A 288,358-nucleotide genomic window follows, 5' to 3' on the forward strand; every position below is an offset into this window, starting at 1 on the left:
ACCCAGGAGGGGGTACCAAACTAAGTGTGTGGGAATCCTTCCTCTTTTCCCTAGAGGGATATTAGCCTTCATTGGGTTTGTACTGTAAAACAAAGAAAAGAGCGTATCTGTTGCCCTGGCAAGTCTGGCAGTTGCTCTACGATGGGGAAATGCCTCCTGTGCTTCAATTCCAATAGCTTACAGCGTTCCCCAGGCTGAGAGTCTGTCCGGTCACCTGTGTTATTTAACACCTATATTAAACCACTTTGTGACACGCTGACTCAGATAGGTGTGAATTTTTACGAACTATGCTGATGATACACAGCCACTGTTTGAGCAGGCATCTAAAACAAACATGGTGAACCTAACACCCATCTATTGCATTATTAAGCAATCGATGTCATGTAATTCGATATCCCTCAATAGCAATAATATTGAGTTGTTAATATTTGGCTCTCACCAATCCAGGTTAAAACTTCCTCAAGCTACTCTAGCTTTATGATCGAAGACTGTATGATTCCGGTTCTCGACAAAGCAAAAACCTTGTGTGTCTACTTAGACGAATCGCTAGGCACTGATGCTCGCGTAAATCATCTCAAAAAGCTCACATTGCCACCTTAAGTTGTTGAAAACAATTAGACCTTTTCTCTCAAAAATATGTTTGTTTTATTCCTCTTGCTCGAGTCACCATCGTCCTCAGAAATGATACTGTAACACTCTGTTGAGGAGGAGGGTGAAGTGGGGGAGGGCCAAGTAAGTGAAGCAAAAGACCAGGTGATCTACCAAGTCACGTAGCCGCTCTCTTATATAACCCAGACTGGGTGTGTGCTTAGTCGAAGTTACTGTCAGTTCGACTGGGTAGTAAAAAAATATCTCAAGTTTAGAGAAGACAAAAACTGAAAGCTTTTTGCTGTTTTTCAAAACAATTTTTATCAAAAATAATCTCAAAAATGAGAAGTCACTAATATTTTCTTAGTGAGGAAGAATTTGCCACAATCCATTATATCAATCAGACCAAAGTTGCCAATGCGTTTCGGAAATAGATTTCCTTCATCAGGGCCAGTCTAAAGATAATCCATTCAATCTCACAAATCAAAAAAAAACCCCAAAAAAAACAGTTCAAATACGTATAAAATTGGTGTCATATAACAACATAGTAAGGTTAAGAACATACCATTTAGTTGTGGAAGTGGATGAGTAGAGAAGGAAAAAACAAACAAAAGAAAACTAGTGAGTTGCTGTGAAATATAGCAGTCCATTGGTTGAATAAAATAGAGAAATGACAGGTTACCTGTGATTTATAAGTTGAATGCAGAGTGTGGCAAAATGGAGTCCATGTGTTGATCAAAAGTACCTGCCTGACGGAAATCAGTGCAGAAAGACAGCCTGCAATGTGATTACTGCAAGCAAAAGAGACCCGTTATTGTAAACGGTAATATCCGTGGTAAAAAGTAATTAGAGGGGCGTGGAAAGTCTTACCGTGCTAGTCACGGGAGCGGAGAAGTTCTCCCCTTACCGGCATGAACAGAACTGCAGCTGTTGCATAGAAGCGTTACTTAGGCAACGCTTCCTATAAACGACACGTGATCGCATCGTGGCCCGAATGGGCCTGTGTTCAGACTCTATTGCTGCAATCAAGCCAGAAAGCTTGATACAGATCGAATAAACCATTTATCAGACCTCATGTGTACAAATGTGGAAAAGTGGAGTGATATAAAAAGAAAAACAGAAAATCAGAAGAGTAAGATGGAAATAGAAGAAGTACTATTCACAAAAGAGAGGATAGATGTAACAGTAACAAATAACATAACATACATAAAATACAAAAATGAATGCGGTAAAATGAAACAGTGATAAATGAAAACATCTAAGGTGTTTGTCTACAACACTGCTGCCGTTGGTGTCGTCCATGGGCGGCACCTTGGGTCCTAGACACATGGTCCAGGATGTGCAGCAATGTTGTTAAAAGTTCAGAAGAAGTCTGGACGTGCAAATATACCTATTTTGCACACTCATATATATCGCTGCTGTGGTTGGTGTCGTCAAGGGACGGCACCTTGGGTCCCAGACTAAGAGTCCAGGAGATACAGAAGGGTGGTTGGTAGGTCCGCACAGAAAATACCATGTTAAAGTTAGTGATGTCATCATGTACTTAGTTATCTAGGGACATAGCAATAGAAATAATACATGATCATAAGAAACAATGATAATTGATTCCCTCGTTGAGTCCATTAGGTGTTAGACTACTGAGTTTGTCTATCCAGAAGATCTCCCTGCGGTTAAGCTGCTGACCCAAATCTTCATGTAGATTGTTCTTTGTTAGTACCTCCAAAATCACAAATCTTATTTGTGTCAGATTATGTCAATTTTCAATCCAGTGGCACGCTACGGCCGAGTTCATATTTGCATTCCGGATGCAAGACCGATGTTCATTCCACCGTGTCTTAGCTGTTCCCGTGGATTGGCCCACATAGAATTTTCTGCATGGGCATTTGATGCCATAAATAGTGTTGATACTGTCACAGGTTTCGTATGTTTTAAGGAGAATCTTCTTCCCTGTTCTGGGGTGGTTAATGACATTGCCCTTGATTACTGGGTTACAGTTAATACAATGAAGACACAGAAATGTTCCAGTCCGTTGAGTAATTGGCTCTTTAAAGGGTGGTTTCATACCTACCTACGGAACCACTCTGTTTGACACGAAGATTGAACTATATGAGTTTGTTAGAAAACTTAAACTTAAGGTCTTATTTGAAGAATTAGAAACTCAAGACAATTCTACCAAGATCCCCAATTACCAGGAATTCAGAACAAAGAGCGGATTTGTGCCACCCATCATAGTACCATCTATTGATATCTTTCAGAAGCTGGTAACCCTTGACCTAGAACGAATCAGCTACAAAACTCCTCCACACAGGAATCTCAAACCCCACGAGATTAGACTAATTAAGGATTCATACAGCGACAAGGATATAACTATCCGCCCAGCTGATAAAGGGGGTGTGTTAGTTATCCAAAACATGGTGGATTACGACATAGAATGTACCCGACAACTCCAAGATCGTACTATATATGCCACCCTGGACCATGATCCGACTATTGCTATTAAACAGAACTTGGAAACCTTATTGGATAAAGCTCTCGAGCTAGAATGGATCAATGAACACACAAAGAAGTTCCTGCTCAACAGCCACCCCAGAATCCCGAACTTCTATACTTTACCAAAGATCCACAAAGACACCATTAAACCACCAGGAAGACCAATAGTTGCTGGGATGGAAGCATCAACCAACCTCTAGGCAGCTACATTGACTTTTTCCTGCAGCCTCTTATACAGAAACCTCCCACATACACCCGTGACACTACTCATTTCTTGCAAAAACTCAATTCTACAACTTTTCAACAGAATGACCTGATGTTTACCATTGATGTCAGAAGCTTATACACTTCCATACCACATAACCCTGGGATTGAATAAGTGGAATGGCTTCTATTACAGACATCTGAAGTTCGTGCACAGAAAGAATTCATATTTGCACTTTTACAGTTCATTGCAGAAAATTCTTATTTCCAATACAGCAACCAGTTCTACTTACAAACCTCAGGGACATCAATGGGGGCCACCATGGCACCCACATATGCCAATTGCTTTATGTACAAGTTTGAGATGGACAATGTACTTAATAAACAGGAATGGAACAAGGACATTCACTTCTGGACACGTTACATTGATGACATTTTCAGTGTGTGGAAAGGCACTAGGGCAACTTTTGATACCTTTTTTGAATACCTGAACAATAATGACCAACATATTCAATTTACAAGAGACATCTCGCATGATACAATCACTTTTCTAGACGTTTCGATCAAAAAACAAGCAACTGGCTACAGCACTTCTCTGTTCTGCAAATCAACTGACCGCAATAACCTTTTACACCATCTAAGCAGACCATCCACCTTATGGCGATTTTGCGATTTGCAAAAAAATCGGAAAACGTGCCATTTCCCGCAATTTTCGCTATAAGTCATTAAATGAGCGCGAAAAAGACACGTTAGCTTAGTGTGTCTTCTTTCGCGCTCATTTAATGATTTAGAGCGAACACAGCGGGCTGCTGATTGCAGCATCTTGAGGGTTAACACCTCTGCGCTCACGTTGCAGGCCCGGGGTTGGAGGAGGGTCACGCAGGCCTGGGAGATGCACAGCATTTGGCTGTGTCCCCAGGCCCCTTCCACGCCCATTAGCGAGTGCCTGCCCTGCCGAGCTGACAGTTGGTGAAGCATAGCCAGGTAAGCACTGGCCTGCCCACCAATCTGCCCCCAACTAAGGCAAGAGCACCGAAACCGGCCAAATTGGTGTTTTCATTACACCTTCCTGTCGAGCGCCGGAAAGCATAAACTTAATGCTTTCCGACGCTCGTAGCTACGAGCGTCTACAATTGGTATGATGCGGCTGGGCTGCATCATACCAATTGTCAGACGCTCGTAGCTGTATTCGTTTCAAATTGTTTTACAATTGGTATCATGGGCTGCATGATACCATATGTAAAACAATTTGAAACTAATACAGCTACAAGCGTCTACATTTGGTATCATGCAGCCCATGATAGCAATTGAAGACGCTTGTATATCTGTATTCGTTTCAAATTGCTAATTGGTAACAGCATGCACCCCTGTCAAGAAAGCTGTGTTCATCTCTGGCTGTACTGCACTCTACAATGGCTGGGATAACGCTAGAAAACGTGCACCTGGCTGGCAGCGTGATTCCCACCCACAGATGGACAGATAAAGAGAGAGTGTGAGAGGGAGTGAGAGAGAGAGAGAGAGAGAGAGAGAGAGATGGGGAGAGAGCAAGAGTGCAGAGAGAGGGTGCAGAGAGTCAAGGAAAGACAGAGAGACAGAGAGAGAGAGAGAGAGAGAGAGAGAGAGAGTTTTACTTCCCCCCCCCCTCCTTTGTTTGCTGTTTGGTGGAAATTGGGCAAGCATGGCTTTATGGAGAGTGCAGCTCGACTTGGCTACCCTAAGGTAGAATTGACAATATATATATATATATATATATATATATATATATATATATATATATATATATATATATATATATGTATCTGGGAGAGAGAGAGTGAGAGCGGAAGAGAGATAGAGAGAGAAAGAGGGTGCAGAGAGACAAGGGGAGACAGTTTGTGTGTGTGTCTGGGAGAGAGAAAGAGATAGAGAGAGAACGAGGGTGCAGAGAGACAAGGAGAGACAGAGTTTGTGTGTGTGCGTGTGGGAGAGAGAGCGAGAGAGAAAGGGAGATGGAGAGAGAAAGAGGGTGTAGAGAGACAAGGAAAGACAAAGAGTGTGTGTTTGGGGGGCAGAGAGAGAGTGAGAGAAAGAGAGATAGAGAGAGAAAGAGGGCGCAGAGATACAAGGAGAGACAGAGAGAGTGAGGGAGTACGAGGCTCTGGGGCAGCTCAAATACTGATATTCTTTTTGCCTAAAACATGTCTCGAAAATTGAGACATTTTAGATATAATGTACTAAACTGATTTCCAAAAGGTGATTTTCTATGGCAAAAGCAGAAAAAATGAGGATTGAGCTGACAAAAAAGCTTAGATTGGTATCAGCATACCACCAATTATAAATCAATTTGAAACGAATACACCTATGAGCGTCTTCAATTGGTATCATGGGCTGCATGATACCAAATGAAGACGCTCATAGCTGCATTCGTTTCAAATTGTTTTACAATTGGTATCATGCAGCCCATGATACCAATTGTAGACAACCGTAGCTGTATTTCTTTCAAATTACTTTACAATTGGGCTCATGCAGCCCAGCCTTGAATCACGTTTGTTGTTTTTATGAAAGGCAAATGCTATTGGTCCTGTGCAATTTTGGTGGTTATGCAAAGCCAATTTAATGAAATATGCATATTTCACCTTGATATGCTAATTTGTGGTGACATCACATGCCATTGCATTTGTTGATGAATCCCCCACTTTAATTTGTAGGACTTGACCCCTGGTAGTGTTCTGATGTTTCATTTGTTTGTGGGTGTATTAAGTCATCATGTGTGGGTGGCATAACCAAGGAATGATGACCCCCCCAAGAGAGTTCATTTTTTGGCTAGGTATTATGGGCTCTTGCAGTTACTGCTACTGCATTGCCCCTGTGTCTTGGGCCTCATGACTTCCTTCCATGGAGAAGTATAGAGTTGTTCCCCCCCTCTCTCCTGGGGCCATAGGACGAACGAAAAGAAAACTGAGGGGCTTCAACCAGGGTTACACCTTTGAATTCAAGCCCCTCTGTTTCTTTGTTTTCCACTTGTCTGCTGGAAGTAGTGGTGCAGCACCATTTCCATGGAGCTGATCAGACTATACCCCCCCTCCCCCACCACAATCCAAAATGTTAGGCTGTGGTGAGTCGACCTGCCTGTCCTACAGAGCGTGGCCAGACACAACAGGACACAACATTTTGTTCCTCACTGACAAGGCCTTGCAATTACCAACTAACAGCAGCACCTGGCAATTCCTATACACAGTTGTGTTAAAAGCAAGTCAATACTGTTGGATTAGCGATTGCTCGTTTTTAAAAGGCTTCAGTGACGGACACTCATAGTGCTTATAAATCAACTTACAGAAGGCATTAACTCAGAAGACTGCTTTGAAAAAACACTGACGGGCACTTCTGTCTCACAGTTTGATGGTAATGCTTGATAAAGTTACCTCAAAGAGATTCCAGGAGGATGTGTTCTGGGCAGGCTGGAAGTGGGTGGGAATGGCTATAGGGATATGGGGGGAATTAAGTCTGGATTTGAAATGCAGCCTGTATCGTGTGTGATGCACTAACGTCATGAAGTTAGATATATTGCTGTGTAATGAGACTGCCAACATATTCCAATTGTACTTTTTACAGTAGACAACGAAAACTTCCTGGTTAAAGAAGAGTGCCAGAGAGCATACATGCCAACATTTTGACATGCCTGGGAGGGAGATTTCTACAGAGAAATCGGGAGACAACAATTTCCCGATAGGAATGCATTGGGGAAATAATTATTTTAGGCGGGAGAACGTGAAAAATAGCAGTATTTTTCACTAAAAAATTGGGAGGCTCCCGCCTAAATCGGAAGTGTTGGCATGTATGAGAGAGCAAAGACCAGTTAGCAAGGTTAGTCTTCCATGCCACAGTGGGCAGGTGGGATGTCAAGGGTACTGTGCAGATCACTGCTGGTTGGAGATGTGGCATTTTGAGGAGTTAGAGTAAGTAATCAGGATCAGGCAGTTATGGTTGCGCCAGTCACTTCCCTAATTACGAGCATTCTCAACTACTATTCAGTCACTCCATAAACATACCAAAATAAGGAACCCACAGAGTCTGTTAGATGCAACCTGGGGAATTCATTTTTTTCCGTTTGAGCAATGACAATGCAGTGTTCAGAATGTAATTTTTTGTGCAACCCTGGCTGCTCCAACAGTATGCATACTCTGTTGGTTTGGAGCAGCAAGGGAGATTGATTGTTTTCTGCTTTCAAAAGTATGCAATGTGCAGCTTAGCAAGGATGCATCTTTGTTCTGTATTCCACCAGGAACATATTTTGACATTCCTGAGCTAAGAAGCAGGATCTGTACATCACAGAAGACACCACTGCAGCTGACACCGCAGCTGACTTTTTGCAGAACGGTCAATTGGGAAGGAGAGCACCACACCGCAGCAGAAGACTGCTGGACCAGTCAAAGGACACAATGGAGAAATTCTTGCAACCGTTGAAGCCTGAGAAGAATCGCTCCCATTTGGCCACACAGATAAGTGCAGCTGACAAAGCAAAACAGTACAGCAAGATAATGTATGCAGATGGTGGAGTCATGTTTTGCTCTGTATGTAATGTAGCCGTGGACCACGTTCGTAAATACACTGTTGATGTGCACATGCGCTGAAAAAAGCAGACAAAACATTGCGGAGATGATGCTGAGCCTCATTCAACCTCAAAACGTCCCAGGCAAACTACTGTTACCTCAAGCTTTGGAAAAGTTACAGCTGCTAGGGCAGCCAATCATGATCTAATCATTGACTGGATAAATGTGTGCACGGCCCTAAATATCCCGCTAAGCAAAACCGACCATCCTGTGCTGCGCAGGTTCCTTCATGACAAAGTCCGCAATGGTGGCGCCATCCCTGGAATTCACCAGCTCCAGGAGAGGTATTTGCCTGAAAGATACAGGCAGGCCAAAAATGACCTCAAGGAGAAACTGAAAAATCAAGACATATGCGTCATATTCGATGAGACACCGGATGCTGAAGGACGCTGTGTCCTCAATATATTATTTGGAGCAGTTTGGATGATTGATGGCAGTCAAAGAATACACACATACCTTGCTGACACAGTGTTCCTAGCGCAGTGCAACCATGCCACAGCTGCACAGACAGTTGTGAGGGTTCTCACTGACTACGACATTGCATTTCAAAATGTTCTGTGCTTCAACACGGACAATGCTGCATACATGCTTAAGGCATACAAAACTGTTCTAAAAAATCTATATCCAAACTCTATCCACATCACATGCTTGGCACACATCCTCAACCTTGTTGGGGAGTCTTTCCGAAAACCATTTGTTGAGCTGAATGCGTTCATAATGTACTTCTCTAGGATTTTCTATATGGCTGGTAGCAGAAAGCGGACATTCTTACAACACCTCACTGAGACCCATGGAATGCAACCCCGAATGGCACCCGACCCATGCAGTACCCGTTGGAATTCTTGGTTTGCTGCAGTTCAGTATCACTGCAAACATTTCCACACATATTCTGGTTTTGTGGAATATGAGATGCATCTCAGTAAGTCACCCCCGATTCCTTAGAAAACCTTCAAAGGATTCTCAGTGGCAACAGCAAGAATTGCACCAAGGTTCAGCTGGAGATGGTGGCTGACAAGTGCCAGAGCATCCTGTTTCTTACTGACATCTTTCAGAGTCAGATACCTGTTGCCATGAAGGTGTACGATTATCTTGAAGACCTACACATTAACTTTACCAACAATTCTGTGCTGACATTGGAGTCACTGCAGCCTTTTCTTGACTCCAGAGAAGGAACTACATTGAGTCTGAATCAGAAAGAACAGCTGATGGATCAGCTTACTCAGGCTTTTGAAAATGTTCTCGACAAGCTAGGCAAATACATGGATCGTGGTCAGCCTGGGATAAACTTCTTAAAACTGGTACGCATATTTAATCCAGCACGCCTTAGCATTCTAACACAAGACAAAAATGACTATTCTGCTATCCCAGGACTAAGTGAGGTTCCTGATCAGGAGTTTCTTCTGTACTTTGAAATTTTAGGTCCAGAGGCAGTTCGTGCATCCGTCTCTGGAATAATTGACACAGACATTTTCTGGCAAGGGATGGCTGACCGTCTACCTGTACTATCAAAAGTGGCTAGGGCATACAAAGGCTGTGTCATAAATTCTGCCGATGCAGAGAGGAGTAACAGCATTTACAAAATTATTTTGGCTGCTATGCGTCGATCGCTTGCCGAGAAAACAATACAAGCACTTGTGTTTTTGCACTACAACCAGCAGCAACGGGATGTTGAGTTTGCTTCTGGTTCAATCGAGGACTTGCAACAAAACTGTCAAGTTTTAGAAGCAGAGTGTGAAGATGAGTCTGATGAAAACTAAAATACTATTTGTAGGTTTGTTAAAAGATCCCCACACCACCTCAAACGTTCCTGTTTCAATGTGCAAAACTCTTTACTGTTCAAGTTCTTGGTTTTAGGCTAAAAAAGATGTTAAATTATGTATTTTTCAACAATAAAAAATGCCGCAAAAAACGCAGTTGTGTGCTGCATTTTTTTTATTTTTGTGCTGCAATATTTTCCATTTCATGCCGCAATATTCTGGAGGGTCTGTCTAAGCTTCCATCAGCCAGGTCTTCTCAGAAATCTCCCATATAGCCAATTGCTACGGGTTAAAAAGATTGTGAGTGACCCAGATGACTGCACAGCACAACTAGAGATGAAAGAGAAATTCCTAGAACGTTGTTACAAACCAGAAGAACTCGACACAGCATCTGCAAGAGTTAGTACCCTGGCACGTGAGACCCTACTGTCCACCCAAAACCCTAAAAAGAAGAGAGAATTAAAGTCACCGGTATATGTATCCAAATTCTCCATTCAAAGCAATAAGATTAAGAAAACCATCAAGAAACACTAGGGGATCTTTAAAAATGATATCAGGGTACAAAATGTATTCAGTGAATTACCAGTGTTTGCCTACCAACGCAGTAGGAATCTCAGAGACGAATTGGTGCATACGAGACCACCCCTTAAAGAGCCAATTACTTAACGGACTGGAACATTTCCTTGTCTTCATTGTATTAACTGTAACTCAGTAATCAAGGACAATGTCATTAACCACCCCAGAACAGGGAAGAAGATTCTCCTTAAAACATACGGAACCTGTGACAGTATCAACACTATTTATGGCATCAAATGCCCATGCGGAAAATTCTATGTGGGCCAATCCACAAGAACAGCTAAGACACGGTGGAATGAACACCGGTCTTGCATCCGGAATGCAAATATGAACTCGGCCGTGGCGCGCCACTGGATTGAAGATGGACATAATCTGACACAAAAAAGATTTGTGATTTTGGAGGTACTAACAAAGAACAATCTACATGAAGATTTGGGTCAGCGGCTTAACCGCAGGGAGTCCTTCTGGATAGACAAACTCAGTAGTCTAACACCTAATGGACTCAATGAGGAAATCAATTATCATTGTTTCTTATGATCATGTGTTATTTCTATTGCTATGTCCCTAGATAACTAAGTATATGATGACATCACAAACTTTAACATGGTATTTTCTGTGCGGACCTACCAACCAACCTGCTGTATCGCCTGGACTCTTAGTCTGGGACCCAAGGTGCCATCCTTTGACGACACCAACCACAGCAGCGATATATATGAGTATGCAAAATAGGTATATTTGCACGTCCATACTTCTTCTGAAATTTGAACAACATTGCTGCACATCCTGGACCATGTGTCTAGGACCCAAGGTGCCACACATGGACGACACCAACGGCAGCAGTGTTGTAGACAAACACCTTAGATGTTTTCATTTATCACTGTTTTATTTTACTGCATTCATTTTTGTATTTTATGTATGTTATGTTATTTGTTACTGTTACATCTATCCTCTCTTTTGTTAATAGTATTTTTTCTATTTCCATCTTACTTTCTGATTTTCTGTTTTTCTTTTTTTATCACTCCACTATTCCACATTTGTACACATGAGGTCTGATAAATGGTTTATTCGATCTATATCAAGCTTTCTGGCTTGATTGCAGCAATAGAGTCGGAACGCGCGCCCATTCGGGCCGCGATGCGTTCACGTGTCGTTTATATGAAGTGTTGCCTTAGTAACGCTTCGATGCAACAGCCGTAGTTCTGTTCATGCCGGCAAGGAGAGAACTTCTCCGCTCCCGTGACTAGCACGGTAAGACTTTCCACACCCCTCTAATTACTTTTAACCACGGATATTACCGTTCACAATAAACGGTCTCTTTTGCTTGCAGTAATCACATTGCAGGCTGTCTTTCTGCACGGATTTCCGTCAGGCAGGTACTTTTGATCAACACATGGACTCCATTTTGCCACACTCTGCATTCAACTTATAAATCACAGGTAACCTGTCATTCCTCTTTTTTATTCAACCAATGGATATCTATATTTCACAGCAACTCTGTTTTGTTTTGTTTGTTTTTTCCTTCTCTACTCATCCACTTCCACAGCTAAATGGTATGTTCTTAACATTACTATGTTGTTATATGACACCAATTGTATACGTACTTGAACTGTTTTTTTTTGTTGGTTTTTTTGATTTGTGAAATTGAATGGATTATCTTTAGACTGGCCCTGATGAAGGAAATCTATTTCCGAAATGCATTGGCAACTTTGGTCTGATTGATATAATGGATTGTGGCAAATTCTTCCTCACTAAGAAAATATTAGTGACTTCTCATTTTTGAGATTATTTTTGATAAAAATTGTTTTGAAAAACAGCAAAAAGCTTTCCGTTTTGTCTTCTCTAAACTTGAGATATTTTTTTACTACCCAGTCGAACTGACAGTAACTTCGACTAAGCACACATCCAGTCTGGGTTATATAAGAGAGGGGCTACGTAACTTGGTATATCACCTGGTCTTTTGCTTCACGTGTATTTTGGGTTTGGGTGTCCCCAAACTCGTCGCAGCCAGCTCCTTTTCCAAATTGTTTGAAAAAGTCTCCTTTTGTTTACAATTTTGATTACCAAAGAGACATGGATTTATCATTAAGTGGTGCCCACTCACTTCACTTCTAAGAGGGGCAAGTAAGACCAGCATTCAGAAATCACAAGTTATACAAAACTATGCTATCTACCCCGCGTGTCACATATCTCTGAAGCGCAAAAGGAATTGCACTGGTTACCTGTAACAGCTTGGGTCCAGTTTAAGTTACTTTCGCTGGGCCACAAGTGGATTCATGGTGTTGCACCTACCCACTTTTCTGAGAGACTGACTAAACATGAACCAAGTAGAGCTCTAAGATCCATCGGTACTTGGCTGCTCGCCTGTCCTAAAGCCAGATACGTTTTGGGCAACGGAAGATCCTTTGTCATATTGGCCCCGAAAGCATGGAATACCCGGCCAGGAACTTAACTTACTCCAATTTCGTAAACGCCTGAAGACTTTGTTGTGCACACACGTCATGACCCTACAAAACTTCCGCATTGTCCTGTGTTGCCTTTAGTCTTTGTGTGCGCCCATATGCTTGTGGCGCGTTATACACATATAAATGGACATCCATTGAATAGACATCAACATATCTGAGGACTGTGCATGTCATTTGCATGTAACTGCATGTTATTCAGTGTAATGTGTTTTCCGTGTAAAGTGTATCAGAGCCCTCAAAGGTAGACAGTTGCCCTTGCTGTTGATAGCATGTTTTATAATAACCTGTAACCCCTCCACACCCCCTCACCCCCTCCTTATCGCTGTGGCCGACAGAATATGGCTTAGTCCCAGAAAAACTGTCACGGGCATTGCACTCCTCTCTGCGCCTGGACACACAGCATTACATGTGATAATGTCGTTAAAATAGTCACCTCTGCTAGTAATTGTACTGTCGCCTAAACTCGAATTAGTTTTTGCATGCAATATCATTCTCTTTTCATGCTTTTTCAGACTTCCGTCTGTCGCAAGAACATTCAGCCCACAGCACTTCAAGGCCATAACAATGGCAGTAGGCGCTATAAAATGATCAAGTAATATAACAACGTACAATACGCCTAACCTCACTACTGCCAGTTCCCTCCACTCACCCCCTTTCCGTCTACTACCCACACCTACTTCCTGCTAGCCGTCCCTCTCATCCTCTCCCCTCACCCATTCTTTTTCCCCAGCCCTAACCTTTATCCTTTTCCCTGTACGTACCTCCTTGCTCACTTACCTCCTCTGCCCCTTCCCTCCAGCCTCTCGCTACCCTCCCCCCAGCCTCCTCTACCCTCTACATAAAACCTCCCCTCCTATTTCCCCCAGGTGGAGGCCCTTTTCCTCCAATCGCTCTCTTCCCTACACCCACCCAAGCATTCATCCTATTTTTCCTCCCTCTGCTTACAGCCTTCTTGCCCCTCCATTTACCCTCCTTTTGCCTCACCCTTGCTTCCCTATCCTCACCCCTCACTTCCCAGCCCCCTGTACCGTCCTCTTCCCCCCTGGGTGTGGTGCCGCGCTCGGCAGGGTGGGGCCCGCTTCTTGGGCCCAGCTCTGAGGGAGGGAGGGAGAGAGTGACTGAGTGAGTCAGGCAGGGTGGGGCCCGCCGCGCTCACTTCCCTCACTCCTCCCACCCGGCCTCCTTCTCTCGGTCTCTCTCCGGCCGGTGCCCGGCGCCTCCTGCCTCTCTCCAGACCCCGCTCCCCGGAACCCCCAGGTGAGTTACCCCCACGGGTGTGGGTGGAGGGGCGGTGGTGAGTGTGTCACAAGAAACCCAAAGGACACCTTTTGAGTAACCACTTCTTGGGTGGGTTTGTGTGGCTTTGGGGCCGTTGTGGTGTGCTTACATCCTCTTGTGTGTTGGCGAGGAATGCCTGTTGTAACTGTGAGTGTGACTTGCGTCACTGCTGTGACTGTGGGTGTGCGCTCCCTCCGCTTCCTGGTCCGCCACAGAAAGGCTTTTGAAAGCGGTGGGATCTCATCTGAACTGGCCGCCCGAGACCCCCTGTGAGTGAGTATGTGTGCGCAGTAGCCTGCCCCGTGTGGAGGGTCCCACGCTGCCGAGTGGGTAGTTGGGCCTGTGTGCAGTATGTTGTGGAGCGGTGTTGAATAATCCGCTTGTGTAATTTCTCTTCGCTCTGGGTGGGCCTGTTTTTGTTCTGTGTTTCTGGAACCTGTTGTGTGAGAGATGCTTTCGTGTGTGATTCAACCCCCTCCCCTTGAAGGCAACGGGGTTAATCCTTCTTAGTTGCGTCCACAGAGTTTGTGTGCCTGCGATGTGTGTGGGGGTAATGTTTGCAGTGTCAGGTGTTCAGACTTGTATGTATGTATGTATGTGATGTGTGTGGAGCTGAGTATTTGGTTTGTGTGCAGGGGGATGAGTTACGTTTACATTTTCTGTGCGGGTTTCTGTGTCTGCACAGTTTTGACGTGTCTGTGTGGGTGGGGGAGTAGGTTTAGAAGTGCAGGAAGTATGTACGTGTTGCTGGATTGGGCATGATGTGGGTTAGAAGTCTGCTGGGGCTGTGTTTGTGTGTGTGTGCTATGAATCTGTGTCTGCACGGTTAACTTTCCAGCTGCCAGGTTTCGCCTGTCACTTCCTGTTTAGCCTCCTGGGGTGGGGTTGGGGGGGGGGGGGCTTATGCCATGGAGCGAGAGGTCTGTGATATGGTTGTGAGGGTGTTTTGTCAGGACTTGTGGCACACACAGAGATGCAGTGTGCACTTGGCTACAGTGTCTTGCACTCATTTTTGCAATCCGTGCACAGCTTGTCCTTCTGGTGAAGTTCACGGAGAGGGGTGGGGGAGGGAGCAGCAGCCCGGGGCGGAGGGAAGAGTTGACAGCCCAGCCAAGAGGAAGGAGGGGGGAGGCTGTGACCACGTGCCTCGCCGCTGGAGACAACTGGAGACTTTCTCCAGATCAGACTAGAGCAGGAATGGGGTGGAGAAAGGGAACGGGGGGAAGGGGCCACATGGATGATGGGCCCGCTCATGGAGGGTGTCGGTGGCGTGCGTCTGGGTGCTGCGGATAGGTTGTGGAAGGTGTCGGGGTGGGCTTCCGGGTGATGAGGAAAGGTTGTATAAGGTGTCAGTGGCGTGCTTCTGGGAGATTTGGGGGGGGGGGGGGGAGGGAGAATGATTGCGCAGGGTGTCGGTGGTGTCCGTCTAGATGATTGGGGGGGGGGGGGGTTTGAAGGGTGTCGGTGGTGTGCTTCTGGGTGAAGGGCAAGCTTGCGGAGAATGTCGTGGCGTGCTTCTGGGTGAGGGGGAGAGATTGTGCAGGTTGGGGTGTTGGTGATGTGTTTACGGATGATGAGGCAAGCTTGCATAGGGTGTAGGGGGCGTGTTCTTGGGTGATGGGACAAGCTGGCGGAGGGTGTAGGTGGCGTGCTTCTGGATGATGGTGAAAGGTTGGGGTGTCGGTGGCGTGCTTCTGGGTGATGGGGCAGCTTGCAAAGGGTGTAGGGGGCGTGTTTCTGGGTGATGGGACAAGCTGGCGGAGGGTGTAGGTGGCGTGCTTCTGGATGATGGTGAAAGGTTGGGGTGTCGGTGGCGTGCTTCTGGGTGATCGGGCAATTTTGGAGAGGGTGTAGGTGGCGTGGTGATGGGGACATGTTGTGGGTGGTGTATGTGGTGTGCTGGATGATGGGGCCATATTGCTGACGGTGTAAGTGATGTGGAAAGGTTGTGGGGGATGTCAGTGGCATGCTTCTGGGAGATTAGGTAATCTTGGAGAGGGTGTAGGTGTAGTGCTTCTGGGTGATGGGGGAAATCTTGCAGAGGGTGTCGGTGGCGTGCTTCTGGGTGATGGGGCAATCTTGCAGAGGGTGTAGGTGGCGTGCTTCTGGGTGATGGAGGAAATCTTGGAGGGTGTAGGTGATGTGGAAAGGTTGTAGGGGTGTTGGTGGCGGGCTTCTGGGCGATGGGGCAATCTTGCTGAAGGTGTAGGTGGCGTGCTTCTGGGTGATGGAGCAGTCTTGCTGATGTGGAAGGGCTGTGGGGGATGTAGGTGGCATGCTTCTGGGTGAAGGGGCAATCTTGGAGAGGGTGTAGGTATTGTGGAAAGGTTGTGGGGATGTCGGTGGCGTGCTTCTGGGTGATGGGGCAATCTTGCTGACGGTGTAGGTGATCTGAAAGGTTGTGGGGGGTGTTGGTGGCGTGCTTCTGGGTGATGGGGCAATCTTGGTGACAGTGTAGGTGATCTGGAAAGGTTGTGGGGGGGTGTTGGTGGCGTGCTTCTGGGTGATGGGGCAATCTTGCTGACGGTGTAGGTGATCTGGAAAGGTTGTGGGGGGGTGTTGGTGGCGTGCTTCTGGGTGATGGGGCAATCTTGCTGACGGTGTAGGTGATCTGGAAAGGTTGTGGGGGGTGTTGGTGGCGTGCTTCTGGGTGATGGAAAGGTTGTGGGGGGTGTTGGTGGCGTGCTTCTGGGTGATGGAAATCTTGCAGAGGGTGTCGGTGGCATGCTTCTGGGTGATGGGGCAATCTTGGAGAGGGTGTAGGTGATGTGGAAAGGTTGTGGAAGGGTGTCAGTGGCGTGCTTCTGGGTGATGGGGCAATCTTGGAGAGGGTGTAGGTGATGTGGAAAGGTTGTGGAAGGGTGTCAGTGGCGTGCTTCTGGGTGGTGGGGCAGTGTTACAGACGGTATAGGTGATGTGGAAATGCTATGCGGGATGTCAGTGACGTGCTTCTAGGTGATCGGGAAATATTGCTGACGGTGTAGGTGATGTAGAAACGTTGGGGTGTCAGTGGCGTGCTTCTGGGTGGTGGGGAAATCTTGGGAGAGGGTGTAGGTGATGTGGAAAGGTTATGGGGGTGTTGGTGGCGGGCTTCTGGGTGATGGGGCAATCTTGCTAATGGTGTAGATGTGGAAAGTTTGTGGGGGCTGTAGGTGGCGTGATTCTGGGTGATGGGTGTAGGTGATGTGGAAAGTTTGTGGGGGCTGTAGGTGGCGTGATTCTGGTTGATGGGTGTAGGTGATGTGGAAAGTTTGTGGGGTTGTAGGTGGCATGCTTCTGGGTGATGGGACAGTCTAGCTGACGGTGTAGGTGATGTGGAAAGGTTGTGGGGATGTCTGGCGTGCTTCTGGGTGATGGGGCAATATTGGAGAGGGTCTAGGTGATGTGGAAAGTTGTGGGGGTAGGTGGCATGCTTCTGGGTGATGGGACAGTCTAGCTGACGGTGTAGGTGATGTGGAAAGGTTGTGGGGATGTCTGGCGTGCTTCTGGGTGATGGGGAAATCTTGCTGTAGGTGTTGTGGGGGTGTTGGTGGCGGGCTTCTGGGTGACGGGGCAATCTTGCTAATGGTGTAGATGTGGAACGTTTGTGGCGGCTGTAGGTGGCGTGATTCTGGGTGATGGGTGTAGGTGGTGTGGAAAGGTTGTGGGGATGTCTCTGGCGTGCTTCTGGGTGATTGGTGTAGGTGATGTGGAAAGGTTGTGGGGTGTCGGCATGCTTCTGGGTGGTGGGGGAAATCTTGGAGAGGGTGTAGGTGGCATGTGTCTGGGTGATGGGGGGCCATCTTGGAAAGGGTGTAGGTGATGGAAAGGTTGTGGGGATGTCTCTGGCGTGCTTCTGGGTGATGGGTGTAGGTGATATGGAAAGGTTGTGGTGGGTGTCGGTTTGCGTGGGTCTGGGTGATGAGGGTGTGTGGGGGATCTTGGAGAGGGTGTAGGTGCCGTGCTTCAGGGTGCAATCTTGCAGAGGGTGTAGGTGCCGTGCTTCAGGGTGCAATCTTGCAGAGGGTGTAGGTGCCGTGCTTCTGGGACCATGGCTTTCCTATTGGGTGGGGTGTTGTCTGCATGTAATCGGGATAGCCTGGTGAGGGGGAGGGGGTCTGGGATCGTGGGGCGCTTTCAGCAGTCCTACATTGCTGTGTGCCTTGGGGAAACGCCTGCTGTGAGATCGGAGTTGTGTTCGAGGTCACACGGGGTTGTTTAGCGTTATGGGAGGGTGTGGGATGCGAGTTGGGATAATTTCTCCCTGCCTCCTTCGGGTGGGAACGTGTAATTCAGGAGGAGGTGTTTTTTCTACCTGGGAGGGGAAGGGTGGTGTGCGCTGGGTGTGAGTGGTAGTGGTGGTTCTAGACATACCTGCTTGACTCGTCGACACCCCAATCGCGTATACTTGGGGTGCGTGTTCGTGAAACGTGTCCGGACCGGTTTCCGCCTAGATAGTCCTGTGGGAGTGTCACATCTGAGTCGTGCCCTTAGCTGGAAGGACTGGTTGGCGGAGCACAGCTGGCTAGCAGCCGAGCAGACCTGCGCCCCATCCCTGCAAGGCCTCGCACATCCTTGAGACAGCGAGTCATTGAACTAGTGGGGAGGGTCATCGCTGGGCATGGTGTTGGCGCTGCTGTCATTGGCATGGGTGCAAGCAAGTCGGCCCCTCGGCTGGACCAGGAGGGTGCAGTGGGGGTCCAGTGGACACGCCCTCCACTCCCAAGGAGCATTCGTGTGCGCCACCGGCCAGTGTGATGCCTTGCGCTGGCATGCACGTTTGGTGGATGCAGTTATGATAGCGCCAATCTTCTGGTCTGCTGGTTGTATATTTTTGAGGCCCTCCTTGAAACCAAGACCCTGACCTGGGTCACAGGTTACCAGAACTGAAGGGTCATTTTTCGGACCTAATGCGTTATTTGGTGGGCACTTACCCGGTGCCAGTGGCCTTTACAGTAGAGCCGTGTACACACGTGCATTGACCAGCCCTGCCACGTCCAAAGTCTGCCTGGTGATGCTCAGCCCCCAGGTGCCTTTACAGTCTCTTCCTGAGCACACGTGCATTGCCATGCCACGTCCAGAGTCTGCACGGTGATGCCCAGCCCCCAGGTGCCTGTACAGTGTTTCTTCCTGAGCATGCATGGATTGACCAGCCCTGCCACGTCCAGAGTCTGCATGGTGATGCCCAGCCCCCAGGTGCCTTTACAGTCTCTTGTGAGCACGCATGCATTGACCAGCCCTACCACGTCCAGGGTCTGCATGGTGATGCCCATTCCCCAGGTGCCTTTACAGTCTATTCCTGAGCACACATGCATTGCCCTGCCACGTCCAGGGTCTGCATGGTGATGCCCAGCCTCCAGGTGCCTTTACAGTCTCTTGTGAGCACGCATGCATTGCCCTGCCACGTCCAGGGTCTGCATGGTGATGCCCAGGTGCCTTTACAGTCTCTTCCTGAGCACGCATGCATTGCCCTGCCACGTCCAGGGTCTGCATGGTGATGCTCAGCCCCCAGGTGCCTTTACAGTCTCTTCCTGAGCACGCATGCATTGACCAGCCCTACCACGTCCAGGGTCTGCATGGTGATGCCCAGGTGCCTTTACAGTCTATTCCTGAGCACGCATGCATTGCCCTGCCACGTCCAGAGTCTGCATGGTGATGCCCAGCCCCCAGGTGCCTTTACAGTCTCTTGTGAGCACGCATGCATTGACCAGCCCTACCACGTCCAGGGTCTGCATGGTGATGCCCAGGTGCCTTTACAGTCTATTCCTGAGCACACATGCATTGCCATGCCACGTCCAGGGTCTGCATGGTGATGCCCAGGTGCCTTTACTGTCTCTTCCTGAGCACGCATGCATTGCCCTGCCACGTCCAGGGTCTGCATGATTATGCCCATTCCCCAGGTGCCTTCACAGTCTCTTCTTGAGCACGCATGCATTGCCCTGCCACGTCCAGAGTCTGCATGGTGATGCCCAGCCCTCAGGTGCCTTTACAGTCTCTTCTTGAGCACGCATGCATTGCCCTACCACGTCCAGGGTCTGCATGGTGATGCCCAGGTGCCTTTACAGTCTATTCCTGAGCACACATGCATTGCCATGCCACGTCCAGGGTCTGCATGGTGATGCCCAGGTGCCTTTACTGTCTCTTCCTGAGCACGCATGCATTGCCCTGCCACGTCCAGGGTCTGCATGATTATGCCCATTCCCCAGGTGCCTTCACAGTCTCTTCTTGAGCACGCATGCATTGCCCTGCCACGTCCAGAGTCTGCATGGTGATGCCCAGCCCCCAGGTGCCTTTACAGTCTCTTCCTGAGCACGCATGCATTGCCCTGCCATGTCCAGAGTCTGCACGGTGATGCCCAGCTCCCAGGTGCCTTTACAGTCTCTTGTGAACACGCATGCATTGCCCTGCCACGTCCAGAGCCTCCACGGTGATGCCCAGCCCCCAGGTGCCTTTACGGTCTCTTCTTGAGCACGCACGCATTGCCCTGCCACGTCCAGGGTGTGCATGGTGATGCCCAGGTGCCTTTACAGTCTCTTCCTGAGCACGCATGCATTGCCCTGCCACGTCCAGGGTCTGCATGGTGATGCCCAGCCCCCAGGTGCCTTTACAGTCTCTTCTGAGCACGCATGCATTGCTCTGCCATGTCCAGAGCCTCCGTGGTGATGCTCAGCCCCCAGGTGCATTTACAGTCTCTTCCTGAGCATGCATGGATTGCCATGCCACGTCCAGGGTGTGCATGGTGATGCCCAGGTGCCTTTACAGTCTCTTCCTGAGCACGCATGCATTGCCCTGCCACGTCCAGGGTCTGCATGGTGATGCCCAGCCCCCAGGTGCCTTTACAGTCTCTTCTGAGCACGCATGCATTGCTCTGCCATGTCCAGAGCCTCCGTGGTGATGCCCAGCCCCCAGGTGCCTTTACAGTCTCTTGTGAGCACGCATGCGTTGCCCTGCCACGTTCAGGGTCTGCATGGTGAAGCCCAGCCCCCAGGTGCCTTAATAGTCTCTTCCTGAGCACACATGCATTGCCATGCCACGTCCAGGGTCTGCATGGTGATGCCCAGGTGCCTTTACAGTCTCTTCCTGAGCACGCATGCATTGCCCTGCCACTCCACTCCAGGGTCTGCATGGTGATGCCCAGCCTCCAGGTGCCTTTGCAGTCTCTTGTGAGCACGCATGCATTGCCCTGCCACGTCCAGGGTCTGCATGGTGATGCCCAGGTGCCTTTACAGTCTCTTCCTGAGCACGCATGCATTGCCCTGCCACGTCCAGGGTCTGCATGGTGATGCTCAGCCCCCAGGTGCCTTTACAGTCTCTTCCTGAGCACGCATGCATTGACCAGCCCTACCACGTCCAGGGTCTGCATGGTGATGCCCAGGTGCCTTTACAGTCTATTCCTGAGCACGCATGCATTGCCCTGCCACGTCCAGAGTCTGCATGGTGATGCCCAGCCCCCAGGTGCCTTTACAGTCTCTTGTGAGCACGCATGCATTGCCATGCCACGTCCAGGGTCTGCATGGTGATGCCCAGCCTCCAGGTGCCTTTACAGTCTCTTCCTGAGCATGCATGCATTGCCCTGCCACGTCCAGAGTCTGCATGGTGAAGCCCAGCCCCGAGGTGCCTTTACAGTCTCTTCCTGAGCCCACATGCATTGCCCTGCCACGTCCAGGGTCTGCATGGTGATGCCCAGCCTCCAGGTGCCTTTACAGTCTCTTGTGAGCACGCATGCATTGCCCTGCCACGTCCAGGGTCTGCATGGTGATGCCCAGGTGCCTTTACTGTCTCTTCCTGAGCACGCATGCATTGCCCTGCCACGTCCAGGGTCTGCATGATTATGCCCATTCCCCAGGTGCCTTTACAGTCTCTTGTGAGCACGCATGCATTGCCCTGCCATGTCCAGGGTCTGCATGGTGATGCCCAGCCCACAGGTGCCTTTACAGTCTCTTCCTGAGCACGCATGTAGAGACCACATCCAAAGAGCAGGCTTTGGTTTTACTCGAGGTCATGGCCGGTCATGTGCTATGCCATTACATCCGGTTCTGGGAGGCCAGGCGGGCTCTTGTTTAACCTCTAACTCTGCGCCTTGACCTCACACCGAGCAGTTCTCTTCTGCTCCACTGATGCGGCACCTTTTCAGGCCCTTGTCCCACCTCGAGCTGTTCTCTGAAGCTCATGCCGCCTCCTCCATGCCCAGGTGGAGTTGGAGCCATTTTCTTTTCATGGGGGGGGTGAGGAGGAGGGGTCGCACATTCCAACTGACAGGGCAGGGGTCGCGGGGTGACTCGGTAATGAGCTCCGAGTGCACAGGTCGTGTAGAAAGCCGTTTCCAGATTCCCTGCCACCTTACTAGCCTGTCTATTGAAAAACGAGAATTGGCAAAACCAACATTATTTCTGGATTTTTGTACACTGCTATAATGAGCATAAGATGGCAGCGGCGCGAAAATGGTTTGAATGCTGTGTGCGTGTGATGTTTCTGCCTGTCAAATGTCTGCACACACAAGAAAACGATTTGCCGTGACAATGCTTGCGTTTAAAGACTTTACTGTTTGCAAACCAAGTAACTGAAGGCACACGTGGTTACACTAGGAGCACGCGTATAGGGCCAATATTCCTTTAATAGTTTTTTTATAACGCACGTAATACCGTACACGTGTTAGGTCTCTGAGCCCGGATCCGGGATTCGAACCTCTGTTGCTCTGCATGATCTTGCTTGGAATCCATATTTGCCACTCCACAACAACTCCAGCAAACTAGATGGATTTGGCAACCAGACGTTGTTCACCTGAGGCTACTCCTTGTGTGAAAGTAAACTCAAGGCCACAGTGCGCATCACTCAACAACACGGGAGGAGAGAAAGATTGTAGAGGGGGATAGTGGTGGTGGGGAATTGTGAAGGCACCCCCCTATATGCTCACACCAGAAGAAATGCAACCAGCTGGGGGAAAAAGGCGCAAGAAACTCTTGCAAGGTTAACAAGTATTTGTTTCCATACAAGAAGGAAAAGCGCCAACAAGGAACTCTGCTGCCGCAGAATGTTCTGCCCTCGTCCACTTGTGTGGCACGAACAGTGTCACTAATTATGCAGATGGGACAATTCACCAATCCCTAGTGTGTGGTACATGTGCGTGTAGCGGCTGTTCCATATGGGATACCAGGTCATTGGACAAACTTCATCTGTCCGTCTTCGCCCACGTGGGCACTGCTGGGCTCGTCATCCGGTGTGGGTTGGCCTAACCATCAATTATACACTAGTGATAGCAGTGTTATTCTAGCATGACTACGCTACACCTGGCAGATACATGGATGGGCTTGCGGGAGAGTGGAGGTCACCCTAACTCATTCACTTAACTCGTTCCCAGGCAGGTCAGCAACTCCCAAGATCCTCCACCTTCGGTTTGTGCTATAATTTAGACGCCACCCTGCACGTCGCTGCACAAATCACGTGACTCACTTGTGAAGGTGTGATAGCCTTGCCTTCTGATCTTGGTGATCTATTGGGGGGTATAAAGGTTTATGGTCGGTTTGGGTGGTGCTATGGCATGCGGGGGTCTTGGGATGAAAGCATTTCAAAGCAGTATTTCCAATGTTTGCATCATTGGGGGCAGGAGGCCGTGCTATCTGTCTCGCAGGATGGTACTGCCAAGAGGCGTGCTGCTCCCTTCTCATGACCTTGCAGGACGCATTCTTTCCTGTGTGCAAGGGCCTGTAAGTCTTTGGAACAATGGAGGAGTTCATGAGCTGTGGCATCAACCCCTGGCAGGTTTTTTTTTTTTTTTAGCTCAAGCGAGCACCTGATATTCAAGCACCTAATACTATTTGCTGCGGTCGTGCCTACATTCTAGGATGGCTCCATTTGTCTAAGATGGCATTTGCATTTGCGTGACTTTTATAACTCCTAATGCATGCATTACAGAGATTTTTCACTCTTTGACCCTCTTTGTCTGTACTCGCCTCCCCGCTGCTCTAGCGTATGTGCCATATTCTGTACCACTTAGGGTTCTGGGGAGAACCTGTCTTCTCCCCAACAATTGTATGGGAACGAGGGATTGTGTGTGGGGATTACAGGGAGGGAGAGATTGGGGGAGAGACGAAAGAGATTGTTGGGGTGAGATGGGTTAATTTCAGTTCAATTATCCATGGCATCCAATGTGTTCCTGTGTTTGCTTTTGACAGGAAGTAGCCTTGGCGGAACCATGCCAGGCTTCCAGTCATCAATCTGTTATTACAAGTTGTTGCATAGTGTCCTTCCAAAATGGCCCTAATCTCCCGGGCCATAACTGGGTGGCCGGTCATTATCACATAATAATGACACCTGTGTTTAACAAGGCTATTCGCACATGATAGCAATATCAATTCATGTTTTGGTGTTGAAGTGAAACTTTAAGAGTGATAATTGACAACCTGAGTTGGTAAATTGAATGTGTTTTCATGTGTGTTTTTGAATGTGTGATCCTTTGGAGGACGAACGCTTGCTTTTACCTTAACGGCATTTTAGACTGAAATACCTGTGACAGCCTCAGCACTGCGAGCCTTGTAGCTCTTGCTGCCGTGCATATCGCTTCCTGGAGGAGGCAGTCCTGAGTTTGTCACATGACCAATCACGTGGTTTTAGACTCTACATAACGGCAAGCAAAAAGCCTGAGCAGCGTGTCTGATCATTTGGAGGACGAACGCTTGCTTTTACATTAACGGCATTTTAGACTGTGAGTTGCAGCACTGCGAGCCTTGTAGCTCTTGCTGCTGTGTATATCGCTTCCTGGAGGAGGCGGTACTGAGTTTGTCACATGACTAATCACGTGGATTTAGACTTCTATATAACGGCAAGCAAGACACCCTTGCAGCGGTAAGCCCGTTGGTGGAAAGGGCGCTGGATGTTAGGTGCTGGTGGTGTCTTAACCGGATGGGAGACTGCAGAGGTATTCCCTCTTTGATCCCTTCCAGATGCTTTGAGTCTGTTAAGCGCTTCGAGTGGTCGCATTGTACAGGAAATTCTATTAGTGGTGAAGTGCAGCGGTGTTTAGTGAAGTAGCGCAGGTGAAAGCACCACCTTGATTTTTTAAATGTTTTTAAACAAGCAGGTCCATAACCCATATTGCGCAAGTGTTATCAGAAGTGCAACTTACTTGTTCTTTGTAAACTCAATGGTAGCTCATAAATACACATTGAAAACCGGCATGCCGGAAAGCATTGCGAGTCACCTTAGTACAGCGGCCGGTCCCTCTTTAAAACAGTCAATTTTATTCATTGCTATCCCCACCGGTTCTAAGCATCAACGTTCTAAGTCCCTTTCTTCTGATGTATGCTGCCATCGTATTCATGACGCCCTCCAGGCGAGACATTGCCTGTCGCGCCTGGAGGGGCATCAATGGTTCCCCCAACCACGGCCACCTGTGGGGGACAAGAATCACAGCTTACAGTGGCCGTGCCCGATCCTCACGTCGGTCCGCCGAGAGGCTCTTTGCTCCCCACTGGAGTGAAGTTAATCCACACCAATCTCGAAAGTTTGGCAAGTAAGCGTTCTGTTGAAGAAGTCACAGATACAACCTTGGAAACCGCCTGTCTTGCAGGCGAACTACATGCTGATGCCCACGCGAAATTAACCAGCCCTTCATTTTACTCTTGCACTGAACTGGCCAACTTGGCTACGGATACAAACATCAATAGCATTCCGCAGAGCACATTAACTCCAGGCATCTCTATGGAACCCACGCAATGCTCGGTGGCTGCCCAAGTGCAATTACGTCAAGCCTACGAACAACTTCGCATAACGGGCAAAGTAGATGATGATGCTTTAGAGTTTATGAACTTGTCCAACAACTCTTCTTGTCCCACATCTGATGTTATATATGTGTTCAAATACAGGGGATCTAATGCAGTTACAGGAAGATCTCTCACATAATACTACCATCATACCTGCCACTCTTCTTCTCCCCAATCTACTCATCCTAATTCCCCAGCATCAGTTATACTGGATAAAACCCACACTGACATTGTAAATGAGTCGCCTTCTTTTATAGTGCCCACTCCTCTTCGCACAAGATTTCGAGAAGCCGACCAGACATCAGAATTTTTTATACAAAGAGCTCAGGACAAGCGCTTCTCATTCCCGGAGGCCCCAGCTCTGAATAACACCTTAAGTGCGATGAACACTGCATTACTAACCATTGCGAAATTGTATGCGGCATTAGACAACAAGGTAACTCGCCAATCAATGCTCATAGAACAATATTTCAATAAGGATTTTTTAGTTGACAATAGAAATCCTATTGTCATTACTTCTACAAATTCTATCAACTTAATGACCACAGAACCTGCCAATCCGATGCAGGAGAACAGGTGCTCTCAACTCGCGAACACTTTAATGGGTGAGAAAGACCAGCCCATTACTTCATCAAGCTCAACTAATGCTTGTCATCCCCCAGCCCCTCAGACTGATACTGATATTACACAATCATCAAGCAAATCTACAGTAATCCCAGACCCTAAATTGCCTCCTAAAAACTCTACATTTTTGAATTATTTGCACCAGCTGTGTCCAATTCCTCATCCAAATCTTGTACCTCTCGTTGTTCGAGGAAAGATTGGAAAAGAATGAAAAAAGCTGTGCAAAAAGCAAAGCCTTGCTCAAAAGTAAGCGATAATCCCCGAAAATGTATCAAAATTCCATCTCGATTAGAAAAACCTTTAGTGTCATCGACCATTGAAGTCCTAACCAATGCGATCCCACCGATAATACCATATCAACCACTTAATGATCTCATAACCTTAGCAAAGCAGGCTCCCATCTCTTCAGCTTTGTCTCTGTCCATGTTTCAATCTAAGTCTGGCCCTGGTACGGCTATGCCACCCGATTCAAGAGTCCCAATTCCAGGTTCCAACGCACATGTTGAATCAATTATCTTACAACTAAGAGAAGAAATAAGAGCCTCGATTAATGCTTATACTGCGCATTTCCCTTCGACCTCACAATTAACTCTTCCATCGTGTATAGATCCAACACAAGGCATGATGAATCCAACCGTGCAGCTACCTATGAGTCAAATTGAACAACCCACCCTCGTTCCTCAGATTACTACTGCATGTATATCTACTGACCCACATGTTGACCATGTGCTGCTATTATAACTGATTCTGCAAAATATCTACAGATGCAAGCGATTTCTACATTGAATCCTATAATAACTCATGACTTGCATGCAGAATCTGCCACTCGATTCTCAACTTCAGAACAAGATCTAAGAGAGTATATCAAATCTATCGAATCTTGTTTTTCTGAACTTGTCCACTAGCCAGGTACATAAATAAACTTGTTCAGCTATCTCTCTTAAAACAAATATGTCTCATCAAAACCCTAAGATACCAAATAATCAGCTGAATCTTGTCACAAATAAACCCATGCCTTGTGATACACGTATGCAAAAGTTAATTGCAAATCCTCAAAATCTGTGTCCCATTGGTAAACCACAATTTTATTCATTGAATATGAAGTGTCGTGCAGCACCCTTTCCAACATATGTTCTTAACAGATCGAGCATATTGAACATTTGTGCGGATGTTGCAACTCTTAAAGATCTATCCACCACTGACATCGAATTCATAGTTTGTTAACCAAGATGACTTGTCAGAAATTAAGATACACGTACGCTCAGGTCTAGTATTCAATATGCTATGGCAGGCGCGAATGTCATTATTTGACTTGGGATTGATTTTGTCCCAAGATATCAAGCCAATCACTGATATCCGTAAAGGTCATTTTCAATTTAATACGATAAACCAACCTACTCTTTACAAATACTCAGTGTGGCGCTTTTTTGAGGTGTGGAGAAGTCTTTTAAACTTTTGCTCCAAGGGGTCGGGGTTACCAGTGTCCCATTTTCTTGCTCCACACAACCTGCGACACCTTCTCGAATTGAAACAATAATCAGGCGCATGGTAATTTTATAAGTTGGTACCAAACAAAAAAAACCCGGAGTTGTGGCACAGCCAATCACTGACAAAACAGAAAAAGTTCAAATTCTGACGTATCAGTCAAAACGGCACGACACTTCTCGAAGCCTAACTCATCATGCATCCCTAGCCTTGGGATCCCAAGAGTATGTGGGTCAATCATAACTAACCCCCAGAAAAGAGGCTGTTACTCTTCTGTGTTGGAATACTAGAGGCTACACTCACTTTATAAATTCAGCCATAAGTGACTTATCGATTTGATATCGTAGCCTTGCAGGAAACATGGCTTATGACTGCCCCAATCTGTGCTTCGCATACAATGATTTCCTCTAATGCTGTCAAAAAATCCATGGGGCGCCCCTCTGGCGGCTTGCTTCTAGCAGTTAAGCATGATAGTGGTTTTGCCGTTGTACAGTACCCCCTCCTCATCCCCGTATTTTCAAGCAGTAAAATTAACTCTGGGTATGGCGAGCTTAGCTATTATCAACATGTATTGGAGCAGGCAGAATTTATCAGCTGAGATGTTTTTTATGCATTTGACCCTCCATTTGGATACAATAATTGCTGACACTAGTATCGTATGTTCCATCGTTTTCAGTGATCTAAACCTACACATTTTACCAATGGTCAATAGCAGGTATAGGCCCGAAGAACAAATGTGGTGCACTATGATGCAAGAAAGGGGGAATGTTATGGTGAATAATACTGTGGCTGGTGATGTACCCGCCCGTGCAACTTGGTCTTGTGGCTCGCGGCAGGCATTCATAGATTATATCTATATAAATAAGAAATGCTTATCCCAGGTGCAGTCTATGAATGTCATATCTTCATCAGTGAGTGACCATAATAAACTCGTTATGCACTTTGACTTTCCAGCAGGGCAACAACTACTAAATCAAAACACCTATCCACAATCTTTCAAAGTGAACAATAGCGGCACCCGCTTACGTTGGAATCCAACGACCCAATCAGTTTAAACAGGACTTGATTGATTCCCATAGAGCTCCGTCTTCTAAGGATCCCCAGTGCTATGTCACCATGATGCAAATCAAAATGCCTGACTCTAGCATCAGACATAAGCACTTACATAGTTATGATGTTGAACTTCAGCAAAGAAAGACGAATCTAAGGCAAACTATACGTAACCTAAGGGACGAGCCAGCCCTTAATAGACCAACACTGAAATGGCTCCTGAAAGCCAGATATAGACACTGGCTGAAAGGCCAGAAGTGCCTGCGATATCAGAAAGATGGAGAGGATATGTTGAGACAGATGCTCCGCAAATCTACCAGTGGCATTTGGAACTGCTTAAATGCAGCCACCCATAGACTGCAGACTGCCGTACTTACGTCTGCAGTCCCAAATGAAAAATGGTGTGAGCACTTCAGCATCCTATATCGTTCCTCTTTTCCAGATCCCTTATGGGGGTTACGGATTATAAATTCATCTCATGACTTTCGAATAGACCATGTAGATATACTAGATTGTATTAAAAATCTCAGCCGGTCAAGAGTGGTTGGCCCTGATGGCCTACATAATGGTATGCTCAAAGATCACCCTCATGAATGGGCATCTATTCTCCTCGAAATTTTTCAGCACATCTTCAATGTTGGTGAAATCCCCAACTCACGGAGGCGCTCAATTATTGTGCCAATTTTTAAAAAGGGTGATGGGACTGACCCTACTGCATATTGTCCTTTCGCCCTTCTCGATTGCCTGGCCAAAATTTTTGCCCGCCTTGTCTTAAAACAATTCAATCTCTGGCTCGATTCGAGTGATTTACGGGATCCATTTCAAACAGGGTTTCTACCTGGTTTAGGCACTGTCATCAATGTGATCACAATAAACTCTGTCATTCAAAATGCTCGTCAATGGTGCCAAGTATTATACATGGCTTTCGCTGACTTTTGCATGGCGTTTGACGCAATTCCCCGTGAGCTAATATAAAAAAAAACTCATGGATAAAGGCTGTCCTTGGTTTATCCTGACATGGATTATCCAGCTGCACATGGTTACCTCCATAAAGATTAGATTGAATAATGAAGGTCTATTGTCGGAACCAATAGAGACTGCACATGGCCTCAAACAGGGCTGCATCTTGGTGTCAGCAATTTCTCCGATGTAAGACAAATATTTTCCTCAATCATTACTGATTCTCCAAAAATTAATGATATCCAAATTAGGCATTTGCTATATGCTGATGACATGGTATTACTCTCAAACTGCAAATGGCCTCTGTGCCCTATTGAATGCTTTGGACCGGTATTCTATGGAAAATTGTATAACTGTCAATATAGCAAAAACCAAGGTAATTCAATTCGGCACGAGGAAACAACGATGTGTTAATCATCAATGGCCCTTACAATGTACAACTTTGGAAACCGTACCATCATACATATACCTAGGCACTTTGGTTACGAATATCAACGCTGATGATCATTGTGTAAAACAAAAGGTCATATCAGCAATATTGCAGGCCAGTTTGATCAAGGCTAAGTATTGCAAGTTCTCTTTGGTCCCGACAATTGTTTATTACAAGCAAAAGATTGTTCCAGTAATAACTTATGGAACTGAGGCATCCTTGAAAAAAAAAAAAACTATATTTACTGGACTGCCATTGAGGGACGTTATTGGAAACGAGTCTTGCCCTTACCACTTTCCTATCCGGTGTGTATCGTGAGACACGAATTGGGACTAGTGTCTTTGTATGCCATTTGCAAATGGAAAATTTGTTCACTCTATAGGAAATGTGTTATGGCAGATGACAAATCTGGTTTAATTAAAATCATTGTGAAATATCTCCTACATTCAATGGATGTATTTCCTCTTAGCTGGAGTCTTAAAGAGCAGGAAATTATCAGTGAAACCGGGATCTCAATAACATTATAACTAGAGAATCCGAACCGAGCAAAAATACGATTATGGGAGTACGATTGGATACAGACGCGACTTGCGTGTATCCAATATCGGACTTTTATAAATACTTCCATTAATCTGAAACGTTATGGTACAATTGAAAGTTATTTAATCATGTTCCCCAGTTCACGGCTGCGTGATGATTTCCTGCGCTATCGATTGAATCTTTGGCCAACCAATGAACTACTATATAAACGCAAACTAATATCTGAGCACGAGCGCTTTTGTCGTTTTTGTAAGGTCTCTCCAGAAACCCTGAAACATCTGTGTTCAGACTGTCCTGCGTTACTTATGCAAAGAATCAAGTATCTTAAACCATTATTAATGGATTACATCATACCCACTAGTGACAGATTGTGGGACCTGTTGTTTTATACTAATAGACAGTCATTAAGATATGCCATTCTGAATTTCTTGTACAGTTTAAGATTGATAGATAAGAGATCGATCCAGTCATATGCATTTCTCCTTTGTACTTAATTTCTGAATAAGGTTGGATATCTTATCATTTATTATCATTACTGTCTTTAAAAGAAGAGTTGTTTTTGTTTTTGATTTGTTGAATTGTCAAATATACTTTATTTTTGTTTCTCGTTTTAGAAATGCTTTAAGTTATTGTAATGAATTTTTAACAACATTTTGTAATTGTATTTGTTGAAAAAATCAAGTTTACTTGATTGAAACAACTTTCAATAAAAAAAGAATGTGTTTTGTTTTGTAGTATTTCATTTACATGGTTGTCATGAAGCATTTTAATTGCAGTGTTGCTGAACAGGACATGAGTGTGCACATAGTGTCAAGTGAAAGTAAACGGCTTTCGAAAGGGAAAGTATTTTCAAAGGATTGCTCTTTCATGTGCAGCCCTAAAAATGTCCTCCCAGAGAGGAAGCATCTTGTTGAAACCGGCTTTGCATGCGGTTTCCATGTCTACTTCGAAGACAGGATATTCACAATACAGTCAATCTCAGCAGTTATTGACTGCGCTCTCGACATTCTGATATAGTCGGTGGGGAGGTGGGGGTCAATAACGATCTCCACGTGGTAATCAAGGTTAACGCAGGATTACTTGCATGATGTACTGTACCAGGGAGTCTTCCATACCTAGATGCTGTTATGCCAGGATCCCTCAGCCCCCAAGTGAGTCGCTTGTAATAAAGCAGTCTGGGGGCAGGTGGGGAAGAATTCTATTTTTTGTTGTAAAAAAAAAAAATGTTACAGCATTGTCAAGAAAGAAGCTATCTCGTGTTCAACAATATTGATAAAACCTGTTAAATGACATACTTTAAACTATATGTATATCAACTTTAAAATCCCAGACTAAAACCTTACCATTGACGCCTCCACCTGCCATTTTAAGGGCTTGCATTTCTATACTGGAGGCAGGAAACATTCTATTCCCATGACTACAATTTTGTTTACGTTTGACTGGGGTAGATTTCGAGTAGCATGGGCGAGGCGCAGAGATGAACGGGCCCACGTGTAACACATGCCCGTGGCATGGGCGAAGCGCAGAGATGAACAGGCCCACGTGTAACGCATGCCAGTGGCATGGGCGAGGCGCAGAGATGGGCAGGCCCACGTGTAACACATGCCCGTGGCATGGGCGAAGCGCAGAGATGAACAGGCCCACGTGTAACGCATGCCCGTGGCATGGGCGAGGCGCAGAGATGGGCAGGCCCACGTGTAACGCATGCCCGTGGCATGGGCGAGGCGCAGAGATGGGCAGGCCCACGTGTAACATGCCCGTGGCATGGGCGAGGCGCAGAGATGAACGGGCCCACGTGTAACGCATGCCAGTGGCATGGGCGAGGCGCAGAGATGGGCAGGCCCACGTGTAACACATGCCCGTGGCATGGGCGAAGCGCAGAGATGAACAGGCCCACGTGTAACGCATGCCCGTGGCATGGGCGAGGCGCAGAGATGGGCAGGCCCACGTGTAACGCATGCCCGTGGCATGGGCGAGGCGCAGAGATGGGCAGGCCCACGTGTAACATGCCCGTGGCATGGGCGAGGCGCAGAGATGAACGGGCCCACGTGTAACGCATGCCAGTGGCATGGGCGAGGCGCAGAGATGAACGGGCCCACGTGTAACACATGCCAGTGGCATGGGCGAGGCGCAGAGATGAACAGGCCCACGTGTAACGCATGCCCGTAGCATGGGCGAGGCGCAGAGATGAACAGGCCCACGTGTAACGCATGCCAGTGGCATGGGCGAGGCGCAGAGATGGGCAGGCCCACGTGTAACATGCCCGTGACATGGGCGAGGCGCAGAGATGAACAGGCCCACGTGTAACGCATGCCAGTGGCATGGGCGAGGCGCAGAAATGAACGGGCCCACGTGTAACGCATGCCAGTGGCATGGGCGAGGCGCAGAGATGAACGGGCCCACGTGTAACGCATGCCAGTGGCATGGGCGAGGCGCAGAGATGGGCAGGCCCACGTGTAACATGCCCGTGACATGGGCGAGGCGCAGAGATGAACAGGCCCACGTGTAACGCATGCCAGTGGCATGGGCGAGGCGCAGAGATGAACAGGCCCACGTGCAACCCATGCCAGTGGCATGGGCGAGGCGCAGAGATGAACAGGCCCACGTGCAACGCATGCCAGTGGCATGGGCGAGGCGCAGAGATGAACAGGCCCACGTGTAACGCATGCCAGTGGCATGGGCGAGGCGCAGAGATGAACAGGCCCACGTGCAACCCATGCCAGTGGCATGGGCGAGGCGCAGAGATGAACAGGCCCACGTGCAACGCATGCCAGTGGCATGGGCGAGGCGCAGAGATGAACAGGGCCACGTGTAACGCATGCCCGTGGCATGGGCGAGGCGCAGAGATGAACAGGGCCACGTGTAACACATGCCCGTGGCATGGGCGAGGCGCAGAGATGAACAGGGCCACTTGTAACACATGCCCGTGGCATGGGCGAGGCGCATAGATGAACGGGCCCACGTGTAACACATGCCAGTGCAATGGGCGAGGCGCAGAGATGGGCAGGCTCACGTGTAACATGCCCGTGGCATGGGCGAGGCGCAGAGATGGGCAGGCCCACGTGTAACGCCCGTGGCATGGGCGAGGCGCAGAGATGAACAGGCCCACGTGTAACGCATGCCAGTGGCATGGGCGAGGCGCAGAGATGGGCAGGCCCACGTGTAACATGCCCGTGGCATGGGCGAGGCGCAGAGATGGGCAGGCCCACGTGTAACACATGCCTCTCAAAGCAGGGGCATTTAAAACATATTCCATCCGTATAATTAGGGCTGCAACACAAAATACAAAAATAAACCACGTAATAATCCAAATACGTTTAATGTCGTTTGATTGCACCGCTGCTCTGGGGGAATCCTCGCCCTTCTGCCCCGGCCCCGGGTTCCAGGGTGCAGTTTCCGGGGTCTAGCCGGGCTCTTCAGCACAGTGGCCTACATTGATGTACAGTCATCACACCGACCGGAAACATCGTAAATGTGCAACGGCTTGTGACCCTGGTGGCAGGTTCCTTCCTCTTTAGCGCCAGCAGTAAATAAATGGCTCCTTTCTCTGAAGGCTGGTCTTCTTCCCCCCCCCCCCGCCCACCAATACCCGTTGGAAGCCTCACACCGCTCATGAGACATAAAAGCTTTCTGCCCCAGCCCTCACCCTAACTGAGCCTTCCATGATACCATCCTTGCGCTTAACAGGAAACCTAAAATTCGCGAACTCTGGTTGTTTAGTTTGCTCGGTCGCTAGCTCCATTCACTGCATCGTGGAATCTGAAGCACAGGCGTTGCGGTCTCGTTTGTGGGTGCACATCTTCAGGTCCGACATTGCCCTGTCCGCTGGTCACCCATTGTTGTCCACATTCTGTTCTTGCACCAGGAACGGGCCCGCCGAACGCACTGGTGACTGCCAGCAGTGGTGCCACACCACACGTTCGCCCCTTCAGCGCTCTACCACCCAGTGCCTGGAGATTAGACCAAAGGCTTCGAGGTGCTTTCTGACTGTCTCTTCACTAAGCTCGAGCCCTTCAGAAGGAAGAGCTTCTGTCCTCACACGTTGATTCTTTTTTGCTACCACTATCGGGATTTGTAGTAGGCCTTCACAGCACTAGTTTCCGACAGCAAGACAGTGTCCTGTGCCCGGTGGACCCCAGGGCACTCCACTAGGCCTGGGAATGTGGAAGGAACTGCATCTTTAAGCAGCAAGAGCGGACAAAAGACTCTCTCAAAATGGTGTAAGGAAAAGGTTTTTAACCCAAGAAAACCTCCTAGTCGATGTAATAGTTAATAGTCAGCATAAAAAAGTTCTGCTTCCTCACTTGATTAGTGGAATATAGAACGTATAGTTGTTAACTATATGTGAACCTTTTACTATTGATTCTTTCACGACTAATAACTCCTCTTAGATACACCTGTCTGCAAAATATATATTACATTTTCTAACATGCTGTAGGTTGGCACTCTACTACACTAGTCTATTAGAAGACCAGGGTTTGATTGGCTGTCTATTTGCTCATCTGGCAGTTGAGGTACGTGGTGAGGAAGGAGCGGTGGGAGAACTACTAGGAGCCAGTTTAAAGAAGTTACTCCCTTCTTGTTCCCTGCCTTGAGGCCTTATTTGCCAGTCTGTTCATGGCCATGGCATTTCGTCTGTGTCTCGATTTGCTAAGGATGTGACAGGTGACCTATCTAATTGGGCCTGGAATAAATTACTTTTGTTTTGGTCACTTGGTCAGAGCTCAATTTTATCTATTTATTGGTAGTTTCTTCTATCCTAATGTGTGAGCTTTCTTTTCGATAGCCACTTGGGGTGCTGTGTATGCACTCATTATGGAGTCAATTGGCACGGTAACTACTTGCGCCTGGCATTCAAGGATATCTATATTTCTCACTGCTACCAACTGAAACTAACTGACTTTGATAGTTGCAAGTTGTGCTCCCTGAGAAATGTTATCTGGTTCTGTTTTAGCTTCTATGTAGAACTCCTCTTGGCACGCTAACCTTGGTGCTTGGGCTACTGTCCGAACATTGTGAGGCTGTGTTTTTCGTGTTAAGCAATTTTGTCGGACTGCATTATTTCAGAATTGAGGCCTTGCTGGGTTTGGTGTAAGTAATGGCGGTACTTCGGTTGTTAGCGTTCTTCATGTCTTGCATCATGCCACCATTCATTATTCCCTGCCCGTGTATGCTGCAACCTTTCCCTGCCTGTCCATGTTCATGCTTCTTGAATGACCCTGTCTGGGTATTCTGCAACCTGTCCTACTTAAGTGAATGCAAACTACTTTCCCCCCTACTTGTGTCGCACAATCTATTGGAATCTACAGGGCGGCTGCGTGATCATTGATGGTTTACTGAATATTTCTCAGCTTGTACTCTGTTTCATGCTCGGGGATGGGTGGCGCCGGTGCCAGACCTTGGGCAACTCTTATGCATCTCCATTATCACAGCTGAGTAAGACCAGCCTCTGCCTTCTCAAGAGTTCTTTTCCAGCCACTCCTGGTGGTCCACTTACTTTGTAGCCAAGGTGGCTACCAAGAAACTGTCCAAGGAGAGGCTCTGCTGCACTGCCTCGCACAGTGTTGGCTACTTCAATGCCGTTACCCACAGTAGTGCCCTCAGAATTATAAGGGTGCTGGGTGGGCATTCTTTTTTCAGCGGAGTACAGAAACCCATTACATTTTCACATCGTTCATTACTGTGCACTGTAATACAGAAGCCTTGCTTCGTGCAGTGCTGACGTTTTTCCTGGGGGCTGGGAATTGCAGGCTTAGTGTGACAAAGAGGGAGTGTTGATATGTGGAGGACAGAATAACCAGAGTGCTGGTGTGGGTCTATGCAGTCTGTGGTAGTGGCACTTGGGCTCTCGCCTTCAGACAAGGGACATACCCAAGACCTTTTAAATGACTGTGCTGCGAGACCGGGTGAGCTTCTGGCTTGGGTGGTGGTGGGTGTGTGCGAGCTCTGGCTTGGCTTGGTCAAGGTTAATGTGGTATTAGTGTGCATAAAGCTTCTGTGCCTTGTGTTCACTAGGAGATGGGAGTGGTGAGATGGTCAGCTTGGGCGGGGATGAAATGTTATGGAACAGTTACTGTTTCTAGTCCCACCAGAGTGACTTCGAGTCTGTTTATCTGAGTGACCTATTTCTTTTGTCATGTTATCCTCAATCGTGTTACAAGCTTCAGGGAGGCTGTCATGCTGGTCTATGGAGTTTCTTGATTGTTGCGCCAGGCGTAAGCCAGGTCTTGGTGAGATTTGACCTGAAAGATTCCCCTCTCTTGTTGGTTTGATAGGTGGTGCTTTCACCAATCCAATAGTTTTTGAAAGATGGTCAGTGAAGCTGAAAATGACTGAATCGATTTGGGTTTTGGAGTTGTCCATTTGCCCGAGTGGGCCTTTGGTCTTGGCTGTTGGTTGAGATTGGGCCAGTCTGCTTCCATTTTATTGGTCTTGAGTATCTGGCTAGTGTTTCAGCTGTGGTCTTCTAAGTAGCAGGATTTGGGAGGGTTTCAAAAGGCTAGCTGGTCCTCCTTATCACACGGATGTCTTGATATTGCGCTCTGTAGGTTGGTAGATTAGAAATGAGACGGACGATCCCCCTTGACATGGCTATGTCGGCGACGATCCCCCTTGACATGGCTATGTCGGCATGGCTGGATCAAACCCGTCTGGTGGGCTTGTAGTGAGTGAATTCTCTTCAGTGGGTGAAATGGAGGGGTTTGAATTGTATCCTGCGATTGGCAGAGAGCCAGTTGACTGCCATGGTTGTGTGGGCAGGATGCGATTGTAAGCAGCGTCCTGTGATGGGGTCGGCCTGGCGTACGAATGGGAGTATGATCTCTGACTAGAGTCAAAGGTTTTTGATGTTGCAGTCGGGTGTGGGAAGAAGGGGCAAGCCACAACATTTAAGTAACAGCTACCAAGGATTACTGGTTTATCAAAGAAATTGAAAGCAGTACATTGTTGCTCAAAGAAGAGTGGAATCATCTAAATCCGACATGACGGCCCAGGAAGGAGAAGCCCACCAGCCGCAGAGTTGAAGAACTCGAAGGCTGCTGAAGAGCACGGAAGCAGAAGAGAAGAAAGTAGCAGCCTGGTGTCTGCTGAATCCTACTTACATCTGGCAGAACCAGAGACCAGGAGGAAGAGGCTGGAGCCTGGTGACAATGTACAGGGCCCCAGTGGGTGATCAACGGGTCTGACGACGACATGGGCAAAAAACATGCTGGGTGGGCCTGTGCAGCCATTGAATCAAGGAGTCTGGATCGAAAGCGTGAAACTAGAGGTTGAGCATATCTGGGCCAGGAAGGGTCCTGAGGAAGTCTGGAATCATGCTGAGTTCTATTTCCATGCCACTGAGTGTAGGAACAAGTGTGGTGCTATAAACCTGAGACTTTGTGAACCAAGAAGCGAGCTGGGCGCTAAACCTATGCGAATGAGTGCACCAAGAAAGGGGCTGTGTGCTATATACCTGAGGCTGTGAGTGAATCTAGCCGGACGCTGTATCCCTGAGACTTTACCTAAAGGCGAGCTGGACGCTGCATCCCTGAGGCAGTGAGTGAACCTAGAAGCGAACTGGACGCTGTATCCCAGAGGCTGTGAGGGAAGCTAACTGGGCGCTGTATCCCTGAGGCTTCGAGTGAACCTAGAGGCGAGCTGGACACTGCATCCCTGAGGCTGCGAGTGAACCCATGGCGAGCTGGACACTGCATCCCTGAGGCTGCGAGTGGACCTAGAGGCGAGCTGGACCCTGCAACCCTGAGGCTGCGAGTGAACCTGCAGGCGAGCTGGACGCTGCATCCCCGAGGCAGTGAGTGAACCTAGAAGCGAACTGGACACTGTATCCCTGACGCTGCGAGTGTACCTAGAGGCGAGCTGGACGCTGAATCCCTGAGGCAGTGAGTGAACCTAGAAGTGAACTGGACGCTGTATCCCTGACGCTGCGAGTGTACCTAAAGGCGAGCTGGACGCTGCATCCCTGAGGCAGTGAGTGAACCTAGAAGTGAACTGGACGCTGTATCCCGGAGGCTGAGAGTGATGCTAACCGGACTCTGTATCCCTGAGACTTTACCTAGAGGCGAGCTGGTCGCTGCAACCCTGAGGCTGCGAGTGATCTTCAGTGCCTCCTCTGGTCTCGGCAGCTGTCATATGCTCTCTGTAGAGTGGGCAAGTCTTATTGCCCACAGCTCATGTGGGCACCTCTTTGGCCTTCCAATGTATTTTACATGGCCTCGGGAGAGCAGTGGCAGGAGCTGGGGGGGGTTCAGGAGTGTAGGGCCCTGCCAGCAGTCTTCCGCCCACTCGGCTCTGCCGGGCAATATGTAGTCTTTCCCAGGGGCATGCTACCCCTGGGAACTTAGCTGCAACCCTGAGGCTGCGAATGAACCTAGAAGTGAGCTGGACGCTGCATCCCTGAGGCAGTGAGTGGACCTAGAGTCGAACTGGATGCTGTATCCCGGAGGCTGTGAGGGAAGCTAACTGGGTGCTGTATCCCTGAGGCTTCGAGTGAACCTAGAGGCGAGCTGGACACTGCATCCCTGAGGCTGCGAGTGAACCCATGGCGAGCTGGACACTGCATCCCTGAGGCTGCGAGTGGACCTAGAGGCGAGCTGGACCCTGCAACCCTGAGGCTGCGAGTGAACCTACAGGCGAGCTGGACGCTGCTTCCCCGAGGCAGTGAGTGAACCTAGAAGCAAACTGGACACTGTATCCCTGACGCTGCGAGTGTACCTAGAGGCGAGCTGGACGCTGCATCCCTGAGGCAGTGAGTGAACCTAGAAGTGAACTGGACGCTGTATCCCGGAGGCTGAGAGTGATGCTAACCGGTCTCTGTATCCCTGAGACTTTACCTAGGGGCGAGCTGGTCGCTGCAACCCTGAGGCTGCGAGTGATCCTAGAGGCGAGCTGGTCGCTGCAACCCTGAGGCTGCGAATGAACCTAGAAGTGAGCTGGACGCTGCATCCCTGAGGCAGTGAGTGGACCTAGAGTCGAACTGGACGCTGTATCCCGGAGGCTGTGAGTGAAGCTAGAGGCGAGCTGTACGCTGCAACCCTGAGGCTGCGAGTGAACCTACAGGCGAGCTGGACGCTGCATCCCGGAGGCTGTGAGTGAAGCTAGAGGCGAGCTGTACGCTGCAACCCTGAGGCTGCGAGTGAACCTAGAGGCGAGCTGTACGCTGCAACCCTGAGGCTGCGAGTGAACCTAGAGGCGAGCTGGACGCTGCATCCCCGAGGCAGTGAGTGAACCTAGAAGTGAACTGGACACTGTATCCCTGAGGCTGTGAGTGAAGCTAGAGGCGAGCTGGACGCTGCAACCCTGAGGCTGCGAGTGAACCTAGAGGCGAGCTGGACGCTGCAACCCTGAGACTGTACCTAGAGGCGATCTGGAGCTGTATTCCTGAGGCTGTGAGTGAATCTAGAGGCGAGGGGGGGGGGGCGCTGCAACCCTGAGGCTGCGAGTGAACCTAGAGGCGAGCTGGGCGCTGCAACCCTGAGATGGTCTGTTTTGGATTTTGGTAACAAGACTCTATTAAGAGTCCACCTAACCCATATGTCTGCATTCAAAGGTCCTTCAAATGTTTTGGACTATAACTCCCATGAGCCTTAGTCCTAGTCGATTGTAAGGGTTCATGGAAGCCGTAGTCCAAATCCTATGCCGAGCTGCAGGTTGCAGACCCAGGATTTTGCCCCCTTCACCAGATACATTCTCCACCCTGGCAGCATTGCCTGCCCCTTTTAGGGGATAGCGGACGTCCTTTGAACCTTTAGGCGTTAATCCAAGCTGCAGTCGGGTGACTGTGAGAAACCGCTGCTGAGCTACAGCTCTCGGGTGCCCAGGTTTGGGTGTATGCCAAATCTTCACTGCAAACCTGGTGAACATTTGTGTTTATTGATGGAATTAAGGATACAAATACCCTCTGCCCGGCTGGGAATGTACACGCTGTCCCGGTTTTGTGGGCACACGGCGGTGGCACAGGTTGTTGAATTAGTCCCGACACTAATTCCCGTGGGCATGGAGGCCAGCGTAGGTGGGCAGTACTGGGCACATAACCTGGGCATTTGTCCAATAGCTATGCCGTTGTATCCAACCTTACCCATTTTGTCAGCCCCTTTCGTTTCCCCTCCAGTAAGGTGCTGCATGAGACATTTCCTTTGATTTGGCATAACAAGGCCGCAGATTTATTTTTACATATACATAACCACTGTAAACAGGTATTAAAAATTAGTTCCAAAAGGTGTGGCGACTGCTCCTCGTCCTGCTTCCCCCTTTACCTCCATATTGTTTGCAGGCACAACTCCCCCAAGGCCTTCGAGTCTGAGAAATCGCCTGCCCCTGCAGGTCTTTGCGGACTGGGGGAGCGCCGTTTGTTGGGGGGAAGTTGAGCCCCAATTGCTACCGCCAGACACCCCCGCCGTTTAGGCTCCCAGGAGGCACTGTCTAGAATGGGCGAAGCCCCTTCCGGTTTAGCAATGGCTCATTCGGAGTCTTTGTCTTATCATAGGTTGCCACAACCTGCCACGCCAAAGGTGGGTTAACGCCCACGTGGCTCCCCCTTTTCCTATTTTGTAGTTCTAGTAGTTCTGAGTACACCTTGCTGCCCGGTGCAACTCTGTCTACCCTCCTTTGACCAGGGATTTCACCTTTGCCCGTTGTGCCTGATCTAGGGATACTTCAGTCCCCTCCCTCTTTCCGTCATACCTTGACCTGCTCTTGCACAACCGGCCCCCGGTTTGACCACCGCTTTGAGGCCAACTGCCTCCCCTTTCCTCAAACCATCCCTTGGTAGCCCCAACTCTCTCAACCCTCCGTGCCTGCTATCCCCCTGCCCCTGCAGGTGATTCTGGGCTGAGAGAGAGCCATTTGTTCGAAGAAGCGGAGCCCTCGTTGCCACCACCAGACACCCCTGCCGTTTTAGGCTCCCAAGAGGCTCTGGCCCGACTCCGTTTCTTGCATAGTCCAACAACCTCCTTTGTAGACACCGCTCTCTCAACCCTCAATGCCTGATACCCACCTGCCCCTGCAGGTGTTTTGGACTGAGAGAGCGCAATTTTCTCGAGGAAGCGGAGCCCTCGCTGCCCCCACCAGACGCCCCTGCCGTTTTAGGCTCCCAAGAGGCGCCGTCTGACTCCGTTCCTTGCCCAATCGTCTCCTTCGTGGACACAATTCCCTGCACCCTCCGTGCCTGATACCACCTTGCCCCTGCAGATGTTTTTGGGCTGAGAGGGTGCCATTTGCTCGAGGAAGAGGAGCCCTCGTTGCCACCACCAGACGCCCCTGTTCTTTCAGGCTCCCCAGGGGGGCTGGTCCGACTCCGTTCCTTGCCTTGTCCAACCATCTCCTTCGTAGACACGACTCTCTCAACCCTCCGTGCCTGATACCACCTTGCCCCCGCAGATGTTTTTGAGCTGAGAGAACACCATTTGTTCGAGGAAGCGGAGCCCTCGTTGCCACACCAGACACCCCTGCCTGTATTTGAACAGAAAACAATTTGTTATCCACCCAATGCAGACATGAGGCATACTGTGGACACTTGTAGGCTGTGTCCCAAAAGCATTGCCTCGTGGATAGGTACCTTCCCTCATACATAAATGCCTTTGTCAGCTGAGTGAATAATTGACCACCCTGTCATCTCAGGGAAATCTTGGTTGGTGCAATCGCTACCTGTCCGTACGGATCATCTTCCCCCAAGGAATGCCTCCCGGAAAACCCTTTCGAGTGGCTCCTGAAAACCAACCAGCCTATTATCCCTCAACCTTCCTCATAACTACTAAGTACTCCCATATCTAAACAACTTCAGGCCATGCTACAGCCTTCTGCCGAATTGCATCCTGGTATTTGTAGTCTCGTTATCCAGACGTGGGGCTTATTTGTATCCATACAACCTATACTATTAGCCATAATTTTATTATCCACCCGCCATGTTTCCGCTAATCTTCCAGTAATTGTGCCTCTTAAAAGAATGTTAGGTCCCGTGGCCCGCTATCCTGCCCTAAAGACGTAGAAACCCACTTTAAGAAACCTTTACTCGATCCAGATGCACCCTAACATTTTTCTTGGATGTTGCATAAAAATCCAGACACGCGAGTTCCGCACGTTGCTGTGCTATGGCAAGTGTACTTAACTATTCACCTCCCGCGGGAGGGACCAGTGACTCACTACGCGCAGCAGTGCCCCCCCCCCCACGCAACAGTACCCGGGGCTGTCCCCCCAATTGCCTGGCCTTATGCCCCCCTGCCGTAAAGCCAAGCCGATCAACCCAGGAGATATACCCGCACCCATCTCTCAAACCCAACAGTTGTGGGCTGTGTATACGCCTAAGGGATACGCCAGGCACAATCCCCTGGCCATGCACCCTTCTTGCACCTGCTACCGTCGATGGCTAGTAAATACCCCAATATTCCATGGCCTTGTGCATACACCTGTTACCAACAATGTACAGTAATACCACGGGCAACCATATCCCGTGGCCATGCACTTACACCATGTTTGCACCTACTAACATCAATGGTCAGAAAATCCCTATTTGTAGCAAGTATTCCCTATTATTCGTGTGGACATTACTGGAAACCAACTCTGATTACTTTTGTTTTTTGGAAAAACCAATCCCATGCCTGTGTAATGAAAGAAAATGTCTTCACTGCAAAGCCGCCATTTTTCCATTTCCAAAACAATAGAGAGCACCTTGACCAATGCGTAGCAGCTGCATGCAATCCGCCTTACTTAGAAATGCACATGGCAAATGCCTAAACGCATTCTGGGACTTAGTCTTGCAGGTATACCGGGCACTAAACCCCGGCCAGGGGCATGTCTGCGTCTGGCATAAATTAATTTACCGAATAAAAGCCAATCCGATACCAATCCTGTGCCCAACTACCATTCCCATAATGCACCAAAATGGGCTCAAAACCTTAAACGCAACCCCTAAACACGGCCACTGACCCCATTTCATTTCAGCCCGCAAGTATTGCAGCAGTTCTTTAAAGCTGTGCCCGTACCTGGATCTCACTTGTAAAGGCACAACATTGCCACACCAACCTTAGGGGTTATCCGTTCCTTACGCAATCACGGCCTCCAACCATACCAGCGAACACTGCGCTTACACCATACTGTGCATTGCCCATTGACCCTAAGCGAACCCTCGTAAGTGAAAAACTCTCCCTGTTTCGTCCCAAATGCACATCACACCTGCTTATACCGCTGTAAGTAGCGAACTGACCAGTTATATTACAACCCCAATATCTTTGTTGATCCCCTGAGCTACATAAACATGGGGGGAGAGGCCACCCCTAAGCGCAAAATCGCGCCTTAAAAACACCAGCGTATCGGTGCGTTACAACTGGCCTATCATAAAATTCCCCCGCACTTTGATATTACGTCCCTGCTATACTTCTTAGCCCACATTTGTGCCCATGTCGCACCATCATGCAACTCAATCCTACCATCTTGCCTCGTGGTGCTCCGACACCCGACACCAGAGTCCAGCCATAATGCTTAATAACAACATTTTGTCCCCGCTGCCTCGTGATGCACCCCCTAACGTTGGAAAGAGGCATGCCATAATCCTTGTAGCGCCAAACGAAGTCCTGCACTTTTGGCGGGCGCCCAGCTGCTGGAAGAGCTGCAAGTGCCCCTGCACCGGGCGCCCGCCGCTTTTATGTCCCAAGCCCCGCCTCCTTCCTTTGTTGCCCTTCGCGGGCTTTCCCGGGCTCTTGTCGCCCTCTCCTCTGGCTCCTTTGCCGCCCTCTCCCCTGCCCCTGGGGGGGAGGGGCGAGAGAGCGTCCAGGAGGAAGGCCCCTGCCCCGGTTATCGGGGTGCCTCCTCCACTTGCTGCGCTCTCCGTTCGTCACCTTCATGAACTGCACTGATCTGTCCCCGTGGTGCATGCACAGGCATATGGGCAATGTGAGCGACCCTGCTGAGCATGCATGATCCCCGATTTCCTGGGCACAGCCTGGCATTTACCCACAACAGGCCGCAGAAAGACACAGAACACTTCATTGCATCAATGCCTGCATTTTGTGTAACTTTTATTAAAACGATCACAGCCTCATCATTTTTTTTTGTTTGCATTGCTATGAGCCAGGTACTCTGGCCCTGCCCTCAGCTGACGTCAAGCTGGGCACAGAAAGTGAAACTGCCATGGAGTATTTATTTATAGTGTGTATGTAGTTCGAACCCGACCGCTGTCGCTGTGTCTGGTCTCTGCAGACCTCATTTAAGGCTGGCAAAGCTGGGCCTCCACAGCATCTCATGGCACCGTGGTGCATCATGGCACCCTGATGCCAGCCTTCTCGTGCTTGATAATGACAGGCCTGGTGGACTTCCTCCCATTGCATTTAGGGATTTGGAGCCCAGGGCAGGGGTGCTCTGTGTCCAGGCTGCTCTTGGCTCTCCTGCCACACCGTGCTCTTCTAGGCCCTTCTCGCCCTACCTTGTGGGGTTATTTCAGTGCCTCCTCTGGTCTCGGCAGCTGTCATATGCTCTCTGTAGAGTGGGCAAGTCTTATTGCCCACAGCTCATGTGGGCACCTCTTTGGCCTTCCAATGTATTTTACATGGCCTCGGGAGAGCAGTGGCAGGAGCTGGGCAGGTTCAGGAGTGTAGGGCCCTGCCAGCAGTCTTCCGCCCACTCGGCTCTGCCAGGCAATATGTAGTCTTTCCCAGGGGCATGCTACCCCTGGGAACTTAGCTCCCCGGAGTGTGCAAAAGCACTACTCTCCATGCACATGATAGAATAACCAAAGGGTCATGCATGCACTGTGCTTGCTGCCTTCTTTTTCAGAAAATCTTCCCAAAACATGCACAGTTACTTGTAATCCAGATGCTTTGAACTTTGATCCTCATCTGTGGACAGCATTATATATACAGGGAGTATTGTTCGGACAATTTTTCTGAAGTGCAACTAAGGACTTCGTAAAACCATTCCACTGGGACAGTACAAAACTCCACTTATAAGACTGTACCACCTGAGTATATGGTAGCGTAGACCTAGCAGCCAGGCTCATCTTGGGGCAGTAGGAAGGTACAAAGAAACTTAAGTATACCAAGGATTCCCCAGAAACTCTTACAAAAGAAAGTATTATAAAAATTAAAAAAAGTTTGTTAGAAATAAAAGTAGGCCATGTTGGTCAAAGAGTCATGGACATATTACAAAAACCCAACACTGTTTAAAGGTACCCAGACCAAAGCATAAAACAGTCTTCAGAATACCTAACAGTAATTCTAGGGAAGTCAGTCCTTATCATACACATTTAGTATAGGGCACACTTATTCATGGGGAATAAAAATACAGATTACAGTAAGTCCAGGGTAGTAGACCCTGCCAGTTATGCAGTGACACTCAGTTAAGGAAATCAAAAAATTAACCAACCCTGTTATCTGGATACATTTCTAAATAGTGGAACACTGATTCAAGGAACGGTACATACCTATAACTACATTAGTTATACGAGGAGAGTAAGACATTTTTGTGCAATATACAACTACAGTTGCTATTCAGCTCTGTGGAGCACAGTCTAAGATGAGCAAGAACTCTTTACTCGGATTTAGGATGCATTGGGCAGACCGAGGTCAGCGACACCAGCAGAATACTCTTTAAGAATGGCACCCAGCTATTCTAGGCAGGATGTCGTCTTCTTGCTGATGGATAAAATCTATCAGCTGTGATTTTTGGATAACGAGGCTTGAGCCTCATTACTCTATCTTATCTGGTTGAGTGTGTAGTCGTGGGTTAGGATTCTTCATGGTCTGTGTGCACTTGATACAGTAGGGCTGGTTTCACAGGGTCTTCGCCGTGATGGGCATCGGGTAGCGGTTTATTTGCATTGTTGGCAGGTTCTGATCCAGTCCTTGGCAGAAGTACTTTCTCGCCTACGTTAGATGTTCGTCCAACATCTCGATGTCCAGTTCTCTGTGAAGGTCTGCTATCCTTCTGAAGAGTGGTGCTCCAGACGATATACACAGGGCTTTGTTCTTCACTATCTGTAGACTCTCCCGGTGTTGCTCATGGCAGGTCATCCATGCTGGGGAGGCATACGTCCGGGTAGGTTTGATGATCACCTTGTAGATATTTATCTTTGTCGGGAGGGTCATGGACTTGGTCTTCAGTAATGGGTACAGCTCCTTCCCCAGAAACTATTACATTGCTGCAGGATTACCATTGGCCCTTGCGCTCTGCCATCCACCCCTGGATTTCTGTTCCCTGGTTGGCAGCAGCTGAACTCCCCATGCCTGAGACCCAGCTCTGTTGTCAGTGTTCCGTGCACCTTCTCAAGGCGATGAGAAAGTCTGTGTCCCCACTGTTGGCATCAGTATAACCACTTTGCCTTTAGCGTGCCTGCCGGGTTTTAATGTTGTAAAAGACATGTATCACTTCTTGTGTGCTTCCCTGGGAACTGCTCCTCTTCCCACCACGAGTAAATGCCCATTGACCATTTGGCTGCACCACGCAGATGAAGACCGCAAAATTGAGCATTCTGGTCTGTAATTAGTGAGGATTTATTTTAGCTATTTTGCAGGTGGCTTCTTGTTTCTGAAGCTTAGGATGTGCTGCTCGTCTCTGACCTTGGCTGCGAGCCCTGGCATGGTGCTTTGTGCGGCCTAATTCTGCTTTCCTTCGTCTCTTGTTCTGTGGCCTGTGGCTTCATGTAATTCTGGTATAGTTATGCTATAATTGCTACATGTCTACAAGACATAAATTAGTAAAAATAAATGATTAGCAGAGTTTGCTAATACATGTTTCTTGATTAGCAAACAACCCCATTTTGATTAGCAATTTTGTATTACTGTTTTTAATGCCACCAGAAGATACCCAAGATATAAAGTGAGCAACAATACAGCCATTTTGTGTTCCTGCTGAATGAAGAGATTAGTGAGAAGCCTGGACTTGCAATTTCTTTGAAATTCCACTTGACCTGCAGGTTGAGTAACTTAATTTACCCACTCGACTGAAGAGACATGAACTAGACCCATCGAAACGGATGACAACAAATTTAAATTCACTTTCTGTTGCATGGTGCATGTCACCACAAACCCACTTTAGTTTGGCACACCTAGAGGCCAGCCATACACAGTTAAACTTTTTTTGACATTTACTACAAACAAAGTAACATTTATTTAAATGTTTCAAACATCCCCTGCAAATGGTACTGGCCCTTCTTAAAATCTACTTGACTATGCACATGGTGAAAATATTTTGCAAGCCATTGATGAGTATCTGTAAAAAGGTTAGCTGCATTAATGGACACAAATGAATAGATATGATAAAAGGCTCTGAAAACTGTTTGGCCAGCTCTATCAGTTGCAAATATATAATGCAATCATAATCATAGAGAAAATTGAGCCCTGGAAGCCAGCTACAGTGTGCAGTTTTGCAGTGGGTCTGTAGATTTACAGACTGGATGAAACTATTGATCGATACTTTAAGTAAATATCAAGTTAGCTTTGTGTATTCATTATGTAAAAGACTAAGCAGTGTGGATGGTGTAGCAGGCACAGAACGGGGCAAACTAGGCAGAATATTGTAGTTTGCGGCCATCTCACTTTCACGGCTGCGGGTATAAAGCAATGTTGAGAGAGAGAATGTCCAGGAGTATGGGATCAGCTCATGGGTTGAACACCAGTTGCAAGCTGTATGTAACCAGCAGGCCACAGAACTAGGTTTACCCTCAAAGCATTTGGCTGCGTGGTCATGTACATTTTCAAAAGTGGCCACTCGTCATATGATGCATCTTCCCCCACCAAAATGAAATCTAGTTGACACAGATTTAGATACTTAACTGTAAAGCATGGTGACGATGCAGTGTTTTACAGTAGCAATACTGTAATTATGCATTATGTAACCAATTACATTTTTAGAAAAGGAATTGAAAGCCTTTTTAAAAAAAAAGTAACAAACACTCTTTGGCAGATAGGATACAGTTAGCTTAATAACCATATTATCACGATTATTTCTGGTTTGCAATTATTTGAAAAAGAAAATGTGCATAGCACTCCCACGCAAGCATTTTGGCACATGAGTGAAGGGGATGATTGCTGCTGCACTCTCTCTCCGTAAGCCCCTTTGAAATTGCAGTCAGCGAATCGAGGGAGGAGAGAGCTCTGAAGGCAAGAGTGGAATGCTTGGTGAGCTGTGCTTTCATTGAACAGGGTAACTTGAATAGCTAGCTTTGCTACACAAGTGCCAATGTAATTAGCAAACCTACAGAATTGCATAGAAAATTGCTCTGCGACACTGCTTATTTTATGCCTTGGTCTATATTGTGCTATTCTTCTTATAGGTTAGTAGTATTTTGGCTCTTCCAGGTTCCCTATATGGTCCTGTAGTTCCATAGGGTTAGTTGCAATAAGCTTCTGCAATTTTGCGCTGTCTCTCTTGCTTTCTTGCGTGTCTGGGTTTCTCCATTTGGCTAATGAGTGAAAATACTAAAAGGCTTTCAACAGTATGTATCTGTCCTCGAACTACAGAACTGTGTAAGCATGTTCTTTGTATGTCCATGTAACTTTGCTTCATGGCTAACATTGCTATGTCGTGATATCTCTTTAATGACGTCGGCACAGTTAGATATTTGTCATTAATCGATCAGGTCTAGTGAGGGACCTCCAACCATGATCAGTGTTGAGGCACCTGTATCCAGGAAGACGTCAGCTGGATAAGGTTTGAATGGTTGTCTGAGAGAATATCTGTTTGGATATGTGGATGTCACTGGCCCTCCTGGGGGCTGGCCAAACAGTGACTGGCATCTTGCGTGCTGATTATGGGGGCCAGAAGGGGCATTCCAGGAACCCTCATTCTATTAGATGCTCTTTAGGCCAGTGGAACCCAGATTGAGGTAAGCAATTACTAACTTACTTTAGGTTGGCACGGTAGGTAATTGGCATCTGTATAAAACAGGCCAGGGAAAGCAAAACCCAATGTTATACCTTACAAATGACTCAATGTTATTCTAGGTAAGTAAAACTTAAGGCGGATTTATTCTTAACGGGCTATACAGAAAGTTAGGGGAAGCAAGACCCACTTGTGAAACATATACACCTATTCTCTGAAAGAAATGGTCAGTGATGCCAACCGCATTCCTTTTGTGAAAGAGGCACAACCAATTCACAGGTGAGTAAATTACCCTTATATACTTTTCAGAATAGCACAATCCACATTCAAGGTAAGTAAGAACTTTTGTTACTGTTCACTCAGAGTTAGTTACTTTGAAACACTTGTTATTCTTTTCAAGGCAGAATCCTTTACTTATCCAGTCCTTCCCTAGTCTATTGCATGAGTTCACTCAGAGGCAGAAGACGGGCCCTAGTGGTCTATGTGCCAGCTGTAGGCAGGGTGAGATAGGCTTCAGTTTCAGGACAAATCAGAGTTCCTGTGGAAGTCTCTTCAAACAAGTATTTCACTTGAAAGTTAGTTAGGGTCCAGGGACTTCTGAGAAGACACCCTAGGAGGATTACAGCAGTGGGCCTTGGTGAACTGAACAAGAAGCCTCCCAATCACAGGAAAAACCCCAAAGCTATACAGAAATCGCAAAGGCTAAAGGTATGGAAATACCCCAGCCAACACAGTACCTCGGCAGTGAAGAAGAGTTGCAGTAGGGGAGATTTCAGGAGCTCCAGCGAAAAAACCTGGTCAAGGGATTCCTTTGTTATGAAGATGGAAGAGGGATCGATGGGGAAGGCTCCAAGCAAGAGTTTTTTTTCATGGCTGGATGCGGTTCTGTGGTTTTGGTGCCCTTTCAGGATCCAGGAGAAGGCTGAATATCGCTGGTCGGATTCTCATCTCTAATCTGGTTCAGCAATCCTAAATTGTGTCTTTGGAGCGATGGGAGGAGGCCACCAAAGTTTCTGCTTGATTCGGAAGACCATGCACCGCATAATGGCTTGAGGTCTCAGGGTATTGGGGTATTGCAGCTCTGCAAGATGTCAGCACAGCTTGGGAAGGCTCAAAATGCAGGACGCCTTGAGTCTAGTGGATCTCACCAGGCTCTGGGTCATTGCTTTCAGAGTCCCCAGGTCACTTGGAAGGAAGGGTTACAGCAGGCTCCGGTGACACCGCAGTCACTGGAAATCACCCCAGCCGCGTTTTCTTAATCTTCCTTTAAGGATTTGGTTCCAGTGGTCGACTTGTCAGGGCTCCACTGAGACTGGACGCATTTCAGGCTAGGTGGAAGCCAAAGAGCTGCAGAGCTTTGGACTCTGCTCTCGCTTCCTGGCTTCTCGGACACTCTGGAGCCTTGGCCGGGAATACAAAGGATTCCTGCCGAAGAATAACTCGCACCGAGGTAATTCCTACCTAGAATAAACGGGGAAGACCTCGGAATCAGCAAGCGCACAAATGGCGAAAAAATGAGCCCACCATTTTAGCAAAATGGTGGCCCTTCTGTGCTTTACCGAGGCTGAAAGTCATAAAGGTAAAACTCCCAATTGTAACAAAATGTTACATGTGAGAAAGGGGATAAATTGTATCTCCCAGCGCTCCGCATAAGGTGGGGTGTGCTGACTCACTATATAAAATGTAAAGGGGGTATGCCAATCTTACGTAACAAGTATCATGGGAGTTGTAGTAAAAAACATCCGGAGGGCCACTTGAGTAAACATTAGGTGACCCTGAAGTTCGATGAGGGTAGTCGACAGTCCAGAATGTTAACAGAAGCGGAAATGGGGTAGGGGGGCTGCAGTGATCTGAAACCAGGAGGCAACTACTTGTGATTAGAGGGAGCAGGGCTCTGCAAGTTGCTGCTGTCCGAATGTTTTGTTCGACAAAACCTGTGGCCGTGCTATTTAGGGCTTATGTGAGTTGTAGTCCAAAACATCTGGACTGTCAAAGGGTCAGACCCCTGGTCTACTGGGATTTTGGGATCAGAGTGGTAGTGTTTTGTAGGAACAGGGGGGTGGCAGGTTTTTGTCAGGAACAGACCAATGGTGTGCAGGTTCTTGTGTGAGGAGGGCTAATGAGTGGTGATTTATGTTTCTGCGGCACCGGTCCCAGCCACAATTACTTTGTGCGGTGGTGGTTCTGAAGGCGGGTAATGGAAATAGCTTGCAGAAGGGCACTGACTTGTGGAATCGGAAATACTTGTGTTGCAATGTCTCCATAAGGAAGAAGGCTTCCCTTGCTGCTTCTGGCTCTCCGGATCCTCCTATTCCCCACATCAGTCTTGTTGCGGCTTCTAAGAATGCCCCTACCAATGAATGACCTTATTAAAATTGCAACGATCCCAATGTCTTTCTCCTACGATGCTTGCACCACAGTTGCCCGTGTCCTAAGACCATTGCATTGGTCCCTGATCCAGCAACAGGGCGACCTTCGTCAATCTGTCCTTTCCTGAAGCCCAGCCTCCTCCACCCTAATAGCGTTTCAATGCCACCAGTTCCTGCATTTGCTACCCAGTGTCAATTAACTGGGCCTATGAACGCTGCGCGGGACGATTCCTCATTCAAGGCTCCACCCTATGGAACTCTCCTTCTGCTGCTTGACCCGGAAGCAGTCTTATTACGAAAGCATGCAGAGCCGTGAAATAACTTGGCCCCTGCCCCCCCACTTCTAATCACCTATTGCTAGCTTCCCACTTTTCATGCCCATCCCTCATTTTTCTCCACACCTCCATTTTGCTACAGAATGCACCATGAGGTATCTTGTTTTACACAGGGCTGGACGACACCAAAAAAAGCGCAACTAAGTTTCATTCTGGGATAGTTCAGACTTGACGCACGCCTGGTTGAGTACGTTTTGTACGGTGCAGCTACTACTTGATATCTGGAGTAGGGCACCCTGCAGTATTGTGCCAGGCCCTCCCTCCTACATTGGGTAAAAACTGTGCAGATACCATTGGTGTCAAAATTCACCCCCAGATGTCCCAGTGCAGTGGGCGGAAGCGGTGCTCCTCTACTTTTTAAAATGAAGACCACTGGCCTTGTGCAACTTGTGCTTTGGTGTGGGGTTTGGACGCTTCACTATTAATGCATTGCGACCGCCGCCCCCACCACACCTTCCTTGGACATGCGGAACACATCCCTTATACTCTACACTGAACCCACCCTTTACAACCTGTACCTTGTGAGGGACCAGTTCTGGTGAAGTTCTGGCACTATGAAGTGACCGGTTGACTCTTGATAACCATTGTTTGAGGTGTTTGGTCCCTGTTCCTTTTCGATCCGCCATCCGGCGGGGTGGATCCCGAAAGGAGATGTTTGGGTTAAAGTTTTTCTGACCTACTTTTTAACCTTCTTTTGTGTCTTTCCTATATTTAATAAGTCTGTCACATATTTCCATCCATTATTAAACCAAGGAAGACGGCTCAGTGGAACCGCTATGTTCCGCTGCAGAATATTTACAGGGACCGGGTTCAGGATCTCTTCTCCTTCTTTAATTGCAAGTTGCTAGACTCTCTGGATCAAATGTCCCCGCTGAAATCGAGCCACCTTAGGAACCCGAAAAGGTCCTTTAGTCCTTTGAGGCCATCTTTAAAAGCACAAGAAAATAAATGGAGTAGCAGATAGGGTGTGGGGCAGGAAGTTGTCCTATCGCCACTCAGTTCTTGAATGTTTTAGAGCCGATTTCTTTGTCCATTAGCCCTATTTTGACTGCGTGGTAATGGCAGAAAGACCTACACAGCAGAATTCCGCCCTTTCAAGCAAGCGAAGATCCCTTTTGGCAGTGGATCACTCCATCTCACCGTCTTTTAAGCGCACAATCGCTCCATCCCCCAGTTTTCTTTTTTTTTTCTGATAATTGCCTCCTTCCGTCTGCCAAGTTCTCCCATGAACTTTCCCTAAACGATTGGATCCTGGGCTTCCCTTTACGAGAACAGTCTCCTTGCCCTCCCCTCTTACCGGTAAATGGGGAGATTGATTCTCACTAGCCTATCTTTGGGTTCTTCTTGTGATTTTCTACCAAGTCTTGGAAGGCCCACAGGACATCATATTGCAGAGTCGAGGGTCCCCGGTCAACTGAAGCGCAAGTCACCCCTTGGCCCCAAAGCCCATGTCACTTTCACCCTCCCTATATCCATTGCCTTTCTTAGCCCAACGACTTCCGAAAGTAGTGACCTCGCAGCTCAGCAAAATCTGAGGCCACAGCAGGCAGGCCTTAGGCCAGATATCCGGGAAGTCGCTGATACTGCCGGGAATTTGCAGGGGCGTAGTGGAGTGGCAGGCACTGGTTCTCCTTGACCTGTACGCAGCCTTCGAATATAGTCAACGACCACCTATACCTCAGGGTTTTGGTGGTACAGCGAGTGGGAAAGATCATCTGATCTGATTTATCTGAAAGACGCCAGACAGTGGCACTTTGTCCATGGGATTCCAGGAAAATGCACTTAACCTGTGAGGGATTAATGGCTCAATCGCCGCGGTTACTAAAGTGTGCTTCACTGCCAGAAGATCCTGTTTTGTTAGCTTGTACTGCAGTTTAACCATATGCACGACTAGAGCTGATGGTCTGTTTGGACGACACATGCTCTTAAATTGAAGTCTTGTCTAGCGGCTTTTGATCAGTCGAGGGGTCTTGGCTGCCTTCACATTAAGCGGTGGAACAGTGGAGGTCCTGCTTCTTAATGTCAAATCAAGTCTATTGTCTGAAGTGCACTGACCCCTGCGCTGGGGCCATTGTCCAGAACCCACAAAGGTAGTAAGAATCCTGGTTATAAATATTGACTTTGACCTGCCAGACTCCTCCAACCTCGGCTCTAGGCCATATGTACTGTTACCTGCGACAACTACTATGTAGGGCTTATAAAGTCTTCACCTAAGTAGCTGGTCCGATGGATGCACACCTCGATACCGGCCTGAAATTATGAAAGGCCCAAAAAACCACCCCTTCTGGTGTGAACACCTGGCTTCTCTGGGGTTTGGGGTTTTGGGCACTTGCCCGGGGTATTCAGACCTTAGCCTGCAGAGGAAAATGAATAGGGGTTAAAAATCCAACATGGTGTAACTAGGTGGCTGGAGCACACCGTGAGCCCATCACACAGCCAAATGCAACATGATACCAATTACCTATAGCATCCCAACTACCTGTAGCCCCTCGCCCCCTCCCTGAACTCCTTCAAATGGCTCCATGTGTGATTGCAACACGCAGGGCATGCGCGCCTTTCTGCATTACTAATCTATGGTCCTCCTGCTGGAGCCGTCCCCTTTCCCGCTTCTGCATCACCCCGTCCTAGCGATGCCTGACTCTTAGCGAGTAGGACAGGGTGTGCTCTTTTATGGTGTAGAATTCAGGTGGCGAGTGGCTTTTTAAGGCTGGCTAGTAGCTTTCAACATGAAATGTTTACCCCTGCCTTAAGTTATAAGCGCGCTTTGTTTACGCCAATAAAAAGTATATGTATTCATGTTCCAGCAGACTACAGAGATCGCTGTGTAACATGAAGCTTTGGAGTTTCCTTCTCCGCTGGGCTGGCTCAGCCTTTTCTCCGTCTGGAGAAAGTGCTTACTAGTGAAGTGGGGAACGGTAGAATCTGCTCCGTGCAGTGGGCGGTGTGCGCCGCTCACATGTTATATTATGTAAATTGCTGTTAAAAATGTATGACGTGCGATCATGTCCCCCCCTTTTTTTAAGACTCATCAATTTGTGGGTTAATCTCCCTGCATCCTCACTCTTGGAATTGGTTTTCTTTCATCAGAGTTTTTGTCTAGTCACGCACATGTGTGCAGAATTGAGTGGCTCACCAGTTGTTTAGACTACAGCTCCCATCAGCCCTAGCGGGCATAGTCCATGGTTAGGGACCTTGGGAGTTATGGGGAACGCAGGCTGCACACCTCGATCCACACACGCCATGACAGGAGCTTTGTCATTTTGGAGGCCAAAGGCGCTTTTAAACCGCGGGGAATGAATGCACTGCTTGGGTGCAGAGGCGTTGCTAAGGGGGATGTGGGGAGCCATAGCCCCGGTCTTTTGGTTGTAACCCCGGATAGAAGCGCAGGAGCTACAAGCAAAAGGCTATAGCTAGGCCCGAATCCCTCTACTCCCGATATTAGCTTAGCCCCTGATCTTTTCCATACCTGGCAACACCCCTGCTTGGGAGACCCACCCTGTTTGCCTTTTTCTTGAGTGGACTGGGTGGAGTTGAGGCGCCCAGGTGACATGACTTACACCCTGTGGGTAGCCCTCCATGACCTGCGACGAGGGGGGTGGAGGGGGTGATGATGTAGTCGCTCTCTGATGGGCGCAGAGGCGCATAGCGAGGTGTTGTTTTCTGGCTGAGTGCGCTTCTGCTAATAAGTTACATTTCGTACCTTCTATGCAGAGTTCCAGTGACTGCGTGGAGAGCATGACCTCCAAACCCTGAGAACCGTGGCCATTGCTTTTCCAGAAAGCCCTGCCGCCGGTCTGCTCTGGCAGATGGAAGGTTTATGGGGTGACTGGGCGCCCGGTGCAACATTCCCATCGTTACCTTATTAGTTAAGCCAGCCCACACTTTTCCTCTTCCCAGGCTCTCCCCTGCCTCCTCTTATAGTTTGCTTTTTGGAGTGACTGTGCTGCTTGCACTGTGGGGGATTGGTGGTCGCCCTGTGCAGGGGATTTCCTGCTTCTGAACCAGCTGCTGGCGCTGGAGGGTAGGGAGTGGTTCTCGAGTGGAGGGAATTGTTGTGGTCGGTGTCATAAGGTGGAGTGATGGGTGGCAGGTAGTGCAAGAGAACTGTCGAGGACGAGCCACGGCGTCTCCACCAGAAACAGCCAGACTCCTGGGAGAGGAACCGGAAGAACTGGAAGGGGCACCCTCGGGCGGCAGACGTGGGCCTATAGCATGCCCGGCAGAAACCCGGGGGCAGCCACACCAACCTAAAACATGCGCAGGAGGCGCGCCAGACTACAAGATGCTAAAGGAAGGCCAGGCACTCGGGGTGCAATGAGAGGAAACACCAATCGGCTGTGTGGGGTACGTTACATGGATATATATATATATATATATATATATATATCACTGCTGATCAGTGTGTCAAAACGCCACCCTGCGAATTACCGAAACATCCACACTGACGGGGGAGGAGGGGAACCCAGATTTGGAAGAAATGGGTAACCACAGTTCCCCAGATGTATTCTTGGAACTTTGGTCCATACAGTGTGGCAGAACGCCCCGCCCCCTCTCTAAGTTCTTGGGTGCACTGCCACTCCTTCTGTGACTGACTGCCTGCTGTAGGGCACCTGGCCAAGGGGCATGGAACTGGTGGGTGAAGGGGCAGCTTTCCCCTGTGTTTCGAACGTGCTGTGGTCCTTTGTCTAGAAGGTGAAGTGGATGCCAAAGCTGAGCTCCTGGAGTAGTCGAGCCACGGCCGCCCGGGCTGCTGGTTTTAGAACTGAGCTGGCATATACACCACCTTACCACCTTAGCACCTGCAGTTGAGTGGCCCCAATGGAGTGGGTGACTTAAGTGGGCACGCTGTGGTAGAGTGGTTTGTGTGATGATGCAGCGCTATCGACTGTATTCATCGGGAGACTGGCTGGCAGTGTTCCAGTGGTTGGCACTGGTGAGATGCAGGTACTGGTGGTGTTCTGGGCATGGCTGTGCTTTCTGCCCATGCTCTCTTGGTAGAGATGGGTCGAGGTTGTTCCTGGTTCAGGCCACTCCTGAAACCAAGGAAGGCTGGAGGTAAATGGTGGTTTGCTGCTCTTGCCGGATGAGGCACAGCTGTTGGGGGGGGGGGGGGGTGGGGAGTGTCTGAGAAGGTTCGCCCTTCATAGAAACTCAACCTACCCAGATTCCATTTCCAAATTTCTGCCAGGTCTCCACCGTGGCGGTGTCGGAGCACCCAGGCTTGTCTGTAAAGTGGGGTATTGGGTAGGGGGCAAGGCCAGGTGATATGGTTTGGACTACATTTATATGGTGGACTTCTACAGAATGGATCAACTTGAGGCTCTCCCCCACTGAGGATTTTTACGTTTTGTGCCCAGTTTAGCTTTAAAAGGTGAACTTGTTTAGGTATTGTGTCAAGCAGGAGTGGCAGGGTGGCAGCCTCTCTGCTCAAGTTTCCTTGGTGGCCAGTCCTGTGGAACCTGCTGGTGGCTGCTGGCGGAGGCCTGTGCTCTTCGTTTGATGCGTGGATTTGGTGAAAGGGACTATGCTGGTGTGACCTCGAGAGAGGAGAGGGGATTTCAGAGGACGTGCAGCCACCGCTGTACAGCAGCAGCTTTCCTTCTCCCGTGGGGGGGTGTGGGGAGGATGTGCTGCTCACTTTGCCCTTTGTCCTCATTCCAGTGTTGTGCAGTCAGAGAGACGCACCTTAGCGAGCTTGAGTGGATGACTGATTTCCACTATCGGTTGATGTATTCCATATACTGGACATTCATGGGCATTACATTCCAAGGATGAACAACTTTGTCATGTCCGCTTGGATTCTTATTGGAATCCTGAGGTAAAATGCTGGTCTGCCTGTATAGCGCTTCATTTCCTGAGCTCTTATTGGCTCATGACTTTGTATTTCTTTATTTGTATAGCGTGCCTTGCCCAAGGGCATCTGGGCACATATCTTCAGGTTACCCAGAAGGGTACATTTTACAGAGTAGGAAATAGAAAGTACAGTTATCAAGATAAACTCCTATGGTTTTGGTATCCTTGGAGACCCTGATGGCGTTACCGTCAATGGTGAATGACTTGAAGGAAGAGTCAAGTTTGCTAAGATGTTGATGGGATCCTAAAATGAGGAGTTCCGTCTTGTCATCATTGAGGCAAAGTTCGTGTTGAGCCATCCATGCCTGTACAACAGTGTAGATATTGTTCAAGGATTGGTGTCTGCTTCATGGTCACCCGTGATGGGTATGAGTATCTGGGTGCCGTCATTGCAATTGGTGTACAAGACACCCAGATGGTCAAGGATATCAAAAAGTGGTTTTGTGAACACAAAGTGTTAGTGATGCACACGAACCTTGGGGAACACCACAGTGAAAGGGAGAATGCTCTACAGATGCTGAGGGGGAGAGAATACCCACATAGATCTATTATCTAAAAAGGATCTAATCCAGGCGGTGGCAGAGTCTGAAAAGTATGCAGCTGATTGAGGTGCTGACAGAGAATTTGGTGGTTGACCAAATCAAAGGCTGCTGAGAGATCCAATAGAAGTAGCAAGGCTAGTTTCCCATTGTCTTTCAGAACCTCAATCTGAGTATTTAGGTGAATGAGGGCGGTTTCTGTCCCGTGCCTGGGACAGAAACCAGATTGACACGGGACAGAAACCAGATTGCCTGAGGCCAAGGAGTTTGTTAGCTTCCAGGTGGTCCTGGATCTGCAAAAAGGCAGGTCGTCCAATATTTTGAGCATGAAGGGGACTGTGGTGATGGGCCTATAATTTGTTGGTATGCTGGGATCAAGTGATGGTTTTTTGAGCAAAGGGATGACCCACGCGTCCTTTAGGTTATTCGGGACTATGCCTGCATCTCAATGGTAGTGGCCTCCTCCTGTCTCCATGACACCACCCCTAGTTTTTCTGATCGTACTACATCTGTGTTTTGCCCTATGTTTGTTTTGTGACGTTAATCCATTTCACATCCTTCCCTGCACTGGTATAGTGCACAACATGAGTTTCATAGCGGTGAAATGTTTCTGCTGTCTATAGCCCACTTCCCCGTCATAACCCTAGTCTCTCAGGGGGGAAGGGGGTCCAGAAGGGAAGGCTTTCCTTTGCCCTCTTGCCAAATCGAGGGGACAACCCCAGAAACCTGCCCTTCCTCCTTGGCCCTCCTCCTCCTCCTCCTTCTGACTGACCTGGCCTGTTCTAGCCCCCTCTGCTTCTCATGTGTTCTGGGGAGGATGTTTCACTCTGTATTAAGTGTCCTCTTCACGATGACCGTTTATTGCGCCCCTTCACTTTGACGTCTTGCTGTTCCTTTACTCAGTGTCTTAGAGCGTTTGTGCGTTCTTGCAGTTACGCGGGCAAAGACCCCATGCATTCCCTTTACAGCCTAAGCCCTAGTTCACCACAGCGGTCAGCTGACCAGTTCTCTCCACCGCCATTCTTTACTGGTCAACCACAATCCTGCAGACCACCCCCCACTTTAAGAAACGTAAAGGAGAGGCCTCGCCCCTGTATTTGCCTTCTCACCCCTTTACACTGCCCACTTGCCGCAATGTTGCAAAATCCTTGTCTCCATTCATACCAGTTGGGGAGGTGAAATCTAAACGTTGGATCCAACGGGTTATTTTACTTTAATTATTTCTGCTCCTCCCTCCTGGTGGGGCACCAGTGTAAATCACTTGCAATTGCCATTGTCGTCTCTTTTCAAACTGTAGTGCAAACCACGATATGTTACTTATTTTTTATTTCCCATCGAACCAAGAGCCCAACATTTAAAAAAATCTTGTACAGCGTGTTCCAAGTCACATCGCCTGATCCGCCGATATCTTATTTTGTCCTTGAATAATATGGTTTAGTATGTCCCCATTTGATCGCAATGTATGTTAAGATCGCGTGACAGGCAGGGCGTTTACCAAGCGGCGTCTGCCGAGTGCCGTTATTTAAGGATGTGAATCTGGGCGTTTTTGTCCCAACCCAAAAATAAGACACCTGCCAGTGAATGGAGTGCTACGATTGGCTCTGCCCCAAGGTGGAAGGTTCCTGCTTTTAAAAGAAGCAACACTTTAAATCACTTGGTTCCTAGGCTGTCCCACCCTGCTCAAGTCATTGCTTCAGCTATTCCGGGAAGATGATTATTTTTGGCCATATAGCACCACTTTCTCTGCAGTGCGTTTGGTGACCATACAGAGGCAGAATTGCTGCCGGCGTCCTTATGCTACATAGTGTGGGCTCGACGGTGGTGTCTAATTGCCCATATCAGTGTTGGAATTGGGCCAGATTTCCCCAGATTCAGAATATGGGTACAGATTCCTGAATCTGGGGAACCAAAGTGCATGGCTGAGGCGCTGTGCAACCACGCACCTGCTGTGATCACATGTCCACAGCACTTGACTACCAATCTTAAGAGCTCTGTTCTGGTTTCTTTTTCAGTATTTTAACATTTAACCACCAGTAGATTGAGGCTCCTTCGCCAGTGTGTAGTTACTAGGGGGTTGCTACGCTCTAATGCTTTTCCCTTAAGAGATGTGAATGGTGGGTGATGGAGGGGAGAAGGATGCATGCAGCCTGAATGCTTTGATGAGCAAAGACTACACGAATGAGATGTTTTTTTTTCATTCACTGTTTCTTTCAGTCTTGATGGCAGTGTAAAACAGGCTTTTTAGGGTGTGTGTGTGTGTGTGTGTGTGCGCGTGTGTGTGCTCCCATTCAGGAAGGGGGGTGTGGGGGTGGGGTATTAAAGCTACCGTTATAGTGCAGATGTTACTACATCGATTTGATATCCTGTCGGGTTGGTTTATTACGTGATTTATACATGGGTCAAGGCCTCTCTGAAATGTTGTTCGACGCAGTGTGTTTTGGGGTGTTAGGCCTGCCTGCCATAACCACACTTATTGCCCGCATCCTGGTGGAATCCCCTAGTATTTTATTTTCCATTTCCAGCATTGGCCACCACTGGTTTTGGCTTAATAAGGCCGCCAGTAGATTTGGCTCCTGTTTGACAGCAGTGGAATTCATATAGCACGTGGCATTTAACAGAGTATGCACACCAAAAGGCAGCAATGCTCAAGAGGTGGGTGTGTGTCAGGGATGTGCCGCAATGATGCGCTTCCTGCCTGCGGCTCTACTTCTGTGGTCTTGAACACTGCCTTCTTGGTGTCTCTTCTTGGCAGGGGCCTTCTTGGTGCCTCTTCTGCACACTGCCTTCTTGGTGTCTCTTCTTGGCAGGGGGCCTGTGGACTTCACACCGCCTTCTTGGTAGCGGCCTGTGGTCTTGCACACTGCCTTCTTGGTGACTCTTCTTAGCAGTTGCCTGTGGTCTTGCACACCGCCTTCTTGGTGCCTCTTCATGGCAGCGGCCTGTGGTCTTGCACACCGCCTTCTTGGTGACTCTTGTTGGCAGGGGCCTGTGTGCCCAACTGTGCTTCCCCTAGCGATGCCAGATCTATGTGGGGAATTTTCAGGGCAGTTCTACTGTACACGGGTACTGTATTTTTACTCTGGCAGTGCCGTTTTTTTGCCATCGTTGTAGAAGGCCATTTGTTGGGCCGTGGTCTTTGCACTTTAAGGTTTTAGTAAAAGTTGTGAAAGGCAGAACAGGTTGGACATCTTATGCATAATTCTGTCATTACCCTTTTCTCTGAAATTTCCACTCCTTTATGTAAAGCAAGGATTTGTCAGAAAGTTGTCCTCTAACGTATCCTCCATGGAAGACCTCCACAGGCTCCAGGCCTGCCTCGCTTTGATCCAGTCCTGGATGCCCAGTGCTTCATATCCTCCATGGAAGACCTCCACAGGCTCGCAGCCTGCCTCACTTTGATCCAGTCCTGGGTACCCAGCGCTTCGTATCCTCCATGGAAGACCCCCACAGGCTTGAGACCAGGTCCAGCCCTTCGTATCCTCCATGGAAGACCTCCACAGACTCTAGGCCTGCCTCGCTTTGATCCAGTGCTGGATGCCCAGTGCTTCGTATCCTACCTTTGGAAGACCTCCACAGGCTCTAGGCCTGCCTTGCTTTGATCCAGTCCTGGATGGCCAGTGCTTCATATCCTCCATGGAAGAGCTCCACAGGCTCGCAGCCTGCCTCACTTTGATCCAGTCCTGGGTGCCCAGCGCTTTATATCCTCCATGGAAGACCCCCACAGGCTTGAGACCAGGTCCAGCCTCCTCCATGGAAGACCTCCACAGGCTCTAGGCCTGCCTTGCTTTGATCCAGTCTTGGATGCCCAGCAGCGCTTCGTATCCTCCATGGAAGACCCCCACAGGCTTGAGAAAAGGTCCAGCCCTTCGTATCCTCCATGGAAGACCTCCACACGCTCTAGGCCTGCCTTGCTTTGATCCAGGCCTGGATGCCCAGTGCTTCGTATCCTCCATGGAAGACCTCCACAGGCTCGCGGCCTGCCTCTCTTTGATCCAGTCCTCGGTGCCCAGCACTTCGTATCCTCCATGGAAGACCCCCACAGGCTTGAGACCAGGTCCAGCGCTTCGTATCCTCCATGGAAGACCTCCACAGACTCGCGGCCTGCATCACTTTGATCCAGTGCTGGGTGCCCAGCGCTTCGTATCCTCCATGGAAGACTTCCACAGGCTCAAGGCCTGCCTTGCTTTGATCCAGTCCTGGATGCCCAGCGCTTCGTCTCCTCCATGGAAGACCTCCACAGGCTCGCAGCCTGCCTCACTTTGATCCAGTCCTGGGTGCCCAGCGCTTCGTATCCTCCATGGAAGACCCCCACAGGCTTGAGACAAGGTCCAGCCCTTCGTATCCTCCATGGAAGACCTCCACAGACTCTAGGCCTGCCTTGCTTTGATCCAGTCCTGGATGCCCAGTGCTTCGTATCCTCCATGGAAGACCTCCACAGGCTCGCAGCCTGCCTTGCTTTGATCCAGTCCTGGATGCCCAGTGCTTCGTATCCTCCATGGAAGACCTCCACAGGCTCGCAGCCTGCCTTGCTTTGATCCAGTCCTGGATGCCCAGTGCTTCGTATCCTCCATGGAAGACCCCCACAGGCTTGAGACCAGGTCCAGCGCTTTGTATCCTCCATCGAAGACCTCCACATGCTCGAGGCCTGCCATGCTTTGATCCTGTCTTGGATCCAGCAGTTACCTGAAGCTCAGCTCAACAAGACCATTGACCTCCGTCTAAATGAAGCAATGTGCATTTTGAAGATATGAAGACTGGTAGTGCACCCCTTCAGTGGTGGACCCAGCACCAGAATCACCTGTAGTCTCCCAAACCCCCCTTATCTGAGTCCCTATGCCTTTCCCTCCAGCCCATCCTAATCCTGCCCCCATGCCTCCTTGCTGTCAGCTGGGCAGGGATTATATGGTGAGGAGCCAACGCTGCTATTGGAAGCTCAGGGGCGTTCTGTACCTTGTCCCGGCCAAGGCCTCATGCAGATGGGTGCTAGTGTAGCTGCACCAAGTGCTGGATATGGGAAGAATGTACTGGGAGAACTGTCACCTCTTTAGAGGGGCAGAGATGTGGGAAGTAGGGGGCAGGGCCAAGGGGTGTGGCCCCGGCCGGTTATGCAATACAGTATCAATTCATAGAACCCATAAAAAGCATAGAGCATTATGGGAACATCATCATGTCCACAGTTTTAAATGCTAAACGTGTCTTGTAGTGATTCAGTAAGAAATCCTTTTAAGCGAATAATGGATTCGTCTGTTTTGATTGGTCACAATATTCACCATAATAAAGAGATGTCTGTAAATTGCAGGACACATATACTAGTTTGAACAGCTGCCTCACTGTATGTGAGGCCTGGGCAGTTTCCAGTGTGGAGACTTCTGAAACCTGGTTGGAGTACTGATTATTTGTGGGTGCAATAAGTGGGATAATGCAACTTCAGATCTGCTTGGTAGATTCTGTTAGAGCCCGTGGGCCTGGGGAAAGGGCAGTACACTGGAGTTATTTATAGCAGACGTTGGCAACCGGGGCTTTGACAAGCCGACTGCTTACAGAACACTCGGCAGCGCTCCGTGCTTAGTCTTCTGAAAGCGGGCTGCTAATTAGGTGCTGGATCTGGAGCTGGCGTGTGCTGGCCCCTGGGTCTGCGGGCGGAGCAGCCCCCTGTTCTACCTAGGGTAGATGTACTGGAACTGCGCTATCAAGACACTATTTGGCGTATAAGGGGGATACTTGTGACTGAGGCTGCACCTGGCATATAATGGCAGTACCTGAACCTGTGATGCTTAATGTGGACGGATAGTGCCCCTTTCAAAATCACACTGCTCCTGGCATATGATGGTAGCATGTATGATCAGCGCCTAGAAGGGTTTGAGCCACAACTCCCACTCAGCCAATATCCTTAGGCTTCACCATTGACAGCAGCCTGTCCTTCCAGAGAAACATAGCCAAGACGGTCCAGAGAAACATAGCCAAGACGGTCCAAACAGCCTGGCTCTGAATCGCCACCCTTCAAAAAATCAAACCCATCATCCAGCCGTAGGTCTTCCTGACGGTAATGCAGGCTCTTGCGGTCTCGCACATTGATGAAGGAAACGCTCTCCGGACAGGGCTCCCAGCTGCTCACTTGGCTCCCCTAAAAGTAGTCCACCTCACTGCAGCACGTCTTATTACGGGAGCACAGACATTTGACCGAATTACCCCCATCCTACGCATACTACATTTGCTTTCACTCCGAGCCAGGGCACTGTTCAAGACTGCATGTATCATATATAAAGCAGTCCCGAGTTGCACAGCAGCGTACCTGGCAGCTAAACTCCACATATCCGGTGGCACAGACACCTCGCGCAGCAAATCAATCAACCAACCAGCTTGAATCCCAAATCATCCGTAAGGAGAGTACCCGCAAACGATCATTCTATAGTTGCACGCCCACCCTCTGGAACTTGATCGCAGTATCAGCTCAGAATGCCCACACAATTCCCCAAATTCGCAAATCTCTCAAAACGTTGCTTTTTCAACAACTCATCAGGAATAATTCCAGTGGACACACAGACCTCGGGTTACAGTTCCCAGCTACTGTGAATATGCTGGCAACCCACACTCTGTACATGCAGCGTGCTGCTGCTCTCTAACTAGGTCCATGTTTTGAATAATAAAATAAAATGGCACATGGCCATAGGAGGCTTTATCTGAACCGGTCTAATGGCGGCAACTGATTGCAGCTGGCCTTGTGATGTGTAGCCGGATAGGATAACTGAGGCTGCACCTGGTATAAAATGGAGCCAAAACTTTTTTTTTCAGATTGATTCCCGCTGTGGCCCAAATTTTAAATGCATTAAAAATGTTGCTGCTATGTGAACTTGTTTTTGAATGCATTCGGAAAGCAAAGTTGGTTAATTCAACCTCATCCGTGTCATTCGAATTCAATAACAATGTTATATTGTGTAACAACGGTGCCTTGTGGTGCCTGCCGCTTGACTGCAGTGGCCTGAATTTTCCAAGTCCCTTGAGGTGGCGGCACCCGCCGGTGACGCAGGACCTAAATTACTTGTGTAGCAGAAGCGTACGGCCTGAGCGGGCAGCGCTTTGTGGGCATTTACAGATGTTAATGTCACTGCGGTGAACACAACGACATTAGCTTCAGGTCCCATTTGTTAGACAATCATGGATATGCCTCTGCTGTGTAGACGCGTCACACCTATGTGAAACAGCCTGTGGCGTGGCACGCTGTTAATCTGCTTGCATTGCTCTACCACCCTTTTCTTTGTCGTTGACCGGTTTAATAATAGCAACACTTGGGACTGGAGATTTATTTTAAGGAGCCTGATAGAAACTCGAATAATATATTCTGCTTTGACCCAAGAAAAGCAGTATAAGCTTTGTATTTATACAGCACTCTGTGAATTGGAGCATTACGTCATGTATAAGCATAGGCAAGTTAGCAGCACAGCACATAATCATTACAATCCGTATAGATTAGCAAACCATGTCTGGATAATGTGTAACTATCGGCGCATCGTTGACGAACCCATGGCTTGTGACTAAGCATTTTTTGATAGGTATGCTCGAAAGCCGACCATATGTCCGTAGGGCAACTACTGCGCGACAGCAGCTTGATGTATAGTTCCTCCTCGTCATTTGCCCATATCGCATCTTGTAGTCCTATTTCACATGTGGTGGCCGTTTCCAGGATCATCTCTTCAGTATTGTTCTTTTAGCTAAAATCAGCAGCGCATAGCCCGGTGTGAACGACTCCCCTTTCGTTGGACCACACATGGCCTTCCACCTTGAATGCTGTCTGGAGATCTTCACCCCATTTGGCCCTGGCTTTCGGCCCCCTCTGTGTCCATAGTTCACGCCCTTCTTCCCTGAGGATTCAAGTAATATGTATGCTAAACATGCGTGTGATGGGGGTTCGTCGGGGAACAGCGGCCAGTGTGACCTATGTGTGGCTCTCATCCGAAGATAGTTGCGTGATTACAATGGGCTATCGCCTATGCGTGGTTTCAAATCCTCCCAGGCTGCAAAGATCCCTACCGTGAAGTCCCCAGTGGTGGAAATATTAGCTGCCTTCCAGACCCTCTTCAATGTCCCCGTCTGTGGTGGCTGAGCCAACAATATAGGCGTCCTGCATAATGGCATTAGTTTGTCATAAGGGGATTCAGGTTTTATGTCGTCTCATACCCTGAACGCTCTAATGCCATTAATTCTAGTTCTGATATAGTGCCCATGTTTAGCGGCAATGGAATAGGCATTCCACACCCTTCCCCATTTTGTTAATTCAGGAAAGGATAACCGCCATAGGGCTGAGGGCCTTCCTCTAACTAAGCCAAGCATAACGGTATGCACGGTGTACTTTACTGACTGCTGCCGCTACCGTATCTAATGGACCATTGGCTGCTGATTTTTATTTTCCTCAATTTGGATATTTTGTACTTTGGACTGTATATCGGTTTTAAGTATAATTCCAAATGGTTACTCTACTTTACAGATGAACAGAGAAGTGGGGAGAGGCGGGCGGGATTGCAGTGATCTTTAGAGGACATTTACATGTTACTCGCACTCCTAGTCTTGCTCCGCTGACCATTGCCATAGAAATAATGGCGTTGCACCTCTCAATCTGGTACTACGATATGTTATGCTATAGCCCACCTATATCTGCCCCATTATTTCTAAGGCAAAACACGAGGTGATGTCTGGAAGGTTTAGAATTGATCATAACTTCTGGCGTAGATATAGGAAAAACTTGTTCCTCAGCTTGCCAAGGCATTACAGAAATGAATGGGAAAGACCATATGTAAATCCGGGTTGTCCAGTTCCAAAGGTGCCATAATTCCCAAACTGCTTGGTTTCATCCCTCCTACCCGAGACCACAAGCAACACAAGAATAGTTGTGTCGTCATTAGGCATCAGTGAGGTGTAGCTTGGACCTCTAGGCCCAGGAGGCTCGGGATCACGTCTGGGCATAAACGTCCCACTTTGAGTATGGCTTTGATCACCTCCCATCTCAATGGGTATTGGGGGAGCACCACCTGCTTATATTAGGTGATCTGGACTACAAGACTGATCCGCCCACAAAGAGAGATGGCGGCACATTCCTTGGGATTTTATCTGCCCCCACTTGTGAGGACACTACCTGGATCTAGGCATCTTCTGAGGGATTAATCTTGGGTACCTCAACACTATTGCTGTTTCTTGGTCCAATCGCATCGCCTGTATCTTTGTTTCTGCCACATCCCAATGGCCCTACGTGTAAATAAATTGGGACAAAAAGCACATTTTCTTCTTTGTTGTTAAAGTGACCAATTTGCTACATTCAAATCTCTCCTGAACTTTCTAAAAGTCCTTGAAGGAGGCGACTGCCTTTTGGTCTCCCCTTTTTAGAATCCTTACGTTTCAAAGCTTAAAGGCATAGACTTGCACAGGTTCACTACACATCGCCTGACACTGAGACAAACTTCAAGGCAAATGGAATCGAAACGGAGGACATTTGGCTGAACTGAATATTTTGATCCGTTGAAACTCGCCCTCCCTATAGGTAAAAAGGCACTTGCTGCTGCCAAGCAAGCTTTCTTTCAAGAGAACTTGGGCTGCTTTTCATTCCCAAAAGGACTCTTTGTTTGGAGTAGGTCTGGATTTTCTAGCCCTTACCGAAACAAAGGATCACCAGAAAATGTACAAAGCACTAATTGTCATTAAAGTCCATTCAGTCAGAACTGATCTCACTATGGAATTGATGGCTGTAGCTAAGAACCACGCAGCATATCTGGGACTTTTGTCTGCTTTTGTTCCGGTTTAGTGACTGTAGACTGTAAGAGAGTGGTTCTCGCCCCCCTTCTTAAAGACCCTACTGGACTCTCCGTTCTTATCTCCTGGCCACAGGTCTAGCTTGGTTTGCCAAGATTTTGGGGACCATAGTGGTGAATCCATTTCAATGCCACCTAGAATACCGAAGTTTGTTGAAGCCGCTTCAGGATGGCTTGCACCCCCATCATGGAATGGAAACCATACTCCTTTCTGCCTGGGACAATATGCTCACCTTGACAGACAGCCGACATCTTTCTCTCCTTTGACTTGAGTGCGGGTGGACCCCCATTAATCATGAGCTGTTGTGATCTATACACTTTGATCTGGTTTTAGTCTTTTTTTTATAATTGTGTAGAAACTGTGTGCTGCTGGAACACATGCAGTCTTTTTCTTGCGCTATGGTGTGGCGTACTTCTTGTTGTTGGACTCTCTGGGCTGCTATATTCTTCCTATGACAATGAGGCCGCATTTCTAGTACCTGCATTTATCCGCCCTCCCGGGAATTTTCCTGAATCTTCGGCCGGCCTTGAAGGTCTTCGGACCTGGATGTGCGAAATCAGCTTTCAATAATAATGCACCCAACCCCAAGGTCATGTTGTTGGGGCCTAGACACCTCTGAAACAATCGGGGCTGCCAGTTGCGGCAAGCCAGAAGGACTTGGACCTACAAAACTACGGTGCTTGTCGATAGTCGCAAATAAAATAGTCGTTGCTCCAACCCTATTCATTAAACTGGCCCTACCACTTAGAAAAATGTATAAGAAAAATAGGGTGAGCGCCCTGCACTCTGGGTTTAACACCACAATCTCTTGGGAACCCTCTTGGGTCTGGCTCCAATAATGATTAGTAACTGTTCCTCTCAAAGAAACAGTTCTTAGCAGTTTATAAAGATCCCTCCCACCCCCAAAAAAGTCCATATTTCTTTAGGTGTGCCGAGTGAGGCCACTTTACCGACTTTCGGCAGAGGACGCAAGTCTCCGCCTCTCACCCATCCGCCGTAGATAAAATTCGTACTATAGAATTGGGGGAATCAGTTGGCTAAAGTCATTGCATCTTGATGTGGGGGCGTAATGGCCTGTACCCCCACTTTGAAAACGCCCAATAACCTACCTCTTTCCCTTTAAAGAAAAACCCCTCTCCTGCGATTGTTAGTGTAAATGTAGGCCAGTACCCCCCCCACTCGCGGTCCCTGCCATGTTCTCTAAACCCCAGCCCAGTTTGTGTGCTCTCTACGCGTGATGGTGTGTACTTTCCAGCAAGTTACTTAATAACAGAGCCCAGATGCATAGAAGTGCTGGAGGGCCATCGTGCCCCTTAAAGTCGCGAGGTCGCAGTGCCCTTCACAAGGGCAGAGCTGTAGTGGGGCGTCACACACTTGCCGGGGTTGGGGTGTGGGTTGTTCTTTGACTCCATGCATGGTGGCATGCTCTCGTTTTTAGCAAAACAACCTTCAGGTCATTAAGAGCATAAGCAGAGGTTCTGAGGAGGTGTGTAGAATATTAGAGCAGGACCAGTGAGAACCCACACACCAGACCAGACCAAGGAAAGAGGGGAGCCTGGCCCGACCTTGCATGTAGCCGCCCCCAGGCAGCAGGTGAGCCCACTGTCATACTGGGGTCTTGTGCAATAAATGCATTGCCCTCGTGCCTACAGGACTTGGGTGAAATACCCAAAGTAGGTAACATCAAAGATATCCGGGGAAGGCAGGTGAATATAAACGGAAGAAGAAAAAAAGATGGGGTGCGTTGTCCCACTTGGCAGCAGTTGCCTGTTAGATTAAATTAGGGGTGGAGTATGCCACTTACAATGTGTGCCCTAAAAGGCTGGGCCAAATTAGAGGGAGTCCAGAATGACGCAAGGCTCCCGCTATTATGAAACGCACTTCGAGGCACTTGGGATCAGCGAGATAGTGGTGAAAAACACAGTCGGAGGAAGGTTTAGCATTGGGGGGGGGGGGCATTCATGTGGGGCGAATAATTAACTTGTATTGCATGGAGGACAAGAAATGCTGCCCCACCCGCAGCACCAAATAATTCACCTGCATCCGCCCACACCCAGGGGGGTGGGCAGCTATTTAGGCATAAAAATGGCAAGAACCTCAGCAGGTTCCAGCTGCAAACAGTCCTTAGACCATATGGGCAGTAGGCTGGGATCCCGCAGAATTCGGGTCACCCCTTTCGCATTGGGGCGGCAACCTCAGCCTGGATGGGAGTATGGATGAGTAAGTCATCAAGGGGATTGGTGGCTGGAAATATGGTCGCTATAAAAAAAAATACATCAGACAATAATTGATTTAACTCTCCCAATTCCCCCCCCCCCCCCAACACTCAAGCTAGCTCGGATTGTGGCCACTCTTTCGTGGCAAGAACAACAGATGGTTAATGGACACCCAGGATGGATCACACTTTCAAAATGCTATCACACCACGTGGGGCACGCCGGTAAGGAAGTAGGAGGGTCTATTTCAGGTTAGCAGATTTTTTAAGGGTCCGGGAAACTCCTCTGCCCCCCACCCCCTGAGTTTCTTCTGATACACTTGTGAGGCCTCGGCCTTACCTAATTGGCTAAGAAAAACTTCTAGCTGAAATGTGCAGATCACATAAGAGGATTGCAGGGTGCTGGAGGCAGACATCCTATCCAAAATAATACCCAGATACCACTGGCAGGGACCAACTCGAATAACGCTGTAGAAATATCCAGAAAGAACACAGGTCCCACGGTTACCACGCACGGGGTATTTCCGTAAAATAAAGGGGGACTGGGTCCACCTGTCAATAGCGGGCAGGGAGATATTCACAAGAAATATTCTTTATTTCTCCAGCATGGGGTCTGGCATGGATTCACATGCTCATGAATATTCCCCGTCGTCAGGCTGGGAATCCTCGGTAAAGAAAAAACCAGTATCAGTTTCGTTTCTGATATGTCTTTCGTAGTAATAACCAATCACTGGTCTCTGCGTCATACTGACCACAGCCAATGACTGCCCTCTACCTAAGCACCGCCTCTGGCAGCCATCTTCAGATTTTTACCGCACGTTCATGTGTAGGGATCCTCGTGCTATTGCTCTCAAGCGTTAGTGCTATTTTTTCGCGCTTTTTACAAAAAACTTCGATTCTTTCGGTCAAAAGAGCCTCAAGCTCCACCGATCCTACATCCGATCAACGGGGACCCGTGTCGGATTCATCTGTGCCCCTCAAGGGTGAAGATTTCGTCGAGCTACACTTCGGAGGACTCCAGAAGCTTCTCAGGCCCTGTCTCGGAGATGGCCCAGGAGAAGGGAAGCTCGACGCCCGGAAAGCTGTTCAGGGTCTGCCCTGGATGCCAGCTGCAGAACGTCTTCAAGGAGGACGAACACTCTTTCTGCCTTTACTGCCTTCATGAGGACAAAACGCACGTGGAGAAGGACTGTGCGTTTTGCGGCAACATGTCGGAACGGACCATGAAGGACCGCCATCAACGTCTCGCCAACTGGCTGGAGGGTAAGAGCCCGTCTGGCGAGAAGAAGAAGAAATCCGAGCGGTCTTCTAAGACCTTTGAGGGCGCCCCGGCGACGGGGGCCCAACATAAGGCCAAGCACCGCGAGTCCGCTGGCACCGGGAGCGCCGAACGGTCGGGCTCTACGGGCGCCAGGCAGGGCGCACCCTCCCCGGCACCATCAACCACGAGCCAACGCTCTGGGTCGGGTAAGAGGAAGGCCGAGCACCCGGCGAAGCTCCTGGAGAGGCCCCGGTCGAGCTCTAAGGCAGAGGAGGAGCGTGGCAGTGCCCCCTCCCTCAAGGATAAGGCGGTGAGCGCACCTAAGGTGGTGAAGGCCTTGATCCATCCGACCAAGCCCTCTATCGAAACGGTCGCGGCGGCCCTGGCTCAGCCTGTGGTGGCTGCACCAGTGGTGGCGACCTCAGGGCCCAGAATCTCCCTGCCTCCTCGGAGGGAGTCTTCCTTTGTGCCCATCGATAGGACCCCCGTGAAACCCTCCGTGGGGAAGAAGAAGGGGGGGCAGGGCGTCGTCGTAGAGTCGGCCTCAACCTCAGAAGAGGAGCTGATCGAGGTCTTAAGCCACGGCCTAGGCGTGGAAGAAGGCCAGCCCGTCGGAATGGACCCCGACGCAGGTGACGACGACGACATCGTCGAGGATACCGACGGGGGCCCCTGCTCGCCCGTCGGATTCCCCTCGGCCAGCGCCGCAAGACAACTCGGCGGCCATTTTGTTGGCCATACAGTCCTTATGCTCCGAAATAAGGACGAGGCTACCGTTACCGACGGAGGAACTTCTCCCGTCGGGGGATCCAGAACCGGGACCTTCTGGTGTTCCCCCTACCAAGAAAAGAAGGATCCATCCACCACCTCCTTTTCAACCGTCGCGCCCCTTCCAGCCCTCCTCCCCGTCCACCCGAGGGGATGATACGGGGACTGACACGGCAGCGACGGGTACGGACGACGAGGCATACGACGAGGATTTTCCGTCGTCGCCTCCCACCAGGGCCTCTCCGCCCGACGAGATCGGATCTTTCCACTCCATGATCTCCAGGGCTTCCGAGCTTTTCCAACTCTGCCCTGAGGAGAAGAAAAAGGAAGGCTTCCTTTATCAGCGGCGCGAGGCCAAGAGGAAGACGGTCCTCGCAGTGCCTCTGTTGGACGACATTTGGGATGAGGGCCTTTCCCTCCTCAAGAACCCTTCCACGACGCCAGCTAGAAGAGACCGGTACGAGAAAAAGTACCGGGTCCCGGACACGGCCCCCCTATGCCTCCGGGCGCAGCCTACCCCGGACTCCGTCGTCTCCGCGGCAGCCAGGAAGAAAGCGGGGGGGGGGTGCGGCCTCCACATCGACTTCCCCGCCGGACGGCGAGGGAAAGAAATTGGATACTATGGGGCGTAGAGTCATCTCGTCGGCAGCGACGACGATTAAAGCGGCCAACGCCTTGGCTATCGTGGCCCGCTACGACAGGGAGCTCTGGTACAAGATGGCTCCCCTGCTGGATTTTCTGCCGGACGACAAGAGGGCGGAGGCCCTTGAGATCCTACAGGAAGGTGAGGTGGCCTCGGACCACGCCATCACCGTGGCGACAGACATCGCCGACACTGGATTCCGCCAGCTGGGCAACGGTGTTTGCCTTCGACGTCGTGGATGGCTCAAAGCTACGGACTTCCGGCAGGACGTCCAGACCAGAGTCCTGGACATGCCCTTCGACGGGAACAACCTGTTTGGGAAGACAGTGGACGATTCCCTTCAGGCCATCAAGGCGGATACTGAGACGGCCCGGGCCCTTGGAGTCCTGCAACGACGGACGCCCTTTCGGAGCGGCGGAGGCAAGGGCGCCTCCAAAGGTTCCGGCGGCGGTTTCGCTTCCTACCGTCAAGCGGCCCGCTCGTCGTCGCAAGAGGCCTACAGAGGACGAGGCAAGTCTAGCGGACCCCGCCGTCGTCGCCAAGGAGGTCAAGGCGGCAAGGCCGCGTCCAAGCAGGATTGAACCGGCCGTGGGGTCGGGCCCCCACCGAAGCACCCCGGTGGGAGGCCGGCTGGCGGGCTTCGTCAGCGTGTGGGAGTCCATCTCCACCGACCGTTGGGTGCTGGACGCCCTGGCCCGGGGCCACGCGCTCGAGTTTCAAAGAAGGTGCCCGCGCGTCCCCCCCGTGGCCAGGAAAGAACTTCACGTCCCTCAACTTCTCCTGGAGGTAAAGGCGATGCTCAGAAAGGGCGCCATCGAACTCGTCCCAAAGAGGCTTCGGGGCTCCGGAGTCTACTCGAGATACTTCCTCGTGAAGAAGAAGACGGGAGGATGGCGCCCCATCCTGGACCTGCGACGTCTGAACAAGTTCATCAAGGCGCAGAAGTTCCGGATGGTCACCCTCCAGCACGTCCTGGGTCAGCTGGAGGAAGGAGACTTCCTATCGTCGTTGGATTTGGAGGATGCCTACTTCCACATTCCCATCCTAAAGGGGCACCGCAAATTCCTCAGATTCGTGGTCCAAGGGCGTCATTACCAGTTCAAAGCCCTTCCCTTCGGACTACGGTCGGCACCCAGGGTATTCACCAAGTGCCTTGCACCGGTGGCGGCGCAGCTGCGCCGCGAGGGGATCCACGTCTACCCCTACCTGGACGACTGGCTCATCCGCGCCAAGACGAGGGAGCTCGCCGTGGTCCACACGGCAAGGACCGTCCAACTCCTCACGGACCTGGGATTCTCCGTGAACTACGCCAAATCCCACCTGGTGCCCGCGCAAGTCGCACTGTTTCTGGGAGCGAGGCTCGACACAGTGTCCCTTCTGGCCTCCCCGTCGGAGGAGAGGACCAGGACCATCTTGGGCAAGGTGCAACGGATGTTGGTGGCCGACGCGGCCAAAGTGAGGTCCATCAAGTCCCTCCTCGGGATGATGTCTTCCTGCATCTACCTCATTCCCATGTGCAGGCTCCGGATGCGCCCGTTGCAAGAATTCCTGGATGCGCGCTGGATCCAGACGACGGGCAGCTTCGAGGAAAGGATCAAGCTCGACGAGAGTTTCCGACGAGCGATACGGTGGTGGGGCACCCGCGCGCATCTGACGGCGGGCATGGACTTCCAGACCCCAGCCCACCAGGAGACTGTGACCACGGATGCCTCCCTGGAAGGGTGGGGAGCGCACACCGAAAATCTGCACGCAAGGGGACTCTGGCTCCCGACGGAGAAGTCCCTACATATCAACGTCCTGGAGCTCCGTGCAGTGTTTTGGGCCCTCAGGTCCTTCCTTCCGTCCCTCAAGGGCAAGGTGGTGAGGATCTTCACCGACAACACCACCACCATGTTTTACATCAGGAAACAGGGCGGAACCAGGTCCCCAGCGCTGTCCAAGGAGGCGCAGGACCTGTGGCATTGGGCCGTCGCCCAAGGCATTTTTCTGGTGCCGTTTCATCTGGCAGGGATAAAAAACACCATCGCCGACTCACTCAGCAGGGAGCTGCGCTCGTGCCACGAGTGGGAACTACGGCAGGATCTGGTGGACCGCCTCTTCCGACGGTGGGGCACACCCCAGATCGACCTGTTCGCGACGGCGACGAACACCAAGTGCCGGAGGTTCGCCAGCAGGTTTCCCCAGACGAGGAGCATGGGCGATGCTTTCTCGTTCCCCTGGGAGGGCCTGTTCCTCTACGCGTTCCCTCCCTTGCCTCTGCTAATCCGGCTCGTCAACCAGCTCAAGAGGTCACGGTGCAGGATGATCCTCGTCGCACCTGCGTGGCCGAGGCAGATATGGTTCCCGGACCTTCTGGACTTGTCAGCGTCCCCGCCGATCAAGCTGCCGGCGGACGCGGATCTACTCTCCAGGGAAGGAGGCGCCATCCTCCACCACGACCCGAAGTCGCTGAACTTGCAGGCCTGGCTCCTGCAGCACTAGAGTTTGGAGGATACGACATACCGGCTGATTGCAGAGAGGTTCTTGCAAAGGCCAGGGCGTCCTCGACTCTTAAATGCTACGGACACAAATGGAAGAGGTTCTCTGTCTGGTGCCACGCACAGAAGATTAACCCTCTACGGATTACGGCTCCCCAAGTACTGCCGTACCTGCTGACGCTGGCCAAAGCTGGTCTGGCACATGCGTCCATCAAGATTCATCTTGCTGCGATCTCCCGATACACCAGAACCACGGGCCGGACGTCCTTGTGGTCTCATCGTCTGGTGAAAGAGTTCATGAAGGGACTGTTCAGATCGTTCCCGCCGGTGAAGGCTCCGGCCCCGGCGTGGGAGCTCAACGTGGTGCTGACCAAGCTCATGGGACCTCCGTTCGAGCCTCTGCACTCGGCCCCGTTGAAGTTTCTATCGTGGAAAACAGCTTTTCTTGTGGCCATCACCTCCGCACGACGAGTGGGAGAGATCCAGGCCCTTTCCTGCAAGGCCCCGTACTTGACTTTCCACGACACGAGGGTAGTGCTCAGGACGCACCCCTCCTTCATGCCCAAGGTACCGTCGGACTTCCATCTCAACGAACCCTTGGTGTTACCTGTGTTCTTCCCGTCGCCTTCGTCGCCGGCTGAGAGGACTTTGCACTCGCTGGATGTAGCTAGAGCGCTGAAGTTCTACGTGGACCGCACGAAGGGTTTTCGGAAGACGTCACAACTCTTTGTGAACTTTGGACCTGTCAATCAGGGGAAGGCTCTCTCGAAGGCTTCCATCTCCAGATGGCTCTCCGGCTGTATCATGTGCTGTCACCGGTTGGCAAACCGACCGCTGCCTGGCCGTCCGAGAGCCCATTCCACCAGAGCGATCGCAGCTACCACGGCGTTCCTATCTGGTGTGCCCCTGCTGGACATATGCAGGGCTGCTACGTGGAGGTCGACGCACACCTTCACGAAATTCTACTGCGTCGACCGGGATTCCAGGGAGGAGTCCAGGGTCGGCCAAGCAGTGCTGCGCAACCTGTTCGCCTGAGGTGAGCCTGGTGAGGAGGTAAGATGCTTAATGTTGAGTTGATGTGATGCTTAATGTTGAGCCTTTGCCACCTCCCGTGGTTGTGCATGTGTGTACTGCTATGTATTCTTTATTCATGAGCATGTGAATCCATGCCAGACCCCATGCTGGAGAAGGAACAAGTTACTTACCTGTAACTGTTGTTCTCCAGCATGGGTCTGGCATGGATTCACATGCGAACCCTCCCGCCTACCCCTCTGCGGCTCTTCACTTGGTCATACTGCCACTTCACGTGCTTCCAAATCTGAAGATGGCTGCCAGAGGCGGTGCTTAGGTAGAGGGCAGTCATTGGCTGTGGTCAGTATGACGCAGAGACCAGTGATTGGTTATTACTACGAAAGACATATCAGAAACGAAACTGATACTGGTTTTTTCTTTACCGAGGATTCCCAGCCTGACGACGGGGAATATTCATGAGCATGTGAATCCATGCCAGACCCATGCTGGAGAACAACAGTTACAGGTAAGTAACTTGTTCCTTATATTTCACCTACTACCTTCATACAGACCTCACCTACATACTTAAGTCGACCTTGCAGCATTGGGACTATGAACTACAGGCTAGCTTCAATACTTCACTCTTCCCACCGACAGCCTTACAACCATCATAACAGATCACTAACATCTAGCATCAACTTAGCCACCGCATTTCCGGCTGACAAAATCGCACCTGCCCTTCTGGCTACTAGCACTTCCAACGTTAAGGACATTAAGATCAAAGGCCCCCTCATCAATGCTCAATCCCTCCCTGCTCATGCCTTAGAGATCGTTGACTTCATCACTACTGAAAATGTAAACTTCCTTGCTATTACAGAGACTTGGTTGCACGCAGCAGCGGGCCCTGCCTTATCCCTTGCCATCCCTGACAATTATTCAATCGTCTGGTGTGATGGGTACACTAATCAAACCAAGGGTGGAGGACTAGCCTTTATCTTCAAGAGTTTACTTGAATTCAGAACCATCCCTAACCTTCAGATCCCATCTGCTGAGCTACTCTCTATTAAACTCCCCATCTCTCCCAACCAAACGGCAACTGTGCACCTCATTTACAGACCACCAGGCCCTATTTCTACATTTACGGAAGACGTCTCCTCTATCCTTGCCACTAATACTAAACCTAATTCTCAAATCCTTTTACTTGGTGATTTTAACCTCGGGTACAAGGATGTGAATGACGCCAAAGCTTCGGATTTAGCAAGTATGCTAACCAACTTCGGTCTTACCCAACATGTCAACGCGCCTACTCGCAATAAAGGTCGCACTCTCGACTGGGTTGCTGACCAGAATTGCTCAACTAACCTGATCTCTGTGACCCCTTGCTTCTGGTCGGATCATCATAAATAATCTTTACCATTGAATCTAACTTACATACGCCCAAACCTAACCTCGCCCCTCCTATCCTCACTCGTAACAAGGAGGACATCACATTGGAGAAACTGCTACCGCTGATCCTCCCTCTATTGAACACTACTTCTACTTTCTGTACTGACCCCACAGTCTTAGTAGATGCCTACAATCAATCTATGCTAAAAGCTATCAATTCCATTGCGCCACTCAAACTCCGTAAACAAAAACCTCGTTCCCATCTTAATACTTGCTTTACTCCTCATTTTAGAGACCTCTGCAAAGAAAAAGGAAAGGCTGAGGCACATTGGAAAAGTGCACCGTCAACTGCCAACAAAAATAACCTTACTACTGCCTCCTCTATTTATAAAGCAGCTGTGTATAATAAACGTATTCTGCTGGCACAATCCAACACTAAAGAACTCTTTAAAATCCTCAAGGAATTAGTCTCCAGTAGCCCCCTTGGACGCCTGCGCCTCTGACACTGCCTGGTGCACCAACATTCAAAAGGCACTCTTAGATTAAAATCTCTACGCTACAAGCCAAAATCAACACAAAGAGCAATCTCTGATTTCCCAATTAATTTTCCATCTTACAACCTCCCTAAAACCAAACATTCCTTCAAACCTTTAAACTTCACGCCTCTTGCTATCTGGGATGTTGAGAATATCATTAAGAAGCTTAAACTCTCTGTCAAGGTGACGCATGCCCGGCTCCCATCATTAAGGAAGCTGCGCATGATCTTGCTCCCTTCAGCACCACCTTCATAAATGCCTCATTCAAAACTGGTATCGTCCCGGATAATCTCAAGGACGCTTGGGCTATCCCACTAATCAAAAAACCCACACTTGACCCGGGCAAACCCTCCAACTACAGGCCTATCACTACAGTTCCCTTCCTTCTAAAAATCCTGGACATGGCGGCCTACCTACAAATCCAGGACTACCTTGAATCAAACAAATTACTAGGCCTAAGACAATCAGGATTCCGACCCAGACACGGGACAGAGACAGCCTTGATCGATCTAAAAACACAAATTGAGGATCTGAAAGACAAGGGCAAGATGGCGCTTCTACTTCTTCTTGATCTCTCAGCTGCTTTTGATCTGGTTGATCATCCCATTCTCTGTCACCACCTTAAAACAGCTGCCCACTTTTCTGATGCTGCCATATCATGGATCAGTTCCTTCCTGGCCAGCAGAACCATGAGGGCGTTCTCCCCGTCTGCTTCCGCTGAACCAGCCCCAGTCATGTGTGGTGTCCCACAAGGATCCTGTGTATCCCCCAACACTGTACAACGTGTTTACCAAACCACTCTTTGACATACTTGACTATATGGGTGTCTCATCCACCAATTATGCTGACGACACCCAGATACTCATCTCCATTTCTGGTGACTATGCAACCGACTCTAAAGCCATAAACGAAGTCTACTCAGCCATCCAGGCGTGGATGACTCATCACGGGCTATGCCTCAATAATGAAAAAACTGAGCTTCTCATCCTTGGCTCCCACACCAAATTAAGTAATCTTGACCCAGCCTACAAATCATTTACGATTGATGGTAACATTATCAAAGTGTCAAAAGATACAAAAACTCTTGTCATCTACTTAGACTCTCGCTCTCCATGACCAGACAAACTAATGCCGTAGTCTCCGCTTCAGCCTATACCTGCAAACTCATCACCACCTGCAGACCCTTCCTTACTACTGACAATTGCATTACCCATTGCCAGAACCATCAGCATGTCCAAAATTGACTATTGTAACACCCTCTACTTTAGGGACTTGCCAAAGAAACATTGACAAGTTACAGGTCACTCAGAACAACGCCATCAGGGCGGCGATCAACCTCCCAAGGAGATCCCACATCTGACACAAGACGTAATCTACACTGGCTCCCTGTAGCCCACCGTATCTCTCAAAATTCTTGCCCTAACACACAAGGCCCAGAACAACCGGGTCCCTGCATACCTGACCAACCGCTTCAAGCGACACACTACTATCAGGCCTTTGAGGACTGCACATATACAGACTCTCACCATACCCAACTACAAGCTGCAGACAGCCCGAGGATCTAGTTTCCCTGTTCTGGCTGCGGACTATGGAATACCCTACCCACCACACTCGGAACCGATCCGTCGTCCTACTCATTTAAGAAAAAAACCAAAGCTTGGCTACATGAACTTGATGCTTCTGCTACATTGTCCTCTGGGTAACTTCCCTATATGTTGCTTTGTATCTATGGTCCTACCTTGCTACACTCTGTAACACTGCTGTTATTGACTGCGCTGTTTCTGTGCACCTGTAATGACTGCACTTCCTGTAATGATATTGCCTCTGCCTATCTGCTTTTGTTCACCTAAATTGACCTATGTAACTGCAAACGAATGTATGTAACCATTTTCTGACCATGCGCCCATTTGCCCCAGGGCAAGGTGCGCAAAATAAATAAAGAAAATACAAAATTATATATTTTTTTAGTCTAGCAGAAAGAAGTTTTCTATAAGGGTTGAGGGGAGGACCTGAGCAGCCGTGCACCCTCTCAGGTGTGGTGGTATGGATCAGCCTTGAGTTGGCCCTACGGTGGAGCGGGGGCCCCTGCTCACCTGATCCCACGATGCCCATAAAACATGCATTCATGTATGTGCTTATTGTTATAGCCACTCTGTTTGGTACAGTAAAGCTTACGGCCTATGTTCCCCCACGACATCTAGTTTCTGGTTGTTTCCTTACTATTATGGTTTGAGAGTTTAGTATGCCCTGGCACCTGCATACACACCCCCGGCATGATGCCACCTATGAAGAGGGAGACAATCCCTCCCCTCCCCCCCCCCCCCGACAAAGGAAAAGGGGGGGGGCTAACACATGCCCCCATTTCACGGAGACCAACACATGCAGGGAGATGGCTGGGCTGGAACAAAAGGATGCAGCAGACTGGCAAGCTCCCTACCTGGTGGGGGGCGGGGGGCTGGACCGGTTAGCAGGGACCTTTGCGGTTTGAGAGTTTAGCATGACCTGGCACCTGCATACACTCGCCCGCAGTATGCCACTTCCCGCCTTATATAGAGTACAGAACGTGAGCTACCAGGCCTCGGTGAGCATTGCTGTTAGAGGCTCGAGTCCCTTAGCAGATCTTCAGAGCCTGTTGACAAGGCGCCTACTCCTATAGAGTTGGGGGAGCAATGGCCAACTATGGGCCAAGGAGATTTGGGGTGATTTCCTCCCCCCCTTTTCCTTCTCCCCTCCCCCAAGCAGCGGAGTGCACTAGCTTCAATAGCAGCCAGGGCCGGACTGGGAACCAAAAGTTGCCCTGGAAATGTTTTTCAAAGTGGCCCCATATTTAGCTGAACGAGCGAGCGCAGCACGTGTGCCCAACCCTTTAATGAGGGCATTGGGAGTATCCCCCAAGAAAATGTTGAATAAAATTAGTCAAAATGAGTGTATATGATGCATGTTTTAAATAAGTTCATGAGCTCTCAAAGTAGATCTTCAATGATGGAGGGACAAGGGACGTTACATATTTTGCAGATGAGAAAAACGAATTCCTCTGGTATTAAAGGTGCATCCCTAATCCATTTCATCCCTGTTCCCTGATGGGAGGCACACGGATCAAAGGCATTCTTAAAGGAGCATTGCAAATGCCAACAGTGTTGTCTTTTGTGTAGGCATGAGCAAGGCATTTGTCAGGCACTGCTGAAGTGGTATTAACTGTCCATTGATGGTAGCAACTGCAAAGTGGGGAGGGTACCTGGGCATATAATGGCACTGCCCGCTTAATGCCTGATATCGATACACGAGCTCAAACTGTTGGCTTTGCCCATGCTTGTTTATAGATGGACTTCAGTGAAGGTTGGGCATAGTGCTAATAAATCGAGTGGCCGAAGTCTGACTTGGTTGACATTTTGATTTCACCAGTAGCACTTTTACAGTTCCAAATAAGTAATTAACTTACAGAAGACACACAGACAGGCACTTTAAGCACAATGTTTGATGGCAAGGCTTGAAATAGCTAGCTCAAATGCATCCCAGGATGACGTGTTTTGGGTGAGACGGGCAGAAAGCGGGAGGAAATAATCATAGAAATGAAGATGGCCGTGGGCAGTCAACGAGTAAATAACCAAACATCATGTACAAAATGTGTCTTCTGCCTCGTATGGCATTTCTCCCTAGCTGTACTCTAATGCAATAGTTTCAGCTTATAGGTGGCACTTTAGCCACAACTAACAAAAACGATGGGTTGATATGAGATCAGTGAGTCATGCCAAAGAAGCGCCCGCAGTGTCCCGACAAAGTGGCTCGACGCATGTGCGTTCTACCATAGTGGTACGCTTATCAGTGGTTCCACTTCGCCAATGGCTTGTTGTTTGCATGTTGCACTTAGGTAAAACCCGTGTTGGGAGTTTGGGGCCTCATTCAGCACCATACATGCAACAAAGGGCATATGTCTTCTCTGTTTGAACTTTTGGACTGGGATCACTGTTTAGTAGAAGTGGTTAGACGCTACTCATCCGGTGGAACGAGTGATTGTAGAAGGGGCAGATGCACAAAGCAAGGTGATGAGTCGAAAGGACCAATAGGAGGTCACTCTTGGCTCCCAGCACGTGGGCGGCACTAAAAGTGACCGCTTACTGACCACATTCAAACAATAGCTACCCTTTTCATTAGTAAAAATGACAGTTTAGCTCGGGCACTTTGGCAGACTGTCACACAGGACTTCCTGGTTTGTGGTCCGCCGAGTGTACATGGCAAACAAAAGGCGCCCCGTGCCCGACGGTGGCAAGCACATGGCATAGCTCTGCTAGACTGCAAGGAACTGGAATGCTCTTAATGTCAAAATGGCTGACGGGAAACGCATGGATTACATTTTACACTAAATGATGCTGTCCTGTTTTCCCAAGCATCCACCGTGTTCTCCAAATTGAATACAACCCATTCTTGAATACATCGGTGCCCCATCACGTCAATAAAATGAAATCCGCGAAACTGGTATGCATCTTGCTATGCGAGGCAGGTGGCCCTTCGCAATATTTACCCTGTACAGTCAAAGGCGGAATGTTTCCTGGGCCATCAGCATATGCAACACGGTCTGAGTGCAAATGGGCAACAAAAGGCGCCCCGTGCCCGACGGTGGCAAGCCCATGGCAGAGCAGGTAACGGCCCAGCTCTGCTAGACTGCAAGGATTTAGAATACTCTTAATGTCCAAACGGGCGATGCCGCCAGCAGTAATGCACTTCAAGCAGGTGAACTCCCCCCTCACCCCCCATTCCCACCCCCCTCCACCTGAGGAGTCAGTCCAGCCATTCCCCCACCTATGCCATGCCTCCAAAAACCTCCCGCTCTCTATGCAATGCCCCTCCCCACCCGCTGCTTTCTTCTCCTCCCGATAAGCTGCTTAAGCATTTACAGCAAAGTTGCAGAGGGGCTGCTTGTCTCTGTTCCGGCCACCTTCCACGTGGGCCATCCTGCCAGGGCAGGTCTGGAAACACGGCGCAGCCTCCTCCATTAATGTTTCTACTCCCTGTACCAGCCGGCCAGGGCTCTGCCACCCATGACACTGCTTTGATCCTTAGCCCACATTCTGAGCTCAGCTGGTATCACACCTGTAGCCTCCTCCCCCCCTTTGAAGGAGGCGGCGACCACGAAAAATCAGAGTGGGGGTCTCGCATAATAAGGTTGGCAACACATGGCAGCTTTATTAGTGAAAATACATTTGTACGCTCTGTCGAGTCATCTTGTCCCTCTGCAAGCACTAAGGACTCGGCCCGGGCTGCGCAGCCCGCACCGCGCATGTCATGTGATTGGAATAAGATCATGCGACTAGAACACAGGCAGATAGGATACTGTTACAGGTTACCGCTGTACCCCTCCAACCCCTTGAATCCCCCAGCATACAGAGCATACGAGACACAATGCTCTGTCCGGGCTCCACGGTCTCACCAGCAATCCGTGGCATGCCCTGTTTATTACATGCACACGCAGCGTAGTGTGCCCTTAAAACTTTGACTCATTGACCTTCACAAGACACTGTGGCTGCCTCCTGGTGGTGGCACGTAGTGCACTGACACTGGAAATGAAGAAAATGTTCTACTCCACATCCTCCTTGTGAGTCGGGCCTCTTCCCATTGATCTACTTGGCAGACATTGGGGGGGGTGGGAGGCACTGTTGTCTAAAGAAGCCTGCCCTTACTGGCCTCCTCTGCACCATGACAGGCAACGGTGCCCTGCACATGCGGGCATTATCGTCGAGCGTCCACACGCCTTCACCTGCGCAGGGCATTCCGTGGGGTGCGGAAGATCATAGATACACTTGAGGCAGGACTCGAGGGATCTGGCTCCTCTGTCACGCTGGCTACCACTTGGTCATTGGGCCCATCTCCCTTCTTGACCTAGGCCCACGGCACACATCTCCGTGATCCCTGGCCGAATTGCCGTATCCATTTTTGATGCCCACACCTTCGACAGTTTATGGCACCGGCCTAGCTCTAGTATGCGGGGCTGCGTGAGGTCAGTTTCCACCGTGTGTGAGCCCTTAAAGGGGCAGGCACCACAGGTAAGAAAGCAGCCACCAGCCAGTTTAAAGCGAACCACCCAGGTTGTCCTTGATGTTCGTTCCCAACCAAGAAAAGAAGCCCTATGCCCAGAGTCCTTCCTGGGAAGGTCCTGGTGGGCTAGTACAGCCCTGCTGGCAACGCGCTCCCCTTGGGAGCAGGGCAATGCAGCGGGTCATGGGTTTGATACCCCGGTTGGGCAGACTCGGCCCGCCGCTATTGTGAAGTCGATAAATTGAGTAAGCGTGTTATAATGGTGACCCAGATTATTTTAGCGCTTAGAAAATGGATGAATTAAAATGCATTGCAATATTCGCTTTATTTTGATGTGTGCGTTGAGTGAGCATGGTCTGCAGTGGGTGATTTCGCTTTTTTTCACATGTTGGCAATTGTTAAGCACACGCTGCTCTTGCTTCTTACCCTGGCTCCCTTTTCTTCAGGACTCGCCCTAGCTCCCTGGCCTTGGAGAGGCGACGCCTGTTGTGTTGTGCCGTTGTCTCTGCATTGCTGTGTAGTCCTGGATACCGTTGTGTCATTGACGTGAGCCGGTTACTGTGCTCACCACTCCCTTGCTTGCTTGCTCTGCTGACCTCGCACTGGGATATGTCACATGACGGCCCATAGGGCCGGGTGTGATATCCTCTTTGAAGCAGATGTGTCCCTTTCCGGGTCCTCTTGCTGTGTGCTCCGGCTCAGTTGTGGCCCCCACCCTCCCACAGGGGGTATCCTGTTATTTTCCTGAACTCCATTGTTGGAGCCTGGACTGGAGCTGTTGAAAGGAATGGGGCGGTTCCCAGCACTTTGGTCACCTTACTTTTACTTTTGTTCAAGAGGCACCTGTCGCCCAAACCATGAGGTAGTTGACCCGTGGGGTGGGAGACGGAGCTTTTGTATGTTTGTCCTTCGACATTCTTATCCATACGGCCATTCCCACCCACTCATGCCACTCCTGGGATCTCTCTGGCACTACTTGCGTGTTCGCAGCAGTTCACGCTTGGGCGTGCCAGTGTTCATTCTAAGTGAAGAGTTCATGTCTTCACTTCAGCTGTAAATGTGTTACTGGTGTAACCTAAGCAAGGGTACCTTCCACTGCTTGATTTAAATCCGTTCTTGCTCTGAAGTCTTGTTAGAAACCAGCATTGGCCAGGGCAACAGTGTTGGCTTGCAAATACATGCTGATATGATATGCCCAGGTACTCGCACCATTTCCCAGCTGTTACCTTCTGATAGCCAGGTAATACCATAAATACATGCTGATATGATATGCCCAGGTACTCGCACCATTTCCCAGCTGTTACCTTCTGATGGCCAGGTAATACCATAATGGCAAATGCCTACTCAAAAGTCCAAGTTTTTACATAGTGCTTCCTCCCACAGTTGTTGCTACAAGAAATGTGTAGGCATTGTTACTCCCGTAGACCCACACACTAGCGCTGTCGTTCCTGCATGGACGTCAGCGGGCCATCTGGAAATGGTGGTCGTTTTTGGGAGATTTTTGTACCCACCTAGAATTGTTTGTTTGAATTTATAGAGCGGATTCGCCAAAGTGTTGTACACAAGGTTTACCATAATGCAAACCTAATACGTAATAAGAGGGGCCGCCAATCGGGAGCTTACAGTAAAGTTCAGGGAGTAGCAGGAAAGTGAGCCATAGGGAGGGGTTTAGGGGGAGTGTAGAGTGGGAGTGTGGGTGGTTGTAGGGAGGGGGCGTGTAGGGGAGGGGTTTAGGAGGCGTGGAAGGGTGTAGGGAGGCGGGTAGGAAGGTGTTTTGAAGGAGTGTATGGATAGTGTAGAGACGGGTGTAGGGGCGTGGAAGGAGTAGGAAGGGGCAGAGGGTGTAGGGAGAGTAGAGGGCGTAGGGAGGGGTGTAGGAGGACTAGGGAGGGAGTGCAGGGGGTCTAAGGAGTGAAGTGGGTGTAGGGTAGGGTGGGGTGTAGGGCGGGGTGTAGGTGGCAGAGTATGGAGGGGGTGGGAGATGGGTGAAGAATGGCACTTCCAGAGTTTGTGAGCAAGTAGTGTAAAAAGAAAAGTGCATGCGTGGGCGAGGGACCACCAAGAGAAACAGTCAAATGAGTCGGGGTAGGAGTGTAAACGGAAGCCACAGAAAAGATGAGGGCAGGGCCATGTGCAGGTCTAAAAACCACAGAACTAAATGAAAGTGGAGACTGGCAGGGAAGGAAAGCCAACCAAGTGCAGCGAGCTTGCTAGCAGCAAAGACCAATAAGTAAAGTTAAAGGTCGAATGAAGAGGAGCAAAAAGGTGCGTATGCGGGAGTGTACCCCTTGTCTGGGATGGGGCCTGGTTGCGGCAGTGTCCCCTGTGTCCGGTAATGGGCCTGGTTGCGGCAGTGTTCCCACCCCCCCCCCCTCGTGTCCGGTATGGGGCCCGGTTGCGGGAGTCTACCCCTTGTCTGAGATGGGGCCCAGTTGCTGGGGTGTATCCCTTGTCCTGGATGGTGTCTGGTTGCGGGAGTTTACCGCTTGTCTGGGATGGGGCCTGGTTGCGGGAGTGTACCCCCTGACCTCGATGGGGCCCGGTTGCAGGAGTTTACCCCTTGTCTGGGATGGGGCTTGGTTGCGGCAGTGTCGCCCGTGTCTGGTATGGGGCCTGGTTGCGGCAGTGTACCCCTTGTCCGGTATGGGGCCTGGCTGCGGGAGTGTACCCCTTGTCCGGGATGGGGCCCGGTTGCGCGAGTGTACCCCTTGTCCGGGATGGGGCCCGGTTACAGGAGTGTACCCCCTTGCCTGGGATGGGGCCTGGTTCCGGGAGTGTAACCCTTGTTATGGATGGAGCCCAGTAGCGGGAGTGTAACCCTGGTCCTGGATGGGTCCCGTTTGCGGGAGTGTAACCCATGTCCTACATGGGTCCCGTTTGCGGGAGTGTAACCCATGTCCTGCATGAGGCCCGTTGCAGGAGCATACCCATTGTCGGGGATGGGGTCCAGTTGCGGGAGTGTACGCCCTTGCCCTGGATGGGACCTGGGATGGGGCCTGCTTCCGGGAGTGTAACCCTTGTTATGGATAGGGCCCAGTAGCGGGAGTGTAACCCTTGTTATGGATAGGGCCCAGTAGCGGGAGTGTAACCCTTGTTATGGATGGGGCCCAGTAGCGGGAGCGTAACCCTTGTCCTGGATAGGGCCCAGTAGCGGGAGCGTAACCCTTGTTATGGATAGGGCCCAGTAGCGGGAGCGTAACCCTTGTCCTGGATAGGGCCCAGTAGCGGGAGTGTAACCCTTGTTATGGATAGGGCTCAGTAGCGGGAGTGTACGCCCTTGCCCTGGATGGGGCCCAGTAGCGGGAGCGTAACCCTTGTCCTGGATAGGGCCCAGTAGCGGGAGCGTAACCCTTGTTATGGATAGGGCCCAGTAGCGTGAGCGTAACCCTTGTCCTGGATAGGGCCCAGTAGCGGGAGTGTAGCCCTGGTCCTGGATGGGGCCTCGTTGCAATGGCCTTACTAGTGCTGGTAGATTCCTCTGGAGTTATTTGCATACACAATGGCTCCTTCAGATCTAGTGTGTGTGACTGCGAATGTACTGCTTCACTCACTATTTGTAAGGCAAGGGGCCACTTGGAATGATGTCCAGTAGAAAAGCAGGACTGGCCAATGTAGAGGTCACCTCTCTCTCTGGTGACCAGCTGGAGTGAGTTGGCTTAGTTGGGGATTGAGGGGGTGCAAGGGGGGGGAATACAACAGTTAAAGAGCGAGAAAGCGTTGATGCCCAAGGCGCGGAAGGCGCCAGTGTGGCCTGTGAAGTTTTGGGCTGCTGCGCCATTATGAGGGCTTGGGCTATGTGAGCTGGCAGCCTGGGAGAAGTGAAGGCGCAGGCAGTGGAATTGCCCAACCAGTAAGCCGTCAGCCTTGCAAATGAGAGCTGGAGGGGAGGCCTTCTGCCTTTACATGGCGTCTGGCTGTGCTCCCCTGGATTATTAGTTCGGCTGTGATTTCGCTTGTGTTGGTGCTATGATTGTTAACCTGCACAATTGCATAGTTGAGGTGGCTATAAATGAGAAATCGGTTCTCAGAAAATGTAACGCCTAGCTTGCGGTCCAGGAGCAACGCCAGGGAGAGGCTTGTAGGAAGAGAATGGGATGCCAGTCTCTGGGGGTCCTCTTTGTGACTTCCGTAAAGGGGGGGGGTCGGGTGGGCTGAGCAGGGCCTTACTGGTTGGTGCTGCAAGTAAGGGTGCATATAGAATGCCAACATGTGTCTGCACTGCTCCCAGAATAGTTCCCTTACAGAGAAAAACGTGATCGGATTGGAGCAATGTAAAACTCTGGATTGCGGCCCATCACCTGTTAATTGCATTTTATTTTAGTACTTTGTATAAAGCCGGCCAAGAACAAACTTCTGGTTTTATGGTATGAGGTGTTACTGGGGGAGACAGTGGGGCACCTGTTAACTTTTTGTTAAAGGAAGTGAAGGACGCTGTGGAGAGTCTGTGGGGGGCCGGGTGGGAGCTCCGGGACCAGACTGATTGCAATAGATCTGCTTAGGGATGAGTTTGTTCATGGTCCCTGTGTTCAAGCAGGTGTTGGACTGCATTGCCAAGGCGGGGAATGTGTCACAATCTTATAGACCAATTTCATTGCTTGATGCCCTGGGTTAAGGTCTACGCGAAAGTATTAACCACACTGTTACAAAAATGAGCTACTGAAAACAGAATTCTCAATCCTCTCCTGGCAGGGTTCCTCCCTGGCACTAGTACCTTGGATCAATGTGTCCATCTGAATGCCAATTTAACAAAGTATGTAACAGCCCAGCAGACCAGGACATATGCTGTTTTTTGTGGATCTGCGAACCACTTTTGACAGCGTATGCCGTGATAAATGATGGCGTGTACTGGGAGACAAGGGCATTCCTGAGGCTCTTTCAGCAAACATCCAAGCTCTATACTGTTACAGGGCAGCTGTGAGGTGGGCGATGGATGGTGAGCTTTCATCCAAGCTCTATACTGTAACAGGGCGGCTGTGAGGTGGGCGATGGATGGTGAGCTTTCATCCAAGCTCTATACTGTAACAGGGCGGCTCTGAGGTGGGTGTTACAGGGCGGCTCTGAGGTGGGCGATGGATGGTGAGCTTTCATCCAAGCTCTATACTGTAACAGGGCGGCTGTGAGGTGGGCGATGGATGGTGAGCTTTCATCCAAGCTCTATACTGTAACAGGGCGGCTCTGAGGTGGGTGTTACAGGGCGGCTCTGAGGTGGGCGATGGATGGTGAGCTTTCATCCAAGCTCTATACTGTAATAGGGCGGCTCTGAGGTGGGTGTTATAGGGCGGCTGTAAGGTGGGCGATGGATGGTGAGCTTAATGATTTATTTTGCCATGGGGAACTGGGTACGACGGGGGTGTGTGTTGGCCCCCCATCCTCTTCGGTCTATACATTAATGTCCTGGAGGAATTGCTGGCGACCAGCCTTGACCCACCTAGGCTGGGACATGATAGTTTTCCAGCGCTCTTCTATGCTGACAACAACCCCTATGCGGCTGGAACACAATTGAACATCTTTAGGGAGAAATTTCAAAGACCTTTCTTTGACATTGAACCTTGAGAAAACAAAGGTGCTGGTCTTTAGCAGAAAGAACCAGAGGAGCATCAAATTGACCATCTCCGTAGGCAAATGTGTTCGAGCAGGTGCAGCATTACGACTACTAGGGGGGTTAGATTCTTTGAGGATCTGTCATGGTCAGCCCACCATGTCAAGGCCACAGCGACCCTGCAAAAATACAGTGGGGGAATACAATATTTTTACAAAGGGAGCGGTCTCCCTGGCTATTAAATTGTACCAAGTACAGGGCATGGCTGCGGATTTGAATGGGGCAGAATTGTGGGGCTATTGTCCTTCGCCCATGCGAAGTGTGGTGGAAAATGGCTTCCTGTGGAGTTTACTAATGCAATCTAGGGCAGCCCCAATGGCTAGCTTACGGTGGGAATGTTGCCTAAAGGCCATTTAGTGAAGTTATAGCTACTAAGCTGCTATTGTATTGGACAGGGCTTTGGTGTACCCCAGAACTTGCCAAATACAGAGACGCAATGATTTGCTTGAGATCTACATTGGGATCTGGTTCTTTTCTATGGCTACAATTTGCAGAGAGAGGTCTTGAGAAAATATGCCAGGGACACCTTTAGACAAGCCCAGAGGATATACCTCTGAGAGAGAATAGGCCTGCCTGAAAACCATGCGCTAGGGAGCTATAATTAACCAGATGAAGTTCCTGCATTTACGGCAGGGTGGTCATCTGATGAGTTGCAAGGTTTGTGGTAGTTCTGAGGTATCAGTTAAGCACTTATGCCCTGGATAGAACTTTGTCCAGAAAGGTGTTTTTTTGCTTCTAGTGTTCTAATGCCTTTTAGTCAGATCAACTGATGAAGCTGTGAGCCTTTGTCAGAACACCTCGGATCTAAATCTGGTCCCTTATATTGCAACATGGGTATATAGGGGGGAAAACTGACAGTATAGTGTGTTTGCGGGCCGAAAATGTTCTTTTCTGCAAGGGATAAACTCTGTTTGCATTGGATCATGTTTTGAACTGTAATTTTAACTAGTATTGTTAATGTGAATTGTCGGTTTTACTTATGTGGCTTGATTGCGATGTTTATTTGCTGTTATGGTAGTTCACCAAATAAAGCTATGTTGTAACATTAATGGCATTTATTGCAGGTTGTCAAACTCTCATTTTCGTAAAAATATTGACTATGAAGTTTGTCATGTAGTAGTGTGGTACGGTAAATCGCACCACATGCAATTCAGTGATCATAGCAGCCCCATCCACTAGTCCAAGATGGCTGCAGTCTTTGCAAAGACATTCATTAAAGGAGGCCATAAGAGGTACTTATTAAGGGGAACCGGGGATTGGCCAACACTTGAGCAGCTATGATCAGCACGCGGACTCGATCAGACTCTTTGTGTTTGAGGCAGGCCATAGTAGATTTATGGCACCAACGTGTTTTGTGTGCTTAAGGCATAGCAGGTCAAGGCACTCTCTCGCCTTCCCGTTTCCACGCCAAAATGTAATTGTCCATCCCTCTTAAAAACTTCTGGTCGTGGCAAAGCTGACCTTCTCTTCACGTATTACTCAGAAGAGACTTCTTGTGATGTGGGGACCCAAGCTTGCAGGATGATTTCTTGGTTCAGAAACTATTATAATCACACATGATTCTTTCTAACTAGAAATGAATCCAGTGCCTCCCCAAAACTCTGCTGTAATTATCTTCGCGCATGTAAAAGTCGGGTGGAAACTCCCGGGGTAAGCAAAGAGGGCAGGCTAGGGGAAATCCCACGCCCAAAAAAGGGAAGAGGTCAAATAATTTGACAAACGTCTGCTTTATTTAACAAAACACATGTGAAACTGGGACAGCTGTGGACATCGAGACTCTCTGCGCTCTCTAATGGCTCCAGCCTTGACAGTCATTTAAAAAGGAGAATGAATCACAATTGATGGTTCATTGTAGAAAACCTATGAGGTGGGGGATTGGTTAAGGGGTGCACAACTGGATATATATTCCATAGTGGTTGGTACGTTGATTGGCTCCACTATGTCTGGTGCCCCCTCTTCCCCCCCCCCCCCCCCTGCCCGGAGACCACCTACTAAACTGATACTGGTAAAAACATGTAATCGTAGTACAAAACTATTGGGCGATGCAAAGAAATTATAGATGGGCAATATAGGTGGGTAAGGATTGGTCAGTGGTGTCTTTCTCAGACTTGGTTATTTGGAAAGTTACTTGCACATGAGCAACAATGGGGTTTGGTGAGAACGGCACCAAGGTGCTCCTTTTCCCTGTAAGGTTATCATTTCGTACTCTAGGCCGCAAGCCCGGACGATTGGCTTTCAACCTTGCGTTATCTTCCCTCTTTTGTCCAGAGAACTGCTGGTCCGTCCCTAATGAATGGACATTATTCTTCCAACTGCGGGTCACATGTGTGGAGGCCACATTTTGAATTATTCTGCTCATCACTTACTAGGATTTTTAGCCCTTATCAATGTGGGTGTTTTGTTTGAGTTGCTTGCTTCTCAATCTTAAGCCTCATGGTTATCTGACCTTCCGGCTTTATTTGTTTCTTTGCTTAATCTAAGAGAAATGTCCCGTGCCTGGGAACTGCTGTCGTCTGTCCTCTTGGGTGTCGATCCAGCATTCCCCCATGCACGATCACTGTGGCACAGGCTGCTCGGGTCTGAATGTCCTGCTATTTTAGCGAGCCAGGTACCCCTGCATCTTTGAGGCATCTCCCGAACGTGGCTGCAGCCTCTTTTTTTTTTTAACATGGTCTCTCATTCTTGCAGAGTTTCTGCGTTAAGCAAGCTTTATGTATTCAACGTATTCAAAGCTATATATAACCTATTGGATGCAAGCATTTCATGTCTAAGTGCAATTTGACCTATTCATGTAGCTTCATGGTGGATTGCGTATCTGCTTCGTGTCTAATGCACCCACGTTTGCCATTTTCAGTAGTGACGTCATCGACACCCGTGGTTACAACATGTACATGTCTTCCATAGTTTGCAAGTTTATCTCTTCTTCGTTTGATCCAGGATAAGATCAGTAGGGTTGCCTTGGTGAGTAACATCTCTCACATCCTGCCATATGGCGGTGGAGAAGAGGCGGTTGATGCAAGTGATGTGCACTGTCCGTTTCTAAATCATTGGAACAGGGGAGAGGCAGAGGCAGACATAATGAATGACGCATTAAATTGCCTCTCGTCACCCAGATCAAGGCTCAGCCCGTAATGATCACTTGGGTCTGGTGCAGCCGAAACTCGCAGGTTCTTGGCTGTTGCTTTGTAATGCCTTAGGCTAGACCCTTCTGCCAATATGTCCTTGTTAGGCAATTGCACTATTGTGCTTGGAGCCAACACACTAGTGTGGCACCAGGTGTATTCTAGGTGGGGTTCTCGTTTTATTTTCTCTTTCTCTCTTTTATCACACGTTCACATGATATTGGCATTTCCTCTCTGGCCTTTTCGGCACTTGGGGGCAGGGCACTTTCATGTCCTTATCTGTGATTTGTCCTCTTCTGTATATTTCGGTATGTAGTAATGTTCCTTGTTACTGTGTTTATGTAGTAATGTTCCTTGTTGCTGTGTTTATGAAGTAATGTTCCTTGTTACTGTGTTTTAATGAACTTGTTGCTATATATTCATCGTTAAACATTTCAGTAATTTGCTATATTTGTTCATTCTATGTGTAATTTGCCCAACTGTGCATTTATTGTGGGTCCTGTTGCCTTTTTTTGTGTGTTTTTGATGCCACTTTCTACAGGTCCTCACTGTAAATACTACTAGGCTATGCCTCAGTGTTCTTGAGTATAGCTGCCCATGTATCCGCAGTGTCCCTGAGGTCTGGCGTCCACGTCATTTGAGGCCAGGAGCCTCTCTAGGAAGATGTGTCACCTAGTGTTGGCCTCCCAGAGAGCACCTTGGGTGCCCTGCTGAACCAAACCTAAGCCTGCAGTTCTGTCCTGAGGGGCTGCCTGCATGCTCCTTCATGAGCATCGTTCCAGCCACAATCTGGCCCTCTAGGTAATGGCGGTGCCGGCCTGGTCACGGTTGTCTTGATGTATGACTTTAATGGCATCGCTAGCAAGAGTTTCATTGGTCTCTGGTAGTGATGCATTCTATGCAGGTGAGCTGCCTAAAGGTAGAGAAGTAGTTGCACAATTGGCATAGTCTGGGCCACTTCTAGGGGCATGCAAAGCAGGCCAGGACGCAGGAGGCAAGGGGTGCTGCAGTGACCAGAGCTGAATAGTTTCTGTAATGTGTGAGCCTGAGAGCTGATGGCAGATTCTCTGCCATCCTAATCGTGTGACACTCCACCTGCTGCCGCTAAAGTTTTATTAGAGTTGTTTTTGCACGGGTCTTAATTGGCACCTGTTGTACAATCCTGCAGTGTAGCCCTTTCACTCTAAATTCTCACTGCGTTGCAATGCCCCTTAGAATACACAACCTGGAAAGGGAGACACTCCTGGAGAGGAGTGGAGCTCAAAAGCCAGGTAGGGATCAAATGAGGAGTTAAGGAAATGAAAGTAATACAGTAAATAAGGACGAGTAGGATAGGAACAGAAAAGAATGACAGGCGAGATTAGGAAGAGGTCGGGGCAATAAGTAGGGGGGGAAAGAAAGCGAGGGGTAGAGAGAAAGGAAGAAATTGCAATGTGGAAATTGAAAAGTAAGGGCGTGACGAAGGAGTAAAACATAAATTAACGTAGGAGAGAGGGCTGGGGAGAGGTAAGTGGAGAGGAAAAGACAAAATGGAGCAGAAGGGGGTAACAGTTGGGCAGAAAAACTGAATGCAAGAACAGAAAGGGACCATGTAAAAGCCTCTAGAGCTGTGGAGTCCATCAGTCTTCCAGGTGGGCGAGAGGTGGAAGCGATGATAAGGCAGGAGATGGGAAGAGCAGTGAAAAGCGCATATGAGCAGTGGTGAAAAACATGCTGTCGGAACAATCGATCGCCACTGCCAAATCTAGACGAGCGCCATTTATTAAGACAATTGGCATTAACATGAGATGATGAAATGAATCGGTAATCAATAACACTGTACTTAAATCGCCATGGTATGGGAATTGCAGGGCATTGTTTGCAGTGTGAGAGGAAGGCTTTGATAGGGGTTTGCCCTGTGCCACATCTTCTCTAGAAGCTGCCCTGCTAGTCCTACACTGTGGACAGGTGGAGCGGTTCAACGAGGGATCCACTCCACTCTGTTCCCTTGTAGTTGTGTGGGGTCCTAGAGGTCACCCACTGAGCATTACCATGCACAGCCCTACATTGTGCACTGGTGGGGCAGTTCCACGAGGGATCCACTCCACCCTCTTCTAGTTTGGTGGTGTCCTAGAACTCATCCAATGCACAGCCCTACATTGTGCACTGGTGGGGCAGTTCCACGAGGGATCCACTCCACCCTCTTCTAGTTTGGTGGTGTCCTAGAGCTCATCCAATGCGCAGCCCTACATTGTGCACTGGTGGAGCAGTTCCACGAAGGATCCACTCTGCTCTCTTGTAGTTGTGTGGTGCTCTAAAACAGAGAATGGCCATGCGCCGTCGCACAGCGTAAGTCCATACGATTGAGATGAGGCAGTGGAGGGGCCATGCAGCTCTGAATGTGACTTTAGACCACTTTCCAGTCTTTACACGAAGATTCGACGTGTGGAATGTGCAGCCCAGCCCCTCCCTTGGCACGCATTGACAAAATGGGCTAGTCCAAGAGTGGAAGATAACCGGGCCTTCGCTTGATAATCTTCCCATCAGGGAGGGGGATCGTTCATGCACGTAGCCCTGAGAGTAGAAGCGGTCCTAGGCCAGTGGCAAGAAATATGGGGACAGGTGGAGCCATGCTTCAAAGTGGTGCCTCCATCCAACATGTGCAAAGACGCTATCGCAACAGTGGGTTTACAGAGTTGTAGAAATTGGCCCCATATAGGAAGAGAGACGATGGAGCTAATGCTACTTTAGAAAGAGCTCAGGCGGAAAATAGTCAGTAACCAAGCAAAATCAAGTGCGTGTAGAGTACTACACTTGCAGTGTCTCGGTATATGAGCACACCCTTTTGCCTCTGCGCTTTTAGACCGCTATGGTGGAGCCGGGTGGCGGAACAAGCCTTAGAACTGCAGTGTCAAACCACTGACTGCTGGCTCTTTACCACGCATCACTATTGTGGTGTGGAAGAAAAACCATCAGGCGCAATGTTCTAGGTGAAGATGGGAACATGGTTCTAGCTACTTCCTAGGCTACGTCTGTGGAACTAGCTGGAGTGGCCTCCCTAGCTACTTCCTAGACTAGGTCTGTGGAACTAGCTGGAGTGGCCTCCCTAGCTTCTTCCTAGGCTAGGTCTGTGGAACTAGCTGGAGTGGCCTCCCTAGCTACTTCCTAGACTAGGTCTGTGGAACTAGCTGGAGTGGCCTCCCTAGCTTCTTCCTAGGCTAGGTCTGTGGAACTAGCTGGAGTGGCCTCCCTAGCTACTTCCTAGACTAGGTCTGTGGAACTAGCTGGAGTGGCCTCCCTAGCTTCTTCCTAGGCTAGGTCTGTGGAACTAGCTGGAGTGGCCTCCCTAGCTTCTTCCTAGGCTAGGTCTGTGGAACTAGCTGGAGTGGCCTCCCTAGCTACTTCCTAGACTAGGTCTGTGGAACTAGCTGGAGTGGCCTCCCTAGCTACTTCCTAGACTAGGTCTGTGGAACTAGCTGGAGTGGCCTCCCTAGCTTCTTCCTAGGCTAGGTCTGTGGAACTAGCTGGAGTGGCCTCCCTAGCTACTTCCTAGACTAGGTCTGTGGAACTAGCTGGAGTGGCCTCCCTAGCTACTTCCTAGACTAGGTCGGTGGAACTAGCTGGAGTGGCCTCCCTAGCTTCTTCCTAGACTAGGTCTGTGGAACTAGCTGGAGTGGCCTTCCTAGCTACTTCCTAGACTAGGTCGGTGGAACTAGCTGTAGCGGCCTCCCTAGCTTCTTCCTAGGCTAGGTCTGTGGAACTAGCTGGAGCGGCCTCCCTAGCTTCTTCCTAGACTAGGTCTGTGGAACTAGCTGGAGTGGCCTCCCTAGCTTCTTCCTAGACTAGGTCTGTGGAACTAGCTGGAGTGGCCTTCCTAGCTACTTCCTAGACTAGGTTGGTGGAACTAGCTGTAGCGGCCTTCATAGCCACTTCCTAGACTAGGTCTGTGGAACTAGCTGGAGTGGCCTCCCTAGCTTCTTCCTAGGCTAGGTCTGTGGAACTAGCTGGAGTGGCCTCCCTAGCTACTTCCTAGACTAGGTCTGTGGAACTAGCTGGAGTGGCCTCCCTAGCTTCTTCCTAGGCTAGGTCTGTGGAACTAGCTGGAGTGGCCTCCCTAGCTACTTCCTAGACTAGGTCTGTGGAACTAGCTGGAGTGGCCTCCCTAGCTACTTCCTAGACTAGGTCTGTGGAACTAGCTGGAGTGGCCTCCCTAGCTTCTTCCTAGGCTAGGTCTGTGGAACTAGCTGGAGTGGCCTCCCTAGCTACTTCCTAGACTAGGTCTGTGGAACTAGCTGGAGTGGCCTCCCTAGCTACTTCCTAGACTAGGTCGGTGGAACTAGCTGGAGTGGCCTCCCTAGCTTCTTCCTAGACTAGGTCTGTGGAACTAGCTGGAGTGGCCTTCCTAGCTACTTCCTAGACTAGGTTGGTGGAACTAGCTGTAGCGGCCTCCCTAGCTTCTTCCTAGGCTAGGTCTGTGGAACTAGCTGGAGTGGCCTCCCTAGCTTCTTCCTAGACTAGGTCTGTGGAACTAGCTGGAGTGGCCTCCCTAGCTTCTTCCTAGACTAGGTCTGTGGAACTAGCTGGAGTGGCCTTCCTAGCTACTTCCTAGACTAGGTTGGTGGAACTAGCTGTAGCGGCCTTCATAGCCACTTCCTAGACTAGGTCTGTGGAACTAGCTGGAGTGGCCTCCCTAGCTTCTTCCTAGGCTAGGTCTGTGGAACTAGCTGGAGTGGCCTTCCTAGCTACTTCCTAGACTAGGTTGGTGGAACTAGCTGTAGCGGCCTTCATAGCTACTTCCTAGACTAGGTCTGTGGAACTAGCTGGAGTGGCCTTCCTAGCTACTTCCTAGACTAGGTTGGTGGAACTAGCTGTAGCGGCCTCCCTAGCTTCTTCCTAGGCTAGGTCTGTGGAACTAGCTGGAGTGGCCTCCCTAGCTTCTTCCTAGACTAGGTCTGTGGAACTAGCTGGAGTGGCCTCCCTAGCTTCTTCCTAGACTAGGTCTGTGGAACTAGCTGGAGTGGCCTTCCTAGCTACTTCCTAGACTAGGTTGGTGGAACTAGCTGTAGCGGCCTTCATAGCCACTTCCTAGACTAGGTCTGTGGAACTAGCTGGAGTGGCCTCCCTAGCTTCTTCCTAGGCTAGGTCTGTGGAACTAGCTGGAGTGGCCTTCCTAGCTACTTCCTAGACTAGGTCTGTGGAACTAGCTGTAGCGGCCTTCATAGCCACTTCCTAGACTAGGTCTGTGGAACTAGCTGGAGTGGCCTTCCTAGCTTCTTCCTAGGCTAGGTCTGTGGAACTAGCTGGAGTGGCCTCCCTAGCTTCTTCCTAGGCTAGGTCTGTGGAACTAGCTGGAGTGGCCTCCCTAGCTTCTTCCTAGGCTAGGTCTGTGGAACTAGCTGGAGTGGCCTCCCTAGCTTCTTCCTAGACTAGGTCTGTGGAACTAGCTGGAGTGGCCTTCCTAGCTACTTCCTAGACTAGGTCTGTGGAACTAGCTGGAGTGGCCTCCCTAGCTTCTTCCTAGACTAGGTCTGTGGAACTAGCTGGAGTGGCCTTCCTAGCTACTTCCTAGACTAGGTTGGTGGAACTAGCTGGAGTGGCCTCCCTAGACTAGGTCTGTGGAACTAGCTGGAGCTGCCTTCCTATCTACTTCTAGACTAGGTCGTTGGAACTAGCTGGAGCAGCCTTCATAGCTACTTCCTAGACTAGGTCTGTGGAACTAGCTGGAGTGGCCTCCCTAGCTTCTTCCTAGACTAGGTCTGTGGAACTAGCTGGAGTGGCCTTCCTAGCTACTTCCTAGACTAGGTTGGTGGAACTAGCTGGAGTGGCCTCCCTAGACTAGGTCTGTGGAACTAGCTGGAGCTGCCTTCCTATCTACTTCTAGACTAGGTCGTTGGAACTAGCTGGAGCAGCCTTCATAGCTACTTCCTAGACTAGGTCTGTGGAACTAGCTGGAGCTGCCTTCCTATCTACTTCTAGACTAGGTCGTTGGAACTAGCTGGAGCTGCTTTCCTTTCTTCTTCCTAGACTGGGTCCATGGAACTTGCTGTAGTGGCCTTCCTGACCAGTGGTGGCGACCTCCATGTCCTCCACCTCCTTTATTTAATGGGAGCCGCTGTGTGGAAGAGGCCAGAGCAGCTAGGTGCTGTGAGTGACCTGCCCCAATCGCAGGATGTTTGAGAGCGAGCCCCCACCCTATGTGGCATTTCAGAGGCTTTTGCTGTGCATGCAGAATAGCAGTTGTGGTTTCCTCTGTGCACAGTGGACTGTTGGTTCTCCAGCTAGTGCCTCATGGATATGATTGCTGCAATGTGGATGGGGTGGTCTCTGTATGACCCCTTTTGACCTACCCATCAATCCCCCCCAAGAGACATTCTGGAGCATTCCCTTCCCCCTACTGCAGTGGCCTAAATGCACCACTCCAGCACGCTCTACTTTTGCCCATACTGTTGCTTAATAAAGCAGTTTGCACCCCTTCACCCCCAAACTGTGGTCCATAAGAGCAAGCATATGGAAATCCCCTCTGCAGACCATGGGGTCTAAATGAGATCTGAACCAGAATGGCAAACTCACCTCTGCCCAGACATCGAGCATGGGGGCGTCCCCTTCACCCAATGTTGCGCATGGGGGCGTCCCCTTCACCCAATGTTGCGCATGGGGGCGTCGTCCCCTTCACCCAATGTTGCGCATGGGGGCGTCGTCCCCTTCACCCAATGTTGCGCATGGGGGCATCGTACCCTTCACCCAATGTTACGGATGGGGCATCGTCCCTTTCACCCAACGTTGCGCATGGGGGCGTCGTCTCCTTCACCCAACATCGCGTATGGGGGCGTCCCCTCACCCAACGTTGTGCATGGGGGGCGTCCCCTTCACCCAATGTCGTGCATTGGCGGGTATCACCTTCATCCAATGTCGCCCAGTGGGGGGCATCCCTTTCACCCAATATGGAGGTGCAAGTAAAGACTTTTTGTCACTGGTACATTTCCCTTCACTGGCCATTGAAGTCTGAAAGAAGCAGTGTTGCATTCCCCATCAATGTATATACAGGGGTGGGAGCCGCTCTACAATGGTGGGGGGGAGAGGTCTGTCAGCTAAAATGTGGCTGTAGACCCTACTGAGTGGGGAACAACCGATAGAACAGGTTATTTGAATGTTTGTCCTCGGAGGGGCGCCCATGCCTGTGAATAACTTATTATTCGGTTGACCCTACTGATCTACATGGGACGATTGGATCGTAGGACGAGGCCAGAACCTAGGTTCATGCCGCTAGAGCAGGGAATAGCTTAACCTTTGCTTTTGGAACCTTTTTGACTCCCATTATATTGTCTTATTGAACCCCCAAACTGGCCTTGCTTGGCATGGAGGTTTGGCATGAAGGCATGGCACCTGGCCATTATGGTAGAATGTTCAGGGCAGTGCAGACCTGGAAAGCTTCTAAGGGAAGTTTGTGGAAGCGATCCACATGCCGGGGGAGTGGCACAGTATGTAGACCAATGCCTTGGAGCAAGGTGCCTGGAACAGCAATTAGACCTGGGTAGGAGCAGAGAGTCCACTATGCTTTGCACTCCACTGATGAAGGTTTATCCAGCAAGTCCTTGGGAAGAGGCGGTGGGTGGAAGGTTGGCCACCCCAGGATCTCAGATGGACTCTAGCCTCTGAGCGCTCCTTGCTCCGGAAGAGGCGATGGGTGGAAGGTTGGCCACCCGAGGATCCCAGATGGACTCTAGCCTCTGAGAGTTCCTTGCTCCGGAAGAGGCGATGGGTGGAAGGTTGGCCACCCGAGGATCCCAGGTGGACTCTAGCCTCTGAGAGCTCCTTGCTCCGGAAGAGGCGATGGGTGGAAGGTTGGCCACCCGAGGATCCCAGGTGGACTCTAGCCTCTGAGAGCTCCTTGCTCCGGAAGAGGCGATGGGTGGAAGGTTGGCCACCCGAGGATCCCAGGTGGACTCTAGCCTCCGAGAGCTCCTTGCTCCGGAAGAGGCGATGGGTGGAAGGTTGGCCACCCGAGGATCCCAGGTGGACTCTAGCCTCCGAGAGCTCCTTGCTCCGAAAGACTGTGTTCATTGTTTCTTAGAGCTGAGAACTAGCAAGGAAGCCAAAGAGCTGGATACATAGAAACATAGCAGGTGCTCCAGTGCAGGGGGCAGGGCCTTCTCATCCTGTGCCCTCGTTTAGGACCAGTCTGAGCAGTGGCTTCTTCACTTCCTTCCTGGAATGTGGGGGTGTCTGGGCCCTGCGGAAGTCCGGGGGTGTCGCAGCAAAGTCCGGCCTGAACAGTGGCTTCTTCACTTCGTTCCTTCCTTCCTGTTATGTGGGGGTGTCTGGGCCCTGCGGATTTCTGGTTGGTGTCGCAGCGAAGCCCGGCCTGAACAGTGGCTTCTTCACTTCCTTCGTGTTATGTGGGGGTGTCTGGGCCCTGCGGATGTCTGGTTGGTGTCCCAGCAAAGTCCGGCCTGAACGGTGGCTTCTTCACTTCCTTCCTGTTATGTGGGGGTGTCTGGGTCCTGCGGATGTCTGGTTGGTGTCGCAGCGAAGCCCGGCCTGAACAGTGGCTTCTTCACTTCCTTCCTGGAATGTGGGGGTGTCTGGGCCCTGCGGATGTCTGGTTGGTGTCGCAGCGAAGCCCGGCCTGAACAGTGGCTTCTTCACTTCCTTCCTGTTATGTGGGGGTGTCTGGGCCCTGCGATGTCTGGTTGGTGTCGCAGCAAAGCCCGGCCTGAACAATGGCTTCTTCACTTCCTTACTGGAATGTGGGGGTGTCTGGGCCCTGCGGATGTCTGGTTGGTGTCGCAGCGAAGCCCGGCCTGAAAAGTGGCTTCTTCACTTCCTTCCTGGAAGGTGGGGGGTGTCTGTCCTTCCTGGAAGGTGGGGGGGTGTCTGGTCCCTGCGGATGTCTGGTTGGTGTCGCAGCGAAGCCCGGCCTGAACAGTGGCTTCTTCACTTCCTTCCTGGAAGGTGGGGGTGTCTGTCCTTCCTGGAAGGTGGGGGGTGTCTAGGCCCTGCGGATGTCTGGTGGGTATCGTATTGAAGCCCGGTCTGAGCAGTGGCTTTTTCCGTTCCTTCCTGGAAAGTGGGGTGTCTGGGCCCTGCCGCCCCATCTCCCCGTTTTCTTTTTCTGGCATTTTGTTGTTTCGAGTCTCGCAATGTTGCGGCTTCTGGAATTCTACCCACCTCGTGTGTGCCTCGATGTTAGCTGGCAAGGGTGGCGCTTGGGATGGCACAGCCTTGCAGTGATGTGTGGCGCTTAGGGTGGCACAGCCTTGCACGTAGCGCGAGCTGTTTAGAAGATGATCCGAGCTTGTATTGGTAGCCGGTGTAGCGCCTCGAGGTTGGAGGAGATAGGGTCACGTTGTCTGATGTTGATCAGTCTGGCAGCGGCGCTTTAAGTAGCTCAAGGGGTGAGGTCTGACCACCTGTGAGTAGTTCACTCCCTTTCCTGGGGATGGGAAATGGGATTGGCCCTTAAGTCAAAGGGTGGTTGGTAAATAGGGTTGTGTACTTTCCATGTGAGGGAGAGTTTAGTATAGTGTGTGCGCGCTGGTGTCCCCCATCCACATACGTTCCCCATTTGGATTAAACACCCTGCTTCCATCCATGAAGCATGCCTCTGCTCTGTGAGCTATCTCAGTGGGTTGAGTGCCAACCCAGAGACAATGCTCACGAGTTACCATCTCACAATGGCCCTCGCTCTTTCTGAGGCCCTTAACTGGGGGGCGGGGGACAACGGGGCTGGTAATAGCTGGCACTCTGGTATCATGACACAATTCTAGTTTTGGAGCTTGGTGATAGTAATTCATAGCACGGGTGTGTGGCACAGACTGAAAGCTTAGTGCAAAATCTCACGGGCAAGTGGGCGCTCCAAAGGGAGGTCGAGCGCAGGAACACGACCTGGTGTGTTTTCTGTAGTGTATTTGCATTTTCTTCAGAATTGAGATGTAGGAAAAGGTTTCCATGTGTACTCGCCATGGACCCAGTGTGGGTTTCTCTGTATACACTGTTTGGACGCACTGGAGTTTCGGTCCCCGATAAATCGATGCTCTGACCATCATTGGGATCTGTAAATATACAGAGCACAGAACTGAATAGGGCTCTACCTTTGCCCTCACTATGGACCCACATGATGCTCTGACCAGCATTGGGTTCTGTGGATAAACAGGGCACAGAACTGAATTAAGGCTCTACCTGTGCCCTCACTATGGACCGCATGATGGCCTGACCAGCATTGGGTTCTGTGGATATACAGAGCACAGTCCTGAATTAGGGCTCTACCTGTGCCCTCACCATGGACCCACACAATGTTTTGACCAGCATTGGGTTCTGTGGATATACAGCCAAGTTCGAAATTGAGGGGAACTATTTAGCTCCTGCTTGTAGCCTAGTTAGCTTGGCCCCAACCACTTGCAGGGGCTACCTTTTTGGCTTTCCAGGCCAACATATGCCCAACTAACACACCTGTGTGAATTTAACTCTGTACATTTCTTAATGTTGAAGGACTTTTATACCGTGCAGTATCATCACCGGAGTGGTCCCCTGGTGGATCTCAAAGGTAAGAGGGTGGGATGGGTTAGTATGGTATAGCAGGAAAAGGTACAGCAAGTTGTGATGTCCTGGTGACCGCTTCAGTTTGGTTAACGCCGTTCTCTTATCATAGGTGTGCAGCCCTCCAGATAAGGGGTATATCGGCCACTTTCACTCCCTAAAAATAGGCAAATACTGCCAAAAAATAAAAAATAGCCAGTAAAAATACTCCCACCAAATAAGGACCAGAAACGTAAGAGCATGTGCCCCTGCTTTCACCCACACAGCTACATGGATATTTTTGGACCAGTAGTGAACGTAGGTCCACAGAAAGAAACTACCATTATGGCATGATTGGAAGAAGTGAACTTGGATCTTTTAATGTGAATGAATAACTAGGTGCAGGGAATTATAGCAAAAACATTTTCGTTTTCCAGTGAAAATATATTTTTACTCGCATTTGGAATTGAGCTCACATTTTTACTCCCTGCAAAATCGTTTTACTCCCAACTTTAAAAAAACGTGGAGTAAAATACTCCCACTTCAAGATCTGTTCTGGAGCACTGTGGGTGTGACTTTCGGATCATAGCCTCCCATGTGCTGTTGTGCATGACTGTGTGGTTTGTCTTGTTGCAGTATAGTGAAGTGCGTGCGGAATGCTGTGCAGAGATGTGGTAGGGTTTGTTTAGTGTTTTAGAGGTTTTTGCAGAGAATTGAGGTTTTTAGCGGGTGCTGTTAATGGTATTTTCCTGCCTTGTTGCTTCAGACTTCAGTGCTGGATGGCTCTGCCCGTGCTCTGGGTTCTGTGCATAGTTTGGGCATGGCTCTGTGACTGTCGAGTGGTGTGCAGGCCCTAGGGTGGCGAGGGCCTCCCCTCACCCCCGAGTCTGGCGGGGTTGGGTCGTTTAAGGGGTGTGCCTGCCATTGCCACCCAGAGATTCCAGGGCGGGGTCGCCTCCCTCTGATCTTTGTTTTCTTTGGCCTCCTGGGCGTTGGTTGCAGACGAGGGAGAAAATGCCCAACCTAGAGTCTGACCCTGTAGGGTGCTTAGCGTGGGAGAAAGGCTTGGGGTGGCTACATCCTGTGCATGTGAGACACATTCCAGTTGTGCCTTTGTTTATGGGACAATCTATAAATACGCATTAAGACACAACTATATGACATTTAAAACATACGCGTTCATTAACTATGAACACAATGATATGTTTGCATCTTAGATTTGTGGAAAGCTATGCGGTAACTCCTTGTTCCCCAGTGGTAGCCCCTGGTCACTGGTACATGTTGGATATCTAGTCCTAATGGTAAGGGCACAGAACTGAATAGGGCTCTACCAGTGCCCTCACTATATACCCACATGGTGCTCTGACCAGCTTAGGGTTCTGTGAAGATACAGGGCACAGAACTGAATAGGGCTCTACCAGTGCCCTCACTATATACCCACATGGTGCTCTGACCAGTTTAGGGTTCTGTGGCTATGCAGGGCACAGAACTAAATAGGGCTCTTCCAGTGCCCTCACTATATACCCACATGGTGCTCTGACCAGCTTAGGGTTCTGTGGCTATGCAGGGCACAGAACTAAATAGGGCTCTTCCAGTGCCCTCACTATATACCCACATGGTGCTCTGACCAGCTTAGGGTTCTGTGGATATGCAGGGCACAGAACTGAATAGGGCTCTACCAGTGCCCTCACTATATACCTACATGGTGCTCTGACCAGCTTAGGGTTCTGTGGATATACAGGGCACAGAACTGAATAGGGCTCTACCAGTGCCCTCACTATATACCCACATGGTGCTCTGATCAGCTTAGGGTTCTGTGGATATACAGGGCATAGAACTGAATAGGGCTCTACCAGTGCCCTCACTATATACCCACATGGTGCTCTGACCAGCTTAGGGTTCTGTGACGATACAGGGCAAAGAACTGAATAGGGCTCTTCCTGTGCCCTCACTATGGACCCACATGATGCTCTGACCAGCATTGGGTTCTGTGGATAAACGGGGCACAGAACTGAATTGGGCTCTTCCTGTGCCCTCACTATATACCCACATGGTGCTCTGACCAGCATAGGGTTCTGTGGCTATGCAGGGCACAGAACTAAATAGGGCTCTACCAGTGCCCTCACTATATACCCTCATGGTGCTCTGACCAGCTTAGGGTTCTGTGGCTATGCAGGGCACAGAACTAAATAGGGCTCTACCAGTGCCCTCACTATATACCCATATGGTGCTCTGACCAGCTTAGGGTTCTGTGGATATACAGGGCACAGAACTGAATAGGGCTCTACCAGTGCCCTCACTATATACCCACATGGTGCTCTGACCAGCTTAGGGTTATGTGGATATACAGGACACAGAACTAAATGGGGCTCTTCCTGTGCCCTCACTATGGACCCACATGATGCTCTGACCAGCATTGGGTTCTGTGGATAAACGGGGCACAGAACTGAATAGGGCTTTTCCTGTGCCCTCACTATGAACCCACATGATGCTCTGACCAGCATTGGGTTCTGTGGATAAACAGGGCACAGAACTGAATAGGGCTCTACCAGTGCCCTCACTATATACCCACATGGTGCTCTGACCAGCTTAGGGTTCTGTGGCTATGCAGGGCACAGAACTAAATAGGGCTCTACCAGTGCCCTCACTATATACCCACAGGGTGCTCTGACCAGTTTAGGGTTCTGTGGATATACAGGGCACAGAACTGAATAGGGCTCTACCAGTGCCCTCACTATATACCCACATGGTGCTCTGACCAGCTTAGGGTTATGTGGATATACCGGGCACAGAACTAAATGGGGCTCTTCCTGTGCCCTCACTATGGACCCACATGATGCTCTGACCAGCATTGGGTTCTGTGGATAAATGGGGCACAGAACTGAATAGGGCTTTTCCTGTGCCCTCACTATGAACCCACATGATGCTCTGACCAGCATTGGGTTCTGTGGATAAACAGGGCACAGAACTGAATAGGGCTTTTCCTGTGCCCTCACTGTGGACCCTCGCGATGCTCTGACCAGCATTGGTAGGGTTTGCAGTTGAGATTCGATGAGCAGGACGCGTACACCCCGTTCCTGGGGGTCAGGCATCACCCAGTAGGCAGGAGCTACTGCTAGGAACCAGGAAATGCTACCTAAACTGTTTGCCCATGGTGTATTCTCCACTGTCTTTATGTATTAGCTGTGCTCTATTTCTCGCTTATCAGCCTTCTGGCATACTCCTAATATCCTGTATAGATGTCTGCAGGGTACTAGTTGCCAGGGGAGGCAGAGGTGTCTCCTGGCAGCTGTCGCTTGCCAGCTAAGCGGGCTCTTGTAGGCTAGAAGCAAGAGCTAAATGGCTCCTAGCCATTCTGAATCCTGGTTGGAGTCTGTAAACATACAGGCATGGCTCCGGGTCGTGCTCTGCATACCCTGAAGAACAGACCCGCATGGTGCCCTGACGTGCACTCTGCACTCTGGACAGGAACACGCGTGAGCGTCTGGCTAGGGAGGGGCCTCTGCACCCTATTTTTTGACTAAGGTGCTATGAACATGTGTTTCCCTTTTTGCAGGAGGAGGGTTTAGAAGAGGACCCGTTTGCTCCTGTTTCTTCCTTCTTTCTCGTGAATGCAACTTGATGGTTTCATGACTGTAGGTATTTAATTTAACCATGTGGGCCCAGGTGTCCTGGTGCCCTGGTAGTCTTGGTTTAAAAGGATGTCTACGTTGGTTACCCAATATATTGTTGGGGCAATTGGCGAAGGTGGGACGATGTCCGTTGGGGGATGTTGCTTGGGGCAGTTGGTAAGGCAGGTCCACAGTAGCGCGCCCCACCTTCGGGCACACTGTGTTACCCGGTGACCCAGATAATCACAGGGGGGGGGCGAGCAATATTACTAGGACCATGGGTTGCCATCATTCGCTAGGGAACGGGCTTCTGACCCCCACTTGGCAGGAATGTCCCCTGTTGTGATGTCCTGTGCTGGCGAAGGGGAGAGCGTGTCCCGCTGTAAAATGTCCCGGCATTGCCCCTCCTCCGCCCCCCTCCCGACATTGGCCCACAGCATAGACTAGACGGGCCACGTCCAACCTCTTCAACAGAACCCCAACAAAGCAGGGTATGCGAACCCCCAAGCCCTACAAACCGTTCCACAAGAAGAGTGGGATGAGAGGGGGCTGAGCCAGTGGGGAGACCAGGTGGACGCCCCACCTTCTCTAGCTTGGTGGCCTCTCTCCAGTGAAGCACCGCTATAGATCGGGCATGTCGAGAGAGGGTCCCAGCCAGAGGTGGGCGCAGTTGGGATCCGCGAGGTGCTCCTCGGAAGGGCCCCCACTTCTCGGTCCCTGCCCCTGCCCCCGCCGCCACCCAGGACACATGTTCATGTTCTTCTCCGCGGTGCCCTGGCTGTGGGGTGCCACACCCCGGTGCTCTCCTGCAGCCCCCTCCATGCTGGTGGAGTTCTCACTCACCCCTGTCGTGCACGATACACTCCAACCTCTCGCTGCTTATCCAGTCATGTGTGGGTGGGCTTTGCATTCTAGGATTTGCCGTTCTGCTTTTCCCATGATAAAAACAGACTACAAGTCCCAGAATGCAAACCGGACTGCATAAGCACCCAGAGATTGGCATGGATCATGTTGGAACCTGATCTTGCTGGTCATTTGACTTTTGTGCGACCTATCTTTCTGCCCGTTTTCTTGCTACTAATGAAAATAAAGCGCCTTGGTGGCCTAGGAGTTGGAAGCGCTATAGCAATAGCACACAGTACTGCTTGCGACTCGTGCCTGATATTGTTTGCTCGGGGGGGCGGAAACGCAAACTTGAAATTCTCGGTTTTGGTGTAAGTTTGGTGGGGTGGGGGGCGTGTGGGCGACCTGGGATAAGAAACTGAGGCTAGGGAAGGAGGGGCCCGCGTGGAGTGGGGAGAGGGGCCATTGGAAGGGAGTGTAAGGGCTAGGGCTGGGGTAGACCTGGGTGGCAGTGAACCTACGAAGGCGGGATTCTCTAGGACTGTCGGGAGGGGGGGGGGGTTGTATCGTGTGCATTTATTTAAGAAACCACGGGGCATGTGCAGGGTGTAAAGAGTGAGCTTGATGTACCCCGATGAAATGAGGCGGGGGTGTGTGCTGAGGCGCCCTCCCCGCCTGGCAGAGACTGCTGCATGCAATCCACGCACGCCTGGTAGAGAATGGAGGGCGGGCGGGGGGGGGGGGGGGAGATTCCAGTCCTACCGGTGCCCCTCCCCCTCCCCCGCCTAAGGCGCAATCGGGCAGCCTCCTTCTCAGGCCACTCCCGATCCTCGGGAGTCGGGACTGTGCCATGTAGGTGAAGGGTGAAGGGCAGGTGTGGCGGGCCTCGCAAGCGCTGCCACTCTGCTCGCTCGCGTGCGGTGCCGGTCTCTGAGTGGTCTATCTGTGTGGTGTGGAGGAGCTGTGGAAACCCTGGACTCGTGGTGGGTTCAGATTGGCACGCTGAGGGTGGCTCTGGTGGGCTGACTGTGGAGGAAGCTGGTGCTGGAGTGGGGGCAGCGGTGGGCTCGAAGCTGCAGGAAGGCATGCCTCTATGCAAGTTTTAGTGGGGTCCCTGGGGGGGTGGGGGGGTGATCTCAGAAGCTGCAGGGCTATGGTGGGTGCACAATGGGCCCGGTGGGGAGTGGCTCCGATGGGTTCACTGAAAGGTGGGGAGCGGTGCTGGGCTCACTGCAGGAAGGTATGCCTCTATGCAAGTTTTAGTGGGGTCCCGGGGGAGGACGGAGGGGGGCTGTGGTGGTCACCGTGGCAGTGGGAACGGTGGACCCCTCTGTGTGGGCTCATTGACTTTCTGGATGTTACTGATCATTCGCCTTTTTTCCCCCCAGGGCTGACAAGATGGAGGCCTTTATGGAACGAGTGGTGCTCAAGTATGAAGACTTCATGAAAGGAGCAGGTGAGAAGCCCCCGCCATTTGGTGAACTTCTTCTTGGGGCAGGAGGGGGGGGGGGCATCGTGAATTCGTGGGGCTGTGGTCACCTATGCGCAAGAGGCAGAGCTGTGGAGGGGCGGAGAGGGGTGTGTAGAGGGCGGTTTAGTTTGGCCTTGCAGTCCCTCTCTCCTGGCTCAGAGGGGTGGCCAGTGGGTGTTATGAGCAGTTGTCTCCTTTTGTCACCAGCGGGCATCTCTAAGTTTGGGAGTGGGGAGTGTACAGAGCGTTGGTGGCAGTGAGGGATATTGGTGTGGCTGTGAAGGGGTGGGCCATCACCCAATGTTGGAGGTGGCGGTAGCTGGCATTGGCTGCGTTAAGTTGGCAACAGCGGATGCTGGATGTTCGTGTGCCATTGGGTGTTGAGGTGCTTGTGTTTACCCGTTGTCGGGGTAGAATGCAAGGGGGTTGTTATCTGCAATGTGGGGTTGGCTGCAGTTGCTGTTGGCTAGGGCGCAGAGTTGAAATTGAGGGGGGCTGGGATCCATTTAGTTCCTGCTTGCAGCCTGTAGGAGCCTGGTTAGCTTGGCGTCAATGGTTACCAGGGGCTCTTTTTAGCTCCCTCAGCCCAACTGATGATGAACAAACCCGTCTAAGTGGATTTAACTTCTGCATTTGGGACAATCGATAAATAAACATGAGGAAACATCTATATAACATTTAAGGTATAACTGGCCATAGAGAGTACATTCAATAAAATGTTTGCATCTTATGTGGGAGTTAGATTTGTGTAAAACTATGTACTAGCTCCTCATTCCCCAGTCGGAGCACCAGGTCACTGGATACCCAGGAGCTGCTTTTAGCTCCTGCTTATCAAATCTCAATTTCGATCCCTGTGGTGCCACCTGCAAACTTGAGGAGTGGGGTCTAAATCCTAGTGTTTGGTGCAGTGCCACAGTTGCATGTGCTGTGCTGCCGCCAAACGCCGCCTCTAGAATGGCAGAAGAGGTGTGGTGTGTGTGTGTGTATTTACAGTGCCAGTGATGCACAGGGACCTGCTGGCCTTTTGCATGCTGCAGCAGGCATCCCTTTAACAGCACCCTTGAGGGACCAAGCCCACATGCTCCTCTGATTAGTCCCTAGGGGAAGCGCACGTCTGCTACCTGGCTGTGCACCAGTCCCTGGTGTGCATCCAGTCTCTGTTGGCGCCTTGGATCAGATGCGCTCCACACAACACTTGCATTGTAAATTAGCATAGAGGTGTATTGTAACCATGCATTCATTGTACACTCCTCCCACCCCAGGGCAATGCGTCCTAGCTCAGCGGCCACACCAGGCTCACTTCTGGACACAAATGCCTGTCTGCTCTCAACACAGAACGGACATCCGGATACTTCCGGTCTGCACGCATCAACGCAACAGCAAAGCATCTTGCATTTCCCCTTGCTCCCCGGTAACATGCCCCACCGCCCCTCTTTCAGATCTGTGTGTGGTATAAAAGTAACCTTAGCTGTAGACATTGTGAAGATCTTGGTCAAAAGGAAACACTTAAACATCTGCTCACTGAATGCGCCTCCTTGTATATGAAACAAACTCAATTTTTCAAATCTACTCTTAAAGAATATGTTAATTTATCTTCAGATTTATTATGGCAAATGATACTCAAAGGTAAAAACATATCACTCAGAATTAATGTTATTCGTTTTTTACATGATGTGAACCTTTTAGAACATTTTAAAGTGAGAGATCCCAGTTAATTAAAAATGCAGTTTTTCTTTTTTTTTTTTCTTTATATTTCTTAACTCAGTAAATGGACATGATCAGATGAGTCCAGTTTAAATTAGTATTCATTTATGTATAGAAACGCTTCTATTATGTTTGTTATTTTATGTATCTGAATGTGTTTCTTTGTTGTTCTTTCTTGTTGTCTTTTTTTTTGTTTTGTTTTTTTTTTGTTTTTTTTTTTTTAGTTTCTTTTCCTAATTTTACTGTACATAACATGTTGTTTTTAAAAGTTGATTAAATTCAGCTAAATAAAAAATAAAAACAGAAAAATAAAAGTAACCTAGCAGAGCACTAACATCATTTACTAGCCTTCCAAGCTGTCCCTGGCCCAAGGCAATCCTCCAAATGCCGGCATGAGTTCTAGGGGTCTAGTGCAGCACACCCTGCTCCTCCTCATCCTAGAATTACATTTTTCACCTTGGTTTGCACAGTGAATTTGAAATTGTGCTTAGTGATGTTAAAATACTGCACTTTATAGATAACTAGCCATTGTTCATGAAGCTGAATTGTTTCATGAAATGTCCCTCCCACTTCCTTCCAGACAATCTTTTGAAAGTATCCACGGAGTGCTTCTGTAGCAGCCCCCTGGTGGGGTTATAATTACAACACCCCTTAAGCCACGAACACCTTTTTTTCCCCCCCTCAAAGGCTTTCCTTTTGGTGCAGTTACGACAGTGCCCGTGGTCTGTCACTAGATGTGTGACTGCAACGTGTCTCCTGAGGCCCTGGTTTTAGTTTGCGCTGTGATGTTGTGTATTTATGGCTCTTCTGAGCTCCCCGCCCCATGTGCGCGACTCTTCTCATGGTGTGGTTGGGTCTAATCTCTACATATCCCTGGGTATTGCCCTATGCCCACCCTTTTTCCTGTCTCTTGTCTGTGTCCTACAAACCTATTGTGTTGTGATATTTTTCTCCCAGGTTGTATCTCCCACCCCCACTGTCATGTTTGTCGTTCGCTTATACAGCGCCTTCTCATGATGTGGTACTTGGTCACCTCACTGCGGAGTGTGCCAACTTCTGCTTCTGTTTCGTGTCTCCATAGGCTGCCCATTGCATCACTACCCTCTTCTAATGTACTGATCACTTGCCTTTCTGTAGGCTCCTGCGAGTGCCACATCGCTGTCGGGATGTGGCTCTTATTGCTTTTCCGTGGTGTGGTGGTGTCTTTGACTCACCTCATTGTGTCACCTTTTCCCCGGTTTCTCAAATCCCCTGGGTGTGTCCCTACCCTCTCATGAGATTTTCCCCCATGTTTTGAATGCCCTGGGTGTGTGGCTACACTCTCTCGTAAGGTTTGTCCATGGTAACTCAGTACCCTGAGAAGTTTCAATAAAGACTGCATCCCCTTGGACGTGCCCCACCATCATGTGCCCTGTCTACACTGCGGACCTCTAATCTTATTGGTTTACTTGTACCACTCATACGCCACTCATCTCAAGTATTTCACGACTCATTAGCTCTGTGACTTGAGGTAAGGCCCCCAGTGTCGCCTGAGTGATTTATTTGTTTTTAATTGCATTTGTGTGAAATTCACCTGTGTTGGCGCTGTGTGTGCTGCTTGTTGGGCCTGGAGCCTGCTTCCTTGTTTGTCCTTCCCACCCCCCTGCTCCCATTGGCCCCCAGGCATACTTAAGACATCCCCTCAGAGCAGCCCCACTGTCCGTTGCAGCCCCCTGTGTTGAAGGGCCCTGAGGAAAAGGGCAACTTCTGAAAAAGCAACTCCAGACCGTGTTGGCCCGTTTTAGCCAGTGGTGCCTGCAGCCATCAACCAGCAGCAACCGAGAACGTAGGCGAGGTTAGACAGCGAGGCAAGCAATTACCGATTCCCATTAGATTGTCCATCCCATTTAATTATCCAGTCTGTCACACTGTTAAAAGACGGTATTTTGCCACATCTGCATGCTTTTGCATTTGCGCTCTCCCCCATTTTAGGCGCCTTTTCCCCTCTGTCCAGGTGTCCAAAATCTAAGTGTTGTTGCACTCACTACTGTCTCAAATCTGGGTGTTGCTGCATGTACTACTGTCCCATATCTAGGTGTTATGGTGCTTAACGCTGTGTCGTCCTGGGCGCTCCCTCCCAATAACCAGGTGTCTCAAAATGTAGGTGCGTAGTGCCTTCAGTAGACTTGGGTGCCCTGTTCGACCCAGATACCTGTGACCTAAGCGCCCCCTACCTGCAGCAACTCATTCAGATCCAAAGACTCCCACTTGCCACAATGCTCCCTCACACGACCATGCCTTGGGACTCCAATCCGACAGGAACACAGCTACAACCAAGACCACCTCTCCAGCCACACAACTCTGAACCTTCCACAAAACTCACTCAGAACAGGACCCCCACACACAGCCACTCGCCATACACATCCTAAGCCACTAGCGAAAGAAACCCTCTGGCAAGCCAATAACCACAGCAGCCGGCCCTCCGCTGCCAATCCCGCACCTTCATTCTCGATCCCCTGCCATATGCCACAACACATCTCCTTCCCCGGCACCAGAACACAAAAAAACACTCCTACACTCTTACCCTCCACATCCTCCCTCCCCTCACCACACCACCTCAAACTCTCAGACCCGAGAAGCGACGTGGCACACCAAGAACCATCTCACCCGACCCCGCTCCAGCGCACACACCCTCATACAGCCCCTCTGGATCAACCGCCGAGAGCCTTCTTCACCCACCCCCTTCTCTACACATCGCACTGCATCCAACTCTCAAGCCAGAGGAGTGCTCTAGCGCTCCAAACGCAACCTCCAAGCCTTTCCCCCACCATCTGTACCTCCCCACAGAAATGTCCCCCTGCCTACCCACGGATCAGCTCCACCGCCCTCTTCCCTCTGCACCATAGCCAAAAAACCATGTACCCCCATCGACGCACTAATCCAAACACACGTGGTGAGCTCTGCATAGCACCACCAACCCGCCGTCCCACCAATACATCTACCCTCCCTTCCACTACTAACGCACCCTACCTCACCCCACCTCCAATACCCCGAAAACCCAGCATCCCTGACCCACCCACACCATAGACAACAAACCCCAATCTCCCTCTCCTTTCCACTTACAATGACCACCCCATCACCCTCCCATCTCCAGACCACCCTCTTACACAACTTTCCCCTTTCTCGGCTTGGCACGCCTCTCCCTTTCTAGAACTATCACTTCCTTCCTCTACCTTCTGACCTCCCAACCCTCTCACACTCATCATGCACCCAAATGCACAAAACTGGGAACAATTAACCGGCCCTCACCATCGACTCATCTTGCCTCACCCCGCCTGCACCGGATGCCTCCACCCCCGTCCCTTCTGCCTATAGCCCAGCTGTCAGGACCCCTCCCGCCTCCGCTAGCCAGACCTGACGGTCCCTCTTTGAACACAAAATCTTGCCTAACACCTCTAGACCTCCCTCCGGATTCGCAATCCATACAACAGCTAGCCAGACCAGGCAGCACTGTCCACCCCCTTTCCATCTACTCTCATCTCATGCAATACAGGCACCACACACTCACTCTTCCCGCTCCAAACCGACCTCTCCCTCCCTCCATCCCCCAAAATAATCCCGAACGCTAACCACACCTCAATTGGACATAGTCATGCCGACTGCTCTAGCCACACTGCCCTCCATGGCTACCAACACTTCCCCTCCAGCCACTCAGACCTGCCCAGTACGGCCGGCCAATGCCATGAGGGGAGCCACCAACTCATCAGCCTCCTATTCAATGCCCGATCTGCGGCCAAAAAGACACAGCATCTTCGACCTTCTATCCTCTGATAATTCTGAGCTCATCTTCATCACTGAAACATGGTTCACAGCTTTTAAAAAAGTCTTGCACACAGCTTTCTCTTCCTACTGCCCATCCCCCCACAACAGACCCTCCAGAGGTGGCAGATTAGCCATCCTCCACAAACAACACATTTCCATCTCACTCACTGAAAAACAGCAATGCCCAGCTAACTGCAAAGCCATTCTGGTCAGACTCTCCCTATTGCCCACTCTTTCACACAGTTTCCTCCTCATATGCAGGAATCCGGGATACCACAGACCTTTTGTCAACCATCTCTGGTCAATCACACAGCACTCACTATTCTGGGTGACTTCAATATCTGGTTTGATGTCCCCAACAACCTCATAACAGATCCCCTGGTTGTCAACCTCTCCCGACAAACCACAGGCCCCACCGACACTGAAGGCCCCACCCTTGATGCAATCTTAGCTCCTCTGACCCCCATCTCGGTGTACAGTCCCAACCCCCTCATGTGGACAGAGACTCAGCCATACATTTCTCTATCTGCACTCTGGCCCCTCCACCTAAGACTCTCCCTGTGCCCCACACAATCACGAATACTGGAACAAGGTCCCGGTTGTGCCTGACCTGGCGGAAGCCCTGCTACGCACACTCCCGTCCTTGGACAGAGCTCCACCTAACGAATCCTTTGACTCCTGGCTTACGACTCACTCCTCCCCCTTTGCCACCTGCAAAAGGTCCCACTTGCCACAATGGTTCATGCCACATCTGAAGACCTTCAAAACCCACAACCGCTACCTTGAGTGCAAATGGCGAACATCAAAAACCCCTCTTAGCAAAGTCAGGCTCGCCCATCATCGTAACTACAGATCTGAGATCCGGAAGGCCAAAAAAGCCTACTCAAATAAAAGAATACTGAACTGCTGCAGCAGTAGCAAAGAGCTCCACAGGATAATTTCGGAGTTCTGGAAGCCACCCTGCACTATTGCAACTTAGGCAACTCCCTCTCCCAACACTTCCATGGTACAGCACTGAATAAGACGGTCGAATTTAATGGCTAACTTTCACCCTCCACCCGCTCCCCAAGACTGCGGCACCCCCGCCACAGGAGCACCATCCTCCCACGCCCATCTCAAGTGACTGTTGTCCTGCAGCAGACTCTCCGGGTCCCCCCTTTGACCCTTGTCCCTCCACACCTCAAAGAAATCTTCACCTCCCCTTGTGCAGGAGAACAGTGGAGGTCCATACTCGACGACTCGCTCACCTCTGGCATCTTCCCCAAAACCTTCAAAGTAGCCAATGTCACACCGCTTTTGATAAAGCAGGTCTTGATGCCCTATCAACTACAGGCCCATCTCCAACACCAGATTCCTCATGACTCATCGACCGATCTGCCTACTTACAGCTCAACCTTTTCTCTGAATCCAACAAGCTCAGTCGGGCTTCCGACCATGCCACAGAACTGTAACCACACGGATCTCGATATGGGACGACCTCAAAAGCAATGCAGACTCTGAAGGATGCAACACACTGGTTCTCCTTGACCTCTCAGCAGATTTTGACACCATTAACCAGTTAATCACTCCCTGGGAATCCGAGACTCAGCACTCAACTGGATTGCCTCCTTCCTTAACGGGGAAACAAATCACTTTCCTTCCTCCTTTTACCTCCTCTGCTCACCTTCTGAACACCAGAGTACCTCAAGACGCTTGCCTCTCACTTCTCCTTTTAACCTCTACATGACACCGCTGCCAGAAATCGTCCGCTCGCATAACCTCACCTGCTATAATTATGCAGATGACACCCAAATTGCCCTTAGTTTCCCTAAATCAAGCACCGATCCACAACCTGACCTAGGGAAAACCTAGATAATGTTATGTCGCAACACAGCTCTACTCCCACTTCCATGTCCCCTCCTCCCTCGGCAACCCCAACACCCCCAGCCACCCTACCTCCACCACAGTCAAAAACCCTGGCTGAACACTGGACTCCGGCCTAACCCTGTCCCATCAGAGCAACAATGTATCTAAACACTGCCACTTGCACCTCCAGGTTTTTGAGCCTGGCATCCATTATGTCCATTGGCATGTCTAGACTGGATTATGCAAACTCATTGTACTTCGGTGCACTGGCCTACCACCATTAACTCCAAAGAGTCCAAAATGTGGCAGCCAAACTCCTCCTTGCACTGGGACGAAGGGACCACATCTTGTCTGCCCTGCGCACCCTTCACTGGCTCCGTATTGGAAAAAGGGCCACGTTAAAAATCCTATGCATCACCCACTGAGCCATGCACAAGGCTGGCCCGACATGCCTACAAGAGAAGATTATGCACTACCGCCCATCTCACACCCTGTGGTCATGCACGGCCCTCCGACCAGTGATTCCAGCCTCCAATTCAGGCAGGATTGGAGGGTAGGTCTACTCCACCTTGACGCCAACACTGTGCCCAGATTGCCTCCCCTCATTCGACACAACAGGGCCTATATGGCCTTCCGTAAAGCATTGAAAACTTGGCTTTTCTCTAATCCATAAAAGAGACCTCCTAAGGCCACCAACCCCCATACTAATGGCCAGATTTCATATAGAACAGCATTATCTCAGAAAACCAGGGACAGTTGGGCCACACAAGCCGGCCAATAAAATAAAACCAATGCCTCAGAAATAGGAACTGTTCGGGAAACGGAAGTCAAACTCGAGACTGGTGGGCTGTCCGCACCCAAGCTCGACCAACAATGGCCTTATGCCATGTAGCTGACAATACCCGCCCCTGCGCCCAAACCCCGGTGCTCTGCAACGCCAGTAATGCCAAGACATGCATATGTTCAACCTGAAACTGGAACCTTAACCAAGCGTACTCACTACCCTTTCCATAAGGAAGAGTAGAACGATCACTCGAGGAGTTGCCAACAGCTACCATGCAAACCTTTGTGCAGAACCTATGCATCAACATACCCACGGAACGTAATAACTCCTCTAACAGTGAATGCGACGGGACCCTGTCTAACTCTACCCATTGAGGATCTAACATGGAAAGCCACTGTCACAGGCCCCCCGCCAGCCAATACATCTCGCAGTGTTCACTATTATCCTGTGTCAAACTTACCCATATGGGTATCAAATCAGTGTCTGCAAAGCAGAGCCCCATAGCACTTAACGGTTTAAAGACTACGGTTGGGTTATTTCTCGTCACCTATCGTCACTCAAGGTGGTATATGATCGGATGATGCATCCTAGGAACAAAGCCAATAACTCCCACGCTGCCGGTGCAATAACTGCTGTGCATGGCCCGACTCTCCTGAAGAATCCTACGATAACCACGAACATGCACAACATGCATGTGTCGCAAACTATAACCAGGGACCCGGAAATTGACCCTTTAAGACCTACAACAGAGCTGCAGAATCATGCGATAATGACAAACGTATCAGGACCCACCCTGCCTCCTGCGCAAACTATGAGCAGGGTCCCTGAAAAATGGGCCCTCTGACACCTACAACCGAGCCTCTGCCAAATAGACTGTCCAACCGGGCTAACGCAACATTCTTTGCACCAGCCAGAGCACCCGTCTTAGAAATCCACTACCACGAACCACCAGAGGAGATGATGCCTGCTCATCAAATACCAAAAGTAACCAGGCGTCCTCTTGCCGGAAATCAGACGCTCATTCCTACCGATATTCTCACTCTCCACCAACAAATAGAACGCAGCTATACGCAACAATCAATTTTGGCCTTGCTGCACACATACCTACACTCCTCATTGAATACATCAAACAGTCTGTTAGAACTCTGCTATACCCCACTCAAATCGACCTAGCTGCACACATCTACACGTGCCTCCCCTCACAGCAGCCAGAATGCAGACTCTGGCACCACCCACCTGCTGCACACATTAAACTGATCTCTCACAACCACTGCGCCACACCTAGCATTAGAATGCAGTCAACCCTGCACAAACCACTCTAGCTGCACACATACCAAGTGCAGCCAAGCACTTTATACTACCATACTCTCCACTGACCTGGACTACGGTCCCCAATGGCGTTCAACCCACAGCGCTTTGAGATCATACCAATGGTACATAAGGCGCTATACAAATGCACCATAACATAACACCATCCAAATGTCATGTTTCCTAATGTCTGTGCGTGTTCTCGCTCTTGGCATGTACACCATGCTCTCATGATGTAGAGGGTCGAAGTTGACCAGTTACTAGTATGGTTTATGCTAGTGCGTTGCTCTTCATCTGGTGTATGTTCCGCCCACCCCCCCTCAGGATGTGGGGTTTACTTGTCCCTCTGCAGGCCCCAGGGGCTTGCACTATGGTCATGTAGCTGTCTTGAGCCCCTCACTCCTGGTGGACCACAGAATGTTCTCCTAATCTCTCGATCTATTGATGCGTGATCTTTCTGCCAACTCCCCCCCCCCCCCCCCCACCCCCCCAGGTATCCCTCCAAACATGCTGGTTGCTATGTCAACCATCCTCTCATAACGTGCCGTTTGCTTGTCTTTCCGCAGACCCCCGGGTGTATCCTTACCCACTCATGCAAACCCCGTTCCTGCCCCTCAGCATCCTGCTTGGCTATGTCTTCTTCGTACTGTGGTTGGGGCCTCGCATGATGGCCAACAGGAAGCCCTTTGACCTGAAGCCGCTCTTGGTGGTGTACAACTTCAGCCTGGTGGCGCTCTCGGCTTTCATCGTGTACGAGGTGAGGAGCCGGTGGAAAGTTGGTAACGATGTGGGCAGTGCGGCTGCATTGGACTCTGGACGCGTAGACTGACGTGTAGATTTGTCTTGATAACCAATATTCGTTCTTGTTTTGCCGCTTCTACACAGTCAGTTATACTACGTTCCTAACACAAGACTGTTGACAATGTTTGTCGAACATGTTTCTGCTCCATACACACTTTGAAGGCTTCTTCAGGACAATTCGGTACATTTGAAATCTCAATGCATTTGACAATTTCTTTAAGATTACTTTGCAAGTATCCTAATTTTAGAGGTGCCATTTCAAATTGCTTTTCCACTATTCAATTTGAAATATTTACAAATACTACAATTGGTAATATTACATATTTTGAAATGTTATATCAGTCCTTTGGAAGCACTTCTGATGTAGCCACACCTCCTTCCATATTTCCAGTGTTAAAACACAAACCCTTTTTTTTCCAATAAAAATGTTATTGGGTGTATATAGAAGCTCAGATCTAACAAATTATAAATAACTGGATGCTCCCCCCCTGCCTGCTTTTGCAGACTGTCGCCCTGTGTGCCTGGGAGACCCGCCCCAGTGAAAGCCTGTCTTCTTGGATTTGTGCCGCGGCAACACCTGCACCACAGCGCTCTGGCAAGGGAGGACTCCATGCCCCTGTGTGTTCACTGTTGTATGTGTGCACGCAGTTCTAAACACTCTGTTCTTTCCGCAGTTCCTGATGTCGGGATGGCTGACCGGATACACGTGGAAGTGCGACCCCGTGGACACGTCCGACTCCCCCATGGCTCTCCGGGTAAGAGTGGCTCGCTGGGGGGGGGGGGTGTCTTCCTCTTTTTCCTTCTCCCTGTACCTAGCGCCCCGATGGCGTTGAAGGAGGCATCATGGCCCTGCATTACCTGCCCCGGCGGTGTGATTGTGCAGGGCAGTTTCTAGCCAACTTGGTGCCCAGGGCGAAACATCAGAATGCGCCTCTCCCCGACTGGCGCACGTCACTCCCAAATTACACCTGTCGTGTGACAATACCCCTCCTCAATATAAATAAATAATTGCTATATAGATGAAGATAGTTTCATTACATTAGAATTCTTCTGTGAAGTACTTGAATTACAATGTGAAAACAGCTGTTGCTGCCCAAGTACATGTTTTTTCTGTCACCTGCTCTTAGGGAAGACCTTGCCTGAATGCAGGTGCAAACTGTCCATACTAGCACACTGCGGTGTGATCAGCCTACCGAGGTCTGAGGGCTCACTGGTGTTCTGTTTGTATGACCTCGCGTGTATTTCGCAAGGGGCAACACTAGAATAACAATATAAATTATTTTCTGATTGGTTATGTTTCCAAGATGGACAGTCTGGTACACTCTTATTGTACTCTTTCAAAATACCTCTGAGTGGGAAAGGAGACAAATGGCACCAATGAGGATTAATGTATGCTTTGCATTAAATCACAGAGCATTTCACGACTCTAACAGTGATCAGATATCTCTACATTTGATAAACCAGTCTGATAAAATGATTGTACGTGTGAATCTCTAAATGCATAATCGACCCCTGCCAGGTGCAGCTCTCCCACAAATCTCAACAGCAAGTGCTCAACTTGCTGAGCTAACTTGTCATATAGTGTACTGGAGTGCCGAGCTTGCTAGAATGTCACTAGTCTCAGAGCATGATTCTTGTGGGTTTTCATTGCATCAACGGCCCTCCCCCCCGCGGTTCCAAGACCTCACTGGCATAGCATGGGAAGTGCAGTGGCAAAGTGATGTCTACCCACTTCTGTTTGATGCCCACCTGTCGGTGTATCCCTCTTGTGCTATTGTTCATGGTTTATCTTCATGCCAGGCGCCTGACTGAAGATGTGTACGGGCCCATTTCAAAGATTGGCGTCGCTACGGGCTGGGGGTGCCAGTGCCCCCCCCCTCTGAAATCCCATGCCCACCCTTTGTGCCCCCCACCTAAGGCGAGCAGTGACCGTGTTCTCTGTTCGTCGTATTTCTGACACTCACTGAGGCAAATGTCTGCAGATCACACGGCAATACGCCTATTGTCTCAAAGCGAGCAGTGTTACAGCAGCTTGCAGCCCCTCCCATCAGAATGCAGCCCTCCGTAGTGTTAGAGCAGCGTGCAGCCCCCCATCAGAATGCAGCCCTCCATAGTGTTAGAGCAGCTTGCAGCCCCTCCCATCAGAATGCAGCCCTCCATAGTGTGCAGAGCAGCGTGCAGCCCCTCCCATCAGAATGCAGCCCTCCATAGTGTTAGAGCAACTTGCAGCCCCTCCCATCAGAATGCAGCCCACCATAGTGTTAGAGCAGCTTGCAGCCCCTCCCATCAGAATGCAGCCCACCATAGTGTTAGAGCAGCTTGCAGCCCCACCCATCAGAATGGAGCCCTCCATAGTGTTAGAGCAGCTTGCAGCCCCTCCCATCAGAATGGAGCCCTCCATAGTGTTAGAGCAGCTTGCAGCCCCTCCCATCAGAATGCAGCCATCCATAGTGTGCAGAGCAGCTTGCAGCCCCTCCCATCAGAATGCAGCCCTCCATAGTGTTAGAGCAGCTGCAGCCCCTCCCATCAGAATGCAGCCATCCATAGTGTGCAGAGCAGCCTGCAGCCCCTCCCATCAGAATGCAGCCCTCCATAGTGTTATAGCAGCTTGCAGCCTCTCCCATCAGAATGCAGCCCTCCATAGTGTTAGAGCAGCCTGCAGCCCCTCCCATCAGAATGCAGCCCTCCATAGTGTTAGAGCAGCTTGCAGCCCCTCCCATCAGCATGCAGCCCACCATAGTGTTATAGCAGCTTGCAGCCTCTCCCATCAGAATGCAGCCCTCCATAGTGTTAGAGCAGCTGCAGCCCCTCCCATCAGAATGCAGCCCTCCATAGTGTTAGAGCAGCTGCAGCCCCTCCCATCAGAATGTAGCCCTCCATAGTGTGCAGAGCAGCTTGCAGCCCCTCCCGTCAGAATGCAGCCCACCATAGTGTGCAGAGCAGCTGCAGCCCCTCCCATCAGAATGCAGCACTCCATAGTGTTAGAGCAGCTTGCAGCCCCTCCCATCGGAATGCAGCCATCCATAGTGTGCAGAGCAGCTTGCAGCCCCTCCCATCTGAATGCAGCCCTCCATAGTGTGCAGAGCAGCTTGCAGCCCCTCCCATCACAATGCAGCCCTCCATAGTGTGCAGAGCAGCTTGCAGCCCCCCATCAGAATGCAGCCCTCCATAGTGTGCAGAGCAGCTGCTGCCCCTCCCATCCGAATGCAGCCCATAGTGTTAGAGCAGCTTGCAGCCTCTCCCATCAGAATGCAGGCCTCCATATTGTGCAGAGCAGCTTGCAGCCCCTCCCATCAGAATGCAGCCCTCCGTAGTGTTAGAGCAGCTTGCAGCCCCTCCCATCAGAATGCAGCCCTCCATAGTGTGCAGAGCAGCTTGCAGCCCCCCATCAGAATGAAGCCCACCGTAGTGTGCAGAGCAGCTGCAGCCCCTCCCATCAGAATGCAGCCCTCCGCAGTGTTAGAGCAGCTTGCAGCCCCTCCCACTAGAATGCAGCCCTCCATAGTGTGCAGAGCAGCTTGCAGCCCCTCCCATCAGAATGCAGCCCTCCATAGTGTGCAGAGCAGCTTGCAGCCCCTCCCATCAGAATGCAGCCCACCATAGTGTTAGAGCAGCTTGCAGCCCCTCCCATCTGAATGCAGCCCTCCATAGTGTTAGAGCAACTTGCAGCCCCTCCCATCAGAATGCAGCCAACCATAGTGTGCAGAGCAGCTTGCAGCCCCTCCCATCAGAATTCAGCCATCCATAGTGTGCAGAGCAGCTTGCATCCCCTCCCATCAGAATGAAGCCCACCATAGTGTGCAGAGCAGCTTGCATCCCCTCCCATCTGAATGAAGCCCACCATAGTGTTAGAGCAGCTTGCAGCCCCTCCCATCAGAATGCAGTCCACCATAGTGTTAGAGCAGCTTGCAGCCCCTCCCATCTGAATGCAGCCCTCCATAGTGTGCAGAGCAGCTTGCAGCACCTCCCATCAGAATGCAGCCATCCGTAGTGTGCAGAGCAGCTTGCAGCCCCTCCCATCAGAATGCAGCCCTCCGTAGTGTTGGAGCAGCTTGCAGCCCCTCCCATCAGAATGCAGCCCTCCATAGTGTGCAGAGCAGCTTGCAGCCCCTCCCATCAGAATGCAGCCATCCATAGTGTGCAGAGCAGCTTGCAGCCCCTCCCATCAGAATGCAGCCATCCGTAGTGTGCAGAGCAGCTTGCAGCCCCTCCCATCAGAATGCAGCCCTCCATAGTGTGCAGAGCAGCTTGCAGCCCCTCCCATCAGAATGCAGCCCTCCGTAGTGTTAGAGCAGCTTGCATCCCCTCCCATCAGAATGAAGCCCACCATAGTGTGCAGAGCAGCTTGCATCCCCTCCCATCTGAATGAAGCCCACCATAGTGTTAGAGCAGCTTGCAGCCCCTCCCATCAGAATGCAGCCCTCCATAGTATTAGAGCAGCTTGCAGCCCCTCCCATCAGAATGAAGCCCTCCATAGTGTTAGAGCAGCTTGCAGCCCCTCCCATCAGAATGCAGCCCTCCATAGTGTTAGAGCAGCTTGCAGCCCCTCCCATCAGAATGCAGCCCTCCATAGTGTTAGAGCAGCTTGCAGCCCCTCCCATCAGAATGCAGCCCTCCATAGTGTTAGAGCAGCTTGCAGCCTCTCCCATCAGAATGTAGCCATGAAAGTGCTAATGATGGGCCATTAGTCACTGAATGGTTTTGTGTCTGCATTCTGATGGGAGGGGAGGTACAGTGGGGTGTGGATAGTTGGTGTGCACAAAAGCCTCTCTGCAGGAGTGCTTGTAACGTCAAACATTACTTTTCATAAGCGGCCCCCCTACTTTTGTCTGTCCCCCCCCCCCCCCCTACTTTTGTCTTTGGCCCCCTCTGTGCTCCTCCTAAATTTGATTCCTGGCGACACCACTGATTTCAACAGGAAGGAGAAGGGGGGGGTCTGCTGAACCATACATTACAATGGCGACAAAGATGAGGTTAGTAGCTGCTGATTACCACAAAACCTCTTGCCAGCCAACAGGGAACGAACTAAAACACTAAATGCTCACCGAAGAGCTTTAAACCCTTCTTTGTCGGCAGCAAGTGGCTGATGTGGAGGAACCCATACTAGAAAGCAATGGGGTGAGAACACTTCTGTAAGTTTAAGACCCAGAATGAAACTAGTTACGAGTATTTTGCAGTTTTACAAGACTCCTGACTGGCAACATGGGGGGGGGAGGGGGTCTGAGGGTCATTTGAAAGGCCGGGTCGCTGTCCCTTATCTGATGCTTCAAAGATCTCAAGCCCATGTTTCCCGGTATCGTCCTGTTCCTATAGCGAGTCTGTTATCCCTGACCTATCCTTCCTGGCTTACGGCACCATAGCTTGGACACTCGGTTACAACTGCATCATAGTGCTGAGTGATGAGGGGGGAGGGGAACTGCAAGTGGTCGTGGAGAGGGTTCCATGTCTTAATTCCGCCGCAGAAATATTGCAATGCAAAAATATCGCAATATTTTTGAGTCGAAATTCACACATGGACCCTGCAGGGGACACTCCGGCAACCCCCACTCCCACTTATTCCCCCCCCCCAAACCCCTCCAAAAATATCACCTATGGCGAATCAAACGGCCATATCTACGGCGATATTTTTGTAGGGGATTTTATGTAGTGATACCCGGGAGAGCAGGGCACTGCATGCCGGGAGAGCCGAGTGATGTTGGGTGGGAAGCGCACATGGCTGTGTGCTAGGAGAGCAGGGCACTGCATGCCGGGAGAGCCGAGTGGTCTTGGGTGGGAAGCGCACATGGTTTTGGCTTTGTGCTGGGAGAGCAGGGTGCTGGGAGAGCAGGGCACTGCGTGCCATGAGAGCGGCGCACGTGGTTGTGGCTGTGTGCTGGGAGAGCAGGGCACTGCATGCCGGGAGAGCCGAGTGATGATGGGTGCGAAGCGCACGTGGTTGTTTGTGGCTGTGTGCTGGGAGAGCAGGGCACTGCATGCCGGGAGAGCCGAGTGATGTTGGGTGGGAAGCGCACATGGCTGTGTGCTAGGAGAGCAGGGCACTGCATGCCGGGAGAGCCGAGTGGTCTTGGGTGGGAAGCGCACATGGTTTTGGCTTTGTGCTGGGAGAGCAGGGTGCTGGGAGAGCAGGGCACTGCGTGCCATGAGAGCGGCGCACGTGGTTGTGGCTGTGTGCTGGGAGAGCAGGGCACTGCATGCCGGGAGAGCCGAGTGATGATGGGTGCGAAGCGCACGTGGTTGTTTGTGGCTGTGTGCTGGGAGAGCAGGGCACTGCATGCCGGGAGAGCCGAGTGATGTTGGGTGGGAAGCGCACATGGCTGTGTGCTAGGAGAGCAGGGCACTGCATGCCGGGAGAGCCGAGTGGTCTTGGGTGGGAAGCGCACATGGTTTTGGCTTTGTGCTGGGAGAGCAGGGTGCTGGGAGAGCAGGGCACTGCGTGCCATGAGAGCGGCGCACGTGGTTGTGGGTGTGTGCTGGGAGAGCAGGGCACTGCATGCCGGGAGAGCCGAGTGATGATGGGTGCGAAGCGCACGTGGTTGTTTGTGGCTGTGTGCTGGGAGAGCAGGGCACTGAGTGCTGGAGAGTGCCGCAGGGCTGTCTTGCTTGTATGGCTGCTTTGCATGCACTCCCCTGTCTGTGCCAGCGTTTGTGTTTGCTATTTTCATATCTTAAGGGGCTGCCATTTTGGTTGGACTCTATGGCCTTGGTGTGATCTATACTGCACACCGCTGCCATTTGCATAGTCTCCAGGTGCTTAAATGCAGCTGCAAAGCAAAACTGGAGGGGCGGTGGGTCGGTGGCCGCGTGGGGAGGAGAGGAATAAGCAAAGATGTGGTGCTTTAGAACCAGGAGCCACTGGCTGGTGTGTGTGTGTGTGCTTTCTGGGTGGAAAGTGATTCGTAGACCAGAGGCATTTTCTTTGCGGATGTGAGTCCTCCGGTGCTTGCTATGCGTGAGGGTGAAGGAAGATGTAGCAAAGATGTTGGCGACTGTTACCCATATTGTGTTTTTTTTCCCAGTGATCACTAAGTGTTGGCAATAAAAAGGCTGTTTCTTTATTGTACATTACGTAATATTACACAACATAATGGTCATAATAATAACCATATCCTACATAATGTACACATTTGGGCAAGCAGGTAAGTTTATTACTTCAGTATTTATTGTACCAGTGAGATGATCCGTAGGCCATACCGGCACGTCCCATTCAGCCAGCTATATCTTCCAACTGTCACTTGTAGAACCCACGTCCCAAAACGTTCTACAGTCCGTGACCTCACACCTTGTGACCTCACACATAACATACCGAGCATCTAATTACAACAGTAACCTTTCTGTGCATTGTTTATTGGGTCTCTTCTACGGTATCCTGCCCTGTCTGTAGATATAATTCCCTAAAGATGTTTCTGTATTGGGGTTGGGCATGCCCACACTGAGCCCAAGCCCTTCCATCTAAAATTCTTCAGGAACAAGAAGCAAAAACGCCCTTGTACCCCATTTGAATGGCTGATGTTGCAGCCATTTTATACTCGCACCCAACATTTTAATGTTGAGGTGAGTGTTTTGAACAGTGATGCGAGCACCAAGCCATGCATCCGTTATGAATTTAGAGATTCACACATACAATCCTTTTATCACAGACTTGTTTATCAAATGTAGTGATCTCTGATCACTGTTATAGTCCTGAAATGCTGCGATTTAATGCAAAGTATACATGAATCCTCATTGGTGCTATTTGTCCCTTTTCCCACTCTCCGAGAGATATTTTGAAATAGTACAATGAGTGTTCCAGACTGTCCATCTTGGATTTATAACCTTCTATTAGAAAATAATTCATATGGTTAGTCTAGTATTGCCCTTTGCGAAATACAAAGTGAGGTGGCATGAACAGAACACCTGCAACTGCCTTATCTTAGCGAGAGCATTAATCCTTTCGAGGCTTGAATATTGTAATGCCCTCTACATCGGAGCAAACAAATCCATCACCCACCGACTCCAAATTCTTCAAAACAATGCCCTACGAGCTGCCCTTGGTGTACCCAAAAGATCACATATCTCAAACATCAGGCGCCAAAACAATTGGTTGTCCTCCCAAAACAAAATCCACCTTAAAGTAGCATCCTTGGTTCATAAAGCCCTGAACAATGCAGCACCAAGCTATCTCTGCAATAAACTCACTAAAAGAAATCATTTACGCCCTGCCAGAACTGCTAATGCCAACAGCCTCAACATTCCCAGATTCAGGTTATCTAAGGCGGGGGGCAGTAGCTTCTCGGTGCAAGCAGCTCAATTATGGAACTCATTGCCTAATCCTCTACGCGAGGCACAGCCCTTCCCTAAATTCAGAATTAACTACATCAATCTGCTAAGGACTACCAATGAATAGCCTATCGGCGCCCACTTATCCCCCACCCCACCCTAGAATATACACTTCATTATGATCCTATGGTCCCACTCACTTTGCCCACCTGACCATTGAGCTTTCGCCCATACAGTACCTGTACATAGACTGTCTTGATCATATTTTGTATTTATTCTGCATGTAAATCGCAACTGCTGCCTTCCTGTGATATTTTGCAGTCTATATTTTGTATTTTGTATTTGTACAGTGTATATATCCCATGACCCCACCCTGCAACTTAAGCTTCGCATTTTCTGTACTGCTGCGCCCGGATACCTGCGGGTCTGGTGCGCATTATAAGTGAATAAAACAAACAAACAAACGAACAGGGCTAGGTCAGTGGCCCGGAGACCCCGGTAAAATGTGCCAGTACAGACAGTTTGAAACTGCATTCAGGCAAGGCCTTCCCTAAGAGCAGGTGACAGAAGAACCATTTACTTGCGCAGCAGCAGCCGCTGTGCTTTCAGATTAGAATTCTTCTGTAAAGTACGTGCATTAAAATGTAATGAAACCAGCTTCATTTATGCAGCAATTATTTATTCATATTGAGGGGTTTTGTCACAAGATGGAGGTGTAGTTTGGGAGTGACGTGAGCCATTCTGGGGGGCACATTCAGATGTTTCACCCTTGGCACCATTTTGACTAGAAACTGCCCTGCCTGGTAGGACCAGTTTTTGTCCTCCAAGATTTCGTGTGCGTGCGTGTGTGCGCGGTGCGTTGTGCGTGCATTCAATTACTTTGGATTGTAAGCCTTCTCTGCAATGTCCCGCCGAGGCCCACGGTTTACAGAGCTTAGTCTATACAGTTTTTCTTCTCAACACTCGGCAGAATTTCCACACAAAAGCCTACACACACAAGGCTTTGTGTGGCCTTCTCTTGTGAGAGGCGGGGATTCTGGGGTGCCCACTGGTCCTCTGCCCGGTACTGCAGCTGGTGCCAATGGGAGTCCATGGGCTGCTTGAGGCATCTGCTTGTTTGAGGGGTTGAAGCGCTGTTACGAAGACACACTGGGGGCTTCTGGGCTGAGCAGAGTTGCCAATAAATATTCATTTTACCCTGCTTCTTCCTATGGAATAAAGCACCCAGTTATTGCATTTTAATGTACAAAGCATTGTATTTTGTGGTGGTTTTTTTGTTGTTGTGAATTACGTTTACCGGATTCGGCTGCGCAAAATCTTTCCGTGGCTACTGAAGTATTTGGCTGGCAAATCAAGGGGTCGGAAACGGCGAGTTTGTTCTGCGACATCTGACTATCAGAGAGGTTCCTTCCTGCGTTCTGGTCACTAATTCCCCAATTTATTGGTATTCAGCCAAACTCGCGGCTGGGTCAGGACCATCTTTATAGATGGTGTTAAACTAGGGCTGTGTGATCCACGGGTTGGGCATGCATGCCCTATTAACCCTCTCACAGACCTGTGCATCACCTCTGTTCTGGCCTAGAAAATATTCCTTGCTCAGATGGCCCACTCACCAAGGCCCCCCTTTACCTAGGAGCCGCATCTAGTTTTTGGGCGCTAGTACTGTTTTATTTTTTTTGTTTTTGTAGTTTTCACTTCTGGAGTCTTAGTTCTGGTTTTAAACAGTGCTTCTAACCATTGTTGGCAGTGCCAGCATCCTTTGACTTTTGTTTACAAATGTCCCAGGGCACGCCCCTTCGGCGTATGCGCAAAGGATGGGTTATTCTTCACCGGCCAAAAATTGAGAACCTATCCTGTGGCTGTGTAGTTTTGACAGTGCCAGTTGGAATTCTCAAGTAGTAGATTCATTTTGGAGGGGACATTCTTGTGTTTTTGAGATGTACCTCATATGGATGACCGACTTTCTCCGGCTCTAGGTAACCCACATTTCCGGGACAACAGCTGGCCTAGCCTGAGATGGCACACCAGCTCCTGGATGAAGTTTAGGAAAGGACTTGATTCCGACCGTTCCTTCTCCGAAGGTTCTACAGGATGGTGGAGTGTTGGTCCTGTTGCTTGTTCTGTGTCTCGTTATATCTGTGTGTCAGGTGAAGCTGCACTGTTTGTGGCCACCTACCATCGCTCCTCTGTTGAGTTGAGAGATGGAAGAGTTCTTATCTGGGAAAGTTTCAGGTCAAGGTGTCTTGCATCCTCCAGCGAGCACGAGATGTCGAGACCATTTTCCTGCCCCTGACTCCCAACTTGGTGCGTTCCTCTTCTCTCCAGTTGGAAGACCAGTTTCATTTGGCGTTCTGAACGCGCTGCCTCTCCAGATTTGGGCCAGTGAGCAGACAGAGGAAGTGGGGACACACTGCAAAAGGGCCAGATGGAGTAGGGCACTGAAGGAAAAGGGTTGGGATGGGGAGTGATGGCAGGCACTGAAGGGAAGGGGTTGGGATGGGGAGTGATGGTATAGGGCACTGAAGGGGTTGGGATGGGGAGTGATGGCGGGCACTGAAGGAAAGGGGTTGGGATGGGGAGTGATGTTATAGGGCACTGAAGGGGTTGGGATGGGGAGTGATGGCGGGCACTGAAGGAAAGGGGTTGGGATGGGGAGTGATGGCAGGCACTGAAGGGAAGGGGTTAGGATGGGGAGTGATGGTATAGGGCACTGAAGGGGTTGGGATGGGGAGTGATGGCAGGCACTGAAGGAAAGGGGTTGGGATGGGGAGTGATGGCAGGCACTGAAGGAAAGGGGTTGGGATGGGGAGTGATGGCAGGCACTTAAGGGAAGGGCAGGGGTTGGGATGGGAGTAGTGAGTGATGGAGTTAGCCAGAAAGAGGTTGCAAGGCAAGTGAGGCTCAAAGGTGCTTTAGACTTTTTTTCCAAATGTGCACCTGAATTCGGGAGGCCTCCATGTTCTTGAGCCAAAGATATTGATATTGATTGTTTTTGTATAGCGCCTATACAAAAAGTGTTTCAAAGCGCTTCAAGGAGGAAGGGAGTATAGGAGAATACAGTTACATTCTTACAGGTCCTTGAAACAAATCAGAATGGGAGAAAGAAACTATCGTATCATAACAGATAGTACAAGTGCATGGAGCAATAAGGGAGAGGAGGCGGAGGAAAAAAGGAGACAAGACTAGCAGTAACATTACTATGCCTGGCGGCAATTGCTGCAGTGCAAGAGTGACGAGAGGAAGGGAGTTGGGGGGGGGGGGAAGGAGGGGAGAGGAACAAAACATGCGACTATCTTAAAAGGGTCAGTGACTGAATCAAGATAGTACTGCGGAGGGAGGGAGAGGGAGGAGAGGACAAGAAGGAAAAAAGGGGGACAGACAAGCTATTATCAGAGGTCAGGTCACATTGATAAGAGTAAGTGCTTTGATAGTAGAAAAGTGAAAGGAGCACAGGGAGGGGGAAGATGGCTGCAGAAGGCGAGCACTACAATTACTATGCCCGACGGCAATTGAGGTAGTGCTGAACTTGCACAGGACAAAGGGTAGGAGAGGAGAGGAGGGGGGATGGAGGCTGCTGCATAAAACAGGCCTGACGGCAATTGGGGTAGTGCCAGAGTTAGACAGGAGGAGGGAAAGGAGGGGGGAAGTGTGGGCTGAGGGAGGGGGGGGAGAAAGAAGGGGCGGTTCAGGATGAGAAGCGAGCAGGGGGAAGAGAGGGGGCCAAGAGTAAGGTACAGAAGGCAGGAAGTGAAAGCGAGGGGAACTAGGAGACAAACGGGGGGCAGAGACAGAGAAAGAGGAAAGGCGTGGGGAGGTAGGAATGAACGGGGGAAAACTCAGGGGCAGAGGGAAACAAACCAATGGGCAGGGGCAGAAAGGGCATAGAGGTAGTCGTGGGGCCATGGGAGGACACAGAAATGGTAGCGGAGGCATGGGGGGGCACATGGATGGTAGCGGGGGCAAGGGGGCATACGGATGGTAGCGGGGGCAAGGGGGCATACGGATGGTAGCGGGGGCATGAGGGGGACACACGGATGGTAGCGGGGGTAAGGGGCATACGGATGGTAGCGGGGGTAAGGGGGCATACAGATGGTAGCGGGGCATGAGGGGACACACGGACGGTAGCGGGGGCATGAGGGGGCACACGGATGGTAGCGGGGGCAAGGGGGCATACGGATGGTAGCGGGGGTAAGGGGGCATACAGATGGTAGCAGGGGCATGAGGGGCATACGGATGGTAGCGGGGGCATGGTGGGGCACAAATTGTAGCGGGGCATGAGGGGCACACGGATGGTAGCGGGGGCAAGGGGGCACACGGATGGTAGCGGGGGCATGAGGGGGCACACAGACGGTAGCGGGGGCATGAGGGGGCACACGGATGGTAGCGGGAGTAAGGGGGCATATGGATGGTAGCGGGGGTAAGGGGGCCTACAGATGGTAGCGGGGGCATGAGCGGCATACGGATGGTAGCGGGGGGGTAAGGGGGCATACGGATGGTAGCGGGGGCATGGTGGGGCACAAATTGTAGCGGGGCATGAGGGGCACACGGATGGTAGCGGGGGTAAGGGGGCATACGGATGGTAGCGGGGGTAAGGGGGCATACGGATGGTAGCAGGGGTAAGGGGGCATACAGGTGGTTGGGGGGCATAGAAATGGTAGCGGGGCAAGGGGCATACAGATGGTAGCGGGGCAAGGGGGCATACAGATGGTAGCGGGGGCATGAGGGGACACACGGATGGTAGCGGGGCAAGGGGGCATACAGATGGTAGCGGGGCATGGGGGGGCATAGAAATGGTAGCGGGGGCATGAGGGGACACACGGATGGTAGCGGGGGTAAGGGGGCACAGAAATGGGGGGGCACAGAAATGGTAGTGGGGCATGGGGGGCATAGAAATGGTAGCAGGGGCATGGTGGGGCACAGAAATGGTAGCGGGGTCATGGGGGGCACAGAAATGGTAGCGGGGTGAGGCAAGTGTCCCAGCGATTGTGTTGCTCTCTTGGCCAGTTTCCACCCCGCCCCCCAGTTTGACTTCCTACCACTAACCCCAGTTCATATGGTGCGTGTAGTATCTGGGTCTGTTCTTGCTCTTCCCATCTTCACCCATCTTTTGTTCCCAAGAGGTTTCTCTCATCTTCGCCTTGGGCTTCTCCCTCAGGCCTGCTTCCACGTGAAAGAAATCCCACGCATTAGATTCGAAAGCTGGGGGCCTGTGTGTGTGGTCTTTGGCGTCTCAAGTAGCGTGTGTGGGTAGCACAGGCAGTTGGCAATTTGGGTTCGTCCCAGATCTATTTATAGACCACACCTTCCGCGGCTCCGTGCGTCTCAATGCTATTGCAGAGTAGCCTCAGACGTGTGTTCGTAGCTCGCGGTATTGATTCCTTTGTCCCAGTGCTATTACCTGCTCCTGACCCTTTCCCCCTTCCTGATCCCGAGCATTACTAGCTTTTCCCAGACTCCTGGATTCCTCGACTCTGCGCTCCCGGAACTAAATGCAACCTGGAACCAGACGAGACTCTAGCAGCGCTGTTCAAGACCAGGAGCGTTCGCAAGAAGGCAGCGATCGAAGACACCGGCAAACACCAGACCCAGGTGAGAAGGGGGGGGGGGACTCCTTGACAGTTTGAGACGACACCCGATCGAACCTAAAAACGAGATGGAAGCCGCCGTGCAGGACTTAATGCGACGCATGCAAGAATTATCAACCGAGGTCCAAAATCTTAAGGCGGAAAACGCTGCGCTCAAACAATTGGTCTTATCCCGGGATTCTGCTACAAAGGAGGGTGTCCTGTTCGGCGGTATTGTTGACAAGTATGATGGTTCGGCAAAAACACTTTGTGGATTCCTGGATTCATGCCTGGTCCACTTTACCTTTAAGCCCTATTATTTCTCTACTCCTAGGGCTAAGGTGGGTTTCATCATATCCCACCTTTCCGGCAACTCCTTAACTTGGGCAACACCCCTTGTTAACTCCGGCGATGCCCTCCTAGACGACTATGATGGGTTCATACAGGCCCTTAAAGGCATGTTTGACCGTCCAGAGCAGGTCTATACTGCCCAAGAACGCTTGCTGGACTTTCAGCAGGGCTCCCAAGATATGCTCACTTATGTGACCAGATTTAAACAATTGGCTAAGGAAGCAGACTGGTCCTCTGAGGCTAGTTTTACCCTGTTCAGGAGAGGCCTGAACGATGAGATCAAGGATAAACTTGCCAGGGTGGCCCGACCAAATTCATTCCAAGCACTAATGGACCTGGCCTTGCAAATAGACTTTCGCATCCAGGAAAGGAAGGCTGAAAGGATGAAATCCAAGGGAAACCCACCCAAGACGTCCTTTGAGAGCACAGCCAGAACGGACGGAAAACCAAGACCAGCCCCAGAACCTGAACCCATGCAAATTGGAGCCTTTCGTGGACCCGTATCACCTCAAGAAAGGTTGAGAAGGATCCATACGGGTTTATATATGTATTGTGCTTCAGACAAACATTTGGTCAGGGAATGTCCTCTGGCACCTCCTCGGCGTTCAGGAAATGCCAGCTCCCGATCTTAAATGGAGCAGAGATTCGGGAGAGAGATGTTTGCTCCACATCAATTCCATCCTTGAACTCTCCTGGACAAAACAGACTGGTCGTTCTCCAGGCATTTCTTTCACCCTCGAAGAGTAAGATCTGCCCCATTCTGGCCTTGTTTGACTGTGGAGCTATGGGAATCTTCATAGATCAGGAATGGGTTGTCAGTCATCAAATCCCATATGAGGCACGAAGCACCATGCAGCCTGTGGAAGCCATCGATGGGAGACCCCTCAGTTCAGGGCCCATAAGCCTACAGCCCAAGGAAATCCAGCTCTCAATAAACCACCATCACGAGCTAATCAGATTCGATATCATTAAGTCTGCCCACTACCCCATGGTATTGGGTATGCCCTGGTTACAAAAACACAATCCGTATATAAACTGGACAGCAGGATCATTATTCCTAGGCTCGGAGTTTTGTATGTCTCATTGTCTATCCCTGGAACTTCCTTTAACACCCCCTGAGGAACCACCTAAGGAGCAAGAAACCCCACTCATGGTTTCCAATATAATACAGGTCCCGGAGGCCTACAAAGGATTTGCTGATGTCTTTTCCACTGCTATAGTCCAGGCTTTGCCTCCACACAGACCCGAAGACTGCGCAATTGAAACTGAACCCTCGGCAGTGATCCCTTTCGGTAGGATGTTTATCCTTTCCGAACCTGAGAAAAAGGCCCTCGAAGAATATCTGGATACAAACCTTGAAAACGGTGCCATAGGACCTTCAAAGTCACCAGCAGGCGCATTATTGTTCTTTGTTCCTAAGAAAGACACCCAGGAACTTTGACCGTGCCTCGATTATCGTGGCCTAAATCAATGCACTCTTAAGGACCGATACCCACTACCCTTGATATCGGATATCCTGGAGGCAGTGAGGGGTGCAGTAATATTAACCAAATTGGATCTCAGGGGTGCCTATCATTTGATCCGTATCCGGGAAGGAGACGAGTGGAAAACCGCCTTTAGAATGCCCTTTGGCCACTAAGAGTACCTGGTCATGTCCTTTGGACTAGCCAATGCCCAAGCAGTATAACGTTTTATGGATAGAGTGTTCTCTGATATGTTGTTTCTCTTCGTCATTGTCTATCTGGACGACATATTGATTTTTTCCAAGGACCCTCTGAAGCATGAAGGACATGTTAAGGCAGTTCTACAAAGACTCCGGGAACATCACCTCTTAGCCAAGCCTGAAAAATGTTTGTTTCACGTTACCTCTGTGCACTATCTGGGATTTATCCTTAGTCCAGAGGGGATTGGCATGGACCCTTCAAAAGTAAAGGCCATTCTCGCCTGGCCTAATCCCACGTCCGTGAAACAAATCCAATCATTCCTAGGACTAGCCAATTTCTACCGACAGTTCATAGCCACCTTTTCCGAGATTGTACAACCTATAGTGGCTCTGCTAAAGGATACCCCATTTGTCTGGTCAACATTACAAGAAACTGCATTCTAGCGTTTGAAGACCGAATTCACACAAGCTCCCATTTTGGCTCAACCCGATACAAGTCAACCCTTTTTAGTGGAACCGGATGCCTCTAATTACGCTATAGGAGCAGTGTTGAAGCAGAAAATGGAGGACGATTTGGAACACCCCGTTGCTCATCTTTCAAGAACCTTAACTCTGAGTGAAACACACTACTCCGTCCTGGAAAAGGAACTCTTAGCCATTCGCCAAGCCTTCACTGAATGGCGACACCTACTTCTGGGAGCCAGACATCCTGTCCAAGTCTGTACTGATCATCAAAACCTTCAGATTCTACAGTCACTGGAGTGCAGGAACAGTTGTCTGGCACGTTGGGCCTACTTTTTTTCCCAGTATCCGTTCCACATTACCGATGTCCCTGGATCACAGAACCTGATCGCTGACGCCTTGCCTCGCCGTCCTGACTACGTGACCACTGAAGATCAGGCATTTCCTAAAATGTTTTCTCCCACGATCTTCGTAGCCCAAGCAGTTGATCTCCTGGAAGAAGTCCGATCGCAAACCCAATCCTCGGAAATATGGAAGGACATTTCAACAAGAAATCACTGGAAATTAAGAGCCAAGGAAGGCTACTTATTCAAGGACAATGCACTACTCATTCCTACACGGAAGTTGCAGCAAAAAATAAACCTTTGTCATGACACACTCCATTCCGGGCACCGAGGTATCACCAACACCCTTCGTCTTATACAGAGACAGTTCTGGTGGCCTAAAATGAAGTCTGACATATAATAGAAGGGAAATCCTGGGTCGTGGCAGAGGGGAGTTAGTGAACGCAGCCAGAAAGCACCAGGGAAGGTGAGGAGGCTTTTGGTCCTCAGAAGGGATGAGAACTGAGCTCTAGAAGCAAGGAAGCAGGAGACCTTCCTGCCTGGATCATGGCGTGCCTCTTTGCTTGCTACCTTCATACAGAGTTCACAGATTGGGTGTCCCACGTCCATGTATGTTACATGGACCCGGAAGTAAATGCCATGCAATAGTTTGATGTTTACTGCTGCTTAAGAACCTCCATTCCAAGAGTGTGGGGGGGGGGGGAGGGGTGTTCTCTCTCGTTCGGTGGTGCACGTGTCCCTTGTGGACCCGTGTGCGTCCCCATGTCCTTGCTGTGTACTGCTGTCTGTGTGCATGCAGGCCTTTCCGGCAGGCAGTGAATGTTGTTATCGCTTCCAGCCGATATGCCACAGACTGGTACAGTAGCCTCCAGATAAGCGGCCCATTCTGCCGGCTCTAGCGGACATCTCTTCATTACCGCATAGGATAAGGGCTCTCCCACCCTCGGCGACAGGTGGAGCCACTCCTCTCCCCGTCTCCGGTGTTGGCAGGACTTTGACCGCTTAGCGTGAGGCTCGGAGCACAGGCTGTTCCATTGATAATAATCACTAATCGCTACAAGGGGGCCTTGGAGATAAGGCCGTGCTGCAGTCCTCTGTGCTGGCCTATAGCAGCCAGGGAGGGAGATGGCTTGTCCCCCTTCGCCCCCCCCCCCTCTCCCGCTTCCTGGCAACGCGCGATCACAGCCTTATCACTGCTCAGCCTCCTTGGTAGCAGTGGCTGAACGGCAAGGCCGAGCCCTGCAGGACATGGGCTGGGTGACGTCAGACAGCAGCTGGGCAACTACCAATGGTCTTCCATTCTGGTATTGACTTTCGTGAACGGTGACTGAATGGAACGCATGTAGGGGATAGACGGTCCAGAAAGAAGCCGACCCAAATATGGAAAACCAGCGCAAGCAGGCTCGCCATTACGCTTTGCAGTGTATGGTTTGTGTCAGTAACTGAACCACCGGTCCAAGCTCCAGGCCAAGAGCGAATGGAGGGTTCAGGTGGTGCCAGTAAGTCGGCCCTGTGGCTGATTCTGCTCTACGGTCTGAACCAGGCCCGGCGATGGTTGCCCCCACTTCCTTGATTAGAGCAGTATGCAGGCTGAGGCACCCAAGGGGGGGGTATACATTATAAATAGAAGGTTAATATCCGCCAAGTATCATGAGACGGAGAGCCAGCAGGGCGCTGAAACACAATGCCTGCTGAATAGCTATGAATTATTCTTTGTAAGCAAGTGGCTGACGTGGGAGGGGGGGGGGGGGAGAAGTTTTGAAAGGCAACGAGGTGACAACACTTCTGTTTCCCCCAATGGAAGTGACCGCAAGTTCAGCGCTGCAAAGCGCACCGTGTGAGACCCTAAAAGTAAGTCGTATGTATATAAGGCAATATATTGCTTTGTTGGTCGACTGCTGTCTAGCAATATGGGGGCTGTTGCTGCACCCTCCCCACCCCCCACGAGGCCACTTTCATTTGGAATGGAACACAGCTTCTGGTTTAGCACCTTAGCTTTCCATTTCGAAGGACCTAGCGGTTACAGGATACAGTGAGTGAACACGTGCATTTTATCCTAGTATATTTATGTATATTTACAGTAGTCTGCATATTTTTTGTAATGTGGTTGATGGATATTTTTTTTTCCCCCACTAAACTGAATTGATTGATTGCGACCCTCTATCAGTCCCATAGGCAGTCCCCCAAAGATCCTGCCTCTCCCCCACGCTATACAACGCGTATACTAAATTACTCTTTGCAAGCCTAGATGCAATAGATGTAATTTACTAATTTCGCTCACGTCACACAAATACTCACCCCGATAACGGGCAACCTTGAACAGGAGCCATTTGTGTAAATAAAATGTACTCCATTATCCAGAATTGGATGGCAATAAACGGCCTCGGCCTAAACGTAGAAAAAACAGAGATCCTCATAGTAGGCCACCCCATCAAACTTAGTAAGCTCCATCCACATTACACAGCCATAGTCATAGATGGCTCCCCCATCAAAATATCCAACCAAGTCAGAACTTTAGGGGTGTATCTAGACTCCAGTTTGACCATGTGCAAACATATCCGTGCTCTTGCTTAAGCCACAGCTTAAACGGCTAAACTTATTGCCTTAAGTTGGCTATTCCTCATTCCTCAAAACAGTATCACCCTCGCCAGAGCTCTTATCTTGGCTAAGATAGACTACTGTAACACACTCCTCCTAGGTAGGTAGTTCAAAAGAAAATATAAACAAAATGCAACTCGTACAGAATAAAGCTCTTAGAGCAGCACTAGGCATAAAAAAGGGGGAGCACATATCCAGGGCTGGCCTTAAGGGCAGCAGCGCCCTGGGCGAATTGGCCACCCCCACTGTGCCCCCTGGTTAACAGGGGGTGGGGCAGAAGGGGGCGGGGCCAGGAGGGGTCACTTTAAAAAAAAAAGTTACATTTTTTTTAACCTCGCACCGGCGAGGCGGTTAAATAGGGCACGTTAGCACCCCATTGCCATTGAATGAGCCCGCCGCCGCGGGTTTATTCAATGGCAATGAGGCACCTGCCACGCCTTCTGCCACCATGCAAGCTCAGGGGAGCCATTGAAAGACTCCCCGGAGCTGGCGTGGTGGGGGGTTAATGGCGCCTTTTCTTGTGAAAAGTGCCCATGACGGAGGGGCGCATTTAAATGCACCCCCCCACCGCGGGCACATTTTACAAAGTAAAAGGCCACCTGCAGCCCCTTATCCCACAACGCCAGCTCGGGGGAGCCCTTGAAAGACTCCTCCGAGCTGGCGTGGCAGGGCAAAAGGCGGTCCCCTGGCTTGCCCCTCCCCCCCCCCAGGGCCGGCTCTGCACATATCACAACAGAGGAGAGAGGCACACTGGTCCCGATTTAAGCCAGGATACTTCATAAAACTCACGTTAACACACAAATGTGTGTCCGGCAATGCCCCCCGTTTTCTCAACCATCGTCTAACTGTAAAACCACAGCCAGAACACTTGGATCCAACAATAACACACACCTATTTATCCCCTGTTTCAAGAATGCTAGAACAGGCAGATCCAGCTTCCCAATAGCAGCCTCCAGAATCTGGAACTCACTCCCCACTAACCTGTGCAATGAGCCTTCCCTGATCAAATTAAAAAAAATACTCAAAACATGGCTTTTTAACAAATTCTAAGAAATTACAAATACACAGAATGACACCGACTGCTCCGCCATGCTTAGACATCAAGACAATCTCTGTAAATACGTACGCAACCCCATTGTAAATTTCCATTGTGTTCATATTAGATGATGTATTTATGCATACCAAGTAATCATTAAGGCTGTAAGATTGTGTGTAACTAGACGCTTGTAATTGGATGATGCATCATTATGTAAAGTTATGTACATCAACATGTAAGAACCAAGACAAAGGGGCGGGCGTACAACAAATGCAATAAATAAATAAATAAGCTAAAATGAGTAGACCATGGGATCACCTGCTATCTGGATACCCTGTACTGGGCGCTCATGCCATTTTAGAACCAGTCGCAGGGGAAGATAAGCCGGCCAGAGTTTCTGGAGTCTTTCTCGGTTATAGGTTCGAATCCCGGCAAGGACAAGTCCGCCTTTTATCCTCCTGGGGTTGTCACAGGTGTCTGCATTTGGTTGGATAATAATTGTATGTAAAAGGTTCTGTCTGAATAATACTAGTTTTACTCTAAAGCCCTTTTCACATGGCACGTACAGCCACACGCCTACATTTAAAGTGCACCCCATGGTGCATCCTTGGGGGCAAATACTATTATGGGATGTCCACGTTTCTGTAAGAAATGCTGTATTTGGCATCTGCCAACAGTTTGTGTTGCGCAGTTGTATTCCACAGGCCTCCCTTTACCTTAGCCCCCCCACACCCTTCTCCTTTACTACTCGACACATTTGGGTCTTTTCACAAATGACCCCTATTCACTTGTATGAAAGGAGCATAAAGGGATGCCCTCTGTGTGAGGAGAGATGAATGTGCTGCAGGCGAGGACGCACTTTTAAGTGAACGAGTAGGGTCTTCCGGAGACTCGCCCTACATGAGCCACATCACCCTTTTCCATTCCCTCAATAAGTGAATGAGGAATGTGGGGATTACTAACCGGTAATCTTCATTGCTCCTAGTCTTCTTCGTCCCGGTACAGCAGGTGCAGTGTCCCACTTCCCCGGGAAATTCTTATTTCTTTTCCCCTTTGCCCAGTTCTTCCCATGGGATAAAAGACCCACCCCAGCCGGACTATCCTCAATAACATCAAGCAAGGGACAGCCCATTCAGTCAGTTCGGAGGGAGAGGCGTGAACAAGTACAGGGACAAGGATGATTGTGACTAGGAGTATTGATGATTACCCGTAAGTAATCCTCACTTCTGATGTTTGTTAATCTGCTTAGAATCACATGCTGTGCATAGGTCCGACATCCAGTGGTCACTGCGGAGTATTGCATTTTGTTTTTCGTAGTCGAAAAAGGGGACGTCGACAAGGCGTGTCTGTAACACTATCCCTATAGTGACGTGCGTTGTACCCACAAACCCTCACGCGTCGAGTTCCCTCAGATTTTTTTTTTTCCGCCCAGCTACTGGTCGCCTTTACGCGGAGCTCCTCGAGAGACATTGCAGATTTCATCTCCTCGACCTTTGGTCGTTTTCCTATATTAATATAGAACATATCGATCCCCCCTCGACGCTGTTGTGAAGCTGTCTCCGCCGAGCAAGATCTTCGACGGAGGGGACGAGCGGAGGAGATCCTTCGGCGTTGCCGAACACGTGGCCTGGCCTCGCAGGCCAAATACAGTAGGGCGAGTGGGGGTCGTGGGACATCTCTAGTTCTTTTCTGAGAATGCCTTTCCTTTTCCCCTTCCTTTCCCTTGGGGTGGTTATCACGATTTATTGCCTCGGCTATGGAGAGGACACCCTTTAGGTTTTGCCCGCTTTGCAAGGGCAAGTTTACTTGGAAGGACAAGCATTCACGGTGTAACCGCTGCTTGCCCCTCGATTACAAAGAGGAAGGTTGCACGGCTTGTCGGCTTCTTAAGCTGAAAACTCTAAAAGACCGTAGGGTCAAGAGGTGGGCGGCCTACGCTATGTCGAAGGCCGACGCTCCACCCACTGTACATCAGGGGACATTCCATTCCGGATTCCCTGGTAGTAACCAACACAAGAAAGAGGGCAGGGGTACCACTTTCCACCAGTGAGGCACCACCTGACGAGGAGGGCAAGCGGTTATATGCCCTTGCAAAAAGAGTTACATCCTCGGCCGCCTTTTCGGCAAGAATTGCAAACAATTCTTTGCTCGCTAGCTATGCAGACGCGCAGTGGGCCAAACTGCGCAAAGATGCCGAAGAAGCGCCGGAACCATTACGTACACGCCTGCTTACAACTATTGGCGAAGGAACCCAGGTCAACCAGAGTATTGTAAAGAGCTCTCTGGATGCGGCAGAAACTGCGGGGCGATCCCTAGTTCAGGGAATAGTCCTAAAAAGCCACGTATGGCTGCGCAACTCAGGGTTCAAACCGGAGACACAGGCGTCTTTAATAAATAAACCTGTTGAAGACTCAAACCTCTTCGGGAAAGCGGTGGATGAGGCTCTGGAGATGGCTAAAAAAGAGTTCGATACTATCAAAACTCTTGACCAAATCTCTAAGCCCTCTACAAACGCTTTTTTCGTGGCCAACACCAACAACAAAACCAGCAGCAACAGTACCCTGCCACCAATTTCCAGACCAATAGTGGCCAGTACAGCCAAAGAGGACAGCGCCGGGGCAAAGGAAGAGGGCGAGGGTCCACCCCCAGAGGTTCCCAAGCCCCTAACAACACCAAGTGACGCAAAGATTCGCGTCCCCTCCCATGCAACACCGGTCGGGGGCCGGATAACATCCTTTCTTCCAGCATGGGAGGGTATAACGTCAGACCGCTGGGTACTTTCCACCGTAGCCCACGGATAATGCATCAAATTCAACAGTTCCCCAACATACAAACCCCCGAGGGGACGACGCATGTCACCGGAACATCTTGCCATCCTTCTACAAGAAGTACAACAACTGCTGGAAAAAGGAGCCATAGAGGTCGTGCCTCTATCTCAGGTAACGGAAGGTATTTATTCAGTGTACTTTCTTGTACCCAAAAAGGATCTAACCATGCGCCCTGTATTAGATCTGCGGCCAGCGAACAAGTTCATCAAACCCCAAAAGTTTCGTATGGGGACCTTACAGGAAGTGATCCCACTGCTATCACAGGGAGATTACATGACAACATTGGACATGAAAGATGCATACTTTCATATTTTAATGTTGCCAGCGCACAGAAAATACCTCCGGTTCATGATAGAGGGCAAACACTACCAGTTCAGAGTGCTACCCTTCGGCATAGCATCAGCACCGAGGGTATTCACGAAGGTACTGGCAGTGGCAGCGGCCCACCTGCGCAGGTTGTCCATCCCAGTTTACCCTTACCTCGACGACTGGCAGGGGATTCTTACGAAACATGCTTCTCCAATACCCAAAAGACTGTAGACCTTTTGTTCCAGTTGGGCTTCTCCATCAACGAAAAGAAGTCCAGCCTAGACCCCAGCCAAATCAAACAATTCCTAGGGGCTCTAATTCAAACAAAGGACGGCCTTGTCTTCCCCTCCAAAGAGAGGGTCCAAAACATGTTTCAGATCCCTCAATATGTGACCGGTCGAGAGGTGACGGTACGCAAAGCAATGCGCTTGCTAGGCATGATGGCGTTGTGTATTTATTTGGTACCAAACGCGCGCCTGCGCATGCGCCCAATGCAAGAGTGGCTCAACAGCCAGTGGTCTCAAGCCAGCGGACTATGGGACGATCTAGTGGTGGTCTCGCAGGCCTTAGTTCTCTCGCTACGGTGGTGGACAAAGGAAAACCTGGAAAAAGGGAAACCCTTTGCCACACCCGCGGCGGAAGCCACTCTAACCACAGATGCATCCCTCACAGGATGGGGGGCTCACCTATCCCATCAGACTGCTCACGGAGAGTGGACTCCGAACGTAGCATCCAAACACATCAATCTTCTGGAACTACTTGCGGTGTTCAAGGCGCTAAAAGCCTTCCAGGAACACCTCCAAGGCAGAACAGTGATGGTCCTTACAGACAGCACCACAGCCATGTATTACATCAACAAGCAGGGGGGAACCCACTCTCCAGGACTTTCCAAACTGGCCCAAAACATATGGAAGTGGGCTCTCAAACAGAATATGTTCCTTCTGTCACAACATGCACCAGGGGAACTCAATCTGCTGGCAGACAAACTCAGCAGGGATTTCCCCCTGCCCGAAGAGTACGAATGGCGACTGCACGAAGACATCGTCCTCGACGTCTTCACGCAATGGGGTTTCCCAGAAATAGACCTGTTCGCAACCCTGGAGAACTCACAATGCCAAAGTTACGCCTCCAGGTACCCCCAGAACCAATCCAAGGGGAACGGTCTGTCGATTCAATGGTCAGGGAAATTTGTTTACGCTTTTCCCCCGACTCCCCTTCTCAACAAGGTGGTGCACAAGATGCACCAGGAACAAGTAACCATGATACTGGTGGCCCCAATGTGGGCCCGACATCCATGGTTCGCTCATTTGATGGAGATGTCTCTATCTCCCCCAGTGAAACTCCCCTGCCCGTACAACATGCTGTCACAAGACAGGGGCAGGACTCTGCATCCATGCCCCCAGAACATGAACTTAGCAGCCTGGCTCCTGAGATCATAGAATTTGGACATCTACAGCTCCCACAGAGATGCATGGACATCCTCAGGGAAGCCAGAAAACCTAACACTCGCCACTGCTATTCTAGCAAATGGAAAAGATTTGTCATCTGGTGCAGAGGAAAGAGCATCAACCCAATTGACTGCTCTCCCACACATATTATTCTATAACTGACCCATTTATTGGATTCAGGTCTAGTGTTCAATTCCATTAAAGTCCACCTAGCGGCACTTTCTGCATACACCACTTCCCAACTCAAAGTGTCGTGGTGGAAGATCCCTGTTATAAAGGCCTTCATTGAGGGAGTAAAGAGAATACACCCCCCGATAGCTGACCCAGCTCCCGGATGGGACCTTGACGTGTTACTTACCAGACTCATGGGCTCACCATTTGAACCCATGCACAAAGCATCTCTTAAAGACCTCACTCTTAAGACTGCTTTTCTAATAGCTATCACCTCCATCAGGAGAGTAAGTGAAATACAGGCTCTTTCTCTCCTAGACCCCTTTGTTACAGTTCACAGAGATAAAGTGGTTCTATGCACTCACCCAAGGTTTGCTCCGAAATTCATCTCAAAATTCCACGCAAACCAGTCTATAGAACTACCAGCGTTCTTTCAAAATCCTTCCAACTTGGGAGAAAGGACTCTGCACACACTAGATGTCCGCAGAGCGGTCATGTTCTACATGGAAAAAACCAGACCACTGAGGAAGACTAATCAGTTCTTCGTCTCGGTGGCAGCAGGAAGAGAAGGGGATGCAGTTTCAAAGTCCACTATTTCTAGATGGATTGTTCAATGCATCACTCTCTGCTATACTCTTGCTAAGAGAGAACTGCCCTTTAGGCCAAGAGCACATTCTACTCGAGGCACGGGGGCGTCCATAGCATTCATTGCAAATGTTCCCCTTGAGTCCATCTGCAAAGCGGCTACCTGGAGTTCTGTGCACACCTTTACAAAATACTACTGTCTAGATGCACACTCTAGATCTGACTCCCAGGTGGGACAGGCAGTATTAAGACATCTTTTCTCTACTGTTCCTTCTCATAACCCACCGCCAACTCCGGGTACTGCTCGCTAGTCTATGCACAGCATGTGATTCTAAGCAGATTAACAAACATCAGAAGACAATGCATTACTTACCGTAAGAGCATTTATGATGGTTGTATCTGCTTAGATTCACATGCGCCCACCCTTCCTCCCCGCTCGGATGGAAGGAACATAGACATCCTTTTTCTATATTTCTCTCTTTTCTGTACTCACTCACGTCTAGAAGGCTCCCTCAGGGCAGAAAAATACAAACGGAGGGACCTCGACGCGTGAGGGATTGTGGGTACAACGCACGTCACTATAGGGATAGTGTTACAGACACGCCTTGTCGACGTCCCCTTTTTCGACTACGAAAAACAAAATGCAATACTCCGCAGTGACCACTGGATGTCGGACCTATGCACAGCATGTGAATCTAAGCAGATACAACCATCAGAAATGCTCTTACGGTAAGTAATGCATTGTCATACCGCCTGACCCTCGTCCCAGTACAACACGTGACCTATGCCAAATAATGCACTAAATGGAGCTAGAACACACAAGACCTCCCAGCGTGCACACAACCCATGAGGTCTTGAGAGGATAGCTCGGGGGCAACGCGCTCGCCTTGGAAGCAAGATGACACGGTGCAACACAGGTACGATCCCCAGGTCTACGCCTAGACACCTCTGGTTGTTAAATGTTATAAATAACCAATTACAATTACACAGCACCACTTTATTACAAAGTACAAACGGGACCCAGAGACTCACCGGGTCCCGGCTCCCAGAATCCCAGTACCAAAGGCACACGCCCCTGCTCTGTGAAGAATAAAAGTGGCAGTGCTGTACAAAAGTATACTGGGTAGCCCACGTGGCTGCCCTGCAAATGTCAGCAAAGGAGACCCCTTGCGCCTCCACCCAGGAGTCGACCGTAACCCTTGTGGATCTCCAGGAGGATCTCCAGGAGGCGACCGTAGCCCTTGTGGATCCCCAGGAGGCGACCGTAGCCCTTGTGGATCTCCAGGAGGCGACCGTAGCCCTTGTGGATCCCCAGAAGGCGACCGTAGCCCTTGTGGATCCCCAGGAGGCGACCGTAGCCCTTGTGGATCTCCAGGAGGCGGCCGTAGCCCTTGTGGATCTCCAGGAGGTGGCCGTAGCCCTTGTGGATCTCCAGGAGGCAGCCGTAGCCCTTGTGGATCCCAAGGAGGCGACCGTAGACCTTGTGGATCCCCAGGAGGCGACCGTAGCCCTTGTGGATCACCAGGAGGCGACTGTAGCCCTTGTGGATCACCAGGAGGCGACTGTAGCCCTTGTGGATCCCCAGGAGGCGACTGTAGCCCTTGTGGATCCCCAGGAGGCGACTGTAGCCCTTGTGGATCCCCAGGAGGCGACTGTAGCCCTTGTGGATCCCCAGGAGGCGACCGTAGCCCTTGTGGATCCCCAGGAGGCGACTAGCCCTTGTGGATCTCCCCGCACCCTGGAGGAATGATAGGCCAAGGAGCCGGCGTCTCTCACCCATCTGCTAATGGTAGGAACGGAAGCCTTAGACCCCAGCCTACCATCCCCAAAAGTGACAAAAGGACTATCCGCAGTCTGGAAGGAGGCAGAACGCTCCAAATGTATCAGGACCGTGCGGCTGAAAAACCAGGTGCCCTCGAGCCGACCTCACCCTAGGTCGCAGGAGAATGCAGGGAGAAGTGGGGGGGGGCTTGAAGGGCTTTTAAAACCAGAGGACTGTCCCATGGGGGCAACCTTGAGACGGGAAGGTCCTCCTCAACAGAGCGGGAGGCCACGGAACAATACCCCGGGGTAAACTCTGAAGAGCCCCAAAAAGCCCTAACAGCCTCCCACTGGGCCTGTAAATTGAACACTGCAACCCCTGGTGACAACCCTCCAGGAGAAACTGAGCAACCCCGTGAGCCATGCAAGAGACTGAGGCGAGTCGGCCTGGGATGGGTCTTGTATCCCAATGGGAGGGCGAATAGAAGAACGGTTCTCGGGGAGGTGGGAAACCGCACGTGTTGTACTGGGACGAGGAAGAGGCACAGGGAGATAATGACCGTAATGTCTGTGCTGATGTACAGAACAGGAGTGTTGAGGCTCTGAGAGGCAGTCTCGGCACGTCTGGGCGACGGCGTGTCTGGTGTCTTGTGCTTCTGCCCTTCGAGATCTGCTCATGGCACTGAAAAGCACCGGTACTGCCTCCTGTGTTCCGTTTCGTTTTGGTGCTTTGTCCACCACAGCCTTGGATCAACAAAAAGTATCTGATAACTCGTCCTCTCTACTTAGTGGCATACAGGCCATTATTCCAATTGCGGTGCATACCGCAATATATTGTGCTCACGGGTGTGTGGCCAACAGAAGCGTCCACAGCCTGTGGCAGCCCGGACTGGTTGCTGGATAGCGTTCAGTCAAGTTCATCATTTGGAGTGTGGCAGGAGTGTGAACGATTCTAGCCTTGTTCATAGCCTGCCATAGCCCTATGCTTATTTATTCAACTTTGGCTCTTAATTGTCTGCTCGCTTTCTGTGAGGAATGTATCATTACGCTTTAATTTCGTCACATTTTATTGCACACATTTATTGAATGCTTCAGAGCTGTGGTGCGCATCTCTGCACTTTGAACTAAATACAAGTCTCATTTAGATTGGACAACTCGCCCTCTCCCACAGCTAGCAGCATTGTCATCCTATAGCTGCTATAAGCTTGTATTGTATATGGGAGGGTGGGGGGGGGTTTCTAGCTGAGCGTTCACTGGGAGGTCGTGGTGGCATGATTACGTTCATATCGTGATTGAACGCTGGTAAAGGGGTGTCTGTAATTCCCTTGACTAGTCACTGCTGCGCCTTTTTAGACTGAAGTTAATTTTAACAGTATTTTCTTTATTATGTACGGTGGTTTTCTCTCCTGAGGTGTAGCTATTTGGAGAATTGTTTGTATTGTGGAAGTCACGCCCTAATGGGCAGATCAGATTATTCAATCTAACATATTTAATTTAAAAATGCAAAAAGCTTTCAAGCTAAAACTGGTTTTACCGCTTAGAAGTGGGAGTTGCCTTACTGGGATAACAACAACCACAACTGTAAATATGAATAATTTACCAAACCCACCGAGTGCTTCCAAAGAAATATGCTTGAATGAGAAAAGCACCTTTATGGGAGTACCATCCAAGAACCCTCCTAAATGTGAGGATCATGTGATTATAACGACCATTGACTTGCCGTCTCAAGAACCCATACGGCTTGACGTTCAAGCACAGATTCAGCAACTCTCCCCTACCCACCTCTTATTCACTTCATGAAATAAATTGTTTGGATGTATTAGAGAATAAGTCAACTAGCAATGACCCTGGTACACTTACTGAAGTGGACCAGGTCGATCCGTTTGATCGTTCTGGGGATGACGTATCTGATATTTCTATGTTGGCCCCGGCGGTTATAGCGTAACTCGGTAAGAGGGTTAAGCGTTCATTAGGCCCTCCTACCTCAGTCAATTGATGAAATGTGCCTTTATACCAATGCAAATACTACAAAATTAGTTGTGGACGATCCTCAGTTTGTTACTACATTGAACAACTATTCTTTTGAACTACCTGAAGCAAGCTCACCCATCCAATGGTTCACAGATCCACATCATGAGATCTGTATTTCAAGCAGTGGCCCTATGGAGGGCCAGTACTCTTTAAAAAATGAGTCTACACATACTAACGCCTGAAGGGACTCTCCTATAAATGCATCCTTATCGGACATCAATTTATCAAAAGATTTGAACGCTCCCGATAGGTATTCATTCCCTGTTATTACAATAATTTAAAATTGGTTGGATAAGGGGCATAATGTAACTCATTATGAGATTCAGAAAGTTAAGACAACTTTGTCAGAAATACTTCCTAAAATGTATAAACTGGAGGGTTATATTTTTCACAAGAGACCCGACTCAATACCACACTTGAAAAAAGACCCAATATTCAACAGGCTCGGTATATATCCAGAACCTGTCAAACTGATGATACTCCTACTTCTTCTCAATCGATTCTAATTCTTCGCAAGTTTATTCAACACTGAGAGAGAATGTCATCCGGGGCTCTAATCACATCTGACACTTTGCAACTAAACTGCAAGGATGTATGGGAAACTGTTGAACTTGAGATAAACATAAAAGCACTGCAAGACTTAGAGATGATTTACTAGTAACGGATGAAGAGGCAATAAGATATGGTCTTGCTGCCCCCAACAGTCGTTCACCATTGACTGACTTGATGGAACAATTGGATAGAACATCTGAACGAAATGCGTTGAATAAATCTTCATCCTTACCTGTTACACAAAGATCTACATCACCAGAGACCTTAGTTTCTCGTAGAATTAAGCGTAAACGGCTTAGAAAAGAAGCGCTAACAGAAATAAGCAAACTGATTTATCATTAAAACAAATCTAAAAATATGCAGCTGTATAAAATAACGGTTCATAATTCCTCTGTTAGAAATCTATGTAATTTGTCCAAAGAGGATGAGATCATAGACCTCTATCAGAAAAACGAACAAATGAGAAGTTGCACACAAGAAATTTCAGATGACTATTGAAGACACTGATTCTGACCTCACCATTAAATGGACAAAAAAAGTTGCATCTGCAATTTTACCTAATGTAGTTGTGGATGCAGGCACAATCGTGCAGCCAGTCAGTAGACTCAATTACTTTACCGGCTGACTTTTTAGAGGTGGTAGTGGCGAAAAAGAGTAGCATTTAAAGGAGAGACACCTATTCGTCCAGTAACGGATCATACAGAGGTGCTAGAACACATTTCTTCTCATTCTATTATTTCAAACATTCTTAGGTAGGAAAGTGATAAAGTGATATTAAAATTAATGGGATGAATAGAATTAATCAATCCTACATTTTAAATTATATTTAAATAAATTCCATCGTTGAGGTTATTGAATTCTGACGATATTGATTCGGTGACCTTGACTAAATAATAATAATCGCATGATATGTAAACTTCACGCACTAATTATTACAAAACTAATTTGGGAACCCACTGTTCTTTCTTTATTGGGCTTTCAACTCCCTATGCTGAACTAACTCCAAGGATGAAGCTCATGCGTTCATTGAAACTCACAATAAAGAAATTGTGAATACAAACCAACCACACAATACCAACGCCACCAATGAAAATCTGCTCAACCGATTATCATCCTTCGCCAATTCTGTTCAGGACTGATCGTGGGTTGAACAATAGATCAAAACAGTTCTATCGTTGATAAAACACGGGAATTCCCAACCATAGCATTGAAGTATTAAGGTTTATTTTCTGGAACTCCTGCGGTATTAAGAACATGTATTCATGGTTTAACAATTTGGACATAGGTAGTAAACCTACGGTTGTTTTACTACAAGAAACTGTGAAGCTAAAAGTTCTACTTACAACATATAACTCCCCAGCTCAGATGGGTCCTTCTAGAAGACCCTTTGGGGGGGGTTAGCCATTGCTATTGATAATCTTAAGGCTAAAAGTACGTTGATATCCGCAATGGAGGAGCTGTTGGTTGTAGAACCTATATTGCAAGATGTGGAAAACTCTGCATTCCTCATCATTAGTCTCTACTGGAATCCCATGACGATGGACTTATCTGTTACATTCGGAAAACGTACTAAAATATTTGAAATGCCAATCGTTGCAACCCAAGCTGGTTGTCATCGGAGGTGATTTCAACTGTAATTGTGCAGGGGGCGTGCACTCTAACCAATTCTTAGACACCACAGAGCGATGCGATACATTCTGATATTAAGGGTCGAAGGTGGGATACATTTCTATCGGAATGGGATATTTTATTTTCGTGTAATTGGATGGAGAAAGCTGCTTTCACTTGGCAAAGAGGTAGTCACAAATCACATATAGATTGTTTTTGTTTCTTCACATATAATGACTAGATGTGAAAAGGTATGCCATTTAATCCTTGTCTAGGTGATCATATGATTATTTATTTTAATCTCCACTATGGAGCCCTGATTCATGAAACAATGCCTGCTGTCTCACTTGTAGAGATTGAGCGGTCTTGGTTGTCTCTCAGATGGAATAATAAATTATGTAACCATTTTCTCATCCTACTTGGGAGGCAATTGCAAATTACGGATGGAATTTACATTTGTGAGACCGGTTTTCAGCAAGCTGAAAATCGTATCTATGCCATTGTTAGGGGCATCCTTACCACACCTGCCGAGTCTAAGCATGTCGACTCTATTCATAAGAAAAAATGTACAATTCTGATGTTGCAGATTCCAAACGAGTGGCATAACAAAAAGTTAAGGGACCTATTATCCTATAGTCTCCCAGGCAAACACTATTGTCGGTTTAAAAAACATTATTTAGACTCGCAAGAACAGAATAAAATAATTAAAAATTCAGATGCATATTGATGATAATCAGAAAATGATTAAACACTTATGCAAAAATGACAAAACATTTTTGGGCTTCTATGAGGGATCCCATTAGCGGCACGTCTATGGACTCCTCAATCCCTGCTGAGGTATGGGTTCGTCATTATACGCAAAAATAAACGCCTAATGCGTATGCTCATATCATTGGTCTGTATTACGGAAAAATTATTCTGGGACGCTGCCTATGGAACATCAAAGATATTCAATGGGCAATTTCAAAACAGAATTATTCCAAACAAGCAGATCCTGGCGGTATTCTGCCGTGTCTTAAAATCTGATCCCGTTTTATGGGCACTCAATCTTAAAAATTAAATATGATCTCATTTTCAAAACAAATCGCGCCCCAGAATCTTGACTACAATCACTAGTTCCAATACATAAGAAAGGTGAGCCAACTACAGAACAATTGCTTTAATGGATGTTTCTTCTAAAGTCTTTTCCATCTTAATTCAAAGTTCTTGAAAACCTCATTCAAGAAGATGCTATTCTGTCCCTTTTTCTGATCGGCTTTCGAAAAAGAATGGGCACTACATTAATTGCAACAATCTTTTCTCATCTCCTTGTAACAGTATTGGGCCCATCGATATGACCTCGGCTTTTTATTGTGTCATCCGATCCCATTTGTGGCAAAAAATGACAACCTGTGGTATTTCTGCCACCTTAATTCTGCTCTTTTCTATGTTGCATCAAAACAAAAGTTGTTGTGTGCATATTAACCAGGAAGATTCATTACCAGATGCCATTCCCACGTTTACTTGAGTTAAACAAGGATGTACTTTGGCATCAACCTTGTTTAATCTTTAAGCGATTTGGATGAGATATGACAAGACCAGAGAACTTTCCTTGTTAAACTAGGTAAACTATGCATTCATTGGAGGGTGTTTACGGATTTGAATATTCTTCAACAGAACTCCTTGTCGGCTCCAAAATAAACTTCAGAATTTTATGGTTTGTACTTACAAATTCAACTAGCATCCAAATGCAGAGAAATCAAAGATTGTTGTCTTTGTGGGAAGGAAAACATTAAAAACACTAATGTGGGCGTTGGGAGGCAATGTGGTTGAACGTGTATTTCAACTCTGTTACCTTGGGTATAATCTGTGTGATACAGCTTCAGTAACAATGTGGAGAAATGTGTTGGCGTGCAAACTCGAGCTGCTTCTTTCTCAGTTGAAAAGTCTGTACATCATTTTTTGCAAATTCTCTCTTGTGTCAGCTATTGAATTTTACAACTCAAAAGTTGAAACAACTTTATTATATGGTCTTGACACGTGTCTTTTGGACATGAGTGAATTTCTAAACTGTATTCAGGGACGCATTTGAAAAGAGACGTTGGGGCTCGCTAAAATCATTGCCAAACCCAATTGTTAGGCACAAATTGGGAATCTGCCTACCTGTTTACAAATTGCATATATGTTTTACCCTGATCATGCCCTGTAACTCTGTAAGCTTTGCATTGTTGATACCTTCGGGTCTGGTGCGCATTAGATATAAATAAACAAACACAAATATCTATGGAGATCATTACTTAAATACCCGAAAATTGTTAATCCTCTGAGAAATTCTTTACAGGAAGACCTGAGTGGCAGGTTAAGGGATTTTTGTCCGCCATCTGTAACTTTATTTTGTGAAAGAATGCAAACATTTATTGGTAAAGATTGGTGCAGAAGAACAGGAATTAATTACACGTCCCGAGACACATATGTCTGATCTTGCACAATTGATGCTCTAGGCAAATAAAGCATGCATCAGGAATATACTCTTTTTATACAGAAAAGATCAGTAAGGTGTGCATATTTGCAAAGTTGCATATTTGCAGCACTTTCCTTGCAATAAAGCACAAGGCATACATGATGTGCAAATTCATTCACTTTCAAACTAGAGAGAGGTTGGTATATTGGGATACACTGGGGACGGGGATCCCTAACACCATGTCTTGATCTGTTCTGGTACAAATCAAATTGAAACTCTTAAAGATCTTATCACATGTCGTTATTTTGAACCAGTTCGATAAAAATGTTTGGCGCCGAGAACGTTGGTGACCCAATTTACTCACAATCCTTTCGTTGGATTGTAATTGGTTATTTATAATCCGCTTAATACCAAACGATTTCTAAGCGCGGACCCAGGGATCGAACCTGTGTTGCTCCGTGTCGTCTTGCTTTCAAAGCGTGGTGTGAAATGTGTGGGGGGGGGAAACAGCTCATTTATTATGGCCCTCACACGATTTTTGACTGTTAATCTGTTAATAAAGAACTGATGTCAAATGTAATTTAGTAAGACCGACTATGCTTAACTATACGGTTTAGTGACCTTAATTACTGTATTCTGTATTGTATGATCATTTTTGTATTGGGATCATAATTAAATGTTCTCCTCTTTTCTGATATGCGATTTGTACAGTGTATTATGGAAAATTGGGTTCAATGGGCCTCATTACAAACCAGGCGGTAAGTTCCCTACTTTACCACCAAGGTGTAAACTCCGTTTCCACCATGGTGGATGGCGGTTTTACAAACCAGGCGGTAAGTTCCCTACTTTACCACCAAGGTGTAAACTCCGTTTCCACCATGGTGGATGGCGGTTTTACCTCCCCATTCCAAGGTGAGTGGGGCGGTAAATCCCCATTCCCCATTTACCCTTCCCCATTCCCATTTTTGCCCCATAGGGCATAATGGGAGTGGGGAAGGCGCTAATTACGGCACCGTAAATTACGGTGCCGTAATTAGCACCAGGGCGGGTTAGCGCCTTGCATTTTAACGCCTGCTGAAAGCAGGCGTTAAAATGGTAATCAGGCGTTAAGGGTTTAACGGCGCCAACGGCGCCGTTAAACCCTTAACGCCTGGGTTGTAATGAGGTCCAATGTCTTGATTACAGGATATCTTTAATAGATGCTGTTTTTTATGTAAATGTATGTAGATGTATAAATCTTCAAGAACATTTTTGTAAAGGTTTTGTACAAACCAAACACAAAGTGTTGCCACATGAGCTTCAGTAAAACAAAATGGCGCTGATGGATGGTATTGATCGCTGGCACTGATCGCTGCAGCCCAGGTCGGACCTAAGGCGGGAACATTTTCACCACCATGTCCTTTGGATTTACTGTGGGGGCTGTCATGATTTGGTACATACATGCACCAGTCCCATTTGTATGGCGGATTTAAAACTGAGAATGCTGCCTCCAGGTACTTCACCTTTGACTACATATATTTTCAACTTTGCTGTCTTGTCCTTGTAGGTGCACGTGGCTTTAAACATGCCCTTGCACTTTAATGGCGTGTTTGTGCCAAATGGGTATATGGCAAGTCCTATGGCTGCAGTGCCTGTTGGTCCCTGCTCCTGTGTTGATTAGAAATTCATGCAGGCTTCCGTTAATTTGAAGCAGTATTGTCGAGCTGTATTCGGTTGCCTATTGCGTGAACATAGCTCCTTTTGCGCTCACCATTGATTAATCTGAATCTTTATGACGTCTGGGGGAGGCTTCTATGCATCTTCTTTTGTTGCGAGTTGATCTTCTCGAGTCATCCGTCGAGCGCCTTCGGTGAGTGTCGTCTTTCTTTTTCCGTCATGGTTATAGCTGGCAGGAGATTCTCGCCTTCTGCTGGTCGATCTGGTAGATCAATGTCTTCTGCTGGTGGGAGAACTCTGTTGCCTGGAGTGGGAGTTGTCTTGCCGCCTACTGGTGTTCTCCGTGGGTGGTAGGCCTCTGGAAGTATTTTATGTTCTCCAGCATGGGGTCTGGCATGGATTCACATGCTCATGAATATTCCCCGTCGTCAGGCTGGGAATCCTCGGTAAAGAAAAAACCAGTATCAGTTTCGTTTCTGATCTGTCTTTCGTAGTAGTAACCAATCACTGGTCTCTGCGTCATACTGACCACAGCCAATGACTGCCCTCTACCTAAGCACCGCCTCTGGCAGCCATCTTCAGATTTTTACCGCATGTTCATGTGTTGGGATCCTCGTGCTATTGCTCTCGAGCGTTAGTGCTATTTTTTTCACGTTTTTTCTCAAAAACTTCATTTTTTCGGTCAAAAGAGCCTCAAGCTCCACCGACTCTCCATCCGATCAACGGGGACCCGTGTCGGATTCGTCTACGCCCCTCAAGGGTGAAGTTTTCGTCGAGCTACGCTTTTGGAGGACTCCAGAAGTTTCTCAGGCCCGGTCATGGCCCAGGAGAAGGGAAGCTCGACGCCCGGAAAGCTGTTCAGGGTCTGCCCTGGATGCCAGCTGCAAAACGTCTTCAAGGAGGACGAACACTCTTTTTGTCTTTACTGCCTACATGAGGACAAGACGCACGTGGAGAAGGACTGTGCGTTTTGCGGCAACATGTCGGAGCGGACCATGAAGGACCGCCATCAACGTCTCGCCAATTGGCTGGAAGGGAAGAGCCCGTCCGGCGAGAAGAAGAGTAAGAAATCCGAGCGGTCTTCTAAGACCTTTGAGGACGCCCCGGCGACGGGGGTACAACATAAGGCCAAGCACCGCGAGTCCGCTGGCACCGGGAGCGCCGAACGGTCGGGCTCTACGGGCGCCAGGCTGGGCGCATCCTGCCTGGCACCATCAACCACGAGCCAACGCTCTGGGTCGGGTAAGAGGAAGGCCGAGCACCCGGCGAGGCTCCTGGAGAGGCCCCGGTCGAGCTCGAAGGCGGAGGGGGAGCGAGGCAGTGTCCCCCCCCCCCCCCCTCAAGGATAAGGCGGTGAGCGCACCTAAGGTGGTGAAGGCCTTAAACCATCCGGCCAAGCCCTCTATCGAAACTGTCGCGGCGGCCCTGGCTCAGCCTGTGGAGGCTACACCAGTGGTGGTGACCTCGGGGCTCAGAGTCTTCCTGCCACCTCGGAGGGAGTCCTCTTTTGTGCCCATCGATAGGACCCCCGTGAAATCCCCCGTGGGGAAGAAAAGGGGGGGGGGGCGGGCGTCGTCGTAGATTCGGCCTCAACCTCGGAGGAGGAGCTGGTCGAGGTCTTAAGCCACGGCCTCGGCGTGGAAGAAGACCGGCCCGTCGGGATGGACCCCAACGCAGGTGACGACGACATCGTCGAGGGTACCGACGGGGCCCCTGATCGCCCGTCGGATTCCCCTCTGCCAGCGCCACGAGACAACTCGGCGGCCATTTTGTTGGCTATACAGTCCTTATGCTCAGAGATAAGGACGAGACTACCGTTGCCGACGGAACCTCTCCCGTCAGGGGACCCAGAACCGGGACCTTCTGGGGTTCCCTCTACCAAGAAAAGAAGGATCCACCCTCCGCCTCCTTTTCAGCCGTCGCGCCCCTTCCAACCCTCCTCCCCGTCCACCCGAGGGGATGATACGTGGACTGACACGGCAGCGACGGGTACGGACGACGAGGTATACGACGAGGATGTACCGTCGTCGCCTCCCACCAGGGCTTCTCCGCCCGACGAGATTGGATCGTTCCACTCCATGATCACCAGGGCATCCGAGCTTTTCCAACTCTGCCCTGAGTAGAAGAAGAAGGAAGGTTTCCTTTATCAGCGGAAAAGAGACGGTCCTCGCAGTGCCTCTATTGGACGACATTTGGGATGAGGGCCTCACCCTCCTCAAGAACCCTTCCACGACGCCAGCTAGAAGAGACCGGTACGAGAAAAAGTACCGGGTCCCGGACACGGCCCCCCTGTGCCTCCGGGCGCAGCCTACCCCGGACTCCGTCGTCTCCGCGGCGGCCAGGAAAAAAGCGGGGGGTGGTGCGGCCTCCACATCGACTTCCCCACCGGACGGCGAGGGAAAGAAATTGGACGCTATGGGATGCAGAGTCATCTCGTCTGCAGCGACTACGATTAAAGCGGCCAACGCCTTGGCTATCGTGGCCCGCTATGACAGGGAGCTCTGGTACAAACTGGCTCCCCTGCTGGACTTCTTGCCGGACGACAAGACGGCAGAGGCCCTGGAGATCCTGCAGGAAGGTGAGGTGGCTTCGGACCACGCCATTACCGTTGCGACGGACATCGCCGACACTGGGTTCCACCAGTTGGGCAACGGCGTTTGCCTTAGGCGGCGTGGTTGGCTCAAGGCTACGGACTTCCGTCAAGACGTTCAGACCAGAGTCCTGGACATGCCCTTCGATGGGAACAACCTGTTTGGGAAAACAGTGGACGATTCCCTTCAGGCCATTAAAGCGGACACCGAGACGGCCCGGGCCCTTGGAGTTCTGCTACAACGACGGACGCCCTTTCGGAGCAGCGGAGGCAAGGGCGCCTCCAAAGGTTCCGGCGGCGGTTTCTCCACCTACCGTCAAGCGGCCCGCTCGTCGTCTCAGGAGGCCTACAGAGGACGAGGCAAGTCTGGCGGACCCCGCCGTCGTCGCCAAGGAGGTCAAGGCGGCAAAGCCTCGTCGAAGCAGGATTGAACCGGCCGTGGGGTCGGGCCCCCACCGAAGCACCCCGGTGGGAGGCCGGCTGGCGAGCTTCGTCAGCGTGTGGGAGTCCATCTCCACCGACCGTTGGGTGCTGGACGCCTTGGCCCGGGGCCACGCGCTCGAGTTTCAAAGAAGGTGTCCGTGCGTCCCCCCCCCGTGGCCAGGAAAGAACTTCACGTCCCTCAACTTCTCCTGGAGGTAAAGGCGATGCTCAGGAAGGGCGCCATCGAACTCGTCCCAAAGAGGCTTCGGGGCTCCGGAGTTTACTCGAGATACTTCCTCGTGAAGAAGAAGACGGGAGGATGGCGCCCCATCCTAGACCTGCGACGTCTGAACAAGTTCATCAAGGCGCAAAAGTTCCGGATGGTCACCCTCCAGCACGTCCTGGGTCAGCTGGAGGAAGGAGACTTCCTGTCGTCGTTGGATTTGGAGGATGCCTACTTCCATATTCCCATCCTAAAGGGGCACCGAAAATTCCTCAGGTTTGTGGTCCAAGGGCGTCATTACCAGTTCAAAGCCCTCCCCTTCGGACTACGGTCGGCACCCAGGGTGTTCACCAAGTGCCTCGCACCGGTGGTGGTGCAGCTGCGCCGCGAAGGGATCCACGTCTACCCCTACCTGGACGACTGGCTCATCCGAGCCAAGACGAGGGAGCTCGCCGTGGTTCACACGGCAAGGACCGTCCAACTTCTCACGGACTTGGGATTCTCCGTGAACTACGCCAAATCCCACCTGGTACCCACGCAAGACGCTCTGTTTCTGGGAGCGAGGCTCAACACAGTGTCCCTTCTGGCCTCCCCGTCGGAGGAGAGGACCAGGACCATCCTGGGCAAGGTGCAGCGGATGTTGGTGGCCTACGCGGCCAAGGTGAGGTCCATCAAGTCCCTCCTCGGAATGATGTCTTCCTGCATCTACCTCATTCCCATGTGCAGGCTCCGGATGCGCCCGTTGCAGGAGTTCCTGGACGCGCGCTGAATCCAAACGACAGGCAGCTTCGAGGAAAGGATCACACTCGACGAGAGTTTCCGACGAGCGATCCGGTGGTGGGGCACCCGCGCGCATCTGACGGCGGGCATGGACTTCCAGACCCCAGGCCACCAGGAGACAGTGACCACGGATGCCTCCCTGGAAGGGTGGGGAGCGCACACCGAAAATCTGCACGCAAGAGGCCTTTGGCTCCCGACGGAGAAATCCCTACATATCAACGTCCTGGAGCTCCGTGCAGTGTTTTGGGCCCTCAGGTCCTTCCTTCCGTCCCTCAAGGGCAAGGTGGTGAGGATCTTCACCGACAACACCACCACCATGTTTTACATCAGGAAACAGGGCGGAACCAGGTCCCCAGCGCTGTCCAAGGAGGCGCAGGACCTGTGGCATTGGGCAGTCGCCCAGGGGATGTTTCTGGTGCCGTTTCATCTGGCAGGGATAAAAAACACCATCGCCGACTCACTCAGCAGGGAGCTGTGCTCGTGCCACGAGTGGGAACTACGGCAGGATCTAGTGGATCGCCTCTTCCGACGGTGGGGCCCACCCCAGATCGACCTGTTCGCGACGGCGACGAACTCAAGTGCCGGAGGTTCGCCAGCAGGTTTCCCCAGTCGAGGAGCATGGGCAATGCTTTCTCGTTCCCCTGGGAGGGCCTGTTCCTCTACGCGTGCCCTCCTTTGCCACTGCTAATCCGGCTCGTCAACCAGCTCAAGAGGTCACGGTGCAGGATGATCCTCGTCGCACCTGCGTGGCTGAGGCAGATATGGTTCCCGGACCTTCTGGACTTGTCAGCGTCCCCACCAATCAAGCTGCCGGTGGACGCGGATCTGCTCTCCAGGGAAGGAGGCGCCATCCTCCACCACGACCCGAAATCGCTGAACTTGCAGGCCTGGCTCCTGCAGCGCTAGAGTTTGGAGGATACGACATACCGGCCGACTGCAGAGAGGTTCTTGCAAAGGCCAGGGCGTCCTCGACTCTTAAATGCTACGGACACAAATGGAAGAGGTTCTCTGTCTGGTGCCACGCACAGAAGATTAACCCTCTACGGATTACGGCTCCCCAGGTACTGCCGTACCTGCTGACGCTGGCCAAAGCTGGACTGGCACACGCGTCCATCAAGATTGATCTCCCGATACACCAGAACCACGGGCCGGTCGTCCCTGTGGTCTCATCGTCTGGTGAAAGAGTTCATGAAGGGACTGTTCAGATCGTTCCCGCCGGTGAAGGCGCCGGCCCCGGCGTGGGAGCTCAACGTGGTGCTGACCAAGCTCATGGGACCTCCGTTCGAGCCTCTGCACTCGGCCCCGTTGAAGTTTCTGTCGTGGAAAACAGCGTTTCTTGTGGCCATCACCTCCGCACGACGGGTGGGAGAGATCCAGGCCCTTTCCTGCAAGGCCCCGTACTTGACTTTTCACGACACGAGGGTAGTGCTCAGGACGCACCCCTCCTTCATGCCCAAGGTACCGTCGGACTTCCATCTCAACGAACCCTTGGTGTTGCCTCTGTTCTTCCCGTCGCCTTCGTCGCCGGCTGAGAGGACTTTGCACTCGCTGGATGTGGCTAGAGCGCTGAAGTTCTACGTGGACCGCACGAAGTGTTTTCGGAAGACGTCACAACTCTTTGTGAACTACGGACCTGTCAATCAGGGGAAGGCTCTCTCGAAGGCTTCCATTTCCAGATGGCTCTCCGGCTGTATCATGTACTGTCATCGGTTGGCAAACCGACTGCTGCCTGACCGTCCGAGAGCCCATTCCACCAGAGCGATCGCAGCTACCACGGCGTTCCTTTCTGGTGTGCCCCTGCTGGACATATGCAGGGCTGCTACGTGGAGGTTGATGCACACCTTCACGAAATTCTACTGCGTCGATCGGGATTCCAGGGAGGAGTCCAGGGTCGGCCAAGCAGTGCTGCGCAACCTGTTCGCCTGAGGTGAGCCTGGTGAGGAGGTAAGATGCTTAATGTTGAGTTTGATGTAATGCTTAATGTTGAGCCTTTGCCACCTCCCGTGGTTGTGCATGTGTGTACTGCTATGTATTCTTTATTCATGAGCATGTGAATCCATGCCAGACCCCATGCTGGAGAAGGAACAAGTTACTTACCTGTAACTGTTGTTCTCCAGCATGGGTCTGGCATGGATTCACATGCGAACCCTCCCGCCTACCCCTCTGCGGCTCTTCACTTGGTCATACTGCCACTTCACGTGCTTCCAAATCTGAAGATGGCTGCCAGAGGCGGTGCTTAGGTAGAGGGGAGTCATTGGCTGTGGTCAGTATAACGCAGAGACCAGTGATTGGTTACTACTACGAAACACAGATCAGAAACAAAACTGATACTGATTTTTTCTTTACTGAGGATTCCCAGCCTGACGACGGGGAATATTCATGAGCATGTGAATCCATGCCAGACCCATGCTGGAGAACAGTTACAGGTAAGTAACTTGTTCCTTCTTGCATACTGATTGAAAATGGTTGCCACCTCCTCATTTGTCACAGGTGTGTCCTACAGCCAGGCATGGGCCGACATGTGGGAAATTATATCTGCAGCAATGGCACTTCTTTTTGGTCCGGGCTATTAGGCAAGACTGTATGCAGTTACTCTGTGGGAGACTACACCAGTCTTGTTCTCTTGGCATTCGGTAACCCACCTATTAGTATAGGTCTGTACTACACAAGTTGGTAGCGTGACTGAGCAGCCAGACTTATCTCAAGAGGGGTAAATGAGCTGTAGAGCTCAGTTGTAGCATTGAAATCCACACATGCAAGTAGCCAAATAACACTTCAACTCAAGGTTTTCTAGTAAAATAATTTCTTTAACGGTTAGTTCTAAACAAGCATTCTTTAAAAAGGGCAATGTGCATCAATAAAAATACACTTCATAACATAAGTAGATAATCTTTAGAGATGCTTCATACACACTTCCTACACCGTGAGATGACTTCAATTGCTAGGACAGTATTGGCATTTCCACAGCATTGGATCTTTCATGGTTTCACATGCTGTGAATATTCCCCATCGTCGGGCTTGGAAAACGCTGGTAACTTTTTAATCTAGTAGTTTTTCTATGGGAAAAAACGTTGACACATTGAGTGTCCCATCAACGCCATTATGGGTGCTTTGGGCAGCACAAATGGAACCTTGAGTGTATAGCAGCGCCCCCGCGGCTTCCCCTCAGATTTCAACTGTCTTCCAAACTGTTGGAATTACCTTGCGTTCACGCCTGAGAGAATTCGTCTTTGTGACAAAATTTCCCTTTCCTCACTACAGCTTTTGCTGTTTCCAGCCTTTCGTAAAGGAAAGGTGTGTTTTCCGGTCACTTCATGGAATACTCTGGTCCGAAGAAATCTTTATTCAGGCCGTGCGAGACCTGTGGCTTCAAGAATGTATACGAGGGGGACAGGCATTAGGAGTGCCTATACAGTTTGTTCCTCAATCATTCAGCCGAAAATTGCGATATCTGTCAGGGGTGTTCTCACAAAAACCCTTGAGGACAGAACCAGGAGCTTCATTTGTTGGCTAAACGAGGGAGCCTATCCGGCTTCGGAGGTCGGCTCTTCATGCAGAGGCTCTCCCGCAGACAGGAGGTCCCCACTGCGCCAAAGGTCCAGATCTGAAGAACCGCTGCCTTAGAAACCGCATACCGTTGAGACTAGGCCTTCATCCAGTCAGGAAAAAGCCAAGCTTTCCTCCTCCACTAAAATGCCTTTGTCAAGTGGTGAGGGGTCATACATTCTCCCCTCTCGTGATATTGTGCATCATGCTCCGAAAAACCGAAGAAGGACTCGCACCCCCAAAAATTTGCAGCCCTAGTCCGCAAAGCTTTGTCATCTGATAAAGACAAATCAAGGTTAAAGTCCTCATCGACAGACCTCTTCGTCCACAGACAAACATCACTCCTCATCGGCATCCCATAAGTCCTCTTTCAGCCATGAATTGACGAAGCCCGCGTCTACGATTTCCCCCCTGTCGATGACTCCGACGACGACTGGTTCATCGACGACTCTCCTGTCAATGACAGCCCTGTCACCCGCTGTCCCGTCGTCTACCACACAGGCAACGCCTGCTCCGACAACTCTGCCTGAAAAGCAAAAGCACACAGCTGCCCCTACAGAACAACCTCTTTTAGAAAGGTCTCGGACCATACTACCAGAGGACATACTTCAACATGAGATCACTTACTTTGAGGCACCTCCCTACGACGAGCAGGCAGTTTTTGAGTCGGATCCTGAAGATGGTGATTCAGAATGGCTGTTCCCGGATCCAACTGTTTTGGGCCTGCAGCGAACAACGCAATTGCCTTCCCTCCTGTCCACATCAACGGGTTTGGGATTTGTTCCTCCTCGATATCATCTTATTAACCCACACTCATTGCTTTCTATGCACGTACTCTCCACTTTGCAAGCACTCCTAGTGCAATTAGACGGTGGGCTCCCAATGCCTCAGGCTCCATCAGTCCCTCTGCTTCAAAGCCCGCAGAGTGCCCCTCGCCAGAAGGATACTTCTGATACCTTACGAAACCAGGGGTCTCGCCCCAGGAAACCGTCCCCAGCTAGACCTCCTCCCCATCTCTCAGGGCTTTTAGTCCTCGACGCAGAGATCGGGAGGAAGGGGAACTGGATGACTCTGAGCAGGACATTGCTCCACAGAACACCCTCTCCACGGTCTCCTCTTCTCCCAGAAGGGCAGATATTTGGGATACAGACCCGGACCAGGGTGCAGCTGATTGTCAGGCCCAACCATCTCCACCTGATGACATGGGGGAATTCCATGCCATGATGGCTAAAGCCTGCCAGGAATGTGGTCTCGCCACAGAGGAAGAAAAGGACTGTTTCTTGTTCGACCACTTGGGGAAGAGGAGAAAGGCGGTTTTCTCAATCCCTATACTGCATCGCGTATGGCAGGAGGGGCTCCGTACAATAGGCCGCTTGGAGAAAAATTCAAAGCTCCCGAATCCACTCCGAAGTCGGTTGTCTGCAGCGGCTAGCAGGAAAGCTCCCACCAACGCAAGTGTGCCACTCCACCCGATAATGAGAACCGTAAGTTGGATGCTTTTGGGAAGAGAGTCCTTACTATTCGAGCGACTACTGTGAAAACTGCCAACTCTTTGGCCATCATGGCAAGGTATGACCGCGAGATGTGGCACTGTCTAGCGCCACTGTTTTACCACCTTCCAGAGCAGCAGAGGAAAGAAGCAATGCTTTTGGTGCGAGGGGGAGGAGGCATCGAATTACATTTCTGTCGACATAGCCAAGACTGGTTTCAAGTAAATTAACAACGGGGTGGTTCTCGGGCGTCAAGTTTGGCATCGCTGCATGGATTGCCGCCAGGAAGTTCAACACAAGGTTGTGGACATACCGCAAGGTCCCTTAAAGCCCCTTTTGTTCCTTTCGTGGAGTATCCGGAAACGCAAGATTTTCGGATTCTCGAGACAAGGGATACAGCAGATCCACCTACAATCCTTTCAAATCGCCCAACACAACAAGGAATACCAAGGTCAGAGAAAAAGGGGATCCTCTGCTTCACAAAGGGGCCGTAAAGCAAAGCACAACAATGACTGCCAGATGGGCAAGTCAGATAGGAGGGAAGGTGGCATTACACCTCAGCGAGTGGCGTTCAATATCAACAGACAGATGGGTACTGGATGCTATCCAATAAGGCCACTAATGGGGTTCAAGCGTCCACAACTCCCTATTCCTCCTGGTAAAAACATCTCAACCTCACCTTCGCATCTTGCATCGAGGGTTCTAGCTCATGCAACAAAAAAGGGCAATCGAGACGGATCCCACATCGGCAAGAGGAAAGGGTATCTATTCCAAGTTTTTGTGGTCAAGAAGCCAAACGGAAAGTGGTGCCCCATTCTAGACCTGTGGCTGCTCAACAAGAACATAAAGTAATAGTTCAGGGTGGTAACGTTACAAGACGTTACAAGGGCAGTACAACCCGAGGAGCTTGTCGTCTCTAGGTCTCGAGGACGCTAATTTTCCCATACCAATGCACCCAAGACATAGAAAATTCCTCGGGTTCACGGTGGGCAACAGCCATTTCAAGTTTCGGGTTCTCCCATTGGGCCTAAAGTCAGCTGCCAGGACTTTCACCAAGTGTCTGGCTCCTGTAGTAGTTTACCTCTGTAGAAATGGCAACCATGTTTATCCGTACCTGGATGACTGGTTGGTCAGGGGGATAATTTATCAGCAGAGTCTCTCAGCACCACAATGCCCCTTCTACAATGTCTAGGCTTCACCATCAACTTTAGCAAATCCTATCTGGTGCCCTCAAAGAAAGGTGAAACCCTTGAAAGAGAGGATAGAGAAACTCGTGACCCTAGCGGGCACTTTTACACTAGGAAAATTGTCACAGTCCGCTCGTATCTGTCTCTCATCCCCCTCATTCCAAACTGTTGCCTCTATATGCACCCAGCACAGGAATTTCTCAGATCCGATGGTCCCAGATCCAGGGCACCTGGTCGGACAAGATAGTCATCTCCCGGCCACTGGCAGACGCCCTACAGGGGTGGTCTCATCCTGTAGGACATGCCTCTGGTGTCAAAGGCCTGTGGCTCCCCACAGAGGCCTTGCTACATATCAACGTCCTAGAGTTGAGGGCAGTTCACTGGGCTCTAAAATCTTTTCTCTCCCCCATCAAGGGCTCGGTAGTAAGGATTGTCACTGACAACACTACTAGCATGTTCTATCTGCGCAAGCAGGGGGAACGCACAATCCGGTCCTAGCCCAGGAGCTCAAACCATCTGGCACTGGGCCATCCAGCACAGGATTCAGATCCTGGCTTTCCACCTACCAGGAATTCAGGACCAATGGGCGGATTCCCTCGGCAGGGACTCTTCTCAGACGCACGAGTGGCAACTGAACAGGTCCCAGGTGGCAAAGATCTTCGTGAAGTGGGGCCCTCCCCCTTTGTACCTGTTCGCCAGCCCCGAAAACATAACCGTGCCAGCAGTTTGCCAGCAGGGTCCCTCATCCAAACTCCAGGGGGGGCGCATTCTCTTTTCCTTGGACCAGGATGTTCGCCTACGCATTCCCTCCTTTTCTCCTGATAAGGAAAACTGTTCAAATGATTGGCAAGGTTCCCTGCAAAATCATCCTAGTGGCCCCATTCTGACCTAGACCAGACCTGCTTCTCCGACCTGCTTCACAAGGCAGTGGGCGATCCTCTTTACCTGGGTTCCCAACCGGATCTCCCATCTCAGAACAAGGGATTGGTGTGGCATCACAACCCAAGCTCCCTCAAGTTGGCTGCATGGCTCCTGACAATCCGAATTCGGAAACCTAAATATACCTGCATTTTGGCTGCTGCAAGGACTGTCTACCAACACCTCATATGCCCGTAAATGGAACAGCTGCCATAAACTTTCTCACTTGGAGGGTAATTGTTCTAGAGAATATTACGTCATCCAGACGAGTATCAGAGCTGCAGGCTCTGGTCATTGATCTACTGTATCTGCGCTTCATGAAAGACGAGGTTTTTCTCTCTACAAATCCACATTTAATTCCGAAAATTCCATCGGATTTTCATAAAATCACTACAATCACTGTACCAACTTTTTTTCCTAATGCTCCCACTCCGGCTGAAAAAGCTTTGCATTCCCTGGACGCAAGAGCTTTAAAATACTACCTAGATCGCACAAAGTCGTTAAGATCATCCAAGCAACTTTCTGTGGCTTTTGCCCCTTCCAATAAACGTAGGCCGATTTCAAAACAGTGCATCTCACGCTTGGTGGCTGCGACTATATCTTCCTGGCACGAAAAAGCCAACAAACCATTACAATCTACTCCTAGAGCTCATTCCACAAGGTCCACGGCGGCCTCCGCAGCTCTATGGGCACGCATACCAATTAGACATTTGCCGGGAAGCAACATGGGCAGTGCCCCACACGTTCACCAGGCACTATCTGCATCAACAACATGCTGAAGAAGTACAGGTGGGACGAGCAGTGCTCCAACACCTGTTCCAGTAAGGTAAGCCTCGCAACTTCTGGGGTTTGCTCCTGCTTTTACCTTGAAGTTATATGCTTTTGCTTAATGTTTTTGGCTCCACTCCTTGTTTAATACCTTAAGGTTGTATGCTTCTTTTTTGTCATATTGCAAAAGATTTACGTCCTGTTTGCCTGATATGCACCTTCTAGCATGTCTTCTGCTTCAAAGTCTATTCACAGCATGTGAATCCATGAAGATCCAATGCTGGAGAAGGGAGTAGTTTCTTACCTGTAACTCCAATACTCCAGCATTGGTATCCTTCATGGATTCACATGCGTGCCCAGCCCTCCCCCCCCCCCTTATGGCAAACATCCTCTTAGAACATCCACCTTTTGCACCTGTAACGACGTCGATGGGACACTCAAGGTGACGTTTTTTCCCCATAGAACACTACTACTATATTAAAATTACCAGGGTTTTCCCAGCATGACTGGGAATATTCACAGTATTTGAATCCATGAAAGATACCAAACTGGAGGAATAGAGTTACAGGTAAGAAACTACTCCCTTTATATGTCAATTTTTGTACTTGGAAAAATTCTGAGGTTGTGGAAAGGTTAGGGGAAGGAAAAAGGTTAATAGGTTCTCAGAGCATGTGAGCACTTTTCAATCTCCCAGTGAAGTCTAGATAAAACCTTTCCCAGCAATGCTAGTTAAACTAATGGAACACCTATGAGGGATAGTTAGAATCGAAGCCAATGGATCAGAAGAGTCTGCAGGGAGCCAGGGCAGCCAAAGTCAGTTTGAACAGTGTCCCTGTTGGACACTCAAGTGAGATAATGCAAGCTTCAGACAGAGCAGTAAGTACCCATTAGTCAGAACAGTACCTTAGGTTAGAAGAGGATCCAGCTGGCTTCTGTCCTGGTTGCAGTGTTGCAGATCCTGTGTTCCCGGGCCTCAGTCGTGGGGGCAAGAGGGAGGACATCTGGAGGACTCCTGCACGACAGTTCGAAGGTTGGCGGCAGCTACGGGCTCTTTTCAGTTCAGTGGGACTCCGCAGTTTCAGCTAACAGCAAATGGCACCATCGCGAATCTTGGACACTGGATGGTCTTCTTCCGCTCTGGTGAGGTGACTTGAGCTTGAGTCATCCTGCTTCGAGAGGGTCCTCAGGCTCTTCCTGGAGCTTCGGTCAGTCTTAAAGAAGTTGCACTCGATCTACGGATTTCTCAACCCCTGGCACTTGTATCCAGCTGCAGCAAAGAAGTACAGCCAGTTGGGGAAGGTCTTCAGCAAAGTTCGTCTCTGGGTTAGTTGGTCTCACCAACACAAGGGAAGAAGTCATCCTCTCTGGATCTTCTCTTGTCGATTCGGAAAAGAGAGCTTCGGCACAGTAGCAGGGCTTCACTGGGCAGTTCCAACGGTCCTGGAGGATGCAGCAAGCTTCATTATTCCTTTGGCTGTTTCATCCAGTGGTCGACAGTCTTCAAGCCTCACCTTTTATGCAGGTTTCTCCCATTCATGCACAGCCTGGCTGTCGCTCGCACAGCAGGGTGGCTGTCCTGCAAGGCAGACAGCCAGGCAGCAAGCCAATCGGGACTGGGTGCATTCAGGTAACCGGAGACTAAGGACGGGGCGTTTCGGGCACCTGCCTTGCTTCCTGCCCTGCCAGACACACTGGATCCAGAGGCGGGCTTTAGCACTGAAGCAAGCCAAAGGCAAACCGAACAAAAGGATTAAACCTGGTTTGGCACGCAGAGAAAAACCTAAGAAAGACCTCACAAACAAGAAATGGCGAAAAAAGAGTGGGGCATTTTCGCACACTGGATTAAACCACTGCCACCAGCCATTTAAGGTAGCGAGGGTAACATAAATAAATGTTACATGAGAGTAGAAAAAGAGGCTACCAAGTAACCCCCAGACCTCCACATAAGATGGGGTGTGCTGGAATCTACAGAGAGGAAAAGGTAAGTAAAGTCAATTTCACTTTACTTTCTTTGGAACAGTAGTTTTCACAAGAAAAGGTATTTAAACCTTCAAAGAAACCTAAGGGATTTCTCTTTGACACTGCACTGAAGGTGCTGTGTGTCACCATACAAAAAGATGCCTATGGAGTTTGTCCGACTCAAAAGAACAAAGGGAATACAGATCGAGTGAGAATAAGGGCTCACTCTCTCTAGGATGAAAATTAAAAAATCCTAAAGTCCAGCAGAAGAGCTGGGGGGGGAGTCTCTAAGGTTGAGGGGAATTGGCACAGAAATGAGAATTCTCCATAACACTGACTCTGCGCCTTCTCAGATGATCGTAATTTGCACAGGAGTGCAGCGGGTGCTGTCTGTGTAATTTTGATGTTGCCCAGAGATTCTGCTTGCATTGAGAGCGCCATGTCTGCCCTTGCGAGCTGCAGGATTTCTTCCAGTGATCTGGTCTTTTGTAGCAGTTTCTTGTTTCTTAGGAAATTGAGCTGATTCACAGCTGGCAATTGTTTGGGATTTCAATGCTTCTTCTGTGGAGTAATGTTCAAAGTCACAATATTTCACTCTTTTGCGCAGTCGCATGACAAAATTGTCAAGCGTTTCTCCCTTTACTTGAGTAGAGGGGTGAAAAATGTGGCGTTCATAATCTACGTTCCTTAAGGGAGCAAAGTAGGTATTTAGCGAGTCAATACTGCCTGGAATGTGTTTGTTGTGCTTTCTGGCATCTCAAACACAATGTCTCGTACAATTGGCCCAAGCTAATGCATAAACATGCCTCTGAGTTGGCATTCCTCCCTTACCCCCGTTGCATTAATGTAAATTTGTAATTTTCTAAGCCATCTGTTCCAGCGTGGTGCCAGACTGCTGGTGTCCGATATGTCGAAAGGTGGAACTGCTTGCATTTGTAGGGATTCATGGCTTCCAGCCTCTCCAGCAGAGTGACTGGGAGCAGGGGGGTTGAAAGACTGGCTTGTGGAGCTGTTGTCCGCTTCATTGTCGGACATGATGACACGTTAGTGCCGAAACACTAAGATGTGGGTTGGTTGTGGCTCTCGCCTCCAAGTATGTCGACAAAGTTGAAAATGGCATGTGCTGGCAGCAATACGTTTTCTGCATTCAGGCAGTTGGCGCCGCAGGAGTGGTGAGCTGGTCTTTTATCCAGGACTGGAGGTTTCCTTGAACGTGCCCACGAGTATCACGGGCACGCAGCGCGCATGCAAAATGAGGCTTGAGGTTGTAATTATGACTGCTCCTCCAGAGAGCTGCAGGTGGCTGGGGAATGGACGCTACGTACGTGTGTGCGGCGCCTTGGCAGGCGTTTAAAAAATGGGCACACAACCGGTCTCAAACAGGCCAGGGTGAAAATATATGTAGTGAAAGGCTAAGTACCTGGAGGCAACAATCTCAGTTTCAGATCTGCCATACAAATGGGACTGGTGCACGTCATGTACCAATTCATGACTGCCCACACAGACCAAAGATAATGATGGTGAAAATGTTCCCGACTTTATTCAAAGGCCTAGGAAAGCTTAAAGGAATCAGATCAAGTTACACATCAACCCGGAGATGCTATCGGGGAATCCAATTGAAGATTCAAAGGCAGGTATAAGATGAGATTCAATCACTCCTCAACCAGGACATTCTAGAACATGCAACAGGGCCCACACCATGGGTATCGCCCATTGTTCCAGTCCCCAAGAAAGAAAAAAGGCAACACCATTCGCATCTTCGTGGACATGAGGGCACCGAATATAGCCATCGAAAGGGAATGACGCATGTCTCTGAGAATAAGGGAGATGATGCATCTGCTACATCGAGCAAAAATGTTCTCTAAATTAGACCTTAACAAAGGGTATCATCAACTTGAACTAAATCAGGACTCTCGCTATATAGGTATATTTTCCACTCACCTAGGACTTTGTCGCTACAAGCAACTTAGCTTCAGAGTTTCCTCTGCGGCAGACATTTTTCAAAATGAAATGCACCAAGTCATTAAGCATATTCCCCAATGTCTCAACTGCAGCAATGACCTTCTAGTGTTTGGCGCCTGGTGGCCATCTTGGCACAAAACAAACCAAACTCTTCATCCTCTGCTGAGCCCGCACATCACATTGTAGACTATGCAAGCCACAGTTTGTCCCCCACAGAGTGCACATACATGAAAAAGAAAGCTTAGCGGTGGTGTGGGCATGTGAACATTATCTATTCCTGTATGGGTGGAAATTGAACATCGTCACCGACCATCAGGCCCTCACAACTATCTATGGCAAATCGACCGCCAAGATGCCACCTCAAATTTCACGATGGGGACTAAGACTACAAAAGTACTCACCCACGATTGTTCACCGTCCGGGAAAGGACCGCATCCCGACTGATTTCCTGTCAAGATATCAACTGCCTGCAAAAGATGAGGCACAATCCATCAAAGCCGACCAATACATCAAATCCATAGTTAGCAATGCACTGCCTAAATCACTTACCAATCCGGAATTAGTTCAGGGCATGCGACAAGACCACATGCTCATGACCGTGAAGGAAAATATGTCCTCGGGGGGATGGCATCATTGGAAGAAAAAGGGAATGCTCTTTTCTGAGGCAGAACTGAAATGATTTTGAACAATTCACCTATTGAAATAATCTCTGTGGACATCCACCGATTTGTTACTGAAGGAAGATCGCATCATCATACCAGAAGCGTTACAGGATAGTCATTGGCATGGCCCTCGTTGGACAAATGAATTGTCCACCAATAGGCAACTTTGGACAAAAGTGTGGTTCCCCCAGATGGACATGAAGATCGAGACGGTTCTTGGAAAATATAACCTCTCAGGCGGTCGAGCCACGCACATTTCCACAACCGCTCAAAATGACCTACAAGTCTGGGACGAAGTAGCAGTTGACATGTTCGGACCTCTGCCAAACGGCAAGCATGTTCTAGCCATCACCGATGAAATATGGAGATTCCCAGAAGTTCACCTGATGCACTCGGCAGCAGCCCATGCAGTCATTCCAGCTATGGACAAAACTGTTGCAGACTATAGTTTCCCAACCATTGTAAAATTATACAATGGTCCACCGTTCAGTGGGCATAATTATGCCACGTTTGCCACGCATGTGGGTTTTCAGCACAGGAAGGTCACCACATTCTAGCCCCAGGCAAATGGCACAGTTAAGCGTTTCATGTCAACCTAAAACACACTCTAAAAGGCGAGAGGATCGTTCATGCAAGCCATTTGCACTCTTCTCAAAGACTATCGAGACATCCCTCATAGCTCCACGGGGGTGTGCCCATCAGAATTGATGTTTAGCATAACTGTGAAAGCCACCCTTCCTCAATACACCACCAGGTGAAGTGCCAGCAGAGGTAGAGCAGAAAGCCAGAGACCAAGACAAAGAAAGTAAGGAGAAAAAGAAGAAATATGCCAACGTCGGAAGGAAAGCAGAGGACACTGACATCGACCTAGGGGACCAAGTATTGGTGCGACAACCACAAGGGTCCAAGTAGACACCGGTATTCAGCCCTGAAACTTTGATCGCAACACATGTGAAAGGGTCCATGGTAACTACAGCCAGTCCAACACGTGCAGTCACCAGAAATGCATCCTTTTTCAAACAGATCAATAGTGATACAAATCAAATAAGTGAGATTCCGTTCGTCTTCGAAAACTCATCTGATAGTGGATCAGACTTTACAGATGGTGACGTGGACACTGATGACAATGACTGTGGTAGAGAAGACTTCGTCAACTACACCGCAGTGGCTCGAAGTTCATCAAGAAGAGCAATTTGCAAGCCGATTCGATGCACTAAAGAAATGGGGTAAATGAGAACATTTTGGTTTGTGGGTTGGGGTGCAGATAGAACATCTTCTATGTTCATAGGGACAGACGGCGTTCTGTCCTCTTTCCACTTCTAGGAAGGTGGTGTTACCGCTAATGCGCATGGAGGAAGTGAGTTGAATGAAGGAAATGATTCATAAGGTGACTGAACGCATGACATGCTGCCGTCTCTCCCAAACCCTGTGGAATGGCCCAAAACCAGGAGTAGACACTCCTGACAGGAGGTGGTTTGTGGCTGGACTGATGGCATGTATGGAACTGGGCAAAGCTTTGCAGGGTTGACATATTGTGTGCTATGGCACTGGACTGTGCATGGAAGCGTGAAGCCCGCAGGTAGCGGAACCCTGGTTTTCACAAATCGAGAATTCTGCAGGTAAATAATCCCAGTTCCTGAGGGAGATATTGGACGAATTTGGAAAAAACCAGGGTACCAGATGGCTGAAACCTGGCATGACCTTTTTAAATGACTGCTTCTATAAGGATGGTAACACTATATGGGATGATCCCTCTTTTTTGTTTTCGGAGGGTTGATCTAATCTAGGCACGATCTAGTATAAACTAGAAGAGATCAGATCAACTACCCCTTTCTCGATCAGCCCACTGTAGAAGTACAGATGTGGTATTAAGTCTATTTCTCCAGAATGGGGTCTGGCATGGATTGACATGCTCATGAATATTCCCCGTCGTCAGGCTGGGAATCCTCGGTAAAGAAAAAACCAGTATCAGTTTCGTTTCTGATCTGTCTTTCGTAGTAGCAACCAATCACTGGTCTCTGCGTCATACTGACCACAGCCAATGACTGCCCTCTACCTAAGCCCCGCCTCTGGCAGCCATCTTCAGATTTTTACCGCACGTTCATGTGTTGGGATCCTCGTGCTATTGCTCTCGAGCGTTAGGGCTATTTTTTCACGTTTTTTTTCTCAAAACTTCGTTTTTTCGGTCAAAAGAGCCTCAAGCTCCACCGACTCTCCATCCGATCAACGGGGACCCGTGTCGGATTTGTCCACGCCCCTCAAGGGTGAAGATTCGTCGAGCTACGCTTTTGGAGGACTCCAGAAGTTTCTCAGGCCCATCTCGGTCATGGCCCAGGAGAAGGGAAGCTCGACGCCCGGAAAGCTGTTTAGGGTCTGCCCTGGATGCCAGCTGCAGAATGTCTTTAAGGAAGACTAACACTCCTTTTGTCTTTACTGCCTACATGAGGACAAGACGCACGTGGAGAAGGACTGTGCGTTTTGCGGCAACATGTCGGAGCGGACCATGAAGGACCGCCATCAACGTCTCGCCAACTGGCTGGAAGGGAAGAGCCCGTCCGGCGAGAAGAAGGGGAAGAAATCCGAGCGGTCTTCTAAGACCTTTGAGGACGCCCCGGCGACGGGGGTCCAACATAAGGCCAAGCACCGCGAGTCCGCTGGCACCGGGAGCGCTGAACGGTCGGGCTCTACGGGCGCCAGGCAGGGCGCACCCTCCCCGGCACCATCAACCACGAGCCAACGCTCTGGGTCGGGTAAGAGGAAGGCCGAGCACCCGGCGAAGCTCCTGGAGAGGCCCCGGTCGAGCTCGAAGGCGGAGGGGGAAGCGAGGCAGTGTTTCCCCCCCCCCCTCAAGGATAAGGCGGTGAGCGCACCTAAGGTGGTGAAAGCCTTAATCCATCCGGCCAAGGCCTCTATCGAGAAAGTCGCGGCGGCCCTGGCTCAGCCTGTGGAGGCTACACCAGTGGTGGCGACCTCGGGGCTCAGTCTCCCTGCCACCGCGGAGGGAGTCCTCTTTTATGCCCATCGACAGGACCCCTGTGAAACCTCCGACGGAGAAGAAAAAGGGGGGGGCAGGAGGTCGTCGTGGATTCGGCCTCAACCTCTGAGGAAGAACTGATCGAGGTCTTAAGCCACGGCGTTGGCGTGGAAGAAGACCCGCCCGTTGGGAGGGATCCCGACGCAGTAGACGACGACATCGTCGAGGGTACCGACGGGGCCCCTGACCGCCGGTCGGATTCCCCTCTGCCAGTGCCGCAAGACAACTCGGCGGCCATTTTGTTGGCTATACAGTCCTTATGCTCAGCGATAAGGACGAGACTGCCGTTACCAGTGGAGGAACCACTCCCGTCGGGGGACCCGGAACCAGGCCCTTCGGGCAGCCCCCCTCCTAAGAAAAGAAGGATTCACCCTCCACCTCCTTTTCATCCGTCGCGCCCCGTTCAGCCCTCCTCCCCGTCCACGACTCGAGGGGATGATACGGGGACTGACACGGCCGCGACGGGTACGGACGACGAGGTGTACGACGAGGATCTGCCGTCGTCTCCTCCCACCCGGGCTTACCCGCCTGACGAGATTGGATCTTTCTCCAGCATGGGGTCTGGCATGGATTCACATGCTCATGAATATTCCCCGTCGTCAGGCTGGGAATCCTCGGTAAAGAAAAAACCAGTATCAGTTTCGTTTCTGATCTGTCTTTCGTAGTAATAACCAATCACTGGTCTCTGCGTCATACTGACCACAGCCAATGACTGCCCTCTACCTAAGCACCGCCTCTGGCAGCCATCTTCAGATTTTTACCGCACGTTCATGTGTTGGGATCCTCGTGCTATTGCTCTCGAGCGTTAGTGCTATTTTTTCGCGCTTTTTACAAAAAACTTCGATTCTTTCGGTCAAAAGAACCTCAAGCTCCACCGATCCTACATCCGATCAACGGGGACCCGTGTCGGATTCATCTGTGCCCCTCAAGGGTGAAGATTTCGTCGAGCTACACTTCGGAGGACTCCAGAAGCTTCTCAGGCCCTGTCTCGGAGATGGCCCAGGAGAAGGGAAGCTCGACGCCCGGAAAGCTGTTCAGGGTCTGCCCTGGATGCCAGCTGCAGAACGTCTTCAAGGAGGACGAACACTCTTTCTGCCTTTACTGCCTTCATGAGGACAAGACGCACGTGGAGAAGGACTGTGCGTTTTGCGGCAACATGTCGGAACGGACCATGAAGGACCGCCATCAACGTCTCGCCAACTGGCTGGAGGGTAAGAGCCCGTCTGGCGAGAAGAAGAAGAAATCCGAGCGGTCTTCTAAGACCTTTGAGGGCGCCCCGGCGACGGGGGCCCAACATAAGGCCAAGCACTGCGAGTCCGCTGGCACCGGGAGCGCCGAACGGTCGGGCTCTGCGGGCGCCAGGCAGGGCGCACCCTCCCCGGCACCATCAACCACGAGCCAACGCTCTGGGTCGGGTAAGAGGAAGGCCGAGCACCCGGTGAAGCTCCTGGAGAGGCCCCGGTCGAGCTCTAAGGCAGAGGAGGAGCGTGGCAGTGCCCCCTCCCTCAAGGATAAGGCGGTGAGCGCACCTAAGGTGGTGAAGGCCTTGATCCATCCGACCAAGCCCTCTATCGAAACGGTCGCGGCGGCCCTGGCTCAGCCTGTGGTGGCTGCACCAGTGGTGGCGACCTCAGGGCACAGAATCTCCCTGCCTCCTCGGAGGGAGTCTTCCTTTGTGCCCATCGATAGGACCCCCGTGAAACCCTCCGTGGGGAAGAAGAAGGGGGGGCAGGGCGTCGTCGTAGAGTTGGCCTCAACCTCAGAAGAGGAACTGATCGAGGTCTTAAGCCACGGCCTAGGCGTGGAAGAAGGCCAGCCCGTCGGAATGGACCCCGACGCAGGTGACGACGACGACATCGTCGAGGATACCGACGGGGCCCCTGCTCGCCCGTCGGATTCCCCTCTGCCAGCGCCGCAAGACAACTCGGCGGCCATTTTGTTGGCCATACAGTCCTTATGCTCCGAGATAAGGACGAGGCTACCGTTACCGACGGAGGAACCTCTCCCGTCGGGGGATCCAGAACCGGGACCTTCTGGTGTTCCCCCTACCAAGAAAAGAAGGATCCATCCACCACCTCCTTTTCAACCGTCGCGCCCCTTCCAGCCCTCCTCCCCGTCCACCCGAGGGGATGATACGGGGACTGACACGGCAGCGACGGGTACGGACGACGAGGCATACGACGAGGATTTTCCGTCGTCGCCTCCCACCAGGGCCTCTCCGCCCGACGAGATCGGATCTATCCACTCCATGATCTCCAGGGCTTCCGAGCTTTTCCAACTCTGCCCTGAGGAGAAGAAAAAGGAAGGCTTCCTTTATCAGCGGCGCGAGGCCAAGAGGAAGACGGTCCTCGCAGTGCCTCTGTTGGACGACATTTGGGATGAGGGCCTTTCCCTCCTCAAGAACCCTTCCACGACGCCAGCTAGAAGAGACCGGTACGAGAAAAAGTACCGGGTCCCGGACACGGCCCCCCTATGCCTCCGGGCGCAGCCTACCCCGGACTCCGTCGTCTCCGCGGCAGCCAGGAAGAAAGCGGGGGGGGGGGGGGCGGCCTCCACATCGACTTCCCCGCCGGACGGCGAGGGAAAGAAATTGGATACTATGGGGCGTAGAGTCATCTCGTCGGCAGCGACGACGATTAAAGCGGCCAACGCCTTGGCTATCGTGGCCCGCTACGACAGGGAGCTCTGGTACAAGATGGCTCCCCTGCTGGATTTTCTGCCGGACGACAAGAGGGCGGAGGCCCTTGAGATCCTGCAGGAAGGTGAGGTGGCCTCGGACCACGCCATCACCGTGGCGACGGACATCGCCGACACTGGATTCCGCCAGCTGGGCAACGGTGTTTGCCTTCGACGTCGTGGATGGCTCAAAGCTACGGACTTCCGGCAGGACGTCCAGACCAGAGTCCTGGACATGCCCTTCGACGGGAACAACCTGTTTGGGAAGACAGTGGACGATTCCCTTCAGGCCATCAAGGCGGATACTGAGACGGCCCGGGCCCTTGGAGTCCTGCAACGACGGACGCCCTTTCGGAGCGGCGGAGGCAAGGGCGCCTCCAAAGGTTCCGGCGGCGGTTTCGCTTCCTACCGTCAAGCGGCCCGCTCGTCGTCGCAAGAGGCCTACAGAGGACGAGGCAAGTCTAGCGGACCCCGCCGTCGTCGCCAAGGAGGTCAAGGCGGCAAGGCCGCGTCCAAGCAGGATTGAACCGGCCTTGGGGTCGGGCCCCCACCGAAGCACCCCGGTGGGAGGCCGGCTGGCGGGCTTCGTCAGCGTGTGGGAGTCCATCTCCACCGACCGTTGGGTGCTGGACGCCCTGGCCCGGGGCCACGCTCCTGGAGGTAAAGGCGATGCTCAGAAAGGGCGCCATCGAACTCGTCCCAAAGAGGCTTCGGGGCTCCGGAGTCTACTCGAGATACTTCCTCGTGAAGAAGAAGACGGGAGGATGGCGCCCCATCCTGGACCTGCGACGTCTGAACAAGTTCATCAAGGCGCAGAAGTTCCGGATGGTCACCCTCCAGCACGTCCTGGGTCAGCTGGAGGAAGGAGACTTCCTATCGTCATTGGATTTGGAGGATGCCTACTTCCACATTCCCATCCTAAAGGGGCACCGCAAATTCCTCAGATTCGTGGTCCAAGGGCGTCATTACCAGTTCAAAGCCCTTCCCTTTGGACTACGGTCGGCACCCAGGGTATTCACCAAGTGCCTTGCACCGGTGGCGGCGCAGCTGCGCCGCGAGGGGATCCACGTCTACCCCTACCTGGACGACTGGCTCATCCGCGCCAAGACGAGGGAGCTCGCCGTGGTCCACACGGCAAGGACCGTCCAACTCCTCACGGACCTGGGATTCTCCGTGAACTACGCCAAATCCCACCTGGTGCCCGCGCAAGTCGCACTGTTTCTGGGAGCGAGGCTCGACACAGTGTCCCTTCTGGCCTCCCCGTCGGAGGAGAGGACCAGGACCATCTTGGGCAAGGTGCAACGGATGTTGGTGGCCGACGCGGCCAAAGTGAGGTCCATCAAGTCCCTCCTCGGGATGATGTCTTCCTGCATCTACCTCATTCCCATGTGCAGGCTCCGGATGCGCCCGTTGCAAGAATTCCTGGATGCGCGCTGGATCCAGACGACGGGCAGCTTCGAGGAAAGGATCAAGCTCGACGAGAGTTTCCGACGAGCGATACGGTGGTGGGGCACCCGCGCGCATCTGACGGCGGGCATGGACTTCCAGACCCCAGCCCACCAGGAGACTGTGACCACGGATGCCTCCCTGGAAGGGTGGGGAGCGCACACCGAAAATCTGCACGCAAGGGGACTCTGGCTCCCGACGGAGAAGTCCCTACATATCAACGTCCTGGAGCTCCGTGCAGTGTTTTGGGCCCTCAGGTCCTTCCTTCCGTCCCTCAAGGGCAAGGTGGTGAGGATCTTCACCGACAACACCACCACCATGTTTTACATCAGGAAACAGGGCGGAACCAGGTCCCCAGCGCTGTCCAAGGAGGCGCAGGACCTGTGGCATTGGGCCGTCGCCCAAGGGATTTTTCTGGTGCCGTTTCATCTGGCAGGGATAAAAAACACCATCGCCGACTCACTCAGCAGGGAGCTGCGCTCGTGCCACGAGTGGGAACTACGGCAGGATCTGGTGGATCGCCTCTTCCGACGGTGGGGCACACCCCAGATCGACCTGTTCGCGACGGCGACGAACACCAAGTGCCGGAGGTTCGCCAGCAGGTTTCCCCAGACGAGGAGCATGGGCGATGCTTTCTCGTTCCCCTGGGAGGGCCTGTTCCTCTACGCGTTCCCTCCCTTGCCTCTGCTAATCCGGCTCGTCAACCAGCTCAAGAGGTCACGGTGCAGGATGATCCTCGTCGCACCTGCGTGGCTGAGGCAGATATGGTTCCCGGACCTTCTGGACTTGTCAGCGTCCCCGCCGATCAAGCTGCCGGCGGACGCGGATCTACTCTCCAGGGAAGGAGGCGCCATCCTCCACCACGACCCGAAGTCGCTGAACTTGCAGGCCTGGCTCCTGCAGCGCTAGAGTTTGGAGGATACGACATACCGGCCGATTGCAGAGAGGTTCTTGCAAAGGCCAGGGCGTCCTCGACTCTTAAATGCTACGGACACAAATGGAAGAGGTTCTCTGTCTGGTGCCACGCACAGAAGATTAACCCTCTACGGATTACGGCCCCCCAAGTACTGCCGTACCTGCTGACGCTGGCCAAAGCTGGTCTGGCACACGCGTCCATCAAGATTCATCTTGCTGCGATCTCCCGATACACCAGAACCACGGGGCGGACGTCCTTGTGGTCTCATCGTCTGGTGAAAGAGTTCATGAAGGGACTGTTCAGATGGTTCACGCCGGTGAAGGCTCCGGCCCCGGCGTGGGAGCTCAACGTGGTGCTGACCAAGCTCATGGGACCTCCGTTCGAGCCTCTGCACTCGGCCCCGTTGAAGTTTCTATCGTGGAAAACAGCTTTTCTTGTGGCCTTCACCTCCGCACGACGAGTGGGAGGGATCCAGGCCCTTTCCTGCAAGGCCCCGTACTTGACTTTCCACGACACGAGGGTAGTGCTCAGGACGCACCCCTCCTTCATGCCCAAGGTACCGTCGGACTTCCATCTCAACGAACCCTTGGTGTTACCTGTGTTCTTCCCGTCGCCTTCGTCGCCGGCTGAGAGGACTTTGCACTCGCTGGATGTAGCTAGAGCGCTGAAGTTCTACGTGGACCGCACGAAGGGTTTTCGGAAGACGTCACAACTCTTTGTGAACTTTGGACCTGTCAATCAGGGGAAGGCTCTCTCGAAGGCTTCCATCTCCAGATGGCTCTCCGGCTGTATCATGTGCTGTCACCGGTTGGCAAACCGACCGCTGCCTGGCCGTCCGAGAGCCCATTCCACCATAGCGATCGCAGCTACCACGGCGTTCCTATCTGGTGTGCCCCTGCTGGACATATGCAGGGCTGCTACGTGGAGGTCGACGCACACCTTCACGAAATTCTACTGCGTCGACCGGGATTCCAGGGAGGAGTCCAGGGTCGGCCAAGCAGTGCTGCGCAACCTGTTCGCCTGAGGTGAGCCTGGTGAGGAGGTAAGATGCTTAATGTTGAGTTGATGTGATGCTTAATGTTGAGCCTTTGCCACCTCCCGTGGTTGTGCATGTGTGTACTGCTATGTATTCTTTATTCATGAGCATGTGAATCCATGCCAGACCCCATGCTGGAGAAGGAACAAGTTACTTACCTGTAACTGTTGTTCTCCAGCATGGGTCTGGCATGGATTCACATGCGAACCCTCCCGCCTACCCCTCTGCGGCTCTTCACTTGGTCATACTGCCACTTCACGTGCTTCCAAATCTGAAGATGGCTGCCAGAGGCGGTGCTTAGGTAGAGGGCAGTCATTGGCTGTGGTCAGTATGACGCAGAGACCAGTGATTGGTTATTACTACGAAAGACAGATCAGAAACGAAACTGATACTGGTTTTTTCTTTACCGAGGATTCCCAGCCTGACGACGGGGAATATTCATGAGCATGTGAATCCATGCCAGACCCATGCTGGAGAACAACAGTTACAGGTAAGTAACTTGTTCCTTTCACTCCATGATCGCCAGGGCATCCGAGCTCTTCCAGCTCTGCCCGGAGGAGAAGAAGAAGGAAGGTTTCCTTTATCAGCGGCACGAGGCCAAGAGGAAGACGGTCCTCGCGGTACCTCTACTGGACGATATTTGGGATGAGGGCCTAGCCCTCCTCAAGAACCCATCCACAACGCCGGCTAGAAGAGACCGGTACGAGAAGAAGTACCGGGTCCCGGACGCGGCCCCCTTGTGCCTCCGGGCACAGCCTACTCCGGACTCCATCGTCTCCGCGGCGGCCAGGAAGAAAGCGGGGGGGTGCGGCCTCCACGTCGACTTCCCCGCCGGACGGCGAGGGAAAGAAATTGGACACGATGGGGCGCAGGGTCATCTCGACTGCAGCAACGACGATTAAGGCGGCCAACGCCTTGGCTATCATAGCCCGCTACGACAGGGAGCTGTGGTACAAACTGGCTCCCCTGCTGGACTTCCTACCGGACGACAAGAGGGCGGATGCCCTGGAGAACTTGCAGGAAGGAGAGGTGGCGTCGGACCACGCCATCACGGTTGCGACGGACATCGCCGACACTGGATTTCGCCAGTTGGGCAACGGCGTGTGCCTTAGGCGGTGTGGATGGCTCAAGGCTACTGACTTCCGTCAAGACGTACAAACCAGAGTCCTGGACATGCCGTTCCATGGGAACAACCTGTTTGGGAAAACAGTGGACGATTCCCTTCAAGCCATTAAAGCGGACACGGAGACGGCCCGGGCGCTCGGGGTTCTCCAGCAACGGCGGCTGCCCTTTCGGAGCGGCGGAGGCAAGGGTGCCTCCAAAGGTTCCGGCGGCGGATTTTCCACCTACCGTCAAGCGGCCCGTTCGTCGTCTCAGGAAGCTTACAGGGGACGAGGCAAGTCAGGCGGACCCCGCCGTCGTCGCCAAGGAGGTCAAGGCGGCAAAGCCTCGTCTAAGCAGGATTGAACCGGCCGTGGGGTCGGGCCCCCACCGAAGCACCCCGGTGGGAGGCCGGCTGGCGAGCTTCGTCAGCGTGTGGGAGTCCATCTCCACCGACCGTTGGGTGCTGGTCGCCCTAGCCCAGGGCCACGCGCTCGAATTTCAAAGAAGGTGCCCGCGCGTCCCCCCCTGTGGCCAGGAAAGAGCTTCACGTCCCTCAGCTTCTCCGGGAGGTAAAGGCGATGCTCAGGAAGGGCGCCATCGAACTCGTCCCAAAGAGGCTTCGGGGCTCCGGAGTTTACTCAAGATACTTCCTCGTGAAGAAGAAGACGGGAGGATGGCGCCCCATCCTAGACCTACGACGGCTGAACAAGTTCATCAAGGCACGGAAGTTCTGGATGGTCACCCTCCAGCACGTCCTGGGGCAGCTGGAGGAGGGCGACTTCCTGTCGTTGTTGGATTTGGAGGATGCCTACTTCCATATTCCCATCTTAAAGGGGCACCGAAAATTTCTCAGGTTCGTGGTCCAAGGGCGTCACTATCAGTTCAGAGCCCTTCCCTTCGGTTTACGGTCGGCTCCCAGGGTATTCACCAAGTGCCTTGCACCAGTGGCGGCACAGCTGCGCCGAGAGGGGATCCACGTCTACCCCTACCTGGACGACTGGCTCATCCCAGCCAAGACGAGGGAGCTCGCCGTGAAGCACACGGAAAGGACCGTCCAACTTCTCACGGACCTGGGATTCTCCGTGAACTACGCCAAGTCCCACCTGGTACCCGCGCAAGACGCACTGTTTCTGGGAGCGAAGCTCAACACAGTGTCCCTTCTGGCCTCCCCGTCGGAAGAAAGGACCAGGGCCGTCCAGGGCAAGGTACAGCGGATGTTGGTTGCCGACGAGACCAAGGCGAGGTCCATCAAGTCCCTCCTCGGAATGATGTCTTCTTGCATCTATCTCATTCCCATGTGCAGGCTCCGGATGCGCCCGTTGCAGGAGTTCCTGGACGCGCGCTGGATCCAAACGACGGGCGACTTCGAGGAGAGGTTCACACTCGACGAGCGATCCGGTGGTGGGGCACCCGCGCGCATCTGACAGCGGGCATGGACTTCCAGACCCCAGGCCACCAGGAGACAGTGACCACGGATGCCTCCCTGGAAGGGTGGGGAGCGCACACCGAAAATCTGCACGCGAGAGGCCTCTGGCTCCCGACGGAGAAGTCCCTCCATATCAACGTCCTGGAGCTCCGTGCAGTGTTTTGGACCCTCAGATCCTTCCTTCGTCCCTCAAGGGCAGGGTGGTGAGGATCTTCACCGACAACACCACCAATTTTTACATCAGGAAACAGGGCGGAACCAGGTCCCCAGCACTGTCCAAGGAGGCGCAGGACCTGTGGCATTGGGCCGTCGCCAAAAGGATGTTTCTGGTGCCGTTTCATCTGGCAGGGATAACAAACACCATCGCCGACTCACTCAGCAGGGAGCTGCGCTCGTGCCACGAGTGGGAACTACGGCAGGATCTAGTGGATTGCCTCTTCCGACGATGGGGCACACCCCAGATCGACCTGTTCGCGACGGCGACGAACTCCAAGTGCCGGAGGTTCGCCAGCAGTTCTCCCCAGCCGAGGAGCATGGGCGATGCTTTCTCGTTCCCCTGGGAAGGCCTGTTCCTATACGCGTTCCCTCCACTGCCACTGCTGATCCGGCTCATCAACCAGCTCAAGAGGTCACGGTGCAGGATGATCCTCGTCGCACCTGCGTGGCCGAGGCAGATATGGTTCCCGGACCTTCTGGACTTGTCAGCGTCCCCGTCAATCAAGCTGCCAGTGGACGCGGATCTGCTCTCCAGGGAAGGAGGCGCCATCCTCCACCACGACCCGAAGTCGCTGAACTTGCAGGCTGGCTCCTGCAGCGCTAGAGTTTGGAGAATACGATATACCGGCCGACTGCAGAGAGGTTCTTGCAAAGGCCAGGGCGTCCTCGACTCTTAAATGCTACGGACACAAATGGAAGAGGTTCTCTGTCTGGTGCCGCGCACAGAAGATTAACCCTCTAAGGATTACGGCTCCCCAAGTACTGCCGTACCTGTTGATGCTGGCCAAGGCTGGACTGGCGCACGCGTCCATCAAGATTCATCTTGCTGTGATCTCCCGATACACCAGAACCACGGGGCGGACGTCCTTGTGGTCTCATCGTCTGGTGAAAGAGTTCATGAAGGGACTGTTCAGATCGTTCCCGCCGGTGAAGGCTCCCGCCCCGGCGTGGGAGCTCAACGTGGTGCTGACCAAGCTCATGGGACCTCCGTTTGAGCCTCTGCACTCGGCCCCGTTGAAGTTCCTGTCGTGGAAAACAGCGTTTCTTGTGGCCATCACCTCCGCACGACGAGTGGGAGAGATCCAGGCCCTATCTTGCAAGCCACCATACTTGACTTTTCACGACACAAGGGTGGTGCTCAGGACGCACCCCTCCTTCATGCCCGAGGTGCCGTCGGAATTCCACCTCAACGAACCCTTGGTGTTGCCTGTGTTTTTCCCGTCGCCTTCGTCGCTGGCTGAGCGGACTTTGCACTTGCTTGATGTGGCTAGAGCGCTGAAGTTCTACGTGGACCGCACGAAGTGTTTTCGGAAGACGTCACAACTCTTTGTGAACTTTGGACCTGTCAATCAGGGGAAGGCTCTCTCGAAGGCTTCCATTTCCAGGTGGCTCTCGGGCTGTATCATGTACTGTCATCGGTTGGCAAACCGACCGCTGCCTGGCCGTCCGAGAGCCCATTCCACCAGAGCGATCACAGCTACCACAGCGTTCCTATCTGGTGTGCCCCTGCTGGACATATGCAGGGCTGCTACGTGGAGGTCGACGCACACCTTCACGAAATTCTACTGCGTCGATCGGGATTCCAGGGAGGAGTCCAGGGTCGGCCAAGCAGTGCTGCGCAACCTGTTCGCCTGAGGTGAGCCTGGTGAGGAGGTAAGATTGCTTAATGTTGAGTTTGATGTAATGCTTAATGTTGAGCCTTTGCCACCTCCCGTGGTTGTGCATGTGTGTACTGCTTTGTATTCTTTATTCATGAGCATGTGAATCCATGCCAGACCCCATGCTGGAGAAGGAACAAGTTACTTACCTGTAACTGTTGTTCTCCAGCATGGGTCTGGCATGGATTCACATGCAAACCCTCCCGCCTACCCCTCTGCGGCTCTTCACTTGGTCATACTGCCACTTCACATGCTTCCAAATCTGAAGATGGCTGCCAGAGGCGGGGCTTAGGTAGAGGGTAGTCATTGGCTGTGGTCAGTATGACGCAGAGACCAGTGATTGGTTGCTACTACGAAAGACAGATCAGAAACGAAACTGATACTGGTTTTTTCTTTACCGAGGATTCCCAGCCTGACGGGGAATATTCATGAGCATGTGAATCCATGCCAGACCCATGCTGCAGAACAACAGTTACAGGTAAGTAACTTCTTCCTTCTTGTGGATCACAAAAATCAACATGACAGGCATGGTAGTAGTAATACTCGATACAAAATTTTATTTAAATCATAAATCTAAAACATTTTAAAAACACAAGTGAAAAGCCTATAATAATTTTGTCATTTCATTTCATATAAGCAAACAAGTGCTCAAGTGTGGGGTTAGTATGTGACAGATACAACTGTTCTGATGTTTGATAATCTGCTTAGAATCGCATGCTTTGCATAGTCTGACATCCAGTGGTCACTGCTGAGTATTGCATCTTGTTTTTCGAAAGTTGAAAAGGGGACGTCGACATAGGTGGGTCTGTAATACTATCCCTATAGTGATGTGCAGTGTACCCAAAATCCTTCACGCGTCGAGATCCCTCATTGTTTTTTTCCGCCCAGAATACTGGTCGCCTCATGCGGACTCGTAAGAGACATTGCCATTTACCATTTATTCGACCCTTGGTCGATTTGTCAGTTATTAACTTATACCACCTCCAGCCCTCTTTCGACGGCCATTCAACTTCCCCGCCGAGTCAAGATCTTCGGTGGCGGTGGTTTCGACGGAGGTGATCCTATCGGCGCTGCCGAAGACATGGCCCGGACTCGCCGGCCTACACAGTAGGGAAAGTGGGGGTTGGTGTGGTCATTTCTGTTTCTTCTAGAATGCCTTTCCTTTTCTCCCCCTTTCCTTCCGGGTCGTTATCACTGGTTACGTCCTCCGCTATGGAGAGGACTCCTTTTAGATTTTGCCCACGTTGTAACTGCAAATTTCCATGGAAGGACAAGCATAAGCGGTGTAACCGCTGCTTCTGATGCTTGTTAATCTACTTAGAATCACATTCTGTGCATACGGTCCGACATCCAGAGGTAACCGCGGAGTATTGCATCTTGTCTTTCGGGGGACCGAAAGGGGACGTCGGCATAGGCGTGTCTGAAACACTATTCTTATCGTGGCGTGTGTAGTACCCAAAATCCCTCACGCGCCGAGGTCCAGCAGATTGTTTTTTTCCGCCCAGATAACTGGTTGCCCTATAGCGGAGCTCTTCATGAGACATTGCTTATCTTACCGAATTGTCGGTTTAATCCCCGTTAAGTCACTTCGTCTATCAAGAACATCTTTGACGAAGACTACGGGGGAACCGCCTACGGCTGTGGATTGCGGCACCTAAGATCCAGCACCTAAGATCCTCAACGTGGTCGGGCTTTCTGGCCGGCCTACACAGTAGGGAGAGTGGGCTCGGGGTTTGCCATACTGCTATAAGATGTCTTTCCTCTTTTCCACTTCTTTCCTTTTTGGTCTGGTCACCCTTCCCTTCTGCTATGGAAAGGACTCCATTTAGATTCTTCCCTCTGTGAAGGGTCAGATATCCGTGGAAAGACGAGCACACTTTGTGTACGCTTGTCTCCCCCTAGAGGACTAAAGCGGTGTTCGGCGTATAAACTCCTAAACCTAATCCCTTAAGGAGCGCCGGTTGAAGCGGTGGGCCGCAGACGGTATGTCACGCGTGGAGCCTCCCACCCCTGCCGCGACACCAGCCGAGAGTGACGGGGGTACATCGGATGACCAAACGTCCAACACGGACGTTGTAGACCTTGAGGCGGATGATTTTTGAGCCGCCACGCCCGTCCCCGACCCTTCTAGGCTCGACTCCGGTCTTGCTACAGGGACCACACCCGGTGACAGGGGCGTACAATCGCACCACACAAAACACACAACCCAAGCGCCCTCCTCGACGACGTCGAAGAAGGCTCAAGCACCATCGGATCGATCTGATTCGAAGCCTTCCCTGCATCCGCAGCAGCGCATGACGACTGGGCTTAATAAACTTAAGAAAGGTGCTACTCCCCAAACTACACACGCCGAAGTTTCTGAACAAGAAACTTCGATGACTTTCAAGGTTTCCAAGGCTCGTGCAGGCCCGAAAACTACAAGTAGGCCTATAACCGGGAAGCCATCATCGGAGGCGTTGTCCCCCGAAGATTCGGTAACTATCAGTAAGAGCATCAACAGGATTGCTACGGCGGTGGGCCTTGTACCGGTTTCACCCACAGTTATGGGCCAATCTGCCGAAAGGTTTTCCACGGTTTTGGAAGACGATCCTGAGGACTCTTACGAAGAGAGCCAGGTACCCCTCTCAAATACCCTGAGGAGATACTCTGAACGCCTTAGGGCGGAGGACCTGGTTCCTGCTCAGCTGGTTCCATTTGGGTCATCCAAGTGGACCACGGTGCAATTTGAGGGGTATATGGATCGGCTGCAGCAGGTTTTCGGTGTTTCTGATCAACCTCCGCCAAAAAAAGCTCGGGTAGACCCTAACCCTCATACACAAGTTGCCCAACACCTAGATGTTCAACACTATGTTGATTATCAAGAAGATGGCCAGAAGGACACGTATAGAGACATCTATACAGAAGGAGAGGAGACTTCTTTTCTGGACAATTATGGGGAAGATCAAGGCGCAACGGACAACTTGGAGGACACCCAGCAGGACGATCACTATTCTGATATCGTTTGCCTCGACTCTTCCCCTATCCACACTGGTTAGGCAGGCTCCCCCGGTGGATGATCAAATGGCTTTCAACAACACATTGAAAAAAGCAGCGGAATTCTTTAAAATTGCCACGCTTGAGGCATTGCCTGAACAGGATTTCGCGGAAAACACTATTAATGACAAGCCTCCGGCTAGCCAGTCTACCCCCTCTTGAGCTCTGTAAAGAGACGGCTGGCCCCTTCTTTACTCACACCCGCTCAGACGATGGCTGTGAACCCAACGGTCGAAAAACTCTTCCGGCCCTCCCCCACCGACCCGCTTCACATCAAAGGGCACGCAATCCCAGACTCGCTGGTAGTGACCAACAATTGCAAGAGAGCAGGGGTTCCCCTTGCCACGGGGGAGTCGCCCCCGGATAAGGAGTCCAAAAGGTTATATGCCTTAGGCAAGAGGGTCACGTCGGCTGCTGTTTATACCGTCCGGATTGCCAATAACACTACGTTACTGGCAAGCTACGTCAACGCCCAATTGAACATACTCCCGGAAGGCCACCAGGAGGTTCCGGAACCAACCAGAGCCAAGCTTCTCGCCATTGTCTCGGAGGGTAAACTTGCCAATCAAAATGTTGTAAAGAATACCCCTGGACTCCGCAGAGACAGCAGGCAGGTCTCTTGCACAGGGTACTCTCCTAAAGAGACACACATGGCTGCGCAGGTCGGGTTTCAGGCCTGAGACCCAGGCATCCATCATCAATAAACCCCTAGAAGAGGCCAACCTCTTCGGGAAGGCGGTAGACGATGCGTTGGAGACAGCCAAGAAGGAGCATGAGACTATTAAGTCGCTGCACCAAATTTCCCAAAAACCCTCTTCACAGAGGGGCAGCTATTCTCGGCGGTCCTTACGAGGACAAGCCCGCGCCGCTCAAAATAATTTCGGCACGGGCAACTTCAACGCAAGTCAACCGGCTGCAAGCCCCACTTACTACCCCCAGAGGGGTCAGAAGCACGGAAAGAATGGAGGCAGAGGCTCCAATTCCAGAGGTGCGTCAACCTTGGGTCAGAAATGACCACCAAGCTCAGGTCCCCTCCCATGTCTCCCCGCTCGGAGGGCGATTAACATCTTTCCTCAAGGCATGGGAGGGGATAACTTCAGACCAGTGGGTATTAAAGACGGTCGCCCATGGTTATTGCGTGGAATTCACCCGACCCCCACAGTTCAGACCGCCGAAACATCGACGCCTTTCACCGGAACATCTGCAGATCCTGGTCCAAGAGGTGGAGGTGCTGCTGGGAAAGGACGCCATAGAAGCCGTCCCGATTCTTCAGGTAAACGAGGGTATTTATTCAATATACTTCCTTGTACCCAAAAAGAATCTCACCATGCGTCCTGTTCTAGACCTGCGCCCAGCGAACAAGTTCATAAAGCCCCAAAAGTTTTGCATGGTAACACTTCAAGAGGTGATCCCATTGCTAAAACAAGGGGAGTTCTTGACAACATTGGATATGAAAGATGCATACTTTCATATTTCAATGCTGCCAGCGCACAGAAAATTCCTAAGGTTCGTGATTCAGGACAAACACTACCAGTTCAAGGTACTCCCCTTCGGCATAGCCTCGGCGCCACGGGTGTTTACCAAGGTCCTGGCAGTGGCAGCCGCACACCTGCGCAGACTTTCAGTTCCAGTTTACCCTTACCTCGACGATTGGCTCATCACGGGGACTCGTTCGACGTTTTGTTTTTCGAACACCCAAAAGACAGTAGACCTACTGTTTAGCCTAGGATTTTCTATCAACGAAAAGAAATCCACCTTAGTCCCCAGCCAAGTAAAACAGTTCCTGGGGGCTTTAATTCGCACAGAAGACGGTCTAGTCTTCCCTTCCAGCGAGAGGGTTCAGAACATGCTCTCTCAAGTTCCTCAGTATGTAGCCAGTCGGAAGGTGACGGGACGCAAAGCTATGCGTTTGCTAGGGATGATGGCATCATGCATATACTTGGTCCCCCACGTGCGGCTGCGCATGCGTCCCATGCAGGAGTGGCTCAAGAGCCAGTGGTGTCAGGCCAGCGGACAATGGGAAGATCTGTTAGTTGTCTTGCCAGCCCTCGTTCTCTCTCTGCAGTGGTGGTCGAGGGAGAACCTCTTGAAGGGGAAAACCTTCACCACCCCTGCAGTGGAAGCCACTCTCACGACAGACTCATCTCTCACAGGGTGGGGGGCTCACCTGCTTCAACAAACGGCGCACAGAGTGTGGTCCCCTCAGGTAGCGTCCAACCATATAAACCTACTGGAGCTACTGGCAGTGTTCAAAGCATTGAAGGCCTTTCAGGAGCAACTGCAAGGGAAGACAGTGCTGGTCCTAACCGACAGCACAACAGCAATGCATTATCTGAAAAAGCAGGGGGGCACTCACTCTCCAGGGCTATCCAAGCTGTCCCCAACATCTGGCTATGGGCTCTCAAACACAAGATGTTCCTGATATCCCAACATATCCAGGGGAACTTAATCTTCTGGCAGACGTACTCAGCAGAGCTGTTCCTCCGTTAGAAGAATACGAATGGCGTCTACACGAAGACATTGTATGAAACGTCTTTGCAGAATGGGGGTTACCAGAGATCGACTTGTTGCTACTCAGGAGAACGCCCAATGCCCAGATTACGCCTCCAGGTACCCCCAGAACCCATCCAAGGGGAACGGTCTCTGGATAACTTGGTCGGGGAAATTTGTTTACGCTTTTCTCCCGACTCGCCTTCTGAACAAGATAGTGCACAAGATGCACCAGGAACCAGTCACCATGATTCTGGTGGCTCCCATGTGGGCCCGCCAACCCTGGTTTGCGCATCTGATGGAAATGTCCCTCTCCCCACCAGTCAAGCTGCCCTGCCCATACAACATGTTGTCTCAGGACAGGGGGGAGACTCTGCACCCATGCCCACAAACTCTGAACTTAGCAGCCTGGCTCCTGAAGTCATAGTTTGGACATCTGCAACTTCCTCAAAGATGCATGGACATACTGAGGGAGGCAAGAAAGCATAACACACGTTATTGCTATGCCAGCAAATGGAAACGTTTTGTCATTTGGTGCAGTTCCAAAGGCGTCCACCCCACCGATTGTTCGCCTTCACACATTGTGTTATATCTAACCCACCTATTGGACTCTGGGTTAGTCTTCAATTCCTTAAAGGTTCACCCTAGCGGCGTTGTCAGCCTAGACCACATCACAGCAGAAGGTGTCGTGGTGGAAAATACCTGTGATTAAAGCCTTTATGGAAGGGGTTAAAATAATTTATCCCCCATCACTCACCCATCCCTTGGGTGGGATCTAAATGTGGTTTTAACTAGGCTCATGGGACCCCCTTTTGAGCCTATGCATAAAGCTAGTGTGAAAGACCTGAATTACAAGACAGCCTTTCTAGTAGCTATCACTTCTAGCAGAAGAGTTGGCGAACTACAGGCCCTCTCGATCTTGGACCCCTTTGTTACAGTCCACAAAGATAAAATAGTTCTGCGCACTCATCCCAGATTTGCGCTGAAATTTATTTCGAAGTTCCATGTGAACCAGTCAATCGAACTTCCCACGTTCTTCCAGAGACCTAATAACATGGCCGAAAGAAGCCTTCACACAATAGATGTGCGCAGGGCAGTCATGTTCTACATGGATAGAACTAAACCACTGAGGAAAACTAAACAATTCTTTGTTTCAGTGGCAGCTGGTAGAGAAGGGGACCCTGTCTCTAAATCAGCAATATCAAGGTGGATTGTCAAATGCATCACACTATGTTACACTCTGGCAAAGAGAGAACTGCCCTTCAAGCCTAGAGCACATTCTACTCGAGGCACTGGGGCATCCATAGCATTCATTGCAAATGTTCCCCTAGAGTCCATTTGCAAAGCGGCAACCTGGAGTTCTGTACACACCTTTATATTGCCTAGACACTCATTCTAGGTCTGATTCTCAGGTGGGATAAGCAGTATTGAGACATCTTTTTTCTACTGTTCCTTCTCACAACCCACCTCCAACTCCGGGTACTGCTCGCTAGTCTATGCACAGCATGTGATTCTAAGCAGATTAACAAGCATCAGAAGACATGCATTACTTACCGTAAAAGCATTTCTGATGATTGTATCTGCTTAGATTCACATGCGCCCTCCCTGCCTCCCCGCTCGGGGTGGAAGGAACATAGACTTCTTACTACTTTCTCTCTTCATGTACTCGCTCACTATAGCCTTGGGCTCCCTCATGGCAGAAAAAATACAATCGGAGGAACCTCGGCGCGTGAGGGATTTTGGGTACTACACACGTCACGATAGGGATAGTGTTTCAGACACGCCTATGCCGACGTCTCCTTTCGGTCCCACGAAAGACAAGATGCAATACTCTGCGGTTGCCACTGGATGTCGGACCATATGCACAGCATGTGAATCTAAGCAGATGCAATCATCAGAAATGCTTTTACGGTAAGTAATGCATGTCTTATCCCTCGTCCACAATGAGGCTTGGTGTGCAGCCTGTAAACTCCTTCGTCCAAAAACTTTGAAGGAACACAGGGTCAAAAGGTGGGCAGCCTACAGCATGTCGAAGGCTGAATCCTCACCTGCGGCCGCTGAGTGTGACGAGGGGGGATAGTGATAACGCTACCTCTGGAACGCAGGTTGTTGACCTCTCGGAGGGCTCCAGCTCCATCGCGTCTGGCCCCGGCCCTACTTATGGGGATGTACACCCCGGTGACGCTGGCGCACACGAAAGTCACTAAACGCACAACCCACGGCCATTCGTCGAGTAAATCGAAGAAGGCCTCGGTGCCAACGGCGACGCCGATCAACCGGCGGCCTCCGCCGACCATAAAGGCCGGCAGCCCTCCCCACAGCCGCATGCGTGCCTAGCGACTGGGCCGTCTTCAACTAAGGAGGCTACCACCAAAAAATCAGTTGAAACACCTCGAAAGGGGGCGTCCGTCGACAGTAAGTTCCGGCACTGCCGAAAACTATTCACGACCAGCCCTTGACAGAGAAGCTAGTCGTCGAAAGCATAGCTAGAATAGTCTCCAAAGACTTGCAGAAACAGGTGGTGAAGGAGTCACCAAAGCCTGCTCAGAGTCAGGGAGACGCCGAAATCTACGGAGGGTACGCCGGAAACCTCCCCCCACATCTAAGGGAAAACACAGATATATCCCCATTGCCGGGCCCAAGAGAATGTTTCTCAGAGGGCGACGGGGGTATATCCTCCACGCTATGGGAGAGATCTCGACACCTAGAGGCGGAGGAGCAACCCTTTCCGCCGCTAGACCATTCAGAGTTATCCCAGTGGACTAGGAGAAAGATTTGAATCGTGTATGGACAGGCTAGATAGGTTTGTGTCCACTTCTGAACACATTTCACCTAAATGGCCAAGTGAGGTGCTCCCTGAAGACCCTAGAGCCAAATTTACAAGACCTTTTGACCCACTTGAGGAAGAAATAGATACATATGACCTCACTGAAGAGGATCCACACGTTCAGGAAGAGGAAGAATTCCTTAATACTGAAGATCTACAAGACCCTGTAGGGGACTTTGAGGAAGACCCAGACATATGCGAACCCCAGCCCTGGCAGTCACCAGGGGCGTCAACAGACCCTGATGTTTTAAACCTGCCCTCTCCTAAGACCGTCCACAGGCGAAGGTTCTCCGACTGGCGTGATCAACCCACATTCAATGCAATGCTATGCAAGGCGGCTGCACATTTTCAAATTGATATGGGGGGAGACTACCCCAGAGGTAGATTTTGATGAAAGAATAATTAAGGAAAAGCCGCCTGCTAGCCAAGCCAGGACCCTTCTCGCCTCAATCAAGAGACGCCTTGTTCCCTTTTTATCTACACCTGCATTAGTTGGAGGTGTCAATCCAAGAATCGAGAAGCTTTTTAGCCCCTCACCTTCTGATCCCTTATATATCAGGGGTCATTCCATACCAGATTCCCTGGTAGTAACCACCATGAGTTTAAGGGGGTTGTGCCTCTCGCAGGTAAAGGAGCGTATTTATTCATTGTACTTCCTTGAACCCAAAAAGGATTTAACCATGCGCCCTGTATTAGATCTGCGCTTAGCGAACACATTTGTTAAACTTCAAAAATTTCGTATGGTGACTTTGCAGGAGGTAATCCCCCTGCTCACACAGGGGGATTACATGGCAACACTGGACATGAAAGATGCATACTTTCATATTTCAATGTTGCCAGTGCACAGGAAATAGGTTCATGATAGAAGGCAAACACTATCGGTTCGAAGTGCTACCCTTCAGCATAGCCTCAGCGCCAAGGGTATTCACGAAGGTACTGGCATTGGCAGCAGCACACCTGCACAGGTTGTCCATTCTGGTCTATCCTTACCTCGACGACTGGCTCATAAAAGGGGATTCTTACGAAACATGCCTCTCAAATACCCAAAAGACTGTAGACCTCTTGTTCCACCTGGGCTTCTCCATCAACGAGAAGTCGTCCAGTCTAGACCCCAGCCAAGTCAAGCAATTCCAAGGGGCTCTAATTCAAACAAAAGACTGCCTTGTCTTCCCCTTCAGCGAGAGAGTCCAAAACATGCTGTTTCAGATCCCTCAATATGTAGCCGGTTGAGAGGTGACGGTACGCAAAGCCATGCGATTGCTAGGAATGATGGCGTCATGTATTTATTTGGGCCCTCACGCGTGCCTGCACCCAATGCAAGAGTGGCTCAACAGCCAGTGGTGTCAGACCAGCGGACAATCGGACCATCTAGTGGTTGTCTCGCAAGCCTTGGTTCTCTCGCTGCGGTGGTGGTCGAGGGAAAACCTTGTGTTGGGGGAATCCTTCGCCACCCCCACAGTGGACGCCACTCTAACCACAGACGCATTCCTCACAGGATGGGGGGCTCACCTATCCCATCACAATGCACACAGAGTTTGGACTCCAAGTGTGGTGTCCAAACACATAAACCGGCTGGAATTGTTTGCGGTCTACAAAGCACTGAAGACCTTCCAAACACACTTACAAGGGAAAACAGTGCTGTTGCTCACAGACAGCACCACGGCCATGTACTACCTGAACAAGCAAGGGGGCACTCACTCTCCAGAACATCTGGAAGTGGGCTCTCAAACACATGTTCCTGTTATCTCAACATGTACCAAGGGAACTCAATCTTCTGGCAGACGGACTCAGCAGAGACTTCCCTCTGCCCACAGAGTATGAATGGTGATTGCACGAAGATATCGTCTCCAACGATTTTGCAGAATGGGGATTCCCAGAGATCGACCTGTTCACAACTCTGGAGGACACCCAATGCCAAGATTACCTCCAGGTACCCCCAGAACCGCTCCAAGGGGAACTGTCTCTGGATAACATGGTCAGGGAAATTTGTCTACGCTTTCTCTTCAACCTCCCCCCCCCCCCCGACTCCCCTTCTCAACAAGATAGTGCACAAGATACACCAGGAACCAATTACAATGATACTGGTGTGGCCCCCATGTGGGCCCGCCAACCCTGGTTCGCTCATCTGATTGAGATGTCACTGTCTCCTCCAGTGAAACTACCCTGCCCGTACAACATGTTGTCACAGGACGGGCCAAACGCTGCATCCATGCCCACAGACCCTGAACTTGGCAGCCTGGCTCCTGAGGTCATAGAATTTGGACATTTGCAGCTCCCTCAGAGATGCATGGACATTCTCATAGAGGCAAGGAAACCGAACGCTCATTACTGCTACTCTAGTAAGTGGAAACGGTTTGTCATCTGGTGTAACTCAGAGCATCAACCCTGTTGACTGTTCTACCACACATATTATTCTATACCTGACTCACTTGCTGGACTCGGGGTTAGTCTTTAATTCTATTAAACTTCACCTTGCTGCACTCTCCGCCTACACTACGTCTCAACATAAAGTTTCATGGTGGAAAGTTCCAGTTATTAAAGCCTTCATGGAGGGAGTGAAGAGAATTCACCCTCCTATATTTAACTAAGCTCCCGGATGGGACCTGAAGGTTGTTCTAACCAGGCTAATGGGGCCCCCCCCCCTTCGAGCCCATGCATAAAGCGACCCTTAAATATCTCACGAATGACAAATATTTCAGCCTCTGGGCTGGAAGGGAACCGTGCGGCGCTCACATCTGGACATACGCCCTCTTGTCAGGCCTGTCTCAAAGCTGCAAGTAGCCTTTCATAAACCCTAAAAAGGAGCCCCCAACCTTGGTACCACGAGAGTAACGCCAATGATGGGGCTGCTGTGTCTGATTGCAATGCTTTATCAGATCGCAAATGGAGGAAAGCAATGAAAAGAACTGGCTTTGCCAGTGAATGCGAGGGCAGTCTGGCCCTGGTGTTGGGTGATGCGAAGCCGTGTTGTTGCTAGACACACCAGGATTGACACACATCTGTGGAAACTAAACCGAACACAACAAAACCCAAAAACCATGAGCAAGTCGAAAGGCTACCTTCATGGTTGTGGGGACTATTTATCTATTGTTCGCTTGATAGGCGCTTATACAGCAAATACATTCTGTTTTCAAGCGCCCACAGTGGCACGGGAAGGGGACATGGGATTGAAGAACATTAAAATACACAAATATAAATACAGTGAAGGGGAAGGAACGGACAAGCCTACTATGCTTTGTGAGGATTCAGAATGTGCAAGTGCAGAAGGGAGAGGGCTGTGGGGTAAGTGCTGGGGTATCCGTGCTCGGGGGTGAGGCCACAGATGTGCAAGGTAAAGGCAAGTTTCTTCGGCCCTGTGGTCAGTGTCTTTAGGTAGAGCTTCCTTCTATGAGCACCAGAGATTCCGCTCAGTGTCACCAGGCACTCTTAAGTAGTAGCGTGACAGAGCCACAAGAGGGGCGGTTAACGAATATAGTACAGACTCTCATAAATACCCAATAATACTTTGTCTAGACACTATAGTTTTATAACAATCTGTAGCATAATGTATAGTCAATGGAGGTATTGTATGGCTTGTTTTCCTCGTCAAGGGGTACCTGCAGGTATGTCTTCTATCCCCACTTCTTTTTGCCCTGAATTTGAACCCCTGGCTATAGATATTATAATGAACTTCAATGTTAAGGGTATTGATTGTGATGGAGTTGACCTTAACCACTCCTTATTGGCAGATGGTGGATACCTGGATAATCCCAACAGTCTCTTCAGGAGATGTCAACTCTGACTAACCGTGAGACATTCGCTGGTTTCAAAATGCTCTACTCTCTCTGGTTCTGCCATCTTCTGCCTCTATCCCAGCCTTCTCGCAGTTTCTCTGCTGCTCCATCCTGGGGAACATTTGGGTGGTAACGCCCTCTACCTGCTCCCCGCGAGATACCTGCCTGCTGAGGAAGCGGCGTGAGTGACTCAAGGTGTCCTTTTAGCTCTCTGCTGTGAAGCCTGGAGGTTTCTTGATTTTTCCATAACTGCTAAAGCCTGCAGATGCTATCCCAGAGAGACCTCCCTGCCCTTCTGGCTCAGCGTGCCCGAAGAGCTGGACTATTCCATGTACCGGGAGGCCGTCCTGATGAAAGGTGGTGGAGAAGGGGCAGGGGGGGGTGGTTTGGCCTGCTGTCTTGCAATGGTGGCGTAGAAGCAAGGTGCTCTGCCTGCTCCCCTGGAATGGTGACTAGTAGCCTGAAGGGGAGCAGTCCGTATTTGTGGTTGGATGTGGCCAGTCTTCAGCAATTGTGGCTGTATATGGAGGAGTTTAAAACCGTAACGCAGTCCTGCTTATCGATCACGAGTTGTGAGTTTGACCTTGCTCGCAAGTTTCTTACTTCATTCTCCCTTGTTCTCTCTTCCAGATGGTCCGAGTCTCCTGGCTCTTCCTTTTCTCCAAGTTCATTGAGCTCATGGACACGGTAAGCACCTTCCCTACGTGTGGGGTTCTTGGGAGGGGGCTGTGGTTGAGAGGGAGTCTACTCCTAATGGAAAGGCTGGTCAAAAGGAGGGGGTTGAGTTTGGAGTTGGGGGCAACATTGGTATGTAGGAGAGTTCTCAACCCCAGGGATGCTGGATCAACAGATTGGGGGGAGAGGGGTGAGCGGAGGGGCAGAGCTGCTCCCCACAGACTGAGATTGAATGGGGTTGAAAGTGCCGGGATGAAGGGGGGTAGAGATCAGCCCCCCAGCAAGTGGGGGAGGTACCAAACAAGCAAGGAGATGGGGAGTTTACCCAATGAATGGGTGTGATGGTAGAGAGGGCCAAGCTCCCTAAAAGATGCCCCCCTGGAAGGGACCAACTATCCCTATTCTGCCCACTTGGGGAGGAAGGAGAGTGGCAGGTGGGGTGCATTCATTGATGCTTTGCAGGTGTCCATGAGTTTATCACCGGCAGGGGGGCTATATGCAGGTGTCCATGAGTTTATCCCCAGTGAGGGGGCTATATGCAGGTGTCCATGAGTTTATCCCCAGCGAGGGGGGCTACATGCAGGTGTCCATGAGTTTATCCCCAGTGAGGGGGCTATATGCAGGTGTCCATGAGTTTTATCACCGGCAGGGGGGCTATATGCAGGTGTCCATGAGTTTATCCCCAGTGAGGGGGCTATATGCAGGTGTCCATGAGTTTTATCACCCGCAGGGGGGCTATATGAAATGAATGTCAGCGGTCCATCTTTAAGTAAGGTGTGGGCTCCCCAACGGAGAAGGTGCAGTGAACATAGCTGTCCAGTTCCCTGTATTAAAACACGGTGGGGCTGAAACTCACTGCTCTGTTAAAGGGCCGTACGCCCCAGGCCCCCTTTAGAAAGGATGATTGCCAGACGTTTCCCTAGACCCAGTGGAGTGACAGTCTGAGTAGGCCTCTGCTATAGTCCGGAAAGGGGTTCTCTGGGCCTTGCTTTTCTGCACTGTTGGGCGCTGCTGTTAGTTTGGTTCTTGTTTCAGAGCCTTTTTGATGTATTTATTGGTTGTTTGTAATGCACACTATACAGCAAAAATGGTGTTTCAAGGCGCATCAAGACGAGGGGAGAGGAAGAAGGTATAAATAAAGAACATTCTTAAAAGGTTTTGAAACGTTTAGAACGTGCAAGTGCTATAGCATGAGCGCAGGGGTGGGGGGAGAAGGGTGAAGTGCAGGAAGGGGGAGAAGGGAAGAAAACAAACCAGCATTCTGACTCGGCCGTTGGACGATTTGGAACGTGCAAGTGCTGAAACATGAAAATAGGGGGAGGGAGAGGAGTGGGGGGGAGGGGAAGGTGATGAGTTGAAAAGTGTGGGAACAAGTAGGTGAACCAGACTTGCAAATAAAGCAGGTATGAGTGACTGCAGCCTAGAAAGGCCCTGCATCATGGAATGAGGGGCTACATCGGTCCCGCGCGGAAAGCCTCACTCAATGGTGAAGGGGGCTACCTCACGAGTGCAGATACAAGGTAGTTGTAGGCAACAATGGAACGCATGGCTACATAGTGCAGGGGGCTACATCAAGTGTAGGAGGGAACACTTACAGCAGTGCAAGTGAGCAGGGACGGGCAAGCACAAGTAAGGAAGGAATGAGAGGCAGGAGGAGCGGGTGCACATTAAGGGGAAACACAAGGTGAAGGGGGCTTAAGGTGGCTTAAATAAGGAGCAGGCGCCAGGAAGTAAAAAGCAACAATTGGACTGGGAGCATCAAGCACGTAACAGGAAGTGAGAAGAGAAAGGGGGAGGTAACAATAGGCGGAACAGGTAGGCAAGAATACATAAATGGGTAGTAGTAATGCGAGTAGGTATAACAGAGTGAGCTCGGATGTTACAGGTAGCTGCAATAACCTGCAGAGCAGGGCCGAATCCAGAGTCTCAGGAAAGTAAGAAGTGGAGGGCTCCCGGACCCGAGGTCCGGCCATACAGCCCCAGACCATCTGCTTTGAGCAGAGACGGGCTCTCGGGAACTGGTGAAGTCGTCCTTGGAGATGAATGTTACGCGCGTCCATGTTGGATGGCCCTGTCGCAGTGAAGTGAATGCAGCCCCTCACGGGCTCAAGAGCTTAAAGTTCCGCCCCCCAAGGACAGATGCAAAGGCTCAGCTGCGGGTGTCTCTTCTCTCGCCACTTCCTGGAGTGGTCCAGAGATTCTCGGGTCTTGCAGGGTGGGTATTTACCAAATTGATCGTTTACAAACGATCGTATGGTAAATCTCTAGCCAAATTCGGCCAGTAGTCGATTGTTGTAAACTATCTGTTTGGGAAATAACTACTAAACATTGGGGAGCGGCCCGAACCATGCAGGAAAACTGTTGTCCTGCGATGTCCGCTTTGCTGCCCACCTAGGCCTCAGACGGCTTTCAAAGGAAGGCCTAACACTTTCCCTTTACGCTGCGCTTCATCCGAAAATGATCCCCCAGTGCAAGGTATTGCAACTAAACCGTGCGTTGTATGCACGTTTGATTGTTCTGCCATCTAGTGGTTGCTTTTGGAAAGTGCATCTTGTACAGTAAGAGCCCATTTGTTGGCCTTATTTGTCTTTATAGTGGTATAGTCAGTACACGGGACTATGGAATTCCTCACACCTCGAAGACCCCTTTCTTTGCCTCCAGATACACATTAACTCTTCTAGGGTCCGACCACTTGAAGTGTTGGCAGAGAAAGCTCAAGAGACTCCCAGAAAACTGTGTTTTGGCTTTGTTTGAGGTACAGCTGAGCACAGACCTAAATATCACAGCCCGCAGTCCTGCCCCATCCTCTCCTCCAGTACCTGGTCTTCCCCCGACTGAGGATCTGGAAGTGGTATCAGGCCGCAAGCTTACATACCAGAACCCACATCCCTGCCTCCAACTTAACTCCCCTGTCAGATCTCAAGCCACCAGAGGTCCAGCAACTGATGCCAGGTCATTGCAGGGATACCTGGATTTCTCCTGAGGTTTTCATGCATAAATAGTGTAAGCGTGGCCTTGGAAAAAGGAGACTCTGACTCCCTTGTGAGCTGGGCTACTCTAGTTACCCCAGGAGACCTCCTTATGGCCCAGGCTACTTTAGTTACCTTAGGAGACCTGGCCCTTGTGAGCCGGGCTACTTAGTTACCCTAGGAGATATCCTCATGAGCCGGGCTACTCTAGTTACCCTCGGAGAACTCCACCTGAGCCAGGCTACTTTAGTTCTCCAGCATTGGATCTTTCATGGATTCACATGCTTAGAATATTCCCCGTCGTCAGACTGGGAACCCTCGGTACACATATATAGTCGTTTCCTATAGGAAAAAACTTCTGACACTTGTGTGTCCTATCCACGTTTACGTCCTCTCTGGGACCGTACACGCATGCCCCGTAGGACGTAGCGGTATAAAAGCCCCGCCCCCGCGGGTCCCGTCAGATTTCAACCGTCTCCAAAGATAGTGGGATCTCCTTGCGTAGTCTCTACTGCTAGATTTTTCGAATTGTCGAGCTCCTGTGAGTTTGTTAATTTTATCGGAATGTCGGGAAAACCTCTATTTCGCCCGTGTGCCACGTGCGGATTGAAGGTTTATGAGGGGGACGGCCATTTAGACTGTATTTATTGCCTCCACCCTCACCACTCGGCAGACCAGTGTGAAATATGTAAAGGTTTTTCCCAGAAAACCCTGAAGGATCGAAATCGACGGCTGGTTATCCTGGTTAAATGACGGTGCGGGAGCGTACCCTCAGTCAGAGGTGGGCTCTGTGCTCAGCGTGGCCTCTGCGAAAACATCAGGAGTCCCTCGACGCTCAACTTCGTCGGAACCTCCGACTAAGAAGTCACGACCGGCGGAAAAGGACGTTCCACGAAGTCACTCTTCTAAGGACTCTTCTAAAGACTCTGCAAGAAAGACATCTTCGTCAACTTCGTCGAAGAAAGGAAAGGAGAGGCCTAAATCCTCCTTGGGCGATCAACACAGATCAGCCACGAGTAGAGATTCGGATAAACGCAGGGAGAGCGCTGTGAAGGCGGGACCGCCTAAACCACCTGCAGGCCCGACGACGACGAACCAGTCGGTGTCCTCACTGCCGCTGACGCAGTCGATTTCACCCGTCATCAACCCAGCGACGACCTCGGCGACGATGTCCTCGTCGACGGAAGTTCTGGCCTGGAGACCAGAAGTATTTGATATGGGGTTGCCTGACACATTGCTACAGGAACAGGCAGCGTCAATTGCCTCGAAAGAAGACGACGGCTTCAGAATTGTGAGCCCGGAGGACCTCGGTCTACGAGCCAGGTTTCCATCAGGAGCAACCTGCTCTCAGGTGTTTACCCAACCTCCAAGCTCTCAGCTGACTCTGTCCATGGAGGTACTGTTCTCCTTACACTCGCTGCTGAAATCGCTGGACGAAAGGCTTCCACCTGTACCGTCGACACCCCCCGTCGACGAGCCCGGCCCTTCACACCGCCCGACCAGATCGTTCGGGGTTCCAACTACTCCAGCAGTCAAGGAGGAAGGTGAGCTTTCGGACTCCCTATCTGACCACGGGTCAGCGCCAGATATATCCCTCTCACCATCTAGGGATCCATCCTGGGTGTCGGATGTGGAAATGGAAACACCAAAGAGTCCCACTCACCCGTCACCACCGGACGATATAGGTGCCTTTCATTCTATGATGGAAAAAGCGTGCAAGGAGTTTGGCCTGGTCCAACAGGAGGAGAAAAAGGACTGTTTTCTTTTTGACCATATGGGCAAGAGTAGACGCTCAATATTCTCAATACCCATTTTAGACCATGTCTGGAAAGAAGGTGTTCAAACCATGCGTCACCCATTTTCTGAGCCGGCTGTCAAAGGCCGCATTGAAAAGAAATTTAAAGTACCAGACTCTACACCGAAGTGTCTTTCGGCTAAACCTACACCGGACTCGGTGGTGTCGTCGGCGGCGACGAGAAAAGCAAAGGCCCAACATAAATGCTCTACCCCTCCAGATAATGAGGCGAGGCGCCAAGACGTGTTTGGTAAGAAGGTTCTTTCTGTGGGGGCCTCAACGGTGAAAGCAGCTAACTCCCTGGCGATTGTGGCCAGATATGACAGGGAAATGTGGCACAGACTGGCACCTATCCTGGACCACCTCCCGGAAGAACATAGAAGAAAGGCGATGTCCCTGGTTCGAGAAGGCGAAGAAGCATCGAATCATGCTATAAACATAGCGGTGGACCTGGCAGATTCGGGTTTTAAACAAATAAATAACGGAGTTGTTCTAAGACGCCAGGCTTGGCTTAAGTGCACCAACTTCAGACCCGAAGTACAGTATAAAGTTTTGGACATGCCCTTCGAAGGTGATCTTCTTTTCGGAGAAAAGGTGGACGAGGCCTTGAAGGGCATGAAGGAGGACTCAGATACAGCACGCTCGTTGGGTTCTCTCCAGAGTGGTAAGCCCTTTCGTTCTTTTCGTCCGTTTAGAGGAGCATCTGGAAACTCAAGATTCTCAGCAACCAGGGATAGATCTTTTGGTAGATCAGCGTATCCTTCCCAAGGATATAGACCCGCCTCTCAGACCTCAAGCCGGCGCAGAAACTTCCAGTCTTCCAAGAGACGACCAACTTATTCGTCGTCGACGAGCAAACAGAAAGACCAGCAATGACGGGAAGCGTACCGTTCTGGGAGGAAGAGTGTCAAGCTGCATCGAGGAATGGGAGATCATCACAACAGATCAGTGGGTTTTGGACACTGTGAGGTACGGACATTCCCTACTATTCAAATGCAAACCTCCAAAATGTCCACCAATACACCTATCCCAGCCACATCTAAACATCTTGCGGCAGGAAGTAACACTCATGTTACAGAAAAGCGCCATCGAATTAGTCCCTGCATCGCAGAAAGGCCTAGGGGTATACTCACGGTGTTTTGTGGTAAAGAAGCCAAACGGAAAATGGCGCCCTATTCTCGACCTGCGAGACCTCAACAAGACCCTACAGAGTCAAAAATTCAAAATGCTTACACTGCAGGAGGTGATCAGATCCGTCCAAAGGGACGATTTTTTGGCGTCACTAGATCTACAGGACGCGTACTTCCACATTCCGGTGTGTCAAAACACGGGAGGTTTCTGAGGTTCATGGTAGGTCAGACACACTACCAATTTGCAGTGCTCCCATTTGGTCTAAAGTCCTCCCCAAGAACGTTTACAAAATGTTTGGCACCTGTGGCAGCCTGGCTGCGAAAGGGAGGGCATCATGTATACCTGTACCTCGACGACTGGCTTGTGAGGGGATCCTCCCCAGCGTCGACCAACGACAGCGTACAAGCCACCTTACAACTTCTGCAACGACTGGGGTTCGCAGTGAACTTCGAAAAGTCCTCTCTAAAGCCCTCAAGGAGCTTGAAGTTCTTGGGAGCTCAATTCGAAACCCACTCGGGAATAGTGAAACCGTCCCTAGACAGAATATTGAAGATCGAACAACTGACGAGTCAACTTCGCCTACAGAGCACATTTTCCGTGAGAAAATATGTGGCAATCCTGGGTTCCATGGCTTCGTGCATCCACCTAGTAGAAAACTGCCGATTGTTCATGAGGCCTCTACAGGAGTTCCGGTGGTCAGACAGGATAACCGTCGACGACGAGGGTGTCATCAGATCCCTCCAATGGTGGAAAATCTTTCACAACCTGGACAGAGGGGTTCCTCTACAAGAGCCGGAATTTCAGAACACCATCATCACGGACGCCTCCCTGACGGGCTGGGGAGCACACATGAACGATCATCAAACCCAGGACAGATGGTCTTCGACCGAATCGCACCTATACATCAACGTGCTGGAACTGAGGGCAGTGAGATGGGCCTTGAAATCATTCCTTCCACATATCAAAGGATCAAAAGTAAGAGTGCTGACAGACAACACGACAGCCATGTTCTACTTGATAAAGCAAGGCGGCACCAGATCCAGGACCCTTTCGGCGGAAGCTCAAAAGATCTGGCACTGGGCGTTGAAACACAACATATCCTTAGTGGCTTACCATCTCCCGGGTGTGAAGAATGTGCAAGCGGATTCCCTGAGCAGGACAATGGCTCAAATACACGAGTGGGAGCTGGACACCGGTCAGCTACAAATAATCTTCGAAAGGTGGGGGACCCCCTCAATCGACCTCTTCGCAACGAAAGAAAACAGGAAATGCGAACAGTTCGCGAGCAGATGGGCTCAAAAAGGATCCCTAGGGGAAGCGTTCTCGTTTCCTTGGACGGACAAATTCCTGTACGCTGTCCCTCCGTTCCCCTTTATACGGAGCACAATCCAGGGGATTCGCAGGTACAAATGCCGGGTCATTCTAGTGGCACCGTATTGGCCGAGACGACCATGGTTTTCCGACCTCCTACATCTGTCGCTGGAACAGCCTATAACTCTCCAGAAAGGGCCGAACCTACTGTCCAGGGACAAGGGAACGGTGTGGCACCACAATCCGGACAGCCTCAACTTAACAGCATGGCTCCTGACTTTTCAGAGTTCGGCAGCTTGAAAGTCTCGTCGGATTGCCGGAGAATTCTGCAGGCGGCTAGGGCCCCTTTGACTAACAAATCATACATATGCGAATGGCGAAGGTTCTGTACGTGGTGTCAAACACAGCACGAAATTCAGCCTTTAGAAGTAACCCTGGAACAAATTCTTCCGTATCTTCTTCACCTAGCTGAGAGTGGGCTGTCATCATCGTCCATCAAAGTGCACTTGGCGGCCATTTCAAGGTTTACGAGGAGGAGACAGTCTTCACCATTATTCAGTGACAGACTGGTGAAACATTTCATGAGGGGTCTCTTTAGAACTTTCCCCCCTACGAAACGGTTCCCACCGTCGTGGAGTTTAAATGTGGTGTTGGCTGCCTTAATGAAGCCTCCATTTGAGCCAATGTCCTCTTCATCCATGCAGTTCCTATCTTGGAAACTGGCTTTCTTAATTGCCATTACATCGGCTAGAAGAATGCCAGAATTACAGGCATTGGTCATAGATCCTCCATATATGAGATTCTTTAAGGACAAAGTAATTTTATCAACTAACCCTACTTTCATCCCGAAAGTACCGACAGTCTATCACAAGCACTCGACCCTGGTCCTTCCTACTTTCTTTGCGTCCCGGTCGTCGGCGGCGGAAAAAAGCCCTTCATACTCTGGACGTCAAAAGGGCGTTAAAATTTTACCTGCAAAGGACGCAAGATATCAGAACTACCAGACAGTTGTTCATTGCCTACGGTCCGTCGACGAGAGGCAGGGCAATCTCCAAGCAAGGCCTGGCTCGTTGGGTCTCTTCGGCAATTACTTTTAGTCACTCCAAGGCTGGGAGACCCCTACAAGGACGCCCTAGAGCCCATTCCACGAGATCGACAGCCTCCTCCGCGGCTCTATGGGCAGGAATTCATCTGACAGACATCTGCCAAGCGGCGGCATGGTCTGTCCCACACACGTTCACACGCCATTACTGCCTGGTAAGGCAGCATGCGGATGAAGTACAGATGGGACGGGCAGTTCTGCGCCATCTGTTTCAATGAGGTAAGCCAAAAACGGTTAAGCTTTGGTCTTTTGCCTTGTCTATTCTGGTTCTTTAGTGTGTCTGTTTTGAGCAATATATATATATATATATATATATATATATATATATATCAGAAAATATGTTGCTGCTTACTTGCCTATATATTAGGTTTTGGGGTGTTTTTTGTGGTGTATGTTACATTGCATTCTCACCTCCTTCTTTTAGGATACTGCTATACAATCTATTCTAAGCATGTGAATCCATGAAAGATCCAATGCTGGAGAAGGGAGTAGTTTCTTACCTGTAACTCCATTTCTCCAGCGTTATGTATCTTTCATGGATTCACATGCGCCCACCAGCCTCCCCGGAATGCAATGTGCAAGATATGTGCATAAGCAGGTTCTCCTTTCTACTTTGGAGGGGCCGAAATCTGACGGGACCCGCAGGGGCGGGGCTTTTATACCGCTACGTCCTACGGGGCATGCGTGTACGGCCCCAGAGAGGACGTAGACGTGGATAGGACACACAAGTGTCGGAAGTTTTTTCCTATAGGAAACGACTATATATGTGTACCGAGGGTTCCCAGTCTGACGACGGGGAATATTCTAAGTATGTGAATCCATGAAAGATACCAACGCTGGAGAAATGGAGTTACAGGTAAGAAACTACTCCCTTCTCTGAGGAGACCTGGCCCCTTACGAGGGGGACTACTCGTTACCCTGGGAGACATCCTCATGAGCTGGACTGTTCTAGTTACCCTAGGAGGCATCCTCGTGAGCCAGGTTACTTAGATACCCGAGAAGACCTGGCCCCCTAAGAGCCAGACTATTCTAGTTACCCTAGAAGACATCCTCATGAACCAGACTGTTCTAGTTACCCTAGGAGACCTCCATATGAGCCGGGGTACTGTAGTTACCCTAGGAGAGACCGCCTTATGAGCTGGGATACTTTAGTTCTCCTAGTAGACCTGTCCTCTTATGAGCCGGGCTACTCTAGTTGCCCTAGGAGACATCCTCGTGAGCCAGGCTACTCTAGTTACCCTAGGAGACCTGGCCCCATAAGAGCCAGACTATTCTAGTTACCCTCCTAAGACTGCAATTTTCCATGAATTTGAGCCATCTCAAAAAGACTGTTGGGATGGGTTGTGCTTCCCCCTCCCCCCCCCTCCATGACCTCACATGCCCCCCACAGCATTGGTAACCTAATGTACACCCAAGAAAGAGCTGCACAACCTTTCAAAATGAAGACGGGAAAAGTGGAAACGCTAAGCAGCCCACATCCCTCCCAGCGCTCAGTGAAGTAAACCACATGGACACATCTGTGAATAAAGAAGAAATGTCTGCCATATGACCCCACTATCTGTGACTGGTCCCCCCGCTTCTAGATCGTGGAATTGTAGCAGCTGCGCTGAAATAAGCAGTATGTACAGGGCTGGCAAGTATAGGTGGACAAGTACCCACTTAGGCACCAATTACTCTAGGCACCATACATTTCTTGTGCACCAAACAACGTGGTACTAAGACGCCAGATTATAGGTGGCTGAGGCCTTTATTAAATATACCAAAGGCATCTTGGTGCTGAATAGCATGAAATGGGACTTGCAGCATAAAACCAGTTCTTAATAGTTGGGTATAAAACTCTTCTCGAAGACCGGCATTTAAACCCTTAGAAGCTAGTAGGCCTGGGAGTCATGTGATGGCCCCCCTAGCATAGAGTGTCGTGGATTGCACCCCAATGCCGGGTTCCGCTATTCTCATGACGTTCTGTGGGGAAATATTTCGCCGGGAGACCAAGGGAGTGGAAGGAAACGGCATGCGTGCACCTTAGCACCAAAGAGGAACAGCATCAGGACAAGAGCGCCACAAGTATATTGGGGGAACTCCAGATCAAGTGGCAAGACGTGCCTTACATTGAGGAACCACCACCTCCAAGTGACGGCGGCTCCATCTAGAGCCTCCCAACTTGAGCGTGCAGAATGGAGTACGAGCAAGGTTCTACCTACATTGCTGGCAGTCTCTTCGGCTTCTTCACTCAAAAGAAAGCAGTATTTGCCCCCGGGAAGGACAGATTGACCAAATCTGCTGTTCCCGAGCGCGATTGTGCCTTCACCGCCCGCACCCATAGGGAAGAATGGCCACCGCCAATGAAATAGAAAAGGGAAGACGTTGTTTTTCGGGTGATGGTGGCCATTTTGGAACATGTTTTTCATGGTTGCTGTCGATGTCATTTGAAAAGGGGCCTAATCCCCTTTTCCATGTTAATGGCGGCAGCCGTTCTCTTCTCCAGGGGATATGGGCTCGCGCAGAGTTGCTATCCGCACCCCGGTAAATCCCGGGATACGAACAGCTTTCATGCCCCCGCTGGGAGACGGACATGGACTTTAACGGCCCGCAGCCCGAGCTGAGGTCCTTGCTTCGCTCAGGTCCTTGCTTCGCTCAGGCTGGTGAACCGTTGAAGCCCATGTTCGTTCCCCCAGAGGGGGCGTGAAAGATATATTCTGGGGCAAACATCAAAGACACTGCTTTGCCAATGCAGTGGAGAATGTTCTCATTGACATTGCAAGTGCTGCTTCCCCTGTAGCAGATGTCTTTTTTAAATTTAATTGGGAAAACAGTGTTGAAGGTTTTAAATAGTTTTTTTCCCATGATTTATTTAGCCCCTTATACATGGGTTTGCACACGGGGAGGGGTTTGGGGACGGTCACAACAGGCATTGGTCACCGGTTCAGGGGATGGAGATATCTGTTAGGATGAAGGTACTGGCTTTATTGAAGTTGTCCGCTAACAAACCACACAGAGGAAGCAGTTACATTGATCCAGTACTCAAGCTTTCCTTTACTGAAGATCCTGTCCCCACCCCACCCCAGCTTGCGAAGCTATGGGGACAGATAAATGACACTAAAATGCAGAGAAAGTGGGATGCTACACATCTGTGCTTGCACACCAATGCATTGGAGCTATAGACAAGTGTTGGCTTTCACGCGTACTAAACAGTACAAGATTTACTTCATATACAAGTTTCTTTATGAACCAGCAAAAGTGTGAGGTTTTGGTTTGCCTATCTGTTGCTCTATTGATAAATCCATAGATTGATTACCACCAGTCGCTCAGATACCCTTTTTCTCCCATGTTTGTGTAGTCCGCCAGACCAAGCAGAATGCATTAGTGGAGGGGTCATAAGATTCTCAAGGGATTGTTCCAAGTACATCTCGACACCTGTCGCTCAGACTGGGGCAGTGACGCCGCTTTCACATCTATTGCTCGTGTGCAATGCCACAACAGCATGTAAAATTAAGTTACTTTGCAGCTTATAGATTCACATGTGACACACCCAACCTTCCCTTATGAATAAGGGTTGCTTACTCCGGAGGTAGAATAAGCTGTGGAAGGAATGTGTCCATTGGGTTATGGAGGGGTACATGGATCCGGCAGCTGGAGGGTAGAAACAAAGCATCTGGAGGATCCGCTCTGAGGACGTGACATCCCCTCCCCCCAGAGCCACATTTCCTGATGCCCTCGCCCCACAGAGCCACATTTCCTGATGCCCTCGCCCCACAGAGCCACATTTCCTGATGCCCTCGCCCCACAGAGCCACATTTCCTGATGCCTTCGCCCCACAGAGCCACTTTTCCTGATGCTTTCGCCCCACAGAGACCCATTTCCTGATGCCCTCTCCCCACAGAGCCCCTTCTCCTGATGCCCTCTCCCCACAGAGCCCCTTCTCCTGATGCCCTCGCCCCACAGAGCCACATTTCCTGATGCCTTCGCCCCACAGAGACCCATTTCTTGATGCCCTCTCTCTCTCTCTTCCTTCCTGCAGGTATTTTTTGTCATCCGGAAGAAGAATAGCCAGATCACCTTCTTGCACATCTTCCATCACTCCGTCCTGCCCTGGAGCTGGTGGTGGGGAGTGAGGTTTGGGCCAGGTAAGATATCCTTAGGAATTCTGGGGTATGATGGGAAGTGCGAGTTCCCAAGCACCATTGAGGGAGGGACATCTCCCCCCGGCAGACACCAGAACTCGATCAGTGGGTGTAAGATTCTTACCCCACCACACAAGGGGTGTTGGTGCTGCATGTCTTGGGCAGCTCCATTTGTGCATTGTTAATCTTTGCAGTAGGCTCACTGGGCTTTTCTGCACAGTGGCCTCATTAAGCTACCTAATTGAAGATGTTTTATGCTATGGAGGTCTAGGAGTAAGAGGCGGACACAAAGGTGGCATGTTGATTGACAAAGACTTTTATTATGAAGCAAAATGGGAGGGTTTGAGGAAAACCTAACTAGCCCGATCTCTGAGAGGGGTTTCCCTGCCCCAACAGAACAAGCTAATGAAAGAAACAGTGTCGGAATGACCAAAGTAAAATTTGCCGTCCAGTGTCCAAATCCTAACCTGTTTCTCACAAGCTAAACTAAGTGTGATGTGCAAGGGGGAAATGTTTCTCGACTGCTGACTTGCAGCCCGATCTCGTCAGCCAAACACTAAAGTTCCAAAAGGTGAAGAAAACCAAAGTTCCACAAGACTCAAGGGGTTGACTCAGACTTTCCAGCATATGAAAACATGTTCCAAAAAAGATGCAAGGGTTTGGCTCCCTTCCCCCGGGATCTTTCCACCGTCTCTTTAACAATCCACTGTGTATGTTAGGGATTCCAGACCCTTTCTTTGTACCCCTTCCTTGGTCTACTCTCCTGCCAAGTAGGGTACTTGATATTCTCATTCACCCAGAGAATTGGTTTACTCTCCTGCCAAGGTCTCTGGATGTCTCTTGAATATGCAAACTTCACATTTATGATTTGGGTATTTGTCCCCCTTGTGGGTCCTAAACCCCCTTCACTTGGCTGGCTTGCCAGCACTCTCCTTCCAACCACAACCTCGGTTCACTCGCATGCCAAGTTCTGTGATACATTCTTGCATACATAAAGCTTCTATTCTCCAGCATGGGGTCTGGCATGGATTCACATGCTCATGAATATATTCCCCGTCGTCAGGCTGGGAATCCTCGGTAAAGAAAAAATCAGTATCAGTTTCGTTTCTGATCTGTCTTTCGTAGTAGTAACCAATCACTGATCTCTGCGTCATACCGACCACAGCCAATGACTGTCATCTCCCTAAGCCCCGCCTCTGGCAGCCATCTTCAGATTTTTACCGCACGTTCAAGTGTTGGGAGTCCTCGTGCTTAGCTCTCGAGCTTTTACTGCATGTTTCGCGCTTTTTCAGGTGAATTTTCACATTTTTTCGGTTAATCGAGCTTCAAGCTCCACCGTTTCTACTCCCGTTAACAGGTACCCGTTGCAGGATTTTCCTACGCCCCTCAAGGGTGAAGATTTCGTCGAATCAACCTCTTGGAGGATTCCAGAAGATTCGCGGCCTACTTCGAGATGGCCCAGGACGCAAGTTCGTCACCCGGACCCAAACTGTTTCGCAGCTGCCCTGGATGCGGGCCGCAGAATGTGTTTAAGGAGGACGAACATTTGCGATGCCTCTACTGTCTTCATGGGGACAAGACTCATGTAGAGAAGGACTGCCAGTTCTGCAAGAACTTGTCGGAGCGGACCATGAGGGACCCTCGATCTTCCTCGCCAGCTGGTTGGAGAAAGGCTCAACGGGTGAGAAGAAGAAGAAAGGGTCCGAGCGGGCTTCTAAGTCCTGTGCGGGCACCCCGGCGACGGGAGCCCAACACCAGGCCAAGCGTCGCGAGTCCGCTGGCTCCGGGAGCCCCGAAAGGTCGGGCTCTTCGGTCGCCAAACAGGGCGAACCTTCCCCGGCACCGTCAACCACGAGCCAGCGCTCCGGTTCGGGGAAGAGGAAGTCCGAGACCCCGGGTAAGCTTCGGGAGAAGCCCCGTCTGATCTCTGACCACCTTAGGTGGTGAAGGCCTCTACCCAGCAGGCAAAGGCCTCTATCGAGGCGATCGCGGCGACTCTGGCCAAGCCGGCAGAGACCCCGCCAGCGGAGACTGCGTCCGGGACTAGAGTTTCCCTGCCGCCAAGGAGGGAATCCTCTTTTTCAGCCCATTGTCATGGCCACCATGATGGAACAAGGGGGGGGGGGGGCACGGTAGGCTCCTCGAGCTCGGAGGAGGAACTGACCAGGGTCACGAGGAATCTCTAAGTACAATTCGAGAAGGTTTGATCCTGCAAGGAAGATCCTCGGGAGATAACCGAGGAATACGACAATGGCGAGGAAGAGCAGTCTTCCCTTCCGTCGCAGCCGGAACCTAGGCCTCAGGATAGCTCGGCGGCCATTTTGTCTGCAATCCAGTCCTTATGCTCTGAGATAAGGACGAGATTAACACGGCCCAGGCCGGAGGACCCGCAACCTTGTCCGTCGGGAAGTCCTCAGAAACGACGGAGGACCCAACCCTCTCCTCCGCTTGCCCCCGTGAGGCCTGCAGTTCCAGCCTCATCCTCCCACGAGTCGGGAGATGACGGTGCGGTGGGCTTGATGACGGGTTCTGAGGGCGGCGACGACGACGGAACAGGTCTCCCGTCTCCCGTCGCACGGGCATCTTTGCCCGACGAGATTGGCTCATTCCACGCCATGATCGCCAGGGCGTCCGAGTTATTCCAGCTCTGCCTGGAGGAGCAGAAAAAGGAAGGTTTCCTCTATCAGCGCCGGGAGGCCAAGAGGAAGACTGTCATCGCGGTGCCTCTAATCAATGACATCTGGGAGGAGGGCCTGTCGGTACTCAAGAACCCCTCCACGGCACCAGCCAAACGGGACCGGTACGAGAAGTAGTACCGGGTCCCCGAGACCGCTCCCCTGTGCCTCAGGTCCCAGCCAACGCCAGACTCTGTCGTCTCGGCGGCGAAGAAGAAATCGGCGGGGTCAGGAGCCTCAACGTCGAATTCCCCTCCGGACGGCGAGGGAAAGAAGTTGGACGCCATGGGGCGACGGGTCATTTCGTCGGCGGCGACGACAATCAAAGCGGCCAACGCCCTGGCGATCGTGGCCCGTTACGACAGGCAGCTCGGGTTTAAGCTGGCCCCCATATTGGACTTCCTACCGGATGACAAGAGGTCCAAGGCCCTGGAAATACTTCAAGAAGGCGAGGTGGCGTCGGACCACGCCATAACGGTGGCAACCGATATTGCCGATACCGGGTTCCGCCAGCTGGGCAACGGAGTTTGCCTACGACGACGGGGTTGGCTCCGGGTGACCGACTTCCGTCAGGACGTCCAGACCAGGGTGTTGGACATGCCGTTCGACGGCAGCAACTTGTTCGGGAAGACGGTGGACGAATCCCTCCAAGCCATAAAAACGGACACGGAGATGGCCCGTGCTCTAGGAGCCCTTCAGCAACGATGGCCCTTTTGGAGCTCCGGAGGCAGACAGGGGGCCTCCAAGGGATCCAGCGGTGGCTCGTTGTCCTACCGCCAGGCGGCACGCTCTTCGTCTCAGGAGGCCTACAGGGGTCGCGGCAAGCAGGGAGCGCCTCGCCGCCGTCGGGAAGGTGGCCAGGGCGGCAAGGCCACCACCTCCAAGCAGGACCAAACCGGCCGTGGCCTCGGGCCCCCACCGAAGCACCCCGGTGGGAGGCCGGCTGACTAAGTTCGTCGGCGTGTGGAAGTCCATCTCCACCGATCGTTGGGTGGTGGATACCCTGGCAAGAGGACACTATCGAATTCCTGAAGAAGTGCCCTCACATTCCACCTGTGGCCAGGAAGGAAAATCACGTCCCGCAACTCCTGTTGGAAGTACGGGCGATGCTCAGGAAAGGCGCCATCGAGCCCGTCCCGAAGAGGCTCCGGGGTGTACTCAAGGTACTTCCTCGTCAGGAAGAAGACGGGCGGCTGGCGCCCCATCCTGGACCTTTGTCATTTGAACAAATACATCAGGTCACAAAAGTTCAGGATGGTCACCCTCCAGCATGTGCTGGGACAGCTGGAGGAAGGCGACTTCCTATCGTCGCTGGACCTGGAGGATGCATACTTCCACGTTCCCATCCTCAGAAGTCACCGAAAGTTCCTCAGGTTCGTCGTCCAGGGACACCACTACCAATTCAGAGCACTGCCGTTCGGATTTAATCGGCCCCCAGGGTCTTTACCAAGTGCCTGGCACCTGTGGCGGCGCGGCTGCGTCTGCAGGGGATTCACGTCTACCCCTACCTGGACGACTAGCTCATCCGCTCAAGGACGAGGGAACTCGCCGTCGAACACACTGCGAGGACCGTCCAGCTACTCACAGACCTGGGATTCGCCATAAATTACCCAAAGTCCCACCTGGTGCCGTCGCAGGTGGCCCTGTTTCTGGGAGCGAAGCTCGATACAGTGAGGCGCCTGGCGGCACCGTCGGGAGAATGGACGAAGACCATTCTGGGCAAAGTGCAGCGCCTGCTAGCCACGGACGTGGCCAGGGTGGGGTCCATCAAGTCCCTCCTGGGGATGATGTCCTCTTGCATCTACCTGGTGTGCCTTTGCAGACTACGGATGCGCCCTCTTCAAGAATTTCTCGATGCCCGTTGGATGCAGGCGACGGGCACCTTCGAAGACAGGGTTTCCCTCAACGAGGTGTTCCGGCGGGCGATTCAGTGGTGGGACGTTCGAGCGCACCTCACGGCGGGCAAGGACTTTCAGACGCCGGCGTACCAGGAGATGGTGACGACGGACGCTTCCCTGGAAGGTTGGGGCGCCCACACCGGAGATCTCCACGCACGAGGCCTCTGGCTCCCGGAGGAGAAGCTCCTGCACATCAACATCCTGGAACTCCGAGCCGTGTTCTGGGCTCTCAAATCGTTCCTCCCGTCGCTCAAGGGCAAGGTGGTGCGGATCTTCACGGACAACACCACGACAATGTTTTACATACGGAAGCAGGGAGTTACCAGATCCCCAGCCCTATCCAAGGAGGCACAGGATGTGGCACTGGGCGGTCGCCCAGGGGATGTTCCTGGTCCCCTTCCACCTGGCAGGAGAAAGAAACACCATCGCCGACTCGCTCAGCAGGGAGCTGCGCGCGTGTCACGAGTGGGAGCTGCGCCAGGATCAGGTGGATCAACTCTTCTGACGATGGGGCTAACCCCAAATCGACCTGTTCGCAACAGCGACGAACTCGAAGTGCCAGAGGTTCGCCAGCAGGTTTCCCCAGCCGAGAAGCATGGGCGATGCGTTCTCGTCCCCCTGGGACGGCCTATACCTGTATGCGTTCCCTCCGTTGCCGCTTCGACTCATCAACCAGCTCAAGAGGTCCCGGTGCAGGATGATCCTCGTCGCACCGGCGTGGCCAAGGCAGATCTGGTTCCCGGACCTTCTGGACTTGTCAACGTCCCCATCCATCAAGCTGTCGGCGGACGCGGAACTCCTCTCCAGAGAAGGAGGCACCATCTTCCACCACGACCCGGCATCGCTGAACCTGCAGGCTTGGCTCCTGCAGCGCTAGAGTTTGGAGGGTACGATATACCGGCCAACTGCAGAGAGGTTCTTGCAAAGGCCAGGGCGTCCTCGACTCTCAAATGCTACGGTCACAAGTGGAAGAGGTTCTCTATCTGGTGCCGAGCACAGAAGATCAACCCCCTACGGATTACGGCACCTCAGGTGCTGCCGTACCTGCTATCGCTGGCAAAGGCTGGGCTAGCCCATGCCTCCATTAAGATTCATCTGGCGGCGATCTCCAGATATACCAGAACCACAGGACGGACGTCCCTGTGGTCCCATCGACTAGTGAAAGAGTTTATGAAAGGACTGTTCCGGTCGTTCCCGCCGGTGAAGGCCCCAGCCCCGGCGTGGGAACTTAACGTGGTGCTGACTCGGCTCATGGGGCCCCCATTCGAGCCGATGCACTCCGCACCGATGAAGTTTGTGTCGTGGAAGACTGCATTCCTGGTGGCCATTACCTCCGCACGACGAGTGGGAGAGAACCAGGCCCTATCCTGCAAAGCACCGTACTTGACTTTCCATGCCTCGAGGGTGGTGCTTAGGACGCACCCCTCCTTTATGCCCAAGGTGCCGTCGGACTTCCATCTTAACGAGCCCCTGGTGTTACCTGTTTTCTTCCCGTCTCCTTTGTCGCCGGCCGAGAGGACTTTGCACTCTCTAGATGTGGCTAGAGCGCTGAAGTTCTATGTGGACCGCACGAAGAGTTTTCGGAGGACATCACAGCTGTTTGTGAACTTTGGACCTGTGAATCACGGGACGGCTCTCTCGAAGTCTTCTATTTCCAGATGGCTCTCCGGCTGCATCATGCACTGCCACCGGTTGGCTAACCGACCGCTGCCAGGCCGTCCGAGAGCCCATTCGACCAGAGCGATCGCTGCTACTACGGCGTTCCTATCTGGTGTGCCCCTGCTGGACATCTGCAGGGCTGCTACGTGGAGGTCGACGCACACCTTCACGAGATTCTACTGCGTCAATCGGGATTCCAGGGAGGAGTCCAGGGTCGGCCAAGCAGTGCTGCGCAACCTGTTCACTTAAGGTGAGCCTGGTGAGGAGGTAAGAGACGCTTAATGTTGAGTTGTTGTATTGCTTAATGTTGAGCTTGTTGCCACCTCCCGTGGTTGTGCATGTGTGTACTGCTATGTATTCTTATATTCATGAGCATGTGAATCCATGCCAGACCCCATGCTGGAGAAGGAACAAGTTACTTACCTGTAACTGTTGTTCTCCAGCATGGGTCTGGCATGGATTCACATGCGAACCCTCCCGACTACCCCTCTGCGGCTCTTCACTTGGTCATACTGCCACAGTCATTGGCTGTGGTCAGTATGACGCAGAGATCAGTGATTGGTTACTACTACGAAAGACAGATCAGAAATGAAACTGATACTGATTTTTTTCTTTACCGAGGATTCCCAGCCTGACGACGGGGAATATATTTATGAGCATGTGAATCCATGCCAGACCCATGCTGGAGAACAACAGTTACAGGTAAGTAACTTGTTCCTTCCTTTTCGTTGTGGCTTTGTTCCCCAGGGTGGGTCCCAGACCCCATTCACTTGTATGTTTTCCCAGTTCTCTTTATTTATAGCACACAGTCCTGGTGTACTCTCCTGCCAAGGTCTGTGGGTGTTAATGTTAATTTTAAAGGTCATTTGTACCGCGCACTATCACCACCGAAGTGGTCCCCTGGCGCTCTGGCGGCTCTGAAAAGGGGAGGAGGCGGGTGGGTTAGTAGGAATAAGCTGGAAAAGTGCAAGAGAGCAGTGATGTGCTGTTGGCAGCCTCTGCCCGGTGGGTCCGTCAGCTGGGGTTGGGGTGTTTTATGGTCCGTAGACGTGTGCTGTTGTGCAAGTCTGTGTGCTTTGTTTTGTTGTTGCATTGTTGTGAAATTTGTGCGGATTGCTGCATTTAAGGCTTGTGGTTGTGTTTGGTTATAGTTTGAGAGGTGTATGCAGAGGGATGGAATTGTTAGTTGGTTGGTTAGTTGGCATTGCTGTCCTTGCAATTGTGGGATTCCATCTAGGTCCGGTACATGATAATAGTCACATTTCTATCTAGATGCCGCGCAAGCTAGGTTCATAGTTCTAAGTGTGGTGCATGCTAAGAGTCACATATGCTAATAGTCACATTTCTGAAATTCTATCTAGGTGTGGTATTTGCTAACAATCACATTTCTATTTAGATGCAACGCGGGCTAAGTTTGAGAATTCCGTCTCAATTCTGTTGGTTATATAGGCAAAATTTGTATTTTCTGTAATTTAACTTATACTTCTCCAGCATGGGGTCTGGCATGGATTCACATGCTCATGAATATTCCCCGTCGTCAGGCTGGGAATCCTCGGTAAAGAAAAAACCAGTATCAGTTTCGTTTCTGATCTGTCTTTCGTAGTAATAACCAATCACTGGTCTCTGCGTCATACTGACCACAGCCAATGACTGCCCTCTACCTAAGCACCGCCTCTGGCAGCCATCTTCAGATTTTTACCGCACGTTCATGTGTTGGGATCCTCGTGCTATTGCTCTCGAGCGTTAGTGCTATTTTTTCACGTTTTTTTTCTCAAAACTTCGTTTTTCCGGTCAAAAGAGCCTCAAGCTCCACCGACTCTCCATCCGATCAACGGGGACCCGTGTCGGATTCGTCTGCGCACCTCAAGGGTGAAGATTTCGTCGAGCTACGTTTTGGAGGACTCCAGAAGCTTCTCAGGCCCGGACATGGCCCAGGAGAAGGGAAGCTCGACGCCCGGAAAGCTGTTAAGGGTCTGCCCTGGATGCCAGCTGCAGAACGTCTTTAAGGAGGACGAACACTCCTTTTGTCTCTACTGCTTACATGAGGACAAGACGCACGTGGAGAAGGACTGTGCGTTTTGCGGCAATATGTCGGAGCGGACCATGAAGGACCGCCACCAACGCCTCGCCAACTGGCTGGAAGGGAAGAGCCCGTCAGGCGAGAAGAAGAGGAAGAAATCGAAGCGGTCTTCTAAGACCTTTGAGGACGCCCCGGCGACGGGGGTCCAACACAAGGCCAAGCACCGCGAGTCCGCTGGCACCGGGAGCGCCGAACGGTCGGGCTCCACGGGCGCCAGGCATGGCACACCCTCCCCGGCACCTTCAGCCACGAGCCAACGCTCTGGGTCGGGTAAGAGGAAGGGCGAGCACCCGGCGAAGCTCCTGGAGAGGCCACGGTCGAGCTCGAAGGCCCCATCTGAGGGGGAGCGAGGCAGTGTCCCCCCCCCCCTCAAGGATAAGGCGGTGAGCGCCCCTAAGGTGGTGAAGGCCTTAATCCATCCGGCCAAGCCCTCTATCGATACTGTCGCGGCGGCCCTGGCTCAGCCTGTGGGGGCTACACCAGTGGTGGCGACCTCGGGGCTCAGAGTCTCCCTGCCACCTCGGAGGGAGTCCTCTTTTGTGCCCATCGATAGGACCCCCGTGAAATCCCCGGCGGGGAAGAAAAAGGGGGGGCAGGGTGTCGTCGTAGATTCGGCTTCAGAGGAAGAGCTGATCGAGGTCTTAAGCCACGGCCTTGGCGTGGATGAAGACCGGCCCGTCGGGATGGATCCCGACGCAGGTGACGACGACAGCATCGAGGGTGCCGACGGGCCCCCTGATCGCCCGTCGGATTCCCCTCTGCCAGCGCCGCAAGACAACTCGGCGGCCATTTTGTTGGCTATACAGTCCTTATGCTCAGAGATAAGGACGAGACTACCGTTGCCGACGGAGGAACCTCTCCCGTCGGGGGATCCGGAACCGGGACCTTCTGGTGTTACCCCTCCCAAGAAAAGGATTCACCCTCCACCTCCTTTTCAGCCGTCGCGACCCGCCCAGCCCTCCTCCCCGTCCACCCGAGGGGATGATACGGGGACTGACACGACAGCGACGGGTACGGACGACGAGGTATACGACGAGGATCTCCCGTCGTCACCTCCCCCCAGGGCTTCTCCACCCGACGAGATTGGATCGTTCCACTCCATGATCGCCAGGGCATCCGAGCTTTTCCAACTCTGCCCTGAGGAGAAGAAAAAGGAAGGATTCCTTTATCAAAGGCGCGAGGCCAAGAGGAAGACGGTCCTCGCGGTGCCTCTACTGGACGACATTTGGGATGAGGGCCTCGCCCTCCTCAAGAACCCTTCCACGACGCCAGCTAGAAGAGACCGGTACGAGAAGAAGTACCGGGTCCCGGACGCGGCCCCCCTGTGCCTCCGGGCGCAGCCTACCCCGGACTCCGTCGTCTCCGCGGCGGCCAGGAAGAAAGCGCGGGGGGGTGCGGCCTCCACATCGACTTACCCACCGGACGGCGAGGGAAAGAAATTGGACGCTATTGGACGCTATGGGACGCAGGGTCATCTCGTCTGCAGCGACGCCGATTAAAGCGGCCAACGCTTTGGCTATCGTGGCCCGGTACGACAGGGAGCTATGGTACAAACTGGCTCCCCTGCTGGACTTCCTACCGGACGACAAGAGGGCGGATGCCCTGGAGATCCTACAGGAAGGTGAGGTGGCGTCAGACCACGCCATCACTATTGCGACGGACATCGCCGACACTGGGTTTCGCCAGTTGGGCAACGGCGTGTGCCTTAGGCGGCGTGGATGGCTCAAGGCTACGGACTTCCGTCAAGACGTACAGACCAGAGTCCTGGACATGCCCTTCGATGGGAACAACCTGTTTGGGAAAACAGTGGACAATTCCCTTCAGGTCATTAAAGCGGACACTGAAACGGCCCGGGCCCTTAGGGTTCTACAGCAACGACGGACGCCCTTTCGGAGCAGCGGAGGCAAGGACGCACCAAAGGTTCCGGCGGCGGTTTCTCTACCTACCGTCAAGCGGCCCGCTCGTCGTCTCAGGAGGCCTACAGAGGACGAGGCAAGTCTGGTGGACCCCGCCGTCGTCGCCAAGGAGGTCAAGGCGGCAAAGCCTCGTCGAAACAGGATTGAACCGGCCGTGGGGTCGGGCCCCCACCGAAGCACCCCGGTGGGAGGCCGGCTGGCGAGCTTCGTCAGCGTGTGGGAGTCCATCTCCACCGACTGTTGGGTGCTGGACGCCTTAGCCCGGGGCCACACGCGCGAGTTTCAAAGAAGGTGCCCGCGCGTCCCCCCTGTGGCCAGGAAAGAGCTTCACGTCCCTCAGCTTCTCCTGGAGGTAAAGGCGTTGCTCAGGAAGGGCGCCATCGAACTCGTCCCAAAGAGGCGTCGGGGCTCCGGAGTTTACTCGAGATACTTCCTCGTGAAGAAGAAGACGGGAGGATGGCGCCCCATCCTAGACCTGCGACGTCTGAACAAGTTCATCAAGGCGCAGAAATTCCGGATGGTCACCCTCCAGCACGTCCTGGGTCAGCTGGAGGAAGGAGACTTCCTGTCGTTGTTGGATTTGGAGGATGCCTACTTCCATATTCCCATCCTAAAGGGGCACCGAAAATTCCTCAGGTTTGTGGTCCAAGGGCGTCACTACCAGTTCAAAGCCCTCCCCTTCGGACTACGGTCGGCACCCAGGGTATTTACCAAGTGCCTTGCACCGGTGGCGGCGCAGCTGCGCCGCGAGGGGTTCCACGTCTACCCCTACCTGGACGACTGGCTCATCCGAGCCAAGACGAGGGAGCTCGCCGTGGAGCACACAGCAAGGACCGTCCAACTTCTCACGGACCTGGGATTCTCCGTGAACTACGCCAAGTCCCACCTGGTACCCACGCAAAACGCACTGTTTCTGGGAGCAAAGCTCGACACAGTGTCCCTTCTGGCCTCCCCGTCGGAGGAAAGGACCAGGTCCATCCTGGGCAAGGTACAGCGGATGTTGGTTTCCGACGCGGCCAAGGTGAGGTCCATCAAGTCCCTCCTCGGAATGATGTCCTCTTGCATCTACCTCATTCCCATGTGCAGGCTCCGGATGCGCCCGTGGCAGGAGTTCCTGGACGCGCGCTGGATCCAAACAACGGGCGGCTTCGAGGAGAGGATCACACTCGACGAGAGTTTCCGCCGAGCGGTCCGGTGGTGGGGCACCCGCGCGCATCTGACGGCGGGCATGGACTTCCAGACCCCAGACCACCAGGAGACAGTGACCACGGATGCCTCCCTGGAAGGGTGGGGAGCGCACACCGAAAATCTGCACGCGAGAGGCCTCTGGCTCCCGACGGAGAAGTCCCTCCATATCAACGTCCTGGAGCTCCGTGCAGTGTTCTGGGCCCTCAGGTCCTTCCTTCCGTCCCTCAAGGGCAAGGTGGTGAGGATCTTCACCGACAACACCACCACCACCATGTTTTACATCAGGAAACGGGGCGGAACCAGGTCCCCAGCACTGTCCAAGGAGGTGCAGGACCTGTGGCATTGGGCCGTCGCCCAAAGGATGTTTCTGGTGCCGTTTCATCTGGCAGGGATAAAAAACACCATCGCCGACTCACTCAGCAGGGAGCTGCACTCGTGCCACGAGTGGGAACTACGGCAGGATCTAGTGGATCGCCTCTTCCGACGGTGGGGCACACCCCAGATCGACCTGTTCGCGACGGCGACGAACTCCAAGCGCCGGAGGTTCGCCAGCAGGTTTCCCCAGGCGAGGAGCATGGGCGATGCTTTCTCGTTCCCCTGGGAGGGCCTGTTGCTCTACGCGTTCCCTCCTTTGCCACTGCTAATCCGGCTCGTCAACCAGCTCAAGAGGTCACGGTGCAGGATGATCCTCGTCGCACCTGCGTGGCCGAGGCAGATATGGTTCCCGGACCTTCTGGACTTGTCAGCGTCCCCGCCAATCAAGCTGCCGGTGGACGCGGATCTGCTCTCCAGGGAAGGAGGCGCCATCCTCCACCACGACCCGAAATCGCTGAACTTGCAGGCCTGGCTCCTGCAGCGCTAGAGTTTGGAGGATACGACATACCGGCCGACTGCAGAGAGGTTCTTGCAAAGGCCAGGGCGTCCTCGACTCTTAAATGCTACGGACACAAATGGAAGAGGTTCTCTGTCTGGTGCCACGCACAGAAGATTAACCCTCTACGGATTACGGCTCCCCAGGTACTGCCGTACCTGCTGACGCTGGCCAAAGCTGGACTGGCACACGCGTCCATCAAGATTCATCTTGCTGCGATCTCCCGATACACCAGGACCACGGGCCGGACGTCCTTGTGGTCTCATCGTCTTGGTGAAAGAGTTCATGAAGGGACTGTTCAGATCGTTCCCGCCGGTGAAGGCTCCGGCCCCGGCGTGGGAGCTCAACGTGGTGCTGACCAAGCTCATGGGACCTCCGTTCGAGCCTCTGCACTCGGCCCCGTTGAAGTTTCTGTCGTGGAAAACAGCGTTTCTTGTGGCCATCACCTACGCACGACGGGTGGGAGAGATCCAGGCCCTTTCCTGCAAGGCCCCGTACTTGACTTTTCACAACACGAGGGTAGTGCTCAGGACGCACCCCTCCTTCATGCCCAAGGTACCGTCGGACTTCCATCTCAACGAACCCTTGGTGTTGCCTGTGTTCTTCCCGTCGCCTTCGTCGCCGGCTGAGAGGACTTTGCACTCGCTGGATGTGGCTAGAGCGCTGAAGTTCTACGTGGACCGCACAAAGTGTTTTCGGAAGACGTCACAACTCTCTGTGAATTTTGGACCTGTCAATCAGGGGAAGGCTCTCTCGAAGGCTTCCATTTCCAGATGGCTCTCCGGCTGTATCATGTACTGGCATCGGTTGGCAAACCGACCGCTGCCTGGCCGTCCGAGAGCCCATTCCACCAGAGCGATCGCAGCCACCACGGCGTTCCTTTCTGGTGTGCCCCTGCTGGACATATGCAGGGCTGCTACGTGGAGGTCGACTCACACCTTCACGAAACTCTACTGCGTCGATCGGGATTCCCGGGAGGAGTCCAGGGTCGGCCAAGCAGTGCTGCGCAACCTGTTCGCCTGAGGTGAGCCTGGTGAGGAGGTAAGATGCTTAATGTTGGGTTTGATGTAATGCTTAATGTTGAGCCTTTGCCACCTCCCGTGGTTGTGCATGTGTGTACTGCTATGTATTCTTTATTCATGAGCATGTGAATCCATGCCAGACCCCATGCTGGAGAAGGAACAAGTTACTTACCTGTAACTGTTGTTCTCCAGCATGGGTCTGGCATGGATTCACATGCGAACCCTCCCGCCTACCCCTCTGTGGCTCTTCACTTGGTCATACTGCCACTTCACGTGCTTCCAAATCTGAAGATGGCTGCCAGAGGCGGTGCTTAGGTAGAGGGCAATCATTGGCTGTGGTCAGTATGACGCAGAGACCAGTGATTGGTTATTACTACGAAAGACAGATCAGAAACGAAACTGATACTGGTTTTTTCTTTACCGAGGATTCCCAGCCTGACGACTGGGAATATTCATGAGCATGTGAATCCATGCCAGACCCATGCTGGAGAACAACAGTTACAGGTAAGTAACTTGTTCCTTTTCCACTGTGTATCCCAGACCCCCTTCACGTGGCTGTTATGGAATGTTGTTCTCCCTCTGCATACCTGCAGCCTCTCGTGGTTCGTGCAGACCAAGAACAAAGAAGTCATTCTCAGATCCCCTCTCTGTATGGCAGTGGGCAAATTGGGTCCTGGCAAAGGCTAGAGCGCGCACTGTCATTTGCGTTGGTGATAATTATTCTTTGCAGCTTCTTCCTCGTCTCCGTAGTTTTATATGGGATATACCACAATAGCATATGGGAGTCTCGGGTGATGTGGAGAAGGATGGGTTTAGAGGGAGGGGGGGAAAGGCTAATGCGTTTTCCCAAGCTGGTCACTACTCTCAATGGGGTTCTCCCTCCCCATGCGATCATCCCGCTGAGCACAACACCCAGGGGGGAATATCGGGCAGTGGCCTCCCCTCCCAAGGTTCATGGAAAGGGGCTTCCCCCATCAAAAGTAGTGGCAACCTCTTGCGGTACATCACATGGTTAAGATTATCAGGGGGAGTGGAAAATAACACTTTCACTGTAGCAGTACCCACAGACGTTCAGCCTAGTGAGACAGGACCATGTTAAATGGCTCACCTTTTGGAGGAAGTCTCAAGGCAGTTGAGCTTCATATTGTGTTTATTCACCTTCTCATTCATCCAGAAGCCCTGGAATGTTTGTGCAAATCTGTCATTCATGGCTACTGCTTAACCTTATAAATCGGCATCTCCCATCTGTGTGCCACACTGTTGGGGAACTAGTCTAGGCATTCTTGAGATGCAAGAGTTGTCCAGTCTTCTGATACAGACACACTTGGTCCCTGCCAGTGACTTTATCTGACCAGAGAAGAGGGGCAATCCGCAAGGTTTTTCGCCACTCAATCCATGCTCTCCACGTTGGAGTAGTTGGAGGACCTGGACTAGGTCACTTGATCTTTCCCGAATTAGTAGCATTGTCCACCAAATCCAAACCTGTCCACTTTGACAATTCACTAAACATACCATGACCGATGTGAGTCCTCCACGCCGCTCATAGGATGCACACAGATTTGCCTTTTGATATTTTAATATTCTACTATTTTTAGGGATTAACATATCCCACTCCCGTTTTTCTCTCATTTTCCCTGAGCTTCCTCACCGAAGGCTCACATACTTGGCTTTCTCTGACAGTGACCCAAAACTCTTCCAGATCATGGCTACTGCAGCCAGGCTCAACCTACTGAACATTAGAAAATCTGCCCACACCTCATACACCACTCAACTAAATTTCAAATCTCTACACTAGTGCTCTGCAAACTTACTCCATCCCTCCACAAATGTTGTCAACTGCAACACACACCCTTTTTGCTCTCTCCATTCCTTCCCCCACCTCTATCTACCAACACCAAGTAGGATAGCTCTCCATGCAACTTTATGCGTTGGTCCATCCCATTCCCTCTCTCATACTCTTATCTCACTCAATCTTACTGTACTTTCCCCTCTCTGACTCAATTGTCACTCTGCAACCTACCAGTCCCAGCCCCTCTCCTTTCTCGATTTCTCTTTTGCTCTACTTGCCCTGTGCCACCAGAATGCTCTTATGCCCCCTTCCTTGCCCATCAAAGACATTCTCCAGCATGGGGTCTGGCATGGATTCACATGCTCATGAATATTCCCCGTCAGGCTGGGAATCCTCGGTATAGATAAAAATCAGTATCAGTTTCGTTTCTGATCTGTCTTTCTTAGTAGTAACCAATCACTAGTCTCTGGGTCATACTGCCCCCAGCCAATGACTGCCCTCTCCCTAAGCCCCCTCCGGCAGCCATCTTCAGATTTTTACTGCACGTTCAAGTGTTGGGAGTCCTTGTGCTGTAGCTCTCAAGCTTTTGCTGCGTTTTCGCGCTTTTTCAGGAGATTTTTCTCATTTTTCGGTTAAATAGAGGTTCAAGCTCCACCGTTTCTACATCCGATCAACAGGGATTCGTTTCAGAGTTTTCTACGCCCCTCAAGGGTGAAGATTTCGTCGTTACGCTTTTGGAGGATTCCAGAAGTTCCGAGGCCTACCCCGGACATGGCCCAGGAGAAAGGAAGCTTGATGCCCGGAAGCTGTTCAGGACCTGCCCTGGATGCCAGCTTCAGAATGTTTTCAAGGAGGACGAGCATTCGTTATGCCTCTGTCTCCATGAGGACAAGACGCACAAGGAGCAGGACTGTGCGTTTTGTGGGAACATGTTGGAGTGGACCATGAAGGATCGCCACCTCCGTTTCGCCAACTGGCTGGAAGGGAAGAGCCCGTCAGGCGAGAAGAAGAAAAAGAAGTCCGAGCGGTCTTCTAAGTCCTGTGAGGGTGTCCCGACGACGGGGGCCCAACAAAAGGCTAAGCACCGCGAGTCCGCGGGCACCGGGAGCGCCGAACGGTCAGGCTCCTTGGCTGCCAGGCAGGGCGCATCCTCCCCGGCGCCATCAACCACAAGCCAACGCTCTGGCTCGGGTAAGAGGAAGTCCGAGAACCCGGCAAAGCTTCTGGAGATGCCCCGGTCGATCTCGATGATTCCGGCAGAGGGGGAGCGAGGCTCGGACCCTCCTCCCAAGGTGAAGGCCCCAGGCGTCCAGAAGGTGACGATGGCCTTAATTCACCCTGCTAAGACCTCGATTGAGGATGCCGCCGCGGCCCTGGCTCAGCCTGTGGAGGCTACACCAGTGGAGGCGCCCTCAGGACCCAGAGTCTCCCTGCCACCGCAGAGGGAGTCGTCTTTCAAGCCCATTGAGAAGACCCACACGAAGTCCTCGTTGGAAAAGGTGGGGGAGGGGCTGGTGGCCATCGTGGATACGGACACGACCTCTGAAGAAGAGCTCATCAAAGTCGTGGAAGAGTCCCAGCGCATCGGGAGGGATCCTGCCGAGGGCAACGAAGAGAGCGACGGTGTCGCCGACGAGGCTCCTCAAGAGCCCTCACGCCCGTAGTTTCCGGCGCCGCAGGACACCTCGGCGGCAATTATGTCAGCGATGCAGTCCTTATGCTCGGAGATAAGGACAAGGTTGCCCCTTCCCCCGACGGAGGTACCTGAGCCAGACCCGACGGGGGAACCGGAGCCAGGACCTTCAGAGGGTCCACCGCATAAGAGGAGGAGGACGCATCCTACGCCACCTCTGCGGCCTGCTCTGCCTTCCCCCGGTCTACTACCCACAGGGATGATACAGGCACGGACACGGCTACGACAGGTACAGATGACGACAGAAGCGACGACGGGACGTTTCCCCCATCGCCCCCTGCTCGGGCATCCCCGCCCAACGAGATTGGATCCTTTCATGCCATAATTTCCAGGGCATCCAAGCTTTTCCAGCTCTGCCCAGCAGAAAAGAAGAAAGGTTCCTATACCAACGGCGCGAGGCTAAAAGGAAGACGGTCCTCGCCGTACCGCTTCTTGATCACATCTGGGATGAGGGGCTCGCCCTCCTCAAGAACCCCGCCACGGCGCCGGCAAAGAGGGACCGGTACGAGAAGAAGTACCGGGTCCCCGACGCTGCCCCTTGTGCCTTCGGGCACAACCTACCCCGGATTCGGTCGTCTCGGCGGCGGTAAAAAAGAAAGCTGGGGGAGCATCGGCCTCGACATCAACTTACCCGCCGGACGGCGAGGGCAGGAAGTTGGACACGATGGGACGACGGGTCATCTCATCCGCAGCGACGACTATCAAGGCGGCCAACGCCCTGGCTATCGTAGCCCGCTACGACGGAGTTGTGGTTCAAAATCGCCCCTCTGTTAGACTTTCTTCCGGATGCCAAAAGGGCTGAGGCCCTTGAAATCCTACAGGAGGGGGAGATTGCTTCGGACCATGCCATCATGGTGGCAACGGACATCGCCGACACCGGTTTCCGTCAGTTGGGCAACAGCTTTTACTTGAGACGATGAGGATGGCTCATGGCCACGGATTTCCGCCAGGACGTACAAACCAAGGTTTTGGACATGCCCTTCGACGGGAACAACCTGTTTGGGAAGGCGGTTGATGAGTCCCTTCAGGCCATCAAGACAGACAGAGACTGCCCGGGCACTGGGAGTGCTCCAACAACGACGGCCGTCCTTTCGGAGCTCCGGAGGCAGACAAGGTGCCTCCAAGGGATCCGGCAGTGGCTCCTCCACTTACCCCCAAGCGGCAAGATCTTCGTCCCAGGAAGCCTACAGGGGACGCGGCAAGTCAGGTGGTGCCCGTCGTCATCGACAAGGTCAAGGAGGCAAGGCGGCCTCCAAACAAGATTGAACCGACTGTGGGGTCGGGCCCCCGCCGAAGCACCCCGGTGGGAGGCCGGCTGGCGAGGTTCGTCAGCGTGTGGGAGTCCATCTCCACCGACCGTTGGGTGCTGGACGCCCTGGCCCAAGGGCACGCCCTCGAGTTTCAGAAGAAGTGCCCTCGCGTTCCACCCGTGGCCAGTAGGGACAATCACGTCCCTCAACTACTGTTGGAAGTAAGGGCGATGCTCAAGAAGGGTGCCATCGAGCTCGTCCCAAAGAGGCTTCGGGGCTCCGGAGTTTACTCAAGGTACTTCCTCGTAAAAAAGAAGACAGGAGGATGGCGCCCCATCCTGGACCTACGACGACTGAACAAGTACATCAAGGCACAGAAGTTCCGTATGGTCACTCTCCAGCATGTGCTGGGACAGCTGGAGGAGGGCGATTTCCTGTCGTCGTTGGACTTGGAGGATGCGTACTTCCACATTCCCCATTCTAAAAAGACACCAAAAGTTCCTCAGATTCGTGGTCCAAGGGCGGCACTACCAGTTCAAGGCCTTCCTGTTCGGATTGAAGTCAGCACCCAGGGTGTTCACCAAGTGCCTCGCACTGGTGGCGGCGCGGCTGCGCCTACAGGGGATCCACGTCTACCCCTACCTGGACGACTGGCTCATCCGGGCAAGGACAAGGGAGCTTGCCGTGGGGCACACTGCGAAGACCGTCCAGCTGCTCACAGACCTGGGATTCTCCAACTTTCCAAAATCCCACCTGGTTCCGTCGCAAGTCGCCCTGTTTCTGGGAGCCAAGCTCGACACAGTGGCGCGGCTGGCCTCGCCGTCGGAGGAAAGGACCAGGACCATTCTGGGCAAAGTGCAGCGTCTTCTGGCCACAGACATGGCCAAGGTATGATATATCAAGTTCCTCCTCGGGAAGATGTCCTCCTGCATTTATTTGGTGCGCCTTTGCAGGCTTCGGATGAGACCCTTACAGGAGTTCCTCGATGCCCGCTGGATCCAGTCGACGGGCAGCTTCGAGGACAGGATCCCTCTCAAGGAGACGTTCCGTCAGGCGATCCGGTGGTGGAGTACCCGCGCCCCTCTATCGGCGGGCACAGACTTTCAGACCCCAGCTCACCAGGTGACGGTGACGACGGACGCCTCCCTGGAAGGTTGGGGAGCACACTACGGAGATCTTCACACGAGAGGCCTTTGGCTCCCGGAGAAGTCTCTCCACATCAACATCTTGGAGCTCCGCGCGGTGTTCTGGGCCCTCAGGTCCTTTCTTCCGTCCCTCAAGGGCAAGGTGGTGAGGATCTTCACCGACAACACCACCACGATGTTCTACATCCAGAAGCAGGGGGGAACCAGGTCCCCGGCCCTATCCAAGGAAGCCCAGGATCTGTGGCATCGGGCCGTCGCCCAAGGGATGTTTCTGGTGCCTCTTCATCTGGCAGGAATAAAAAACACGATCGCCGACTCACTCAGCAGGGAGCTGCGCTCGTGCCACGAGTGGGAACTACACCGGGATCAAGTGGATCGACGATGGGGCGAACCCCAAATCGATCTCTTTGCGACGGTGACGAATTCCAAGTGCCGGAGGTTCGCCAGCAGGTTCCCCCAGCCGAGGAGCATGGGCGATGCTTTCTCGTTCCCCTGGGACGGCCTATTTCTTTATGCGTTCCCTCCGCTGCCGTTGCTGCTCCGGCTCATCAACCAGCTCAAGAGGTCCCGGTGCAGGATGATCCTCGTCGCACCGGCGTGGCCGAGGCAGATCTGGTTCCCGGACCTTCTGGACTTGTCAACGTCCCCACCAGTCAAGCTGCCGACGGACGCAGACCTTCTCTCCAGAGAAGGAGGAGCCATTCTTCGCCACAACCCGGAGTCGCTGAACTTGCAGGCCTGGCTCCTGCAGCACTAGAGTTTGGAGGGTACGACATCCCGGCCGACTTCAGAGAGGTTCTTGCAAAGGCCAGGGCGTCCTCGTGCTATGGACATAAATGGAAGAGGTTCTCTGTCTGGTGCCGTGCACAGAAGATTAACCCTCTGCGGATTACGGCCCCTCAAGTACTGCCGTACCTACTGTTGCTGGCCAAAGCTGGACTGGCTCACGCCTCCATCAAAATACATCTGGCTGCAATCTCCCGATATACCAGGACGACGGGACGGGCGTCCTTGTGGTCTCATCGCCTGGTGAAAGAATTCATGAAGGGACTATTCCGATCATTCCCGCCGGTGAAGGCTCCTGCCCCGGCGTGGGAGCTTAATGTGGTGCTGTCCAAGCTCATGGGGGCCCCATTCGAGCCTATGCATTCGGCGCCTTTGAAGTTCCTGTCGTGGAAGTCCGCTTTCCTCGTGGCCATCACCTCCGCACGACGAGTGGGAGAGATCCAGGCCCTATCTTGCAAGCATCCATACTTGACTTTTCATGACACGAGGGTGGTGCTGAGGACACACCCATCCTTTATGCCCAAGGTGCCGTTGGACTTCCACCTCAACGAGCCCTTGGTGTTGCCAGTTTTCTTCCCGTCGCCTTCGTCGCCGGCTGAGATGACTTTGCACTCGCTGGATGTAGCTAGAGCGCTGAAGTTCTACGTGGACCGCACAAAGAGTTTTCGGAAGACGTCACAACTGTTTGTGAACTTTGGGACTGTGAATCAAGGGAAGGCTCTCTCAAAGACTTCCATTTCCAGATGGCTCTCCGGCTGCATCATGCACTGTCACCGGTTGGCAAACCGACAGCTGACCGGCCGTCTGAGAGCCCATTCGACCAGAGCGATCGCTGCTACCACGGCGTTCCTGTCTGGTGTGCCCCTGATGGACATCTGCAGGGCTGCGATGTGGAGGTCGACGCACACCTTCACAAGATTCTACTGCGTCGATCGGGACTCCAGGGAGGAGTCCAGGGTCGGCCAAGCAGTGCTGCGCAACCTGTTCGCCTAAGGTGAGCCTGGCGAGGAGGTAAGAGTTGCTTAATGTTGAGTTGTTGTATTGCTTAATGTTGAGCCTGTTGCCACCTCCCGTGGTTGTGCATGTGTACCGCTATGTATTCTCTTATTCATGAGCATGTGAATCCATGCCAGACCCCATGCTGGAGAAGGAACAAGTTACTTACCTGTAACTGTTGTTCTCCAGCATGGGTCTGGCATGGATTCACATGCGAACCCTCCCGCCTACCCCTCTGCGGCTCTTCACTTGGTCATACTGCCACTTTACGTGCTACCAAATCTGAGGATGGCTGCTGGAGGCGGGGCTTAGGGAGAGGGCAGTCATTGTCTGGGGGCAGTATGACCCAGAGACCAGTGATTGGTTACTACTAAGAAAGACAGATCAGAAACGAAACTGATACTGATTTTTTTTCTATACCGAGGATTCCCGGCCTGACAACGGGGAATATTCATGAGCATGTGAATCCATGCCAGACCCATGCTGGAGAACAACAGTTACAGGTAAGTAACGTGTTCCTTCCATCTATTGAACTATTCTATTGGAGTTTTAGCCTTGTTCTAGAGACCCCTTAACTCCCGCACACCCATCTACTTTGTTATCTGACAGGATTACACAATGTGAATCTGTTATGTAAATTCTGGATCTAGGCTATTATTCAAAAATGTGTTTTGAACCCTTACCGCCCCCCACCCACGCAGATCTGTTTCTATGTTTCCCCATCATCACCTGGTCTACCACGTCCAGTCCAGCAATGCTTTTTGTACACATGGATTTCTTCGCTTCTCCCTAGGATGTCTTTTCTCACAGTGGAAGTGTCCCTCCTGGCTTAGTTAGTGGGGTTATTTGCATCGTGTCCACAGTGGAATGTGGCAGTGTGAAGGCTATGAATAGCTGGGTTGGATGCATTTATTGTTTAGCTGGTTTTGTATGTTTGTGGGGGGCAGGGTGGGGGAGTGGCTGTGGCTGTGGCATGTTGGGTCCCAGTGATGGTGGCTGGGTTTGGATTGTTGCTCAGTTGGGGGTGCACCAGTAGGGCTTTGGATATGTCGGAGTGCTGGCGTTTTGCTATTATCGCAATCGCTGTTGTGGATTTCTTATTGGGTTGCGGTTGGGACACCAGTTGCCCTACTAGCGGGACTTTTGAGGTTATCTGGATGTAGCTCTACTTGTGTTCTTGAGATGGAAATGTGATGTTGGTGGTTGTCCAGCGTTATGGTTGCAGTATTGGGGTAGGAATTTGGCTACTGTAGCCATCATATTTATTTTGTTTTGTAACACAGCACAGTCAGAAGAACCTTTGGGACATGGTGACTACTAGGCGACAACTGCAGGTGGGAATATGTCTAGGGACCTCTGTCACTTGTCACAGAGACTGAGTCAACCAATCCAGACAATCCCACCAACACTTTCGCCCGCCCCTTAATTACCGCCAGGTACCACAGTGGTGTGGAATTGTCGAGATATTGGCAATCACCCCACTACTTCAGAGGTTGACATTGGCAGGTGCACTGGCCACAGGAGTACGAAGGGAAGATAAGGGGAGCTATGAGAGAGCTTGTTAGAGGTGGGGGCCAGAGGAGTAAGGAACCTTGTATGCCAGTCCGACCCAGAGCAGGACATAGACGCATCAGGGGAGACTATGCAAGCCGAGCACCTCAATTCAGGATAGAGACGCAAACTAACCAACCCTACTAACAATTTCTCGTACTGCATACACCTCTCAAACTCCAAACCAAACGCAACCAAAACCTACAGCACAACAAACCGCACAAACTTCACTACATTGCAACAACAAAACAAAAACACATCGTCTTGCACAACAGTACACAACGACTACAGGCCGCAAACACCCTAGGCCCAGCCAACGGACCCACCGGGCTGAGGCCGCCAACAGCACATCACTGCTCTCTCGCACTTTTCCTGCTTCCTCCCACTAACTCAACCCCCCCCCCCCCCCCCCCCCCTCCTCTTTCAAAGCCGCCAGAGCGCCAGGGGACCACTCCGGTGGTGATAGTGCGCGGTACAAATGTCCTTTCGCATTAACTTGTAGATTCTGTGTGTGGCCACTGTTACTGGTGCTGCCAATACGTATACGCTTGTATCCTCTGTGTTTTTTAGTGTTAGTGTTGTGTGCCTGTGATGCCAGCAGCATTGCTGGAGTGCTTCTGTGACTAATACAGAATTCGGTGACATCTTGGCTGTTGTGACTTGCGGGTACGATGTGTGCCTATGTGGCGTATAGATGGGATCTTTGTAGCAGTATGGGGGCTGTGGTTATGGACGCTGTAGACGTTTTGCGTTATTGGTGTTGCAGTGCTGCTAAAGTTGTGGCCTTGTCTGTACCCTTGCACACTCGATGTGTCCAGGCTCACCTCTTCTTTCCTTACAGGGGGCATGGGATCCTTCCACGCCATGATCAACTCTCTCGTCCACGTCATCATGTACTTCTACTATGGACTGTCTGCCGCCGGCCCCTCATTCCAGAAGTACTTGTGGTGGAAGAAGCACATGACTGCAATTCAGCTGGTGAGTGAGTGAGTGAGCGGCTGGGATGGGCTGGGTGGAGACTGCCCCTGATTGAAGGGTACCCCTCCTGTGAAGTGCTGCCCAACAGCTGCATTCCAAGCGTTTCTGAGCTCTGTCTCTCTATCTGCTGGTCCACAGGGTGTCGTAGCGCATACACGGGAGAGGATGTGCTGCCAGAGCCTGGCCCTCCAGCTCTGGGTACACTGTCCTATAGAGTCAATTAATTCACATACATTCTCTAGAAGAGCCACCATCGTTGCATAAGTGGCACAATCCATGCATTGATTAGGAGTAAGGTTTGTTTATTTATATAGTTTGCTTGTGAGGCGCTTATACAATAAGAAAATACTGTTTCAAAGTGCCCACAGGGCAGGGAGGCAGCAAGGATGGGAGATACATTACAGCACAATATTTAAGAGCAGAGGGGGAGGGAGGAGTGACGAACCTACTATGCCTTGTGAGCATTCAGAATGTGCAAGTTCAGAAAGGAGAGAGAAGGCGGCGGTAAGTCCTGGGGCGTCCAAGCCTATTGGTGAGCCATAGGCAAAGTGCTAGGAATGTTGTGCTGAACGACCTGGGCCGCAGGAGGTGAACGTGATTACCACTAGTTTGCAGCTGGTCCGAAGTTTATCCGAACAACCCTCTGCATCAGAAGAATGGGGTGTTAGGCATGAATTGTCCTCTGTGCCCACCTGGAAAGTGTGTATGGCGGTGCCGTTGACTACCCTGAGAGCGAACGAGAACTCGAACACTTTGCCAAGAGGTGCATCACATGACTCCGAAACTGCAGGCAGACCGCAGAGCATAGCTGCCTCCTAAATGGCTGTGTAGACCCCCAGCATCAGGTGATACCTGCAAAGGTGCATAGTCATGTTCACAGTAAACACCCTCTCCTTGCACCATGGCATTATGGAAACCTGCTATTTCAGCACCAGTCTTCCTGCAGTGTCCTGTATTTCCCGCCACAGGAAATCCCAAGTCATAGCTAAAGTTTCGAGCCCCAGTGAAAACACCTGAGCCATCGACCTCCTAGGTCATTTTATGGTAATCATTCATTGTCCCAGTCACCCCCTCCTCCCTTTACGTGGTAGAAAGGCCAGTGAAGTCAAAATGGCCAATAGCATTTATTGTGGTAAATAAATGTGCACAGGTTATGAATAGCTGACTGGAGGGAAATAATATATTTGGCCCAGGTAGCAGTACAGCCTTGTTGCGCAGAGGAGGTGGCACAGCCCAGCGCGTAAAGCAAGTGAAAGGGAAGCCTTGCAGATTAAGCTGCTTTTTCTAGAAATGTAAACCTGTGGCGCAGAGGTAAATCTTCTTTGGCCAAGCAGTTGTAGAGCTACTCCCAAGTGGCACCACAGGCTGCCACAATGAAAATACCAGAGGTTCTTCAGAGGCTCGCTCTTTGTGCCACAAGAGAATGGCCAGCCCAAAATTCTGCCATGTCCACAAGACTAAACCACAGTTCACTGCAGAACTGGATTCACATATTTCTTGTTGCACCAGCAACTGGCAGACGCTGTGCATTCTGATATCCTGGTGCCTGTGAAGGCCGGCTCGCTCAGGTCCACTTTGGATTGTAGATTACTCCTCGAGGTTAGTGAGGCTCACCACTAATACAAACTATGACCATGTGCCCCCCTTCCGCTTTCCCATGAACTGCCTCTCAGTAATCTGCCCGCTTCAGAAGAGTGGTAGTACATGCAACGATGGATGGAATGCCTTATGCAGACCAAGGCATCCCTAAATTCTATATAAAAGCCCAGGGGGCACAGATGACTTCCACACCATCACCACCACTACTCCGCCTTCGCTTCAGAATTAACTGGAAAGAGACTCCCCTCCCAGGGCCATTACCATCCTGGTACATCACTTGGTCTTCCATACAGAATCTGCATTTTCCCTTAAATAGAATACTTTGCTGAGCCAATTCTCTATATGTGATTGTCACACAGGCCAGGAAATGCTGTGAGGGCCACCAGCAAGTTGCACATGCCGAACAGGATGTGTTGGTGCATGCAGCCATCGAAGCCGTAGGAACTTGTGCCCTATTGACCAGTCATCTATTCAATTAGATTGACCCACAGCCCTAAATAACCGTGGCCGCCCTTCTCAAGGGTACGAAATGTGAAAGTTGTATGAAGCACTGTCTGTCAAATAGAGCATGTTCTACCAACTGCCCCTGACCCAGGGCTGCTTCTTCTAGTGCCACTGTGCCACCCGTCCTATAATCTCTCTGCTGCCCAGCAGATTTCTGGCTCTGTAAAGTGTTTGAAAATCCACCCACTCCTCTTAGGTCTGTAGGCTCCACGCTTGCAAATGTATGCAAAGCATACATACCAAGATGGTGCTTAGAAGCTGGTACCGGCGCTAAACACATTTCTTAAGAATCTTTATTGCAAAATAGAGAGCACTGTACAGGATTGGCCAGTTTGTTACTTTGTTGGATGGAGACAATGTTTCTCTGGTTAGAGCACAAATTCCCTCTGCAACAAAATACATTGGGCTGAAACTATGGCAGTCAACTGGAGGGATTTGTCGATTCTGCTTAAGGGTTTGCGACGTCAAACGGAATGGGGATACGATAGTCCTAGATTTAGAGCAGTAGTCGTGGGCTTAATTGAGGACAAGGAGCTAAGTTTCAATGCAATGATAGGAGTGTTGTGCTTGACTGTCCTCCTAACTGACCAGCATTCCTGGTGAAGATGCACAAGACCACCTTCTTAACCGCCCAGCATTCTTGGCTCACTCTGAGTTTGAGTGGGAGAAAGGAAGTGGGCCCTGGTATGAATATTGGATCTCTTAATAAGAAACCCTAAGTAGAAACCATAAACTATTTTCAATGACCCCCATCAGTGAACACTAAAACATAGTATTAATACGCACAGTTACTACTCTCTGTTAATCAAATGCAATTCTGAAAATCACAGGTTTCTACTGCTTTCTGAAAGGCTAGTGGGTGTCCCACTTTTCAGATCTCTTTTGGCAACATTTGTAAGTGCTCTTCTGGGGAGGTCCAGGTACCACTGCTAATCCTTAAGCTATTAAGTTTTTGCGGCTTGCGGCGGTGTATGCCGCCAATGGTTTAGTTCCCTTGAGCTGGTCATTTAACTTGGAAGCAGTGAGGACTTTATCCTGCTGCAATTTCTAAACCAGAGTTCGGCAACCTTCGGCTCTCCAGATGTTTTGGACTGATCCCATGATCCCTCACTATTGATGAAGCTGGCTAGTGCTTATGCGTGTTGCAATTCTGGCGATGCAAAGATTGCAGACCCCTGGCCTAAACATTAGTCCCCACTCGGCCTGCTAAATGTGTGTAGTTCAATGATTGTTGTCAAGAATGCTTTTGTCCAGGGTAGATTATAGTATTCTCATCCAATCAGAATTCTGTGTCTTAAAAAAAAAAAAAATGTTCGTAGTCAGTGCAAATTAGGCTGACCATACCAGACCGTTAACTTGAGCGCCCATCGTCAAAGCAACACCCAAAGCTACCCCAATATAATGTACTTGAAATATATACTCTTGGTTTTTAAGCACCTTTTCAGTATGGGTCTTGCTTCCTCTGACTGCCCTCAACCTCTACTTGCCTCTTGCCCACCACATGTCGCTCTCTCCTGGGTTTAGTGTCCCTTCCGGCTTCTGTTCTTACTTGATTGTGTTCCCTGACGCTTTTCTTTTGTTTTGCACGCAGATCCAGTTCGTCTTAGTTTCCATCCACATCACCCAGTATTACTTCATGCCAAGCTGCTCGTACCAGTTTCCGATCTTCATCCACCTCATCTGGATCTACGGGACCTTCTTCTTCGCTCTCTTCTCCAACTTCTGGTACCAGGCATACACCAAGGGCAAGAGGTTACCCAAGGGGGCCGAGCCATCTGGCCTGGTAGCTCAGCAACAGAAGGGTGGTGCCCGGAATGGCACTGTCCATGAAAATGGCGTGGCCCAGAATGGCAAAATCAAAGCGAATTGAGGGTCGGTGCCCTCCTCCACCAGATTCAAGACAACCAATGCAGCTTTTGCCCAAAATACTTTAACCGTAAAACCAGTTGCAAGACTAATGGTCTGAACTGTCACACTGACCACCGAATGCCACTGGGACCATCACCAGCCACGTGAAGTGCCTCAAACAGTTGTGTGTACTTAACAGCTGTGCCAATGGCCATCCTTACTGTTCAGCAACACCAGTTCTGATATTAGACAGCCAATCCCATAGCAGCCTAACTGAAGCCAGGGTCCCAGTCATTGTTCGTAGCTGTTTCAGTGCTTTTGGCCTGGTCGTTAGCCAGCTATGTCATGTCCATTCCTAGACTGGTGATCTCGATCCTCTGATGCCTCATCTATCCCACATCTCTACTCGTATGGCTCTGTAAAAGGTGCCCCAATCTGTGTATATCAGTTGTCTTTGGATTGTAACCAATGCTTTGGAACCAGTGAGTGTAGCGCCCGTGCCAAGGTGTGTTGAGTTTGTCTATACACCTTGGGATATCGTCTTGTCCCGGCACAAGTTCATGTGTAGAGATGTCTGCTTCTATGGTGCCAGGCTTCACATTAGAATTTGGGAGCTAATGGTGGTTGGGGGAACGTGTACCAAATAAATAAAAGTAAAAAATAAAATCTCCAGCATGGGCATCTTTCACCTTATTTGGTCTATGAAAGATGCCACTGCTGCAGAATCAGTGTTACAGGTAAGTAACTCTTGGGCTGCACCATTGAGAAGAATCTAAGGCTTATGAGTACCCTCTTGGTATGCTGCAGACCAATCACTGTGGCAGGATGTGGTGTGCTATTAAAGGCCATGCTCTGACTGGCCGTCTGGTTGCTCCTTCGGTGGACATTGACTGTTCTGTAGTTGTGAAGATTTAAGTCATTTTTGTTGTGGATGGGGAGTGTACTTAGCGTCCCTCCACCTCTCGAGTCCGCCAAGCAGTATAGTATTGGAACATTCCATACTCCTTCTCCACTCTGCCCCTCATCTCGCCTTAGCTCTGCTGCTCACAAGCAGTGAAACTATAGACACTTCAAAACATTCAAAAAGATTAGAAAAACAGGACCACATTTTCTTTAAAGTAGAGCAGTGATTGATTGCGTTGGGACGTCTGTTTTGAAAGGGTGCTGTTATTGAGTGGCGTGCCTGGTTTCTAAAAAGGAGGAAACTGGGATTTGTTGTTGGGTTACGGTTCCTGAGAGGAGAGCTGTGATTGGTTGCATTTGGTCCTCTATTTTGAATGGAGGGTTGGGGCTGGTTGAGTTTAGGGTTTTTGAAAGAGGGGTAGCCTATGATGGCAGGGCCCAGCTGTGAGCTGACTGCTGAGGAGAAGGAGGATCTGGAAAAACTCTGAATAAGTCTCTGAAGTAACCAAGATTAATTTATGACTGTTTTCTTCCTAACGAATAAATGATATTTTTCACTGTTGACTAATGTTGATGAAGGGCCTTAGCTGGCCATAATGGACTATAGGTTGGGTTCCCCTGAGCCTCCACAAGGCTGGAGTCGTACTAACCTGTAACAAAGCGGTTTGATCTTTTTTTTTTTTTTTTTTTAAATTGGGTGTTGCCTCCAAAAGGCAGATAAGACTAGGGCACAGTTAATTACTTTTTTTTTTTTATTTTTTATCGCCTGAAATGTGACATGTCCTTTCCCAGCCCCACCAGCCTTTGAAAGGCACTAGCATGTTGGGAAATGGCACCATTTGTTTGTAGCCCAATCATGTACAGCTCAAGTCTCATTGGTGCCTTCAGGGCTCAAGTGCCTTTCGGACATTCCCTTGCCACTGCTGTTTCCATTGTGCCTTTTCACCACAATGCTTTATGCCTTACCAGACACCCCTGTGCCTTCCTGACCCTGTTCCCCAGGGCTCCCCTGACCTTTGCTGCCCACTAATGCCTCCCATAATCGCAGTGCCTCCAAACTGAGAGGGGCTCAGAAGGTGTGGCTTGGCAGGACCTTGCCTGTTGGCCCAGAAGGCTTTTTGCTGCTTGGTAGTATTGCACTGGGTGTCCTTCCAGCTCAGACTATGAGCATGCATGTTTTATTTATTTGAAACTCCAAGCTGTGATTCAGCCTGCCTTCCAAGAGAAATCTTAACTGGTCCAGGGTGGTCTTAATGTGTTGTAATGTCATCACACAAAGCCTGAAGAATCCGATCTGCTCAGCGCAAGGCTTGGGCTACATGACCTGTACAAGCACCTCGTATCTCGAGGATGTGTATTTGGTGGTAAAGAACAGGAGGTGTGCGTAACCTGTCATGGAGCTTCCTGCCTTGGCCACTGCTGCTGTCTGAATACTAAGACCTGCTTTGAGTTGGCGACCCCTCGTGCAAATAGCAGGGGCAACTGCTTTGAAGAGCTGCTAGCTTTCGAGACAGGGCCCCCCAAAAGCCTCCTACATTTTGCCTCCCTTTTAACCTGGCTTATTCCACCTCTGAAACTGAAGAAAGCAGAAGATCCACCTTTTAGTGTTCATTACCTGCCTTTCTGTGGAACGAACAGTCCTTGGAGTAGTCGCCTCCGACTTGTCAATGCAAGCAGGCCATCCCATCTTAGGCACACGTCCCGTCTAGGCACCTAGCATTTGTGTAACTGTTCCTTTCACCTGCATGGCTGTTTGTGTGTATACACAGTGACTGTGATTAGCGTAGCGTGCTGTATGTCTACATTGTCTTCAGATGGAGATGATTCTGGTTTGCTTTGCTTCTACAGACGGTTAGCCATCAGTTAGGGCACTCTCTCTGCTTTGCCTTTCTGCATGTCTGGGGGGCGTGCGAGAGGCTTGGTGATGGGAAGGGGCTAGCACAAAGGGGCATTACTCCTATTCGATCCCTCTGTCCCCAGCGACTGGGGGAGGGAGGGGTGGTGAGAAGATTCCCCTGTCCTCTGTAACTGCAGTTCCGTACTGCGCTTCTGCCTGGCATAGCTTTGCACTGACTAGTATTGGCAGGTTCTGGCCCAAGCCCCAAGGCAGTGCCTGCTCCCAGCCCAAAGATTCCAGGAGAACGAATGCTTGAGTAACTTAAGGATGTTTTTCCTGTTTTGTTTTGCCGCAGTCTCCACTGTCTGTGGACTGCCAATGTGCGTATGTATCTTTGAAAATAAACTTACATGAAGATAACCGCCTCTGTTGCCTTATTCTTTCTCCCCCAGTGGTGGGGGCTGTGTTTGGGTTGGTCACAAAGGGCTACTGTGTGTAAACCTGTATAGCGGATCCCTGAAAGTGGCTCCTCGAGGCAGGTCTTGAATGGAGAGAGCGGCTTGCGGGCTTTGAGAATGGGAGGATCTGCCTAACAACCGGCCCCAATCTTTATAGAGCAATGCCAGTTTCTCACAGACCCCACCGCTCATTCGCTGGCCACGCTCTGAGATTTGACTTCATCTGGGCTCTGCAGAACCTGAAGCTTGTAGTTAGGGAGGAAGGAGCAGGACTTGACCCCCAGTCTTTCTTGGTTTTCCTCCCAAGATTGGGCTCCACTGGTGTTGCTGTGAGTGGATTAAGGTGCACGATTATGGAATTGGTAGCAGCACTTCTTCGGTGATGTGCCTTGCTAGTCCTTCAAGCAGTACCCTTTAGTCTGACCCGTAGGCGCCCTATGGCTGCACACCTGCAGTAATACCCAATTGCTTCTAAAGGTTTCCATACCTTCAGTAGAAACCGGCTGATACTAATTCAATATTCCCTTTCTTGAGCTGCCAAGAACCTTAACAGAGCATCTGATGCCCGAGTATGGCAAATGGAGAATGCCAACACTGGACCATCAAGAGCAGTGTTTACACAAAACAGAGTAGATGAATATGGCGAGGAAACACCTTTTCAGCTTGTGAACCTGTTTAAGATGGTCTGCAAACTAGCAGCTGGTCTGGCGTTTTACTAATTCATGGAAGATTAATATGGGGCTTGACAGGAACGGTAACTATTAACTATGTACAGTGTTTGATTCTATGACAAGACTGGAGGCGAGCATTATGCTTCATCTTCATTTATTTCTACTCTTCAGCAGTTCAACAAAACACAAATAAAACCTTTGAAAAGTGTTCAACAAACTTTTCTCCTTTTCAGAATTACAAAATCCATGAGTCTCTGTAGTCCAAACCCTCTTAGCCAGTCACAAACCACTTCCTGTGCTTGGCTCCTCCTCTTCTTTTACTGCTCTTCAAGCAGATAGTACTATTTCTTCCCTCTCCGTATGTCCGTACGAATTGACTATGTGTGAGTGAAAGGATTGGTATCAGAAAGCATATTTATCTTACAGAATGATTGCTCACAAAAGTGTGTAAAAAAAGTATAGTTTACAGTATTTATATTTTGATAAAGCGTCATGGATACGGACGAGCGTGCATTTACAGAATTAGGCTTTCCGTTTTAGGACGGCGCGAGAGTTAATCATACGATATGAGTTCATTGTTAGAGCAGGAATTCTGCTGCGCGGCTGGCGGCCCCGTGTCGCATTACCGGCACTTCAGGGGTTTAGCCAGCTGCGTGAGCATACAGTAAAGGCGGCGACGGCATTCGCAGGCCCGGCCCCCACCCTTGGGTAGGAGGAGCCGGCGCCCGCAGTGAGCCCCAGCGTGCCAGATTTGCATGCATCCTTACAGCCCCCACCCACGGGTGGGAGGAGCTGGCGTCAGCGGGCCGCGTAGCTCTACGTTCCTTGATACTAGCCCCCACCCGCGGGTGGGAGGAGTTTTGGAGTTTGGCCCGCGCATCGAGCGACTTGGCGTTGCAGCGACGTTCGCTCGGAGTAAACAGATCGCTCGTACGAGCACACCAGTTTCAGATACCCTTATATAAAGAAAAATAAGGATACGATTTCAGCGATCATTGCGATCGCCCGTGCCATGAAGCCCAAAGCACACTCAGAGCTCAGCAGCTTCAGCTCACAGGTCAGGAGCAGTGAAAAGACCTAGAGACTGAGTTTATTCCCTTACACTGCTTTTAAGCAGAAGATTGGCGCGTGGAAAGCGAAGACACTCGCACAAGCCAGAAGGCAGTTTAAATACAGAGGTGCAGCCACAAAAAAAAAATAAGGTTTTATTATTACAGAATCATCAAAAAGGAGCAGTGGCGTGCTAAGACACCTGGCTCAGGTATTTTAGGCACACAGCACAGTAGATGTCAGAATACGAGTGGAGTGAGGAGGAACAGTCTCAGGACCTCGCTGCCAGTTTCAGGCAAGTGCTGGGAAGCTCCCTTGTTGATGCAGTGGCAGAAGGAGTTAGAACCCTTCAGGAAAGGATAGAGACATTGGAAGCCATGCTTTCACAGCCTGATAATAGCACCAAAGACTTTAAGCGCACATCCACAGAACCCTTGAAAGAGGGGCATAAGGGGAGTAAAATAGCCCTCAAGAGGAAAGTCTCTGCCGACCCCCGGGGCTCTTTGGAGGAGGCCGTAGAAAATGCCTCAGAGGTGCCTGACGCTTTCGCTAAGCTCAAGGAAGCTTATCTACAAAGGCAGGCAGTGCCGAACCTCATGACCCTCACTCCAGGGGATGACAATATCTGAGAAGACCCAGGCTCGGAAGAGGAGCTCATGGAGGACCAGACCTCGCAAGAAGAAGAGGAGGCCGAGGAAGAGGACTGGGCTAAACCCAGTGGGGGGTAAGAGCGCGGAAGGAGAAGCACCTCCTAGAAGCTCAAGACAATATGTTCGATCCAGACAGCATACGCAATCCAAGCTCCACTGAGTGGCAACCATCCCCCCGAGTAGCTCAGTATATGGCAGCAAGGCTGCGCAAACCTCTTGACAAGGAGGTGAGGCAGCGCCTGCGAGCAGAGTGCCCGCGACCGGACCTTCCAGGTAAAATCGCGGAAGCCCCCGAGCTCGACCCAAAGATGCTGACCTTCGTTTCAAAAACGAGCCAAGACCCCCGCAAGGGCATCGATAGGTCCTGGAAAAGCTGCCAAGAAAAAAGTATTCGATTTGGCAGGACCTCTTGCCAAGATTGTGGACCTCGCAGAGAGGGCAAAGGACACAGAAGAGGTTGACCCAGAAGCACTAGCAGCGTGGGCACAGAGGGCAGTCTGTCTTCTCCGGAATGCGAATTGTGTCATCGCATCAGAAAGAAGAAAGGGGCTCTTGCTCAAGATAGATTCGAAGCTGAGTGATCTGTCATCGTATGAAGTGGCAGAAGGAGCCCATGGTCTCCTATTTGGAGAGACCTTTGGGAAAGAGATGGGACGATTTGTCGGAACATACGCCTCACTAGAAAAGGCCCAAGCATCGATCCGTAAAATATTCCCAAGTAGAGTTTTTGGAGGGACCGGCCGCTTCAGGTGTCGTGCAGCCGGTCGCAATCAAGGAGGGAGAAGACCCCATAACCCCAGAGCGCAATACTGCGAAAACAAGAGCCAGGATACATTTTTGCCATCCAGAGAGAGATTCCTGAGAGGCCGCAGGTCCAGAGGAGCAGGACGAGGTCAAGGATTTACACCAGGCGAGAGCGGTTCAGTATCCTCCCGATGGGGGAAGGACGCGCATGTTTGTAGAGAATTGGCGTGAGCTTTCAAGCGATGCCTGGATCTTGCAGACAGTCAGAGGGCTGCAGTTAGATTTCATAGAGACCCCGGTCCAGCCGAACAGACCGCAGAATCGGAGATTAGCGCAGGCGGAACAAGCATGTCTAGACAGCGAGATTGCACAGTTAGCCCACAAGCAAGCGATAGAGAGATGCAAGAGCACTCCGAAGTTTGTGAGCAATATGTTCCTAGTTCACAGGAAAGAGAAGGTGCGCCCAGTTATAAATCTCAAGGAGCTGAATGGATGGATCATGTATCGGCACTTCAAAATGGAGGGCATACATCAGCTCAAAGACTGCCTGAGAGAGGGATACTGGCTGACGCGTTTGGATCTGAAAGACTCTTACCTTACAGTCCCAGTGCTCAAAGAGTTCAGGCCATTCCTAGCTTTTCGCTGGCGAAAACAATTCTGCCAATTCAAGACAATGCCGTTCGGACTTGCCTCAGCTCCCTGGGCTTTCACGAAACTGATGAAACCAGTGGCAGCAGCAATCAGAGAGAAGGGCGTCTGGCTGATCTACCTTGACGACCTCTTACTCCTAGCAGAAGATCGGGAGGTATTTGTCTATCAGACAAGATGGGTGCAGGATCTACTGGGCTCACTAGGCTTCCTAGTGAACACAGAGAAGTCGGATACCACACCAGCGCAGAGTTTAGACTTCCTAGGATTTGTCCTAGATGCCAAGAAGGCGACAGAGCTCCCAGCTCGCAAGATAAAAGACATAAAGAGAGAAATAAGATGTTTAGAGAAACAGCATGTATCTGTCAGGTCATTAGCGAGAATAGTAGGGCATCTATTCAGGCCATATTCCCAGGCCCCTTGCACTACCGAGCGCTCCAGAGATTGAAGATAAAGCATCTACAACAGGGTTTGAAGTACCATCAGCAAGTACCACTAGATCGGGATTCCATTACAGAACTAGAGTGGTGGTTAAAGATCTGATAATAGAATCGGACGCCAGCCGGAAGGGCTGGGGCGCCAGATGCGGGGCTCTGCAGACCGGGGGCCAATGGAGCGAGGAAGAGCTTCGCCTTCATATAAATTGCCTAGAGCTTCTAGCAGGATCATTCCCGATCAAGGCTTTCACGAGAGAAAGAGTGAATTCCTGTGTTCTGCTGAAGATGGACAACATTTCAGCGGTGCGTTACATCAATCAACTGGGTGGTACGAGGTCCAAGATGCTATCAGAGCTAGCGAAGGACTTGTGGCACTTCTGCCTACGATCAGAGACATCAGTGACAGCAAAATATCTGCCAGGCACGCTGAGCGTCGTAGCAGATTGGAACTCAGCGTATCTGACGGACTCCAGCGATTAGAGGCTAGATCCATCAGTCTTTCAGAGACTGAACACGAAATGGGGACCATTACAGATGGACCTTTTTGCCTCACGGCTCAACGCTCAGATGAGCCGCTACTACAGCTGGAGGCTGGACCCGGGAGCACAAGGAACAGATGCCTTCTTACAAGAGTGGGCAGGAGGACCACACTTCGCCTTTCCCCCCTTCGTGATGTTGAGCAGAGTTCTAGCGAAATGTCGGAGGGAGAGAGCCGAGTTGGTGTTAGTAGTGCCTTTATGGAAGTCACAGGTGTGGTTTCCAACGCTAATGGAACTGATAATGGACATACCCAGAGTCCTTCCCGAAGGAGAGCGACTGCTCACGGACCCAGCTGGGTCGCATCATCCTCTGAGAGTGAGAGTTCTGCTAGCCATGTGTAGGATATCGGGAGACGTTGGGCGCTGCCAGGAATTTTGGCGCAGGCTGCTCAGCTCATCGCTGAATCCTGGGCGCCATCCACTTGGAGGAGCTATGACACAGCTTGGGCAAAATGGACAAGCTGGTGCAAGAACAGAGGTGTTCATCCCGTTTCAGCACCTGTAGTAGAAATACTGAATTTCCTAGTAAACTTATTACAGAACGGGTGAGCTTTCCATACAATAGGAGTATACAGGTCGGCAATATCGGCAGGGCACTTGCCGATAGAGGGTGTCCCAGGAGGAGAACATCCCGCAGTAGGAAGGCTCATCAGAGGCGCAAGATTCAGAGTTCCTCCTGAGCCAAGATATAATACAATGTGGGACGTGTCGGCAGTACTGAAACTATTATCGGATTGGCCGACAGACAAATACCTTTCCCTTAAACGACAATCAGGGAAACTAGCCATGTTGTTGTGTTTGATCTCCTGTAAACAAGTGTCCGATGTTAGCGCTCTGGAGATTAACAGAAGGTCCTTCGGGCCGGACGAAGTGACTTTCTCGATAGTCAAAAGGACCAAGACGGGGACTACTACAGTCCATTACCCGTACTTTCCAAGCAATACGAAATGGTGCATAGCACGATGTATTAAAGAGTATGAGAGGAGTACGGCGGAGAATAGAGCAGTTAATACGACACAGTTTTTAATAGCGCGCAGGAGGCCTTACCAGGCGGTTGCTTCAGCTACCATCGCCAGATGGGTCAAAGAGATTATGCAAGCAGCAGGTGTGAATGTGGACAGGTATGGAGCGCATTCAGTGAGAGGAGCAATGGCTTCGACTGCAGCGAGAGCGGGGGTACCATTGAGTGAAATTATGTTGGCTGCAGACTGGTCAAGTGATCGTACATTTAAAGAGTTTTATTTTAAGCCAGCTGAGAGTCTAGCTGAAACGGTACTGGGGAGGCTTTGAACAAGCATAATGCTCGCCTCCAGTCTTGTCATAGAATGAAGATTACCCCTGCTAGCTGCGCAGGGAGTATTCCGGCAGTTGAGTTCTCAAGTTAAAGACCTCTTTGCATTAGTTAGCGAGGACCAGTTATGGAAGTTATGAAAATTTCAGAGCGAGTAAAAGTAGAGGAGGAGCCAAGCACAGGAAGTGGGTTGTGACTCGCTTAGAGGGTTTGGACTACAGAGACTCATGGATTTTGTAGTTTTGAAAAGGAGAAAACTTTGTTGAACACTTTTCAAAGGTTTTATATGTGTTTTGTCGAATTGCTGAAGAGTAGAAATAAATTAAGATGAAGCATAATGCTCGCCACCTAGTCTTTAATAGAATTAATACTCCCTGCGCAGCTAGCAGTAGTAATCTTCTTTGCTACCCTCAATGCTCCTTCTAATTGACACCCTCCTCAGTGTGTGTTTCTGCTATTTGATCTTGTCTAGGTCAGAAAGAACAGATGACCTCAATATTCTGGGTCCAGTGATCAGTGCTTTTTTTAGTGACCCCGCCTAGAGATAAAAGGTTGTATGCAATGTTCCCTAAGCTGTGCGCATGTGCGCTTGCCCAGTTTCCTTCTGGGTGTCGCTCAGAAGATTAGCAGCACACACAGACCATTCTCAACTATTCAAAAAGATTTAATAAGGCCCAAGCCACAGAAATTACCTGAGTTATTCTTTATCTTAAAATAAGCAAGTAGTCTTCATATTCTGCTCATTTGCATTACACCACTATGCAAGCGTGACCGTTACTCCCTAACAGCAAAACACACACACAAGAGGTTAAATATTTATATGAAAAACTGGCTTCAAGAACAGAAGAATCTAACCAGGAAATGCCTGCACACATCAACCAAATAATGTTCCCTCCCCACCCCTGACTCTACCACACGTTTACCTTATGACTAATTTATGCACCAGAACACATTAAGATACTACCGGGCAACCATGGCTCTTCCTCTCTTGGCTCTGCGAAAGGTTAGCAGACGTGTACCTAGACCCACTTGTATTATGTTTGTGGTAACCTGAATAACGTTCACGCGCTAGAATTTCTGTTACTCATTGTGCCTTACCAAAAGCATCATCCACACTACATAATCGAACTACCGGCTCAAATATCGGATACTGACTGTAAGTAAGCAGGATGCTTGGATGTGTAACCTTATCCCATACTTCCTCTTTTTTGTACATATGTCACACAAGTGCTTTGAAGCGGCCCCCTTGAAAGTTTACACATTATAAAACTAGAATATGAATTTGCCCTCTAAAGATTTTGAGAAGACAAATGTGATGCCCAGCGTCTCCTACTTTAGCATTACTAACATTACCCTATAAGTGGAGAGCAACATTGCAATATCATTTACTTAGCCTACAAGGGGTAAGGTATGCACTCTGCCTGGGATTATTCGTCCATAATATCAGTGTACCGGATATTCAGACAGGAGAATGAATGCTTTTCACACAATCTGCATTGTTTCTAAGTGTTCAGAGTTTCTTCGGGCAAAGACCTTCACACATTATATAGTAACTTGCTTCTATACAAAATGGTTTCACTGAGCACCTGTGTAATCCTACACAATGATATAAGTGGGGGTATGTTCTTGTATGCCCTGCAAAGGAATTGTGTACATGCAGAGTTATGACATTTGTAAAATGCACATCATATGTTAAGGCATTAATGTTCCTTGCTTGCAAGGTATTTTGAGTCTGCAAATAGTCCAGTGAGGGTATGCAGCTACAATCCCTCACTTTTTACAGTGCTCTCAATCAACTACTATTGGAGGCCAGCACAAGGGCCAGGGTAGGGTTTGGGTGGAAGAGCACAGGACATCACTCCTTGCGGGTGATGAACAAAGCAGCAAATATTTTTTTTTTTTTATTAAAGTCAGACGTTTTTGCAGTACACTGAAGGACATGTGTTGCTTGTTTGCTAAAGTATAGGAACCCGTCTAGACAACAGAATTGTATTTTTCCTTCTATGCTCAGCTGCTGAGGGCTTTTCAATAGTTGTGTGTGTGTGTGTGTGTGTGTGTAGTCTCTAGCATCTCCCTGCATCTTAAGTAACTGATCACAACAAATTACAGAAATGGGATCCATCGTAACAGACTAAGGCATTAAATTAGTTGTATCTCTGATGAATTGATAACTTTTTAAATTAAAAGGCATATATATGTGATTTTCTTCAACAGGGCTCCATTATAAACCTCTGTAAGGTTTTTGTTTAATTTTATCTAGGCTGAGTGCCTTTCTATGCTACTGCTCTACTGGTCACTAATTAAAAAAAAATATCAGTGGAGCTTTGTTGGTTGGAGCAATATGTTCATTGTTTCTCATTTTTGTTAGGCATATTTTCCTTTTTTTAGGGAGTAAAAATGATTGGTGCATATGTCTCTTAGCTGTAAGGCTGGCGTTACCACTACCCACAGGAGAACATAATGTGGATAGAAAGCAAAGGCACAGGACTTTTTTTATTAATCATATTCTGAGGTGCAGTTATTCTGATGCAATTATCCTCCTTATGCAAATTCATGTTCTCCTAGCCCTTGAATTACTTCATTAAAGTGGCACTTGAACTCCTATCAGCATGTTTCCTGACACATTGCTTTTAATAGTCATTAATCCATCAGCAAATGTGGCTTCCAAGAAATTCAGACAAGAGATATGTGTTTTGTGATACACTTGAGTGAGAAAACATACATTTTTCTCTGCACAGAAGTATATTTTCAAGGTACTGTGGCAGATGTTGAAGTCTTGGACTGGTTGATGAGTTTTCTGTATAATCGCGTGACATATTATTTTAGCCTACGTGTTTGGAAAAAGTGTTGTAAGATTTGTAAAGAATTGCAGTGGCTGGGAAGTGGCAATTCCTTTCCAAGCTCTCTTCTACAACTTACGTAGTCAGATGCGTTCATGGAAAATATTGTGCGCACAACAGCGAACCAGTTGTGCACATAGAGAAAAATAATTAGAGGGAACAACTTGCATATTTTGTTAGTCCTATTTTTGTTAGTGTGGACATGCGGGACAAAACTGCATAGAGTTTGCAATTGCTGTCCTCCACTGGATCATGAAGAAAGCAGGTGCTAAGCCCAAGACGCTAACCTTGAGGGAATAATAGAAAGTTAAATTGACTAAAGCGACTAAGCACAGGGATGGGTATCAAGCTTGTGCTGCTCTGCTTTGTCTTGTTTCCAAGTGAAGTGTGTTGGCCCTGAGCTATACCCCTGGCCCTGCATGGTTGCCTATGCAGTCCGCTTGTTGACGTGGAATCCGAAATGGCGTCTTAGATGGAAAGCGGCTGAAGGCATGGCCTCTACAATTCCCATTTGGTGAAGGGCACTGGTCCCTCTCCAAAGATTGCCCACATACTCCAGTTAAGACAGTCCATACTCGCTGACATTCCCAAATAGGTCCATAAGAAAATACATGGCGTGGTTACAGAAGGCAACCAATGGGGACACAACCAAAGGCAACAGCTCGTACAGTGGTGACTCCCCTCTCCCAAAAGAATTGCTTAAACATTGGCTCCTCAACCATGGTGTTGCGCATAGGGCCCATCGGTGGGCCTTAAAAAATATTCCATCATAGCATCAGTGCAGGAATGGTATGGTACATGGCTTTGTAGAGCATGCTAACATCTACAGAACTCGTTCACAAGTCAAACACATCTGGAAAATTATAAGTAGTTCAGGGAATGACACAACGTGTGAAGATGCAAAAAAAACCTGAGCATGTGATCTGGTGAGATTGATGTTTCAAAGAATGCTGAACAAATACCTAATCAAATAACAAAACGGTAACTTTGCAATTAAAATAACGAGTATGCATTGTCACTGACCATAACACAGACTATAGAAAGTTCTTTTCAGTGTTATATATATTTTTGAGTCTTGTGGAATCTCTTTAGATCAGATGCTATGCATAGGCCGACATCTAGTGGAAGCTGCAGAGTATTAGTTGTTGTTTTTCAAACTCAAAGGGACGTTGCCAGAATGTGCCAGTAATACTATCCCTAGTCTGACGTCCACTGTACCCATTGTCCTTCACGCGTCGAGGTCCCTCCGATTGTTTTTTTCCCCATTGTGAACAGTCGCATTAAGCAGAGTTTAATTTCGGCTAACGCCATTTGCTTCTGCAAAAGCTTTTAAAGATAGTTCTCTTTCTGTCCTTTTAAAGGCCGACACTATGCTTTTGACGCAGTGAAGAACAAGGAAAAAGGACAAGCCTCTGTTGGACAGTCAACTGACCCCTTTCGGCCTAGGCACTTACAGTAGGGCAAGTGGGGAGTGGTAATTATACAGTGTATTATTCCTCCCCTCCCCCTTATCTCCCGGCTGCCTTTCCCATACATGGATAAGTCGCTCTTTAAATTTTGCCCAAATTGTAATAAAAAATGTCAGTGGATCGACAAACACACGGTCTGTAATCTCTGTTTCAATCGCGACCACGACGATGGGCATTGTCGAGCTTGTAAGCTCTTTTGACCCAAGACCCTTAAGGATCGCAGAACAAAGCACTGGGCCCATCACGCCATGCAGGCTGAGGCCGCCGTGGACATGGAGGTAGCCTTCAGTGACGGCAGCAAGGCCACATTTTCGGACAGCGAGGGTGACTGGGAACAGTCACGTTCCCAAGTGCTAGCCGCCAAACCCGGTAGATAGGCCGGTGGCTCTGTTGTGGGGACTAAAACCGGCGGCAAGAGCACTACATCCTCCCACCACACTAAACGCACAACCCGCGGCGATAAGTTGCCTCCGCCAAGGTAAACGCAGAGATTCGTCATCTAGGGGCAGATCCCTGTCCTCTGGGCACTCCCAGTCACGGTCCCCTCATGACAGGCCCCATAAGACTAAAGACGCCACCCACAAACCTTCTACAACCGAACGTCGGCTGGCACGGCGAAGGTCCTTCCCAGTGCCGAAACACGGCACGTTTTGTCGAAACCGGCAGGGAAGCCTAAAGAGTTATCTCACCTGATTCAAAAACCTGTCCCAGAAACACCGATTAGAGGTTCTAATTCCCAAAAATCTACCTCTATAAGACCAAATCATAAGTCCCAAAAGACCAAGATCCATTAAGAGAAGTGTCGGAGGGTGGAGGACACTAACTGCCCTACAAGAGGAGGAAGAGTGTGTCCTACAAGATGAGGGGGAGGGCCCTTTAATTCAAGCCCTACATAAGTGATCCTACCCAAACAGGTGTACCTTATTCTGGGGTCTTCCCCAGCTCTGCTAAGTGGTCGTCAGAAGACAGAGGTATGTCTAGAATGTCTTTCTTTGCAGACTTTTTAAAAAAGAATCATAATGCTAATGGAAAGTTTTCAAAATACACCTCAACAGATCAGGCCTCCAGCTATCAGCCCAGGACGTCCACCTTTCAAACCGTGGTTTCATCCCAGACTCCAACTAAAAGGTCTTGCACTGCAGACCTTTATGACATGCACGCAGATACAGAGGAAGATCAGGAGAAGGATGAATACTTTGACTGGGATGATGAGGGTGATAATAATGACGATGAGACAGAAGTTTACACTTTGGACTCTCCTAATCCACAAGACTCTCTCCCCCCACATGCTCCCCCCACCCCCTTACCAGATTCCCCAGTGGATAATCAGCCAGACTTTAATGATCTATTAATCCAAGCAATCCGGAATTGAAACCCACGAAACTCAGCAGGACAAAGATTTTGCAGAGGATATCCTGGGGGACAAAAAAGCTGCCACCCAGTTCATACCCATATGAAAGTCCGTTCTAAGGAGGATCCAACCGTCTATTGAAATGCCCAATCAAACCAGGGCAGTCAATCCAACTATTTTGGCCAGCACCATCTGATCCTTTATACATCAGAGGACAGCCCAAGCCAGATTCACTGGTAGTCACAACGACCCAGAAGAGGGAGGTACACCTCTAGCCTCTTCAGAAGCTTCCCCAGTCAAGGAGAGCAAGAAGCTCTACACCTTGGCAAGGAAGGTGGAAACTTCGGCAGCATACCAAGTTAAAATCGCCAACAATTCCACGTTGTTGGCGAGCTATGACTGCAATAAATGTGACGAAATTTTCGGCCCTTGGTGATTCTGCTCCGGAGCCTCTACGAAGTAAACTTCCCCATGTAGCAGCTGAAGGAAAAGCTACTACCAGCAGTCTGCCAAAGAATAACCTTGACGCTGCAGACAATGCCAGACGCATAATTGCTGAAGGAACCATTCTCGAGCGCAATGCTTGGCTATGCCAGTCCAGTTTTAAGGTGGTGACACAGGCAATGTTGCTCAACATGCCAGTGGAGCCAAATGTACTATTCGGCAAAGCAGTGGAGGATGCTCTAAAATTGGCCAAAGAGTATGAAACTCTCAAATCTCTTTGAGAGTTTCAAACAAGCAAACTGGGCAAAGAGGCGGAAACAATTTTCGTCGTTTTCGCAGACAAAACTCCCAAAGAGGCTTGGGCTACGGTCAAAACCAGAATTCTGCATGAAACAGCAACTAGAGTAAAGTGTCCCGGGGCTATCCTAGAGGCCAGCGTAGGGGCTGCTGCAGAGGGAGAGCCTCCACTTGCAGAGGTGGAGGAACTCCCCCCCCCCCCCCCCCAAACAATGACAACCCGCTACTGGTCCTCTCCCCTGCCTCCCCAGTAGGGGGACGAATTTCAAACTTCACCCACGCATGGCAGGGAATAACCACAGAAAAGTGTTATCAACGGTAGCGGAAGGTTATTGCGTGGAGCTCATAGGAACATCATCAAACCTCTCTCCGTGCCAAACGAAAACATCAAAAGAACACATCTTGATAGAAGAGGTCAACGTGCGGCTTCTCAAGGACGTCATCGAGATTGTGCCATTCAACGATGTAAACAAGGGTATTTATTCAACATACTTCCTTGTACCAAAGAAAGATTTGACAATGCGCCCAGTATTAGACTTGCACCCTGCGAACACATATGTAAAGCCACAAAAGTTCTGCATGACAACGCTACAAGAAGTAATTCCCCTGCTAAAATAGGGGGATTTCATGACAACATTGGTTGGATATGAAAGATGCCTATTTTCATTTTTCAATGTTCCCAGCGCACAGAAAACTCTTGCAGTCTGCGCATGTGACCAATGCAGGAGTGGTTGGCGAAACAATGGTCTAAGGCAAGTGGTCAGTGGGATTATCTGGTGGTCGTTTCACCAACACTAGTACAGAGTCTACGCTGGTGGTCAAGAGAAAATCTGTCAAAGGGAAAACCCTTCCACGATCCAGAAGTGCAAGCGATTGTCACAACAGACTTGTCAAACTCCGGGTGGGGGGCTCACTATCTTCACCACACAGCACATGGTCTGTGGACCCAGGTCACTGCACAGAACCATATCAACCTATTGGTACTACTAGCAGTACTCGAAGCACTCCAAGCATTCGAAGTCCAACTGAGGAACCAGTCGGTTCAAGTTCTGACAGAGAGCACAACTGCGATTTTCTACATCACCAAATGGGGACACACACTCACTCCAAGTCTGTCCAAGTTGGCACAGAAAATATGGAAATGGGCACCCAGACGAGGAATATCCCTATCCTTACAACACGTTCCAGGGGTTCTCAATACTCCAGCCGACTCGATGAGCAAAGATCCAGAGGAACATGAGCGGCAACTAGACTCAAGCGTCGTAGACCACATTTTCTCTCAATGTGGTTACCCCACAATAGACTTGTTCGCTAAAGGAGAAAACGAGCAATGCCCGGACTTCGCGTCCAGGTTCCCCCAGTCAGACTCCAAAGGGAGCGCCCTATGGATGAACTGGTCAGGCAAACTTGCTTATTTCCCCCCCCCCCCCACCTCCCCGACTCCATTAATGAGCAGGATGGTGAACAAGATACACAGAGAACAGATGAAGCTTATCCTAGTTGCTCCTATGTGAGTGAGACAACCATGGTATCGACATCTGTGCAAACTGGCGATGTGCGATTCCCATCAAACTCCCATACCTAACCAACCTGTTAACTCAACATGGGGGAACAATAGTACACCCTCTGCCACACTCAATGAACTTGCCAGCATGGCTCCTGAAGTCAGAGTTTTGTCACCTTAATTTACGACAGCGGTGTATGGATATCCTCAAGGAGGCAATAAAACCTAACACTAGACACTGTTATTTTTCGACAAGTGGAGAAGATTTATAGTTTAGTGCCGGTCAAACAAATAAACCCCATATTATGTACCCCCTCACACATTCTCAACTATATGCTCCACTTGTTAGACTCGGGGTTAGTATTCAACTCTATAAAGGTCCACCTGGTGGCTTTATCAGCTTATACCACCTCTCAAAGCAAGGTAACGTGGTGGAAGAGTTCAGTCATTAAGGCATTCATGGAGGGAGTCGAGACTCCACCCTCCTATTTCAAACCCACCACCAGGATGGGATCTCAGTGTAGTGCTAGCAAAGCCCATGGAGGCCCCCACTCGAGCCTATGCATAAGTCAAGCTTTAAACACCTGACATACAAGACTGCCTTCTTAGTGGCTATTACTTCCATAAGAAGAGTTAGTGAATTGCAAGCATTGTCGGTGCAGGACCCTTTATCGTACATAAAGATAAATTGGTTTCACAGACTCATCCTAGGTTCTCCCCTAAATTCTTTTCTAAATTCCACGTGAACCAATCTGTTGAGCTTTCTTTCAGAGACCAACTAGCTCAGCTGAGGTAAAACTCCACACGCTGGATGTGAAGAAGGTGGTCCCTTACTAGGTAAACAAGACCAGACCGCTTAAGAAAACAGATGGACTGTTTGTCTCCATAGCACCTGGCAGAGAAGGAGACCGCATTTCTAAAAATGCCATTTCCAGATGGATAGTAAGATGTATTCAATTGTGCTATTAATTATAAAACGAGACTCTGCACTTTACACCAAGAGCACTGGATCTACTCTGGCCTTTATCGCAAATGTACCCTTAGACAGCATTTGCAAAGCAGCAACATGGAGCTCAGTACACACCTTTTACTCAGCACTACTGCATTGACGTGCATTCCAAGACAGATACACAGGTGGGACAAGCAGTTCTGAAACATCTATTTGCTGCTACTCCTTCTCATGACCCACCACCTTCTCCTAAGAGTGCTCGCTAATCTATGCATAGCATGTGATCTAAGCAGATTCCACAAGCCTCAGAAGGGATACATTACTCACCGTAATTGTATTTCTGATGCTTGTATCTGCTTAAATTCATATGCGGCCACCCTTCTTCCCCTGAGAGAAGGTGCATAGAAGGTGCATAGATGTTTGAGCTTTCTGATTATATCTGCTTGGATACAACTGTACTCACACTACACTTCATGCAACCTCATGTCAGAACAAAACAATCTGAGGGACCTCGACGCGTGAAGGACCATGGGCACAGTGGGCGTCACACTAGGGATGGTATTACTGGTGGTATTACTGGCACGCCCTCTCGATGTCCCTTTTTGAGTTTTGAAAACAACTGTAATATGCCACAGCTTCCACTAGGTGTCGGCCTATGCATAGCATGTGAATCTAAGCAGATACAAGCATCAGAAATACGATTACGGTGAGTAATGTATCCCATATATACATCGAACCACTGCCAAACTCTCAATTCCTTTTTATTTTCATTCTGATTGTAAAACAATTTCTGGAGCTTGTGTATCTGCTTAGATCGCATGCTCTGCATCGTCCGACATCTAGTGGAAGCCGTGGAGTATTAAAAGATTTGTTTTCGAAACTCAAAATGACATCTACTGGGTGTGATTAGTGGTTCTAACTCTAGTGTGACGTGTACTGTACCCATGGTCCGTCACGCGTCTAGGTCCCTTTTTCCACCATCGAAGTCTGTTGCAAATGCAGAGTTCTCTTCTAGGCCGATGCCTTTTGATTTACTAAAGTTACATTAGTAGAATTTCTTCCTTTCCTTGATTCTCCTCGCCAAACGACTGCTCATCCACTAGATGGCTCCTGACAAACACCCACAGCGTCGACGACTGATCGATAGATGGCCTTACGGGCTTCTTCGGGCTTCGGCCCAATACAGTAGGTAGAGAGGGGCGGTGGTGTAGAGAAGGAGCCAAGAACCCCCACCTCATTCTCTTCGCCCATATTGCCTATATGTTGGGAACCGGAGTGTGAGACACGTGCGGTACAAGTGAAAATACTGATACCGAGGAGAATCCTGGAAGCAAGGTTCTCCAGCATGGGGTCTGGCATGGATTCACATGCTCATGAATATTCCCTGTCATCAGGCTGGGAATCCTCGGTAAAGAAAAAATCAGTTTCAGTTTCATTTCTGAACTATCTTATCTCCTTACAACCAATCACTGGTCTCTGGGTCATACTGCCCCCAGCCAATAACTGCCCTCTACCCAAGCCCCTCCTCTGGCAGCCATCTTCAGATTTTTACCACACGTTCAAGTGTGAGAGTCCTTGTGATATAGCTCCTGAGCTTTTACTGCGTTTTGCTCTATTTCTTTCAGTCAATCGAGCCTCAAGCACCTTCGATTCACCTTACGATTAACGGGGACCCGTTTTGGGATTCTTCAGTGCCCCTCAAGGGCAAATTCCGTTGCGTTTCTTCTTGGAGGATTCCAGAAGCTTCTTAAAGGCCTACGCCACCTGGACATGGCAGATGAGAAGGACTAGGCGCCTCTCTTCAAGGTTTACCCCAGCTGCAACCTGCAGAAAGTCTTTTCGGACGACCTGTGCCTTTACTGCCTGCACTCGGACCCGATGCACATGGAGGACTGTGCGTCTTGGCAGGAGATGGTACCCGCACGCTGAACGACCGACGCAGGCGTCTTAATGAGTGGCTGTAGGACAAGGCCCCTGCTCTGGGTGAGTCCCGGGAGCATGCCTTCCCTCCCCAGAAGAAGAAAGTTGAGCGGTCTTCTAAGACCTTTGAGGGTGCCCCTCATGTGGGGGCCTAACCTAAAAATAAGCACCGCGAGTCCACTGCCACCAGTGTGAGTACAGAATCTCCAGCACCTTCGACCACGAGCCAACGCTCAATTTCTTCTAAGGAGAGGAAGTCGGACCATCCGAGCAAGCTCTTGGAGAAGACCCAGACAGGCCCTACGGAGAAGGCCAACGGGGAGCAGAGCTCATATCCTCCCCCTAAGGTGAAGGCCTCAGGCTTGACCAAGGTTGTGAAGGCCCAGGTACATCTGACGAAGGCCTCTTCCATTGAAGGAATGGTGGCGTCCCTCGCAAAGGCTGCTGAGGCAGATCTGGAGGACACAGCCCCGAAGGCAACCCTTCGCCTCCCTCTCCCCCACCCACCCCGAGGTATGGGACGGATCCGGACACGAGGATGACGGGCACGGATGACGACGGCAGTTTAGGGGATCTCCCATCTCCGCTGCCCAGATCTTCACCGTCCAGCGAGATAGGCTTGTTCCACGCCATGATCTTGAGGGCCTCTGAGCTGTTCCAGCTTGTTCGCTTGAGAAGAAGAAAGAGGGTTTCCTTTACCAGCGCCGCGAGGTAAAGAGGATGACCGTACTTTCGATCCTGCTCTTGGCTGACATTTGGAACGAGGGGTTGTCCCTCATGAAGAACCCTTCCTCGGCCCGGGCAAAGAGGGAATGTTATGAGAAGAAATACAGGATGCCGGACTCTGCGCCCAAGTGCTTACGGTCCCAGCTGTCTCCGGACTCTGTGGTTTTGGCGGCGGCCAAGAAGAAATCTTCGGGCACCTCCTAGTCGGCAGCCTCCCTCCCCCCACCCCCCAGACAGTGAGGGGAAGAAGTTGGATGCCATGGGGCGAACATCACGTCGGCAGCGACGACCATCGAGGCCGCAAACGCCCTTGTGGCGCTTTACGACAGGGAGCTTTGGTTCAAGATCGCTCCCCTCCTGGACTTCATTCCCGACGACAAGAGGGTGGAAGCTTTGGAAATCCTACAGGAAGGCAAGGTGGCATCGGACCACGCCATTACGCTGGCCATGGACATCGCCGATATGGTTTTCTGCCAAATGGGCAATGGCGTTTGCCTTTGTCAGCGGTGCTGGTTTAGGGCCACTCATTTCTGCCAGGATGTTCAGTTGAAGGTATTGGACATGCCCTTTGATAAGGACAATTTGTTCGGGAAGACTGTGGACGAGTTTCTTCAGGCCATCAAAGCGCACACTGAGACAGCTCGTGCTTTGGGCGCGCTTCAGCAACAACCACTGTCCTTTCGGACTTCCGGAGGAAAATCCCAGGGTTCTTCCAAAAGATTTGGGGGCGGTGCTTCATCCTACCGTCAACCCTCCCGCTCGTCGGCCCAGGCGATTTACAAGGGCTGTGCCAAATCTGGAGGAGGACGTCATCACCAAAGCCCCCAAGGTGGCGCTTCAACATTGAAACAGGATTGAACCGGCCGTGGTGTTGGGCCCCCACCTGAACACCCTGGTGGGAAGCCAGCTGGCGAACTTCGTCAGTGTGTGGAAGACAATCTCCACCGACCGTTGGGTGCTGGACGCTCTCGCCCACGGACACACCCTAGAGTTCCAATGGAAGTGTCCCCCATATACCACGACTGGCCCGGCAGGAAAACCACGTCCCTCAGCTTCTGCTGGAGGTGCGGGTCATGCTAAAAAAAGGGTGCAATAGAGCTTGTCCCAAAAAGGCTCCGGGTCTCCGGAGTGTACTCTAATTACTTCCTCGTCAAAAAGAAGACCGGCGGTTGGAGGCATATCCTGGACCTCCGCCATCTGAACAAGTACATCAACTCTCAAGGGTTTCGGATGGTGACTCTTCAGCACGTGCTAGGACAGCTGGAAGAGGGGGATTTTCGATCGTCGCTGGACTTGAAAGATTTTCGCATCCCCATACACAAGGGTCACCACGAGTTACTATGCTTCGTGGTTCAAGGGCAACATTACCAGTTCAAGGCCTTTCCCTTCGGATTGAAGTCGGCGCCAAGAGTTTTCAATAAGTGCCTGGGGCCGGTGGCGGCACGGCTGCGTCTATGAGGGATCCACGTCTACCCTTACCTGTACGACTGGCTCACCCGGGCAAGCTCAAAGGACATCGCTGTCCAACTCCTGATGGATCTGGGGTTCTCAGTGAACTATGCAAAGTCCTGCTTGATTCCATCGCGGGATGTGTGGTTTCTGGGAGCCTGACTCAACACGGTGTCGTGCCTGGCGTCTCTGTCAGAGGAGAGGATAGTGGCCTTCTTTGGCAAGGTACAACAGCTGTTGGCCCTGAAGGGTGAGGTCCATCAAGCCCCTGCTCGGCATGATGTAGTCATGAATATATACCTCATTCGGCTGTGCAGGCTATGGATATGTCCACTGCAGGAGTTCCTCGACACCCGTTGGATACAAGTGTTGGGAAGCTTCAAGGACAAGATCACACTCGACAAGAGTATCCGCCGAGGGATAGTGGTGGGGAGTGCGTGCACATCTGTCCGCAGGCGCAGATTTCCAGACCCCACCTCATCACGAGATGGCCACGACAGACGCCTCCCTGGAAGGATGGGGAGCGCACACCGGAAGTCTTCATGCAAGAGGCCATTGGCTCCTGGAGGAGAAGACATTGCACATCGTGTTGGGGCTGTGGGCAGTGTTTTGGGACCTCAAGCCCTTCCTTCCCTCCCTCAAGAGCAAGGTGGTATGGGTCTTCACAGACAACACCACCACGATGTTCTACATCAGGAAGTAGGGGGAACCAGATCCCTGGCGTGCACCAAAGACCTTTGGCACTGGGTTGTAGCCCAGGGGATGTTCCTCATCCCGTTTCATCTGGCAGGAGTGAAGAACCCTGTCGCCGACACTCTCAGCAGGGAGCTGCGCTCTTGCCACGAGTAGGAATTTCGGCAAGATCAAGTAGATCACCTGTTCCGCAGATGGGGCAATCCCCAGATCGATCTGTTTGCGATGGCGATGAAACCAAGTATCAGAGGTTTGCCAGCCTGGAAGCATGGGGGAGGCATTTGCTTTCTCCTGGGTCGGCCTGTTTCTGTATGCATTTCCTTCGTTGTTTCTTCGATTAGTCAATCAACTCAGAAGGTCCCGGTGCAGGATGATCCTCGTCGCACCGGCGTGGCTGAGGCAAATACGGTAGCCGGACCTTCTGGACATGTCAGCGTTCACTCCAGTCAAGCTTCCGGCAGTCTCAGATCTTCTCATCAGGGGAGGAGTTGCAATTCTGCAACACGACCCAGGATTGCTGAATTTGAAGTCCTGACTCCTACAGCACTAGAGTTTGGGGGCTACTATCTCCCAGTGGATTGTAAGGAGGGTGCTCGCCAAGGCCAGAGCTTCGTCTACTCTCAAATGTTACGGGCACAAGTGGAAGAGGTTTGCCGTTTGGTGCCATACTCAGAAGATCGACCCTCTACGAGTCACTGCTCCGCAGGTGCTTCTGTATTTGTTGTTGGTTGGTGTAAAGACGCCAGAGGGGCGTGCCTGTACTTCCGCTCTCTATATGGTAGAGGACAGGCACAGAGGATCCCAGCCAAGATTCTCTATTATTGGTATGTGGTCGAGCAATCAAGGCCTAGCTTCTCAGGAGGTGATGCAGGTTGGTTCTTAAGTACAGTGTAGTGCTTGGGGACAGTGTAGTCCCCAAGCACCCACAAAGGAATGTCTGCATACTATATCAGTTAAAACAGTCTTTATATAATTAATATTCAAAGGTATATACAATATCACGATAACGCACTGTGTGCTCGGAAAATCAACAATGTTAAATATATACAGTTATAAAGTGGTACCACACCGATTATTAGATCTCATTAAAGTGCATCAACTATACTGTCAAAATGTCACATAGATCAATAAAGAGGAAACCAGCAGTAGAGAGAGGAGGGAAAGCAAGATGGTTGAACAATTTGCAGAATACTGGTCCCGCTACCTAGAAACAGTTCGGTGTGGAGATCCCCCCCCACCTGGGCAACCTGTAAAGCAAAGATGTATCACAAGCCCGGTCTATATATTGTTCACACTAGACTTACCAATAGTTCTGCAACCCCAAAGTACCTGGCGTTGTAGCTTTCCTTGTCTGGGAATCGATGGCCCTTCTTGAGTGCCCTCCCTTTAAGGCAGGTGTCACGGGTCGTTGAACGTCCGATGGAGAACAGGTCGAGCTACGGTGGTGAAGTAGCCGCGTCGTTCCTATTGGTGCTCGTTGACAGGGAAGCGTAAACGTCCTGCAAGGAAGAGGCATGCGGGGCACCTTGGTGTTGAGAGTTCTGGACCTCAAAGAGTTTGAAGAACTGTGGCCCAGCAAGGGCGTTGAGTCGGCATCTCTGTGGTCTTTGGGTGGCGGGAAACCCACCGGTGGATGCTCCTCGGCGAGTCGATGGTCAGGCCTTCCCCAGCAGGATACAGTGGCGATGATGCGGACGAGAGCGTCCTTGGATTCGAAAGTTCTTAGGCAAACGGGAGCACAGCGGCTCCAGTTGGCGACGGCGGTCGGCGACAGTGGCAGACAGCAGTCCGGCGCTTCTTTGTGATTCCGCAGCGGTCCCCGTCTCGGGTCGGCAGCCTGTCGAAGGTCTGACTACCAGGGAGCTTTGGCAAAGATCAGCTGGTGCACGATGGTCCCTCGTAGCTCGGGAAGAGGGTGCCTTACCAGGTCCTCTCTAGGTCAGTCCTTGGAAACAAAGCAGCTTTCAGATTTGTGAAGGAGAGCAACAGCAATTCTTCTCTTGCAGCAGGGCTTCAAGGCTAAGCGCCAGTTTCACTCCAGTTACTCTTCGTAGTTTGGACTTCAGCTCCGAACACTTCTGAACATGATTCCTAGCAGTGAGAGGTCCCTAGAGATACTGTTGATCTCCCATTCATTCCGCTGGGTCACACTTAAGCTTCCAATCACTATGAAGGGCATTCATGCAGACAGGCAACCAATCAGGTGCATAGTGCATTCAGGCCATTCACTTCTCTCCAGACTCTCACAACACGTTATGTGTATTGGGACAAGTACAGAGCCATTCAACACTCCACACTGCATTCATACCGGTTTCGGGCAGGGCTGTCTCAGTCATTGTGTCAAACACCAGATACTAGACACCCACAATATAGAATGCGTATTCCTCACACATTCTATTCACCCAGGTCCAACCCACAGGTGTACCCACAACATATGGTCATTGAGAAGGCTCCAGCCAGTCTGGCCAGCACTTCCCCGCACTACCATATATGTAACTTCTACCCAACAGCCAGTCAGGGGGAAGGGACAGAGTCAGGACTTCCTGGGACTTCAGGAAGATCAAAATAACAGGCGATGGAAGGCAAGAGGCCACGGGGGCCATTTTGTCTCCATCAGGAATCTACCGATTCCAATGACATGGCCTGGGCATCCCAAAATGGAGGATGCTCAGGGTACCAGTCAACTCAGCACGGAGCTGCCACAAGCCCGTACCCTGCTCTGTGGGCCACACGCAGGTGCCCAAAAACATACACTAGGGGCACAGGGTTGCACCCCCCACCCATGGGTGCCATAAGGATATCCCATGGGTCTGTTCACCAAAACCAAAGGAGAGAGCTGCACCGCCAGGAGTCCCACATTAACTTCTGCACGGAAAACACGACAGAACACACGATAAAAAGCAGTTAAGAACAAGGATACGGAGGCCCTGTCCCTCGGATGCATTTCCAGCATCACAGTTGGCAAGGCAGGACTGGTCCATGCTTCCATCTAAGTTCATCTGGCGGCTATCTCCCGCTACACCAGATCTCTTGGACGATCATCTTTATGGTCGCATTGATTATTGAAGGAGTTCATCAAAGGACTGTCTCACTCGTTCCCACCGGTGAAGGCTCCGGCCCCGGTGTGCGAGCTCAATGTGGTGCTGACTATGCTCATGGGTCCTCCGTTTGAGCCTGTGCATTCGGCGCCATTGAAATATTTGTCATGGAAAACAGCTTTTCTTGTGGCCATTGCCTCCGCACGATGAGTGGGAGAGATCCAGGCCCTCTCAAGTACACCACTTTATTTGACATTCCACAAGATGAGGGTAGTGCTACGGACGCACCCCTCCTTCATGCCCAAGGTGCTGTCAGACTTTCCTCTAAACATGTCCTTGGTGTTACCTGTATTCTTCCCGACGCCTTCGTCACCTGGATGAGAGGACTTTGCACTCGCTGGATTTGGCTGGAGTGCTGAAGTTCTAGGTGGACCGCACAAATAGTTTTCCGGAAGACGTTGCAACTGTTTTGTGAACTTTGGCCCTGTTAACCATAGGAAGGCCCTCTCCAAGGCTTCCATTTCCAGATAGCTCTCCGGCTGCATTACCCATTGTCACCGGTTGGCAAACCAACCGTTGCCTGGCCGTCCGAGAGCCCACTCGACCAGAGCGATCGCTGCAACTAGGGTGTTTTTGACTGGTGTGCCCCTGCTTGACATCTCCAGGGCTGCTACGTGGAGGTTGATGCACACCTTCACAAAGCTCTACTACGTCGACGGGGATTCCAGGGAGGAGTCCAGAGTCAGCCAAGCAGTGCTGTGTGACCTGTTTGCTTGAAGGTGAGCCTGGCGAGGAGGTAAGAGATGCTTAATGTTGATATGCTTATTGTTGAGCCTTGCCACCTCCCGTGGTTGTGCATGTGTGTACTGTTATGTATTCTTTATTCATGACCATGTGAATCCATGCCAGACCCCATGCTGGAGAAGGAACAAGTTACTTACCTGTAACTGTTGTTCTCCAGCATGGGTCTGGCATGGATTCACATGCGAACCCTCCCGCCTACCCCTCTGTGGCTCTTCTCTTGGTCCTACTGCCACTTTAGGTGCTACCAAATCTGAAGATGGCAGCCAGAGGAGGGCTAAGGTAGAGGGCATCCATTGGCTGGTGTCACTATGACCCAGAGACCAATGATTGGTTGTTAGGAGAAAGACAGCTCAGAAATTAAACTGAAACTGATTTTTTTTCTTACCGAGGATTCCCAGCCTGATGACGGGGAATATTCATGAGAATGTGAGTCCATGCCAGACCCATGCTTGTGAACAACAGTTACAGGTAAGTAACTTGTTCCTTCCCATTGAGAAAGCCATACCTGCATACGAGACAGTATGATGGCCTTTTTAATAAAATCCCAGCAGAAACAGAGCAAATGAATGGAAGAGAATGATGGTGACGTCTCTCACAAAGCAAGCTGACGTACATAGAAGAAATGCAGAGACAAGAATGGAGATATTCTATAAGGCATCAAGAAAGTATCAAAGATAAGTGACATCTTGGGATCAAGATGAAGAAACATATGCTACAGAACTGATGAAGATATCAAGTTATTTTACACGTCTACTAATGCAAAGAAATGCAAGCAGATGAAGTATTCTTGAGGGTAGCTTTATAGTGAATAGATTGCGGCATGCACCTACATATAGTGAAGTGAGTAAAGAATGGATGTTTCCACTATGTATTCTAGCAGAGCTGGACTAAAAAAGGAAGGCCTCTTTTTCAGTGCGTCACAATTAAAAAGCAAATTGAATTACAAAGTGAATCTCCGAGGCAAGGCTGGACGAGCCCCAAGAAACCAAGGCCATATCAGGCTGGCGTGAGCAGACATTGGATACAAATCGTGTGAAAGAATGAAACTCCTGTTCAGAAGACATGGATGAAAACAAGGAAGACGTCAGAGGTCTTTTAGAAATAGTATTTTAAATACACCAGAAACTCGATTTTGTGTTAAGCCACGTGAAAGGATGAAGTTGGACGAACATGAAAACCACACCTACGCATGAGGGCAGAGCGTGCCTTCACTCCCCTGAATTCTCCAGAGCAAAGAACACTCCCAAGGACAAGTTCAAAGCCTTAATTGACAGACCACTGAGGTGATGATAGATGAATATGCTAATTGGTGGGAAGCTATGGTTAAGACTAGCTCACCAGCACCTGGAAGACCAGCTTGCGTTCTGCTAATGTAGGTGGAGAAGTACTGACTGAGGTTAGAGTGCCAACCAATGATAGGGGGCCACGTGATTAAGGGCCCTATAGTTTGTGTAACCAATGGGACGTTGTTTATTTAGTGACATTCATAGTGACATGTTTAAGGGGGAGGGACATGTTGAAGGGGGAGGGCTTAGTTGCCCCACCTAATGTTAAGAAACATATCACTTTTCTTAACACTTATCGACTAGAATAGCTTGTATACTTAGATTTTCCTGTAGACCCAATCCCAATAGCTACTAGGTTTTGTAGTTTGCCACATAGGATGACGATAGTAAATACATAGGTTGACGTCATCAATGACGATTCTTTTGCTATAAAAGAAAGCTTTTTCAAAATTGCATCGAGAAACCATGCGTTGAGACGTCTGCTGATGTCTTTTGTACTCCCTGTTTTAGATAATTGATATTAAAACAGTTCTCTTTTTGCGAACTACCTGTTAGGGAGAATTCTCTGTAAAGGCTAATTTCCTAAACCTAGTGAGTCCCCCAGCAGCTTTGCTGGATTTTTGGGGTTTATTTTTTTCTCCTGCTAAGAGTGAGACTCTTATACTCCCACTCTTAGACATGATTTGAGGTGTTTCTTTGTCTTTCCATGTGTTTTATGGCCTATGGGGTCTTTTACTCCATAGGGTCTCATGTGTTTTTGATGTGGGTTACACAGCACCCTCCGTGCCGTAACCCAGGGGTGTTGTAGCGACCCCCAATTATAGACTCCATACCCTGGGACTGACTACTGTCTCCCAGGGCATGTAAAGTCACCATTGGCTTTACTAGTCCCAAATTATGAACAGAAACCAGTACAAACCATCATATTGTGGACGTACTGGTCGAGGCAATTCGATTGCCCCGGGGTCTGTTGTTCGAGGGGGCACGTCTCCGACCCCCTGATCGAGTTTTGGCTGGTGGCAGTGGATACTACTTTTTATATTCGACCGCGAATATATATCTATGGGATTTTCCCATTGTTCGAGGCTACCAACTTCAATTATTTAATTCTTATATCCTCGAACATACCGCCAGTTTATTTATTTAATATTAATTCACCGGTTGGTATTTTTTGCCAGAACTCTATTCTAAAATGGCATTTGTGTTCTCTTCTGTGACTCCAACCCAAGTAGAGCCCTTTGTTCCACTTTTTGGCGGGCTTCTCCACAGAAGCCTCCAAAAGCGGTGCCACTCTGTCCGGGTACCACTGGGGGCGTAGGAGGGGGTTTAGGCACCCTGGACTGAGTTGCCTTGGCAACTCTAGCCACACTCTTGTGTGATTGGCCCAAGAGATGAGCCGGCCGGCTCACCACTTAGCATGTTTGATTAACAGCTAGGCTGCATGAATGGGGGTTTGCTGCATAAAAGCAGGGCTTTGGGGACTGGAACTTCAGAAGTCGCCGCAGGACCTAAGAATCCAAGGAGGGAGAAGCTGAGCCGACTGCAACGACGACACCACCGGTGGAGCCCGGCTGAACCGTCTCACCACTTTTTATGACGACAGAGGAGATCTCCAGTCCGGAGAGTCTTCTTCCTTTGACTGGTGGGAATAACCAGTTTTGCCTTCTTTTCACCTTCCTGGAGCATCTTGTGGCCGCTTTGCCCGTGCCAAGCACCCCGGCAACCGGAATACCACGGTTTACCACTACCGCGAAGAGAAGGGTAGTACCTTTTAACCGAAGAACTCTGCGGCTGGTTTCTTCCCTGGCAGTGCAACAACCTTTATCTTTCCTCCACTGCGAGACCTCCTCTTCTTCTGGACGAAACACCGACTTGCACCCGCTGCCAGGAACAACTGCCACCGCTGGAGCTTCCTTCACACTTAAGGTACTGTGTCCCGCCTGGCTTCCCTTGCGACAGATCGTTCGGGTGACAGTACAGCCTCGACTTTCTAACCTGGGACCTTTCTAGCCTTTCTAACCTTTCTAGCCTGGGACAACCTAGCTAACTTTTCCTGACTTTAATTTCATTCTTTGTGGGCGAACTATCTACAAGACTCTTTGGGCATAACCCCACTGTGTGAACCTGGACCCCTTTTGCTTGCTCTCTCCAAGAGTGGGCCTTGCAATTGACTTCCTTGCTCTCCAATAGAACTCTGCCTATCCTGCCTTACTGTGGTTCTTTTAAAAGTATTGAAATTGTGTGCTTCCATAACTGCCTTTTTCCCCTGCCTTTTTAATAACTTATTAGAGTGCCATCTTATGTTAAGCGCTCACCTCTGTCTGAAAATAAGTGGTGTTTCTCATTAAGACTTGTCTAATAAGTAATTAGGGTTGTATATATATAATAGTGACTGTGTGCTGAATTAACTTTTATCTTTGTGCTAGTGTAATCTACAAGTGTGTCTTTAAATAAATAACTATATACTTTTACACCAAAGCTCTGGTCAGTGTTTGCTCAGCCACAGCTACCAAGTGAATCTGTGTGGTACAGACTGCTACCAAGTGGGTTTACTGCCAAACACCTGTAGTCTTAAATCTTTTGCAGTGGTACCTAAGGGAACTGCACAGGTTTCTGCCTAACACTACCTTAGTTGTTTCAATTATTGATGTTTGAGTAACTTCTGCATCCCCATCCATCTCAAGGGTATTGCTACCTCACCTTAAAGGGCTGGGGTTAACCAGTTCAGTGGGGGTTCTCTATACTGACTCCTTTTAGAAAATGCTTATCCGATTAGCCCTTTTCTTCTCTATTCACCCAACTGCCCTGTTCATACATAATGGACAAAACCCCATTACATTTTGTCCCTCCTGCCGTCGTAAATTTCTGTGGAAAGACACACACTGTGTGTGCAACCGCTGTCTCCCGAGGGATCTCGCAGAAAAGCACTGTAAATCCTGACAGCTTTTCCGTCCGAGAACCCTAAAAGATTGATGGACCAAATGCTGGGCTGCTCACGCTATGCAGGGTGAGGCTTCCATAGACGTGACGTAAGACTCCAGCAAGGTCAGTTATGAACCCCAAGTGCAGGCCCCTGAATCAAAGAAGCATGCTGGCGGTTCTGTGATGGAGAAGACACCAGGCGGCCATGGCACACATAAGCATAAACACGCTAAAGACCTACCCAACGACCGACTCTTGACACCGTCGAGGCCCATGTGGTGTTCAGGTACAAAGCTTCCGGTTTCTCATTGGCCTCTAGGCCATCATGCACGCTTTCGCCTTTTGACAGCTCCCGGAAACCGAAAAAAAGGTTGGTTCGGACACTGCATATAAGAAGTCCCTCCTTTCGTATGCCAAAAAACAGGTGTCGAAAGGCATCTCCTAGAAAAGCACCGAAAATACAAGCGCTAATTCAAATACATGTTAGCACCTCTCTTCTAAAGGCAAGCTTGCTGAAAAAGCAACAGTTTGAGCTCATTAGCTCCCAAGGCCACCGAGACAGTCTTCCACTCCCTTAGACAACCTATCTGGGGCTATGCGCCATAAAGAATGCCTTCTCACAAAAAGCACTCCTACTAAAGATGTTATCCCTTCCCAGGGCCCCATCATCTCGGGCTTCACACCAGAGTGTCATTTTACACCAGAACAATTTAACAAGATCTTGGTGCGAATGTCCTGTTTCGTGGACTTTATGGACAGACACCCAGATCAGTTTACAGTACTTGGGGGTGCCTCGCAGCCAGGGGCATCAGAAGAGCCACCCCTGCCAAGAAATCCCACCTTGAGCCACAGCCCAGCATCTCTGTTCTAGGCACTCCGGCCTAAGCCCCCCAAAATAGCTCTCAATATCAAGACCCATATTATTATGACCAAGCAGGATCTTGGGGGATGGGGGGATCTCGATAGCCCAAATCAGGGCAGTACTACAATGATGATGACATTTATGTAGTACAATCACCCGACCATCAGGATCAGCCGGTTGCAGACTCGCCAGTTGACAACCAGCTACAGTATAATGAATTGTTACTGAAGGCAGCTCAACATTTCAACATTGACACAAGTCAATGAGGACTTTGTGAAAAACAGCCTGGGGGACAAAAAGGTAGCCACACAATTCATACCTCTCTTGCTGTCAATACAGAGACATATTCAACCATCCCTCAACGCATAGTCTTACAAGACCAGTCAACACAAGAATAGAAAAGTTGTCCAGGCCTGCACCCACTGACCCCCTGTACATTGGGGGCCAGCGCAAACCGGATTCTCTGGTAGTTGCTACCACTATAAATAGGGCAGGCACTCCCCTGGAGTTGGCAGAAGCCTCGCCGGACAAGGAGAGTAAAAAGATTTATACGTTTGGGAGAAAGGTAGCTTCCGCTGCGACGTACCAGACAGGGATTGCTAACAATACAACTTTGTTAGCTAGTTACGGCTGCCGCCAATGGGACGAGCTTGAACTACTACATGCCGTCCCAGAACCATTGAAGGCCCAACTGCTTAAAACTTTCAGAAGGCAAACAAGTCTCAAGCTGCATCCTGAAAAACAGCCTTGATGCGGCAGACAACGCGGGACGCATCATAGCTAAAGGGACCCTCATTGTGCGGTATGACTGCCTTAGGCAGTCGGGGTTTAAGCTAGAGAACCAAGCAACCCTCCTGAACATGCCAGTAGAACCAAGTGTCCTATTCGGTAAGGCCATAGAGGACGCCCGAAAGAGTGCCATGGACCACTACGGCACTCTTAAATCCCTTGGGCAACTAACTAACAGACCTTATTCCCAACGGGTTCCCCAAATTCTAAGATTTCAGGGACTGAGCGGTCAACTTCCCTGGCTACTCTGGGGCAGGACAGTCCTTATCGTGGTACCAGTCTCAAGGCCATGTCCAGCTTTCAAAGGGGGAATAAAAGAGGTTGGGTTAGAACCTCACTTGGGTGAGGCTCCGCCAATCCCAAACAATGATGCAGTTTGAGGTCCAATACCCATGCCACTCCAGTAGAAGGCTGAATCTCTCAATTCACCCACGCATGGGACTGGATAACATTGGATAAATGGGTGCTGTCCACCGTAGCAGGCGGGTACTGCATTGAGTTGAGTCAGAAACCACCTTACCACCTGCCAAGACAGTAGACACTAACAGCAGAAGAAACGGCCATACTGCTGGAGGAAATAAAGGCGCTGCAGGAAAAGGACGCAATAGAAATCGCCTCGGCGAACCAGGTAAACAAGTGAATCTATTCAATGTACTTCCTTGTGCCAAAAAACACCGTACCATGCCCCCAGTACTAGAACTGTGCCCGCAAACAAATGTGTCAAACCACAGATGTTTTGCATGACAATGCTTCAGGAAGTGATTCCACTTCTACATGGTGACATTGGACATGAAAGATGCATACTTTCAGATTTTACTTACGCACAGGAAATACCTGCGTTTCAAGATGGCGGTAGTACACTACCAGTTCAAAGTACTCCCATTCAGCATCGCCTCAGCACCAAGAGTGTTCACCAAGGTGCTCGCAGTAGTAACGTCACACCTGTGCTGAAAATCCATCCTGGTATACCCTTATCTGGACGACTGGCTGATCACCAGGGAATCTCCTCAAATTTGCAGACTAAATACACAAAAAACTATAGACCTTCTTTTCAATCTAGGCTTCTCTATCAACGAGAAGAAATCAAGTCTATTCCCCAGCCAAACAAAAACATTTTGGGAGACATTCTAGAGGAGCTAGCATTCCCCTCAAGCGAGAGAGCACGAAATATGCTGGTGCAGGTACCTCAATACAAGGTTGGTCTCCAGATAACAGTACGCAAAGCAATGCGCTTGCTAGGGATGATGTCCTCTTGCATATATTTAGTTCTTCACGCGTGCCTACACATCTGTCCAATGCAGGAATGGTTCACGAAACAGTGGTCTCAGGCAAGCAGACGGTGGGACGATATAGTGGTTGTTTTGCTAACCCTGGTACAGGCTCTTCGCTGGTGGTCCAAGGACAACCTGTTAAAAGGAAAGCGTTTTCGCGCTCCACCAGCCAAAGTGATTCTAACTACAGATGCCTCACTTGCCGGTTGGAGGGCACACTACCTCCAACACACAGCCCACGGCCAGTGGGCACATGCTACTGCCCACAGACATATCAACTTCCTGGAACTCTTGGCAATCCTCAAGGCTCTTGACGCTTTTCAACAACATCTCCAGGGTCAGACAGTGCAGGTCCTCACAGACAGCACCACGGCCATGTTCTATCTGAACAAACAGGGAGGCATACACACTCTAAGTCTGTCCAAACTATCCTAGAAGATATGGAGGTGGACACTCAAGTGGAACATGTTTCTAACATCCCATCATGTTCTCGGGGAACTCAATTCTATGGCAGACACGTTAAGCAGACACCCTCTACCAGAAGGACACGAGTGGCAACTCAACGGAATATTCTCACTAGGGGGTCACCCGCCACTAGACTTGTTCCAACAAAGCTAAACTCTCAAGGACCAGACTTCGTGTCCAGGTTTCCCCAGCCAGGGTCCAAGGGGAATGCCCTGTGGATGAACTGGTGAGGGTAATTTCTTACGCTTTCCCCCAGACACTACTCCTGAGCAGGATAGTGCACAAGATGCACCAGGAACAAGTAACCCTAATCGCTCCTATGTGGGCGAGACAGCCTTGGTTTCCACATCTGCTCAAACTGGCAATGTACAACCCCATCAAGCTCCTGTGCCTGTACAACATGTTGACAGAACACAAGGGGGCACCCCTCCTGTCCCCCCTCCACCCACAATCCAAGAACTTGGCAGCCTGGCTCCTGGAGCCATAGAGTTTGGCCACTCAAACCTTTCACAGAGATGTATGGATATCCTCAAAGAGGTACGAAACCCCTGAAACCAGGCACTGTTATTTTAATAAGTGGAAGAGATTTGTGATCTGGTGCAGATCACAATCACTAAACCCACTGGAATGTTCTCCAGCTAACATTCTACACTACATGCTGAATTTACTAGACTCCAGCCTAGTATTTAATTCCTTAAAGGTACATCTAGCGACCCTATCGGCTTACACCACTTCACAGAACAAGGTGTCCTGGTGGAAAGTCCCTGTCATCAAGGCATTCATGGAAGGGGTAAAGAGGCTATACCCCCAGGGTGGGATCTCAATGTTGTGCTCTCCAAGATCATAGAGCCACCCTTTGAGCCTGTGCACAAGGCCAGCCTAAAGCATCTTACCTATAAAACTGCATACCTGGTATCTATCACCTCCATAAAATGAGTCGGTGAGCTATAGGATTTATCTGTACAAGACCCCTTTTTCATCATACACAAGGACAAGGTTGTCCCCCAAACACATCCTAGGTTTTCACCAAAGTTCATTTCAAAGTTCCATGTAAACCAGTCCATAGAACTTCCCACCTACTTTCAGAATCCATCAAACTCGGCAGAAAGCAGCCTCCATAGGCTTGATGTACGGAGGGCGGTCTTGTACTATGTGAACAAAACAAAACCCCTGAGGAAAACAGACTAACTCTTTGCTTCCATAGCGCCTGGTAGAGAAGGCAATCACATATCAAAGGGCGCAATCTCCAGATGGATAGACTGATGCATACAACTCTGCTATTCCCTATCCAAGCAGGTTCTACCTTTTACTCCAAGGGCAGGCTCTACAAGAAGTGCAGGGACTACCTTAGCTTTAATTGCAAACATCCCTTTTGCAAAGCTGCTACATGGAGTTCCAGCCATGCGTTCACACAGCATTACTCCTTTGACACACATTCTAAAGCAGACCCACAGGTGGGACAAGCGGTCCTAAAACCTCTCTTTGCTTCTGTACCTTCTAACCTCCCACCTCCTTCTCCAGATAATGCTTGCTAATCTATGCAGAGCATGTGACCTCAGCAGATCCACAAGCTCCAGAAGGGATACATTACTCACCCTAATCTTATTTCTGGTGCTTGTATCTGCTTAGATTCACATGCGCCCGCCCTTCCTCCCCTACAGTAGTAGGAGGCGCATGGATGTTTTCTGGATTTTTCTGTTTCTGCTTTACAGCATCTGTACTCAAGCTTCACTTCAGGCAACCTCATGTCAGAAACGATCTGAGGGACCTCGACGTGTGAAGGACCATGGGTACAGTACACGTCACACTAGGGATAGTATTACTAATCACTCCCTGCCGATGTCCGTTTTTGAGTTTTTAAAACAAATCTTGTAATACTCTGCGACTACCACTAGATGTTGGACTATGCAGAGAATGTGAATCGAAGCACATACACGCACCAGAAATACAATTACGGTGAGTAATGTATCCCATATTGTTTCTCTGTCCTGCTGTTCCATGTACTGGACTTTTGTTGCATAACAACCCTCTACTATGCCCTTTCCAAAACAATGTAATAACATTTATGAAGCTTGTTGATCTGCTTAGAATCACATGCTTGGCATAGGATGACACCTAGTGGCTGGTGCAGAGTATTGCACGATTTAATCTAAGCAGATACAAGCATCACAAAAACTATTAAAGGTATGTAATGTTAGTCATACATAGTAATAACTTTTTCCATTCCGAGTCACAGTTTCTTATTAAATATTTTGGGGGTTTGGGGGAGGGCACACCCCTAACCCGGCCTGAACCCACCTTACAGTCCCTTCCCCACCACCAAAAACCCCCATCACCACCCACCACCTCTCTGCAGCCTTTGACACAGTTAGCCACGACACCCTGACCAAAAGACTAGAGGACATAGGCATAACAGACACAGCACTACGCTGGACCAAATCATTCCTAGCAGACAGAACAGAAACCGTATGGATAAAACCTTTCAAATCCACTCCACGAGTTAACGACTGTGGAGTGCCACAAGGATCCTCACTATTTCCACTATATTTCAACATCTATCAGACTCCGGTCATCGGAATCTTCAAAAAATACAACATTACATGTTACAACTACGCAGATGACACTCAGATCATCTACAAAATCAAAGACACTGATGCCGACCATTCAACCCTAACCGACTGTCTAAAAGAAGTCTTCAACTGGATGGATGCCAACAACCTGAAAATCAACCCAGGAAAGAAAGAAATCGCCCTAATCATGTCTAAACTCGACTATGCAAACAGCCTCTACCTCGGAATACCAGAATACCTCCTGAAGAAACTGCAACGGATCCAAAATGCAGCAGCAAGACTACTCCTCAAACTACCCAGAAGAGTCCACATCACTCCAGCCCTAAAAACATTACACTGGCTCCCAGTAAAACATTGCATCACCTTCAAGACAATGTGCATAACGCCCAGAGCAATCAGCGGACAAAAGAAAATAACAGTCTACAAACCAACGAGAGCCCTCCGATCAAGCAACGAAACCCGCCTGGAACTCAAACCATATAAGAAAAAACTTGGAGGCACCTCCTTCTACCACTTAGCCACAAAAACCTGGAACAACATCCCAAAAGAAATAAGCAACACTGAAGATCACCTTAAATTCAGGAAATCACTAAAAACCTGGCTCTACATCACCACAGACTAAACCAGGAAAACAATACTGGAAAGGATGACTAAACCAAAAAGACACGGACATCCCGGACCCGAGAGAGTAACGCCCACGGCACCTAGACGGGTGACACCGGCTAGACTGGAAAACAGGCGATACGCACGCAGACTGAGTCAACTACCCAGACAATCCCACCAACACTTTCACCCGCCCCTTATTTAACTACCGCCAAGTACCATATGGGTGTGGAATTATCAAGATATTGGCAATCGCCCCACTACCTGAGAGGTTGTCATTGGCAGGTGCAATGGCCACAGGAGTATGAATGGAAGATAAGGGGAGCTATGAGAGAGCATGTTAGAGGCGGGGGCTAGAGGAGTAAGGAACCTGTATGCCAGTCAGACTTAGATCAGGAAAGAGCCGCAACAGGGGAGACTATGCAAGATGAGCGCTTCAATTCAGGATAGAGACGCAAACTAACCAACCCCTACTAACAATTTCCCTTTCTGCATACACCTCTCAAACTCCAAACCAAACACAACTAAAACCTACAGCACAACAAACCGCACAAACTTCACTACATCGCAACAACAAAACAAAAACACACATAGCCTTACACAACAGTACACGACGACTACCGTCCGCAAACACCCCAGGCCCAGCCAACGGACCCACCGGGCTGAGGCCGCCAACAGCACATCACTACTCTTGTGCACTTTTCCTGCCTCCTACTAACTCAACCTCCCCTCCTGTATCAGAGCTGCCAGAGCGCCAAGGGACCACTCTGGTGGGGATAGTGTGTGGTATATTTGCGTTATTATTAAACATTGCAATTCAAATGGTTTGGATCTTTTTGTCTATTTTTTAATTCATTGTTTTTCACAGTGAAAATATGACGGATACCGTATGCCGAATGAAGTCCACGGAGGGCCTGAGATGAAGGTTAAACTGAAGATTGATAATCTGTGACCCCTGAGGGACTTCAGCGGTGATAGAGATTCATACGGATGATGAGGCTTGACCTTGTAGAGAAATATTCAATCCATGCCAAACCTTTCTTTCAGACACAAAGGTGAAAGAGACGGCCCAGGCGAGTGGGGAGGCTGAATGCAATCAGGAGGAAAGGATGAGCGCCCTAACACCACCACAGCCTATCACTCTCTGAAGGTCTGCTATTGCTGCGATGATCACTGATTGTGCCAAGGCATGACCTGACGGTTATCAAGAAGCAATGACTTTCATGTATGTTTGTAATTGGGAGGCAGCGATACATCAGCTTCTCTGGATACCGTAGAAGGGAAACTGGGGGTGATCATTGTATGCTTCCCCACCAATTCAAGGTGCACTACTGCTTTTTTATATGCACTCTGGCATGATGCCAGATGAAAGACCTGTTTGCCAGCAATGGGGTCTGGCATGGATTCACATACTCCTGAATATTCCCTGTTGTCAGGCTGGGAATCCTCGGTAAAAGGAAAAATGTTCACTTTCAAACTGTATTTCTCCTTTAAGCCAATCGCTGTCCTCTGGGTCATACTGCCCCCCTCCAATGACAGTCCTATCCCTAAGCCCTCCTCTGGCAGCCATCTTCAGATTTTCACTGCACGCTTCAGTGTTGGGAGCCCTCGAGTTTGACAGAAAAAGGTTCTATTTTTGTTCCAAAAGAGCCTGTGTGCTCTCTTCTCCATCTGCCGACAGCAGGGATCCGTTGTCTGTGAATTTTTCGTGCCCCTCAAGGGCAAAGATCGTTGTAGATTCTAGAAGACCATCGGGCCTACTTCGCACCCTCCGACCATGATGGAGGAGGGAAGGTCCCTCTTCAAGCCCTGCACCAAATGCAGGCTACGGAATGTGTTTGTAGAAGACAAGCACCTGCAATGCCTCTACTGCCTGCATTCATAAGGAGGTGGAGTGTGAAATATGCTGGGGTCCTCCAAGAAGACAAGGGACAGGCATAGTAGAATGGCAGTGTGGATTAACGCGAGGGCCTCTGCCCGGTGCTCCGAGCAGGGGTCATGCCTCACCCAGGACCGGTCGGTCTGAGGAGCGTTCTTCTAAGTCCTTTGAGGGTGCCTCATCCGTGGAGGCTCAAGACCAGGCCAAGTCCACCAGGTTCGCCGCGGAAGCAGGTCCCAAGGTGGATAGGGCGTGATCGACATCACCCTCCGCTTCCATGCCAGCCGGCAATCAAGCTCTTCATCAAAAAGGAAATCTACCCCGGCTAAACTGCGGGAGAAGTTGGAGAAGCTGCGGATGGAGGAGAACGTCTAATTGCCCAGGCGAATACTTTGACGATTGAGTTAGTGGCTGCTATCATGACTGATGAGGTGGCTGACCTGGTGAAGGTAGCCCCTGCAGCACAAAAGGTATCCCTGCCCCAAGGCACGACACTGCCGCAGGGACTTCGGCAATGACTGCTGGCACGCTAGAAGGGACGGGGGGTGCGGCTCAGGCCCTGGTTCAAGCCCAGCATGGGAGAAAAAATGGGAGGGGTGAGGAGACCCCTAAACAGTACTCCCAGGCCGTGGCCCAAGCCATGGAGGTGTCATCTACAGACGACTGGTATCAGGAGTCCTTGCACATGGTCCACAAGGACGGGGAAGATGGCAGCGACGCGGGGCTTAGTTTTCCGGTCGCACCAGCTGTCACCGAGGGACTTGTCTCTGGACATTCTGTCGACCCTGCACACCTTGGTTTTCAGAGATCCAAAAGAGGATGACCCAGGACCCTGTTCTGGTGGTCCCTCAAGTCCCTGTTCAGCCTCCAACGAAGAAGAGGACGATTCATCCGACAGCCCCATTTCAGCCTCCATATCCGCATTGGGCCCCTTCTCCCACAGCAGACACAGGGGAGTATACGGCCACAACTATGGAAGAGGAAAATATCGTTGTAGCGGATGGTGAGTCTCCGCATTTGGGTGTCCCACCTAGGGTGTCTCCACCGGACGAGGTGGGGGTCTTTCCACTCCATGATCTCCAGAGCCTCCAAGCTATTCCAGCTTGTGCCTGAGGAAACCAGGAAGGAGAGTTTCTTGTACCAGACGCACGAGGCCATGATGAAGGCAATCATGGCAGTGCCCTTTCTGGACAACGTGTGGGAGGAAGGCCTGGCCCTCATTAAGAACCCTTGCATGGCTGCAGCCAAACGGGATAGGCAGAAGAAGAAGTATTGGATGCTGGACTCCGCACCCAAGTGCCTGAGGTCGTAACCAACACTTGATTCTGTGGTATTGGCAGCCGCGAGGAAGCGGTCGGCTAACCCGTCCTCATCTTTGGCCCCTCATGACAGCAAGGGGAAGAGGATGGATGCCATAGGAAGGAAAGTGATTTACACTGTGGCGTCCATTATCAAGGGGGCCAACGCTCTGGCAATCCTAGCCAGGTATGACAGGGAACTGTGGTAAAAGCTGGGGCCTATTCTGGAGTTCCTCCCTGACAATAAGAGGATGGAGGCAATGGCTCTCTTCCAGGAAGGGGAAGTAGCATCTGATCACGCAATCACAGTAGCATTGGATAGAGAGAACTTGTTTGGGAAGGTCGTCGACAAATCCCTCCAGGCCATCAAGGCAGATATGGAGATGGCCTGTTCCCTAGGCACTCTCCAGCAGCATCGAGCAGGTCTGACAAAGGTTTCTCCTTTTCGTACCCTCAGCCCTCCAGATCCACGACTCAGGAAGCCTACAGCAGCGGTTCCCAGGCCTACGGTAGCAGAGAATAGCATCACCCACAGGGCAGGACGCTGGCTCCGAAGCAAGCCGGAACCAGCTGGGATGTGGTGGCCCCCATGCGTGCACCCCGGTGGGAGGTTGGCTGACGAGGTTAGTCAGCGAGTGGAAGATCATCACCACCACCCTGGAGTTTCAATGCAGGTGTCCGCAGATCCCTAGAGGACCCGTCAGGAGCAGTACGTCCCTCAGCTCCTGGAAGAGGTAGAGCTAGTTCCCCAACTACTCCAGGGCTCTGCAGTCTATTCCATATAATTTCTGGTAAAAAGAAGACAGGGGGCTGGAGGCCCATCCTATACCTGCGACGCCTCAACAAATATTTGAAGTCCTAAAAGTTCAGGATGGTCACATTGTAACATATGCTCTGCCAGCTGGAAGGAGACTTCTCGGCATTACTGGACCTGGAGGACACCTATTGCCCCATTCACGGAGGTTGCTGCGTTTTTGTAAGGCAGGGTCAGCACTCCCAGTTCAACGTACTACCTTTCGGATTGAAGTCGGCCCCCAGAGTGTTCTCAAAATGCCTGGCACCGGTCCGTCCAGCTGCTGAATGATCTCCTTCTCTCCTCACACCTCTGACGTCTCTAAGAAGTCACACTACAAACTCCACCTCCTCAGAGGTATTCTTCCTTTCCTCTCCTTCCCCCCAGAAGCTCACTGTCTCCAGAGCTCTGGTTCTCTCTAGGCTAGACTACTGCAACAGCCACTTTATAAATCTGCCTGCCTCTACTGTCCGCCCTCTGCAACTCATCCAAAACAGGACTGCAAGACTTGTCCTTGGCGTCAAGCCCAAGGATCGTATGCTCCAGGACTGAAATCTATGCACTGGCTCCCAGTGGCTGCGAAGATTAAGTTCAAAGCCCTTTGCATTGCCCACAAGGCCTTCTGAGGTCCGGGGTCCCAATATCTTCAACTCTCTCTTCCTAAATATCTCCCTTCTCGAGCTCTTTGCTCATCCGCCTCAAACTCCCTCAGGGTATGTCGCTTCACCAAGCAACGAGTTGGTCGTAGATCTTTCTTTGGCTGGGGCCTCCCCCTGGAACAGCCTCCCTGAAACATGAGGAGAACCATCTTTGGTTCTGGAAGCACCTTAAAACCTTCCTCTTTGCTTCTGCTTTCTCTCCCCCGCTCCTCTGCTGAAGTCCTGCTGATACTGTTACTGCAGGGTTACCTGGCCACCCGTCTGATCTCGGGCCCATTCCCTGCCAGTTGCACGCCTGAACTGCCTCCCTGGCAACCCCTGCACCTGAGGACTGTTTTCTGTATCCCTCAGTTCCCCCACCTGCACTTTGTCTGCACTCACCCTGCACTTGCCACCAGCTGGCCGTTCTTTTATTTATCTTATTTATTATCCTATGTACTGCACTTTCCCTCTCCCCTGCCCCCTGCACTCCCCCCCCCTGCACTTGCTCGCTCTGAATATGACACCTGGCCTAGTAAGATCGTTGTCTGTCTTCCCTCTGTTCCCCCTCCCATGCCTCGTCACGCCTTGAAACACTTGTGTATATGCGCAATATAAATGCCATATCATATCATAAGGTAGGGAAACCTTATTGACTAGCGTTTACACTCATTTAGATAAGCAGTAATAAAACACTACCAACACTAATTTTCTGAAGAAGACGGGGCACCAGTCAAAGTAAAGCAACTTATATACTTTAAAGGGCACACTGCAACTCCAAGGTAATTATTACCCAAGGACACTTTGTAACTTCTTTCACAGAGATACAGTTGCCACATTAATCCTTTCAGTAAGTACATTTACATGTTACTTTTCAAGACGGAAGCCTTTTCTTATCCATTCCTTTCCTAGTCTATTGCATGAGGTCTCTGAGGCAGAAGAGGGGCCCTAGTAATCTAGGTGGCAGGTTGAGTTAGGCTTCAGTTCAGTTGAAGGAAAGTCATAGTTCCATACGAGATCTTAAACAAGTAAGTGTTGACTTTCAGAGTTAGTGTTCAGGGACTCCACAGAAGGCTCCCTATATGTGTTCCAGCGTTAGACCGTGGCATGTGGTATGGGCAAACTCCTAACCACACAAATCACCCATTCGGCCTCCCAGGATGCACACCAGACTTAAGTGGTACACAAGCCCACACAGAACCTTAGGATAAAAGAAGAGTTTCGGAGGGGATGCCTTTGGGATGCAGCAGCACGGGACCTGCTCCCTGGATTCTTGGTCTGGACACGAAAGAACTGGACACTGGATGGGAACTTGCAGCAGCAGTCGTCAGAGGCGGCTTCCAGCAAAGGACTCTTCATGGATTCTCACGGCTCTGATGCCTTTTTACAGCAGCCAGATGAAGAACGAATATCGCTGATTGGATTCTCTTCACTCTCTCGCTCCTGGTGAGGGGATTTCAGGGATTCAAATCGTGTCTCTGGAGAGCCAGGATGAGGCCACCAAAGTTTCGGATGGATTCGGACGACCATGCACTGCACAATGACTTGAGGTCCGAGGGCAGTGGGGTATTGCAGCCCAGCAGGGCTGCAGCACGTTGTGGCATGGCACAAAATGAAGGACTGCTTGAGACTAGTGGACCTCACCAGACTCTGGGTACGAGTTGTCGCATTCATGACTCTCAGGTCGATTGGAAGGTAGGGTAACATCAGGCTCCAGTTACACAGCAGACTCTCAGGTCGTTGGAAATCAGATGTCCTTTTTTTCATTTTCCTCTTTGATTCCAGCTGTAGTGGTCAATGTGTCAGCAGCTACCAGGTCTGGAATATTTATCAAGAACTACAGCACAGCTTCTACAAACTCCCCCTGCATTGTACAAAAAGTGGCTGTCTGGCTGCCCACTCAGGACAGCCAGCCCCTACACCCACTGGGAGTTGGTTCACGTCAGGCAAGGTGAAAGACAAAGGGCTGTGGAGTTTTGGACTCCTCCCTCTCTTCCTGCCTTATCAGACAATCTGGAGCCTGGGCGGGGAATACAAAGGATTCCCGCCGAAGACAAAAGTTCCACTGAAATCCTTCCCACCTAGAATGGCAAGGGAATACTCAGAAACAATTAGCATACTTAGAAATGGCGAAAAAGAAGGAACCCACCATTCTAGTCGAGTGGTGCCTTGTCTGTGCATTACTGAGGCTGAAACAACAGCCTGCAAGTAAACATGATTACTCTAAGTCACTAAGATAAAACTACTGCCACCAGCCATTCAAGTAAACTTGCAATTACATGTTACAAGGTAAGAAAAGGGCTACATTGTATAATTAATTAGAATTGTTCATTTATAACATGCTTAATACCAGGACTGGTTCATAAGCGCAGGTTCGTGATTTGAACCTGTGCTGTCTTGCTTGCAAGACAAACGCGTTGCCCCTGAACTGTCCTTCCTACCCAGCACTCCACATGTGTCCTGGCTCACTTATACAAAATGTAAAGGGGATGAAAATCCCTCTTTAGTACTTGGGAACAGTAGTTAACCCAAGTACATGACAGAGAAATTAACAGGGGAGCCCAAGGGGGCAGCCTAGCCTAAACCCAAAAGATATAGGAAACTGTAACACCAACCAAACACAATGGAGAGACATAAAAAGTCACCCGTAAAAAGAGTAAAAGACTAGGTGAGAAGGGAAAAAGATTCCCACTCACCAGGGACAAGCTAAATGCTCTGGGGTTGACGCCGGTCAGGAAGATGTATCCTAAATATGAACAGCTTACCTAACGTGGTCCATCCTTGGCTAAACCACTAACCCAGAGAGACGCGACCTATTTACAACCTTTGGAGCTAAGGGAAATAGACAGGACTGGAAGGAACATGTCACTATCTTAGACCAAACCGACATAGCCAAATATTTGTAAAAATTTATTACTTAAGGTTGTGATCTATGGCAGACTTACTACAGTGAAAATGGCAGAGTATATCAAAAACAGGCAGGAAGAAACTGCCAATCTATTCACACCGAAGGGAAACATGCCTTCTTTAACCCCATACAAAAACAAGACGATCTTAGAGCACTATTTTTCAAACTGGAGAGATTCGACAAATATTGGGAAATAGTATCCCTGGAGAACTACTGCAAAAATGAATTGATTCCCAGATGCTTACGTATTCTGATCTTCCCGAACTTTAGCAATGATTTAGATAATGATTTGGCAGAGATGTGGGAGAAAAATGTTAACTGCAGTTCAAACAATATGGTGGAACGTCTGATAGAACATGCAACACGAGAACATAAAATAACGATAGAATCGATAGACAGAACCAAAAAAGAATTTACAGAGAAGAATTCACAAGAGACAACCAAAGAAACAAATTATAATACCATGCATGACATCTTAAAAAACTACCAGGACGAAGTTAAACTAAGAAAACATTACAGATATGAAAGAGATTACAAAGAGGATAGGGTATATACCTTCCAAGCCAAATATAATCAAACTATCAAATCCGGATCCAAGACAAGTACACCGAATACATCTTCCGCGGGCTTGGATGCGGACTCAGAAGGGGAAGCATTAGCCACAGAGAATACGGCCGAGAAAGAGAGTACAAGTGGGAGATCATCCTCTGGCTTCATAAACCAAATTAAAAGGTACAAAAAAGGCAATAGAAATGTTGCACCCAAACAGGTCAGTTTTCAACTACCTATGAACACATGATCAACAACCAATACACCAGGAGGAGAGGAAGGAAGGGGGGTACAAGATCAAACAAATCTAGGATCACAAGAAAGTACAAACAGAAGGTACACCAGAGCGAGTGCAAAAGAACTAAACGGAACAAAATAGGACCAAATCTTATCCTTAACCTATCCAGAAGAGAGATATCTTTGGAAGATAACAAATTACTTAACGATAGTCATTTGCCGCTACGGCGAAGCATAACGAAACGGATTTAGATATAGATTTATTCAAATTCGTACGAAAACTAAAAAACTCAAAAAGTTTTTTGCCACCAAAGCACCAGTGACGTACCAACAACAGCTAAAGACAAATCCACGTGACCTGAGTATTAAGGAAATAGAGGAAATTCATCTACTCAGATCCATTACAGAGCCTGCTGAGTATGACATCACTCAAGTGTTACGGGACCTAAATGTGAAACCAGACATGTTACCAATTAAAGAGCTGAAACCAGTATCTAAATTTGTACCTCAATTTGCAGCAGACAATATTATTGACACCTTTTACAAGGCGGTATCACAGGACCTCTATCAGACAGATCGAATAAGGCATCACAAAAAAGTTAAACAGAACTTAACTATCAAGGAACAGGAAGCCCTGCGCAATCTAGAATCTGACCGCTCCACAATAATAAAAGAGGCGGACAAGGGAGGGAACATTGCTATTATGAATAGAGAGGCCTATCTAGAGATGGCCAGGAAACATCTGAACACTCCAGACTGTTACGAAACATTGTCTGCTAACCCAACCAAACAAATAGTACTGAAATTGGAACAACAAATCAAGAATTGGCACCACAAGGATCTCCTTACGGACGACAAGAAAGGTTTCCTACTCATTAAGGAACCCATAACACTGATTATGTACTTCCTGCCAAAGGTCCACAAGGTTTATGATCAGATACCAGAAGGCCAACCAATCCTTAGTGGAATAGGTTGGGCAACTGAGAATATCTCCCAATACCTGGATAACATCCTAAGACCAAGAGCAATGAAATTGAAAGCATACCTAAAGAACACCACCAATGTCATTCTTAAGTTAAAACCTTTGAAGTGGGAAAGAGATTATCAACTTGCAACCTTGGACGTAAGGGCATTATATACATCGATTCATCATGCATGGGCATTAAAAGCAATAGATCATACATTCAAACAAGACTCGGCATCAATGTACCATCAGATCCAAATGGTAAAGGAAATGCTGGAATTAACATTTGAGTGTAACATCTTTAACTTTAACAACTGTTATTAAAGACAGACCAAGGGTGTTGCAATGGGCACTAAATACGGCCCTGGCGAACATTTTCATGGGTCTGTTTGAAGACACAGTCATCTATCGGGACAAAGCATACCCAAAAGAACTTGTGCACTGGATGAGGTACATCGATGATGTGCTAATAATATGGAAAGGTACGGACTCAGACTTTACGGAATTCATGAACAGGATCAATCATAATGAAATGGGCATTCAATTCACAGGCAACTGCGATGAGACAAGCATAGACTTTCTGGACCTCAAAATATATATCGAACAAAACCAAATTAAGACCTGTACATACCGGAAACCTACGCAGGTGAACTCAACTCTACACGCAGAAAGCTGCCACTACAAACCCACCATCCTCAATATACCTTCAGGAGAATTTCTAAGAGCCAGGAGAAATTGTCAGACAATGAACCATTTTGAGAAGGAATGTACGCTACTAACATCAAGATTTCTGGCTAGAGGATACTTGGAGCAATGTGTCAAAAGAGCCTTGGATAAAAGTTTAGCAACAACACAATAACAAACACTAACACCCAAGAATAAAGTGACAGAAAAACCGACAATTGGATTCATCACCCAATATACCAGTGACTATAGAATCCTGCACAAAATCTTAGCCAAACATTGGTACCTTCTCAAACTAGATGAGAACATTGCGAACAATGTGGATGACAAACCAAGAATCATCTTCAAAAGGGCACAAACATTCAAAAACAAATTAAGCCCTTCCAATCTACCGGACCCAGTCATGGAGGAATCATCGAACTGGCTAAAAGCAAAAACAAATGGATTTAAAAAATGTGGGTCGTGTACAATGTGCAAATATGCACATAAGAAAATGGACTCATTTGCTGGTACCAATAATAAAACTCTGAAAATTTTACAATCTATCAACTGCAGATCAAAACATGTAGCACTCTGGGCAATAGGAAGCACGCGATCGAGCGCGGTGTCAGAAGGGTCTGCTATGTCTTCCTCCTCTACTGAATACTCCGTCTCTCCCTCCTCCCCTTCCACCTCACCTCTGTGTTTCCAACAAAGTGCCGGCTTCTGGTTTCCTTTGGGTCTGGTTCTCTCCTTTTTTTTGTGTCGATAAGGGCGACCGTGGAAGGATGCCACAGTGTCACCTTGTAGGTAAACTGTGGCAATCCTCTGCGGCCGCCTGAGGATGGGGAAAAAGCCGGAGGCACAAAAAACCCCAAAGCAGTCGAAGTCGGATGAGGAAACAGAACTAGGTTGCTCTGGAAGAAGATCTGTGGACTGTAGCGATGGTCTTGGTATGTCAGCGGACTGGAGAAGCGGAGCAGAAAGGAGGCCACTCTGAAAGGTAGATTGCAGAAGAAGACGCAGCAAGGAATAGCTTGCCAGAGTACAGGACACCGGAGGAAGCAGTCCAGGGACAGGCTAGGCCTGAAAACTGGATGGCAATCCGAAAGGCAAAGACAACTCAAGGCGAGGCAAGGCAATCCTAAATACAGGCCGAGTCGGTACACAGGACGTCAGTCCAGAAGGTGGGAAAGAAGGGAAAAACAACGGATAGACTAGAAAGAGAAACAGAGATCAGCAAGAAAACAACAGAAGGTGGGCGGAAACGGGAGGTAGGGTAAAGGGAAAGGTTCAGCAAGGGGAGAGAAAGCAATGGAAAAGCAGGAAAGCACAGCGGAACAGGGGCAAGGAGGGAACGAACAAGGAAGAAAAAACTAGCCAAAAGCTACGAGTAAACGGAGAAAGTGAATTGAACAGCAGATGCACTGGAAAACAGGACGTTGCAACGCGCCAGACGCCGGAAGTGACGAAAAAGATAACAACCGACGTCGGCAGCGTCGCACGAAAGACTAGACCTGTACTCTGCGTTTTGCAGAACGTGATGGAAACTGTAATGGAGGGCACCGTTTCCATCGGTTCCAAAGTCGCCAGGTACCCCAGGATGTGACAGTATGCCCCTTCCCAGGACCCACCCCTCCTGGTTTCCCGGGTGTCTCTGGTGGAACTTTCGCAACAGTATGGGGGCATGTAGGTGGGATCTGGATTCCCAAGTATTTTCTGACCAGGGGTATCCCCTCCAATGGACGAGGTACTCCAAGCAACCCCGGCGATACCTGGAGTCGCATATGTGAGCTACCTCATATATATCCTTGGAGGGATCGGGAGGTACCAGGGTGTTACCCGAACTACGAGCCCATCTGTCAGCCACAAACGGTTTGAGCTGGGAGGCGTGAAACACTGGGTGGACACGTCGTAGACTCTTGGGAAGCTAGAGCTGGAAGGCTATGGGGTTTATGACTTGGGTAATCTTATAGGGGCCGATGTATTTGGGGGACAGTTTGGATGGGTGTACCCATCATGATAGGGATCTGGTGGACAGTAACACCTTGGTTCCGATACCCCATTCGGGCACCGGTCTTCGGTGTCTATTAGCCTGAGTCTTGTTAATTTCTTGAGCCTCTTGTAGACCCAATTTGGCTTTGCAGTGCGCTTCCTGGATCAGCGCTAAAGAAGTATCCACAGAAGGGACTTTGGAATCAAGACTAACCAGTGGAAGGATAATACGGGGGTGGTAACCGTAAGTACAGAAAAAAGGACTCATGCCTAGTGCGGAATGACAGGAGTTGTTATACGAAAATTCAGCTGTGGGGAGGAGTTGGACCCAATTGTCCTGTTGATGATTCACAAAACAACGGAGATATTGCTCCAGAGTACCATTTAGACGTTCTGTTTGTCCGTTGGATTGAGG

At 50.4% G+C, this 288,358-nt stretch overlaps 1 protein-coding gene across 3 annotated transcripts; it reads left to right on the forward strand.

Moving 5' to 3' along the window:
* The first annotated feature begins 13,637 nt into the window (after positions 1–13,637).
* Positions 13,638–241,699, forward strand: ELOVL1 (ELOVL fatty acid elongase 1). 3 transcript variants are annotated; one of them, XM_069642437.1, is made up of 8 exons: positions 13,638–13,923; positions 109,856–109,923; positions 119,947–120,137; positions 120,856–120,936; positions 198,618–198,674; positions 210,989–211,094; positions 234,452–234,588; positions 238,283–241,699. In XM_069642437.1, the coding sequence occupies exons 2-8, from the start codon at positions 109,866–109,868 to the stop codon at positions 238,559–238,561; spliced, it is 909 nt and encodes a 302-aa protein (XP_069498538.1). In that variant the 5' UTR covers positions 13,638–13,923; positions 109,856–109,865; the 3' UTR covers positions 238,562–241,699. The 3 variants fall into 3 exon arrangements, with proteins under 3 accessions (XP_069498538.1, XP_069498537.1, XP_069498539.1); XM_069642436.1 differs by lacking the exon at positions 13,638–13,923 and adding an exon at positions 14,140–14,213; XM_069642438.1 differs by lacking the exon at positions 13,638–13,923 and adding an exon at positions 109,333–109,450.
* The last annotated feature ends 46,659 nt before the right edge of the window (positions 241,700–288,358 follow it).

This window comes from Ambystoma mexicanum, chromosome 1q (genome assembly GCF_040938575.1).
Source record: "Ambystoma mexicanum isolate Mex_15411 chromosome 1q, UKY_AmexF1_1, whole genome shotgun sequence".
NCBI lineage: Eukaryota > Metazoa > Chordata > Amphibia > Caudata > Ambystomatidae > Ambystoma > Ambystoma mexicanum.

Excerpts from the sequence above, each read along its gene's own strand:
- ELOVL1 (XM_069642437.1), top strand. The coding sequence starts at position 109,866 with ATGGAGGCCTTTATGGAACGAGTGGTGCTCAAGTATGAAGACTTCATG. Across the intron at positions 109,924-119,946 it reads AGACTTCATGAAAGGAGCAG|ACCCCCGGGTGTATCCTTAC; the intron begins GTGAGAAGCCCC and ends GTCTTTCCGCAG. Across the intron at positions 211,095-234,451 it reads GGGAGTGAGGTTTGGGCCAG|GGGGCATGGGATCCTTCCAC; the intron begins GTAAGATATCCT and ends CTTTCCTTACAG.